The sequence below is a fragment of the Zootoca vivipara genome, chromosome 13 (assembly GCF_965207765.1).
Source record: "Zootoca vivipara chromosome 13, rZooViv2.hap1.1, whole genome shotgun sequence".
Lineage (NCBI taxonomy): Eukaryota > Metazoa > Chordata > Lepidosauria > Squamata > Lacertidae > Zootoca > Zootoca vivipara.
The window spans coordinates 44,610,315-44,837,433 of record NC_142596.1 but is presented as its reverse complement, the minus strand read 5'-3'; the positions used below and the strand labels follow the sequence as shown (position 1 = coordinate 44,837,433).

General features: G+C 47.4%; 5 protein-coding genes and 2 non-coding genes across 23 annotated transcripts; 4 read left to right on the top strand and 3 right to left on the bottom strand.

Annotated features, from left to right (window-relative positions):
* The first annotated feature begins 15,333 nt into the window (after positions 1-15,333).
* TRNAT-CGU (transfer RNA threonine (anticodon CGU)) lies at positions 15,334-15,405 on the top strand. Its single transcript has one exon. It is a non-coding gene; the product is annotated as a tRNA-Thr (tRNA).
* Positions 15,406-17,189: 1,784 nt separating this feature from the next.
* LOC118093102 (uncharacterized) lies at positions 17,190-43,759 on the top strand. 4 transcript variants are annotated; one of them, XR_015946801.1, is made up of 3 exons: positions 17,190-19,362; positions 28,646-37,970; positions 42,612-43,759. It is a non-coding gene; the product is annotated as an uncharacterized LOC118093102 (transcript). The 4 variants fall into 4 exon arrangements; XR_015946804.1 differs by having other exon boundaries at positions 17,208-19,105; positions 35,253-37,970; XR_015946803.1 differs by having other exon boundaries at positions 17,208-19,362; positions 35,253-37,970.
* A 479-nt stretch (positions 43,760-44,238) lies between these two features.
* On the bottom strand, positions 44,239-92,256 carry PARN (poly(A)-specific ribonuclease). Its single transcript, XM_035131891.3, has 24 exons — positions 92,093-92,256; positions 89,423-89,500; positions 88,318-88,397; positions 87,324-87,391; positions 87,144-87,225; positions 86,880-86,940; positions 85,579-85,744; positions 84,092-84,157; positions 83,785-83,823; positions 83,130-83,172; positions 81,669-81,749; positions 81,411-81,467; positions 79,155-79,232; positions 78,170-78,213; positions 76,402-76,444; positions 75,588-75,663; positions 74,877-74,987; positions 74,704-74,773; positions 73,533-73,588; positions 73,204-73,290; positions 70,893-70,967; positions 50,167-50,359; positions 47,727-47,911; positions 44,239-45,205 (listed from the first exon to the last, which is right to left on the bottom strand). The coding sequence occupies exons 1-24, from the start codon at positions 92,109-92,111 to the stop codon at positions 45,153-45,155; spliced, it is 1,911 nt and encodes a 636-aa protein (XP_034987782.1). The 5' UTR covers positions 92,112-92,256; the 3' UTR covers positions 44,239-45,152.
* A 1,227-nt stretch (positions 92,257-93,483) lies between these two features.
* Positions 93,484-107,600, top strand: ECI1 (enoyl-CoA delta isomerase 1). Its single transcript, XM_035131896.3, has 7 exons — positions 93,484-93,545; positions 96,685-96,801; positions 98,666-98,793; positions 99,095-99,241; positions 101,517-101,638; positions 103,636-103,814; positions 107,150-107,600. Exons 1-7 carry the CDS (start codon positions 93,494-93,496, stop codon positions 107,314-107,316), a joined length of 912 nt encoding a protein of 303 aa, XP_034987787.1. The 5' UTR covers positions 93,484-93,493; the 3' UTR covers positions 107,317-107,600.
* A 323-nt stretch (positions 107,601-107,923) lies between these two features.
* DNASE1L2 (deoxyribonuclease 1 like 2) lies at positions 107,924-121,474 on the bottom strand. 3 transcript variants are annotated; one of them, XM_088656761.1, is made up of 9 exons: positions 120,649-121,474; positions 116,840-117,328; positions 115,916-116,063; positions 114,913-115,001; positions 113,520-113,603; positions 111,807-111,907; positions 110,824-110,936; positions 110,219-110,373; positions 107,924-109,950 (listed from the first exon to the last, which is right to left on the bottom strand). In XM_088656761.1, the coding sequence occupies exons 3-9, from the start codon at positions 116,051-116,053 to the stop codon at positions 109,698-109,700; spliced, it is 933 nt and encodes a 310-aa protein (XP_088512887.1). In that variant the 5' UTR covers positions 116,054-116,063; positions 116,840-117,328; positions 120,649-121,474; the 3' UTR covers positions 107,924-109,697. The 3 variants fall into 3 exon arrangements, with proteins under 3 accessions (XP_088512887.1, XP_034987788.1, XP_088512886.1); XM_035131897.3 differs by lacking the exon at positions 116,840-117,328 and having other exon boundaries at positions 107,924-109,734; positions 109,854-109,950; positions 120,649-121,201; XM_088656760.1 differs by lacking the exon at positions 116,840-117,328 and having other exon boundaries at positions 120,649-121,468.
* Positions 121,475-130,468: 8,994 nt separating this feature from the next.
* KPNA7 (karyopherin subunit alpha 7) lies at positions 130,469-174,363 on the bottom strand. Of its 12 annotated transcripts, none has more exons than XM_088656749.1 (13): positions 174,242-174,362; positions 171,612-171,831; positions 164,031-164,196; positions 148,462-148,579; positions 147,924-148,049; positions 146,056-146,141; positions 140,608-140,876; positions 138,956-139,038; positions 137,248-137,511; positions 136,020-136,253; positions 133,498-133,680; positions 132,444-132,593; positions 130,469-130,974 (listed from the first exon to the last, which is right to left on the bottom strand). In XM_088656749.1, exons 3-13 carry the CDS (start codon positions 164,033-164,035, stop codon positions 130,858-130,860), a joined length of 1,635 nt encoding a protein of 544 aa, XP_088512875.1. In that variant the 5' UTR covers positions 164,036-164,196; positions 171,612-171,831; positions 174,242-174,362; the 3' UTR covers positions 130,469-130,857. The 12 variants fall into 12 exon arrangements, with proteins under 12 accessions (XP_088512875.1, XP_088512878.1, XP_060138795.2 ...); XM_088656752.1 differs by having other exon boundaries at positions 164,120-164,196; XM_060282812.2 differs by having other exon boundaries at positions 130,469-130,786; positions 174,242-174,360.
* MYH16 (myosin heavy chain 16) lies at positions 152,906-223,991 on the top strand. The gene is made up of 43 exons (XM_088656748.1): positions 152,906-158,606; positions 161,089-161,232; positions 162,006-162,162; positions 163,367-163,394; positions 164,174-164,270; positions 165,542-165,634; positions 166,590-166,653; positions 167,095-167,193; positions 168,027-168,130; positions 171,101-171,239; positions 172,419-172,687; positions 175,298-175,468; positions 176,692-176,871; positions 177,789-177,915; positions 178,805-178,866; positions 180,759-180,846; positions 185,513-185,630; positions 188,153-188,273; positions 188,476-188,612; positions 189,817-189,898; positions 191,300-191,473; positions 193,775-194,002; positions 194,895-194,999; positions 195,869-195,955; positions 196,792-196,937; positions 198,301-198,391; positions 198,512-198,568; positions 198,911-198,997; positions 199,093-199,338; positions 199,452-199,569; positions 201,033-201,160; positions 202,247-202,443; positions 204,258-204,390; positions 205,318-205,534; positions 206,427-206,563; positions 208,442-208,545; positions 211,193-211,385; positions 213,040-213,243; positions 214,617-214,742; positions 215,626-215,796; positions 216,997-217,197; positions 219,237-219,469; positions 223,597-223,991. Exons 1-42 carry the CDS (start codon positions 158,397-158,399, stop codon positions 219,441-219,443), a joined length of 5,847 nt encoding a protein of 1,948 aa, XP_088512874.1. The 5' UTR covers positions 152,906-158,396; the 3' UTR covers positions 219,444-219,469; positions 223,597-223,991.
* The last annotated feature ends 3,128 nt before the right edge of the window (positions 223,992-227,119 follow it).

The following is a 227,119-nucleotide window of genomic DNA, read 5'->3' as shown; positions in this document are numbered from 1 at the left end:
TTGGGTCAGCAACGCAGAGGAGGGTGACCAAGATGATAGAAGGTCGAGACCGGGCCTTATGAAGAATGGTTGAAGGAGCTGGGTCTGGAGACTGAGAGGAGATAGGCTAGCCATCTTTCAGATTATCTCAAGGGCTGTCCTGTGAAAGAGGGAACAAGCTTGTTTTCTCCTGATCTGGAGGGTAGGATTCGAACCAATGGCTTCAAGTTACAAGAAAGGAGATTCCGACTCAACATCAGGAAGAACTTTCTGACAGTAAGAGCTGTTTGACAGTGGAACGGACTCCCTAGGGAGGTGGCGGCCTCTCCTTCCTTAGAGCTTTGTAAGCAGAGGTTGGGTGGCCATCTGTCACAGATGCTTTAGCTGAGATTCCTGCATTGCAGGGGGTTGGACTAGATGACCCCTTGGGTGCCTTCCAACTCTACAATTCTATGATTCCATGTTTCTAAAGCCAAGATGACCAGGATGATAGAAGTTCTGGAAACCAATCCTTATGAGGAATGGTGGAGGGAGGTGGGGATGTTTAGCCTGGAGAGCAGGGAAGTGAGAGGAGATAGGATAGATATCATCAAATATCTCAGCAGCTCCAGAAGGTAGGACTAGGATCAACAGATTCAAATGACAATAAAGGAGATTCTGACTAAATATGAGGAAGAACTTTCTGATGGTAAGAACTATTCAATAGTGGAAAGGTCTCCCTTGGGAGGTGGTGGACTCTCCTTTGTTGAAGGTTTTTAGGCAGACGTTGGATGGCCTTTTGTCATGGCTTGTTTAGTTGTGATCACTGCATTGCAAGGGATTGGGGAAGACGACCCTTGGGGTCCCTTCTGACCCCTATGATTCTGTGGCGAAGGCCGACATAGGAGGACGGCTATATAAGAGAACTGGAAAGCAGGTGATCTGTCTTTCATTTTACTCATCTGCATCCACACAGGCGGAAACTGTTCCTGAACTAGAGAGAGAAGCGGAACTAGAAGCACCAGAAAAAAATGGTATGTTTTTGCAGCCTGACTTTCTCCCTTAACAGTGTTCGAAACTCCCATTGTTCTAGGTGCATTTTACGGTAGGGAATTTCATTAGCGCAAGCAGTTTCTGGGTGCAGTACTGCACCTAAGATTTCAGATTAAACCTGCAAAGTGGATGGGAGGGAAGGTAGGCCTAATGGTAAAGGACCCCTGACAGTTAAAACCAGTCGCAGATGACTCTGGGGTTGCAGCGCTCATCTCGCTTTACAGGCCGAGGGAGCCGGCGTTTGTCCGCAGACAGTTTTTCTGGGTCATGTGGCCAGCATGACTAAGCCGCTTCTGGCGAAACCAGAGCAGCGCACGGAAGCACTGTTGACCTTCCCGCCGGAGCGGTACCTATTTATCTACTTGCACTTTTTGGCATGCTTTCAAACTGCTAGGTTGGTAGGAGCTGGGACAGAGCAACAGGAGCTCACCCTGTTCGAACCGCCGACCTTCTGATCGGCAAGCCCAAGAGGCTCAGTGGTTTAGACCACAGCGCCACCTGCATCCCCGAGTGGAAGGAAAAGAGGACCTTTTTCTGCCTCCCCACTTCTAGTTACTCCAGAGTCCCTCTTAAGAATATTACGGGGCTGGGCGGGCGGGGAAGAACTAGACCATGTGAAAAATGAACATTATATTTTATCTGCAGTTCATTCATTTTCAGCTTTGTATTCTTGTTATAAAAAGCGTGCCTAGACATTCCGTTGCTGCACCCATAACCTAGGTTGAAGGTGCCATTTAGCTCCTTGCTTCCATATCTCAGTTTCTAACACTGCCCGTAACTTGTTCTTTTCCAAGTCCTGTAATAATTGCATTGTCTCTGCGGAGATCTATACTGCCATCGGTGTGGGACGTCTGTTCTTGGTTTGACATGGTGGTGTACACCACTTCTTGGGATGCGGGTGGCGCTGTGGTTTAAACCACAGAGCCTAGGGCTTGCCAATCAGGTCGGCGGTTCGAATACCCGCAACGGGGTGAGCTCCCGTTGTTCGGTCCCAGCTCCTGCCAACCTAGCAGTTCGAAAGCACATCTAAGTGCAAGTAGATAAATAGGCGGGAAGGTAAATGGCATTTCCATGTGCTGCTCTGGTTCGCCAGAAGCAGCTTTGTCATGCCAGCCACATGACCTGGAAGCTGTATGCCAGCTCCCTCGGCCAATAACACGAGATGAGCGCCGCAACCCCAGAGTCGGTCACGACTGGACCTAATGGTGAGGAGTCCCTTTACCTTTACCTTTTACACCACTTCTTATTACAAGCTGGCAGTTTTATAAATACCTTTATGAAGAAAGTAAAATAAAATACGTATGCTTTGTCATGGCAATGCTGGCGGGACAGTTGTTGACGTGGAAATGACAATAAAAGAAAAACCTTCCCACAGATGTCAATGGAGGAGAGGATCGTTTTTGTGGAAACTAAAGGTAAAGTTCACATGTGTTCCTCTGCCTACTTTTAATTCAGCCCCCCCCCCCTACTCCTGCCATGTGGCTCTCTGGCCAAAAAGGTTTTCTTATTCCCGAGTCGATGTCATTCATTGATTATACATTACAGAGCTATAATAAATCTTCAAAACAAATAATAATTATTTTTTTGTCACAGAATGTCTTTGCGTTTGTGGGACACCGTTAAGTTCTTATTTCGAAAGGTAGGTACGCCCTCAGTAACTCTAGAGTAAAGGGATGTTGGCTGGGCTGTGTTCTGGGGGGTGCCCAGGTGGGGAGTCTTCTGGGAGAAGACTGGTAAGGGCCCTGGGGAGTAAAAGGCAGCCCCTTACGTCCTAGCTGGCGCGAAAGCTAACAAGGGATGAGTGCAAACAAACGCTAACAAGGGAAGAGTGCAAACAAGAAACACTAACAAGGGATGAATGCTAACAAGAAACACTAACAAGGGATGAAGGCAAACCAGACAAGCTAACCAGGGATGAATGCAAACCAGACAAGCTAACAAGGGATGAATGCAAACCTGACAAGCTAACAAGGGATGAATGTGAACAAGAATCAGGCTCGTATCAGGCAGCAGCTTTCTCTTTCCAGGCTGTACTTAGAGATGCTGGGGATTGAACCTGGGACTTTTTGCATGCAAATCAGATGCGCTGTCACCTCTGTCGCTCTTTTCCCTCTGTTGTTTTCCTCCAGAGTGGACACAACGACATAGAAGTTAGACCTGCCCAGTGGGTCTACTCTGTATCTCCCTGGCATTGAATTCCATCCTTAGGTGGTTCCTAACACGTTTTGTAGGACACAACTCGGTCCCCACTCCCCTCAACACAAAAACATAGTTCTATCTTGCTTTATGCTAACTTGGTACTTCCTTTTCTGCGCTGCCTTTTCTTTTCTTGTCCTCATGTGATGGCCCAGCCCGATCTTAGAAACTGCATAGACATTTAGTTTTTAAAAATGTGAACTTTTGGAAATGGTAGGAATTTGGGTGTTGTCCAACGTTAGTCAAACTCAGAATAGCCCTCTGGGAAATTAATGGGCATGCAATACCCAGGCCCACTAATTTCAATGGATCTATTATTTTAAAGCATATATATATCCAATTGATTAAAATTCAGTTGAACATGACCCTTATTAATGCATCAAATGTATAAAACAACTCTGTTTTGTCTTATTTCTTGCAGCTGTGAGCAGCCTTGTCAAATGCACCACTGTTCTCTTGTTCCATGTGAAGATTGGGGAAATTGGCATCAAGAGGATGCCAAGAGTATATGCCCAGAATATGATGGATTTCCTCCATTGAAATATGAGGCCATTTTAAGCCATGCTTCCTGCTCCTCCTCCTCCTCTTCCTCCTCCTCCTCCTCGTTCTCCTCCTGCCTACCTCATTTAAAATGTCTGGACTTGCAGTCGAGTTCCGGAAACTTCCAGGATGCTAGAGAGACTTCCTCGGATGTGACGGAGCGCAAAAGCTCCGATTCCTGCTCCAATTCAGACGAGCCCTGCTTGATAGTGCCGAAGCGTGAACCACTGGAGGTCCCACTGCTGCCGGAAAGACGTATACCGGTAGAAGTCCTAAGAATCCCTTCCTTCCTGCCGATGGCTTCGTTGACAGAATTAAATATTCTCCAGAGCGCGACTTATAAAAAAGAAGACCAGCTCATCTTGGTGGAAAAATGTCTCGCAATTCGTATGGGCCCTGCACCATCACATAAGGCCAAACCACCCTCTCCTCTCAAACTGATGGACAAAGACAGTGTTGAAAGTTGCACAGATCAAGAGGAGAGGGAGGAGAAACCTCCAGAATTGTCCTGCTCGGACCAAGGGCCACTTTCGTGTCTAGATATGACGAGTGCACAGGAATGCACAGATATGGATATGACGTGTGCACAGGAATGCAGAGATATGGATATGACGTGTGCACAGGAATGCAGAGATATGGATTTGACGTGTGCACAGGAACATTCTAGCACCTCGGAGGAAAGCTTGCCAAAGCCGTCTTCTCCCACCGGTCAGCGGCCTGCAACAAAGGCAATCTCTGGCACCAGCTCCCCTCTGCGTGACTCTGAGCTGGCCCCTTTAGTCTTGGAAGAGATGGACAGGGAAACCAGAGGCTCCCTTGAATTTCACGTCAAAAAGAAAATGGTTCAGAGGCGATGTGGCGTCCCCACCCTCGTCTCCAAGTCTGTATCGTGGTTTCAACCCTGCGGAGACCAATTTTCCGGGGAGCTTGAAAGCAGCCCCCAGAGGCCAAAGAGAAAAACAACACCAGTGCCAATTTGTGCCCGAAGCCCCCTGCCTCTTGAGTCTCCGCACAGAAACGCCACGGTGCTCTATGCGAAACCTTTACGAGAATCTCCAGGAACCAAGAAGTATTACCTTCTCCATTTGGAGGACCAGCCAAAAGAGAGTGGGAAGCCTTGTTTCCTCACAAAGAGGCGAGGTCATAAAACTGGGACTTCCCCTGGGAAGTATATTCTCCTCTCGATGGAGCCAGAAGACGTGAAGAAGCTCACTTTCCACACAACAGTGAAGCTGTTAGAAATGCAAACGGGCGCCTTTCCAGAAATGGTGGAGGAATCCTTCCGACTCTACAAGGTCCTTTCTGCAAATCCTCTGCCCAAGCCGATCCGTTTTGGCAACAAAACCCCAAGGCCCAAACACCTCTGCCTGCCCTTCGCCGCCGGAGAGGCTCCTTGCATCATTGACCTGAACGTCGGACACAAATACTTGGCCTACAAGTCAAAACTCCCAACGCCCTATTCAAAGTCGGTGGCAGAACTGACCTATAGTTCTTCACAGCTGAGTGGACCCGAAACAAGTATCATGAAAAGGGCACCCCCTGAGCCTTGCACCCCCAGCATCATTTTGAGGAGGCATCCCAAGGAGGAAACATCTCTTGGCTTGGATCAAATAGTCCCAGAGCCCCCAAAACCACACAAAATGGGGTTGCAGGCAGAGAGAGCATCCTCCAGCAAGGTTCTCCGGTTTTCCTTGAGTACTGATGGAGCGTCAGCTGAAAGAGAAGGAGCGGAAAAGGGAGTGGAGGCTGACGGCAGACGAGGGATCAGAGGCAGAGAATTAAGGCACTTCCAGGAGGAGCTAGGGGGAAGATCATCCTGCGTGATTCTCCCGATTTTCATTGATGAGAGAGGAACAGTGGTTAGTGGAAGACCTGCAATGGCGAAATTAAGGGACCACCAAACGGAGCTGGAGGGAGGGCCAAGCCACAAGGTTCTCGCAATTGCTGTTGATGAGAAAAAGATAGAAGTCAGTGGAAGAACTGGAATGGTGGAATCGAAGGACCAACAAAAGGAAATTTTCTTTGATGAGAAAGGAACAGAGGTTGCAGGAAGAACCAGAACTGCAGAATCAAAGGATCGCCAAAAGGAGCTGGAGAGAGCGTCACATCACAAGTTTCTCTCAGTTTCCTTTGGTGAGAAAGAAACAGAGATGACTGGAAGAACTGGAATGGTGGAATCAAGGGACCACCAAAAGGAGGTAGGGAGGGGACCATGCCATGAGGTTCTCCCAATTTTCATTGCTGATAAAGGAACAGAGGTCAGAAGAAGAACCAGAAGTGCAGAAACAAAGGAATATCAACAGGAGCTGGAAGGAGGGCCAGGCCACAAGGTTCTTCCAATCTCCTTTGATGAGAAAGGAGCAGTGATCACCGGAAGAACTGTAACTATGAAATCAAATGACCAACTAAAGGAGGTAGAGGAAGGACCATGCCACAAGGTTCTTGCAATTTCCATTGATGAGAAAGTAACAGAGATTAGTGGAAGCACTGTTATGGTAGAATCAAGGGATCAACCAAAGGAGGTAGAGGGAGGACCATGTCCCAAGGTTCTTGCAATTTCCATTGATGAAAAACTAACAGAGATGAGTGGAAGCACTGTTATGGCGGAATCAAGGGACCAACCAAAGGAGGTAGAGGGAGGACCATGTCCCAAGGTTCTTGCAATTTCCATTGATGAAAAACTAACAGAGATGAGTGGAAGCACTGTTATGGTGGAATCAAGGGACCAACCAAAGGAGGTAGAGGGAGGACCATGTCCCAAGGTTCTTGCAATTTCCATTGATGAAAAACTAACAGAGATGAGTGGAAGCACTGTTATGGTAGAATCAAGGGACCAACCAAAGGAGGTAGAGGGAAGGCCAGGCCACAAGGTTCTTCCAATCTCCTTTGATGAGAAAGGACTAGGGATCACTGGAAGAATTGGAATTATGGATTTAAGGGAACACCAAAAGGAGGTGGAGGGAGAACCACACTACAAGGTTCTTCCAATTTTCCTTGATGAAAAAGGAACAGTGATCACTGGAAGACCTGGAATTGTGGAAACAAGGGACCAACCAAAGGAGGTAGAGGGAGGACCATGTCCCAAGGTTCTTCCATTCTTATTTGATGAGAAAGGAACAGAGGTCAAAGGAAGAACCAGAACTGTAGAAACAAAGGAACATCAAAAGGAGGTGGAGGGAGATCCACACTACAAGGTTCTTCCAATTTTCCTTGATGAAAAAGGAACAGTGATCACTGGAAGAACTGGAATTGTGGAAACAAGGGACCGACCAAAGGAGGTAGAGGGAGGACCAAGTCACAATGTTCTTCCATTCTTATTTGATGAGAAAGGAACAGAGGTCGAAGGAAGAACCAGAACTGTAGAAACAAAGGAACATCAAAAGGAGCTGGAAGGAGGGCCAGGCCACAAGGTTCTTCCAATCTCCTTTGATGAGAAAGGACCAGTGGTCACCGGAAGAACTGTAACTATGGAATCAAGTGACCAACTAAATGAGGTAGAGGAAGGACCATTCCACAAGGTTCTTGCAATGTCCATTGATGAAAAAGTAACAGAGATGAGTGGAAGCACTGTTATGGTGGAATCAAGGGACCAACAAAAGGAGGTGGAGAGAGGACCACACTACAAGGTTCTCTCAATTTTGCTTGATGAGAAAGAAACAGCAATCACTGGAAGAATTGGAATTGTGGAATTAAGGGAACACCAAAAGGAGGTGGAGGGAGGTCCACACTACCAGGTTCTCCCAATTTTCCTTGATGAAAAAGGAACAGTGATCACTGGAAGAACTGGAATTGTGGAAACAAGGGATCAACCAAAGGAGGTAGAGGGAGGACCATGCCACAAGGTTCTTGCAGTTTCAATTGATGAAAAAGTAACAGAGATTAGTGGAAGCACTGTTATGGTGGAATCAAGGGACCAGCCAAAGGAGGTAGAGGGAGGACCATGTCCCAAGGTTCTTGCAATTTCCATTGATGAAAAACTAACAGAGATTAGTGGAAGCACTGTTATGGTAGAATCAAGGGACCAACCAAAGGAGGTAGAGGGAGGACCATGCCACAAGGTTCTTGCAGTTTCCATTGATGAAAAAGTAACAGAGATTAGTGGAAGCACTGTTATGGTGGAATCAAGGGACCAGCCAAAGGAGGTAGAGGGAGGACAATGTCCCAAGGTTCTTGCAATTTCCATTGATGAAAAACTAACAGAGATTAGTGGAAGCACTGTTATGGTAGAATCAAGGGACCAACCAAAGGAGGTAGAGGGAGGACCATGCCACAAGGTTCTTGCAGTTTCCATTGATGAAAAAGTAACAGAGATTAGTGGAAGCACTGTTATGGTGGAATCAAGGGACCAGCCAAAGGAGGTAGAGGGAGGACAATGTCCCAAGGTTCTTGCAATTTCCATTGATGAAAAAGTAACAGAGATTAGTGAAAGGACTGTTATGGTGGAATCAAGGGACCAGCCAAAGGAGGTAGAGGGAGGACCATGTCCCAAGGTTCTTGCAATTTCCATTGATGAAAAAGTAACAGAGATTAGTGGAAGCACTGTTATGGTGGAATCAAGGGACCAACCAAAGGAGGTAGAGGGAGGACCATGTCCCAAGGTTCTTGCAATTTCCATTGATGAAAAAGTAACAGAGATTAGTGGAAGCACTGTTATGGTGGAATCAAGGGACCAACCAAAGGAGGTAGAGGGAGGACCATGTCCCAAGGTTCTTGCAGTTTCCATTGATGAGAAAGTAACAGAGATTAGTGGAAGCACTGTTGTGGTGGAATCAAGGGACCAGCCAAAGGAGGTAGAGGGAGGACCATGTCCCAAGGTTCTTGCAGTTTCCATTGATGAGAAAGTAACAGAGATTAGTGGAAAGACTGTTATGGTGGAATCAAGGGACCAGCCAAAGGAGGTAGAGGGAGGACCATGTCCCAAGGTTCTTGCAGTTTCCATTGATGAGAAAGTAACAGAGATTAGTGGAAGCACTGTTATGGTGGAATCAAGGGACCAACCAAAGGAGGTAGAGGGAGGACCATGTCCCAAGGTTCTTGCAATTTCCATTGATGAGAAAGTAACAGAGATTAGTGGAAGCACTGTTGTGGTGGAATCAAGGGACCAACCAAAGGAGGTAGAGGGAGGACCATGTCCCAAGGTTCTTGCAATTTCCATTGATGAAAAAGTAACAGAGATTAGTGGAAGCACTGTTATGGTGGAATCAAGGGACCAACCAAAGGAGGTAGAGGGAGGACCATGTCCCAAGGTTCTTGCAGTTTCCATTGGTGAGAAAGTAACAGAGATTAGTGGAAGCACTGTTGTGGTGGAATCAAGGGACCAGCCAAAGGAGGTAGAGGGAGGACCATGTCCCAAGGTTCTTGCAATTTCAATTGATGAAAAAGTAACAGAGATTAGTGGAAGCACTGTTATGGTGGAATCAAGGGACCAACCAAAGGAGGTAGAGGGAGGACCATGCCACAAGGTTCTTGCAGTTTCCATTGATGAGAAAGTAACAGAGATTAGTGGAAGCACTGTTATGGTGGAATCAAGGGACCACCAAAAAGAGCTGGAGGGAGGGCCAGGCTACAAGGTTCTTCCAATCCCCTTTGATGAGAAAGGAATAGTGATCACTGGAAGAACTGTAACTGTGGAATCAAGGGACCTCCAGAAGGAGGTGGCGGGAGGGATACACCACAATATTTCCCTTGATGTGAAAGAAAAAGATATTGGTGAAAGAACTGCAACTGCAGAATCAAAGGACAAGAAAATGCAGGTGAAAGGAAGGCCAGTCCGCAAGGTTATCTTTCTTGAGAAAGGAGCAATGGTCAGTGGAACTACTGGACCTGTGGAATCAAAGGACCAGCCAAAGGCACAGGATGGAGCTCCAGGCCAGAAGGTTCGCACGGTTACCTTTGATGAGAAAGGAACAATGGTTCGTGGAACTACTGGAACTGTGGAATCAAAGCAGGGCCGTCTCGAGCAGATCGTGCACCCTGGTGCTGAGGGGCGGAGATCGCTCCGGCGCCCACCCCGCCCTCGCAGGGCGCAATTGGTTTCCGTGCGGCTTCGCCGCGCGGCGCCCTGCTTACCAAGCCGGCGCCCTGCTTACCAGCCCCTCGTCCTGGTGCACTGCGCCACCAGGGGTCTACCTAGAGCCGGCCCTGAATCAAAGGACCAGCCAAAGGAGCAGGTGACAGGTCCAGCCCAGAAGGTTCTCCCAGCTCCTGATAAGAAAGACACAGCGGTCAGTGGAAGTCCTGGGACTGCAGAAACAAAGGACCAGCCAAAGGCACAGGAGACAGGTCCAACCCAGAAGGTTCTCCCGGTTCCCCTTGATAAGAAAGGAACAGAGGTTGGTCTAAGTCCTGGGACAGCAGAAACAAAGGAGCAGCCAAAGGCACAGGATGGAGCTCCAGGCCAGAAGGTTCGCAAGGTTACCTTTGATGAGAAAGGAACAATGGTTCGTGGAACTACTGGAACTGTGGAATCAAAGGACCAGCCAAAGGAGCAGGTGACAGGTCCAGCCCTGAAGGTTCTCCCAGTTCCCCTTGATAAGAAAGACACAGCGGTCAGTGGAAGTCCTGGGACTGCAGAAACAAAGGACCAGCCAAAGGCACAGGAGACAGGTCCAGTGCAGACATTTCTCCCCGTTTCCCTGGATAAGGAAGGGACAGAAGTTGGTGGAAGTCCTGGAACTACAAAGCAGCAGCAACAGGAATCCGAAGGGATGTGCCGCAGGGTTCTCTTGCCTTTCTTTGAAGAGAAGGCGAAAGAGGCTGGCCGAACTGAGAAAGCAAGGAGTGGGCAAAAGGAACCAGCGACTGAGTCTGGCTCACTGCTTCCTTCTCCTTCCACTGGTGGAAAGGAGGCAGAAACGGAGAAAGGGGCAGCAGTGGCTGGTGGAAGCTGGCCGGAGATGGGGAAGGCCAGGATCCGGAAAAAGGAGCCCTCCATTATCAGGGCAAGCCTCTTCCTTGAGCTGGACCTGGTGAAAGAGAAACTGAATCTGCACTTGAAGAAAAGAATGGAAGCCCAGCTGCTTCCGTCCCAGGGAGCGGAGCTGCAGGTCCATGTCGGCTTTGACAAAGAGGCGAGAGGAAGGAAAACAAAGAAACCGGCACATCCGAGCCATTCCGCTGACCCTCAGCCGAAACCGAGCCGGCCCTTCTGTTACGTCTGCATGTCCCTGGATAACAGTGGGGCGGCTGTCAAACCTGTCTGCTGGGTCCTTCCCAAGCGGATTTTGAAAATGAACGGGAACCGCGTCCCCCAGGTGGTACGATTGGAGAGCAAGTCCAAAACGGCTCCAACTAGCTCTGCTCCTTCCAGCTTGGAAAAGGAGGCAAAAAGGGTGCGGAAAAAACCTGCTGTGACATTCCAGCCATCTTAGAGAGAGAGAGAGAGAGAGAAGGGGATTTCTTCAGAAGCAGAAGGAATATTGGGGTGGGGAGGAAGAAACTATTAAAGATATTTGCCTGAAAGCAAAGCCCAGCTGCTGGCCATCTTGTGCTGTTTTTTGACAGTTTGCTCCACATCTGCATATGTCAATGTCGTGGGGAAATTCTCACCCCCTCGGGATTCAAGATAAAATAAAACAAATCCTTCCAGTAGCACCTTAGAGACTAAATAAGTTTGTCGTTGATATGAGCTTTCGTGTGCATGCACACTTCTTCAGATATTCTTTTTTAAAAAAATGTATTTTATTAAAAAATTTCCAAAACAACAAAGCATATAAAATACACACCCACACAAAAAAACAATACAAAAACAAAATACAAAAAATAGCACAATACAAAGAATACAAAAAGAAAACAAGAATTCTAACTTATAACACTTATTTCCAATCTAATGACTTCCTCATTCCCTCCCCTTCTGTGATTCTTTACATCACTTCTGTAGTAAAGTCTGAATCTTATATAAATTCTACTTGTTACTTTAATATTCCCTTATTTTTCTATCTTTTACATCTTATCCTTTTTATGTTCTATCTAAATCTTACTTCTCAATAAATTTGAAAATAAAATCCTTATTTCCAACTGTACTTATCTCTTGCCATTATATTTTCTACAACCTCTAATTTTTCTCCCTCACTTCCCTTATTCCTAATCTACTATACACTTATTCTTTAAGTAAATTTTGAATTTCTTCCAATCTTCTTCCGCTGCTTCTTCACTCCGGTCCCGGAGTCTCCCGGTCAACTCAGACAGTTCCATATATTCTATCAACTTCTTCTGCCAATCATCCATCTGAAGAAGTGTGCATGCACACAAAAGCTCATACCAATGACAAACTTAGTTGGTCTCTAAGGTACTACTGGAAGGATTTTTATTTTATTTTATCTTGTTTCGACTACGGCAGACCAACACGGCTACCTACCTGCCCCTAGGGATTGTGGAGGAAAAATTTGGTTTAGTTTGCCCACACTTTCTGAAGCACTGTGCAAACCAAAACACAGCGATAGCCTCTGAAATTTGCATTTCGGTTTAGGTAATTCTGCAGTGCAGCTCTCCTGCCAAGTAATGTGTGCGAAAAAGGATATACTGGGGCTAAAGTGTGCAAATAGATGCATGCACAAGTGAAAATAACATCTAGAGATTCATTTTATCGGGAGAAACATAAGCATTAGGGAAATGCGTTGCAAAAATGTGTATATTGGGCAAAGTTTCATACAAAAAACGTATACGGGCAATGGCCGTTTTGCATGCAAGTCCACCCTGCCCTGTTGAGCCCTCTTTCGTACAACCCCACCCCCTTTTCCGGCCCCATCTGGGTTGCGGCGATGCGTGCATGCATGGTTGCACGTTCTTTGAACACATTCAAAATGGTTGTTGCCTGCATTAGACATTTGCACTAAAATGCTGGTGGAGTTTCACGAGGACTTAAAAAAAAAAACACTGATGTGGAAATGTGTGGAGAATTTAAAGATGGGGGAAATAAGAAACTGAAATTAGCAGATATGCCCGCCCCTACTCAGCGCAACCCTGTTGGCAGATTAGCTAAACTCAGGCCCAGATTTAGGTTTGATGAGGCCTTAAGGCGCTACTGAAGGCAATGGGGCTTTTTTTGTTGTTGAATATATGCTATATGGTAATTTATATACCTAATAGGTATCTAAAGCCATTTGCACATAACAAAATATGCACAGTGGTACCTCTGGTTGCAAATGGGATCCGTTCCGGAGGCCCATTTGCAACATGAAAAGGCCGCATCCTGAAGCGACGCGTCTGCGCAGGTGCATGACGCAATACAGTGCTTCTGTGCATGTGCAAAGAGCGATTTAGCGCTTCTGTGCATGTGCACGTGCCGAACCTGGAAGTAACCCGTTCCGGGACTTCCAGGTTTGGCGCACCCGTAACCTGAAAAGACACAACCCACAGCGGACGTAACATGAGGTATGACTGTATTTTACCAGTGATATTTTAGGGAGTAGGCTAGCAGGCCGGGCCCATTACAGTGGTACCTCGGTTTATGAACACAATTGGTTCCGGAAGTCTGTTCATAAACTGAAGCGTTCATAAACTGAAGCGAACTTTCCCATTGAAAGTAATGGAAAGTGGATTAATCTGTTCCAGACGATCCGCGGAGTACTTAAACTGAAGCGTTCATAAACTGAAGCGAACTTTCCCATTGAAAGTAAAGGAAAGTGGATTAATCCGTTCCAGACGGGTCCGCGGAGTACTCAACCTGAAGCGTACTTAACCCGAAGCATGGGTGTAGTTGGTTCCAGAAGTCTGTTCATAAACTGAAGTGTTCATAAACTGAAGCGAACTTTCCCATTGAAAGTAATAGAAAGTGAATTAATCCGTTCCAGATGGGTCTGTGGCGTTTGTAAACCGAAAATTCGTAAACTGAGGTGCTCATAAACCGAGGTCCCACTGTACTTACCTCATAGGAGCCTATACAACACAAAACACTGTTGCTGTATGTAGGTTTTATTTTATTTGTTTTTTTATCTTATATTTTGGAAATGTACATCCAGTTTTTTCCTTTATTTTTTGGGGGGCCCCCAAGAGAGTGGGGGCCTAAACTATAGCTTGTTTAGCTTATACGTGAATCTGGCACCGGCTAAACTGCAGCTAAGAAGCCTGCTCAGTTTCTGCACTGGTTGTCCATTTGCTTCTGGGCCAAAGTCAAGGTGTTATTGTTGGCCAACAGAAGCACAGAAGCATAGAATTGTTGGAAGGGAACCGAGGGTCATCTAGTCCAACCCCCTGCAATGCAGGAGTATCTTTTTATTTTTAAATAATTTTTAATTGTTTTTTTCATAATTTATTCATTTTAACAAAACCATTTCAAACATTAAAGTACAAGGTTCTTTTGAACCTTCAGGCCTCCCTCCCTCCCTCCATGGGTTCCATCTTTAAGATTAGATTTGCTGCATCTTTTACCATTATCCATCTATTTTAAATAACCACAATTATCACAAGTAATTGCTACATTACAATTGTCATTACGTCCCTGCCAGATTATAACTGTTTACAGTGATCTTTTAAATAAACTACAAATTTATTCCAGGCTTTAGAAAATACTTGATCTCCCTGGTTTCGAATCTTTCTCGTCAGTTTCGCCATCTCTGCAGAGTCCATGAGTTTCATCTGCCATTTTTCTTTCGCTGGTACTCCTCCTTCCATCTCTGGGCTAGTAGCATTCCCATTGCCGTCGTTGCATACATTAAAAGTCTTTTATGCAGGAATCTCAACTCAAGCATCCATGACAGGTGGCCGTCCAACCATCCAAGGAAGGAGAGTCCACAACCTCTGGAGTCCCAAAAGAGTGTCTACTACTCCATTGCTAAATTGTTATTGTCAAAATTTTCTTCCTGATGTTTAGTCAGAACCTCCTTTCTTGTAACTTGAATGGTTTGAAGAAAATCTGGTCTATAGTTACAATCAGGGCCGGATTTAGGTTTGATGAGGCCGTAAGCTACTGAAGGTAATGGGGCCCTTTATATGTCCAGCTGTCCTTTGTCAACAAATTATCGCTGTTTTTTGTGTTGAATATATGCTATATGGTAATTTATGGACCTAATAGGTATCTAAAGCACATAACAAACTATGTATTTTATCAAAGTTATTGTTGAACTGAAATACAATTAAGAAGAAGTATATTAATAGTGGATTTTTTGGGGGGGCCCCAAGAGAGTGGGGCCTAAGCTATAGCTTGTTTAGCTTATACGTAAATCAATTATTTTCAATGACAGCCTTGTGCCACTTTCAATACTGTGTTCGTCCCTCGATCTGCTTTAGTGGATCAAAAATTGATTGAAAAGGAAAGAGCAGCTCGCAATCGAGGATTTGGGGTGGGCATGCGCCCGCCTCTCCGCAGGTGTCGTGTCTCTCTCCCCCCCCCCCCCCCGGAGCTCCTCTGCATTTGCTCGGTGCGGAGTTGCAAGAACGGGATCTGACCGTCTTCCTGCAACAGAACCAAGAGAACACGCAGGCGCAGGCGCACTGGGTGTGTGTTGCTCGTGCGCTTCCTAGGGCTGCCGCTTGGCGGCGGACAAAAGAAAAAAAGCAGGACAGCGCAGCGAGCGTCGGGGGCGCGCGCCGACGTCGCCTCGGGAGCGGCGCCAGCCTAGATGGGAGTGAGGCGAGGCTTTCAACGCAGGCGCGGTGGCCAAGTGGTAAGGCGTCGGTCTCGTAAACCGAAGATCACGGGTTCGAACCCCGTCCGTGCCTCGATAAAACTCCGCGCGGGCCGAATGCCTCTTCCCCTCGCCCCGGTGGGCGCGCCAGAGAGAATGAGAGGGAGGGGCTCATTTTTAGGGCAATTTAAGACCCCAAAGCGAAAGTTTAAAGAAAAAAAAAAAGGGAAGGGGAAAGGGGACGAGGAGCCACACCGGAGGGGAATCTAGCGATCTCAGCTCGACTCCGTTTGTTTCCCACGTTAAAGCAAACACGGGAGAGCATTCACTCACCAAGGTCCTGCACCTTAATCGTACCAGTCGCTGGAAAGGAAGCCAGGCCGGCTTTTTATTTAAGGGGTTTTTCCCCACGTTAAAAGGAGGTCGATCAGCCTTGCCTTGCACTGCTGCGGTTGCCAACTTCTTTTCCTAGCTCCTGCGCCTTTTAAGAGCAACCCACCACGCAGCAAGCTTTCCCCCCAGGAAACAAAGCTTTTAAAGTTTTAAAAAACTAACTCCTGACTTGCTCTTGGGAGTAAGTAGGAGTCAAAAATCTAACAGTGAACGTTGCTTTTATTTATTTATTCAGGCATGTTGTAATCATTGCACGCTCAACAACTCCACTTAAGTGCTTTAACTGGGCTGGGAATCGCGAAAATGCCTTGCGTTATAGAAAAATAAGGTTCTAGTCCTCATGAAAGGCGCATCACGGCGCAATTCACAACAGTGGTCCGCAGCATCCGGGGAAAAACACACACCTGGAGCCACTAGAGGGCGTTCTTGCAGCACCAGACTTAACTGTGCTTGCCGGTTGTAGGAAAGGACACCGAATTTGCAGAGCAAAAAAAAGAGTGAGACGTTGTGGGGGGGGGGGGGAAGCAGCAACTGGCAGCTGCCTTGATGACAATTACGGAACAGCAAGGCGCAAATGTAAATAAGCCAACTAGTTGCAAGTCTATGGTGCAAATATCCCCCCCTCCCCAAATTTCCTAGTGCATAAGATGCTATAATGATTTGCATTGTTCTCTGGCAGTGAAGGTTGATTCCTCTTCTTCTGGTCCACAGCAGGCAGAAGTTCAACAGGTGACTCTTCATGTCTGTCTCAAAGGCCACAATAACCACACCTGTTGAAATTCAGGCAGCACCCTCTTTTGCAACAGAACTTTTGCTTTTGCAAATCAAACCTCAAGTGTGACCATTGGAGGCGCAGCAAATCCATCCTGCTGTTTATTTCTTTATCTCATTAAATGATTCCCAGGGCGCATTCTAGGAAGGAAATTAAAAGTGAGCGGCAGCAATAATACTGAACAAAGTAATGCGAACAGCTGAAAAGTTTTTGCCTTGGTTTCGATTCCCAGGGATTGTTCGGAGTGTGACCTCGGATGATAAACAAGCAGTTATTGCTAATAAACTGGCAGAATGGTTCTTTCGAATGACCTGGATGCTGATGGGAAGGAACTGTTTTGACTCAAAAGATAACAGAGTAAGAAACTGTGTTTATGGGAAGTTCAGGGAAGTTTTGTTTTTAAATGGTGTATTTTAGCTTATCCCACTGATGAGCTGTTTAAATGTTTCTAAATGCTACTTTTTAACCTAAATGTTATTAAATGCTAGCTTTTGTAAAACATTAAAACATGCTGAGACGGTTTAAAGTTGGGAGTGCGGGGAATGATACAGGCTTTCCACGTAGCTGCTTGTTTGTACACAGTGGCTCAACACGGAAATTGGGGGATAATCAGAACAAAATTGCAATTCTTCCCCCCCCCCCGTCCCCCCAAAGTAGAAAGCATTAGTTAATATATTGTTATTTTTTTTCTATTTTCACATTCAGCCTGCCTTATTTCAGAGGAAAGATCATACTCAGTGGTCCCTCGCATCTCCACGGATTGTAGGGGGAGATGCCATCTGAAAAACTGGAGAGCTGCTGCCAGTCAGTGTGGACAGTACTGAGCTAGATGGACCAATGGTCTGAGTTGGTACAAGGCAGCGTCCTAATATTTTCCACCCACAACAGCACATATTATCTGATGTTCCTTGTCCCTTTGCACTGATGATTTTACTCCTTAGCAGTTGGAATGTTCAGGCGCATTCTATGACCATACAGATGGCCTGTATCATTGCAGAAGCCACTGTGACATCACAGAATTTCAGCCAATGGGTGTGGAGGCAGTGCCTGATTTATGCAAAAGGCTTACTGGGGCTCAGAACTAACTGGTGTTTGCGTTCTTGGGGTCAAACCACATGATGCAATATTTAAAAAGAGGAGAGCGCCTCTGGACATGTACAGTGAGCCTATTCCGCGCGATCGTACCTGGCCCTGAAATGTCTAGGATTTTATTGTGAGTCGCTGAGAAACATAGGCATATGATACATTTAATAAATCGTCATAATAATGAATGGGGGGTGGAATTTCAGCCTATGTAATTGAACTCAGGTGTGCAAGAAGATAATAGAATTGTAGAGTTGGAAGGGAGCCTGAGGGTCATCTAGTCCAACCCCCTGCAATGACAGGCAGGATTGTGTTCCTGTGCAGTGATTCTGCAGCCACACCATGCAAGTGCAGAAACTAGACGCAAAGCACAGCATCCTGGGCATGCACTTTAAAAGTTAAGATTCTAGTCCCTAAGACAGGCGCAGATATGCGTGAACGACTCCTAGTAACAGCAGCAGTCCTTCAGAAGGCCCCGTAATATGTTTTGAGATCAGGAGGTGGTGGTGGTGGAGGAGGAGAGGCAAACAGCCATTTTTGCCCCTTTCCCCAGACAGGAATAAAGTGTGGAAACATCCAAGTTGTTGTGCCTGCAGTCGCTGGTTCCTTCCAGCTGCTGTTCCTACAGAACCGTCCGCAAGGCCTTTTCCCCCCAGCTCCGGAGCCCTGTGTAGCTGCGGGTGGGCGTGGTGGCAATTTCAAAATTGCATCTGCTCGCTTGCTTCTTTCCCTGCTGCAGCTGCCTGATAACGCAAGAGAAGTCTCCCCTGCTCCCCTCATTCTTCCAGCGCCTATACTACACCCCGCTCCCCTTCCGGAGCATGTTGGACTGCAAGCAGGCTGGTCGGGGCAGGGACCTTACCTGCTTGCCTGTCGCCTCCCTGCGTTTTGCGCGCAGCAGCACCCCCCCCCCGGCCTCTACTCTTCCCCCCCCCGGCTTCTCGCAGCCTTGGCAGCTCAGTTGCAGTCGGCAACGTCTGCAAGGGGCGCCGGCTTGGCGAAGCTTGGGAGCCTGTTCCCACGCTCCGGGCGCGCGGTCGCTTGTTGGTTCTTAAAGCGGCAGGGAAATATTGCAAAGTGGAGACGGATTGTGGCGGGGGAGCTGCAGTTTCTCTTCTCCCCTCCTCGTTCTTTTTTTCTTTAATGCGTGAGCTCCAGGCCTTTGCATAGGCGAGGAAGTGCCCCCGCTGCGCGAGGTCGCGGGGTGCTCACCAACACTCCAACTGCGGAGAGAGAGGAGGGGGCACCCTGCTGGCAGCGCAGAGACACCTCTGGCCAGGTGTGGGCCGGAGCGCTTTTTTTGGGGGGGGGGCAGAGAGCCGTTTCCCCTGTTCCAAAGAGCCCCCCCCTCACAATCGGCTTTAGTTCCCTATATGCCACCACCCCACCCCACAGCCAGAGCTCTTCTCCCTGCCTCCCTCCCAGCCTCCCTTGGCTGCCGGGCCACACCCCCGTCTCCGCCGACGGGGCGGGCAGAGGAGTCGCTGCCCCGCGGGGCAAGCAGGCAGACAGCTCGGGGAGACTCCCTCTTGAGCGATCGGCCGCGGTAAGATTTTTTTGGGGGGGGCGTCCCCTGACCGGCCGAAACACCCCCTCCCCACCTCCATCCGCCTGCCGGGGAGGAGAAGAAGCAGCCAGCCAGCGAAGGAGGGAGGCAGGGGCGGCGGCCACGCCAGGAGGCACCCGGTCGCCTCTTCCCCCCTCCCCGGCCTCGGCTCCAGGCAAGCAGCCGGGAGAGTCCCCGTGGCCCCCCCGCCGCCGCTGGAGTCTCTTCTGACACCCTCGCCTGTGCAACGCCGCCGGGTGAGTCCTCTCGGGGGAGCCCCCTCTGGGGATTCCCCCAGCTTCCCTCCCCCGCTCTCCTCTGCGCGGGGATCCTCGCCTGGGCTCCGGACGCTGGCAGGTGTATTTGGGGAGGGGGGCACTCCAAGGGGGAAAGAGCGGGGGGGCGGCACCCCCTCCTTCCTTCTCTCCCTGCCTGTCTCTTGGTGTTATGCAATCAGAAGTGCGGGGGGGGAGAGACCCCCCTGGCAGCTCCCCGCCCCCTTTCCCCCTCCCAGCCCCTCCTCTCTTGGCCGGTGGGCTTTTGTCAGATGGGGGGGCAGGCGGGGGGGAGGCGGAAGCCGCCAGCCAGACGGGCGGGCAGAGCGGAGCACCGGGGCTCCCCCGGGAGCGTTCCGCAGACACTGGCGCCCGCCTGCTCGGCTGGAAAGAGAGAGAGGTGGGGGTGGGGGCGCTCCCGTCCCACCCCCTGGAGCTGGGCTCCTTGCTCTGCCCGAGATGTGGAACTCGGGAAGCAGGTGGCTTGGCGGGGTTGGGGGAAGAGAGCATTTTATTTTATTTTTAAAGGACGGGGATGCAGAAACCAAGCCCCCCACCCCAGAAAAAGACCCACGTGGAGCCCAGCCTCTGCTGGCCTGACTCCCCAACCCCCAATGGCTTGACTTGTCTCCACGTGGCTGCTTTGCTTTGCAAAATACAGCGTGTCCAGCCTCCTGGAGGACAGCTACGGAGCCAGACATAGGCTGCTATGTACGTGCTCAGACAGTTTCCTTTGGGGGGCTTCGTAAGGACATCTCGGAAGGAGACCCTGCTGGTTCGGGGGTTGCTGAAGGATCCCTAAGCCAGGGCAGCCCCTCTCGCCATGGGATACCTGAAGCTCACAGCCCTGACTACCGTACCTGGGATTCAGAGATAGATTGCACTTCGGTATGGAGGTTCCGCTTACCCAGCACAAAGAGGAGCCGTTGATGCATGAATGGGCCTCAACCCCTCCTAAAACCGTCGCACCTTGTGTCAATGAGTTTCGTGCATTGATAATGACAACTTAAAGAAGATCAATCTTAATAATATGGAACTTCCTCTTGCCTGCCCATCAGCTGGACTGGGTGATGCTGAGTTCTAGTTTTATGAGACAGGCGGAAAAAACATCTGTCTGCTTTCTCCATGTGAATGTATAATTTTAGAAGCCGGTAGAATCATAGAATTGTAGACTTGGAAGGGACCACCCAGTCCAAACCCCTGCAATGCTGGAATCTTTTGCCCAGTGTGGGACTTGAACCCATGACCCTGAGATTAAGAGTCTCATGCTCTACAAACTGAGCTATCTCAATTACCTCCCCCCCTCCCTTGCCGGCTTTGAGGTGGGTTGGTGCATCACTCAACTCTCAGGTGCAGGCATACTGCCACATCTGGAAAACAAACAGGCATGCCTGGCTTTTTATTCCAGAGAACCTTGGCTTTCGCCAAGACTCCTGCTGTCAGTTTTGACTTCTGGGGGTAATCCGTTGGTTTTTAGGGTTGTTGTTTTTTCTTAATCGCTTGCATGCTTTGTCGTTTTTTTGTAAAATGGTGCTGCCTTGCGTCCTTTGCAGGGAGAAATATATGGTTTAAATAATAATAGTATTGCGCAGAAACCGTGCAGCTGAGGTGTGAGCGGCCTGCTGCAAAGCAGTAAATTAAAAGTAATGCAAGGAACCTCCATGGATAGACACAGTATACCCCCAAAGGGAGAATTCCACTGAGCTAGATGAGTCCTTGATCTGATCCAGTGAAGCATTTCTTACAAATCTGTGTTGAAGAAAGTTGCGGGCGCAGAGCATGGGTGTGTAGCCAGGGATTTTGTTGGGGGGCAGGCCTTTTGTTAGGGGCAGCCGAACCTCAGTTTGCTTTGGATTTTTATTGATTTGGGGGGGGGGAGACAGCTGCCCCTCCCTGCCCCCCTCCCTCCCTGGGCAACACCCATGGCACAAAGCGTGTTGGGGAGGTGATGGTAACAGGAAGGAAAACAGCAGAGGTTGGGATGGGGCCTGTCGGAAAGCACAGGGCGCCCAGATTGCCTCTGGGGTAAGAAGAGGCAGGTTGTTCTGGTCCTTGAGGGATTTCAGGAGAGCCAAATTCTGAGGCGGTTCTAAGGGCTACTCTGCAGCCGCTGCTGTGAAGCTGCTTTCATGGTCTGCCACAGAGGATTGCGGTCTAGTGAATTCTGCAGAGCCTGGGGTGATCTGGATGTTCAAAGTTCCCATCAGATTGTGGCTCTTGCAGTTCACTCCTGCCAGTTTATCCCCACCCTTGATAACAAGCGTAAATCTGATCCTTCAAAGACTTTGCTATCTGGCCGTGAATGAGAGTCAGCAGACTCTGAGTAAGTAAGATCTTCGCTTGGTTGGTGGGGAGATGGGTGTGTGTGTGTGTTTCTGCACAGTGCAGGAACTTTTCCCATCTCGTCTCAGCTTGTCAGGAGGGTTGGGAAACTGTCTCTTAAGGGAGAAATCTAGGCAGGGAAAGAATCCGGGGGAGCGCTCTGTGATATAAATGTGAACTTTTGGATGCGGTGATTCCAGAGTCGGGGTTTTGGGGGCGAGATGAGCTTACGTTTTATCCAACTGGCCCACAAAGTCCCTCTTCTGGAGGTCACGTTTGTCTGCAAAGGAACCCTGTTTTGCAGTGGCTCAGAGAGCGGAGGGTTTGGATGAAGTTTCTACAAAACACAATGCCTCTTTATGAAATACCTGCATCTTAACTGGCATAGCGAATCAGTCTTGGGTCACCTCCAGACAGATAGTTTCTTGAGCTCTCCTCTTGATTGCTTTGCGCAAATTCCGCTTTGTGCATTCTGCTGTTTATTGGCTATCCACTCTCATTTATTTATGGGGAGTTTATACAATGTTGCGCCAAGCCCTTGTTACCCCACACTTTTTCAGTGCCCTGCCAATTTCCTTACTGTGAAAAATAATAATTCAGGAGTGTTTTTCTTTTGGGGGGTGGTGGTGGTCGAGTGGAAACAGTTTTGTTGTGCAAAAGCACCAAATTATCCACAAATCAAGCAACCTAAATTTCTGATGTAGATAATCACTCACCCCTCGTTCTCTTGCAGGTGTGGTTCGCCTTAGGTGCCAAAATGTTTTTGGCCAGCCCTGGTCATGTGATGTGAGAAATGTCCCTCTGTTTGTCCATGAAACACTGGGGGGGGGGAATTCCTTGAGAACTCTAGCAGTCCTCATGGACAGGAAATCAGCTGCGAGATTAACATGTGACAGGAAAAGCAGATTTAAAAAACACACACGCTTCTAGCAGGCCTTTCCCCATTAACGATACAGGAATTTAATTCATTACGGATTTTTTAAAATAGATTTATTAGTTGCTTTTCTGCAGAAAATGAACTTGGAGCGAATTATGAAAACAAAGATGCAACATACAGGTGAAACTCAGAAAATCGTCAAAAAGTGCATTTATTTCAGTAATGCAATTTAAAAGGTGAAACCAATATATGAGATGGATGCATGATATGCAAAGCAAGATATGTCAAGCCTTTATTTGTTGTAATTGTAATTATTTGTCATTAGGCAGGTCAATTATACTGTAAATGGAATGTAATTAATGAAAGAGATGTTTATTTTTGTTTATTTTTGTATTATTGTAACTATTTGTTTTATTACTGTGGAATTTCCATAAGAAAGCATTTGTAAAAATTAAAATAAAAAATAAAAAGTTGCATTACTGAAATAAATGCACTTTTCGACGATATTCTCATTTTCCGAGTTTCACCTGTAGATTCAAACGAAAAATAAAGCCAACCTAAAACAGAATAATATATTCAACCGTGCCCCACTCAGAATTGAACTCCAAAGGACTGGGTGAATCAAAATATTTTCGCCTGGCACCTAAAAACATTGTGAAGGGGCCAGGAATGTCTCATAGCTTTGTGATCACTCCCCGTCCACATGTGCCCAGCCCACCAACTAGTTTTTACCGTGGTCAGGGTCTGCTGAAGACATTTTGACACCTGAGGCAAAACCACAAAATAGCACCCCCTCCCCAGGGGTGAGTGAATATCTGCATCAGGAACATGGGTAGGTGGTTGGGAATAAAGATCTACATCAGGATCTGCTGCCCCTGTGGATCCTGCCGCCTGATGCAGTTGCCTTACCTTGTCTCACGGGTGGGCCGGCCCTGACCTTGGTGGTGTTTATTAGGCAGATCTTGCCAAAAGATCGACACATTCTCATTTGCAAAACTTTGCTGCGAGCGTTGCGTAGATGCCCCGCTTCCAGTCACTGTGTGCCTTTTTGACATTTGGAATCTTTTAAAGTTTGTCACGGTTTGTGAAGGAGCCGTGTGGTTGTGCAACGGTGGTGGCTTTGCTGAATCTGTTAGAGGCAAGCCGAGAAAGTGTCTGAAGTGTCCAAAACGTGTTGGACGAACTTTTTTTGTGGGGGTGCAGAGCTGACGGGAGGAAAAGATCGCCTCTGCTTGCAACAGAATGTAAGGCTTATGGGAGGAATTCTGGAGAATGGGCAGGCGGATCGACAGAACTCTGGAGCATCCTTTGCAGGCGTTTTTGACCCTGGAGCAGCCATTCTTTGTGTCCTCCCCTTTTGACTATCCCAAAGCTGCCCGTCAGCATCCCTTCTTAGCGGTTATTTGGCCTCAATGGCAGATGGCAGTCTCATCAGTAGGCGGAGCACATCTCCTGCGGGAGGGGCAAGGCAAACCTGCCTTCTCACCTTATCTGCTCGCGCTATCTTTTGCCAGAACCTCAGTGCTGCCTCTCTGGGTTGCCTGGGAGAAGTTGCTCGGGGGAATGGGACACGCTGGCAGCAGGGCCGGCTCGTCGTAGACCCCCGGTGGCGCAGGGCACCATGGCGCCGGCCCGCCAGGAGGGCGCTGCGAGCTGCACCCGCTGGCCGGCCGGTCCGGTCCGCTGCGCAGCTGTGCGCGGCGCCCACCTGCCCACCGCGCTGGGAAACGGGGCGGGAGGGCGCCAGAGAGATTGCGCTGTGCCTGCCTGCCCGCCTGCCGCACAGCAGCGCCGCGCCCACCTGCCCACCGCGCTGGGAAACGGGGTGGAAGGGCGCCGGAGAGATCCGGCGCACCATGGCGACAGGGGCGCTTAAGACGGCGCTGGCTGGCAGAAGAATAAGTGTCTTGACGGCCTTGGTCCTATATACCTGAAGAGGCGTCTCCACCCCCATCGTTCAGCCCGGACACTGAGATCCAGCGCCGAGGGCCTTCTGGCGGTTCCCTCACTGCAAGAAGCAAAGCTACAGGGAACCAGGCAGAGGGCCTTCTCGGTAGTGGCACCCGCCCTGTGGAACGCCCTCCCATCGGAGGTCAAAGAGATAAACAACTACCTGACATTTAGAAAACACCTAAAGGCAGCCCTGTTTAGGGAAGTTTTTAATCTGTGATATTTTAATGTATTTTAGTATTTGTTGGAAGCCGTCCAGAGTGGCGGGGGAAACCCAGCCAGATGGGCGGGGTATAAACAAATGAATGAATGAATGAATGAATAAATAAATATGTAGGCTTACTCAAAATGTCATTGCTCGTCTTCGCACATAGAAGGCAAATGTTTTCTGAGGTCCCAGGAATCTTCTGGCTCCCCTCCTTTGGCTCCGAGGACCCCCTTTTTTACCCCAGGCAGGGGCACGATGTACCCCGTGCCCCCCCATCTCCTGAGCGGTGACCACAGGACTGTTTAACGCTCTGCTGTGGGGACAGTATTATCATCTTGCTGTTGCTGCAGACAGCTGGACTGTGGTCCGTTTTGGCAAGCGAGACCTCCATTCTCTCTCCTCAGCTAAAGAGCATGGCGTAGGAGGGGGCCAAGGGTTCTGTGGTCCCCTTCCTTGGGCCTGTTCCTTTGTCTATTTATGCCTCTGTCAATGGGCAGGGTGTACCCAATTAGCTGATGTTCCTCTTGTTCAGGCATCCCCAAACTTGGCCCTCCAGATGTTTTGGAACTACAATTCCCATCATCCCTGACCACTGGTCCTGCTAGCTAGGTATGATGGGAGTTGTAGTCCCAAAACATCTGGAGGGCCGAGTTTGGGGATGCCTGCTCTTGTTCATAAAAAGGAAAATCCCATATCCGTAACGGGGGCCTTACCTTTCTTAGGCAAACCAGAATATCACAAAACAACAACAACAACAACAACAACAACAACAACAACAACAACAACAACAACAACAACACCCCACCCATCTGGCTGGGTTTCCCCAGCCAATCTTGGTGGTTTCCAACACATATAAAAACAAAATAAAGCATCAAACATTAAAAACGTCCTGATACAGAGCTGCCTTCAGATGTCTTCTAAAAGTTGTGTAGTTATTAATCTCCTTGACCTCCGATGGGAGGGCGTTCCACAGGGCGGGTGCCACTACCGAGAAGGCCCTCAGCCTGGTTCCCTACCTTCTCATTTGTAATAATAATAATAATAATAATAATAATAATAATAATAATAATTTATTTATACCCCACCCATCTGGCTGGGTTTCCCCAGCCACTCTGGGCGGCTTCCAGCAAAATATTAAAACATAATAATTCGTCAAATATTAAAAGCTTCCCTAAACAGGGCTGCCTTCAGATGTCTTCTAAAAGTCTGGTAGTTGTTTTTTTCCTTTGACATCTTGTGGGAGGGTGTTCCACAGGGTGGGCACCACCACCAAGAAAGCCCTCTGCCTAGTTCCCTGTAACATCACTTCTTGTAGCGAGGGAACCGCCAGAAGGCCCTCGGCGCTGGACCTCAGTGTCCGGGCAGAATGATGGGGGTAGAAACGCTTCTTCAGGTCTACTGGACCGAGGCCGTTTAGGGCTTTAAAGGTCAGCACCAACACTTTGAATTGTGCTCGGAAACGTACTGGGAGCCAGTGACGATCCTTTAGGATCGGTGTTATGTGGTCTCGACGGCCGCTCCCAGTCACCAGTCTAGCTGCCGCATTCTGGATTAGTTGTCGTTTCCGAGTTCCCTTCAAAAATAGCCCCCAAGGCATATGAGTTCCCCAGAATTCTTCCTTTTCTTTACCATCTAGCCTGAGGAAGTGTCCTGGGGTACTCAGAAGCTTGCATGCTGTTTTGTGACTGTGTGATTGGCCTAAGAAAAGTATAGACCCGTTACGGATTTTGGACGAGGATTTCATGTTTTGAGAGAGAGCAATAATTGTCCTGTGGGAAGGTGGGAGGCTGGACTGAGGAAACCTGACTCTGTAGGGAGCAATGGGCTTCTCCACAGATTCTGTCAGCATGTACATCTAAAAATATGGTCTGTGATGAATGTAGCAAGGAATTGTACGTACACAACCAGCAATAAGGCTCACCTATATGTGTTAAATTGCTTGTAACACATGTACAAACGTGTTTGGTCTTTGAAGTACATTACAAGTATACAGTGGTACCTCGGTTTAAGTACACAATTGGTTCCAGAAGTCCGTACTTAACCTGAAGCGTACTTAACCTGAAGCGAACTTCCCCATTGAAAGTAATGGAAAGTGGATTAATCCGTTCCAGACGGGTCCGCGGAGTACTTAAACTGAAAGTTCTCAAACCAAAGCGTACTTAAACCGGGGTATGACTGTATTGGCATATTGGATGTAGGAGAAATTAGAATCAGTTCCCATATGGAGGCAGACTCTCCTAACTGGTACTTTCTGAATCAACGTGATAACCAAAACACAGAACCATCCTTCAAAATCCACAGTTCTCTGCAATGCAGTCCTCCAGCCAAAAAAAGGGATACAGAAATGCATACACCAGGGTAAACTGTGCATAAATATGCATACGTTAGTGAAAATACCCTGCAAAAAAAATTGCATTCAATTTGGGGAAACCGCTTTGCAAAAAAATAAAGCATATTAGGCAACATGCATGCAAACGTGTCTATTAGGAGAAATTTGCACTATGATGCTGTCAAATTTTCATAAGGACTTTTAAAAAAACCACAAACCGATGTGAAAATGTGGAAAACTGAAGAATGGGAAAAACGAAAAACTGAGGGAAACCAAAACTGGCAAATTTGCCCGTCCCTCCTCTCTTAATGCTGGTTGTATACCGTATGTTAAATAGGGACCCTCAGTGTGCACAGAATTGTATCCAAATAATTCTGTGACTGTGTCATAATTCTGTCTGCCCCGAGAATCAGCATTTGCTTTGGCTCTCTGTTCAATGTCCGTTTGGTGCACAGGGTCAGGGTCATAGGTCGGCATGCTCGGGCATGTGCCGAGGCCTCGCACCCAATAGCCCCCTCCCACCCGGACAATGAACCTTTTTCACCATGGCAGCTTGCTTGTTTACCTGCCCTTCGTTCCAGCCCAGAGGGGATAATTGAGCCAATTCCAGTGGTGAGAAAGGTAGAGGAGCAGCGGCCATTGCCTGCTTACTCCTTGGTGTCGAGGCAGAGGAGCCTCAGCAGTTGGCAACGATGGAAGTAAGGGAAGCACTTACTCTCTCACCCAAGGCCGCCCAAAAACTTGGGAGCCAACATTGCCTTGGTATGCAAACCTGGGTTTATGGCTGAGCAAAATGTGAATGGACTCTTGCTCAATGCTCGCCTGTTATGTTCAAATTGTCCTGGGCTGCCTGACTTTCTGCTGTATAACGTAGGGTTGTATATCCCCACTCAGTTAGATGCAGTGTAATGAATGGACCTAAGGCTGTTTACATATCATGACCCCCCCAACCCATTTTTTGGGAACTGTAGTTTACCCCCTCACTGTGCTACAACTCCCAGCACCCTTAAACTACAGTTTTTGTGATTTTTTTAAAAATGTTTTTTTTAATGCTTGTTCATAGCTTTAGTTAGTCATGTCCATTCATTCTCTGAGTAGGGCTAACACTGGATCTCAACGCTTTATTTCTTAGGGACCTTGCCGAAAGCCCACAACCTAAGAATATATACATGGTTAGTGTGAACTGCCAAGATTCACTTTGTGGTGTAGCAGTTGGTCAGGATGTCGGACGACAGCTCGGGAGACCCAGGCTCAAACCCCCTTTCAGCCATGAAGCTCATTCATTGCGTCATTGTAGGCCCATTACTCTCTCTCTCTCTCTCTCTCTCTCTCTCTCTCTCTCTCTCTCTCTCTCTCTCTCTCTCAGCCTACCTCACAAGGTGGTTGTGCAGAGAAAAGGTGGGAGGGCAGAGAACCTCGCCTGGCACTCTGAGCTCTTTGTACGAGTGTGAAACACAAAAACTTCCTTACCCAGCACCACCGTTGCTCTTCAACGCAGGGAAAATGAGGGACTTTTGGGGGCAGCTGTGTTTCTTTTGCACCACCATAATGCCCCTAAAAATCCTTATTGCTCTTGCAGTATCCTTCCAGGCGGCCGGACTCGGGCAGCCGACTTTTCTCCAAGGTGGGGGAGCCACCGGCGGCTTGGTGTGGAGGAAAACACCTGGGGGCCCACGGAGCTGCGTTTACCTTTGCCTTATTTTTAGCGCGCCGAGGAGGAGCCTCCATGGCAAACCGTGTGACCACCTGTCGATCAACAAGTTTAGTCAGTTGTAAGTCCCCGGATGACATCTTGCTGGGGGCCTCCCGGGAGCAGCTTGGCAGGGAATGTGTGCTCCTCATTGGATGGGTCTCGGAGTGAATCCGAGGGGGCAGTCGTGCTGCCCCTACATGTCCCAATGCACCTGAGTCGCCTGCCTCATCCAGGGCTGTTTGGGTCGCCTCTCTCACACCAGAGGGCCATTCAATAGAGCCCTGCAAGCAGTGCTAGAAACTCAGTTGCCATCGAAATTGCTCCTAACTCTACAATCCTATGATTCTAGGACCGCTAGCCCATGGACCTTCCCAGTTTGACAAGGGCGTTATTCATCACAGCGGGTGGCGCTGTGGTCTAAACCACTGAGCCCTAAGGCTTGCAGATCAGAAGGTCGGCGGTTCGAATCAAATACAGGATGGGTGACACCTGGCTTGAGAGCAGTACATGTGAGAAGGATCTAGGAGTCTTGGTAGACCACAAACTTGACATGAGGCAGCAGTGTGATGCAGCAGCTAAAAAAGCCAATGCAATTCTGGGCTGCATCAATAGGAGTATAGCGTCTAGATCAAGGGAAGTAATAGTAGCACTGTATTCTGCTCTGGTCAGACCTCACCTGGAGTACTGTGTCCAGTTCTGGGCACCACAGTTCAAGAAGGATACTGATAAGCTGGAACGTGTCCAGAAGAGGGCAACCAAAATGGTCAAAGGCCTGGAAACGATGCCTTATGAGGAACGGCTTAGGGAGCTGGGTAAGTTTAGCCTGGAGAAGAGAAGGTTAAGGGGTGATATGATAGCCATGTTCAAATATATGAAAGGATGTCATATGGAGGAGGGAGAAAGATTGTTTTCTGCTGCTCCAGAGAAGCGGACATGGAGCAATGGATTCAAACTTCAAGAAAGAAGATTCCACCTAAACATCAGGAAGAACTTCCTGACAGTAAGAGCTGTTCGGCAGTGGAATTTGCTGCCAAGGAGTGTGGTGGAGTCTTCTTCTTTGGAGGTCTTTAAGCAGAGGCTTGACAGGCATATGTCAAGAATGCTTTGATGGTGTTTCCTGCTTGGCAGGGGGTTGGACTGGATGGCCCTTGTGGTCTCTTCCAACTCTATGATTCTATGATTCTATGAATCCCCGCAATGGGGTGAGCTCCTGTTGCTCGGCCCCAGCTCCTGCCAACCTAGCAGTTTGAAAGCACGTCAAAGTGCAAGTAGATAAATAGGTACTGCTCCAGCGGGAAGGTAAACAGCGTTTCCCTGCGCTGCTCTGGTTCTCCAGAAGCGGCTTTGTCATGCTGGCCACATGACCTGGAAGCTGTACGCCGGCTCCCTCGGCCAATAATGCGAGATCAGCGCCGCAACCCCAGAGTCGGTCACGACTGGACCTAATGGTCAGGGGGCCCTTTACCTTTTTTGATCCATCATATTTGTTTCTTTGGCAAAACAGCACTGTCTCTGTTACTCCAATTGTAATCTCCGGGACTTTTGCTGGGAGTTACTGGGCACTTAGTCCCATCATGATCTTAGGAAGCATTGATGCCTGCTGCTGGCAAGGTTTCCTTCCCAGAAATAAAGGTGTAATTCAAAGCAACATTGTGGGCAAGTTGCCGGGATCTGTTTCGAGGACCTCTTGCCCGTCGAGCCCAGTGCCAACACCTCGTGCTTCGACTGTAGCGAGCAGATAAATATTTTGGTGTGCTAAGTTGACAGGCGCGGCTCTGCAAGGGGAGCCTGATAACCACTCTCCATCTTGGGCTGATTGGTGACTTTGGGGGAAAAACAAAAACAGATACAGCAGGGAATTTGGACCTGGTTGTTCGGGCTGTGGGTGGCAGGATGTACACTGAGACCTGGGATTGTACACCTGAAGATACTTCTTCGTGTATCTGAAGAAGTGTGCATGCACACGAAAGCTCATACCAAAATAAAAACTTAGTTGGTCTTTAAGGTGCTACTGAAGGAATTTTTTTATTTTGCTTCGACTCAGACCAACATGGCTACCTACCTGTAACTAGAACCTGGGATTGTATCTTCCAAGGCAGGGTCCTTGCTGCCACAGGAACATCAGAAGAGGCTTGCTGGATCAGGCCAATGGCTCATCCGGAATCCTAGGGAAGTTTGCTTGACGCCTTCATTATATATCTTTAGGCGCCAGGCAAAAACGTTCCTTTTCAACCAGGCCTTTGGTTGATCCAATTTACATCCTATGCCCCTTTAAAATGTGGGGTTTTTTTGGAGGGGTGCTATTGGGTAGTTGTTTTATTTTGGTCGGCTGTTTTGTTGTTTTATGTCTTGATTTTATTCTGTGAACTGCCCTGAGACCCCAGGGTATAGGACGGTATAATAATAATAATAATAATAATAATAATAATAATAATAATAATAATAGAATGGTGGAGTTGGAAGGGACACCAGGGGTGATCTAGTCCAACCCCCTGCAATGCAAGAATTTCAACTAGATCATAGCCGACCAGATGTGTACGGGAAGCTTGCAAGCAAGACCTGAGTACAAGAACCCTCTCCCCTCCTGTGATTTCCAGTTTTCAGAAGCATAGGCAGTGCCAGATTTACGTATAAGCTAAACAAGCTATAGCTTAGGGCCCCACTCTCTTGGGGGCCCCCCAAAAAATTAAAGGAAAAAAACCGGATGTACGTTTCCAAAATATAAGATAAAAAAACAAAATAAAGCCTACATACAGCAACAGTGTTTTGTGTTGTGTAGGCTCCTATGATGTACCGTAAGTCATGGGCCCTGCCTACTAGACTGCTCCCTAAAACATCACCGGTTTGCTCATTTCAATATATAGGGTGCCTACATTCTGCATGGACTGGTTGCAGGGCAACATGTGCAAATGGCTTTAGATACCTATTAGGTCCATAAATTACCATGTAGCATATATTCAACACACACACACAAAAAAACAGCGACAATTTGTTGTTGACAAAGGACAGCTGGACATATCAAGCTGGACATTACCTTCAGTAGCTTACAGCCTCATTAAACCTAAATCCGGCCCTGAGCATAGGCACTGTGTCTAGAAGTCATTCATTCATAGCTTTTCTCCTCCAGTTCTAAAGCCATCCTAGTTGGTGCCCATCACTGCCTCCTATGGAAGTGAGTTCCGTAGTTCGATTATGTGCCATGTGAAGAAGAATGTAGTTTTGCCTTCCTTTCCTCCTCCCTCCCGACCCCACCTTTCCCCACCTTTACCCACCTTTATAGTTTAGTCCTCAGGTGTTCTTGGGCAAGGCCTTCTAAATCCAAAATCCCACTGGGAATGTGGAAGCCTTTAGGCCTGGCTCTGGTATAGCTCAGTTGGTTAGAGCGTGGTACTCATAATGCCAAGGTTGCAGGTTCGATCCTATATGGGGGCAGCTGCATAATCCTGCATTGCGGGAGTTTGGACTAGAAGATCCTCAGGGTCCCTTCTGAGATGGCCGGTGGCTCTTTCTATCCCTTCTGTGATCTGTCGGATATAGTAAGATAATAATAATAATAATAATAATAATAATAATAATAATAATAATAATAATAATGTAATTTATTATTTATACTCCACCCATCTGGCTGGGTTTCCCCAGCCACTCTCGGTGGCTCCCAACCGAATGTTAAAAAAAACAATACAGCAATAAACATTAAAAACTTCCCTAAACAGGGCTGCCTTCAGATGTCTTTTAAAAGTAAGATACATAGTTGCTTATTTCCTTGACATCTGATGGGAGGGCGTTCCACCGGGCAGGCGCCACTACCGAGAAGGCCCTTGTTGAGGATTGTGTTTCACGAGAAAGAGGGAGACCAGGATTCCAAGGTTCCTCCGTGACTCAGAATTAATCAGGAGCTCTATATATTGTGGCTGAAAACCAGCTTTTGCTCTCCTCCCCCTCCCCTCCACCCCATTTTTCTAGTCCGGGGTGTGGCTTCAAATATTTAGGGAGTTGTTGAGCCAGATGGTATTTGACTTGGCCAAAGCAAGCTGCATCCCCCCCCCAAGAAAACACACACTATTATTTTAAACTCAAGTTGTCATTTCAAGGCAATAGTACATTAATCTAGTGAAGGCTTGTTAAAATATTTGACCGTGCTATTTATGGAGCTATTTTTCAGCTGTGATGGAAGATCACTGCATGGTTATGACTCTTTTGCTAACCGCATGCTCTCTACCAGGAGGTAAGGTGAGGCAGACCCCCAAGGTGGTGGATTTGGGGCACCATTAAGGACCATTAAAGAGTTGGGGACAGATGGATCTGACCTGTAGGAGGTGTCAGTCCTGCAGGTAGAGACCTGGCTTCAAGACCTTTCTGTAGGCACCCCCCTCCCAATAGTTTGGGATGAGGAGGGGTGCATGTGGTTAGGGACCCCAGGGCTCATCTGCTCCAAACCTTGCAATGTATGAAGGACAACCCCAGAAACATTTAAAGGAGATGTGTCGATATCCTTCCCATTGGACATGAATGCTAGTTGATGGGAGAGTGCTGTTGTGCTCACAAGCCGCTTACGGGAACAGGATGTGAGGCTAGGTGGCCTTAACTTGGAGCACTCTTCATCAGGTCTTAGGCCACCTTGCCAAGAGTTTGAAAATAACCAGGCGGGTTTTGTGACAGGTGTGGGCCCAATGGCAGCCATGTGGAGTTCTCTGGGCACCAAGTTGATGACTGGGGGAAGCAAAATGTCACTTACAGAAGGGTCTGAGATTTGCTGAAAGCGTGAATTAATTTTATTTGGGATTGTTTTATTTGATGTTTTAATGTGTTGCAAACCGCTTTGAATGTTGTTCTTCATAACAACAACAACAACAACAATACTGTAATAATTTTTATTATTATTATTTTTTACCCCGTCCATCTGGCTGGGTTTCCCCAGCCACTCTGGGCAGCTCCCAACAGAATATCAAAAACACGATAAAACATCAAGCATTAAAAACGTCCCTAAACAGATGTCTTCTAAAAGTCAGGTGCCTTCTAAAAGTCAGATAGTTGTTCATTTCCTTGACATCAGAGGCGTTCCACAGGGCAGGCACCACTACTGAGAAGGCCCTCTGCCTGGTTCCTGTAACCTCACTTCTCGCAGGGAGGGAACTGCCAGAAGGCCCTTGGCGCTGAACCTCAGTGTCCGGGCAGAACGGTGGGGGTGGAGATGCTCCTTCAGGTTTACAGGGCCAAGGCCGTTTAGGGCTTTAAAGGTCAGCACCAACACTTTGAATTGTGCTTGGAAACATACTGGGAGCCAATGTAGGTCTTAATACAAAGTGGTATAGAAAAGAAATAAATGAATGAATGAAAATAATAGTAATAATAGTAATAATAATAATAATAATAATAATAATAATAATACAGTGGTGCCTCGACTTACGAATTTAATCCATTCCGAAGGCACCTTCGTAAGTCGAAAAATTTGTGAGTCGAAAAACGCCATTGGAAACGCGATTTCCCATAGGAATGCATTGTAAACGGAAAAATTCGTAAGTCGAAGCAACCCTATCTAAAAATTTGTAAGTCGAAAAATCCCTATCTAAAACCGCCACTTTTTTCCGGATTTCGAGACATTCGTAAGTGCGCAGCCATTACCCCCATTCGTAAGTCAAAAAATTCAGTTGTCGAGTCGTTCGTAAGTCGAGGTACCACTGTAAACAATGGTGCCTAGATATCTAGATATCCCATTGTGGTAACCGCAGCCTAGGTTTTAGGTACCATTTGGCGCTTAGATTATATATCTGAGTTCCTAACACCAATCTTGCCCATGTTTTCTTCGTACCAAGGAGTTTTGCAAAGCAAATTTCCCGTCCCACTGTTTTTCAAAGGATGCTCTGCATACAGCACAATCTGCCACAAGGAGCAAGAAGGGCCCTCCTCCCAGTTGCGCAAGAATTGCTGCCACCCCCACCCCCAACCCATGGGGGCCTCTGCCCACATCCAGCTGGAGGGTGATGCTGCTGAGATTTAAATATATCCATTGGAAAGCTCAGAAGGATGCTGGCAGCCTGCAGATTGCAACTGAATGGCCCTGAAGACATCTGGGGAGGTGGACGCCAGTCTTGTCTCCCTCGCTCTAGACTTGAGGACTGGGAGATGCGTCAGGCCATAATGATTAATGGCCTTCCGTGGGTTGGTTCTCTCTGGAGAGGGGAACTTATCCCAGCTGGAAGAGAACAGGAGAGTTTAATCCTCCCAGACCTTCCTCTTCCCTTTCCCCTACAAACCCGTTCCAGAGTTTCAGAGCTCCCGGTTGTTGGTTTGCTCAGCATTCCTGTCTCACATCTTTGGCACCCCATCATTGTGTGATTAATACTCTGGAAGGTGCAGCAATTTCCTGAATATCCAGTGAAGGGCTAAAAATAATCTCTTTTAAAAAAAATACAAAATGCGTTCTTTCTTTTTTTCTTTAAAAAAATCTAGATGAAAGCGCCAACGACTTGTGTTTTCATCTTCTTTCTCGCAGCTCAGTGATTCATCTCTTTGGAATAAATACCCTGAACATCGCCGGCTTACGTTAGAATCTGAGCAGGATTCTGACCGCTTGCCAGAGCAACCAGTTGCCGGTGGCTGCTTTTGCTGTGATCAGTGCTTAAATCAACCATGTGCTGTATCTGCTGGTTGCTAGGAGAACTCATAAAGGCATCAGAAGACTCCTGCTGGATCAGGCCAGGGTCCATCTAGTTCAGTTTCCTGTTCTCCCAGTGTCCAACCAGACTCTGCCTGTGAGACCTGAACACAGGAGCCATCTCCCCTCCTGCGATTTCCAGAAATTGGTATATGGGAGCAATACTGACTCCAACCATGGAGGCCGAGCCGAGCCATGGATAACTGTTATGTACTGAGCTGAATCCTAGAACCATAGGATTCAGAATCAGCAGTCTGATTGGTCTGCAGGAGCTACCCAATCCAACTCCAGGTGGAAGTGAATCCGCAACCTGAGTGGCCTGCAGGAGCAGCCAATCAGGCAGCTGGCAGAAGTGAATCTGCAACCTGATTGGCCCACAGGTGTACCCCTGAAGTAGCCAATCACGCAAGGCCCATTGTGTAAATTATGTATATAAGCAGATGGTTTTGGGAAAAGAGCCAGTATTCTCCTCTTCTCCTTGATGACTATGAGCTGAATAAAGAGCATGAAATTCACTCTCGACTCCGAGTATATTTCACTAACCCTCTCCTCTGTGAATTTGTCCAATAATTCTCTTTTAGTCCACTCTATGCTGCCTTGGTCAAACCACACCTAGAATGCTGCATCCAATTCTAGGTACCACAATTTAAGAAGGATGCTGACAAGGCCAGAGAAGCATCATATCATACGTACATCACAGATGGAGGCAGTCTACAACAGAAATCCTGTCTGCCAGGATACCTGACAATGGCCAGTGATTGCTTTACTTGGGCAGCCTGGCCATTCTTTTGTGATGGTAAAAGTAAAGGGACCCCTGACCGTTAGGTCCAGTCTTAGACGACTGGTGTTGCGACGCTCATCTCGCTTTACAGCTTCCGGGTCATGTAGCCAGCATGACTAAGCCGCTTCTGTTGAACCAGAACAGCGCACGGAAACGCTGTTTACCTTCCCACCGGAGTGGTACCTGTTTATCTACTTGCACTTTGATGTGCTTTCGAACTGCTAGGTTGGTAGGGGCAGGGACTGAGCAACGGGAGCTCAGCCCGTCACGGGGATTCGAACCGCCGACCTAATGATCGACAAGTCCTGGGCTCTGTAGTTTAGACCACAGCGCCACCCGTGTGATGTGATGGTAAATATTTTTAATTCCTGAATCCAGGTCACAGGCTCACCCTATTCATACACAAAGATGCCCTAAAGACAGGTAAGCAAAAGACAATGGGGAGGATTTCCCAATTCCTTCTTCCTTGCAGAGAAACATTTGAGGTCAATTTGGGAGAGTCAAAATCAGGCATCCCCAAACTGTGGCCCTCCATATGTTTTGGCCTACAACTCCCATGATCCCTAGCTAACAGGACCAGTGGTCGGGGATGATGGGAATTGTAGTGCAAAACATCTGGAGGGCCAAAGTTTGGGGATGCCTGATCAAAATGGTTTCAGGATTGCTCTCCTGTACTATTTCAGACATGTGGTTTATATACTTATGTATGTGTTTGCCTTGTAAATTTATGAACATTTGATTTATATATTTGGGACCCTAAATTCTAGCATACCCAAGTTGGTTGCCATCACTGCCCCTTGTGGGGGTGAGTTCCATAGTTTAACTATGCTCTGCATGAAGAAACACTTCCTTTTTATCTCTCCCCAATCTTCCAACATTCAGCATCGTCACTGGATGCGTTATGAGAGAGGGAGGTAGACGTTTGTCTTTCTGCTTTTTCTGGAACGCTGTCCTTGCTGTCCTGCACTCCTGGCCCAGTCAGGAGAAAGAGAAGCTCATCCACTTCGGAAGGGATGGGGTTTCCAGGTCATAGAGAGCAGCCTGCTTCTCTGGAGTATACTGCAAGGATGAATGAGGCCCTGAATTTCCCCACATGGTTCGGCTGTCGCCCTGAGGACTTGGCTTGCTGCGAGTGGTGGCGATTCCATCATTGTTGGTGGGATCTGGTGGGGTGAAAGGCAAGGGGGGGGGGCAAACGGGAGGTGGAGACAAAGCAGGATGCTGGACTAGATGGGCCCTTGTTCTAAGCCAGCCAGCTCTTCTGATGCTCCTAAGGTGCAGTTGTGCACCAGCACAATGGAAAAGCAATAGCATAGGAGGGAGAGCTGGCTTCACAAAAGCGGCAGCCGTGCGCACCGTTTCCCGCAGCGGCGTGTGCTATGACCCAGCCGCGAAGGAAACTGAGCATATTCTGAAATGCCAAATGCTCGGGGAGGGTCCTGTGGAATGCAGGCATTGTCTAAATGCCTGGCACATTCAACTATGCTGCCGTTTGGCGCATTCAAGAACGCCCTGCTCTGGGAGTTTCTGGGTGATGACACCCTCGGGGGGAAAGCAGCTAGATGGCGAGAAAACACTCCAAGCGCTCTTCATCTTTGAAGCCCGTTTGGAAGCAAACTCAGAACAACAGCCCAAGCCAGTCTGGGAGCCTTGCCATATCGGAGAGCTGAGTTGACTGTGGGCCAAAATACATGATGGGTTTTGCTCCGAATCTGACGGCAGCCATACCAAGCCTGGGAATAAACGCCATCGAACAAGCCGGGACTTTCTTTGTAGTAAGTACCGTATGAATGAGTTTATTATTTCGGTCACAGACCAGTTCCAGCTCACATAAAATATCAAGGATGTCATAAAACACGGTAGAGATACATTTGAATTTGCAATTAGGTATAACAGGGACAGGGACCCAGGTGGTGCGGTGGGTTAAACCACTGAGACTAGGGCTTGCTGATCAGAAGGTTGGCGGTTCGAATCCCTGTGACGGGGTGAGCTCCCGTTGCTCGGTCCCAGCTCCTGCCAACCTAGCAGTTCGAAAGCACGTCAAAATGCAAGTAGATAAATAGGAACCGCTACAGCGGGAAGGTAAACGGCATTTCCGTGTGCTGCTCTGGTTTGCCAGAAGCGGCTTTGTCATGCTGGCCACATGACCTGGAAGCTATACGCCGGCTCCCTCGGCCAATAATGCGAGATGAGCGTGCAACCCCAGAGTCGGTCACGACTGGACCTAATGGTCAGGGGTCCCTTTACCTTTACCTTTATAACAGGAACAATACAGATACAGCAAATGATCATTTAAGGCCTTGATCATTACGATAGCACAGCTTGTTCCCCAAGTTTTATGGCAGTCACACAGAATTTGGCTACCCTTAATGTGATCTCAGGATCCTTGTCCTCTACCAGGGATTTTTAGACACCGAAGTTCACATTCATTTGGATATTTTTGCATAGCAGGGGTAATTAAAACCGAACGTATATCCCCGTAGAAACAGCAGCAAGTTTCTGAATCAGGCATAGGCAAACTCAGCCCTCCAGAGGTTTTGGGACTACAGTTCCCATAATCCATGACCACTGGTCCTGTTAGCTAGGGATCATGGGAGTTGCAGTCCCAAAACATCCGGAGGGCCGAGTTTGCCTATGCCTGATCTAGGGAGTCCGGGGTCGTGTTCTTCAACCGTGGGCACCCACATCTTGGTGAACCCCAGCTCCCGCCCAGCCCAGCCCAGCGTGGCCAACAGAGAGCGTTGATGGGAGTTGGAGTCCAGTGACTTCTGGACGCTGCTTTGCTCCCATTTTAGCGGCTGCCGGTGAATACATTTTATAGTGGCTGCATTGCACAAATAACAAGGCAGACTTCAGACTTTGCTTTGGCTGGCTTTCCTGAGCCTCCCCCCCCCCCAACTCCCATTTCATTCGCTGCTAATGGCATTGTTGAAAAGGGAAATATTTTCACCCGAATCAGCAGTAAACAAGAGTGATAAGGAATTTGGGCACAGTTTGGAAGGGCCCAGCGGCTTTGCTTGTTTGCTTCTAAACTTTGTACCGCACCTCTTCCGTTCCACATTTGCATCCCTGGCGCAGCTTACAAGCATAGAGTAAAGGTAAAGGTAAAGGGACCCCTGACCCCATTAGGTCCAGTCGTGACCGACTCTGGGGTTGCGGTGCTCATTTCTCGTTATTGGCCGAGGGAGCCGGCGAACAGCTTCCGGGTCATGTGCCCAGCATGACAAAGCCACTTCTGGCGAATCAGAGCAGCACACGGAAACGCCGTTTACCTTCCCGCTTGGTACCTATTTATCTACTTGCACTTTGACGTGCTTTCGAACTGCTAGGTTGGCAGGAGCTGGGACCGAGCAACAGGAGCTCACCCCATCGCAGGGATTCGAACCACCAACCTTCTGATTGGCAAGCCCTAGACTCAGTGGTTTAACCCACAGCGCCACCTGCGTCTTCTATTAAATGATAATAGTAAAATAAAATGATAACAGTAGCAATATTAATTACATTCATATCCCAGCCTTTTTCCCAACGGAGCCCAGAGCAGTAAATGCACATGATAAAACAGGCTATCTTTCTGGATAGCTCAGTTGGTATAACATGGGTAGGCAAATTAAGGCCCGGGGGCCAGATCCGGCCCAATCGCCTTCTAATTCCGTCCTGCAGACGGTCCAGGAATCAGCGTGTTTTTACATGAGTAGAATGTGTCCTTTTATTTAAAATGCATCTCAACAACTCTGCGATTCTAATTAAAACATCTAATGACACTTGTGATGCAGAAACAGACTGGGATAGATCTCCACTTAGAGAGGCTTGTTGGAGAGGAAGGTCTTCCGTAGGTGCCATAAAGACAATGGAGGAGACAATTAACAGGGCTGTCACCTGGAAGATGGAGCAAGCTTGTTTTCTCCTGCTCTGGAGGGTAGGACTCGAACCCATGGCTTCAAGTTACAAGAAAGGAGATTTCCGACTCAACACCAGGAAGAACTTTCTGGTGGTAAGAGCTGCTCGACAGTGGAACAGGCTCCCTTGGACGGTGGTGGACTCTCCTTCCTTGGAGGGTTTTAGGTAGAGGTTGGCTGGCCACCTGTCATGGATGCTTGGGTTGAGATTCCTGTCTTGCGGGGGGGGGTTGGACTAGATGACCCTCGGGGGTCCCTTCCAACTCTACGGTTCTATTAACACTCCAGGCCTGTCCAGGCCTTGGCTCCATGAGTATTGTGTATGAAGGACTTCCTTTCTCTGCCCTGAATCTTCCAGCGGTTAAGCTACGGAAGAGGGAGTGACAGCCACCAAGTTGGACAGATTTAAAAGAGAATTAGGCCAATTCATGAGGATTAAGGCTAGTGATAGCCGTGTGCCGCCTCCACAGTCAGCTGGAGCAAGTTTCTGAATCAGGCATAGGCAAACTCAGCCCTCCTGATGTTTTGGGACTATAATTCCCATCATCCCTGACCACTGGTCCTGTTAGGTAGGGACCATGGGAGTTGTAGTCCCAAAACATCCGGAGGGCAGAGTTTGCCTATGCCTGTAATCTGAATCCACTTGGAGGACTCAGTCCCTGCTTGTCAGCTTCCCTAGGGGGCATCTTGTTGGCCACTGTTAAGAACAGGATGAGGGCCCCCTGTTTGGCCTGATCCAGCAGGCTCTTCTCACGTTCTTCCAAAAATAAAATAAAAATTGCCGTCTGCTTCAGCTTGTTCTGCATCTTGCCTGGCTTCAGCATTGCCTGATCATCTTCTAATTAACTGCCCTGCCCTGTTCTGTTTCAGCAGTCGTAATTACTAATGTAAATTAGCTCCTCCGCTCTGCGGAAAGCGGGCGGCGGTGGAGAAACGCTTCCAATTTGGGCCGCTGCTCAATAAACCGTTCTTGCCGCATGCAAAATGGTTGCCTTAAGCATGGGCTGGATCTGTGCACATACAATACCTAAAAGATAAATATTGGCAGCAGTTTGACTTTGTCGAGAGATGGATGCCAGCAGTGTCCTCAGGCTCCACCCCCAGCCTTGACTGTCTTTGCTCCACCTTCTTTATACCTCTTCTGGTTCTGGAAGACTAGCAGGGAGCGAAGCTGGTTGCCACAGAAGGGGGAGACCCATTGACCTCTTTAGCAGCCCACCTAATCTCTGCCTCTTGGCCCACCTCCTCTCCAGCCTCCGCTTCTGCCTCGGATTCTGGACTGCTCTCTGCCACAGGCTCTCCCCGCTCACTGAGCCCTGTTACCCCTTCAACTTCTGACACCTCGCTCTTCACAGGGTTCTCTCTCTTCTCCCTCTGACCACTCATTGTCACCCCAATCCCATTCCCTGGGCTAAGCCTTCTTCCGTTAGGGCAGGGGTCAGCAAACTTTTTCAGCAGGGGGCCGGTCCACTGTCCCTCATACCTTGTGGGGGGCCGGATTGTATTTTTTTTGGGGGGGGGGAAATGAACAAATTCCTATGCCCCACAAATAACCCAGAGATGCATTTTAAATAAAAGGACCAGGGGCGTAGGAAGATAGGTTCGGTGGGGGAGGTGCGCCCTGAGTGATGCGATCCCAGGGGTGCCATCGCCGCTGCCCACCCCACCCCAAAACGCGCGTCCTGCCCCGCCCCCAAAACACGCACGACACTGGGGGCAGCGCCGCTGAAAAGGACACATTCTACTCATGTAAAACCACCAGGCAGGCCCCACAAATAACCCAGAGATGCATTTTAAATAAAGAGACACATTCTACTCATGTAAAAACATGCTGATTCCCGGACCGTCCGTGGGCTGGATTATAAGGCGATTGGGCCGCATCCGGCCCCCGGGCCTCATTCCTCTGTATCCAACCAGTCTATGGCAGCCCCTGGCCTCGAAAAAGATTCCCAGCATTGCCATGATGTGCTTGATGTCTAGCTGATCAAGTGGGCTCCAAAAGCCCCCTAACTCCTTGCAGTACCTTTGGGCTGTGCACTCTTATTTTCTTTAGGGTATGGGGAATTGCGTCCCAAGTGCCTGGGCCAGCGTTGCAGCTGGAGAGCAATGCTTCTGTTTTTTTTTGGGGGGGGGTGAGGGGAACGGAACGTCACTTTGATTCTAGCCTGGAGCCGGAGCAGTCGGCCTACACAAGGACACTTCTGTCTTCGCTTAAACAAAACCGCCTTTGCAGCAAGGAGCTGCGCAGTTTGCGGTGGGATCCTCTACAGCCAAGACATCTGCTCATCTGGCAGACGTCGAGAGCTGGCCGCGGCCAAAAGCTTCGTAGAACAAATATGCAAGCAAATTCCATATTTATTCTCTAGCTGCCCAGGGGCGGGGAGAGCAGGGGAGCCGAGCAATTTGCCTTTGTTACGGCTCACGAAGAGAGTGCAGCATTTGGCGACGGTAAGCAAGGATTTCCTGAAAACCATGACAAAGGCCACAAGCAATGACCCACGGTTTGTCTTATTATTGCAGAGTTAAGTCTCTTAGTCCTTCCAGTTTGTGTCTGCATTGACAATACGCTGAGGAAAGAGATTCCGCCAAAACATTAGGAAGACCTTCGACTGATTCCGATACCTTCAACAGATAAATGGAATGGAATAAAATTTTACCCGTAAGCTACCACTGGTAACGTATGAACTGACTTCTTATAGACCCAGACTTTCTTTGGATAAGTGCAATGGTCTTTGGAATGAGTCTCCACAGACTGTATTAGGTTATTGACAATCGTGTATTAGGATAAGAATATACACATCTGTATAAATGTAGGGTAATAGATCAGTATTGTTTCTTTTTTTTGTTCATTCTCATTCACTTGCCTTATCTTTTTATAAACGCAATCCTCGTAATAAAATATTAATAATAAACAGATGACCCTTGGGGGGGAATTCCCCTTCCAACTCTACAATTCTATGACAAGTAGCAGCTGTCCAGGGGTTCAGGAAGGAGTTTCTCAATCCTACCTTGAGACAGATTGAACCTGCAACTTCTGCTGCTAAACTTCGCCCCTTTCCCGGCTTGCTGGGTACAAAAGGTTTGCAAGATGGATCTGTTCATTATATGGCAGCAAAAGGACCCCTGGACGGTTAAGTCCAGTCAAAGGCTATGGTGTTGCGGCACTCAACTCTCTTTCAGGCCGAGGGAGCCAGCACTTTCAGGCCAAGGGAGCCAGCTTTCTGGGTGATGACTAAACCACTTGTGGCGCAATGGAACACCGTGACGGAAATCAGAGCGCACAGAAACGCTGTTTAGCTTCCCGCTGCAGTGATACCTATTTATCTACTTGCACTGGCGTGCTTTCGAACTGCTAGGTTGGCAGGAGCTGGGACAGAGCAGTGGGAGCTCAACCCTTCGCGGGGGTTCGAACCAACCTTCCGATCGGCAGCCCAAGAGGCTCGATGGCAGCACATCTTGAAAGACCCGGGAGATGCCTCTCCGGATGCTGCTGCGATTCCAGCTCCCAGCAGCCCAGCCAATCACCATGGTGTCCAGTAACAATGGGTGGGCTCTATGTTGCAAAGACTGTGGAGCAGCGTAAGTTCAGGGCTGGGGAAATTTGGTTCTTCATTGGCTACAATCTCCCATCATCCCATTGGCCATGTTGGTTGGGGCTGATGGGAGTTGGGAGTCCAACAACCTCTGGAAACTCAGGGTTCCCCAGTCACTCCAGCCGGCTCAGACCCCTCCCAAGTGGCCAAAAATGGAGTGAGCCCTACCTCGCAGGGCTCTTTCTCAAACCCATGATTTGAACATGGCAAATGGGTGATAGAAAAGATTCAGCACCGTCTTCATCCGAGCAACTGGAACTTTTTAAAAAAAATCTGGCTGGGAAAACCTGTTCCCTCCTCTACAGCTTCTGCTGCAATCCTTATTAACCCTAAAATGGGGTGTGTGTTTTTTTGCAAGGTGGGGGAGCAACAACATTGTTTTTTAGTAAACCTCCAGAATGTATTTTGTACAGTTAAGGTTTTACTTCTATCTTCAGTACATTGTATTTTTTATTTTTTATTTTCTTGCTATGGCTAGTGGCTGATGCAAATAAAAGATTCTTCTGATTCTGATTCAAAATTGTTTTTAAAAAGCACACACAGAGAGACCCAAGTCCTAAGAAAAAAAAATCTTTAATTTTTACTTTATGGAAATACGTCCCCCCCAATTCTCATTTCCATGATACAAAAATGTTAAATATCAAACAAAGTTTATGAAATCTACCAAAGCAGATCTTTTGTTTTGTATTTTAAACTAAGGCTGGTTAATGTCACAGGTTTCCTTTTGTGTGTGTGTGTGCGCACACACACACACACACTCACACCAGCCCACAAAGTTAAGGGAAAGGGACCAGGAAAAGGATAACCCCCCTCCCACCTCTATATACCACTCAAGTACTTCCCGAACGAAAGGTGAGGTTGAGGAAAATCGTGCCCCCCCCCTTTTAAAAAAAGACAAGACAAAGGATGTTAATTTAAGGGGCTGGGGGAGGAAAATGGGCGGGTGGGGGTGCAGATCCTAGCAAGAGAGGAATGAAAGGGAGTTAAGTGGCTGAAAGTGTTTTGTTACTGGCCAAGTAGCAACAACAGCTGAAAATCTGGACTAAAGACAACTTGCGTATAAACTGTCTCACAGACCCCCTCCCCCTTGATGGAGCAAAGTTACAACACACACAGGTTCTTCTTTTTGCAAATTTCACAGGGTACATGCCGTTTAAAGGTGATCAATACCAAACACTCAGTCTTCTAACATTTACAACAAGCAAAAAGTAAGATTTCGGGTTAAGCAACAAAACCGACATGTTACACGCACACACGTACGGAGGTGGGGAGTGGTGGCAACGATGATTGTTCCGTTAAAAAAAATTAAACTGATTGCCGAGAGACATCCTGCTTTTTATTTGTGTATATTATATAAAGGCCCCCCCCCCGCTTCGTTTTAAAATAAAGGGCAGGCCGGCCGAGGTGCGAGGGGCCGCAGATTCGTCCGAACCAGGAGTCCGCTTCGCGCTGATGTCGTAGCCGGATGCTACCACGTGTCTGGAACGTCGAAAAGCCGGGCGGGCGGGGCCTGGAGATCTTCTGGAGGAAAACACATGACGCAGTGGTTATGGAGAGCATCCTAACAGCTGGGATAGCTCAGTTGGCAAGAGCATGAGATTCTTAATCTCATGGTTGTCAAGTTTAGAGTCCCGAGTTGTGCAAAAGATTCCTGTATTGCAGGGAGTTGGATCACATGTGCAGGGATCCTGAGTAAGGACCAAGGCAAGGGACCTCATGGAATGTCAGAAGACTCTGTCAAGCCTTCGTGTTATAAAATAATAAGTGGCACCTCGGTTTCCGAACGTAATCTGTTCCGGAAGACTGTTCAACTTCTGAAACATTTGAAAGCCAAGGTGCAAAGGGCGGTTTGCAAATTTAATTGAGAAAATGAGAAAAACTCAGTGGAAGACGTTTCAAAACAGAGGTACGGCTGTATTTGTTTTAGTGCTTACATGCAAACTGCTTTGGGAGCCTTGGCGAGCAGGTGGTATGTATTGATCCAATAAATAAATAAAGCTAAGTCTCAAACAACGTAATTTGGAAGGGTGTCAGGGCCTCATTTAGCCCAAAAGTGGCACAGAAATTTACGGACCAAGGTTGGCTTTGGCTGTCATGGCCGCTGCCCTTTGGGTGTAAAAACGCGTCTTAGAATCAAGGGCGACTTAGGGCACGCAAGGCAGCTATGCAGAGCTTCCATAACTAAAAGCAGCCTTTCCAAACCTGCCTTCCTGGTGTTTTGGGCTACAACTCCCAGCAGCTGGCTGAGTGGGACTAGTAGAGCAGAAGACAGGGAGGCCAACAGCAGGTGGTGCTAGAGCCAACAATAGGCAGAACCACCGAACCCTAGTTTTGTCTCCCATCGTCCTCCCTGCAGAGTCCTCCTACAGGAGACAACACTGAGACTAAGTAGGAGGAGGGAGCTGACAGGCAGGGCCACCCTCTGGACTGGTTGCAAGTAGTAAGAAGGCAAGCTTGGCTTTGCCAGTTTGACAGGCCTGGAGGGAAGGAAAACACACCGGTGTCGGAACTGCTTCTCAGCCTGCGACAGCATTTAAGAACTTAGTATGTGCGGATGACTGCTCAAGTAACTGAGGAGCTGTAGTTTCAAGCACTAATACAACTACTTGGTCATTACCGTTTTTAAAGCGGTGTGCATAAAAATAAACCACACGGAGAATAAAGCTATAAAAACTCATCATAAAAATGTAATCCCAAACACCATCTGGAGTAAGGAACTCATTGCCATGTGTCTGAAGCTCAGAGCCTGTCTAATCTTGGTCAGGCAAGGGTCACTATGGTGACCACATAACACCAGTCCTAAGAGACCTACATTGGCTCCCAGTACGTTTCCGAGCACAATTCAAAGTGTTGGTTCTGACCTTTAAAGCCCTAAATGGCCTCGGTCCTATATACCTGAAGGAGCGTCTCCACCCCCATTGTTCAGCCCGGACACTGAGATCCAGCGCCGAGGGCCTTCTGGCGGTTCCCTCACTGCGAGAAGCAAAGCTACAGGGAACCAGGCAGAGGGCCTTCTCGGTAGTGGCGCCTGCCCTGTGGAACGCCCTCCCATCGGAGGCCAAGGAGTTAAAAACTACCTGACATTTAGAAAACAACTAAAGGCAGCCCTGTTTAATCTGTGATATTTTAATGTATTTTGGTATTTGTTGGAAGCCGCCCAGAGTGGCGGGGGAAACACAGCCAGATGGGTGGGGTATAAATACAAGGCAAACTTTTAAGCTCCTGGGTTATGTGCTGGCAATATCCTGTCCCCATCAATAGTCTAGCTCCAGCATTTTGCACCAGCTGGAGCTTCCGGATGTGGTGCAACGGTAGCCTCACATGGAGCACAGTGCAAGCCTCAAGACGTTTACAAGCCCTTTGGGACAAAGAGGCCTGCTATTCAGTCACATGGGGAGAGGTTGAATTATCCTCCCATTTAGTTGCAGTTCGCTTGTGCATTATGAGAAGCAGCTCGGCACCAGCAGCTCTGGGCAGCGTTGAGTTCTGAGCAGAAGTGCTGGAGGGCTGACACAAGATACCGGAATCTCTGTTTTAAAAAAATCACAGAATCTGAGAGCTGGAAGGGACCGCGAGGGTCATTTAGTTCAACTCCCTGCAATGCAGGAATCTTTCGCCCAACCCGGGCCTCGAACCCACGACCCTGGTATTAAGAGTCTCGTGCTCTACTAATTGAGCTACCCAGCTGCCACAAATCGAACCCTTTCCAAATAGGATCCTGCCGTACCCTAACCCTGTTTTGTGTTAACTCAACACTGGCCTAGTCTGACATTAGAATTAAGTAACTTGGGCCTTTGCTAAAGTGAAATTACTGCTGCTGGCTTACTGTAGTGGCTGGCCACAAATGCAGAGCGGCAGACTAAGAAGCAGCTCTAGCACCAGTGTGTTTTCCTCCCCCCCCCAATCCAACCCTACCAAACCGGCAGAGCCAAGCTCACCCCACAAGCACCACCCACTAAACCTAAATCCATGCAGAGCTCAATCAAGCTCTCTGCGGCACCAGACTTGCTGATTTATCAACACACCTACGTATCCTACCTACCTGCTGGGGCATGTTCCCTTTTGGATTTCTTGAACTTCTTGGCTTTTTTCTTCCCCTCTTCCAAGGGCTCCCCAAAGGAGTCTGGGGGCTCCTCCTGCATTTCGCTCTCTTCCACATCGTCACAGCCACTCTCCTCTTGAATGGGGCTCATGCTTCTCTTCCCCACGGCGCTGGTAGCTGAAAAACTGGGGAGGGAAAGAGAGAAAAGAGGACGTTCTCAGCTTCTCATGCAGAAGTTTGCTTTTGCCGCCTCCTCCCCCAACACCCAAGTCTCTTTTCCTTCTCTCTCTCTCTCTGTGTGTGTGTGTGTAAATTTTTTATTAAATTTTCTGTTTTACAATTTAAAATACTCATTTTACATCCTTAAAATATCAACGACTTGCTTCCCTTCTTCTCCTTCCATGGTGCATTTTACCTGCATATTTTACAAAAACTTTACCAGTCAGTATTCCATTATATCCAAAGTTATTTACGCTGTTGAATTGATCTTAATGCTGCCAGCGTTTTCAGCTGCACACAATTATTTCCCATATATTCGATAGATGTTTTCCAGTCTTCTTTAAATGTATGTTTAAATCCTCCTACCAGAGGTCAAAGAGAACAACAATTACCAGGCCTTTAGAAGTTATCTCAAGGCAGCCCTGTTTAGGGAAGCTTTTAACGTCTGATGAATTTCTGTATTTTAATATTTTGTTGGAAGCCGCCCAGAGTGGCTGGGGGAACCCGGCCAGATGGGCGGGGTATAAATAATAAATTATTATTATTATTATTATTATTATTATTATTATTATTATTATTAGTGGTAGTAGTAACATGGCTCCTTATATTTTCCATTGATTTCAGTTTGCCCCCCCCCCAGTAAAGTACAGTAATTCCCTTTTAGGTGCCCACTGTCTATCCATATGAACTCTCTTAAGTGTAATAGCCTCGACAGGAGATAGCCGTAAAGGTGCTATCCTTTCCAGCAGATTTTTATATTTCTCCCTAAATCCCTTTTTCCTTACGTGTCATGTAAGGACAGTATTTGTTAACCATTCTTGGGTTAGAAGAATGGGATGAAAACGTTTAAAATAAAGTAAGTGATTATTGCATAGAATTACCAATTGAACAAGATGGGATGAATTTAATGTACTGGCTTTGAGGTTTTTTTTTCTGCCTACAGTCAAGCTTTGTGAAATAAATAAAATAGGAGAATGTTCACATGGCCCTTGTTCCAAAACCATTACGCTGGTTGCTGGTTCACTCACAGGCTTAGTTCAAGATGCTCACATTAAGTGTTTAAAGCAGGTATCCCCAAACTGCGGCCCTCCAGATGTTTTGGCCTACAACTCCCATGATCCCTAGCTAACAGGACCAGTGGCCGGGGAAGATGGGAATTGTAGTCCAAAACATCTGGAGGGCCGAAGTTTGGGGATGCCTGGTTTAAAGCCTTAAATGGCTCAGGCCTCAGTTCTCTGAAAGGTGGCATCCTTCCCTAAAGACCGTCTCAGGTATCAAGACTGGCAGAGGGGGACCTCTTGGGAGTTCTATCACCCCTGGAATTTTGGGAGGTGGCAGCTCAGGATAGCAGAAACCCCGCCCCTGCAGAGGTGTGTCGAGCCTCTTCATTGGACAGCTGCCACTGAGTGCTGAAGACACACCCTTTACCCTGTCAGTAATAATAATAATAATAATAATAATAATAATAATAATAATAATAATAATAATAATTTATTTCTACCCCACCCATCTGGCTGGGTTTCCCCAGCCACTCTGGGAGGCTTTCAACATAACATTAAAAACAGAATAAAACTTCAAACACTAAAAACTCCCCTAAACAAGGCTGCCTTCAGATGTCTTCTAAAAGTCAGTTGTTTATTTCCTTGATATCTGAAGGGAGGGCATTCCACAGGGTGGGCGCCACCACTGAGAAGGCCCTCTGCCTGGTTCCCTGTAACCTCATTTCTCGCAGTGAGGGACCTGCCAGAAGGCCCTCGGCACTGGACCTCAGCTTAGGCGTTTTGCTTCGGGGGACCCACCTCTCTTGTTCCACATGAAACTGTTTTACCTGTTTTATCACTGCAACGGCTTTATCTGTTTTCATAACATTGTTGTAATCTGCCCTGGGACCCTAACGCAGGGGATCATCTAAGTGCAACCGCAGGAGAATTTCAACTAAAGAGCCCATGACAGATGGCCGTCCAACCTCTGCTCAAAAACCTCCTAGGAAGGAGGAGAGCTCACAAACAGCTCTTACTGCCGGAAAGCTCTCCCTGCTACTTAGTCTGAATCTCCTTTCTTGTAACTTGAAAGCCATGGGTTCGAGCCCTACCCTCCGTGCCGAAGGGCGGGTGTGAAATCTTACAAATGGGAACACCTGGTTATCTTTGAAATGCATGGAAAAGTGATTCTCTCTCACCTGTCTTTTGAACGCGCAGACCGTGAAAAAAGTGCCTCTCACCTGTTTGGGTTGTAGTACCGGTTTTGAAGCACGTACGGAGTGGCCTGTGTTTTCAGCCTCTTTCCCTCCAACTCCTTCCAACCATCTTCTGTCCATTTCCTCTTGCCCTGCCTCTTCTCCTCGTGCTTCTTCTCCACGTATTCTGCATAGGTCTGGATTCTGTAGCTTTCGGCATACTTGCTGGTGTTTACGGCTGCAGGATGCAACGGGACAGCTAGTTAACACTGAAGCAAACCGGAGCCAGGAGAAATCTCTATTTGCCAGCCACATTCTACCGGTATTTACAGCCGTAACTTGGAAGTCGAGCGGAATCCGTTCTGGAAGTCCGTTCGACGTCCAAAACGTTCGAAAACCAAATTGCGGCTTCTGATTGGCTGCAGGAAGCTCCAGCTTCCTAAATCGCACTTCGCGCGTGCGCAGAAACGTTCCACGCACGTGCACAGAGCGACGCTTTATCGAGCATCCCTTTCACCGAGTGTCCAGGGCTCCGGAACGGATCCCGGACTCAAAACGAGGTACCACTGTAGTTGTGTTGTGTGAATGTTCCCCACGCTCCTCCTGGGTCTGGAAAGGGGTTGGTTAATCTCCGGTTTGCTAGTAAAACTGAATTACTGTGTCATGAAATGATGCAAAACTGAATTACTGTGTCGCGAAATGATGTGTGTCTAAAAAGTGCGTCAACAACATACAAAGTTTGGAAAGCTCTGGTTTATTCAGTTCTGCTCAGATGGAGCAACCCTTGGCCCTGTAGCCATAGACAATGAGTCTTTTTCTCAATCTGCAGGGAGCGTTTGTGAGAAACACCCTCTGAACCCACACCCTTAAAAAATATTTCTTTGTAGCCAACCTTTCCCTTGATTTTCTTCCAGGTCTTGTGCAACCCAATGTATTACCTGGAAACGGAGTTGCCCTCATCTGTTCCTGCGTTTTGAATCTTTGGCTAATGACGACACATTTTCAGTTTGCCAACAATGTTCTTGCACGCAGTTTCCCACCCCTTTCCACAATAAATCTATGATTTCTTAACAACTGTGCTAATGTCTTAAGACTTATACCACATCCACACCACATGATTAAAGCACATTTATTCCACTTTGAAGATTCATGGCCATCCATTACTATATTTATATTTATATTGTTATTTTTGTTGTTATAACACCTTTCATCTGAGGACCACAGGATGGCTTACGATTAAAAAAAAAAAAAGTAACATACTGTAGTAACAAACAAAAACAATACCCCACCCATTTAAAATCCCCATACAGTGGTACCTCTACTTACGAATTTAATGCGTTCCGAACGCACATTTGTAAGTCGAATCCCATAGGAATGCATTGGGAGAAAAAATTCGTAAGTCGAAGCAACCCTATCTAAAAATTCGTAAGTAGAAAAAATCCTATCCAAACCGCATCCAAGATGGCGGACGGAGCTCTGTTCGTAAGTAGAAACATTCATAAGCAGAGTTATTCGTAAGTAGAGGTACCACTGTAAATCTTTGGCGCGGGGGAGCTGTGACTCTTTAAAGTGGAATCTTTAGAATCTTTGAATTGTAGAGTAGGGAGGGGCCCTGGGGATCATCCAGTCCACCCCCCTGCACTGCAGGAATCTTCCGTCCAACACGGGGCTCGAACCCACGGCCCTGAGATTAAGAGTCTCATGCTCTAACCGACTGAGCTATCCCTCAGGTGTGATGTGGATGACGGGGCTGGCCCAAAACATTTCGGCACCTGAGGCGAGCCACAAAACGGCGCCCCCTAGAAGGGAAGAAGGGGGGGGAGTGAGGATAAACACAGGGAACAAGGTGGGGTGTGTGGGTTGGATCAGATCAGCCTTACCCAACGGCTGAAATGGGAATCTAAGGCCTGCTCTGAATCAAAGCCCAGGAGACCGTAGAGGGCAGCTCCCTCCATTTCCTCCCTAAGGGGGGGGGGGAAGGAGACCAACAGCACTTCCTGTTCATGAAAAGGTGGCTGTAGAAGAGGCATTGGGTGCTGCCACCGAGGAGGAGGCAGACCTAGGCTCCAAGGAGTGCGCTGCCACCACCGTGGCAGCAATAGCGGGGATGCGCTCCTTGGACTGCTGCCCCTGTGGATTCTGCCGCCTGAAGTGGTCACCTCGCCTTGCCTCATGGGTGGGCCGGCCCTGGCGGATGCCACCCTAATATTCTGAGGACTGGCCGTGCCGACTGGGGCTCCATTCCCCACTCCTGATTCGATCTGTGTGTGTGCGTCCAAATTTTTAAAATTCTAGTAACATTTTGGCTAGCAACTTCCTCCCTCCCCAGGTTAGCAGGAGGTCTGACGAAACAAGTTGGGACGCATTTTCCAAAGCTTCTGGCAAAATAAGACAGGAAAAACACAATCCATCAATGTTTTGCTTCTGTTTTGTGTGTGTGTGTGTGTTTTCCTTACAGGCTGGTGGCTCCCGAAATGTGGCGGTTCCTTCTTTTGCCTTGCTGGTTTCTCGCAACACCCCCCAAAAGAAGAAAACCTTTCCGTGTCTGTTGCCTCTCTCACGCATGCACGCATGCGCTCCCGGAGGTTTTGCCCTCACGATCCCGCAGCTTCCCTTCAAGTCCCAGCAGCTTTGCAAACCCGCTGCCTTTCATCTCCCTGCCAAGCTTGGGCGCAAAGCCAGCCACCTCTTAGGGGTGAGTCAGCAAAACCCCTCGGCTGCCAGCTGATGTCCCATGGCTGTTTCCAGTCCAACAGCTTAGAGGAAAGTGTTGCACGGCCGGCCGTCCCCCCACCAAAAAAAGTGCTGTAGGCGGATAAGTGTTGTAGGCGGATGAGCTGTTGCTGGAGAGTCACTTCCACGCGCCAAGAGGTTCAGTTCCATGCAGCCAACGCTTAAGAGCTGTAGCCAACGCTAGGCCTACTCAAGAGGAGGCCCACTGAAATGAATGGGCCTGACAGTCTTCCGATCCATAAATTTCAACCCTCAATCGTTCAAAAGGAGCAAGCACCAAACTGAATTTTAACAGGGGCAAATGTAAGGTTTTAACACTCGGGCAAGCAAAACCACCTGCACATGATCTAGGGGTCTTGGTGGACCACAAGCTTAATGTGAGACAACCATGCGAAGCAGCAAAAAAAGAAAAAAAACCGTATGCTAGTCTAGGCTGCATTGGCATAATAATAATAATAATAATAATAATAATAATAATAATAATAATAATATATTTACAGATATTAATGATGATAATAATGAAAAACTGATAAAATATTAAAACATTAAAAACTTCCCTAAACAGGGATCAGGGCTGCCTTCAGATGTCTTCTAAAAGTCAGATACTGTGGTACCTCTGGTTGCAAACTTAATTCGTTCCGGAGGTCCATTCTTAACCTGAAGCACCACTTTAGCTAATGGGGCCTCCCACTGCTGCCACGCCGTCAGCGTGCGAATTCTGTTCTCATCCTGGGGCAAAGTTCTTAACCCAAGGTACTACTTCCAGGTTAGCAGAGTCTGTAACCTGAAGTGTTTGTAACCGGAGGTTTTTGTAACCCGAGGTACCACTGTAGTGGTTTTATTTCCTTGACATCTGATGGGAGGGCGTTCCACAGGGCAGGCGCCACCACCGAGAAGGCCCTCTGCCTGGTTCCCTGTAACCTCACTTCTCGCAGGGAGGGAACCGCCAGAAGGCCCTCGGTGCTGGACCTCAGTGTCTGGGCTGAACGATGGGGGTGGAGACGCTCCTTCAGGTTTAATGGGCCAAGGCCGTTTAGGGCTTTAAAGGTCAGCACCTTTAAATTGAATTGTGGTCGGAAACGTACTGGGAGCCGATGTAGATCTTTCAGGACCTGTGTTTCAGAAGCAGAGTGTCCAAATCAAGGGAAGTCATAAAGCCGCCCTATTCTGCCTTGGGTCTGACCACACCTGGAGTACTCTGGGTGACAAAATTGTAAGAAGGATATTGATAAGCTGGAACAAGCAGGAACAGGATGACCTCAAGGCTCCTTCCCCAAGCCCAGGACCTTGTTTACCTGGCTTTTGGAAAGCAGTGCAAGGGCAGGGGGGCGGATATCAAATGTTGCCACCAAAAAGGGCCTTAGGCCATGAGTTGGACCACCCTGATCTAGGTTTTCAGACGGGGGTCTCTCCCAGCCCTGCCTGGAAGGGCTCAGGAGACCTTTTGTCTGTGAAATACATGCTCTGCTTGCTGAGCTACGCCCCTTCCGCAATACAGTGCCCACTGATCACACAAGCAGAGCTGTCAAATCCTGCTCAGGAAAGTGGCCTCTCAGTAGCCAATTTCCACAGTTTGGACCCCCTCCAGTTCAAGGCAGGCAGCAAGGAATTGCTCGGACAGCAGATAAAAGGACAAAACACAAGGACAGTGTCACAAAAGCCATTTAAAGTCCCTCCCGGCAGAGCTCTCCTAGCAAAGGATGATCAGCCAAGACCGGCTCAGGCAGAGGGATCCCGAAGGGATGCAAAAACACAAAGGTCTGTGACACCAAGAAGAACAGGAGGAGGAGGAGGAGGTATACATATAAGAAATAGTAGTAGAATAATGCTGCCTCTCCCCCTGCGGTCCTCTGGCTGAAAAGGGTGCCCTACCCCTGTTTTGAAGTGCACTTGCATGCTTTAAAGTGCGACCATTGCTTTTTAAGTTACACCTCCCCCCCTGCTCCCCAAGTGATGCTCTGGAGATGGGACGAGGCAAAAATCTAAGCCAGCTGACAAGAGGCCGACATTCACGGCTGACACTCTCAAACGGGCCTTTTACCGTCCTGTTTTTCCAGACGACGCTTTGGAGATGAGCTTTTACGATATGCTGCGCATCACTTCCAAGCTACAGCGGCGGCAGAAAATGCACCTCGTTCCCTACGGTGCCCGTGGGACTAACAAAAATAAAAAACAAAACGCTCTGAATTATTAACTGAAACGCATCAAAACCCAAGATGCAGACGGAGCACAGGAAAACACCAGATGAGCATCACTAGCGAGAGTCTCAGCGCAGGGTATTTGTGAACTACACAAGCCAAAAGGCTGTTCCCCTCCCTTCCCCAAACCACCTGAATCAATGTTTTCTCACTTTTCCCAACCTGCTCGAAGGATTTCGCTCCCACCCAAAGCTATTCCTTTTCATGCTATCTCGGCTTCGCCTTTAGACAAATGCTCTGCAGTATCCCACGGGAGACATTAAATCACTGCAGAGGGCATTCTAGAACTTCCTCAAAAGACAGCAGCTAAGCCACAGATGTCAGAATGAAAAGTTGCCATTTTCAGCCGCCCGGCAAGCTTTGCATTCCAATGTTGGGCTGGTTGGGGTGGGCAAGTCAGGTAGGCGGTTAAAACAGACTGTCCTCATCAGCTCCGATTCTACGGACAACCGTACTGCAGCTTGGAGCACAATTATTCTTGCCTAAAGTAAAGGTAAAGGGGCCCCTGACCATCAGGTCCAGCCGTGTCCGACTCTGGGGTTGGGGCGCTCATCTCGCTCTATAGGCCGAGGGAGCCGGCGTTTGTCAGCAGACAGCTTCCGGGTCATGTGGCCAGCATGACAAAGCTGCTTCTGGCGAACCAGAGCAGCACACGGAAATGCCGTTTACCTTCCCGCCGGAGCAGTCCCTATTTATCTACTTGCACTTTGATGTGCTTTCGAACTGCTAGGTGGGCAGGAGCTGGGACCGAGCAACGGGAGCTCACCCTGTTGCAGGGATTCGAACCGCCGACCTTCTGATCAGCAAGCCCTAGACTCTGTGGTTTAACCCACAGCGCCACCTGGGTCCCTTATTCTTGCCTATATCTCCTTATTTATTTATTTAGCTAGCAAAATTTATATGCCACTTAATTAAAAAAACAACAACCCCACACCTCTAAGTTTGGCTTACATGTAATGATATAAAACATTCATTAAAACTGCAATAACCGCCGACCTTAAAATCAGCAAATGAAATGATCAAAATATAGATAAAATCATAACCATATCCCGACAGCACTGTACAACTTTATGGTGTTCCCAGGTTGGACATCAAAAGACTCACAACTAAATTATGGTCTCTAGCTGAGGTTATCTTCTCCCTCAATTACCTTTTGCCACAGGTCCAAGGGGATGAGAGATCTAAGCTTTCAAAAAGCTGCTGTTCTGGTAGCTAGACCCTATTGTTTTATTACATAGTTTTGGTCGATCCTTACCATTTTAATGTTTTTGGTTTTTTTTTTAAAAAAACAACCTTCATGAGGTTTTTCACCTGAAAAGTGGTATGTCAGTATCCTGAACAAATAAACCTAACAGAATACCGCATTGGCCCGAATATAAGCCACACCTTTAAAATTCTAGGGGGAGGGGGAAGACAATACCCAAATATAAGCCGCTCCCTTAAAATTGGGTTACAGGCTGAAAATCGCTGCGGTTGGTACAATTGTAACTTCGAGCCAATTTAAGCCTTTTTTTCTTGCAAGCCTGAAAAAGTTACTGTACAATCGCTAAAATCGCAAATCACTATTCAATTGCTACAATTCCGCAGGCACTCACACCCGCAAATGGCAAATGAACAGTCTCAAGCTTGCAAATTGGCAATAAAACATTTTTTTGTTCCGTTTTACCGTATGTCTGTTTCAGCAGTGATATTGTAAAAGCCGATTTTTGGAAGGTCGCGAATTGAAGCCGCACTTTAACTTTTCATGGTCGGAAATTGGAAAAAAAAGTGTGGCTTATGTTGTTGTTGTTGTTTAGTCGTTTAGTCGTGTCCGACTCTTCGTGACCCCATGGACCATAGCACGCCAGGCACTCCTGTCTTGCACTGCCTCCCGCAGTTTGGTCAAACTCATGTTCGTAGCTTCGAGAACACTGTCCAACCATCTTGTCCTCTGTCGTCCCCTTCTCCTAGTGCCCTCAATCTTTCCCAACATCAGGGTCTTTTCCAAGGATTCTTCTCTTCTCATGAGGTGGCCAAAGTATTGGAGCCTCAGCTTCACGATCTGTCCTTCCAGGGAGCACTCAGGGCTGATTTCCTTAAGAATGGATAGGTTTGATCTTCTTGCAGTCCATGGGACTCTCAAGAGTCTCCTCCAGCACCATAATTCAAAAGCATCAATTCTTCGGCGATCAGCCTTCTTTATGGTCCAGCTCTCACTTCCATACATCACTACTGGGAAAACCATAGCTTTAACTATACGGACCTTTGTCGGCAAGGTGATGTCTCTGCTTTTTAAGATGCTGTCTAGGTTTGTCATTGCTTTTCTCCCAAGAAGCAGGCGTCTTTTAATTTCGTGACTGCTGTCACCATCTGCAGTGATCAAGGAGCCCAAGAAAGTAAAATCTCTCACTGCCTCCATTTCTTCCCCTTCTATTTGCCAGGAGGTGATGGGACCAGTGGCCATGATCTTGGTTTTTTTGATGTTGAGCTTCAGACCATATTTTGCGCTCTCCTCTTTCACCCTCATTAAAAGGTTCTTTAATTCCTCCTCGCTTTCTGCCATCAAGGTTGTGTCATCTGCATATCTGAGGTTGTTGATATTTCTTCCGGCAATCTTAATTCCGGCTTGGGATTCATCTAGTCCAGCCTTTCGCATGATGAATTCTGCATATAAGTTAAATAAGCAGGGAGACAATATACAACCTTGTCGTACTCCTTTCCCAATTTTGAACCAATCAGTTGTTCCATATCCAGTTCTAACTGTAGCTTCTTGTCCCACATAGAGATTTCTCAGGAGACAGATGAGGTGATCAGGCACTCCCATTTCTTTAAGAACTTGCCAAAGTTTGCTGTGGTCGACACAGTCAAAGGCTTTTGCATAGTCAATGAAGCAGAAGTAGACGTTTTTCTGGAACTCTCTAGCTTTCTCCATAATCCAGCGCATGTTTGCTATTTGGTCTCTGGTTCCTCTGCCCTTTCGAAATCCAGCTTGCACTTCTGGGAGTTCTCGGTCCACATACTGCCTAAGCCTGCCTTGTAGAATTTTAAGCATAACCTTGCTAGCGTGTGAAATGAGCGCAATTGTGCGGTAGTTGGAGCATTCTTTGGCACTGCCCTTCTTTGGAATTGGGATGTAGACTGATCTTCTCCAATCCTCTGGCCATTGCTGAGTTTTCCAAACTTGCTGGCATATTGGGTGTAGCACCTTAACAGCATCATCTTTTAAAATTTTAAATAGTTCAGCTGGAATATCATCACTTCCACTGGCCTTGTTATTAGCAGTGCTTTCTAAGGCCCATTTGACTTCACTCTCCAAGATGTCTGGCTCAAGGTCAGCAACCACACTATCTGGGGTGTACAAGACCTCCATATCTTTCTGGTATAATTCCTCTGTGTATTCCTGCCACCTCTTCTTGATGTCTTCTGCTTCTGTTAGGTCCTTACCACTTTTGTCCTTGATTATGGTAATCTTTGTACGAAATGTTCCTTTCATATCTCCAATTTTCTTGAACAGATCTCTGGTTTTCCCCATTCTATTGTTTTCCTCTATTTCTTTGCATTGCTCATTTAAGAAGACCCTCTTGTCTCTCCTTGCTGTTTTTTGGAAATCTGCATTCAGTTTCCTGTATCTTTCCCTATCTCCCTTGCATTTTGCTTGCCTCCTCTCCTCCGCTATTTGTAAGGCCTCGTTGGACAGCCATTTTGCTTTCTTGCATTTCCTTTTCCTTGGGATGGTTTTCGTTGCTGCCTCCTGTATAATGTTACGAGCCTCCATCCATAGTTCTTCAGGCACTCTGTCCACCAAATCTAAATCCTTAAACCTGTTCCTCACTTCCACTGTGTATTCATAAGGGATTTGATTCAGATTGTATCTTACTGGCCCAGTGGTTTTTCCTACTTTCTTCAGTTTAAGCTGGAATTTTGCTATAAGAAGCTGATGATCTGAGTTACAGTCAGCTCCAGGTCTTGTTTTTGCTGACTGTATAGAGCTTCTCCATCTTTGGCTGCAGAGAATATAATCAATCTGATTTCGATGCTGCCCATTTGGTGATATCCATGTGTAGAGTCGTCTCTTGTGTTGTTGGAAGAGAGTGTTTGTGATGACCAGCTTGTTCTCTTGACAGAACTCTATTAGCCTTTGCCCTGCTTCATTTTGAACTCCAAGGCCAAACTTGCCAGTTGTTCCTTTTATCTCTTGATTCCCTACTTTAGCATTCCAATCCCCTGTAATGAGAAGAACATCCTTCTTTGGTGTCATTTCTAGAAGGTGTTGTAGGTCTTCATAGAATTGGTCAATTTCACTTTCTTCAGCACCGGTAGTTGGTGCATAAACTTGGATTACTGTGATGTTAAAAGGTCTGCCTTGGATTCGTATCGAGATCATTCTGTCATTTTTGAGATTGCATCCCATTACAGCTTTTGCCACTCTTTTGTTGACTATGAGGGCCACTCCATTTCTGCTACAGGATTCTTGCCCACAGTAGTAGATATGATAGTCATCCGAACTGAATTCGCCCATTCCCTTCCATTTTAGTTCACTGATGCCCAGGATATCAATATTTATTCTTGTCATCTCATTTTTGACCACATCCAGCTTACCGCCATTCATGGTTCTTACATTCCAGGTTCCTATGCAATATTTTTCTTTACAGCATCGGACTTTCCTTTCGCTTCCAGGCATATCCGCAACTGAGCGTCCTTTCGGCTTTGGCCCAGCCACTTCATCAGCTCTGAATCTACTTGTACTTGTCCTCCGCTCTTCCTCAGTAGCATGTTGGACGCCTTCCGACCTGAGGGGCTCATCTTCCAGCGTCATAACTTTTATATGCCTGTTGTCTTTGTCCATGGAGTTTTCTTGGCAGGGATACTGGAGTGGCTTGCCAGTTCCTTCTCCAGGAGGATCACGTTTAGTCAAAACTCTCCACTATGACCTGTCCATCTTGGGTGGCCCTGCATGGCATAGCTCATAGCTTCTCTGAGTTATTCAAGCCCCTTCGCCACGACAAGGCATTGATCCATGAAGGGTCAATGCTTATATTCAGGCCAATACAGTATATCCCACATTACATACCAGATGTTGCTAAACTACAACTCCCATCAGCCCCACCAAGCATGCCCAAAGGCCAGGGATTATGGGAGTCATAGTTTAGCAGCACCCGAAGAGCCAAAGGTTCCCCATATCTATCAGCTTTGCATGCAGAAGGTCGCAGGTTTGATCCTCAGCATTTCAAGGCTTGGCTGGGACAGATTCCCTCTCTGAAATCCTAGAGAGTGGCTGCCAGTCAGAGTAGGCAATACTGACCTACATGGACTCGGTATAGGGCAGCGCTTTTAGCTTTTATGTTGTTCCAGCACCAGAAGGCAAGGGGGAAATGTAGACTCTGGAAAATTGAATCCCTGCATCTGAAATCTGATGGCGTCGTTGGGATGGTGCAGAAGACTAACACTCTTAAAGATTATTCAGGTGGCGTTTAACTCCATCTAACACCACTTGAGGCTGCGTATTGGAAGTGGGTGGGAGGGGGGGGGAGCACATGTCAAATAATGCGGCGCAAAGGATTCATGCGTGGCCATCTAGGCAAGAACTGGAAGGGCACCCTGCCTGCCTGGGGTTTTATATTCTTGAAGGTTTCTCCAGCCTGTTGCAAAAGAATTCAGAGCACGACCTTTGTACGCTGTTAGCGATGGAAATAGAAGCTTGGTGCGTTTTGCGGTGGGGAGGAGAGGAGGGGGGGGATGAAATCCCTGCAGTGAAACAGATAGCTTGAGCCAGCTGGACAGAGAAATCTGCTCAAGGGCTCATTTCTTTCGCAGCCGAATCCTATGAAGGTTTAACTCAGCACTCGGTAAACTGAGCTACCGCGGAAGCAGGCTTGGGATGGGAGCCCAAACGGGGACCCTGCTGTGAAATCTGACAGGCTATGCTGAAAGAACCACGTAAGGGGGTGGGAATAACACAGCTCCATTCCACATTTGCCTCTATAAGAAACTGTGCAGCGCAAAAAGGGGCAGGCTCCATAGCAGCGCGCCACCTGGACTTAACTGTCCAGGGGTCCTTTACCTTTACATGCTTAAAGCAATGTCATACCACTTCAAACCACGATGATTTCCCACCAGAGAATCCTGGGCACTGTAGTTGTAAGGTGCTAAGAGTTGTTAGGAGAGCTATGGTTCCCAGAGTTCCCTTTGAGCACCCTGCACAGACGGGGCCTGGGTCTCTCAGGCTACGAGGCCAGGATCAAGGTACTTATACAGTTGTACCTTGGTTTTCAAACAGCTTAGTTCTCAAATATTTTGGCTCCCGAATGCCACAAACCCGGAATGAGTGTTCCAGTGTGTGAACCTTTTTGGAAGCCAAATGTCCAACGGGGCTTCCAATTGGCTGCACGAGCTTCCTGCAGCCAATCAGAAGCCGCGCTTTGGCTTACGAATGTTTTGGAAGTCGAACGGACTTCCGGAATGGATTCCGTTCAACTTCCAAGGTACAACTGTATTAATTTCGTGTGGAGGAGGCACACAAAGAAGGGCCTCTGATGATGAACGTGGAGTCCGAGTTGGTTTATGTCCCGCCAGTAAGAGCATTATAGGGACCCAGGTGGCGCTGTGGTTAAACCACTGAGCCTAGGGCTTGCTGATCAGAAGGTCGGCGGTTCGAATCCCTGTGACGGGGTGAGCTCCCGTTGCTTGGTCCCAGCTCCTGCCAACCTAGCAGTTCGAAAGCACGTCAAAATGCAAGTAGATAAATAGGAACCGCTACAGCGGGAAGGTAAACGGCGTTTCCATGTGCTGCTCTGGTTTGCCAGAAGCGGCTTTGTCATGCTGGCCACATGACCTGGAAGCTATACGCCGGCTCCCTCGGCCAATAATGCGAGATGAGCGCGCAACCCCAGAGTCGGTCACAACTGGACCTAATGGTCAGGGGTCCCTTTACCTTTACCTAGTAAGAGCATTAGAATGCAGGATCAGGCCAAGGGCCCCTCTAGTCTAGCCTCCTGTTCTCACAGCGGCTGACTAGATACCTGTGGGAAGCCCAAAAGATGGACATGAGCAAACCAGCCCTCTGCTCACCCATGACTCCCAGTAACAGACACTCAGAGGCATACTGGCTGCGACCGAACCTGGCCACCGTGCGAGCAAGCCTTGCCCCTTGCCAGCTTCCGATCGTTTCAATTTGGGCCTGCGCAGGAGAACTTCCTGGAGGGCATGCCCCAGGGAGGGGGATGAAATGAATGGGGCAGCGTTCAAATGGCAGTGATCAGCACCATTCAAGCCCATTAACAAGATGATACGGCCTTAATTTGCCCAGTTAAGGCGCTCTGATCCCTTTCCCTCTCCTGCCGCTCTGCAAGCTGGCGGGAGGATTAGCAGAAGCGAGCGAGCGCTCCTTGCAAAAAATAAACCATAACTCGATACGCTGCACCTGCTCCTGCCCCTGAGGCGCTCTCTGCAAGCACGCTGGCCTTCCAGGATCTGCTTCCCTAGAGAGGAACAGGCCTGCAATGCAGCCCATTTAGCAGGGTATTGTGTGTCATGACAGTAGCGCATGGAACCACTTAAAACACACACACACACACACACACACACACACACACACACACACACACGGCTTGCCAGTAGTGCAATGTAGCGCAGATTTGGGATGGTGGCTTGTCTTGTCAAGGCAAGCCTAAAAAATTGATTCCGGGGTATTCTACGGAACAGCTTGCATTGCAATTGTTGTCCAACACGAAAGACCAGCTCTTTTCCACCCATTACACTGCAAATAACAGAAAACCAGAAACAGTTGGCCTCCCATTTGGTGTGTGTGTGTGTGTGTGTGTGTGTGTGTGTGTGTGTGTGTGAGAGAGAGAGAGAGAGAGAGAGAGAGAGAGAGAGAGAGAGAGAGAGAGAGAGAGAGAGAGAGAGAGAGAGAGAGAGAATGCATCTGTGAATGCATACTGTGTCCAGTTCTGGGCACCACAGTTCAAGAAGGATACTGACAAGCTGGAACGTGTCCAGAAGAGGGCAACCAAAATGGTCAAAGGCCTGGAAACGACGCCTTATGAGGAACGGCTTAGGGAGCTGGGTATGTTTAGCCTGGAGAAGAGAAGGTTGAGGGGTGATATGATAGCCATGTTCAAATATATGAAAGGATGTCATATGGAGGAGAGAGAAAGATTGTTTTCTGCTGCTCCAGAGAAGCGGACACGGAGCATTGGATTCAAGCTTCAAGAAAGAAGATTCCACCTAAACATTAGGAAGAACTTCCTGACAGTAAGAGCTGTTCGGCAGTGGAATTTGCTGCCAAGGAGTGTGGTGGAGTCTCCTTCTTTGGAGGTCTTTAAGCAGAGGCTTGACAGGCATATGTCAAGAATGCTTTGATGGTGTTTCCTGCTTGGCAGGGGGTTGGACTGGATGGCCCTTGTGGTCTCTTCCAACTCTATGATTCTATGATCTCTCTTGCATAGTGTTCAGCACTTTTCAAAGAACTACTCTGCCCATTGCAAAGCTCTTCTTATCGTCAAGTTTCCCGCAGCATTTTCCCAACTGACGAAAACTCCCAGGAAGCTAATGGGTGGATGAGCCCCACCTGCCCCTCACTTCCCTCTACGGCAGGCACCCCCAAACTCGGCCCTCCAGATGTTTTGGGACTACAGTTCCCATCATCCCTGACCACTGGTCCTGTTATCTAGGGATCATGGGAGTTGTAGTCCCAAAACATCTGGAGGGCCGAGTTTGGGGATGCCTGTTGTATGGCACATGCAGAAACTGCTTCCTTGACCGCTGGACCCACTATGGGTCTTGTCTGCTCAAAATCTGCTGGAGCCTGTCTTTGCTTGCAGGGGAAATCCCTAACACGCTGAGGGTTCGAGACCCATCGGCTCCCCTCACCTGGTTTAGCCAGCCAGTCGAAGCCATTTCCCTGAGTGTAGCCCACTGTCTCATGCTGACAGGTTCTCAGAGGCACAGATGAGAGCTGAAAACAGGGTGGGGGTCAAAGGTGGACAAACCACTCCAGAAGTTCAAGAAGGATACTGACAAGGTGGAACGTGCCCAGAAGAGGGCAACCAAAATGGTCAAAGGCCTGGAAACGATGCCTTATGAGGAACGGCTTAGGGAGCTGGGTATGTTTAGCCTGGAGAAGAGAAGGTTGAGGGGTGTTATGATAGCCATGTTCAAATATATGAAAGGATGTCATATGGAGGAGGGAGAAAGATTGTTTTCTGCTGCTCCAGAGAAGCGGACACAGAGCAATGGATTCAAACTTCAAGAAAGAAGATTCCACCTAAACATTAGGAAGAACTTCCTGACAGTAAGAGCTGTTCGGCAGTGGAATTTGCTGCCAAGGAGTGTGGTGGAGTCTTCTTCTTTGGAGGTCTTTAAGCAGAGGCTTGACAGGCATATGTCAAGAATGCTTTGATGGTGTTTCCTGCTTGGCAGGGGGTTGGACTGGATGGCCCTTGTGGTCTCTTCCAACTCTATGATTCTAGGAGCATGATGTGTCCCCTGCCAGAGGTACTACCCATCCCCTAACACCCCATACACCTTACATGAAAATCAGACCATTTACCCACCAAGTCAAGTATTGTTTACTGAACACTTTGCCAGAATTCCAAGCAGAGAGGAAGACCTTTCCTAACAACCTATCCTTCATTTTCTTTTTTAACTGGAAATACCGTTTGAACGGGACCTTCCAGAGGCAAAGCGCATGCCCTGTGCCTTTTTTCTCTATGCCGCCCCTTCCTTCGATTCTTGCTTCCAAGCACCGCTTCCTCCTCCTTCTGTGCCGATGGGACTTGGCGTCCAAATCACCTGGGAGGGACGCTGCCCCACGAGGAGCGAAATTTGCATCTCTCTAGGCATCTGGCTCTTCTGCACCAGCTACGGTATTTACGAAACCAGCCACCCTCAGACTTTTGGCACGGCCTCCGGGGCACAAACCACCACCACCCGCTGAAGCAAGAGACGCCGGCTTTCAAGCAAGGAAGATTTCGCTAGCCGGGATGACGGCACAGCCTCTCGTGCCCAGACACGAATTATGCAGGAGCACTTCAAAGCGGGTTCCTGCCGCTCGGAGCCTCGCCGGGAAGTGTCGATTATGGAGCTATTTATTTCACCGTGAAAGGGAGATTAAGATCAGCTGGCAACCGAGTCGCTGCAACCCTCCTCTTCATAACTCATGGGAATTACCTGGGAGAGCACTTTATCTGGTGAATAATTACCTCGATAATCATCTTTTTAACAGATCCCCCCACCCCACCCCCTTTACTGGAAGTAGACTAGAATGCACTGCTACAAAAAATGATGAATGGAATCTACCGAGAGGGGAGGGAGACTTGACTCCATTCCATGTCCATCGCTGCACTTGTCTGACTGGTCTGCGGCGATTATCTTGCAACAAGCTTCTGACTGAATGCGATAGTCTGCACTTGAGCACACGGGGTCCATGGGTGGGGTGGGGGGGTCCATCACCCAGTTGCTTCTGATGAGCTGGAACTGGGGGGAATTGGCTACACCCAGCTATCACCAGACTTCTGGTATATCGACCCATTACAGTCGTACCTCGGAAGTTGAATGGAATCCGTTCCGGAAGGTCCTGCAGCCAATCGGAAGCTGCGCGGGATGTCCAGGTTCCAAAAGGACGTTCGCAAACTGGAAGACTCACTTCCGGGTTTGCGGCGTTCGGGAGCCAAAACGTACAAGTGCCAAGGTGTTCAGCTTCCAAGGTACGACTGGTACAGTGGTACCTTGGTTCCCAAACTTAATCCGTTCCTCAAGTCTGTTCCAAAACCAAAGCGTTCTAAAACCAAGGCGTGCTTTCCCATAGCAAGTAATGCAAAATGGATTAATCCATTCCAGACTTTTAGAATTAAAAGCAACCCCTCTAACAGCAATTTAACATGAATTTTACTAACGAGACCACTGATCCATAAAATGAAAGCAATAATCAATGTACTGTACTATAAAATAGAATCATAGAATCATAGAGTTGGAAGAGACCACAAGGGCCATACAGTCCAACCCCCTGCCAAGCAGGAAACACCATCAAAGCATTCTTGACATATGGCTGTCAAGACTGCTTAAAGGCATCCAAAGAAGGAGACTCCACCACACTTCTTGGCAGCAAATTCCACTGTCGAACAGCTCTTACTGTCAGGAAGCTCTTCCTAATGTTTAGGTGGAATCTTCTTTCTTGTAGTTTGAATCCATTGCTCTGTCCGCTTCTCTGGAGCAGCAGAAAACAACCTTTCACCCTCCGCTATATGACATCCTTTTATATATTTGAACATGGCTATCATATCACCCCTTAACCTTCTCTTCTCCAGGCTAAACATACCCAGCTCCCTAAGCCGTTCCTCATAAGGCATCGTTTCCAGGCCTTTGACCATTTTGGTTGCCCTCCTCTGGCCACGTTCCAGCTTGTCAGTATCCTTCTTGAACTGTGGTGCCCAGAACTGGACACAGTACTCCAGGTGAGGTCTGACCAGAGCAGAATACAGTGGTACTATTACTTCCCTTGATCTAGATGCTATACTCCTATTGATGCAGCCCAGAATTGCATTGGCTTTTTAAGCTGCTGCATCACACTGCTGACTCATGTCAAGTTTGTGGTCTACCAAGACTCCTAGATCCTTTTCACATGTACTGCTCTCAAGCCAGGTGTCTCCCATCCTGTATTTGTGCCTTCCTTTTTTTTTGCCCAAGTGTAGTACTTTACATTTCTCCTTGTTAAAATTCATCTTGTTTGCTTTGGCCCAGTTGTCTAATCTGTTAAGGTCATCCTGAAGTGTGATTCTGTCCTCTGGGGTATTAGCCACCCCTTTAAGACAGTATTGAAGATGATAAAAATTAAAAGTATTTCTTTTTCTCACGTGCACTGATGATAGTCATTATTTGGAATCGGGGGGGGGGGGCTTTTATCCATTTCTGCAGTTACATAACCAATCAGTAGCTGAACTGGGTTCCACACAGCAAACAGTCAGAAAAGCAAGTCACAAAAATGAAGTCACAAGCCACAGTCACAAGTCAGTCCCATAAAACGAAGAACAAGTCACAGGCAAAAAAACGAAAAAGCCACAAACACAAACGCATAAAAATTAGCAAAAACAAAAGCCCCAAATATCACCTCTGTGTTGCGTGGGTGTTTGGGACTCAACAGCCGACAGACTCAACAGGAAGACTCAATTTACAAACGGAACACACTCATCAGGAAGCAGAACACATTCTGCTTCCAAGGCAAAGTTCACAAACCAAAACACCTACTTCCGGGTTTGCAGCGTTCTGTTTCCAAGTTGTTCATAAACTAAGCTGTTCTAAAACCAAGGTTCCACAGCATAGCGTTTACACCTTCAAATATTTCAGGCACCACATTTACTAGAATTCCTTCTAAATTTAGATGCTGTCAGTTCAACCACTCAGAGGTTGAAGTGTTCGTTCACGCGATCTTTCCACTGTAGTTTTCATCAGGGGGTTACGAGAATGCATACTCTAACCTTCTATGAGATCATTTCCTGGTCGATCTTCAGAGGCCCTTCTGAGTGGCCTTGCTGAGGAGACCAAATCATTTTTTTTTACTGAGCAGGTGGGGAAATACCTGAATGCTGTTGTGTCCCTGAGTCCTGCTACGATTGCTAGACCTTAGCTTGTTGTTTTTAAAGAATAATTAGCTGGTCTGGGGTTGCAATTCTGCATTTTATATTTTGTATTTCCTCTCTTCTCCACCCCCCCCGCCCCCAATCAGCCATAATACACACCTGGCTGGCTGCTTTCCAGCTAAAAAGCTCGCCCTCATCAAAACTGAAGGGGGTTAAATAGTCAATCCCAGGGAACTCTGGGAATTTGTAGCTCTGTGAGAAGAATAAGGGTCTCCTAACAACTCTCTGTGCCCTAAACCAACTACACTTCCCAGGATCCTTTGGGGGAAAGCTTTTAAAGTGGTATGATCCTGCTTTACATGTACAGTGCAGATGGGGATAGAGAACAGAACGTGGGCACCCAGAGAGGCAGCCAGCCACCCCAAAGGCAGTGGATTCTATGGGGCCACTAAGGCAGAAAGCACTGGACTGGACATTTGTGTTGTGTAGGCCGTGTGGAAATGAGCATGAACAAGGCACTCTTCGCCAGCAAAGCAGTGCCTGGCCCAACATTACCCACAAGCTATGCCCTCTGAACTGTCAAAAAGGAAATGTGGCCCCATCCAGAACAGGGAGACCTCTCGCCTTCAACGTCTCTATGTTATAAATAACCACATATGTATTTGGACAACAACAGTTAAATACGTACCCATATACTAGACCAGGCGTCCCCAAACTGCGGCCCTCCAGATGTTTTGGCCTACAACTCCCATGATCCCTAGCTAACAGGAACAGTGGTCGGGGAAGATGGGAATTGTAGTCCAAAATATCTGGAGGGCCGAAGTTTGGGGATGCCTGTACTAGACGATCATATATGAAATTGTAGTGGTTTGCGTATATTATACCTTTCTTTTCTTTTTCTTTCCATGCACTTTTTATCTTTATTTCATTTTGTTCCAACTGAAATGCTTTCAATAGTAAAAGGTAAAGGGACCCCTGACCATTAGGTCCAGTCGTGACCGACTCTGGGGTTGCGCGCTCATCTCGCATTATTGGCCAAGGGAGCCGGCGTATAGCTTCCAGGTCATGTGGCCAGCATGACAAAGCCGCTTCTGGCAAACCAGAGCAGCACATGGAAACGCCGTTTCCCTTCCCGCTGTAGTGGTTCCTATTTATCTACTTGCATTTTGACGTGCTTTCGAACTGCTAGGTTGGCAGGAGCTGGGACCAAGCAACGAGAGCTCACCCCGTCATAGGGATTCGAACCGCTGACCTTCTGATCAGCAAGCCCTAATAATAAAACTCTGCTGTGTTGTCTGGATTGAACTTCCCTTTGTCCATCTCTAACCTGTCCACCACTGCCCCCTACAGAAGAGAGCTGGGTATCAACAGCACAGAGGGAGCTGCCTTACACTGGAGCTCATCCAGCTCAAGTGAGTATTGTCGACTCCTGACTCTCAGTGGTTCTCCAGGGGTTCATGCAGGGGCTTTTCCCTGCAGGGGTTGAACCTGGCTCTTTCTGAAGCATCACTGAACTGTGGGCCTTTGCGGACAACACCTCAAGCCTCAGGTTTCCAGACGCGGTACCACGTGTGCTTGTCGATTGCATTTTTCTCCTGCCCATCCTCCAGAGGAGCTCAGGGCAGCACACAAGACTCCTCCCCTACCACTACCATGCAACGTAGCTTTATTCTCACAACAGCTGAGAGGGAAGCAGCTTCACGACTGAGCGAACCCATAAAATCATAGAATCGTAGAGGTGGAAGGGACCCCAAGGGTGATCTGGTCCAATACAGGAATCACAACTAAAGAATCTGTGGCAGATGGACATCCAACCTCTGCTTTAAAAACCTCCACCGCCTTCTGAGAGAGTCCGCTCCACTGTCAAATGGCTCTAGCTATCAGGAAGTTCTTCCCAATGTTTAGTCAGAATCTCCTTTTAATTTGGAGCAGCAGAAAACAAGATGATCAGGGACAGTAGGACCACCCAGGCAGAGAAGGGCAACCTTCTCCATCACAATTCAATTCCTTTTTCCCTTCCACTCGGCTGGTGCTTCTTCCCAAAGTCACCAGCCTCTTCTCTCTTCCTTAGCCACCATCTGGCAACTGCTGCAACATGGCACTTATAAACCTAGCAGTGACTAAGAAAATCAGACACAACTGCTTATTAAACAGAACGGTAATATTAAGCATTCACTTGCCGTCTTTAATCAGGGCTAATCACTGGCTGCTATGATGCTACCGGGCCCTGTTTTAAGGTCTTGCTATGAGCTTCGTAAAATGATGGGCAACCTGGGGCCAGGTTACCTCTGGGAATGCCTGAACTTCTATACCTCTTCCCAGTCACTTTAAACCTCAGGAGAGACAGTAGTCCAAACTCTTATGTCCACAAAAACCAGGGCCTTTAGCATGGTGGCCCCTGCCCCTTGGAATGTGCTTCCGGGCAGTATTAGAATTTATACGTCTGTTTAAACACCATCTGTTCTCTCAGATGTTACCCGATAAGCTGATCTACTGATTTGCGACGCCCTTTGCATTCGTTTTTATAAATGTTAATTTTACTGTTGGATTTTATGCTGATATTTTTCCCCGCAATAAAGGCGGTGCAGATTCCTGTCCCAACAGGCTTTTTTGGGAACGGGCTGCTTTTTAATGGGAGGGCTGGTGCTGTACTATTTTTAATGCAATTACTGGTATGGTTTTAATAGATTTTTAGATATGTATATCGTTATCGCTTTATCAATGCTTAGTTGTTGTTTTTCGCTGTTCTTATTTTTATCTGTAAGCCACCTTGAGTCCTGTCAGGGGAAAAGGCAGGGCAATAATAATAATAATAATAATAATAATAACCAATATTTTGCAAGTAAGCAAATAAATAAATATTAACAGCAAGTGAGCAGGGAGCCCTTCCTCTGGTTATGTGTCCATTTAACCATTCACAATATTTAGGCAACTATACAACAGGCATGGAGAAACTGCAGCCTTCCAGGTGTTACGACTCCAACTCATGGGGCCGCAATGGCGAAGGTTGATGTTGTCCAACCACATCTGGGGGCTCACGGTTCCCCCCTCCTCGCTATACAAGTCTCTGAGATCAATCCCTCAGAAGAACTAGCAGGAAACAGGAAAACCAACCAAGGTCACAAAGAACTCAATAGCAGGCGGCAATCGGCCAGTAAAAACTGGTCTAAAGGGGGGCTATAGATATAAGAACCCCCTCTCATGTAACCTCCTATTGTTTACGATTCTGCAGAAGTAATGGCGGCCTCAGTGTGATGGCTCGACAGAGAGGCTCCGTGTAACTTACCAATCTGTACTTGTTCGGGCTGGCTAAGCGACACAAAGGCTGACGTATCATCAATCCAGGAAACATGAATGTTGCCTGCAAAGAAAAGAAAAGTGTTTGTGAAGTGGAAGGGCACAGACCAGGTGTGACGATCACCCTAAAGTCGGGCCCGGTATAGAAGGGGTTAACAGGTAATGGCAGTTAGAACCCTAGGGGGCGGGGTTAGGAGGACTATATAAAATCACCCCTGGGAGGTAGAAGGGAGTTAAGATGAGGAGTTGAGTTGGGGGAGTTGCGTGGGAGGTGGAGGAGGTGTGGCTTAGCGACTGAGGGTGAGGCATTAGGTGGCGCTGTGGGTTAAACCACAGAGCCTAGAGCTTGCCGATCAGAAGGTCAGCGGTTCGAATCCCTGCGACGGGGTGAGCTCCTGTTGCTCGGTCCCAGCTCCTGCCAACCTAGCACTTCGAAAGCACGTCAAAGTGCAAGTAGATAAATTGGGACCGCTACAGCGGGAAGGTAAATGGCGTTTCCTTGTGCTGCTCTGGTTCGCCAGAAGCGGCTTTGTCATGCTGGCCACATGACCTGGAAGCTGTACGCTGGCTCCCTCAGCCAATAATGCGAGATGACCGTCACAACCCCAGAGTCGGTCATTACTAGACCTAATGGTCAGGGGTCCCTTTACCTTTAATCAGAAACGATAGAGTGTTTGACAGTTTAGTTATTAAAGGTTAGAGGTAATAGGCCGGTATAGGAACTGTTATATAAGAACTCAGGAACTTAACTATTGAAACCATACGGTTATGTACCATTTCTAAATAAACTTCTTTTGTTCAAACGTCATCCTTGTCTGAAGTAGTGGATAGTTACCAGACTTATTACTGGTTGGTGGCAGCGGTATAATAAAGTGGTTTGTGCAGGAATCAACGGACCGTTAAACGTCTGGGGGTCCTGTACAGGTGGAGGCAACCGCCACACCAGGGTCGCCAGCTGTTGCTGGGACTACAACTCCCATCATCCCTAGCTAACAGGGCCGGGGGTCAGGAATGATGGGAGTTGTGGTCCAACAACAGAGGGGGGATTAAAGTTTGAGAAACACTAGTATAGTCCATCTTACATTCAGCCATCATCAAGACCAGGCGTAGGCAACCTTGGCTCTCCAGATGTTTTGGAACTACAACTCCCATGATCCCTGACCACTGGCCCTGTTAGCTAAGGATCATGGGAGTTGTAAAACATCTGGAGAGCCAAGGTTGCCTATGCCTGATCAAGACTGTCAAGAGTGCTATGAAGCAGTGCACTATGGGAAAAGGCAGGCTGGGACAGGAGGGCCTGAGGTCTGATTTCTGTATTTTAATATTTTGTTGGAAGCCGCCCAGAGTGGCTGGGGGAACCCGGCCAGATGGGCGGGGTATAAATAAAAAATTATTATTATTATTATATTATGATGGTGTTGGGAGAAAGTCTTCGCTTCCGAAATCAGAGCAGGTGTGTCTTGACACCTGGCAGATGGGAGGAGCAAAAAGACGCAATGATGGGGCAAACATGGTCAAGAAAAGCTGGCTCCTTTTCCACAGAAGCAGGTGCCGTAGCCCCTTCTCTGCTGCTGGGTGTATGCAAATCCCTCCCAAAAATGTCCCATCTGTCAAGATTGTACTCCGTGTCTTTAGCCTACCCAGCACAATGGATGGACCCACCGCTGATAGCCGAGGGTATAATCTTGCCTTTATCAGGGCTGGCTAACCTATGGCCCTCCAAGGGTCTTTGGACTCTAACTCCCATCAGCCCCAGACAGCACAGCCAAAAGTCAGGGATGATGGGAGTTGGGAGTCTAGCATCATATGCAGGACCAAAGGCTAGCCTTCAGCTATATATATGCCTGTTCTTTGCCCGTTGCCCTCTCTCCCGGGTCTAGTCTGGCAGCCACCAAATCTATCACTGAATACTTGGTTCCATCAGGGCAAGTACAGAACACTGCTGCAGGGGTCTTACACCCTGTTGCACGTAGACCAGGGTTTCCCGAACTTGGTTCTCCAACTGTTTTTGGACTACAATTCCCACCATCCTGCTAGCTAGGGATGATGGGAGTTGTAATCCCAACAACAGCTGGAGACTGAAGTTTGGGAAACCCTGACGGGTTAGACCAGGCATCCCCAAACTTCGGTCCTCCAGATGTTTTGGACTACAATTCCCATCATCCCCGACCACTGGTCCTGTTAGCTAGGGATCATGGGAGTTGTAGGCCAAAACATCTGGAGGGCCGCAGTTTGGGGATGCCTGGGTTAGACCCTACCCCCAGTGGAGTCGCATCCTTACTTTTTCATTTGTTACTTACCAAAAGCACTGAAAAGCTGGTAAAGGTCGCTCGTCTTCCACTCTTTGGGAAACGTAACGTATAGAACGTGGTCACGTTTTGGCTGCACTGAAAGTAAAGGGGGGGGGGAGAAGTTTTCAGCTTGCAATTTATTCCTTTTTTTTTAATACAACCTACTGATTATCCAGCAGAAAACGGAGTTCTCAATTTTTGTCACAGGGTGACAGAAAAAGACACCAAATTCAGAAAGTGACAAATTGTGCTTGCAAAGGAAGAATTGGGAGGGGGCTTGGACTACTCTCACACTGGACATCATATACGACATCGTGAAAGGTGAAAAGAGCACTTACGGTCTGGTCCTTCTAAGTTGAGATATGGGATGTCCATCACCCGCATCAGAAACAGTCTGAAGTGAAAGAGAGAAACACACACACACACACACACACACAGAGAGAGAGAGAGAGAGAGAGAGAGAGAGAGAGAGAGAGAGAGAGAGAGAGAGTGTTACTTGCATGATCCAGTTTCCAAGCTCAATTCAAAGTCCTGGTTTTGACCGATAAAGCCATATGCTGCTCAGGACTCCAATACTTCAAGGACCGCCTCTCCCCATATGAACAGACCTGGACCCTGAGATAATCATTTGAGGCCCTTCTCTGTGTGCCTTCTCCAAGGGGCAGAACAGGGCAGACCTAAAAGGACTGCATTTGCTCCCAGCACGCTTCCAAGTGCAATTTAAAGTGTTGGTGCTGACCTTTAAAGCCCTAAACGGCCTCGGTCCAGTATACCCGAAGGAGCATCTTCCACCCCCATCGTTCTGCTCGGACACTGAGGTCCAGCTCCGAGGGCCTTCTGGTGGTTCCCTCCCTGCGAGAAGTGAGGTTACAGGGAACCAGGCAGAGGGCCTTCTCAGTAGTGGCGCCGAGAAATGCCCTGTGAAATGCCCTCCCATCAGATGTCAAGGGGATAAACAACTATCTGACTTTTAGAAGACATCTGAAGGCAGCCCTGTTTAGGGAAGTTTTTAATGTGTGGTGCTGTATTGTGCTTTTACTATTTTGGGGAAGAGCCGCTCAGAGTTGTTGGTGCAACCCATCAGATGAGTGGCATATAAATGATAAATTGTCATTGGTTTTGGTTCCCCCCCCATTATTTTTATTAAATTTTCTGTTTTACATTTTAGAATATTCATTCAAACAACCTTAAAATACCAATGACTTCCCTTCTTCTCTTTCCATGGTTCATTTTGCAAAACATAAATCCCTGCATATTTTATATAAACTGAACCATTCAGTATTCCATTATTACATCCATCAAAACTTATTTACACTGTTGAACTTATCTTAATGCTACCAACGTTTTCAAATAAACTTAATTTTCCTCCCTATATTCAATAAACATTCCCCAATCTTCTGATTGTTACTGTTTTAACCAGAGGAGCGTTAAAGAACAGGTTAAAGTTCAACTAAAAAGCTGGGGTTCTCCTCTGTGTGATTTTAAAAAAAAATAAAAGTGGTTACTCACTTGTTGAAAAAAGGTTCAATGAGCTTTGATTTGGCAGACACGTGACTTTTCGGGGGGCTGAGAAAGGAACCTAGCAAAGAGAAGATGCCCCCACCGCAGAAGGATCAGACACAGCTGGCAAAAGGCAGGGATGAACAGACTGTGCAAGATGGAGCAAATGACAAAAAAAGTACCTAGGAAATTGGCCATGGAGATGAAACACAGGCCTGTGATGTAAGCGTCATAACCTGCTTCGTGAAGCTGCTCCGAAGCTGTGTCGTAACTCGGGAATCCTTCTGCGCTTTCTGGGGAAGGAGAAATGGTTTGCTTTTACTTTCTTTAAACAATTTATGAAGGACTTCGCTACAGTCGCCTCTTAAGTGGTAGACAAGAAACGCAATACAGAAAAGGCAAGTATCGAAACGATGGAAGACCTGAGTGGTCAGGCCAGGATAGAATAGGACAGGTTAGGCGGCCCTTGAGTTATTCTGGACGCAAGTTGTTAAGGGGCTTGTAAATTAACACAAGATCCTTGAACCTAGCTCTCACTGTAGGTTATCCTAGCGGGAGGAGGGTTATTTTAGCCACACTGGGATGGGGAGCCCTGTTCGAAAGAGCAACAAGTCTCCATTCAAAAAGCCTCGTCATTTTGCTGGTTCTAGAACAACAGACGCATAAATGTAGACCCAACAGAGCTACAAAAATCATTGCACCCGGTGCAACTGGAGACAAGCTTGCAAGTGTCTTTTGCCCACAAATATTGGACCAGTAACATCTCCAGTTCTATACAGATTAAATTCCTCCGTGAGAATTTTCCAGCATAGAAGGGAATCCTTGGATTTTAATCAATCTGTTTCCACCCGTGGTCCAGAGCTGGCTGTGCAAATCGCCCTCCGTCGCCTTACCGACTTTTGGAGGGCTGAACGGAGTCTCCTTTACACGCTTCTCCAGCTCTGCAAGGGATGTGTTGTTAATGATTTCCTGAAAAGCAAAGAGAAATGTGAGCCACCGGTTGTTGATTCTCTCGGCTCACAAGGCATGGTCCAAGTGAGTTCAGAGCAAGCACTCAACATTGCGGCCTTCCCCCAACCTGCCCCCCCCCCGATGTTCCGGCGGCCATGCTGGCTGGGGCTGATGGAAGCTGTAGTCCAAAACATTCGTTCGGCTTCAAAAAATAGTTTGCAAACCGGAACACTCACTTCCGGGTTTGCGGCGTTTGGGAGCCAAAATGTTCGAGAACTAAGCTGTTTGAAAACCAAGGTACGACTGTATACCCAAAAAAATAATAATGATGCAATTAAGCAAAAAAATGCAATATATATTAGAAGATGGAAGAGTGGTTGAAATTCCATTCTAATTTATGAGTCCATTTTCAATCCCATCGACGTAATTGAGCATCCTTGGGAAGGGGGATATTGTATCCAAATCCCTCACGTGCATTACCTGCGAACAGACGCTATTTTACCTGTATAGATACATTTTTGTTGGGGATTGTTAGCTGTAAGCGCAGCCTAGCAGATACTGCCCCCTTACAAGTTGATGGGGTCCTTTTTGCTGTGCAGGAAACCGTACTGAAGAAATAAGCTTGCTATAGCTGATGCTGAGCAGGAAACACCCTAGCGGTGATTTTGCTGGAGGGAGGGAGCAGCTTGGGGGAAGGCTGAACTAAAGCTATATTTAATTTTAAAAGTGCCATTAGTTATTGCAGGTGCTAGTTACCTTGAACGGCTGAGTGCTGGCCATCAACTTAGTGTCCAGTAACCTAGAAATGAAACAGCAAGGATAAAGCTTCACCATGATTACCAACAATTTTTAAAAAAGGCAAAGGACCCCTGGATGGTTAAGTCTAGTCAAAGGCGACTATGGGGTTATGGCGCTCATCTCGCTTTCAGGCAGAGCGAGATGGCGTTTGTCCACAGATAACTTTCCGGGTCATGTGGCCAGCAGGACTAAACCGCTTCTAGCGCAACAGAACACCGCGACGGAAACCAGAGCACATGGAAACGCCATTTACCTTCCCACCACAGTGGTACCTATTTATCTACTTGAACTGGCATGCTTTCAAACTGCTAGAATGGCAGGAGCTGGGACAGAGCAGTGGGAGCTCACTTCGTCGCACAGATCTGAACTGCTGACCTTCTGATCAGCAAACCGAGGAGGCTCAGTGGTTTAGACCACAGTGCCACCTGTGTCCCTTACCAACAATTTCCAGAACTTTGGATCTGTGATTATGTCACACAGGCATTGAGTTTTTGGATCTGGGAGTCAGAACCCATAGCTTATATTTATTGTAAAGTTCCAAGTCTTCAGGGATGCAAACTGGGGCTTGGAAATCAAGGCTAACAGCTGAGAAGCCAGAGGTTGGACAAAGCAAGACTCCCACTGGCTGTGGGACTGAGCCTCCATACCCAGGAGAGCTCTTCAGTTCCCCAACCTGGCTCCCAAGCAGCAAAAGCAGAATGAGCCATGCACCATTGCGACTCAATTCCACCCCACTGTCCCCGATCACAAAATTCAGTTTATCATCATCAAACCTTTTATTGGCAGCACATACAAACATCCATAACAAATCAATACAGAATCACCACCTCCCCAGTGGCACAAAACCTTAGCCAAAAGAAAAGAGTCAAAGTAGTTGATCGTCACATCTCTAGGTCTCCAGGGAGATCAGACGTCTGCAATGTGTTTCGACGACAGAAAACCAAACAGAGATATTTAGTGACTAACTTGGTGAGCTCCTGATCATTCCCCAGTAATAGAAAATGTATGACCTCCAACTCTGGTTTCCATTTGGGGATGCAGAGTTGGTCTAGGAATTGCTGGTGGAGATCAGCATATAGTTCACATTTAAGAACCATATGTTCTTAAATGTTTCCACCAGGTGGTCTTCACATGGGCAAATTCTTTCTCCTTCCACCCTGCCCAAGAACCTTCCCCAAAGGAGGTTTGATGGATCTGAGTTGAACCTGGCCAGCAAAAATGCCCTTCTTTCTTGGGGGTTAAGCAAGAACTCAAGATAATTGTGGTTAATTTCATGTGCCCAAGAAAGTTGAAAGTGAAGCGGGGAACATGTTTTCTCTGCTGCTACTGTTAGTTCCTGGCGTTCAATATCCCACAACCTATTTTTTATTAAAGCCTTGGCAGATGGTAGGGGCATAATTCAGTTTATCTTGATGCAAGCCTGGGTGTGAATGCCCAAGGAATGTAAGCTGATCCCTCTGAAACCAGGCAGCTAGACCATAAAGCAGGCATCCCCAAACTGCGGCCCTTCAGATGTTTTGGCCTACAACTCCCATGATCCCTAGCTAACAAGACCAGTGGTCGGGGAAGATGGGAATTGTAGTCCAAAACATCTGGAGGGCCAAAGTCTGGGGATGCCTACCATAAAGCCTCATTTCGTTGGGAAGAAAATATTTCCCTGGGTCAAATTTTTGCAAAGGTTTCCCTCTAGGAATGCACTTGTTAATTCAGGGCAAAACAAGCCTACCTTGGAAAAACACATGTCGCCAGTTCTTTAAACTCATCGAGATCCTAAAATTTAAACGGAACAAGATGATCAACACACAAAGAATGAAGTGAGGGATGTACAAATGCGTCAGTGCTTAATTCATTTATGGTGAATTCCACACAAGAGGTTATCGAAAATAAACGTGCCCATATTATATAATGTCCAAGTACAAATTGTGTACGACGACACTTGGGTACAGTTCTGGTAACTGTATTTCAAAAAGAGATATAGCAGAGGTGGGGGAAAGTCAGAAAAAGACAACAAATAGGATAAGGGAGGTGGAGCAACTCACATGTGAGGAAAATTTACAAGATTTGGGGCCTTTTAGTTTTGAAGAAGGGGGAAAAGGGTGACTAATTGAGGAGGAGAGTTACAACATGGTGTGCCAAAAGTGAGGAGAGAAGTTTTTCTCCTTTCCTCGTAAAGCTAAAACTCCGATTCAAAAATAACCTTTTCATACACCATGTTGTTAACTTGTGGAACCTTCTGCCACAAGATGTAGTGATGGCTCCTAGCTCAGATGGCTTTAACAGAGCATTAAACAAGTTCCTGGGGAGGATAGCTCTATCAACGACAATTAGCTGTGATAGCAAAACGGGAAACTAAATTCAGAAGCAGTCCACTTTTGATATCAGTTAACTGGGAGCAAAAGTTAGGGAGGCTGTAGTCTTAGTTCAGCTGATGGGCTTTCTGGCTGCCCATGGTGGAAGGCAGGAGGCTAGACTGAACAGAGAAGGGAATGCCAGCGTGGTCTCCGCCAGGTGTTCTCAGACTACAACTCCCATAATCTCTGGCCATTGACCATGCATGACTAGGGCTGATGGGAGTTGTAGTGCAAGAACATCTTGAGGGGGCCACATTGGCTACTCCTGAAAGAAGACCTTTGGCCTCTCTTGCAAGGACAGCAGCTCAAGTTCAAGTGAAGAACAGCCTTTGAAATCACAACACTGCAAGGACCACTCACCTCAGGTAGCGGGCAGTAGAACTGGTGGATGGTATGCATGACGTCCAGCAACATGTTGTGCCCAACCACAAGCTTGCCCTGTGGAGAACCATTCACAAGCCCAAAGGCATGAGTTGAGGGACCACCCACATGGTCACACAGACACTCGGAGAAAGATACCACTACTGTACTACAGCAGGACTTTTAAGAAACAACAGGGGCTTTATTTTACTTGTTAAAAATGTTTCTACCCATCCCTGTTTATCAATGATTCTAAGGTGGTTTGCTAAAATAAAAACATTACATGCAAAAAAACCCAACTCATCCTGTAGATCAGCGTTTCTCAACCGCTGTTCCGCGGCACAGTACTGTGCCGCCCGACGCTGGCTGGTGTGCCGCGACGCCTGGCGGCCGCCAATCATTCACAGGCCATTCCTCCCTGCAGGGAAAGAAAACAGGAGCAGCTTACTCGCATGTAAGCGGCTGCCGCTTGCTTTCCGTGCAGGAAGAGGGGACACGTGGGGCTTTCCTCCATGCAGGGAAAGAATGCAGCAGCCGCTTACTCGCATGTAAGCAGCTACGGCTTTCTTTCAGTCCAGGGAGAGGGGATGCACGGGGCTTTTCTCCCTCACGGAGCTTTCTTCCCTTCTCCCTCCTCCCTCCTCCCTCCTCCGTGCAGGGAAATAAAGCGGCACCCGTTTACGCGCGTGTAAGCAACTGCCGCTTCATTTCCCTGCAGCTTCTTTCTTTCTCTCCCCACCCCCACTCGCCTCGGTGCCTGGAACAATAGAGTGCGAGTGGAGCCGGCTCTGGGCTGCGCTCCCTCCCCTTCTCCCTCTCTCCACCTCTCCCTCCGAATGAAATCTACCTTAGCATGCCTGCAAGTAAGTGCATTTAAACATCTGTGCATTTAAGCACTGTTGTCTCTCTTTTGGCTTCATTTACTGGTATTTAAAAAGCGGGGAGAGGAAGAGATACAGAATAAATTACAGTCACAATTATATAGCATAGCTGCCAAGTTATCCCTTTTTTACAGGGATTTTCCCTTATGCTGAATAGGCTTCCTCGCGAGAAAAGTGAAAACTTGGCAGCTATGCTATATAGTCAATATAGGGCGGCACAGAGTTAAATTTTTTAACTTTTTTAATGGTGGTGTGCCTCGTGATTTTTTTCATGGAACAAGTGTGCCGTGGCCCAAAAAAGGTTGAGAAACACTGCTGTAGATAAAACTAAAACAATCTAAAATATTTATGGGTGAATAAAATTTTTTATCTGGTGCCTAAAAGACAAAGGTAAAAAGGTAACTGTAAAGGACCCCTGGATGGTTAAGCCCAGTCAAAGGCGACTATGGGGTTGCGGCGCTCATCTCGCTTTCAGGCCAAGGAAGCCGGTGTTTGTCCACAGGCAGCTTTCCGGGTCGTGTGGCCAGCAGGACTAAACCGCAACAGAACACCGTGACAGAAACCAGAGAGCATGGAAACGCCGTTTACCTTCCTGCCACAGCGATACCTATTTATCTACTTGCACTGGCATGCTTTCGAAGTGCTAGGTTGGCAGGAGCTGGGACCGAGCAACAGGAGCTCACCCCGTCGCGGGGATTTGAACTGCCGACCTTCTGATCAGCAAGCTCTAAACCTTCTGATCGGCAAGCCCAAGAGGCTCAGTGGTTTAGACCACAGCGCCACCCGCGTCCTATGCCTAAAAGACAAAGAGAGTCTGCTAGGCATATCTTCCTGAGAAGTGTTTTCCACAGCTCAGAGGTGAGGGATCTGAGGCCCAGGGACCCCCAGGCCTCTTTGTTTGGCCCTTGCGACTCTAAATAGGCATTGCTTCATCTTCCCAGGCCACATCCTTCAGTAGCCATCCTCAAGTGATTTTTGCCTAGCTGGAAAGGGTCCTTAATCATTCATTCATCTTACGTGCTAGGGTGGGAATGAGGTGTGTGTGTATGAGTGGATGTGTAAATTTTTGTGTGGCTGGAAAGTAGCCAACAGTAAGAGTGGCATCAGTTTCTCAGCCCACTTCTGCACCTGGACCTGCCACTGGCATGTGGCTTCCAAAAGTTTGCCTGCAATGGAATGTGGCCCTTGAGGTCCCCCACCCCTTCTATAGCTACCAAAGAAACTCCTTGCCTTGTAACAAATCTCACCTCTGATGGACATGCTATCTAAAGAAGGGAAACTGATTCTCAAGTTCTCACCTGCAAGTTGAGAAATTGCACCCCCCACCATATAGGCAAAAAAAAAAAAAAAAGCAAGAGAAGGCAGCAAAACTCACAGAATTTGCAAGAGCGTGAACGACTCGGGAAAACCCCACCGCGTCTTTGAGTTCTTCCTGCAAGCAAGAAATCCCAGCGTGAGCAAAAGAGGGCTAAGGCGAGCCACAAGGCTCGTTCTAGGCACAAGGCTCGTTCTAGGCACAAGGCTAGTTCTAGGCACTCCAAGGTGTTTTGGCCTTGCGATTCTCAAACAGCAGCACCCACAACCACCCAGACCCCACCCCCTTTTGAAACGAAAAGGAGATGCAACCACAAACCTGCTCCTTCACTTGCTTCTGCCGCTCCCTCCTTTTTCGCTCCTCTTCATCCACTTTGCTAATGATAATGTATCTTTCCTTCTAGTTGGGGAAAAGCGGGCATTACTGCAGGAAGATGCAAGATGGAGCAGGAAACCTACACGGCCCTTATAGGGCTATCAGTCACCTTTGAGGCATTGGTGGGCACACGTGAGCGAGTGCCATGGCTGCCAACTTCTCTGGTCACTCTGTCCCCTGAGAATCAGTCCCCCACACATGTACACACTTTGCTCTTCCAAAGCATCTAGGTAAAACTCAGGTCCAGCGGAATTAATCTGAGCCTTGAAAAGCACATAGTGAGAGAGGAAGTGGGAAAGAACGTCACTCTTCTGACTTCCTCTTTCACCTCTATGCACATGTCAAGGTGGGGGAGGCAACTACCCTCCCCACCTCAGAACCAAGGAGGCTATGAGGGTCTGGAAACCAAGCCTGATGAGGAATGGTTGAAGGAGCTGGGTATGTTTAGCCTGGAAAAGAGGAGACTGAGAGGAGATATGACAGCCATCTTCAAATATCTAAAGGGCTGCCACATGGAAGATGGAGCAAGCTTTTTTTCTCCTGCTCTGGAGGGTAGGACTCGAACCAATGCCTTCACGTTACAAGGAAGGAGATTCCAACTCAACATCTGGAAGAACTTGTGACAGGGGAACGGTCTCCCTTGGGAGGTGGTGGATTTTCCTTCCTTGGAGGTGTTTAAGCAGAGGTTGGATGGCCATCTGTCATGGATGCTTGAGTTGAGATTCCTGCATTGCAGTGGGTTGGACTAGATGACCCTTGGGGTCCTTGCAGCACTACAATTCTATGATTCTTTGAGTTTGGGGATCAGAGGCTTTGGAGATCAGAGCACCAAGTGAAGATCTCAAAGGTGTTGTTGCTTCCCCAAGTGCCATGCTGGCCATCCCTGCTCTACCCTCACAAATTCTTGAGAAACAGCTAATATGATTTGCTTCAGCTTCAGCTCCATCTGTTGCTGGTCCATCACCCCCCCACACACACACCTGCCTTCTTACCTACAACTACTCTAGAGGTGGCTCTGTCAGTCAGTTTCCTCCTCCTCGGTGTCCATGTTACCCTTATGGAACTCAGCAGGGAAAAGGATGCTGACGGTTGGCTTGGTCCAATTATTTATTGCATCGCACCCTGCCTTTCTGCCAAGGCGGCTTACAATTTCAAAGGATGTAACATGCAATATGGTGGGCAGCAGGGGAGGGAGGGGAGAGTCCAACTGGAGCGGACCCTGAAATTGCCTGCGCCTGGCCCGCTTGCCCTCGCCTTCTTCCCCCCCGGGGCAGATGGGGTCTTATCCTGCTGTCTCTCTCTGCCTTCCGCCCTGCCAGTCTCACTGAGCACCAGACACCACTGAATCTCACCAAGTCAGAGTTTGCATTAAACAGAGAGCTTTCAAAATACGTTCCTACCCACCTTCTCCGTTTCCTGAGTTTCGACATGGATGCCTTTCGGAAACCTACCATGAAAGACAAGAGTTAACGTTTGAGTAATTTTTTTGGGGGGTGGGGGGGGTTGTCGGTTTCGCATAAGCTAATTCAGGGAATGTGCTGGATCAGGAGTCCCTGCGAAGGCAAGAGCTATATAAAGGCAGCCTGGTGGGAAAACAAAGGCCACCAGGGCTTACCATTTGAACTGCGCAGGGTGCTAGTCCTCCTGAGTTCACTGATTATCAAACTATCGAACGCAAAATGACCACTTTGTGCCACCCTTCAAAAGTGGTGGCAAATATAATGCAACCTCGGAAGCTTAACGCCTTTGAACTCAAACGTTTTGGCTCCCGAACAATCGAAACCCGGAAGTGATTGTTCCGGTTTTCAAACGATTTTCGGAAGCCGAACGTCCGGCGCGGCTTCCACAGATTCTGATCAGCTGCAGGGCGCTCCTGCAGCCAATCAGAAGCCACACCTTGGTTTCCGAACTGTTCCAGGAGTCAAACGGACTCCTTGAACGGATTAAATTTGAAAGCCAAGGTATGACTGTACAGCTTTTTATTCAATCGAGTTCCTCCCCGCTGTCCTAACCCCTTCTCTTTTCGCACCAGTTAGCAGCAACGCAACACAAAACCTACTTCCAGTTCAGCGTCTGATAAATTAGTTTCCTCTGGAATCTAGAGAGAGAAAGAGAGATAGAGATTAAGCTTTCCAGAGGAAGGATTGGCTCCCTATTTTATCTTCTCTCCACCCACCCACCCACCCTGCACCAGGGGCGGGGAACTCCAAATATTGCTGCACAACTCCTCGCATCAAACCCAGCCAAAGTGGCCAACAGCTGGGGATGCTGGGGGCTACAGCCTGGCAAAGTCTCGAGGGGAAGATGTTCCTCACCCTTGCCATAAACTCTGCCCATACCCCAACTGTGTTTTTAGAGGAACTGACCCTGTGCATGGTTCCAGCTCCAAACTTGTGCTCTCTTCCTTCTGCAGAAGGTCTTCTATCCTTTCTCTGAAAAGGGGAGAGAAATATGCAGGGTTCATTTGCATTCACCAGATGATGGTTGACTCTGGCTCCCATCATCCTCAACCAGTGGCGGAGCTTCATGCTCCAGCACCGGGGGGCGGAGAGCAGGCGGGGGCGGGGCTGGTGCGCATCCTGGGGGCAGTGCGGGTGGAGGAGCAGCTGCGATGGCACCCCACTGTCCCTGACAACTGGCCATGATGGCTGAGGCTGATGGGAGTTTTGAGTCCAGCAGGGAGAGGTACCCAGGTCCCAAGCCACCTGGTGGAAACATTACTCTTGTTTGAAAGTATTCAGTTAGCTGCTCTGACCCAAGTTTGATCAGTGCAGCTCACTAGTCAACTCTAGCAATGGCCCTCCGAGATCTCAAGTGAAGATTGTCCAATGATGCAACCCCAAACCCATTCAAGTGGAGAGACTGAGCTGGCTCCTCTCTCTGGAGCTGTGGTCCCCAGCCTTATTTTGGCCATGCCCCACCTAAGCATCTCTAAAATCCTGATGCTCCCCCCGTGACATATAATTATTTCTTCCTGTTCAAAAAGTGAACCCCTATTCCCGTGGAGAAGCTAAAAGGCCATTAAAGGTAAAGGTAAAGGTAAAGGGACCCCTGACCATTAGGTCCAGTCGTGACAGACTCTGGGGTTGCGGCACTCATCTCGCATTATTGGCCGAGGGAGCCGGCGTACAGCTTCCAGGTCATGTGGACAGCATAACAAAGCTGCTTCTGGGGAACCAGAGCAGCACACGGAAATGCCGTTTACCTTCCCGCCTTACCTATTTATCTACTTGCACTTTGACGTGCTTTCGAACTGCTAGGTTGGCAGGAGCTGGGACCGAGCAACGGGAGCTCACCCGTTGCAGGGATTCGAACCACTGACCTTCTGATCGGCAAGCTCTAGGCTCTGTGGTTTAACCCACAGCGCCACCTGCGTCCCCATTAACTTGGTCTAACTCATTCTCGAATTGCCCCCCCCCCCAAATCAAATTGCACTCCTGTGCCCCACGTTGTGAACCACAGCTCTATGTTTCAGAACATCAGAGAACTAGTCAGTAAAACTTGAAAGTGGAGAGAAAGAGAGGGAGGGAACACATGCGAAAACACGTGAAAACACACACACAACACAAACATATATATCCTGGTATAAATTAATTCAGCTCCTAGAAAGAAACACAGTTTAGTTCAGAAAATCACTGCTCTAAATCGGTTTCAAAATAGAGAAGTTACTGAGGACATCAAAACTTTTGAGCAGGCATGGGCAAACGCGGCCCTCCAGATGTTTTGGGACTACAATTCCCATCATCCTGACCACTGGTCCTGCTAGCGAGGGATCGTGGGAGTTGTAGGCCAAAAACATCTGGAGGGCCGAGCTTGCCTATGCCTGCTTTTGAGCATCGCTTTTCCCACTTACACCACTTTCTCAATGAACTTCTTCTGGTCCTCTGGAATGGTCACAGGGCACTTTGAGGCATTGGGGGACACGTACGACAAGGCCCCCACTCCATTGGCTTGGGATCGCCTTTCGTCATATTGCTCCCGCAGCTGCCTTTCCTCCTCTTGATTTAAATAAGGGATTCCTTAAAAAGAGAGAGAAATGGTGATGCTTTTTGTGGCCCAAAGTGTGCGTGAGAGAGAGAGAGAGAGAGAAAGAGAGAGAAAGAGAAAGAGGAAGAGAGAGAAATCAGGTGAAGATTGCAACTTGGGAATGTAAACCAACCTCCCCCAACCTTCCAGATTATTGTTTGATTTTATACTAATGTTATATATTTGATGTTAGCCGCTCTGAGCCCAACTTCGGGGAGGGCGGGATATAAATAAAAGTTTATTCTTCTTCTTCTTCTTATTATTATTATATTATGTAGTGGTTAGACTGTAGACCTGGGAGACCAGGGTTTAAATCCCCACCAGATGACCTTGGGCCAGCCAGTATCTCCCAACCTGGTCTACCTTACAGGGTTGTTGTCAGGATAAAATGGAGAGGAGGGGAGCCGTTAGTGCCACTTGGAGCTCTATGGAGGAAAGGTGGGAGTATATATGTAATATTAAACAAGCAAACATCTGGAGGGCATCAGCTTGGGAAAGGCAATGCTAAACCAACCATTGTTTAGTGTTACACACACAAGCAGGAAAGATCCTGAATGAAAACCTGGGCTTATACACACACTCCACTTCTTTCCACATGGTCAGAACGACTTACTTCCAGTTTCTCCTAATCCTGGTTTGTGTCATTTTATAGGAACCAGAGACTGGGTTAAAAAAAAAATTAGGTCAGTTTCTCAACAAGCCGGCTTCATGGTGAGCAATTGACCAGAGGTAGTTCTAAACCACAATGTATGATTCTAACAACAAACTCCTATTAGGGAAAATGAAGTAAACACCAGCAAAGTCTTCCTGGCCATGTGAGAGGGAGGGAGCTTTGTTCAGGATCCTTCCTATTCATGCATACAGCACTGTAAACAATGGCTTTGCATTAACACACAAGCCCAATCCTTGTTTCAGTATACGGCCATTGTTACAGATGCATAAAGAAGTCGGAAGCAGCAATTCTGCAGGTGCTTTAGAAGCAGTTCATTTGCTGGGCAAATATCCTGAAGAAACTCACAGCAATTGAGATGATGCATCAATGGGGAGATGGAAGTAGAAGTTATAGCTATGGGAACATCAGGATTATGAGAGTATACACTTCATGGCAGGTTGAAAAACGAAACTTACCATTGCGAAAAACTTTATTAAAATCAAATCCCTGGTTTGCTAAAAAGTCTATACTTGAACTCTGGAAGAGAAAACAAGAAAAAGCTTTAGCATTACTTGAATCCAGTGAAAGTTGGTTTTTCTTTCAAGTGGCGAAGAATGCAAAACATGGGCCCCCCAGAGCAAAGTTTTGCTTTGAACTGCACCCAGCCCCAGAGAGGCAGCATAAGAGCATCAGAAGGAAGGGTGAAACGGAAAAACGTATGAAGCAAGCTTCTCACTAACCTGACAGACAAACTTCACATCTGGCGACGTTCTATTGAAAGGTTTGGGGAAGATGTAGAAATTAAACGATTTTATAACGTACCTAGGAAAGGTAAAGGAGTCGGGAGGTCAGTTGACGCGGCCGTCACTATCAACATGCTAAGCTATAAAAGTACCAACAAAGTCAAGAAAGCGACGTACTTAGATTCTGTGAGATCGTATTTAAAAGTGCAAAGGCCAAACTGGAACAGCAAGAAATCCATGGAATGCTGGAGGCGACAAGACAAAAATGAGATCCAAACAGCCAGGTTATTCATTCGGAGGAGCCGCTAGAATCCCACAGCAGTGGGAGACTTAAAGGGTCACTAAACTCCATTTCCCACCAAACTCGGGCACTTTGTATATAAATGCATGAAGTAATTAAGAATCTCTCTGGAGTATTCAATGCAACACCCTCCAGATGCTGTTGGGACTTCAGCTCCCTTGAGTCTCGGCCAACAAGGCCACTGGTCAGAGATGCTGACCAACAAAACCTGGAGGACCGTATTGTGGGTCACTAGAAAAAAAACAACCCCAGGATGTTTCTAAGCAGAATATAAACAATGCACCGCAGAAATATCTCAAGCTCTTGAAAGATGTGGAGAAAGGGAAGTAGTAGTTTAGGACATTTATTTTCCAATTAAAGAAACCACGAGAGAACCTAATAAATGCACACATTAGAATGCAAGAAGGGTGTGCTGTTCTCAGTGATCAAGAAGAAGCCTGCAAGCAGGACCTGATTGCAACAGCACTATCACAGTGGCCAACTCCTAGGGGCCCAGGTTCCTTTGGGCCTCCAATAAATTATTTGAGGGGGTGGGGACCCCTCACAAGTTTGCACTTTTACTCACTTCTGTGCAAGTCCCACTGTGTTCAAGGGAGCTTACTCCCAAGTAAGTGTGCACAGGATTGTAGCAAGACCAACCCTTCTACCTGACCCAATAAAAGCTTGTGGCCCAAAGAGGATTATTATCCACAGAAGAAAGTCTTCCATTTTACGCCTGGTTTTGCAACATCAAATTTTTATTTATTGAAAATGTTTTCCCGCAGCGCTGTACTTAGCAACAGAAATCTGTCCGGCACACAGATGTCACAATCCTGTGTACAAAATATTTCATCGACGAAGCACCCTAATGGAATGATTTAAGATTTTTACCTTTTTAAGTTTTTGATACCTTTCTTCAGGTGTGTCGAAGCCATTCGTTAACGCGCTAACAGATGGTCCATCACTAATTCCTAATAAGTATAAAAAGTTGTTTGAACAAGTCTCTTAGGGATGCATTAGGGCAGCTATGGGATTACAAATTTAATCTGTAATGACTGCAGCGCACACTTAAATCACACCCTAAATTATTATTTGGGCCCCAAAGTATCTTAAGGAGCACCACATACCATATAGACCAGGCACCCCCAAACTGCGGCCCTCCAGATGTTTTGGCCTACAACTCCCATGATCTCTCACTTACACGACCAATGGTCGGGGAAGATGGGAATTGTAGTCCAAAACATCTGGAAGGCCGAAGTTTGGGGATGCCTGATATAGACCCACCCAAGTGTTGAGATTTACAGGGAAGACGCTGCTGGTAGTTCTGCTGTCCTGTGCAACTCACAGGGCAGCACTACATGACAGGACCTTTTCTGTGGTGGCCCCGGATTATAGGATGCCCACCCACAAGTACGTTTGGCCTCATCACTGTATACATTTCAACGTCAGGCCTTTCTGCAGGGGCCTTTGTGGGTTGGAAGATGTAAGAACATATGGAGCGCCTGCTGGATCAGGCCAATGGTCCAACGAGTCCAGCATCCTGTTCTCATAGTGGCCAACCAGATGCCTACAGGAAGCATGCAAGCAGTAGCTGAGCGCAACAGCACTCTCCCCTACTGTGATTTCCGGCTATTGGTATTCAGAAGCATACAGCTTCCAACAGTTGAAATATGTAACCCACTCTGGGACCACATGGTGAAGGGTGGGCTACAAATGCCTATAAATCAAGAAACACTTCTTTTTTAAAAAAAGAAATCCCCATATCCCGTGTTCCTTTCCCACCCTCTCTAAAAATGTACCACATTGTATTATTTCCCTGTTACACCCAAGAGACAGAACACAGAAAGTGTGGGAGCACCCCACGATCGGCTTTTACCAATATCCCTTCAGCCTCCCCATAATCAATAAGCAACAATGTTCCAGAACAGCGATCCGCAAGGAGCTGCAAATTCAGATCTTTACATTATAAGAGAGAATTGCATGAAATACACCGCACCTGAAAACTCTCCATCGATAGCCAAAAAGTCTGCATCTTCAATAGCTTCATAAACTTTGCTGAGGTTGTCCTTAAAATCTGTAGACCAGAGAGAGAGAGAGAGAGAAACAGACTATGTCAAGAAGCAAAAGTGGGCAAAGCACATATGGTTGCCCCTCTACCTCTGAAGAATCATCCACAGCTCTGTAATCGAAATAACACATTCACCAAGCACATTAAGGATCACCTAGGCATTTTCATGGGTTGCAGTTAATATGTATTGCCACCATTGTAACGTTATGTTCTAGCCACTTTAAATTTCAGCACCCCCATTCCAGCTAGCGTGGGACAGACAATGCAGGGACCATCTTTTCCTACACCAGATGTTCCAGGACCAGAGTCCATCGTGATATGACTGGGGACAATTTGACAGTGTGCAATGCCACACCTCCTGCACTAGCTTCTAATCAGTCCCACCATCACTTCCTCCGCACACATATTTTTAAAAAAGGACACTTCTGCTCCATAGTGAAAATGACAAAACCTTTTCCATTTCAAAAAGAAATGTATGTAGGTGATGCCAATAGGATGAAAATAAATCCTTGGCAATTCAGTGGCTACTAATCCTGATGGCTATGTTCTATCTGTACTGTCAGACGAAGCAAGGATCCTGGAGTAGATGGGCCACTTGCCTGATCCACTAGCCTTTCCTTTGTTTTTATATTCACACAGCCCAAACACTCCCTGCAGGACTCTGATGGAGCAGGTCTGGGGGTGGTAGGTAGAAACATGGTCCATTTACCAATGCCATCTCCGTTTGTTTGCTTTAATTAAGAATTACAAAGGGCACCTGTGCTCTACATCTATGCCCTTTTGAAGGGGGAGGAGGAGACGGCTGCCCTATGACCATGTAAATTTTACCAGATGCTGATGAAGTAAATGGGAATGCCACACATAACCAAGGCTTCTGTCCCTGTGTGCAATATGCTTCTATATAGGAAGGAGGATTTCTTCTTCTTTTTTTAATTAGAGGTACAGTGGTACCTCGGTTTAAGTACACAATTGGTTCTGGAAGTCTGTACTTAACCTGAAGCGTACTTAACCTGAAGCGAACTTTCCCATTGAAAGTAATGGAAAGTGGATTAATCCGTTCCAGATGGGTCCGCAGAGTACTCAACCTGAAGCGTACTTAACCCGAAATATGAGTGTAATTTGTTCTGGATCTCCATACTTAGCCTGAAGCGTACTTAACCTAAAGCAAACTTTCCCATTGAAAGTAATGGAAAGTGGATTAATCCGTTCCAGATGGGTCCACGGAGTACTTAAACTGAAAGTACTCAAACCAAAGCGTACTTAAACCAAGGTATGAATGTAAATGGGTAGAACTGTATGTCAAAAATGGCCGTTGGAAGACTAGAAATGTATCTGTTAATGAATGAATCGATTTATTTCAGCCACTGACCACAGTGTATCTGTCAATGGGTGTCATTAAAAAGCAAGGTTGCAATAAAGTTGTACAGTAAATCCAGCTTCTTGCATGACAAATACTGTAACTGATTTTAAAAACAGCACCACCAGTATTTTAAAGTGCATTTCAGTAGTTCAGTATTTTTTTCTGTCAGTGCTATGGCCTGCAACATGTGCGGCCAGAGGAGAAAGCTGCAAGCAGCACGCTCCCAAAAATGGGGTGTGGGTGTGTGTTGAGACAGCAATACATAAGAGCAGATTGTCCCCAACTGTACAACTAAGAAGAAGACCCCTCGTGGAACAGGCCAAAGGCCCATCTAGCCCAGCATCCTGTTTTCACAGTGGCCAACCCGATGCGCTGGAGAAGACTGCGAGCAGCACATCAGAGAGAAAACGAAACTGATCTTCTCCTGCTTCCATCTCCCTGTTTTCCTCTGCTTCTTATGAATCGTATCCTAGCCGGCATACTACAACGTATAACTGCAACGACAGACTGCAAGCCAGCACAGTGCACATGGACGGCCACCACGCAAAACAAGCCTGTTGGGAAACGATTGCTGCGGACTCTCTCATTCCAGCATAATCTTTTTTTTTAAGCTGATGAAAACAACAGAGGGGTCTTTCCCTCCCGTCCATGACACCGAGCAGAAGCTTTTTGCAGATACAGCGTCACAATTCTCTCCATTTCCTTTGGTATTCTAGCAGGTCGTGTTAAAAAATAAATAAATGGGGGGAGGGAGATGCTATCAATCTATAATCTATCTACCGGTATCTATCTATCTATCCAATAACCAGTAGAGAAAGAAGCAAGACCACCTAAAACACAATACATTAATTGCACTATTAAATGGGGGCATTGTGGGAGAGCAATTGGCACAGGGAGAGCCTTTGGGTATGAATGGGGGGGGGGTGTTGTGGGTTTTTTGTGGTGGAGGTGGGGACATTATAAAGGATGTGTGGGGAGGAAGGGGGGAAATATCAGCCTGGATGGATCAGGGGCAGCCTGTGCAGCAGGAGGAAGAGGTAGGATCTGGGCCTCTGCCCACCCCACATCTGTTTTCGGGGGGGGGCAGGTTTCCTACTTGGCCTCCCCCCACCCCAAAGGGAGGAGGTTCAGCCTGCCTTGAGGGGCAGCCAAGAGGAGGGGCGGGGAGGGAGGCCACTCTGCATATGCTCAGAGGCGCTCTCGTCGCTGACCCTCTCCCCGACCCCAGCCGGACTCACTGTTCCTGGTTATCTCCATCCCTGCGGCTGGCTGGCTCCGGGGTTTCAGCGACAGCAGCAGCAGCAGCGAGAGCCGCGGGCCGGGTCAGGCCTCGGCTCAGGCCCAGCAGAAACGCGGGCACTTCCGGAAACAAACCCCACTCCGGCAACCCCCCCTCCCCTCTGGCCCGAGAGCGCGACGCGGCCCACGTGACCACACACCCCCTCCCGGGGAGAAGTGGGGCGGGGCTTCCAGACCGTTCGAAGGCTGCTTCCCCAGGCGCGTGCGCAAAATCGCCTCGCGCATGCCCAGCGGAGTCCCCTGAAGCCTCTCCGCCGCCCTTCCCTTTCTGCCCTGATTTGATGGGTTGCAAGAGAATCTTGGCATCCCGAGAGAGAGATGCCGCTACAAAGGCGCCCCAGGTTTTTGTGCACCGCCTGGTCCGACAAGTGCACGGGAAAGTTAATGTACGCGCTCCGCGTGCGCACGAACAGATTCAGGGTTAAAATAAACAAATAAATAAATTCCTGGGTGCTCCAGTATTAGTGGATTAGAAGCAGGACTCGGGGGTCGAGGCGCCTTCAGTGTAAAGGAACCCCAATCCTATGGGGAGAGAACAGGCGTGGCACCGTCCTTTGCAAAGTTTCCGGCCTCGAGGTCAAAACAAGTTTTATTTCAGGAGGTCTTTGCACCACGAGTGGTCTTCTTAGATCTATATATCTGTAGACCTCCCCTTGTGTAAAATATACCAGGGCGGCGTACAGCAAAGTTTACAAGAGAGGTTTCAAAAATGTAATAAAAAACATACCACGAACGTTCTTGGTTTTCCGACGTTTTAAATTCTGTGCATTGGATGTTTTGTTTTTGTTTTTTTTTATAATTTTTGTAAGCCACCTTGAGACACAGGCGAAAAGCGGGGTATGATTTTAGGGGCGTGCTTGAAATAAATACTGAATGGTAAAATAAGTAAAATGACTAGGTCCGGGCATCCCGCGGCCAGTTCCTTCCTGGGCTGCCAAAAGCATGGAGCAAGGAAAGGCCAGGCGGATGCCATCTCCTTCCATCCCCAAAATGCACTTCTATCTACGGAACTCCCTGCTACGCGGGCGATCTTGCAGCCCGAGGACGAGCACGGCCAGGCCATGAGCCTCCCCTGCGCCACATCCTCGGGGGGCGGCTTTACTCGCGAGTAAACGCGCAACCAAGGATAGCGTCCGCGCAGAACCTGCGGGCTCCGTTTCTTGTTTTAAGCTGGTGCCCCGGGCCAGAGGCTAGTCCTCGTGGAGGGATTCTGCTCGCTCCCCCGGGTGGGCAGGCGGAGAAGCCGTCGCCGGAGGGGCGCGATCGGGGCGGATCTCGGCCTCGCCCGCCAGGGCCAACCCTGCTCCTCCTCCGCCTTTTGCTCCTGCCTCCCGTGCAACATGGCGGCTGCAGCGACGGTGTCCCGGGCTTGGCAGCTGCTCCGCTGCTCAGGTACGATCCTGCGCGCTTCGGTCCGCGCTGTCGGGGCGTTGCAAGAAGCGCTCCGCGGAATGCAAAGCGCCGGCTTTGCAGCTGCATCTTCTACATCGAGGGGCGTGAAGCGGGCGGGGGGTTCTCCCCGTTCTGCTCCCCTTCCAGCCCACCTTGGCAAGGGTGACTTTGAGACCATTGCTGGGCCTCAGGCCTGCTCGGAAGGCCAGCAGGCAGCCTCGTCTACTCGGAAGCAAGTGCCCCTTAGTTCAGCGAAACTTAGGGGAGCGTCTCTCAAAGGATTGCAACGCATTTCCCCCGTTTTCTTCCTAAAGATGGTTAACATCAAAGTCTGCTCTAAAATCAGCAGGACAACCCCATTAAAAGTTTTTTTACAAAACCCGTGCAAAGCAGCAGCCGGGAAAACAATTTAAACCAAATTTTAAGGGAAGGGGCATTTTGCATGGGGTCCCGGACATCTGATCTGAGACACAGCCCCAGGGGCGTAGCCAGGATCAAAATTTGGGGGGTAAGGGGCGGGGCCAAGGCATGGGGGAGGGGCCACAGTGGGGCAAGGAAAGCCATGGTCATTCAGGGGCGAGGGGGCGCCAGGATCAGCCTGAAATCGGGCTGCTCCGACCCCGACCCCCCCTCCGCAACCGGCAGGGGCGAGGGGGCACCAGGATTAGCCCGAAATTGGGCTGCTCCGACCCCCTCCTCCCCCTTCTTGATCGGCAGGGGCGAGGGGGCGCCAGGATCAGCCCGAAATCGGGCTGCTCCGACCCCCTCCTCCCCCTCTGTGATCGCCGGGGCGGGTGGAGGGAAAGCTGGCTTTCCCTCCACCCGCCCCACAGCCAGCAAGGGAGAAGGGAGACGTCCCTTCTAGCCGGCTGGCTGTGGGGCGGGTGGAGGGAAAGCCAGCCAAACACTTTGCACGTCTCTGGGGCTTTCCCTCCACCCGCCCCACAGCCAACCAGGGAGAAGGGAGACGGCACCGGGCAGCGGGGCAGGCTGGCCAGCGGCCCTGCTTCTAGGGGGGGCAACTGCCCCCCCTGCCTACGGCCATGCACAGCCCCCTCCCTGTGTTCTCACTTGGAAGTAAGACCCCCATCTGTACAGTGGTACCTCGGTTTAAGTACACAATTGGTTCCGGAAGTCTGTACTTAACCTGAAGCAAACTCTCCCATTGAAAGTAATGGAAGGTGGATTAATCCGTTCCAGACGGGCCCGCGGAGTACTTAAACTGAAAGTACTCAAATCGAGGCGTACTTAAACCGAGGTATGACTGTACTGTGCTTTGATTTTGGCACCTGCCTGTCTCTAGAGACAATGGAGTGTGACTGGGAGGGGGTGTGCACGCCTGGGCAGTGTGTATGGGGGTCCTGGGCTGGCCAGATGACAAGACACGCCCCCTCTCAACGTCACTGATGTGGTCCAAAGGAAAGCAGAGCAAGACATTTGGCACCAGCTTGGCTGCAGGAATTGCTGGAAGGAGGCATGCAACCATCATAGGGACTCCGTTCCAGATTTGCAGGGTTTACTCCTTCGCCTTTTCTTCCCCCCGAAGATGCCCCACAAGGCAGAGAAGGTTGGGATCAGAGTTTTCCTTCTAGAGCAGGCATCTCCAAACTTCGGCCTCCAGATGTTTTGGACTACAATTCCCATCTTCCCCGGCCACTGGTCCTGTTAGCTAGGGATCTGGAGGGCTGCAGTTTGGGGATGCCTGTTCTAGAGGTTTCCTCTTCCCAGGTGGATGAGCCCCATCTGTCCCTCACTTCCCTCTATGGCAGGCATCCCCAAACTGCGGCCCTCCAGAAGTTTTGGCCTACAACTCCCATGATCCCTGGCTAACAGGACCAGTGATCAGGGGTGATGGGAATTGTAGCCCAAAACATCTGGAGGGCCGAAGTTTGGGGATGCCTGCTCTATGGCATGTGCAGGACCAAGACCCACTCTTGGTCTTCCCAAACTGCTGGAGTTTGTCTTCACATGCAGGGTAGGTTTGAGCTCACCTCCCCTGGTTTAGCTGGAGATAAAGGAGATTTCTGGGATTGTGGCCGCTGTCCCATGCTGACAGCTTCTAGGAGCCATAGGTGAGAGCTGAGTGCAGGTTGGGGACCAAAGATGGACAAACTACCCCAGAAGGAGCATGATGTGTCCCCTACCAGAGGTAGTACCCCTCCCATGTACATATAAAGCAGTTATCCTAACACTCTGAAGAGCCACAACTTCCCTCAATGAATCCTGGGAACTGTAGTTCGTTAAAGGTGTTTAGAGTTGTTCAGAGACTTCTAATATCCAAGCAGCCAAACCTGTGTGTAGTTCTGTAACAAATAATCAGCCTTAAACAAGCCTTGCTGTTTGTGTTTTGCTGGATTGCAGCAGCCGGTTGACCAGAAACCATGGTTGGGAGAAGGAGAGATTGAATAAAGAGGAGGGCATTCCCCCCCCCCTTCCATGTTTGCATTTTTCATTGCTTCAGAGGGTTTTCCTGGTTTATTTTGCCATGTTGGGGGTCAAAATTCCATGTTCAGCAATGCATTAGAAATTTCCCTGCAGGAATCCATGGAAATTGTCAGTTCATTATGTGAACACGTGTTTAAAAAACAACTTCCTGTCAACGCATTGTTGTTGGAAATTGTGATCTGCATGTCTACAAAATACAGAACATGTCAGTAAATTCTGAATAACAAAAAATAAACATTACAGAATAAATTCAATATTACAAAAGGAAAACCCATCTAGGGGTCTTAAATACATAAATACAAAGCAAACGACCAGGTACACAATATACATTTAAAGCACATTTGAAACACATTCATCCTTTCAGAGAATTCTGGCTGCTGTAGTTTGTTAAGGGTTTCTGGGAGTTGGAACTCTGAGGAGTAAACTACAATGCCCAGAATTCTTTGAGGGAAGGAACGTTATCCGGATGTGCTTTAAAATGAAAGCGTACTGTACCTTCGTTTCTTCAGCAGCAGCCAGAACTACGTAGAAAGTTTGAAAAGCTGCTTATGAGAGGAGGAGCAACAGAAAGAATAAAAAAGGCAACGATTCCTTTCCTGAAAATGTTGATTCTTGTCACCCCGAGGCAATGGGCTCCCAGCTGCTGAGCTGCCAATCTCCTGGCAATAACAAGCTGGTAATATTTCCCTCCCAGGTTCTTTACTTCAGTTTCAACATGGCCGAGCTGCCGCCCAGAGACTCGGATGCCCTGCTGTCCAGAGGAGGTTGTTCAGCAACAACAAGATCCAGGTGGAACTGGATGAGGGAACAGGTAAACCCCCTCAGGCTTGCATTTCATAGAAATCATAGAAATGTAGCGTTGGAAGGGTCCCTGAGGATCATCTCGGTAGGGCCTTCTCGGTAGTGGCACCTGCCCTGTGGAATGCCCTCCCACCAGATGTCAAAGAGAAAAACAACTACCAGACTTTTAGAAGACATCTGAAGGCAGCCCTGTTTAGGGAAGCTTTTAATGTTTAATAGATTATTGCATTTTAATGTTCTGTTGGAAGCTGCCCAGAGTGGCTGGGGAAACTCAGCCAGATGGGCGGGGTATAAATAATATATTATTATTATTATTATTATTATTATTATTATTATTATTATTATTATTATTACAGTGGCACCTCTACTTACAAATAACTCTACTTACGAATTTTTCTACTTACAAATGGAGCTCCTGCCGCCATCTTGGATGCGGTTTAGATAGGATTTTTTCTACTTACGAATTTTTAGATAGGGTTGCTTCGATTTACGATTTTTTTTCTCCCAATGGGATTCGACTTACAATTTTTTTCGACTTACAAATGTGTGTTTGGAACGCATTAAATTCATAAGTAGAGGTACCACTGTATTATTATCTAGTCCAACCCCCTGCAAGGCAGGAATATGCAGCTGTCCCTTATGGGGTTCGAACCTGCATCTGTGGCGTTATCTGCACCACGCGCTAACCAACTGAGCTATCCACATCCTTTTGTGTGGTTCTTTGAAGCAGTGGCGGAGTACAGAGCATACATTTAAAGCACATGGCTTCCCGCGAAGAATCCTGGGAACTGCAATTTTACCCCTCATGGAGCCACAAGCCCCAGCACCCTTCGCAAACTACAGTTCCCAGGATTCTTTGGGAGAGGTCGTGTTGGCTCCCAGCACACATCATTTCATAGGTATACTGCTTCTGCACATGCAGGTTCTCCTTAGCTGTCATGGCTGGTAGGCCTTAATGGATCCATCCTTTTTGAATTGGTCCAACGTGGAATTATTATTATTATTAATAATCTATATTTATATTGCACGTCTGCTGGAAACAAAAATTGCTATCAAGTTTTACTGAGATATTCACAATACAATAAGAGAAAAGCAAACTAAGCTTCAAGAAATAATAATAATAAAAGAAAGTGAAAAGAAAGAAGAGAGAACTATATCGTCCCTTACCGCTGTATCTTAACTTTTATTCCATAAAGAGGTGGGCCCTCCTAGCTCTCACCTGGGATCCTTCCTCTCTTCTCACAGCCTAATGAAATAAAGTAAGAGAGAATAATAAAAAGGTAATAATAATAAACTGCAAAAAAACGTAGAAAAAAGGAGAATAGATAAAAGGTACCTCCAGCTACCCCTCTGTTGGTTACCTATACAATAATACTTCAGAGTACACAATGGCCAATCTGTATTATTCAGCTGTTTCTCCCTCTGCTGGTTTCTGTTTTTGTAGTCCTCAATCCAGGGCTGCTCTCCAATACATAGATGGAAATAAAAAGTGCATGATGCAAGAGCCATGCAGATGAATTATTATTATTATTATTATTATTATTATTATTATTATTATTCCCCATCCATCTGGCTGGGTTTCCCCAGCCACTCCAGCCAGCTTCCAGCACATATAAAAACATAACAAAGCATAACAATACTGGGCTGCTTTCATAGGTCTTCTCAAAGCTGTTTGCAGCATGCTCAGGTCTTGATCATTGGCAGAGCATCTGCCTCGCAGGTCAAAGCTCCCGGGTTCAGTCCCCGGGTAGGGTTGGGAGAGACCCCTGGCAGAAACCCTGGAGAGTGGCTGCCAGTCATTGTAGACAACACTGAGCTAGTTGGACTTCCTAATCTCTGGCAGCGACTCTTGTTTCCTTGTGTTTCTCGTTCAGGGGTAGCAGTGATGAAGATGAAGAGCCCACCGGTTAACAGCTTTAGCTTGGAGTTTCTGACGGAGTTTTCCATAAGCCTGGAAAAGCTGGAGAACAACAAAGCGTGCCGCGGTGTCATCCTGACCTCGGTAGGGGTGACATCTAAGAAAAACAACAACAGCCGTCCGTTTGGTTCTTGGTCCATCTTTGCTGGCTGGTGGGGGTCAAGCTATGCTGGGTGGGAGCTTCCATTGCACAGGCAGAGATGATGATGATTGGCAGAGGCCTAACCCTGCCAACCTTTAGCACCAGCCAGCCCTGGATACAAGACCTCTCCTCTTTCTGGGAGCTGGGCGAAAACGGCCCGTAGGACTTTTCGGAGTGAAGCAGCGTGGCGTGAAACAGGGAGGGGCGTTGCCAGCTATAACAGAATGTGTTTCCTTTCCCCAGGTTGTCCCCAAAATCTTCTCCGGGGGCCTGGACATCACTGAGATGTGTGGGAAGAGCGAGGAGCACTACGCCGAGTTCTGGAAAGCCGTACAAGAGATGTGGATTACTCTGTACAATTCCAGCCTGGTGACCATTGCCGCTATCAATGCAAGTTCCATTTGTTTTCTCCTTTATCGCTCCAGAAGAATCACTTTAAGCCTGTGTGGCCACTGGTGGCTGGTAGGGTGGAAGGCAGGGAGGCCAACAGTAGGTGGCGCCAGAGCCGGGCAGAGCCAGCCACCGACTGGCATTAAGGAAGGTGAGAGCAGAGTGCGGTTTGGTGGGGCAGTGCCCCATTTGCCCTAAGGGGCAAGCCGCTACTGTTTTTAGCTCTTTACTCAATGGGCTACCCCCAGCACACCTCAGTGCAGTTCAGACATGCATATATAGCTATCGTAACGCTGCAGACTTGGACCTGGGGTGGGTTTAGGAATTAGCGCAATTCAAGCAGCGGCCGTCTTGCCAAAGGCAAGGTGGTTCTTTTAAAATGAGATTCCGAAGCAATACAAAATACGCAAGTGAGTGAGAAGATTGAAAATTCTATTCTAAAACAGCAAGCAAAGCCCTTAAGAAGCGGTGAAGTGACTCCCCCAGGTAGCCTCAGTTTGCACGGCCCTGCGGCTGGTCAGTCCGTGCACGAGCGTCAAATAAACTCTGCCCAAACCGTCCGATTCTATAGATAGCCTGTGTGGCTTGCCATGTGCAGATCATCCTTTAGCCACTCCCTCCCAATGCCTCGCTTTCTCAAAACAATGTCCAACATCAAAGAAGGCACCCAGCATTGTCCTCCACAACTGATTAAGGCAGCTGGGGGCAGGGGCTTCACCTCCTCACAACGTTTTCAGGACATTAAAGACTGTTCTCACACCATCAGAAACTTAACAAGAGTGGGGAAGGAACAGGGGCAGGAAGGGTAACCATGTCTGATCACTAGCTCCTCGATACATTTCCCATACAGCGGTCAGCATAAATTCAGTTACCGCCCCACCACCGTCTAAATAATGCCCCATTTTAAATGGCAAAAATACACACTGACAACATCTGCTAAGAATGGTTATTTCACCAGGAAGAAAACAAGGAAATAGTGAGTTCAAGAAAGACCTGGTTGCTTCCCTGTTTCAACGATCTAAGTCAGGCACAGGCAAACTCCAGCCCTCCAGGTGCTTGGGACTACAATTCCCATCATCCCTAGCTAACAGGACCTGTGGTCAGGGATGATGGGAATTGTAGTCCCAAACATCTGGGAGGCCAGAGTTTGCCTATGCCTGATCTAAGTAGCCAAACAATTTAAATACCCGGCCTAGCTATTTAAAGGCACATGTGATGGTCGCAGCTCGGGATCATCATTTTAGTTTTAAAGCAGAAACTTAACAAAACTGGTATTGCTGCTCTGTGCATTTCCCCGAAACTGTGGTAGAATGTCAACGACCAAAGACATCGGATTCTTATCTCATTATGCATGATCAAGCTTTCTTTAGCGCCTCAGCCCTTGCTTCCCCACCCCCCCAGGACTAATTGCAGCCATCAGCAGCCGTTAACAGCCATCCACAGGTTTACCACTCCCATCAGCCCATCACCCATTCCCACCCACCCCCACCACCCTCTGTATATATATAAGGGTCTGACTCTTCTGTTTCAAGTGTATCTGAAGAAGTGTGCATGCACACGAAAGCTCATACCAAAATAAAAACTTATTTGGTCTTTAAGGTGCTACTGAAGGAATCTTTTTTATTTTGCAACGACCAAAGTGTAAGCACATCACAAGAGCCCTGCAGGATCAGGCCATCCAGGTTGGTCGCTGCCACCACATCTTATTCGTAAAAAAAATAAAAATGATTTGGCCCTGCATTCTTTTAACATATTGCTGGCTTGGGCACAGAGGATTCTCCTTACTGGGAATGTTTGGCTTCCCAGTTGGGGCCGTTAGACGAGGCAAACCTCTGGCAATGGCCGAGCGAGGCAACCAGCTGTAGTGGCTGCATCAAACTAACTTGGGAGGACTGATTTGCAATAAGTAGGCAAGGCAGCCGAGGGCCAAGGATGCAGAGACGGCTGGGGGCAAACCAGAGCCCGGCTGGGGAACACTTTCCACATTTCCTCCACATGCCAGCGGTGGGCGGGGCCAGAGTCAGAAAGGGGTGGAGCAATGGTTGCACATGTTACACTTATTTGTATACCCCTCTCTCATTATCCAGACAAACTATTGTTCAAGGGCACAGTCCAGCTGAGCAGAAACACTCTGGGTGTGACGCAGGGCCAGTGAGGGGTGTGACATGGGGAGAGTTCCAAGGGCCATAGAGAGAGACCCAGAGGGCCACCTTTGCTCCCAGGCCCAAGGCTCCTCACCCTTGAACTAGATTTCCTGTTCTCTGCTTTCTCCCAGGGTTCCAGTCCCGCAGGCGGCTGCCTGATGGCAATGTCTTGTGACTACAGGATCATGGCCGATAATCCCAAGTACAGCATTGGGCTGAATGAGACAAAGCTGGGAATTGTTGCCCCTTTCTGGTGAGGTGGAGGAGGAGGAGGAAGAATGGGGGGTGGGTGGGATGCAATTCGCTGCGACTTCTCTAGGGTTGGCATAGCCAACCACATGGCAGAGGGCCTTCTCAGTAGTGGCGCCTGCCCTGTGGAACGCCCTCCCATCAGATGTCAAGGAAATAAACAACTATCTGGCCACCCTGTTCAGGGAAGTTTTTGATGTCTGATGTTTTATCTTCTTCTTCTTCTTCTTCTTCTTCTTCTTCTTCTTATTATTATTATTATTATTATTATTATTATTATTTTCTGTTGGGAGCCGCCCAGAGTGGCTGGGAAAATCTGGTTAGATGGGTGGGGTATAAATAATAATAATAATAATGATGATGATGATGATGATGATGATGATGATGATGATAATAATAATAATAATAATATGGTGATGGTGACTCGGCCAGATGGGCAGGGTACAAATAATAAATTATTATTATTAGATGTTAAGCACAGCTTAAATTCCTGGCTGCGCTACCTAGCTTGTCATTCGTTCGTTCCTGCTTGAATGTCTCTCCTGTCATTTTACTGCACTTTAATAATGATTGGGGGATTATTCGCTTGTTTTTGCTCTTATTTTTATTACGCATTTTGTGTTGTTTTTTTAATATACTGTATTTTACTGTACGTTGTGGATTGCTCTGAGATCTACAGATGAAGGGCAGTATGCAAATTTAATGAATAATAATGATGATGGTGACAGGCAGGTAGAGAGGGAAAAAATGAGAGGAGGAAAAGATTGTCACAATTGCCAATAAATATGGAGGATACAGGCACTGTGAGTCAATAATAAAACCTACGGAGAAGAAAAGGGTGTGTAATCTATAATTATTGAAAGAGTCCAGTGGTCTAAATTGCCATTTTTCACCCCAGAAGAAAAAGAAGATAAAAAGTAACCTTGAAGTGTACTAAACCCAAAAACCTCACATAGACCGATTGGACCAAGGCTCCTGAGCTGTGTTTGTATATAAAATAAAATTAGAATACATGGTGAAGAAGTACTTTGGCCTTTGGACACTTTTGGTTTATGCGAGGGTTGTTTTTTCCCTCCAGGCTGGCGATTTGCCAAGTCTTGGAATACCAATAGTAGAGATTATTCAGATCAAAGGTCCTTCAAAACTTGGTGACGGTGGCCCAGGCTGCTGCCAAAGAACACGAGATGAGTTCCTTGTTATTCAGTTCTCAATCCAAATCTAAAGAATCAGGCAAAGAGAGGGGTGGCTCATTTATCCTGTTACACCTCCAGGACGGCCTCTCCCCATATGAAGCAACCCAGCCCCTGAGATCATCAAGAGAGATTAGGAGGGTGGCAACACAAGAAAGGGCCTTTTCTGTAGTGGCTCCATTTGTGGAATGCTCTTCCCAGGGAGGCTTGCCTGGCGCCTTCATTATACATTTTTACGCACCTTGCAAAAATATTCCTCTTCTCCCATGCCTCTGGTGCCTTTATTACATATCTTTAGGTGCCGTTTTAATCAGCCTTTTGCTTATTTAAAAAATCTATGGCCTTTTTAATGTGTATTTAGGCAGCAGGTTACTGTTGTTATGTGCTACGCCAGGGGTCAGCAAATGTTTTCAGCAGGGGGCCGGTCCACTGTCCCTCAGACCTTGTGGGGGGCCGGACTATATTTTGGAAAAAAAATATATGAACGAATTCCTATGCCCCACAAATAACCCACAGATGCATTTTAAATAAAAGGACACCTTTTACTCATGTAAAAACATGCTGATTCCCGAACCGTCCGCGGGCCGGATTTAGAAGGCGATTGGGCCGCATCCGGCCACCAGGCCTTAGTTCGGGGACCCCTGTGCTACGCTGTGATCAGATGAAGGGCGGTATATGAATTTTTATAAAAATAATTATCAATGAGATCTCAGAAACTACTTTTGTCCAAGAACGCTTTTGTCTTGGGGCACCTCCACCACATGTGCTGGTAGGTCTCTGTAATCTCTCTCTCTCTCTCTCTCTCTCCCAGGTTTAAAGACACAATGATCAATGCCATTGGCCACAGAGCCACGGACCGGTCCATTCAGCTGGGATTCCTGTACCCTGCCCCTGATGCCCTCAAAGTTGGCATCGTGGATGAGTTGGCGCCTGAAGAGAATATCCAGAAGGTGGCTGCAGAGGTGATGGCCCAGTGGCTGGCCGTTCCAGGTGAGGCAGCCCACACCTGCCCCCAGAATCCTGCACCACAAATACATATTCTAAGACAACGTCCTACAGTGGGGAAGGTTTCCTTGGTACCAGGCCAACCCTGCTTTAACTACTACACCACACTGCCTCATACCCTAGTGGTGAAAGAAAGGTGTGTTGGCAGAGTAATTGAGGGAATTGGCAGCAAGGTGTGTGTGTGGGGGGGTTGGCTTAAAGCAAGCTCCAGGAAAAAAGGCTTCTGGTCACATGGGTCAGGAGAAGGTCAGCAATAATTTGCAAGATACCAGTAAACTTGATTCTTTATTCAAATGAACCAAACAGCTCAGGCCTAGTGAGCACAACACCTCTTCCCAGTAGGGCTTTCCCCAAACAGGCAGTTGTGGGAACTGAAAGTCCCTGATCTCCAACTCTCCTCCTTCCCAAGCAATCTGAGGCTCAAACACCTTGTCTGTCTCTGCTCCTCTCTTTTCATACCTCTTCAGGTTCCGGGAGACCAGGGGGGGAGGGGAGCTGGTCGCAGCAGGAGGGGAAGACCCCCTGGCATCTTCAACAGCCTGCCTGATCTCTGCCTCTTGGCCTTGCTCCTCTCTGGCCTCTGCTTCCGCCTCTGCTTCTGGGCTTCTCTCTGCCGCAGCCTCTTCCTGCTCACTAAACCCTGTTACCTCTTCAGCTTCTGACACTTCCTCCTTCCAGTCTTCTCCCCCTCATTGTCGTCCCACCAGCACTGCCCAGGCTCTAAGCCTTCTTCCCTTATGGGTTCCTTTTGGGGGGTTCCCCAGCTGGTGCCTCCCACCCAGGGGGGGGGGAGTCTTTAGCATATGCACCGCCGGGGTGCAAAGATCAGCCCAGCGCCCCCAACTCTGACAAGTGCCGCCGTAGTGAATGACAAGTGCCGCCGCTGGCGCAGCACATCTTTGGTAAATGAGCGCACAAAGTCAAAAGTCCTTTAGTGAAACAGTAGGTATACATTTTGGTAATACCTATATGTATTTTGTTTTTCTAGCTTGATCAAAATTATTATTTCATAACAGGTAGATCGTTAAGAGCTTAGGTGGCTTTAGCGGCAGGTGCCTGGCGCCCCCCAGGATTCGGCGCCTGGGTGCCCCGCATCTCTTGCACCCTCGGGTAAAGACGGCCCTGATCCCGGCTTCCGGGTTCAGCGCCAGCGTCGATCGGCGGGGCTTCGTCTCGTCTCCGAGACGGCCCGTCTCTGCTAGGAGTGGGGAGGGCAGCGAGAGCGACGCTGCGCCCCTTAGAACCTCGGGAAGGGCGTCCCGAGGGCAATTTGCTCGGCACAGACCCAATCCGGACTCCCCAACTCTTCGGCTAGCTCTAATAAGAGCTCCGGAGCGAGGAGGGTAGAAGTCGCGGGGGCCATTTTGAGCGGCAACGTTATTCTAGCAGGGAGAAGCTTCAAGCCGAAGGCGGAGAGCGCTGGATTCTTCCGAAAATAAAACGATTGGAAAAGACTGTAAGTAACCTCATGATTTGGATTATTATAAAACAATTTGGATCTGGGAGAGAGGGGAGAAAAGAGGAAGCCACCCCCCCCCCACGGCAACAAAAGAGACAGTAAATAGAAACCCGAAGCCATAAACAGAAGATTTACAATTCAAAGGATCCCTCAAAGGCATCAAAGAGAATCTCCCCTTTGATGCAGGGTGAAAAGGGGAGAGAGACTGCGGTTTATGACCCCTGCAATAAGAGGTACAGCTTAAGAAAAAACCTTTCCACTCGGGAGCCGGCAGCCCAGACAACCCAGTGAGTTGTCAGGATTTATAAGTCAAATTTTACTTCACTTTGTATTTCTGGACTTTGTGGAATTTCTTTTTTGGCTTAAGTGTTTGTGAAATGTGAGTTCGAACTTTATTGTCAATAAGACTTGAAGAATGCAGCCAGCTTGTTAAAATGGAGTCGAAAAATAAACTGTGATCATATTCCACCCCACGTGACAAGTTTTGACCTTGGCAGGACTGAAATATGTCAACAAAAAAGTGTTCCCCTGAGTTCCAGCGGTCTGTTTTGACCTTAATGTGGGAAACAAGAATAGAGTTATGTCAAGAGGAGACACGACGGCAAGAGTTACAGGAAAAATTCCAGGAGGTGATGGCGGAATATGATTTTTTAGGAGATGAAGCTTTTGACACTGAAAAAGATGAATGTGAGAATGACAATGATGGGGAAGGAAAAGAAGAAGATGAGGATTGTGATGATTCAACACAAAATGAAGCACACCACGAAAAAAATGATGACTCTACTCTACAAAAAGTTGGATGGAGTGCCCTGCTTTTGAGGGGGGCACGATTGGTATCATTGGAACTCCAGAACGCCCACAGGGAAGAAGGAAAAAATATGCAGAGAAGAGAAGAAATTCAGGGGTCCTGTATGGTGGCCTGGATGACAAAAGACTGTAAACAGGGGGTGGGGTGAAGGGAAAGTGATGTTGTGATTAAGGATGGATTAACAGGTTTATAACTGGTCTGCTGATTTTGGAATTTGCTGGATTGGGGGGGGAAGCCGGCAATCGGGGATGTAAGGTTAAATTGAGAATAGTTATAGTTTTAAAAGTGAATGGATTTTGGAAAATGTGAAAATATGGAGGCTTATAGAGGGAGAAAAAACAAAAAATTAGGCACGGGAAGAGAAAATGGGAGTTTGATTTCTCAGTGATTTGAATATTAGATGAAAATGTTAACAATTGATTTATAAGTTGTATAAGATGCAAAGGTGTATTTTTATAAAGTAAGAAACTGTTGCAGATGATAAAAAAGGGATGAAAACCGGGGAAGGGGGGGGGAGGGGAAGCCCACAAAATATGGTTTTACAACTATGAATGCAAGAAAAAAATTTTTTGTTTTGTATTGTTTTTTCTTTTTTCTTTTTTCGCCCTTTCTTTTTTTTTTTTTCTCCCCTTTTTTCCTATTTCTATTTTTCTCTTTTTTTTTTTTTTTGGTATGACAATAGATGGTTGGATGGATGTCCTCCTGCGTACTGCCCTGGTTTGCTGGAGCTCCCTGGTGGCAGGGGGGGGCTTTGGGGTCAGGGGAGGGGGGGGAGGACAGAAACCCAAGCATAAAATGGACCATCTCTGACTGTTCACATACATGGGATACTTCTGTGGCAGGGGAGGACCCACGTGGGTGGGTAGGAAGGAGGTGGAAAAGGGGTTTAAATATGTACCTTTTTCTTTTGCTTTTTTGTATTTTGTAAAATTAATAAAAAGTATGTTCAAAAAAAAAAAAGACGGCCCTGATCCCACTACTCCTATGTGTCCATGACACTGAGCCGCAATTCAACATGTGCTCTCTCTTTCTCTTTCTCTTCTTGCTGCCCAGACCATGCCCGCCAACTCTCCAAATCTTTGATGCGGAAGCCTACAGTGGACCACCTCCTGGCGCACCGTGATGCCGACATCCAGAACTTCGTGCGCTTCATCTCCAGGGATTCTATCCAGAAATCCCTCCAGATGTACATGCAGATGCTGAAGCAGAGGAAAGCCTGACCTGGGAGCGGGGCAGCTATGATTCCTAGTCTGTGGCCCCATTGGTCCTGTGACCTCATCACTCTTTATCTCAAGCGCCTTTGTTTCCCAGCTGGTGCCTTTCGCACAGAGTTTTGCTCTTGAGGTTTTTTCCCCCCTTTGGACGCTGGATCTCAGGGTGTGGGCAAGTGGGGCTGAGGCCCGTTCTGCAGGGGGCACATTAGGCCACTGGCTCGCTTTTGGGGGCACTTGGGAAGAATCAGCTTTGCGCAAAATGTGAATGGTCAATAAATCACTAAAAGAGAGGCTGTGGTTGGTCTCTTGCCATAGGCTTAGGGCCAGGGCTGAGTAACCTTTGGCCCTGCGGGTGCCACTGAACTACAAATCCCATCAAACCATCCCGTTGGCTTTTCTGGATGGGGATGATGGGAGCTGTAGTCCAGAAACAGCTGGAAGGCTATTAAGTCTCCAGCCCTGGCTTGTGCAACACCTCTGGATCTCCTTGCTGCTGCATGGAATAACACACGTACCAGACCTTTGGATTTAGTAAGTAAACTATTTTAAACTTACTTAACAGGGTCTTTGGTCTGTGGTCAAAAGTGGTGATTATGCCTTAAAAACAGGAGACTGGGCATCATTTATTTTATTTCTTATTATGCATCCATGGTCAGGGCGGTTAAAAGAAAATACTTCTTCACATAGCACATAGTTAAACTATGGAACTCTCTCCTGCAGGAGGCAGTGATGGACACCAACTTGGGCGGCTTTAAAAGAGGATTGGACAAATTAATGGAGGAGGAGATGATCAGTGGCTAGTAGCCATGATGAATATTCTCTGCTTCCACAGCTGGAGGCAGCAGTACTTCTGAATACCAGTTGCTGGAAACCACAGGGGGGTATAGGGCTCTTGTGCTCGGGTCGTGCTTGTGGGCTTCCCGTTGGGGCATCTGGTTGGCCAAGGTGAGAAGATGCTGGACCAGAGGGGCCTGATCCAGCAGACTCTCCTTCTGTACTTATGGTTCCCTCCTCCCTTTTATCACAACCAGCACATGAGGTAGGTTAGTCCCAAAGTCACCCAGAGCTTAATGGCCTCGCCAATCCAGTGTGCTAAGTGGGAGTAGCCTGTGGCCTGCCAAATGTTGCTTAGCCAGTGGTCAGAGGTGATGGGGAGCTGTAGTCCAGCAAGGGACACAGACCGGTAATCTGCCTTCTACTAAGGCAGGTACCTCTCTAGGTCAGAATGGTCTGCATCAACTGGTAGGAGTTCTCTGTGATTTCAGCTAAGAAGGTCCTCCCATCCCGACCTGCAGAGGCCAGGGATCGAACCTGAGACCTTCTGTATGCAAGGCAGATGCTCTGAGACTGAGCTACAGCCCTATCCCCCTAAGCAACGTCTGGAGACCCACAGGTTTCCTCTCCCTCTCACTGCAACCTGCTGAATCTCTCGAAGGCCTTTTGGTGCCCTCCAACTCAGCTCAGGTGGAATACAACACAGGTGTATGTCAATTGGTCTGCGGAAGAACAGAAGGTTCCAGGTTCAATCCCTGGCAGCATCTCTAGCAAAAACAGGACCTGGAGGACCTGGAGATAATGTTGGACTCCAGTTATCATCCTCCTCGTCCGCTGGCTAAGAGCTGGTGGGCACTGGGAGTCCAGTAACATCACGAGAGCCACAGGTCCTCCCACCTGTGAGCCACAAAGATCTCAAGGGAAGAGGCTCTCCTTTGCCTAAGAGCTCAGGAAGCAGCTACCTATCAGGGACTGGGCAGAGGAGGAATGGTGGAGACTGCCTCATCAGCCTGACCCTTCCAGAGAAGAAGACCATTCAGAATTACAACAGGGGTTTGAGGGAGGTCACAGCTCAGAGGCAGATGAGGGGGAAAGCTGGGAAATAAGGGGAGAGGAGGAAGAGGACGAGGAACCACCAGAAGGGCAACAGCTGATGGACACAGTGTCTTGAGAAAGAACCGGCAAGCCTTGAAAGTAGGAGAGCAAAGGGCTCAGAAGCAAACGGCTCTCAGCACCACCCATAGAAGAGATGAATGAGGAAGTGGGAGAAAAAGGGCGTGGGACAATGCCACTATTTCCGAGAGGCTGCATTCCAAGCCTCTCTCTGTAAATATTGAATGAAAGCAGATGGCAAGCACTTTTCCTTGTCTGATCTGTTCCTGGCAACCTGCTGTGGGGGTTATTTCCTCTGCTGCCTGACACTACGCAACAGAAGAGACAAGAATGGTCTGGATAGACCACAGGTCCATCAAGGCAGCTTTGTACGTCTGCGAGTGAACATGTAGCTGTGGGGTGAGAAGACCCAGGGGTGGCTCCACACACCCCTTTTCCGGCATGTGGGGGTGTCAGAGCCAGGCTGTGAGGTCGCACGGAGCTTCAGCGAGATTTCAGCGTCACCTCCACCGGGAAATGGTCGCTGATGGCCAGAGCCTACATGGGAGGAGAGAACAACAGGGAAGCTCAGAGCATCTCTTGTCGCCAAAGCCAAAACACAGTGTTTTCCCACCATGCACTGCAAGCCCACAGCTTATACTGTGAATGTGATTTACCTCCTCTTGGTTCAGCTTGAAGGTGCTCTGGAAGTCAAACACTTGGGCCGACTTGGGATCGATCCACTTCCTCAGCTTTGAACCGCTCACGACAATCCTAGGAGACAAAAGGAAAGAAATGGAGTGGTCCTCTCCTGTTTTTTTTGGGGGGGGATGAGGCTGCCTAGGATCCCTTGCTCTGGGATCATCGGCCGCCTTTTGATGCTGCGTGTCCTTCCAAGAGTGGGAAAGGAGGGAGGAGGAGGAGGAGAAGCAGAAAGAGGAGAGGTGGCTTGTTGTGGCAGCTGGGAAGCCTCAGTGGGCCAGTTGTGGCTCTTGGTCAAAAGATCAATCACTACAGTACATGGCGGCTTGGCCAACCTCACCTGTCATAGGCGCAATTGGAGTTGCCCACGGTGGTGTCTACAGAGTCTGGGATGAGCCACTTGAAAACCTCACTGGTGTGCAGGCGGATGGAGGACCAGGCGTTCTTCCCCACGTAACTGCAGTCAGCGTTGAAGTCTCCCAGGAACATCATGTTCTACAAAGGGGAGAAGATTTGCTGCTGGGAATTGCAGGTGGGGAGAGAGCACGGTTGCACTCGGATCCTGACTGTAGCCTTCCCCACAAGCACCTGGTGGGCCACTGTGGGAACAGAGCTCTGGCTAGGTGGGCCATTGGCCTGATCCAGCAGGGGTCTACTTATATTCTGAAGGTGGGTCTAATGTCCTGTCTCCAACAGTGGTCAGCAAGGTGTGGAATAGGTGGAACAGAACATCCTGTTCCAGGGGCTTGGCTCAGGGGTAGAGCACCTGCTTTGCAGAGGTCCTTGATTCAATCCCTGGCATCTCCAAAACAGGGCTGGGAATGTATCCCTTCTGAAACCCCAGACCAGGGTGGTTCAACCTGTGGCCTGAGGGCCGCAGGCATCCCACACGTCCCCTTTTTTCATTCAATGAAAAGCACCTTAACTGTTAACAAAAGCACATACATCCGTCTCCCACTTGTCAATTATCTTCAAGTAGACGTCGTAGAGGGCATCGATCTCTGCCACGGCATCATTTGGAGCTGTGTGGAGGGGAATCAGGACCAGCTCGTTGTCTTCTGCAAAAGAAGCAGGGTTAGCACAGCCAGCCCTTTCATCCCCTTGCGGGACTCAGGTGCCAGGAATGTTCTCCAGAGCAGTGGCGTGTGGTCGGTGGACTAGGGGTACTAGGCTAGTCCCCTAAATCTTCCCTTGGCGCCCTCTTCCCAAAGCCCAGGAAACTTCTGTCCAGCTTAGGGAGGGAGGTGTGATGCGTGTGTGACTCGTGATGTTATGCGTGTGATGTAGGCCCCCCTCCATCGCCCTCGCACTGTTCCCCTAGACCTAAGAGAACAAATCACTGTACGCCACTGCTCCAAAGGCACACAAGACCACTGACTTCAAGGCTTTTATAGAGGGGCAGGATTTGCCAATCTGGAACCCCTTGCTATCCCATCATTTATTATTTGTATGTCGCCCATCTGACTGAGTTGCCGCAGCTGCTCTGGGCAGCTTCCAACAAAATATTTTTTTAAACAATAAAACTGCAAACCTTACAAAGCTCCTTGCACAGGGATGCCTTCAGATGTTTATTTCCTTGACATCTGATGGGAGGGTGTTCCACAGGGACGGTGCCACTTTCAAGAAGGCCCTCTGCCTGGTTCCCTGTAACCTCACAGTGAGGGAACTGCCAGAAAACCCTTGGAGCTGGACCTCAGGGTCCGGGCGGTGCGATGGGGGTGGAGATGCTACTCTTTTTTGAACTGATGAACCTCACTTTGTTTCTTTCCCATTCGGACCTCCTGTTCTCAATCCCGTTTGCCAACCTCTAGCCCCTTGAGCCCCCAAGCAACAAATGGGCAGCCTTGGCCTCACATGGAGTTTGGGCTAAGTGGCTATGAAGTAAATGGGTGAGTCTGTATGTGTGGGATCCCTTCTGTTTTACTCACTGGAGTTGAGAGGTGAGAACTTTACAATGAAAGGCGGTCTGCTGAAGGCATTGTTTTTATCTGAGTACTGGTACTTGTCCACAACAGAGACACTCTTTGTCCTGGATAGAAAGCAGAGAGACAGTCACCAAAGGAACAATGCAGGCAAACTCCAGTCAGATTACCAGGTAAGCTGGGAAAGGAACGGCATCCCATTGTTGATAAAGCCCCCTATTGAGAACCCTATCCAGCAAAATAAAAAAATTCCTTCAGTAGCACCTTAAAGACCAACTACGGTAAGTTTTTATTTTGGTATGAGCTTTCGTGTGCATGCACACTTCTTCAGATATGCATCTGTATGCCTGATGTATAGAGGAGGAGATTATCCAGGGATTGTGTTTGTAACTGCTGTTTCTTTATGCTCTGAGTGCTTAAACGGCTCAGGACCGCAATACCTCAAGGACCGCCTCTTTCCATATGGACCTACCTGGCCCTTGATATCATCTTCTGAGACCCTTCTTCATGTGCCTCCTCCTCGAGAGGTCCGGAGGGTGGCAACTAAAGAACGGGCCTTCTCTGCAGTGGCTCCCCACTTGCGTAATGCTCTCCCCTGGGAGATTTGCCTGGCGCCTTCATTATACACCTTTAGACGCCAGGCAAAAACGTTCTTTTTTAACTGGGCCTTTGGTTGATATGATTTACATCCTATGCCCTTTTAAAATGTGTTGGGGGGGGGCTATTGAGTTGTTTTAATTCTTATGTATAGTGGTACCTCGGTCTACGAATACTCCTGTTAACGGACGATTTGGGCAACGAACTCCGCAAAACCGGAAGTAAATGTTCCGGCTAGTGAACTTTGCCTCGGAAGCCGAACGGTGGAAGGGCACTCACTGGTGGGAGGCTTCAGTAGGGAAAGCCCACCTTGGTTTAAGAACGCTTTGGTTTAATAATGGACTTCCGGAACAAATTAAGTTCATAGACCGAGGTACCACTGTATTTTGTAGTTTTATATTTTGATTTTATTCTGTGAACTGGCCTGAGACCCTTGGGTATAGGGCGGCAAAGATAAAGGGACCCCTGACCATTAGGTCCAGTCATGACCGACTCTATGGTTGCGGTGCTCATCTCGCGTTATTGGCCAAGGGAGCCGGCGTACAGCTTCCAGGTCATGTGGCCAGCATGACAAAGCCGCTTCTGGTGAACCAGAGCAGCACACGGAAACACCGTTTACCCAGGCCCGGCTCTAGGTGTAGTCCCGGTGGTGCGGGGTGCCAGGGCGCCGGGCCAGCAGGGGGGGTGCTGTGCGGTGAAGCTGCGCAGAAGCCACGCTGCGAGGGCGGAGGGCGGCGGAGCGATCTCCGCGCCTCAGCGCCAGGGCGACCGACCTGCTCAAGACAGCCCTGCGTTCACCTTCCTGCGGGAGCGGTACCTATTTATCTAATTGCATTTCGTGCTTTCGAACTGCAAGGTTGGCAGGAGCTGAGACCGAGCAACCCCGTCGTGGGGTTTCGAACCGCCAACCCTCTGATCGACAAGCCCTAGGCTCAGTGGTTTAACCCACAGCGCCACCCGCGTCCCTTATACGGTAGGGCGGTATATAAATTCAATAAATGATCATGATGATTTTTTGCAGTTCTGAAGATGGGTGTACCTAGATGAGAAAATGTGAATGGGAGAGTACAATTTGGAATGTAGGAATGTACTTGTCCACAAAGCACTGATTTGATCCGGCACCTGTAGAGGAAGAGGTACATTTCCCTGTAGTTCTCCCGTCCCAGCGACTCGCTGATTTCGTAGGCGTACTTGTGCTTAGAGGCACTGCAGAACAAGAAGAGGGAGAGGGAAAATCAAGGAAAGGCAGAGGAGGACATGTGCAGAGCAGCAGTTTAAGCACTCTGAATTAGTTAAACAGAGCTGGCTTGTAAAACAAGGCAGGGACCTACCCACGCCCCACATCGCCTGCCAAACCCTTTCCCATCCAGCTGTCGCATCCTAAGCAATGGCAGCCCAGGTGGGAACACCTGTAGGCCTCTTGAAGAACAGCTGGCCTGCACACCGCATAGATCTCATAGCAAGAGCTCCTCCAGGGGCCCATCTCGTCCAACCTCCTGTTCCCGACTAAACATCGGGAAGAACGTTCTGATGGTAAGAGCTGTTTGATAGTGGAATGGATTCTCTTGGGAGGGGGTAGACTCTCCTTCCTTTTTAAGCAGAGCTTGAGTGGCCATCTGTCATGGATGGTTTAATTGAGATTCCTGCATCAAAGGGGGTTGCACTAGATGACTCTACGAATCCCACAGTGGCCAACCAAGCACCTCCAAGAAGCCCATCGGAAGGCAAGGAGGCTGCAGCGCGCTCCTGCTGTTGTTCTCCAGACACTGACTTTAGTGGCCCTCTACATCTGACGCAGGTGGCGCTGTGGGTTAAACCACAGAGCCTAGGGCTTGCTGATCAGAAGGTCGGCGGTTCGAATCCCTGCGACGGGGTGAGCTCCCGTTGCTCGGTCCCAGCTCCTGCCAACCTAGTTCAAAAGCACGTCAAAGTGCAAGTAGATAAATAGAGACCGCTACAGCAGGAAGGTAAACGGCGTTTCTGTGTGCTGCTCTGGTTCGCCAGAAGCGGCTTTGTCATGCTGGCCACATGACCTGGAAGCTATACGCCGGCTCCCTCGGCCAATAATGCGAGATGAGCGCGCAACCCCAGAGCCGGTCACAACTGGACCTAACAGTCAGGGGTCCCTTTACCTTTACCTTTTACATCTGACCCTTGAGGTTTTGTCCTCTTGCCTGCTACTTATTTTTGTCAAGTCTAATGGCACTGACATTGCACGGTTTGGCTGTTCTGCATACATTTTCTGAGAAAGGAAACTGGTCCCCAAGCTCGCTCTCCCTAATTCACTTTGTCTTCTCCTCCCATTGAGAAACAATCCATTGCCGCCTTCTCTCTCTCCCGCCCTGCCCAAAGACTTCGTGGAATCACAGAGTTGGAAGGGACCCCATGGGCCATCTAGTCCAACCCTCTGCAATGCAGGAATCTTTTGCCCAAGGTGGGACTCAAACCCACGGCCCTGAGATTAAGAGCCCCCATGCTCTGCCAACTTGCCTGCAAAGACTTAGGACGGTGTTACCTGTTGAGCCGCTCCAGCAATTCACTAACAGCGCTTAGGTCGGCATCCCGCACCTCTTGTACCAAGGCAATGTCGTACCGTGACAGGATCTGGAAGAAGCATGCATGTGTAAGAAGACCAGAAGGCCCCCATTGGATCTGATGGAAGGTCCATCTTGTCCAATGTCTGGCTTCCCACGGTGGTCAACACAACCCATCTCTTCTGCTGCTGCTCCCCACCAACTGCTGTTCAGAGGTAGACTGCCTCTAAACATGGAATCCCCACTAATGTCATGACTAATACCCAGTGACTGGCCTCTTCTCGTCTTTCTCTTCTGGGACCCTTTTAAAGCCATCTGAGACAGCAGTCATCACCACTTCTTGTGGCAGCAAGTTCCCCAGATCAGTTGTGTAAAGAAGAATTCTATTAGGAAAGTTTTGCTGGATCAGGGGAACGAGCAATAAATATGTTGTCTGGAGGAGTCCTCAGGTTGTGTTCATTGATTTCAGTGATTCTACTCTGAGTATGGCAAACATTAGAGCTGTTGGACACTGGAACGGACCCCCTAGGCATTAGAGCTGTTGGATAGTGGAACAGACTCCCTAGGGAGGTTGTGGAGGTTTTTAGGCAGAGGTAGGATGGCCATCCATCGTGGAGACTCCTGCATTGCAGGGGGTTAGACTGGATGACCCTTGGGGTCCCTTCCAATTCTATGATTCTACAATTTGATACAATCTTTTGTTTTGAGTACTAGAACTGAGCTGAGCTCATGGTCCTTCTGCAGGAAAATCCATTCCTGGTTACCCCATCCTTCCTTCATATCAGCAATCTGTTTTTGAAGGATGGTATTGCTGCTATTCTTGTACAAGTGGGAGTCAGGAATCCCTGCCAATCTACCTGCCCATCACTCAGAGCTCTACCAGAAAACCCAGATTTTCCTCCTTCCCAAACCTGTCTGCTGCAGTCGGGCTGGTGTTGGGTCTCTCATGTTGGGGATTCTGTCCTTGCAAAGCCCCGTTCTCACCTTCACAATAATTTCTGAGATCCCCTCATTAGACAGTTTGCTGTCTCCAAAGCTCTGGATGTTGAACGCACAGATCTTCAGAGGGGTGGCTGCCTGCATCAGGAAAGCCAGGGCGGAAAGGCCCACCAACAGCTTCATGGTACTTCCCCTAAATGGGAGAGATGGGAGGAGAATATTTTAGTTGTGGGCTATAAGCGTCAGCTACTGGGTCAAGAGAGGGTCCATTGGGGTGGCACCAGTTGTAGCTAACGCCCACTGAGATTGGTAGGGCAGACTGCAAGGAGCCCACCAGCAGATGGCGCTAGAGTGCATGGCAGGCAGGGCCAACCCTTTCTAGCTTTGTCTCCATCATCCTTCTCCTTCCTGCTCAGTTCTACAAGGGCAACACAAAGGACTCATCTGCACTATGTATCTAAAGCAGCCTCACACCTCTTTAAACAGCCCTGGCTTCCCACAAGGAATCCTGGGAAGTGTTATTTGTTAAGGGCACTGAAAGTTGTTGTGAGACCCCTGTTCCCTTCACGAGAGCAGCAATTCCCAAAGTTTCCTGGGAAGACAGAGTGGTTGTTAAACTACTCTGGGAACTGTAGCTCCTCGAGGGGAATAGGGGTGGCGCTGTGGTCTAAACCACAGAGCCTAGGGCTTGCTGACCAGAAGGTCAGCGGTTCGAATCCCCATGACGGGGTGAGCGCTCGTTGTTCAGTCCCTGCTCCTGCCCACCTAGCAGTTCGAAAGCACGTCTGGCGGGAAGGTAAACGGCATTTCCGTGTGCTGCTCTGGTTTCGCCAGAAGCGGCTTAGTCATGCTGGCCACATGAGCTGGAAGCTGTACGTTGTCTCCCTTGGCCAGTAAAGTGAGATGAGCGCCGCAACCTCAGAGTCGTCCGTGACTGGACCTAACGGTCAGGGGTCCCTTTACCTTTACCTTTAACATCCATCTAGTCCTGCATCCAATGGCCCATCTAGTCCTGCGTCCTGTTCTCACAGTGGCCGAACAGATGCCAGAGGGAAGGGCCCTTGCATCACCTCTTAGCCAATACGATGAGCGCAATTCGCAGGACCCGCTGACTGCTGAGAGGTGAGCGGCGTCTGTGTGTTTGAATCCGTCTTCTCTCGCCCAGGAGGAAATTCAGCGGGCCAGGAAAGTGTGCAGCTTCACACCTGAGAACACCACCCTCCTCAATGCTACCCCTTCCAGGAGGGTGGCCTGACTTGATGACCCTTTCGTGCTTCCTGTCAGCACAGCACAGCTTTCGTTCACTCCTTAGGCTTCATGAGTGATAAGGATGTCATCTAGTTGCCCTCAAGGAAGGGAGGGAAGGATGGTTCTCATTGCTTGGTGAGCGACTGAGTCTCTGTTGTCATTATGCTGTCTGTCAGTATGCTTTTTATTATTATTTTTATCATTGGTGTTCTGTAATCCCAAGGGAAGAGTAGGAATAATAATAATAATAATAATAATAATAATAATAATAATAATAATAATAATTTATTATTTATACCCCGCCCATCTGGCTGGGTTTCCCCAGCCACTCTGGGTGGCTTCCAACAGAAAAATAAAACACAGTAATCTATTAAACATTAAAAGCCTCCCTGAACAGGGCTGCCTTCAGATATCTTCTAAAAGTCTGGTAGTTGTTTTCCTCTTTGACATCTGTTGGGAGGGCGTTCCACAGGGCAGGCGCCACCACCGAGAAGGCCCTCTGCCTAGTTCCCTGCAACTTGGCTTCTCGCAATGAGGGAACCGCCAGAAGGCCCTCGGTGCTGGACCTCAGTGTCCGGGCAGAATGATGGAGGTGGAGATGCTCCTTCAGGTATACTGGACCGAGGAAGTTGGCAGGGCAGGGTAACCCCTTGACCTGGTTGCTGTGAGTAAGGAGGCAGGCAGATGTGGGGTGGGTGAAGTGGATGGGCACTGCCCCATGCGCCCTAGTGGACTAGCCAACTTTTGAATCCACCTTTTGCAGTTATGGGATGCGGGTGGTGCTGTGGTCTAAACCACTGAGCCTAGGGCTTGCCGATCAGAATTTTGGTGGTTTGAATCCCTGCGACGGGGTGAGCTCCTGTTGCTCGGTCCCAGCTCCTGTCCACCTAGCAGTTCGAAAGCATGTCAAGTGCAAGTAGATAAATAGGTACCACTCCAGTGGGAAGGATAAACAGTGTTTCTGTACGCTGCTCTGGTTCGCCAGAAGTGGCTTAGTCATGCTGGCCACATGACCTGGAAGCTGTCTGCGGACAAATGCCGGCTCCCTCAGCCTATAGAGCGAGATGAGCGCCGCAACCCCAGAGTCGTCCGTGTCTGGACCTAACGGTCAGGACCTAACCTTTACCTTTTTGCAGTTAATGGCATTCAGAGGACCACCATTCACTGGCAATTCTTCCTGGAGTGCATCCTGGAAGACATGTGTCCCAGTTCGGGGTCTGAAAAAGTTGGGTGGCTGGCCACTGAGGGGAGTGAGTGGGAGACTAGTCGAGTCCACCAGGTGGGAGGAAGAAGATGCCAAGGGGATCTCGGCAGGAGCCCAGTGGCTTGGATAAGCTCTGAGCCCAGGGCCGGCTCTAGGTAGACCCCCGGTGGCGTGGTGTGCCAGGGCGCTGGGCTGGTAGGCATGACGCCGTGCGCCATGCTGCGCTCTGCGAGGGCGGGGGCACCGGAGCGATCTTCGCCCCTCAGCGCCAGGGCATTCGACCTGCTTGAGACTGCCCTGTCTGAGCCGATGACTCGCAGCTGCGTCTTGGTCTCGGCATCCAGGCCACGGGCTACGGCAGGCGTGAAGTTGTTGCCACGTCAGCAGAGATGTTGCCTCAGCTTCTCGAGGTTGCGGGGCTTTGGAATCTCGCCCAGTCGCGGTATCTTCCCAGGCTGAGAGCTTGGCAGGAGTTTCCTTCCCCCAAGGTCTCTGGAGGGAGAAGCTTTCAGCCAGACTCCCAACGCCGACACCCAGGCCCTGGGCTGTGGTTGCTCACTTTCTCATCATCGCTCAGTGCGCTGAGATGACTGGCACCCTCCGGGAGTGGCTCGATATCTCTCGCAAGCACTGCCAAATCTTCCACCTTGCAAGGTGGAATTAGGCTTCTTCAAAGAGGGAGCGATTAGAGCTGCGCTCCCATCTCTCTCTTCCACAAACCAAGGGTTTTGTTCCTCGTCAAAAAGGGTACTCGGTTAAGAAGAGCCGCAGCTCGTGGACAGCGCATCCCTGCCTGGCAGCCTGGAGATGTGTTGCCGGTCAGTGTAGACAATACTGATCTAGATGGACCAATGCTGTTGACTCTGAATCCTGTCGCCAACTCCTGTCCTTGCTGCTCTGAAGCCTTGCAGGCTCCGTCTTGCTCTGTTCTCTGTGTCTGAGGAAGGTGGTTGCCTCTTCCCACCTGGCAGGTGCATTGCAGGCAGTGGTTCAGCAAGATCATCCTGGCATCACTCTGCTGGCAGGAGATTCCCCTGCCAAATGTTTGTTTAGTAAAAAAAAACAACCACCACCATGTGGGTGGAGATTGCAAGTTTATTTTGGTCCAGCCAGGTACTGTGGCACTTTACCCCTTCATTCCCAGAAAGGAGCATTAGAATATCAAACTTTTAAAAAACCCACTGGACGGACTACCTTGGGGATTATAAAGATCCCAAGAAGATTGCTGCTGGAGCAGACCAAAAAACCTATTTACTCCAACATCCTGCTTACTTACAGTGATCAGTGAGGTGGCTCCAGGAAGCCTGCAAGCAAGCTCTAACCCTCTCCACCTGTTTTTTTTTCTCAGCAGCTGGTATTTAGAGGTACACTGTTCCTAACCCTGGAAGTTTCATTTTATCATCTGGGCTATAACTGCGATCTTGTTTTGCTCCTGCCTTTATTCTAGGCAGGCTCTACACACAGGATGTTTCCTCCTCTGTGTTATCTCACAACTACTCTGCGAGGTAGGTAGGGGAAGAAAGAATGTGTCCATTTTGGCCTTCTCCATTTCTCGTTTTCCCAGTCTTAAAACCTCTTCAAAACCTCTTCTCCACATTTCTATAGCAATTTATGGCTATTGTTATTTTTTTTTTTAAAAAAAAAATCCTAATGAAAATTCAACAGCATTTTAGGGAGAACTTCTCCTAATAAACACATTCTTGTTTGCGGTTTTGACTAATGTACCGTACATGGTTGTTGGTTTTTTCCCAAACAAGTTCTCCAAATATAATGCATCTTGTCTTTTCGTTCCACTAATATATTCCTTTTTATACACACTTCTCCCCAATGTATGTATTTTTGTAAACATCCTTTGGTTGGGGAACTGCACTGCAAAATTTTGGGGAAGTGGGGTTTTTTAAAATTATTATTATTAAATTTGTATACCACCCCTATACTGACAGATCTCAGGGCGGTTACAAAAATCAAAATATAAAAATTCTGAGGTACGAGCTGTGTTTTGGGGTTCCTGCATTGCATTGCTTGGGAAAGAGAAAATTGGGTAGGCGCACGTTAAAATCCTAACTAAGTTGGATTTCTCCTCCATCCCTAAGCGCCACCTATCTTGCAGCAGGGAGTTCCATCAGTTTCTCATGTCCTGGGCCCAGAAGGACTTGTTCTGATCTGCCCCTGATCTGCCAGGAAATCTGTCTCACTGTGTGATCCCAAGTTCTAATATTATGACAGAGGAAGAAAAAGCCCCTCCAAAAAAGTCCAACCCCCCCAAAAAAACCCCACAATAAAGTCAAATAGTTTTTTTAAAAAAATAAAATGAACCAGCGCTTACCGTGTGTTCGACAGGCAGTGGAGAGATGGTTTGGAGGTTTTTCCAGGGCTTCTCCAGTCACTGACACACCATGCGGTCCTGATGCAAAATCTTCCACAACTTTTGGTTCCTCACCAAGTTTTATGGAAATGAAAGGCAGTCCCCACCCATCACCTTGGTGCAACATCCGGCACCTCGCTGAAGTTTCTTTACATGAAATGCAGCAAGTTCCCATCCCTGGGCGGGGCGGGGCAGAGAGACACATTAATAAGCATTTTCTGAGCCTACGTTTTATAGAAAGACAAGCCTTGCAGACTCCACCTTGGGAGAAGCGGGTGCATTGCATAATCTGGGACAGCAAAAAAACAAGCTTCCAGGGTGGCCTCCGTCCGCTCGCCAAAACCACAGAGATTGCATTTGTGATAGCCGCCTCCCCCAGCCCCTCCGTGTCCAACAACTGCACAGGAGTTAGAAATCCAACAGGCGAAGCTCTTCTGAGGACAAGACATTTAAATTTTTGTTTATACTTATCAAAATAGATGGAAAAGTTTATACCCAATACCAAATCTCTTTTTTACAATAGATAGACCAGAACAACAACAACAACAACAACAACAACAACAACAACAACAACAACTTTTATTTATCCAATTCAGCTTTGATCCAATTGGATCAAAGCTGGTGTGGGGTGAGAATATGGGTGAATGTATTAAGTGGACGGATTGAGACGGTCTGGAACTGGAAAGGTATTAATGGAACTTGTCTAGGCATCTGGAGAATTGGCAACCAGGGGAAGGAGGGATGAAAAAAGTTTTTATCTGATGTTAAAAGGGATAGTGAATGGAGTACTTGTGGGGGGAAATTATAGGCTAAAGGGATTAAAAATATGAAGTTAGTTATGAGATTAATGGTAAAAATTAGAATGTTATTAGGAATGATATTGAAATGTTCTCCTTTTTGTTTTTATTTTTATTTTCTGTTTAAGTATGAATAGCTGTATTTGTGGGATTTAAATTAGACTCGGAGAGGGAGGGTCGGGGAAGTCGAAGTTATTAATAAGTCATAAGTATAAGATTTGTTTTCTATATTTTTTTCTTCTTTTTTGCTTTTTTTTGCTTTTCTGTTTCTCTTTAAAAAATTTTTTAATTTTCTCTCATTTGTATGGTATTTTCTTGTGAATGTTAAGTGTGATCCTTATATGTATCAGAAAATCTTAATAAATATTTTTTTTAAAAAAAAAACAACAACTTTTATTTATACCCCATCCATCTATCAGGCTGGGTATCCCAGCATTTTAAAATGCTTTAAAAATCTAACCTAAAAAAAAACCAGGAGGAAAGAGAAGAGGAAAGGGATTGACACAGGGGTCAGCAACCTTTTTCAGCCATGGGTCGGTCCACTGTCCCTCAGACCATGTGGTGGGTCGGACTATTTTTTTGGGGGGGGATGATGAACAAATTCCTATGCCCCACAAATAACCCTGTTGCAGGAATTTATGTATAGGTTTTTTTTGGGGGGGGGGAGGTTGCCCCTCCAGCAGATATCCTGCACATGCACCCCACTACCAAAATCCGCACAATCACTTTTGTGACTTTTGTGATTTGTCCCCACAAAACACTTCATCACAGTTTCTTCCTATATTTTGCACAATACCAAATGTAACAATTCACTGATAGGTAAAGGTAAAGGGGCCCCTGACCATCAGGTCCAGTCGTGTCCGACTCTGGGGTTGCGGCGCTCATCTCGCTCTAAAGGCCGGGTCATGTGGCCAGCTTCCGGGTCATGTGGCCAGCATGACAAAGCTGCTTCTGGCGAACCAGAGCAGCGCATGGAAACACCGTTTACCTTCCCGCCAGAGTGCTCCCTATTTATCTACTTGCACTTTGATGTGCTTTCGAACTGCTAGGTTGGCAGGAGCTGGGACCGAGCAACGGGAGCTCACCCCGTTGCAGGGATTCGAACCGCCGACCTTCTGATCAGCAACCCCTAGGCTCTGTGGTTTAACCCACAACGCCACCTGGGTCCCTATGTCCTATCTATGTCCTGGCTCACTGGGAAAACTTCAGAAATTCATATAGACATGTAAGCTCAGCTACACAGCAGCCCCTCTGCCTGAGTGATAATCCCTGGGATCCTGATACCCGAGTGCCAGACAGGTAGCCATTCCAGAAATAACGAACCCAGATGAAGACAAAAGGGTGCGATTAACTTGGCTGGGAAACAGGGAAATGTAAATATCTCTTTTGTTACACTTGAGGGATGTTTGGTGGAGGGCAAGGGGAGGAATGGAGCAGGGTCCAGGATGCTCAGATTACTGCCACCAGACCTCCCCTTTCATGATGTAACCATGATGTATTAGTGATGTAGTTTTGAGGGGTGTAACATGGGGATTAGCAGCTAATAAAAATTTGGGTTCTCTTTTGTACGGGGCTTCCATCTTGTTTTACCTGGTGGCAGGTGGGAGTCCTGTCGCAACAGTCTTCATTAAAGACCAAGCTTTACTGGCTACTGTTTTGCTCTGGTATTCCTGGCTGGTGTCCTTGTTTTATTTTTGTCCAAGGGAGCCCTCAGATTTCTTCATTAACAACCCAGAGATGCATTTTAAATAAAAGCATTCTACTCATGTAAAAACACCAGGCAGGCCCCACAAATAACCCGGAGACGAATTTTAAATAAAAGGGCACATTCTATTCATGTAAAAGCACGCTGATTCCTGGACCGTCCACGGGCTGGATTTAGAAGGTGATTGGGCCGCATCCGGCCCCCGGGCCTTAGGTTGCCTACCCCTGTCATAACACAATGTAAATTTTAACCCTTTAGTCCACATACATTCCCACTCTTCCACCTGAAGCCTTTTCAAAGATGGATCAAGGCTGACAGCTTCACCTGTTTAATTTTTGCTTGCACAAGAGCTCAGGCTGGGGCTTTTAGCTACCTCACTAACGCCCTGGGAGCAGACATACTCCTTGACTCCAGTCTCTCTCCCACCCACAAATACATGCACCATCACATCCATATATAACCTGCACCAACCTAAGGCAGCTTTACCCAGCTTTGTGCCTTCCCAATGTTTTGGACTCCAACTCCCATCAGCCTCTGCTAGCATGGCCAATGGGCAGGGCTGATGGGAGACGGAGTCCAAAACATCCCACCAGGGATGGCTAGTCCAAGCATTGCACCAACAATATTTATGGCGTTCAGCAACCCAATTGGGAAAATTGGACCTGGCAAACTCGTGTGCAGTTCATCATGGTGACTACGTTGGCGTAAAATGCCCTCCAGGTGTTTTTTTTGGGAGGAACAAGGTGTTTAAAATATAATTAGTCAGTGAGATGACAAGAGGATGAGCAGAAGGCAGGGAGGAATCTCAGCGTAACCTGAAAAGCAGCTTTGAGGGGTGGTGGTGATGGCTCAGAGGTGGCTCCAGCTCTGTGGTGCATCATTTTGGCCAGGCATCCCCAAACTGCGGCCCTCCAGATGTTTTGGCCTACAACTCCCATGATCCCTAGCTAACAGGACCAGTGGTCAGGGATGATGGGAATTGTAGTCCAAAACATATGGAGGGCCGAAGTTTGGGGATGCCTGATTTTGGCTAAATTAGGCAGGCAGAGGATATGACCCCTCACTACCACTGTGCTTTGCAGTGCGCCCTACCTATAAACCATGGATGGGGAGCCATGAGTGGGAGAAGAGAACATACCAATCTCAGGTTCTATCGGTTTCTCATTTTCCCAATCTTAAATTTCGTTCTCCACATTTCCACATCTGTTTGCAATTTTGTTTATTTGTAAGGTCCTCATGAAAATTCACCAGTGCTTCAGTGCAAATTTCTGGTAATGGACACATCTTGGTAGGCAATGTTGCCTGATACACACATTTTTGGAAAGCGATTCCCACTAACACAACATACTTTTGTATGTTACTTTTACTCATATATGAACCTATGTCCATGCATTCCTCTAGCACAGGCACATCCAACAGGTAGATCGTGATCTACCGGTAGATCACTGGACATCTGTGGTGGATCACTGGTAGATCACTGGCTCCCCCCAAAGAAGCTCAACAACTTTGGCTCCCCTAAAGAAAAGCTCAACACTTTTGCCCTGCACCCTCCAAAATGTGGCTTTCCTCCTCCCTAAAAAGCTCAACAACTTTGACCTAAACCCAAAAAACCAGGGCTTTCCTTCCTAAAAAAAAAAGCTCAACAACCTTGACCTGAACCCCAAAAGGGGGGGGGTAGATCACTGCCAGTTTTTAACTCTGTGAGTAGATCGCAGTCTCTTGGGAGTTGGCCACCCCTGCTCTAGCACGTGCATTTCTGTACATACTTCTTGGCTGGAGAATGGCTTTGCAAAATTCAGATTAGGGTGAATTTTGAAGGCTGGCTGTGTTTCGATTTTTGCATTACAAGTGGTGCAAATTTGGTGGGTTTACCTTCAAATGCAAAGTGAATGGAATTTCTCCCCTGTCCCTACCCCACAATGACACCACACATGTGAAGCCCTCTTAAATCATTCAACAGTAAGGACTTCCTTCAAAGAATCCTGCGAATCCTAGTGTAGGGTACTGAGACCCTTTCGTAGAGCTACAATTCCCAGCACTATGAACAAGCTATGATTCCTAGGATTGAACTCTGGGGTTGCGGCGCTCATCTCGCATTATTGGCCGAAGGAGCCGGCATACAGCTTCCAGGTGATGTGGCCAGCAAGACTAAGCCGCTTCTGGCGAACCAGAACAGCACACGGAAACGCCGTTTACCTTCCCGCTGTAGCGGTACCTATTTATCTGCTTGCACTTTGACACGCTTTCGAACTGCTAGGCTGGCAGGAGCTGGGACTGAGCAACGGGAGCTCACCCCCTCGCAGGGATTCGAACCACCGACCTTCTGAATGGCAAGCCCTAGGCTCTGTTGTTTAACCCACAGCGCCATCCGCATTCACTTGGTATTAGAATGCTTTAAATGCATGATGTGGCTGCGACCCTAAAGTGGCCAGGGCCGGCTCTAAGGCAAGGCTGGGTGGCGCAATGCGCCAGGGTGCCGGGCTGCCAGGGGGGCACTGTGCTGCTGTGCCTGCGGCAGCCACGCTGCACACTGTGCCCACCAGACAGCCGCGCTGCGAAACGGGACGGGGGGCGCCAGAGGGATCGTCACACCATGGCGCCAGGGCGCCAGATACGCTTAAGACATCCATGAAAGTGGTTAAATGATTTCACGATGCAGTCTTGCAAGAGGACTAGGAGAGGAGTCTTTGCAAGCTCTTCTTTGCACAGGAGGTGAGAATTCAGGTTTCCGTGCGTCGACCACAATTGCAAGACCAGAGTTTCCTCAAACTTCCCATTTCACAAAGGAGAGGCATTACATATCATCTGGTCTGGGAAGAAGCTCGCTTGCCACACTCAGCTGGTTATCCCCACTGGCTCCCTTCCCCCTACTTGGCTATTATCCATGGGCTGGATTGCAAACCCAGGACCAGGAATATGGTCAGGATGACAAGGGATGAGTCAGCCTGCCAATCTCTGTTTCTCATTTTTCCAATTGTAAATTCAGTTCTGCAAATTTCCCTACCACTTTTTTTAAAAAAAGTGCTCTTGAACATTTGCCAGCATTTTAGAGTGGATTTATCCTAATATACACATCTTTGGTATGCAATTTTGTCTAAGAGGCATGGTTTTTTAAAGCATAACCCTAATGTAATGCAATTTTGTTTGTAACATTCACTAATATATGCATTTACATGCACATTTTCCTCTAAAGCACACATTTGGGCACACATCTTTTGGCTGGAGAATTGCATCACAATTCTTTGGGTGAGTCCAAATTTCGAAGGATAGTTGCATTTCGGTTCATATATTTTGCCACCACCAGTAGGGCACACCTTGGCGTACAACCCCTCAAGTGCTTGTGAATGGTTTTTTGAGGTGGTTGTGGGCAAAGCCCAAAGAAGCCAACAAGAATGTGAGTACTTAAGGCTCCCAACCCTTATAGTTATAATTTGCGGGTAGCCATATGATCTTATTTTGATTTCAATCCAATTTTAAGCTGTATTTCAGTCGATTGCTGGATTTTATGTCTTGGAACGATGCCTTATGAGGAATGGCTTAGGGAGCTGGGTATGTTTAGCCTGGAGAAGAGAAGCTTAAGGGGTGATATGATAGCCATGTTCAAATATATAAAAGGATGTCATACAGAGGAGGTAGAAAGGTCGTTTTCTGCTGCTCCAGAGAAGCGGACACGGAGCAATGGATTCAAACTACGAGAAAGAAGATTCCACCTAAACATTAGGAAGAACTTCCTGACAGTAAGAGCTGTTCGGCAGTGGAATTTGCTACCAAGGAGTGTGGTGGAGTCTCCTTCTTTGGAGGTCTTTAAGCAGAATGCTTTGATGGTGTTTCCTGCTTGGCAGGGGGTTGGACTGGATGGCCCTTGTGGTCTCTTCCAACTCTATGATTCTAAGGTATTATATATTTTGATGTTAGCTGCCCTGAGCCCGGTTCTGGCCAGGGAGGGTGGGATATAAATAAAATTATTATTATTACTATCTTGTTCTCAGAGACATCAGCCAGATTCCCATTATGGGAAGCCTACAAACAAGACATGATCGGAGCACTGGTCTTCCCCAGAAAACAGCCACAAATATTTCTTGCAGGCTTGGGCCAAGTCCAGTTTGCCAAAGATTTTTGACCCAGCCAGGGTGGCGAGGACATGGCTGACCACTGGCACTGGGTATGCATGGGCCGTGAGAGCCTTGTTTATGGTGCATTTGTAGTCTGCACAGATGCGGACCGAACCGTTAGGCTTGACGGGTGTGACAATTGGAGTTTCCCAGGGGGCGTTGGGCACCGGCTCCAGCACTCCTTGCTCCACGAGCCGGTCCAATTCCTCGTCTATGCGGGGTTTCAGGGCGAACGGGACCCGGCGGGCCTTGTGCCTGATGGGTCGTACAGCGGGGTCTAGCTGTAGGGCAATGGGGGGTCCTGTATATCGTCCCAATGCCCCATCGAAAACCCCTGGAAACTCTTTGCATATGGCGTCCACGTCCACTTGTACGCTAGTGCGGTTCACCCCGGTAACGGCTAGCCCCAGAGGTCCAAACCATGCCAGTCCCAGTAAGCTAACGTAGGGGCCCTTAACTACCAGCAAGTCCAATTGTTGCTTTCGCCCTCGATATTGCACCCTGAAGGTCCCCACCCCCATTGTAGGGACCTTACGTTTCTGGAAGTCCTGGAGGGTGAATGGGGCCGGCCTTAGTTTGGGACCCCCATTAGGGCACAGTTCCCTTAATGTTCGGGCCGAGATTATGGATAGAGTTGAACCCGTGTCCAGCTCCATGCGGCATGGGGCTCCCTCTATCTGTACCTCTATATAAATTTTCTCTGTGCTGGGATGGGGCAACTGGAATACCTGGTAGTCCGTGATCTCCGTCGAGTTGCCTTGGTGCATGGTGCCGTGTGACCTGGGGCTCCTGGGTCGGTCATCTGATGCTTGTCGACGGGTGAGTCGAGCCCGACACACCCGGGCGATGTGTCCCAATTTTCTGCACTGCCTGCACTCTGCGTTGCGGAAACGACAGGTCCTCCTCTCGTGGTTCTCCCCGCAGCTTGCACAGTTCCCTCCTTCTCGTCGAGGCTGCTGTGGTGTGTGTGCTGCTTGAGTGCGCCGCTGTACTCGGTGTACTTCCTCCCTGTCAGATTCGGATTCGTCGGTGAGGTCTTCGTGGTAGACCCTCGGTTGGGATGGCGGGGCCGGTCGTGCCTCTTGCGTTGACCTCTCGGCGGCTTCGGTTGCCAGGGCTTCCTCCAGAGCAATCTGGAACGTGAGGTCTTTTTTGGCGTAGAGGCGTCGTTGCAACATCTCGTCCCTCAGGCCACCGACGAGGCGGTCACGAAGCATGTTCTCCAACTCTGAGAAGTTGCATAACCGGGCGGCTTGGCGGAGGGAGGTCACAAACCCAGTTATGGTTTCCCCCGGGGCTTGCCGCTTTGCGTAGAAGGCATTTCGGCAAGCTACCACCGAGGGCTGTGGTGAAAAGTGCTCCTTCAGCCGTTCCATTATTGTTTTGTAAGAGACGGTAGCGACATCTCTAGGTGCAAGGAGAGCCCGGGCGATTTCAAACGTCTCCTCTCCACAGACGCTGAAGAATGTCGCCCTCTTCATGGCATCGTTGGTGACTTCTTTCGCTTGCAGGAGGAAGTTGAAACGGGCGGCGTACCCTTCCCAGTCTCCTGATGCTGGTTTGAATGGCAAGAAGCTGCTGTCGGTTGCCATTCTGGGTTCCTTGGGTCCTGGAGCTGAAGCCTGGATGCACGGTGCGATGCAGCGGTGCAGCAGGTGGCGGTGCTGCGGTGCAGTGCGTGGTGGCGGTCAGCTCAGCAGGATCCCATCCTCGTCGCCAGTGAAATATACTCGGAGTCGAGAGTGAATTTCATGCTCTTTATTCAGCTCATATTCATCAAGGAGAAGAAGAGAAGACGAATGGCTCTTTTCCCAAAACCATCTGCTTATATACATTATTTACACAATGGGCCTTGCGTGATTGGCTACTTCAGGGCTACACCTGTGGGCCAATTATATTGTGGATTGACTTCTGCCTGCAGCCTGATTGGCTGCTCCTACAGGCCAATCAGGTAGCAGATTCACTTCTGCCAGCCGCCTGATTGGCTGCTCCAGCAGGCCAATCAGGTTGCGGATTCACTTCCACCTGGAGTTGGATTGGGTAGCTCCCGCTGATTCTGAATCCTATTGTTCTAGGATTCAGCTCAGTACATAACACCACTGGTAAGATGGCCACAGGTAGCTTCAGTTGCATCCTGAGGCCTGGGAAACACCCTCAAAGAGCAGCCTGTCCCGTGATGTTGTAAAGCGAAACTCAGGTATTCCCCGCAGGGTCTGGTTTGTTGCTAATCATAGTAAACACCGGGGTGAGCTGGGAATCTATTTCTGCAAGCCGATGCTCCTTTGAGCTTGCCTCTTTTTAAAGCTACAAATTTCTTTCAGTGGGTCGGCTAACCGGTTCACTGAAGTTACTATTAAAATAAGGTTGCGAAATTTTGGGCATAAATTTCGCCCCCCTTTTTTTTTTTTTGTAAAATAAAGCAGCTAACAAATTATTATTGTTATTAATAGAATTCTGATATGCAAAGATTTGGCAGACAGCCCTGTTAGAAACACATTCACATAAAGGTAGCCAGAAGACAAAGCAATCATGGTAACTTTTTTTTTTGCGGGGGTGGGGTGGGCAATTTGGTATGTTCCTATTTCTTCTATGAATAAACCACAACATAATTTCTCGGTTCCCTCAGAATATCAGGTTACAATGATAATGTGATTAACTTCAGCACCTCTGTGTTGTGTTCTCATTGTCCATTGTTTTTCCTCCTTTTTCTGTATACTGAATATTGTGAAAACATATTGGGCGTGTGAAACAAACATTCGACAGAAGCCTGCTACTTCTTGTTTTGGGATTCTTACTACAGCAGTGATGAGAATTGTTGAACAAGTGACACATCTTTCACAAGTGGTTTGGCCACTTGTCCCTTGTGTAAGTCGGTGTTTTGCAGGAAACAAACAAGCTTTGAGGAAGCGGTTGAGAGATGGGATGTGGAGATCTGTTTTCTGCTTGTTGCACAGGGGCAACCTGGAGAATGTCAGTATTTTGCAGGAGACGCTCAAGTGCAGACCAGAAATTTAGTTTTGCACAATTAAAGTGAACTAGAGAGTTCTGCTGACCTGGTACAACAATTCTGGTTTTGTTTTGACATTATTATTATTATTTTTGCAATTAAGAATGTAGCAGGCAATTCTAAGACCACTCTCCCTGGAAGAGGTAGCTTGAGATGCAGATTTGTACAAATGCAGGATTTATTTTTACATTATTCATTCATTACAAAAGCAATATTTATGAATTTTTACATTATTCATTCATTACAAAAGCAATATTTATGAATTTTTACATCATTCATTCATTACAAAAGCAATATTTATAACCCCTTGCCCTGGTAGTGCTTTTAAATAGCTGAGTTAAATGTGGTGCCTTTCACCGAGTCAAGAAAGTGTGTTGTGTGCTGGGTCTCCCAGTCAGAATTTAAAGCAGTCTTGCATATCAGTCAAGAAAGGTGAAGGTGCTGTTCCTTCTCCTGTTTCTGAAACCGAGTTTTCACCCTGCTGAAGATGAAGAGATGGAGGTGGAGGAGAAAGAGAAGCGGGGACAATCATTGAACAGCATGGCCTCTTCAAACCTGCAATAGATTCTGCAACTGCCAAGCCCCCCCCCCATTCCAAGAATCCCAGTTTGTTATGTTACCCAATAACTCTCCAGCAGTCCTCACAGAAATACACTGCCCAGGAATCTGGGGGAAAGAGAGAACTATTCTGTAGTTTGCAGGAATGCTGTCTTACGCTGCCTCAGATAGTCAAAACTCTGATCCATCTACTTTAGTTCTGTCAAAACTGGCCGGCAGCATTCATCCAAGATTGCAGGCAAGGAACCTTTCCTAGTCCTACCTGGAGATGCCATTTGGGATTGAAACCGGAAAAACCTTCTGCAGGCCAAGCAGATGCTCTCCTGTTGCCCTGCACCCCCTTCCCCTGACGTCACCCAACTGTAGAAATCTTAGCCAATGAATTGTGCCGGTTGTCACTGGCTGGCTGTCTCTAGGGCACACATTTAAACAATTGTTTTGAAGCAAGAGGTGGACTTTGGTTTGCGATATCTGTATTTTGTCAGGGCAGGATGGTGAGGAGGCCAACGCCTTCTCTCGTGGGTGGGAACTATTCTTCAAACTTAGAAACGTCAGCTTCAAGGGGGCTCCTTGAAATGCTGCTGTCCTGTTAACTGGGGAACTTTTAAATAGAGCCTACGGGAAAATGTTTGCCTGTTTGCGTTTGGAACGAAAAGAAGTTCTGTGACCGAGTTCTGCTATGGAGCTGCAAGGCTGTTTCGTGCTAAGTTCTTGGTGACAGGCTCTAACAATACGGTAGGAGGGAGAGAAAATGTCACCGTTGCATTATGAAAAGCAAGGCTCACTTTTTTCTCTGCACTACCCCAGCCAAATTGGCATGTAAACTCAAGGCTTTATGGTGTTAGCCGCCCTGAGCTCAGGTCATAGCTGCCAAGTCTCTTGTTTTCCCCGGGAAACCCCCGTTTTTCCAGCTGTCCCCAGCCGAAAAAACAATTTTTTTGTTTTCCCCCGGTTTATTCTGGCGCGGCAGCCATTTTGGAACTGGGCAGAACATGCTCAGAAGCGACTTTTGATGCTGCTCTGCCCAGTTCCAAAATGGCTGCAGTGCGACTTCTGGTGCGGCAGCCATTTTGGAACTGGGCACAGCAGCATCAAAAGTCACTTCTGAGCATGCTCCGCCCAGTTCCAAAATGACCGCCGCACTACTTCCGGTATGCTACTTCTGGTCCGGTCCCTTATTTTTCAGAGAGGAACTTGGCAGGTATGGCTCAGGTCCGGCTGGGGAGGGCGGGGTACAAATAAAAATGTGTTATTAATTATTATTATCATTGCATTTTATTGGGGGAAAGCAGCATAAAAATGCCTACTGCCCAATTGTTCCTAATTCACTCTATTATGACATGCCTAGGAGGGAGGGGAGTACTGTACAATTATGGAATTCTGATATCTATAGTTTTTGGTAATTTCTCCCTTTCCTTTTGTGTAATGTTGTTTTTGGGCTTTGCTATGTTTCCATTAAGTAAATAAAATCTTTAGGGCGGAGGTAGGAATTACCCATTTGCATGCCCTTAACTCTCTCTGCTCAGATGCTGGACCTTCCAAAATGTTCAGGGAGACCAATGCTAGCAGCTACTTACATTGTCGGGAAAATATTTCTCTATAAGGCCCAGGGCAGCTTGGTAGACAAAGGTGTTCTCGTGAGTCTGGAGGGCTTCGATCTTCTCCAGGCCCCCAAGCTCTTCCACCAAAAGGCACAGCCTCTGTGTTGCACCCAGCTTCTCAGCAGCCTAATATTGGGATACAGTGCAGGGTCCATCTAGTTCAGTATTGTCTACACCGATTGGCAGCAGACCTCCTATTTTTCCAGGTGGAAAGCCCAACCAGGAGATGCGAGGGGATGAACTTGGATGCAAGGCAGATTCTCTACTACTGAGCTGCCTGCAACCCTGCCCCAAAGAGGAAAAACTGTGCTCTTCCTGCAACAGCGTCGATTCCAGGTTAGAATGCTGCTCAGTTGTCCTGGACAGGTTGGATTCGGAGGAACAGTGGGAGGAACCAACTGGTGAACCCTCAAAGGAAGAAGGCTCAGAGCCAGAGGAGGGGTGGTGTGACAATGAGGAGTGGTCAGAGGGAGAAGAGGGAGAAGCCTGGGAAGAGGAGGTGTTGGAAGCCGAAGAGGTAACAGGGCTTGGTGAGCAGGGAGAGTCTGTGGCAGGGAGCAGTCCGGAATCAGAGGCAGAAGCAGAAGAGGAGGGAGGTCGAGAGAAAGAGTTGAGTCAGGTTGGGGAAGAGTCATGGGTGACTTTCCCTCCTGCTACAACAAGCTCCCCTCCCCACCCCCCGGTCTCCTAGATCCTGAAGAGGTAGGACGACAGCTGAGCAAAGACAGGCAAGATGAAGAAGCAACAGATTGCTCGAGGGAAAACAAGAGAAGGAAATTCAGAGAGATGTGGGAACGTGGAGACCTCTGCCTCACTGGGGCAAGATTCCCTTACTGGGAAGAGTTGCTGTGCTCACTAGTTGCTATGCTCAAAACCTGAGCTGTTTTGTTTCTTTGAACAAAGAGTTAACTTCACGGACACCTGGTGAGTTATTGCTGACCTGCTCCAGATGTCCGTCGGTCTCTCTCTCCCCCCCCCCCCCAATATCAGTTTTCCCAAGAAGCCTACCAGAGAAAACATGCACACTTACCAGGAAGAAACTGGAGATGCTGTCCAAGACAACGAGGATAATTTTGGCATCTTTGAGAGCCAGCAAGTTCAGCAGAGGTTTAAGGACCCCCGCCTGGACCATTTCCTCCACCTGCTGCACCGTCCCTCCAGTGGTGAAGTTGGCAACCGCCCACACAGCCTCCCTTTGGGCCCTGATGTCTCCCTGTTGAAGGTGGGGAAGGATGGGCAGGGAAGTGAATACAAGACGGCTGCAGATCAGCCGGTTCTAGTAATTTAACAGTGAACAGCGCTCAGCATGCAACAGCTGACAGTGGGACTCTCACCTATCCCACCCCAATGAAAGCAGAAACCACTTACTATAAATAAGGCATGACTTGATTTATACGAAACTTGCATTTATTTTTTATTTAGCAAGACTTATATACTGTGTAGGGACCCAGGTGGCGCTGTGGGTTAAACCACTGAGCCTAGGGCTTGCTGATCAGAAGGTCAGCGGTTCGAATCCCTGTGACGGGGTGAGCTCCTGTTGCTCGGCCCCAGCTCCTGCCAACCTAGCAGTTCGAAAGCACCTCAAAGTGCAAGTAGATAAATAGGGACCGCTACAGCGGGAAGGTAAACGGCGTTTCCGTGTGCTGCTCTGGTTCACCAGAAGCGGCTTTGTCATGCTGACCACATGACCTGAAAGCTATACGCCGGCTCCCTCGGCCAATAATGCTAGATGAGCGCGCAACCCCAGAGTCGGTCACGACTGAACCTAATGGTCAGGGGTCCCTTTACCTTTACCTTATATACTGCCTAATCAGATTTGGAAACCTTTGGCCCTCTAGATCAGTGCTTCCCAAACTTGGGTCTCCAGCTGTTTTTTTGGACTACAATTCCCATCATCCCTGACCTGTTAATAAAATAATAATAATAATAATAATAATAATAATAATAATAATAATAATTTGTTATTTGTACCCCGCCCATCCGGCTGGGTTTCCCCAGCCAATCTGGGCGGCTTCCCTCTGCTAGCTAGGGATGATGGGAGTTGTAGTCCAAAAAAACAGTTGGGGAGACCCAAGTTTCTGAAACGGTGCTCTAGATGTTGAACTTTCTGACACCAAGAGGTGTTCGACAATGGAACTATCTCCTTCGGGAGGTTGTGGACTCTCCTTCCTTGGAGGTTTTTAAGCAGAGGTTGGATGCCCATCTGTCATGGATGCTTTTGTTGAGACTCCTGCATTGCAGGAGGTTGAAGCAGATGACCCTCGGGGTCCCTTCCAAATCTACAACTCCATGATTCTATGAACTTCTTTCCATTTGTAGTTCAGCAACACCTGGAAGGCCAAAAGTTTCCCCACATCTGCACTAAGCAATTTACATAAAATGTGTAACATTCATAAAAATTCAAATAAAGTCAACATAATTTATTACATTTGCTTGTTAAAGTATCAAAACACAAAGAGTCGACTGTTGTTGTTTTTAATATTTGTACATAATTAAACAACATGCCTGGATAGCCTTGCCTAATCAGAGAAGCTTTAAGCAGAGCAGGCAGATGTCACCTGTCTAATATTTAAAAACTTGCATGGGTTTGGCAGTCATGTCATGGGTTGGGGCTAAGAGTCGCGTAGAAGCACCCTCCAGTTCCAGAGATTTCCACACTCCCCTGCCCATCTATGACACCATAAGGACATAAGAAACATTCCTCTTTCAATTAAGGTGGAGAGGAATGCAGTTTTTCAGGAGGGGCAACCCTTTTCTGTGTGCACTTGGTGTTATGTTATGTATTCAGTGGTCCGTGTTTGCCTGAGCTTAAGTCTGGGCTCAGGATTCTGAGCTCCTGTGTTCTGATTCGATACATGCTGTCCAATCACAGAACGTTTCAGGATTTGGGCCTCTGCCATTGGTCCTTGAACGCGGAGTTGTGATTCGCAGCTTGGAAGTTTAGACAGCCAATCACGGTGGGAGTGGAAGTGGCCCAGGCTTTCAGGAATGTATACAGTGGTACCTCGGGTTACAAACTTAATCCGTTCCGGAGGTCCGTTCTTAACCCGAAACTGTTCTTAACCTGAGGCACGCTTTCGCTAATGGGGCCTCCTGCTTCCGCCATGCCACCGGCGCGCGATTTCCGTTCTCATCCTGGGGCAAAGTTCGCAACCCGAGGTACTACTTCTGGGTTAGCGGAGTTTGTAAGCTGAGGTGTTTGTAACCCGAAGCGATTGTAACCCGAGGTACCACAGTATAAGCCAGGCATCCCCAAACTTTGGCCCTCCAGATGTTTTGGACTACAATTCCCATCATCCCTGACCACTGGTCCTCTTAGCTAGGGATCATGGGAGTTGTAGGCCAAAACATCTGGAGGGCCGTAGTTTGGGGAAGCCTGGTATAAGCAGTTGTCTTGCCTGTTTCCCAGGTATGTAGCTCAATAAAGGTTCTTGCTGTTATCGCTGTGTTTTGCCTCTTGTCTTAACTACACACCCTTCCACCAACATTTAGCAATTACCAGCAGCATTCCCCAGCCTGAGCAAGGGAACCCAGGAAAATGCAAAACGTTACCTTCTCCAGCAGCTCCACCAGGGGAGGCAGGAGGCCGCAAGTGATGAGCTGCTGTATCTGGCTGCTGGGCCCTGCTGCAATGTTGCTCAAAGCCCAGGCTGCCTCCTTCTGTATGGATGGCTTAGGGTGGTGCAGGAGGTGTGGCAAGACAGACAGCGCACCGGCGTCGATGGCCATCTGCGTCTGCTCGTCTGTGCCGGTGACTATGTTGCCCAGAGTGCGGAGAGCTGGAGTCTTTAAAAAACAAAATCCAGAAAATATATAGACTAAGCAGGGGTGCTGAAGACGCCACCGGTATTCTGAGTGTAACTTGTAAATACAGGGATGGGTGGATTTGGGCATGCATGCATAGCTGCCAAGTCTCCCGTATTCCCCGGGAAACCCCCGTTTTTCCTGCTGTTCCCAGCCGAAAAAACGGATTTTTTTGTTTTCCCCTGGTTTATTCTGGCGTGGCGGCCATTTTGGAACTGGGTGGAGCATGCCCAGAAACGACTTTTGATGCTGCTTTGCCCAGTTCCAAAATGGCGGCAGCGCTACTTCCGGTCTGCTACTTCCACTCCAGTCCCTTATTTCGCAGGCCGGAACTTGGCAGCTATGCATGCATGTTCCTATCAGGCTCTCACTTTTCCAATCTTTTAAATCTGATTCTCCACACGCGTTTGTGAATTCTTTTTCAGAGATCCCTCCTTAAAAAAAATCCTCCCACATCTTAGTGCTAATTTCTCCCGATTGACATGCTTTTGCAGGCCATTTTCCCCAATTTAATACATTTTGTGTGTTACGCATACAAAACATTGCAGCGTTTCTCAAACTTGTGTCGCCAGCTGTTGTTGGACTACAACTCCCATCATCCCTGACCACTGGTCCTGCTAGCTAGGGATGATGGGAATTGTAGCCCAGCAACAGCTGGTTACCCAAGCTTGAGAAACGCTGCAATGCATTATTGTCAGAAATATTTACATCTTAATACCCCAATATTTGCATTATTGTACTCGTTATTTGGCCGGAGACCTGCATTGTAAAATTCAGAGAAGTGCAGGTTTCGAAGCAAGGCTGTGTTTCTTTTCCCGTGTTGTTGGGATGTGAACTGAACTGAATTTCTGGCCCATCCCCCCCCCCCCGGCGTGCTCTGGTCCATGGGGTCACGAAGAGTCGGACACGACTAAACGACTAAACAAACAAACCATCCAGGGGTCCTTTACCTCACCTTTTTTCCACCTTTACTTACCAGGATTGGCAGGTCTGCGTAGGCCAGGAGCTGCACCAGCCGCGGAAGCACCCCAACCTCCACCACCACATGGATGCGATCATTCGAGCCGTCTGTCAGGTAAGAGAAAGCCCAGCTGGCGTCTGCAAGGATGGCCTCGTCGTCATACTGCAGAAGGTTCATGAGCATGGGGAGCATCTGCTGCACAGCTGCCAGGGGAGGATACGGGTTTTTGCCTCTGCAGAGGTTGGACAGCGTCCAGGTGATGTTGCGCAGGAACCCAACCTGGAAAACCAGAATCATGTCCATTGGCTGAAACCAGAGTGGGGAAACAGAACTTCCAAAGACTCTAGGGCAGGGATGTCCAACAGGTCGATCGGGATCTACTGCCCCAGGAGGCTTTGGTAGATTGAGGTCAATAGCTGGGTCTCTTTCCTTAGCGTTGGTAAAATACCTTAGTGCCCCCTCGCCCCGCCCTCCAATGTTCCACGATTCGCAGGACGGAAGACGGAGTTTTGTGATCTGTTGGTGAGTGGCTGTTCCCCTTTTCCCCTTGAGCTTAAGCTTGAATTATCAAAAATCAGGGCTTTCTTCCTCCCTATAAAAGCTCAACAACCTCTAAAAAAGTGGCTTTCCTCCTCCTTAAAAAAAGCTCAAAAACTTTTGGGGGCTTCTCTTTCTAAAAAAAAAAAAGCTCAACAACTTTGACCTGAATCCACTGCCAGCTTTTAATTCTGTGAGTAGATCACAGTCTCTAGGGCAGGCATCCCCAAATTACGGCCCTCCATATGTTTTGGCCTACAACTCCCATGATCCCTAGCTAACAGGACCAGTGGTCGTGGAAGATGGGAATTGTAGCTCAAAACATCTGGAGGGCCAAAGTTTGGGGATGCCTGCTCTAGGGAGTTCGCCATCTAGGGCAATGGATAAGCTACGTTTACTGAGATCCATCTCTTCCAGAGAACAGCCAGCCCCTGAATTTTGGAGTAAGGGTGGGGAAATTATTACATTCACAGATTGCCTTCCACATGTACGTCCCAAGGCAATTTACAGACATACCGTACTTTTCCGTGTATAAGATGAGGGTTTTTTAAAATATAAAATAATTATGATAAAAATTGAGAGTCGTCTTATACACGGATAGTGCATAGTAGGGACGTGGTATTGGTTTCTACCATGAGCCGGAGATTGTCAGCAGCTATTGGGTGTGTTATTGGTGGCTGCGGCCAAGGCTGGTGTTGATTTGCTGTCACTGCGGCAATTAGGCGGGCGATTGGCATCTTCTGCTGGTGAGGGGGCAGACGATTGGTTGATTTCAATCAGGTCTCTCCCACTAATTCAAGCCCATCCTCTTCTATTCATCAGATGCATAGGTCAAAGGATTAACTAATTATATCAAGGGATTAACTCAGGGGTCAGCAAACTTTTCCAGCAGGGAGCCGGTCCACTGTCCCTCAGACCTTTTGGGGGGTCGGACTATTTTTTTCGGGGTGGTGGTGAACAAATTTCTATGCCCCACAAATAACCCAGAGATGCATTTTAAATAAAAGGGCACATTCTACTCATGCAAAAACACGCTGATTCCCAGACCATCCGCGGGCCAGATTGAGAAGGCGATTGGGCTGGATTCAGCCCCTGGGCCTTAGTTTGCCTACCCATGGATTAACCGGTCTTCTTGGCTCCAGAGAGCCATAGCTATCTATCTAACCAAGCAGAAGTAGAAACATACCGGAGTGCAAGGTGTCACCAAGGACAGGAGGGGAGGGATTGCATTGAAGTTGATCAGCACATCTCTGTACAGGGGGCCGTCACCTACATAGGATAAAGCATCGGGAATGGTAGTTACTTTCCGGGTGTGTGTGAAAATAGCGAAACACGGTCATCTCTCCCTGAACCATCCATGGCGGCTGCTTTCCATTGGCACTGATGGGGCAGAGAGGATGACCAACAGCAGGTGGCGCCAGAGTCAATGCAGCTTTTCCGTGGTGGCTTCCCGCTTGTTGAATGTTCTCCCCAGAGAGACTCGCCTGGCACCTTCACTACAAACCTTTAGGGTGAAAACGTTTCTCTATAACCAGGCCTTTGGTGGATTGACATTCTATTGCGCATATATTCGTCTCAAGGCAAATCTTTAAAAATGCTGTATAAATACTGACAACTGGGAAACACTGGCCTGCGAGCGCTCCAGTTGGAGAACAGCCTTTAACAAAGGTGTCATGGGCTTTGAAGAAACTCGATCTCAGGACGCAAGGGAGAAACGTGCTAAGAGGAAGGCACGCTTGGCAAATCCACAGCGTGATCAACTCCCGTCTGGAAACCAATGTCCCCACTGTGGAAGGAGGTGTGGATCCAGAATTGGCCTCCACAGTCACTTACGGACTCATTGTTAAAACCATGTTTATGGAAGACAATCTTACTCGGCTATGAGTGATCACCAAAGAATATATATAATTTTCTAAATGACATTTCAAAATATTCATTTATACAACTTTAAACCAGTGACTTCCCTTCTTCTCTTTAGGTGGTTCATTTTGCATACCACACACCCCTGCATGTTTTACATGAACTATACCATTCAGCAATCCATTATTACATGGGGGACGCGGGTGGCGCTGTGGTCAAAACCACTGAGCCTCCTGGGCTTGCCAATCGGAAGGTCGGCGGTTCAAATCCCCATGACGGAAACACCGGCTCCCTCAGCCTCAAAGCGAGATAAGCGCCGCAACCCCATAGTCGCCTTTGACTGAATTTAACCGTCCAGGGGTCCTTTACCTTTACCACCTCATTACATCCATCAAAACTTATTTGTACTGTTGAATTTATCATATTGCTACCAGCATTTTTAAATGAACACAATTCCCCCCCCCCCAATATGGGGCGTTCTATGGCCTTTTAAATGAGTTTGTGGAAGGGGCATTATTGGTTTGTTTTTATTGTGTTATTTATTTTGTGTTCTCATTTTGTATTTTGATGTTGTGAACCACCACCCTGCAACCTGCGGTATACAAATCGAATAAATAACAATAATCACAACCCTCCCCTAGTTCACTTCATTGTGCAACTGGGAAAGCCGCAAGGTTTTCTGCTGCCCGGGCAGGATGGACCAACAAGTCTCCATGTGAAGTTAAGTGTGGATCCTAGAATCTTCTGGGCACCCTGCGTTGTGAACCAGTTATATGAGGGTCACAAGAGAACTGGGTTCCAGCATGGGCAAACACCCCATGAACTGGGATTGCCTGCCTTTATGACTGAACTAGCCTGACATGTTGATGGTCTACCACTTGTTGGCTCCACCGAATGTAGATGGATTTGGCTCTCACTGACCAAGACCCAGCAGTTCATTGGCTGCCATCTTGGAAATCCAAAAGCACCACCACTTACCTGCTATGTTCCCCAAGGCCCACACAGCCTGCTCACAGATATGCATCTTTGGAGAAGACAAGATGACTATCAAGCCTTGCACGGCATTGGCCTCCACTACTGCTCTGGTCTGGTCAGATGTCCCAGAAGCGATGTTAGTGAGCGCCCAAGCAGCCTCTAGTTGCAAGCTTGGAGCGTCGTGATGATACAAAAAGTCCACGAGTTTAGGAATGACCCCAGCTTCAACAACTTGGTCAATGGGAGGGTTCTTATGTTGAGAGAGTAGTTTCCTGTGGACGGGGAGATGGATGAGAGCCTTAATCAACTATTGAGCACAGGTCGGCTGACTTCAGCCTTGCAGGACACACTTAAACAAACAAACTGAAGTCCCAATATCCGGCAACCAGAACCGTGAGCAAAATAATAGCTGGCTGAAGAGAGTGCCTCTGTAAGGCCAACACAAGCTCAGCCCAGTAATTTGTAATCAGCACCAAAAGGAAGTCCACCAACATGCGCCCAAGTGAGAGACTTTTGGGAAAAGATTTATGATGAACTGAAAAAGCTGTTGAAAAACACCTTTGCCAAGAAACCAGAAGCCTTCTTACTTGGGATAACGGAGGGTGAAATACCTAGGAAGGATGTTACCTTTTTTTTGTGTATGCCACAACAGTTGCAAGAATTCTACTTGCAAAGAATTAGAAGAATGAAGAAGTACCAACAGTGGATGAATGGCAGAAGAAGCTGATAGAATTTATGGAACTGTCTGAGTTGACCGGAAGACTCCGGTATCGGAGTGAAGTAGCAGTGGAAGAAGACTGGAAGAAATTTAAAATTTATTTAAAGAATAAGCGTATAATAGATTAGAACCAGTGGAAGTGAGGGAGATAAAGAAGAGGTTGTAGATAATACAATGATGTGAAATAAGTTTTGTTAGAAGTTAAGGATAATTTAATTAAGAAGTAAGATATAGATAGAGTGTAAAAGGATAAGATGTAAAAGATAGAGAAATAAGGTATTACTAAAGTAATAAGTAGAGATTATATAAGATTTAGAGTTTACTACAGATGATATGTAAAGAAGCGCAGAAGGAGGTGGAATGAGGAAGTCAATAGATGAGAAATAAGGGTTATAAGCTAGAATTTTTGTTTTTGTATTTTTGTATGCTTTTTGTATTGTGTATTTTTTATGTTTTGTATTTTCTTTTTGGGTTTTGTATTTTTGTATGTTTTGTTGTTTGAGAAAATATTTAATAAATATATTTTAAAAAACAAAAAACAAAACAAAAGGAAGTCCACCAATCCTTCCACACTAAATTCCAGTTCTGGTTTTTGCAGCAATTTAATTTGGGGAGGGGGAGACAGGAAAGCTTTTTCAGTTGTAGCTATTGGTAAACAACTCAGGGTCAGAAACCTTTGTTGTTCACCCAGAGAGCTACCAGGGAACTCCCAGTTAACTTCTACTGCTCCTGATTTTGCAATGCCGGTAGAACCACAACAGATTCAAAGGTCAGTAAATACAAAGCCTACATATACAGGATTTCAAGCTGTGGCCGCACGCTGTTGCAGAAACAATATATGTTGGCGGCTTCAAATGCAGTGAGGCAATTTCCTTTGATTCTATTGGTCCAGGCCCTACCTGCCAGAGCAGGATAAAACAAGCTTGCTCCATCTTCCATGTGACAACCCTTTAAATATAGTCTCCTCCTATCCAAGCTAAACACGCCCAACTATCTCAACTGCTCCTCCTAAGGCTTGGTTTCCAGACCCTTGATCATCTTGACCACCCTCCTCTGCAACTTGTCAACATCCTTCCCAAATTGTGGCTCCCACAACTGGACACAGGACTCCAGGTGTGGTTTGACCAAGGCAGTACTATGACTTATTTTGATCTGGATTCTATACTTCTGGTGATGCAGCCTAGAATAGTATTAACTTTTTTTTGCTGCAGCATCACACTGTTGACTCATGTTAAGCTTGTTTCATATGTACTATTGGCAAGTCAGGTCATAGCTGCCAAGTCTTCCATTTCCCCCAGGAAACCCCCGTTTTTAAAGCCATTTCCCACTGTCATCCCGAATGGTGAAATATCCCATAATTCCCCCGGATTTCTTCTGGTGCCGCTCTGCCCATGTCTGGGCACCAGAAATCAGGCAGCGCCAGCACTGGAAGTTGCTTCTACACATGTCTGGACATGAGTAGAAGCGACTTCCGGTGCCGCTCTGCCCATGTCTGGGCACCGGAAATTGGGCAGCGCCGGCACCGGAAGTTCCGGTGCTGGCGCTGCTGATCCCGTATTTTTCTAACCGGGACTTGGCAGCTATGAGTCAGGTGTCCCCCATCTTACATTTGTGCATTTGATTCTTCCTACCTAAGTGTAGAACCTGACATTTGTCTCTTTGAAAATTCATTTTGTTAGTTGGGGGCCCAGTTCTCCAATCTGCTAAAGTCGTCTCGAAGCCTTCCTTTGCAATTTCTCCTTCATTCCATTTCTCCCTTGTTACATCTCAGCTCTGCAGCCAAAGATGGAGAAGCTCTATACAGTCAGCAAAAACAAGACCTGGAGCTGACTGTAACTCAGATCATCAGCTTCTTATAGCAAAATTCCAGCTTAAACTGAAGAAAGTAGGAAAAACCACTGGGCCAGTAAGATACAATCTGAATCAAATCCCTTATGAATACACAGTGGAAGTGAGGAACAGGTTTAAGGATTTAGATTTGGTGGACAGAGTGCCTGAAGAACTATGGATGGAGGCTCGTAACATTATACAGGAGGCAGCAACGAAAACCATCCCAAGGAAAAGGAAATGCAAGAAAGCAAAATGGCTGTCCAACGAGGCCTTACAAATAGCGGAGGAGAGGAGGCAAGCAAAATGCAAGGGAGATAGGGAAAGATACAGGAAACTGAATGCAGATTTCCAAAAAACAGCAAGGAGAGACAAGAGGGTCTTCTTAAATGAGCAATGCAAAGAAATAGAGGAAAACAATAGAATGGGGAAAACCAGAGATCTGTTCAATAAAATTGGAGATATGAAAGGAACATTTCGTACAAAGATTACCATAATCAAGGACAAAAGTGGTAAGGACCTAACAGAAGCAGAAGACATCAAGAAGAGGTGGCAAGAATACACAGAGGAATTATACCAGAAAGATATGGAGGTCTCGTACACCCCAGGTAGTGTGGTTGCTGACCTTGAGCCAGACATCTTGGAGAGTGAAGTCAAATGGGCCTTAGAAAGCACTGCTAATAACAAGGCCAGTGGAAGTGATGATATTCCAGCTGAACTATTTAAAATTTTAAAAGATGATGCTGTTAAGGTGCTACACCCAATATGCCAGCAAGTTTGGAAAACTCAGCAATGGCCAGAGGATTGGAGAAGATCAGTCTACATCCCAATTCCAAAGAAGGGCAGTGCCAAAGAATGCTCCAACTACCGCACAATTGCGCTCATTTCACACGCTAACAAGGTTATGCTTAAAATTCTACAAGGCAGGCTTAGGCAGTATGTGGACCGAGAACTCCCAGAAGTGCAAGCTGGATTTCGAAAGGGCAGAGGAACCAGAGACCAAATAGCAAACATGCGCTGGATTATGGAGAAAGCTAGAGAGTTCCAGAAAAACGTCTACTTCTGCTTCATTGACTATGCAAAAGCCTTTGACTGTGTCGACCACAGCAAACTATGGCAAGTTCTTAAAGAAATGGGAGTGCCTGATCACCTCATCTGTCTCCTGAGAAATCTCTATGTGGGACAAGAAGCTACAGTTAGAACTGGATATGGAACAACGGATTGGTTCAAAATTGGGAAAGGAGTACGACAAGGTTGTATATTGTCTCCCTGCTTATTTAACTTATATGCAGAATTCATCATGCGAAAGGCTGGACTAGATGAATCCCAAGCAGGAATTAAGATTGCCGGAAGAAATATCAACAACCTCAGATATGCAGATGACACAACCTTGATGGCAGAAAGTGAGGAGGAATTAAAGAGCCTTTTAATGAGGGTGAAAGAGGAGAGCGCAAAATATGGTCTGAAGCTCAACATCAAAAAAACCAAGATCATGGCCACTGGTCCCATCACCTCCTGGCAAATAGAAGGGGAAGAAATGGAGGCAGTGAGAGATTTTACTTTCTTGGGCTCCTTGATCACTGCAGATGGTGACAGCAGTCACGAAATTAAAAGACGCCTGCTTCTTGGGAGAAAAGCAATGACAAACCTAGACAGCATCTTAAAAAGCAGAGACATCACCTTGCCGACAAAGGTCCGTATAGTTAAAGCTATGGTTTTCCCAGTAGTGATGTATGGAAGTGAGAGCTGGACCATAAAGAAGGCTGATCGCCGAAGAATTGATGCTTTTGAATTATGGTGCTGGAGGAGACTCTTGAGAGTCCCATGGACTGCTAGAAGATCAAACCTATCCATTCTTAAGGAAATCAGCCCTGAGTGCTCCCTGGAAGGACAGATCGTGAAGCTGAGGCTCCAATACTTTGGCCACCTCATGAGAAGAGAAGAATCCTTGGAAAAGACCCTGATGTTGGGAAAGATTGAGGGCACTAGGAGAAGGGGACGACAGAGGACAAGATGGTTGGACAGTGTTCTCGAAGCTACGAACATGAGTTTGACCAAACTACGGGAGGCAGTGGAAGACAGGAGTGCCTGGCGTGCTATGGTCCATGGGGTCACGAAGAGTCGGACACGACTAAACGACTAAACAACAACAACACATCTCAGCTCATCTGTAAGCTTCCTTTGGTTCTGCTGGGTAGCAGAACAGACTCCAGTACAAGAACGGGGCTCTGCAGCTGTGGCAAGGAAACCTTTGCCCTGCCTTGCCATCCAAGGTATTTCAAAAGGCTTAGCAATCCCGGCAGAGGCACTAGGGAGGAGCTTAAAACAGTGGCAGCTCACCTGTGGCCTTCCAGATGTTGATGGACCACAACTCCCATCATGCCTTGCTGGCTGGGAGGTGTAGTCCCAACAATAAAAGTGGTACCTCGGTTTATGAACACAATTGGTTCCGGAAGTCTGTTCATAAACTGAAGCGTTCATAAACTGAAGCAAACTTTCCCATTGAAAGTAATGGAAAGTGGATTAATCTGTTCCAGACGGTCCGCGGAGTACTTAAACTGAAGCGTTCATAAACGGAAGTGAACTTTCCCATTGAAAGTAATGGAAAGTGGATTAATCCGTTCCAGACGGGTCTGCGGAGTACTCAACCTGAAGCGTACTTAACCTGAAGCATGGGTGTAATTGGTTCCGGAAGTCTGTTCATAAACTGAAGCGTTCATAAACTGAAGCGAACTTTCCCATTGAAAGTAATGGAAAGTGAATTAATCCGTTCCAGATGGGTCCGCGGCGTTCATAAACCGAAAATTCATAAACCGAGGTGTTCATAAACCGAGGTTCCACTGTATTCCAAAGGGCACTGGAATGGGGAAGGCGGAACTAGAAGAATCACCTTTGCCTTCACATACCTGATGGACATGGTTGCCTTGAGATGAAGATGTTGATCGTCTGATTTCAGCGCCTCGACTATTTCCTCCAAAGGAATTTGAGCAGCCTGGGTTAGGGAAGAAGGGAATTATGAATCAGGCATGACAGAGACCACAAAATCAGCCTGCTGAATCAGGCCAATGGCCCATCCGGTCCAGCACCTTGTTCTCGCAGTGGCCAACCAGATGCGCAATGGAAACCCAGCAAGCAAGACATGGTCACTTGGGGCATAGCCATGGTAACTTGGGTTGCTTGGCATCTGTTGCAACTAGTTGTTGTGGATAATAACCTTCTCCAGGAATTTGCCCAATCCTCTTTTAAAGCCATCCAAGTGTCAAGAAGGGGGTCGCTTTCCCGAGTCCTCCCTCCACCCCCGAACTCGGCCCTCCTTTTGGGACTACAATTCCCATCATCCCTGACCACTGGTCCTGTTGGGTAGGGATGATGGGAGTTGTAGTCCCAAAACATCTGGAGGGCCGAGTTTGGGGATGCCTGCTCTATTAGCTTCTTCTCTGGCACCAGCTACAGAACAGCAAACAGCAAGTCTTAAACACGATGTGTTCTCTTGCCCGTTAACTCAGAGATTTATAGAGGCTGGGGGATGCTGGCAACCAGCCAGCCCCCTTAACATGCTTCCACTTTGGGGACTAATTGTTGCTCCCTGTCTGAGAGGCCCCAGCTAGCAATACTTGATCACAGGTCACTCCTTCACAACAGCGAGTTCCATAGTTCAGCCGTGAGCTGCATGAAGAAGTCCCATCTTTTCTCTGTTCTCAGTGTCCTCCAGCTTTTTCGGATGCTCACCAATTCTAATGTTGCGAGGGGGAGAAAAACCTCCTCCGTCAACTTTCTCCATGCCATGCATGGTTCCATAAACTTCCGTAGTGGTGCTTCCGACTTGCCTTCTAGGATCAGTCACAAATGCTACAAGCTTTTCTAGTAAGGGAACGGGCTCCACCCCCTTGATCATTTTGGTTGCTCTGGTCAGGAACAACTGGGTTGCATCCTGATCTAAAGTGGGTGGGTAAAATCAGGGTATAAATCAGGCATCCCCAAACTTCGGCCCTCCAGATGTTTTGGACTACAATTCCCATCTTCCCCGTCTACTGGTCCTGTTAGCTAGGGATCATGGGAGTTGTAGGCCAAAACATCTGGAGGGCCGCAGTTTGGGGATGCCTGGTATAAATAATAAAATTATTATTATTATTATTATTATTATTATTATTATTATTATTATTAAAGTTGGTTGCACCAGCAGCCCTATCACCATTCAAAACCAATTACCTATTTGGACCGAAGTTGGGGCCACACCTGGAAATTCTGAAGGCAGCTGCTATAGAGCAGGTAGGCTAACCAGTGGCCTTCCAGTCCAGATGTGTTGGACTACGACTCCCATCATCCTTGACCATGCTGGCTGGGGCTGATGGGTGTTTGAGTGGCAGCCCACAAGTTAGCCACTCCTCTCAGAGTATACATCTTCTCAGTTGAGAGGAGATATGATAGCCATCTTCAAATACCTCAAGGGCTGTCACATGGAAGATGGAGCAAGCTTGTTTTCTCTTGCTCTGGAGGGTAGGGCGGGAATCAATGGCTTCAAGTGACAAGAAACAAGATTCCAACTAAACATACAGAAAAACTTTCTGACAGTAAGAGCTGTTTGACAGTGGAACAGACTCCCTCGGGAGGTGGTGGGACTCTCCTTCCTTGGAGGTTTTGAAGCAGAGGTTGGATGGCCATCTGTCGTGGATGCTTTAGGTGAGATTCCTGCATTTCAGGGGGTTGGACTAGATGACCCTCGGGCTCCCTTCCAACTCTACAATTCCATGATTCTATGATTCTGTGTGCATACCTGATTCTTCTCTGATGTGAGGTCATCATCTGTGCTGACACTGATGTTCCTTCGCTTCAAGATCTGCAGGTCCTTCCTCGCCTTGCGAAGTTCAACTTCTACTTCCACTCTTTGCCTTCGCATTTCCTAGAAAGGGAGACAGTCAAGTATTACTTAAAAAACTCACAAAAATAAATGTTACAGTCTTGGGGTGGCTGTGATGACAGGGCCAAGTCTCAAGTGTAGGCATTGTATGGCCTTCATCTCAGCAGTCTATTCTAGAGAGGGGCCTCCAACTGTTTTGAGGGGGGGGGATTCAAGCCCCTGCCAGTAATTCTGGCACCAACTTGAACAACTTGAGCACTATGCTGCAACATTTTGTTGCAGTTCCTACGGTCTCAATTCTATTGAGACTCCCGGTCTGCACATTCCATGTCCAAAGCATAAGTTTGCATTTCTACTCTGTTCCCCTTACTGCACATGCCCTGCTGCTTCCTAACCCATCAGCTGGCTAGTTAGAGACTCGCTTCTCTGTCCTGGTAAGATTCCCCGTACTTACTAGAAGGCTTTTGCCTCTGTTTTTGAATTTCTCCATCCGCTTCTGTTGCTCCCTGGTGACTGGCATCTTGACAGCTGTCTTCAGGAGACACAAAATGGCCGACGGGGCTGCCTTGCACCTAAGGGACCAGAGTCAGATTTCGTTCTGGGTGCTTCCAGACCGCTGCTGGCAGAATTAAATCTGATTTTGTGCTAGCATCACACAGAAAGATGGTGGAAGTTTGGTGGAAGGCAGGGTGAGAGGCGGGGAACAAACAACCTACTGCAATGCGCTCTATGTGGGGTTACCTTTCAATGTGACCAACAAGCTACAACTTAACCAGAATGCATCAGCTAGACTGGGAGTGGCCACCAAGACCAAATAACACTGGTCTTGAAAGACCTACATTGGCTCCCAGTACATTTCCAAGCACAGTTCAAAGTGTTGGTGCTGACCTTTAAAGGAGCGTCTCCACCCCCATCGTTCAGCCTGGACACTGAGGTCCAGCGCCGAGGGCCTTCTGGCGGTTCCCTCACTGTGAAAAGTGAAGTTACAGGGACCAGGCAGAGGGCCTTCTCGGTGGTGGCACCTGCCCTTCGGAACGCCCCCCCCATCAGATGTGAAGGAAATAAATAACTATCTGACTTTTAGAAGACATCTGAAGGCAGCCCTGTTTAGGGAAGGTTTTAATGTTTGATGTTTTATTGTGTTTTTAATATTCTGTTGGGAGCTGCCCAGAGTGGCTGGAGAAACCTAGCCTGATGGGCGGAATATAAATATCATCATCACCATGATCATCATCCCAGGGGGGGTGAGAGCTGTCAGGTGAGAGCTGGAAGGGTCCACCACTTTCTGTGCATGACAAAGGAATTGTCCTTGAGAGAGGACTATTCATTTTCTTTCTTCCTTCCAGACTATTATACGTCTGGATTTTCCCAGACATCACCAGGATGTCAAAGGCGGAATTGGCGTCTGGGAAGAACTTCCAGAAGGTGGCACTTTGCCCTGGATCTTAAGCAAGTCTCCTTCTTTGGTGGTCTTTAAGCAGAGGCTTGACAGCCATCTGTCAGGAACGCTTTGATGGCGTTTCCTGCTTGGCAGGGGGTTGGACTGGATGGCCCTTGTGGTCTCTTCCCCAACTCTATGATTCTAAGTCCATCAAACAATTGCAGGTTTGGGGTTTGGTTTTGTTCTTTGCGTTTCTGTAAAAGAAAAGCTCAAGAACTTTGGGGTTTGTCTACAAAAAGCTCAACAAAACAACAACTTTCAGGGTGTCCTGGTTTTCATTTTTTGAAATATGGCAACCCTACTTTCCCTGTTTTTGCTTTTAATTTAGATTAGCTTCTTTTATCTTATTGTATTATAAAAAAAGCTTTCATAAAATCTTATGAAAAGGATTTTGTGCTATCTATTATTATTATTATTATTATTATTATCAACCATTATATTCCTTACCTGCCCTCCACGCCTTACAACAACTCAAAAATTTAATATTAGATTTCTTTGGAAAAGCTTGCCAAAAATGTCATTTGTTTCCAAACAGCCTTAGTGGCTCAACTCAGGTCCTGCAAAAGTTAGCTGGAGGACAGATCCCTCCTTCCCTGACCACTGGCCATTGCATTAGGGAGACATTGCATGCAAAAGTGTGTATACTGGGAGAAAACATCACTAAAATGGTCAGACTGGGCATAACTACAGGTGCTACATAATACCCGTTTGGCATTTGTAAGAACCTGGTCATTTAGTGTAAAGGGACCCCTGACCACTAGATCCAGTCGTGGCCGACTCGGGTTGCGGCGCTCATCTCGTGTTATTGGCCGAGGGAGCCGGCGTACAGCTTCCAGGTCATGTGGCCAGCATGACAAAGCACGGAGACGCCGTTTACCTTCCCACCGGAGCGGTACCTATTTATCTACTTGCACTTTGACATGCTTTCAAACTGCTAGGTTGGCAGGAGCTGGGACCAAACAACGGGAGCTCACCCCGTCGCGAACTCGCGGGGATTCGAACTGCCGACCTTCTGATCGGCAAGCCCTAGGCTCTGTGGTTTAACCCACAGCGCCACCCGCATCATTTAGTGTAGGAGCACCTAAACTTTGGAACTCCCTGCCTCTTGAGATCAAGAAGGTCCCTTTTTGGCACCTGCTAAAATAATTCCTGTTTAGACAAGCCTACTCAGATGCTTAGAATGTCAAGGAAATTTTATTATGTTTTAGCATTTTATCTTTCATATGTTTTAAAGAAGGATTGTAAGCTTTTCTTGAATTTACTGTTTTAGATTTTGTAAACCACTTTGAGGTTTTGTTTTTGTTTTTCCAATCAAGTGGTGAATACAATTTATGAAATAAATACCGTAATAAATAAAACGCTGATGAATTTTCAGCACCCTTTGTAAAAAATAGAATTTAAGATTGTAAAAAAGGAACCTTATAACAAAACAAAAAGCATGACCAGAAGAGAGAAGAATCCAGAAATCTAGAAAACTAAACGCCAAAAAAGAAGTCTATGCAATTCAACAGCTGAAAGAGTTAAATCTAGAAACTGGTCACCATCTACCCTGACAATGTCTCCACAACATGCAATGATCTGAATAAAAGAAAAATTCTGTTCAACATGAAAAATGTCCCTATAGTTCTTCAGTCATATGTTTGAAATGTCAGCATAAGATGTTCAAAACATTATTTGGATAGCTGAAATTCCAAATGCATTTTGGCTTAGGAGTTTTCTCCAGTGGCCTGTCTGATTATGCAACATCCTTTCTGCATGAGTTCAGCCTAAAACTACAAATAAATTTGCTTTAAAAGCGCAATAAAAAAGCCAAGTCACCCAATTTTCTCCAGTTGCATAAACTAAAAACGGTCTTCTGCCCCTCAAATCATTGCCTGTGCCAATGTCAAAAGCCTTTATCTCCACTTGGCTCAGGCTTACAAAAATTGGCTAACCTCTGTTAAAAACAATATATAACAGAAAACCATCTCTCTCTTTGTACACATACAGAAATACTTACTAATGTAAACTTCTGAGGCCTACTAGTCAGGAGTTCGTCCAATGAACTCCGGCAAAAGGACCTCCTATATATAACCAAACCTTATTCATTGCACACCTGGCGTAACCAAGTTAATCAGGTTCCTACTCCCATTTCTTAGACATTTCCATCCATTCTGTGAAGACTTACAGTGACAGCAATCACCACTCTCTCCCCCTGTATATATGAATACAGCATAATAACCACAACGGCAAGAAGGATGACACAATTCCTAGCAAGACTGCACCTTGCGCCAATTCTTACACACAGCAGACATCCGTTCTATGTTCCCATGGAGTCTGTTAGGTGCTTCTGTCTTTAATGACCCACTTGGTTTCAAATAGCCATCAGCGTTGGAGCTGAGAGGGGAGAAGGGCAGGCCAAAGTCAAGGGGGCACCGGGGAGACCACTTTGGGCCATTGCTCCATCCAGCCCAGATTTGTTCCACAATGGTTTTTAAAAAGTGTTTGAAACAGCCCTGTTTGAGAGGCCAGGTGGGGGGGAAACCCAGAGCACTGGTGGAGGAAAGGGGGGGCGGGGGAGCGGGGGAGCGCACCGCTTCCGGCACCATCAGGGAAGGGGGTACCATAGCGGCTGCCCCCACCGTGCTGGCGCCACGCTCCACAGGCGCCACACCATGCCCCTGGGACGCACGCCATGCCCCCTGCTCTCCGCTCCCAGGTGCCGGAGCATGCAGCTCGGCCACTGACCCACGTGGGGCTTTTGCCCCTTTAATAAAATTGTGCAGCAGCAGAGGGAAGGTCAGGGAAACTCGTTTGGCAAGATGTAGCATGTCTTCTGCAACTGCAGTTCGGTGGGCTGGCTAAACCAGCTGAGGTCGCCTCTTCTGCACTGCTATTAAAGGTACAGTGGCCCTGTTCTTTTTTGCTACACCTCCTGAGATCCCCATTTCAACCCAGCTATTAAAGGTGCAGGAGCCCTTTGAAGGAGCCTCTGGCAACCCTAGATTTATTAATTTTTCATGGAGTCAGGGTTGGGTCAGGAGCTGGATTTGAGAAGAAGGGGTGACTACAGGCAGTGGGGGCAAAAGGAAAGGAATTGGCAAATCAGACAATTTCAGTTTCTGAGTTTTCCAACTTTAAGTTTTGTTTTCCCAGGGCCGTCTTAAGCCCATCCAGCGCCCTGGCGCTAAGGTCCTTCCAGCGCCCCCCTATGAAAGTGCAGCACCAAAGCGATCATGCTGAGGCAGTCGCCCTTCTATGAGCTGGTGGGCTACAGGCAGCCCCCCCCCCCGCCTTGCTGGCCAAACCAGCTCCTGAGCGGCCAGACGGCTCCAGAGCCTCTCCAAGGACCCGGGAGTGCCAAGTGGACTGCAGCAGCAGCGGGAGGCCACCTCCGAGGACTCCGCGCTGCGCCTCCTTCACGTTTCCCCAGCGCTGGGTTCCGCTCAGTCAAGCTTCGCAAACAGCGCGCACACCACGGGACCAGCAAGAGCTGCTTGGGCGCTGTGCGCGCGCTGGTGGCAAAGCTCGACTGAGCAGAACCCAGCGCTGGGGAAACGAGAAGGAGGCGCAGCGCGGAGTCCTCAGAGAAGGAGAGAGACGCGGCGCAGCCTCTCAGCTCATGGAGCGCAGTCCTGGCCAGATCGCCGGAACCTTGCGCTCACTTGGCACCCTTCCAGTGCCCTTCCAGTGCCCGGTGCCGTGGTTCTCCATGCCACTAGCCTCTATGGCTAGGACGGGCCTGTGTTTTCCATATTTCCACATCAGCTTGCATTAAAAGAAAAAAAATCTTTATGAAAATTCATTCGCATTGTAGTGTGAATTTCTCTGGCTAACATACCCATTTTTGGCTTCCCATAATATAATGCGACCTTGTGCGCTATTTTCACCAATACATGTGCTTCTATGCACACTTTGCCTCAGGACATACCTTCCTGGGCACATGACAACTACGCTGGAAAATTTGGAGCAGTGTGAATTTCAAAGGACAGTTGCCTTTCAGTCCTCGAATTGGTTTGGATAGTGTGACCAAGGTGGGGTGGCCTTTAAATCTGAATGGAGCCTAATTTATCCCCCAATCCCTAACTACCAGGTATACACTCAAGCTGCAAGCATGCAGGCAGTATTTTGGATCTGCAGTGAGGGGGAAGCTTGATGACTTAGTCTTAAGACAACGGGTGGGCTTTTGAGGGGCGACTCCCAGGAAACTCTGCATCCTGTGGCACAATGGGTCGGTGTGTCTGGCTGTCAACCAGAAGGTTGGTGGTTCGAGCCCACCCAGGGACGGCTGTGGGCAGAATTTCTGCATTGCAGGGGGTTGGATGAGATGAGCCTCGGGGTCCCTTCCAACTCTACCAGCTTTCTTTGATTCTTTGAAGAGGGAGGGAGGATTGCAGGCCTTTTCCCTGATGGAGAAACCCCGGGCTGCTTCTGTAAATAGAAGCCCAAGAGAAAGTTCTGCCCTTGTTTGGGCCAATATCCAGCCTCTGCCATGGTGAGGACACCAAAGGGACTACAGTATTCCAGTTCCATGCAACAGCTGGGGATTAAGATGCCCCGCCAAAGGGGTGAGTCAGCACTTCTGCATTTTGTGTTGTGACTAATAAAATCTCGGCGTCTAAACAGGCACACCCACCCCTCTCTCTTAAAAGAACTGCACGAGACCCGCTTCCAGACTTTCCCTCCTGGTAAAGGAAGAAGCACCTTCTCCTGTTAATTTGGGCTACTAATTAGTTGCTGCCTAATTATAAAACTAATCCACCCTTCTGCTTGTCCCATCCGAAGCAGTTTTCTGTTCGCTCCATGCTTCCTAGGCATGGATCTAAGTAGTTCTGCCTTTGGCCTGAAAAAAACCCACTCTTTAGTGCTCAATCGGAACAAACGACATGGAAAACCCAATTGCCATTTGTTCTGTTTCAGCGCCGATCTTCAGCTTTTCCTGGGGGAAATAGAGTTGTAGATAAGCCCAGAAGGGAGCATTTTCCCCCTCACCTTGGACACTGTCCATTGCTTTGTGTGTGTGCAGAATTGTTCTTTTTGCTCATTTGCACATTGATGCACATGTAACCAAAACTCACACAATTGATTGAAGACGATGCTTTCAGCCTGTCGACAGCCCTAATGATTATTTATATGGCGGCAACAAGGTGCAGGGCACTTGGCAGAGTAACATCAGGGAAGCGAGGGCAAGGAGCCAGGTACAACAGCACCGTTGCAGCTCCTCGATGACCCTGCGTCTGCAGCCTAAAACAGTAGAGCGGCTGGAGGAGTAAAGGTTACCCAGTGTTTTCTAAGCGATGGATGCAAAGACAGTGGATAACTGATAAGCCCCCCCCCTCCCCAGGCCAAGGGTGGGGAACCTGTGATCCTTTAGGTGTTCTTGGACTCCAACTCTCATCAGCCCCAGTTCACTTAGCCAATGATGAGACTACTTTGGTAGTCTTTCATACTTTGGCACCTTGGGAGAGGTCAAAATTTGGTGCCCCCAAATGCATCTTCTCAATTATGGAACTGTTCGATTTTGTGGCCCCCTCAGCTTGGTGCCCTGTTCGGGGGAACTGCCTGCAGTGCCCTAAATCTGGTGTTGATGAGATGCTGGGAGTTGTAGTTCAGCAACGTCCAGAGGCCACAGGTTTTCCACCTCTCCCCTGGGCTTCAACTTTTAAATGTTTAATATTAAATGTTGTCTCAACAAAGGTCCGTATAGTTAAAGCTATGGTTTTCCCAGTAGTGATGTATGGAAGTGAGAGCTGGACCATCAAGAAGGCTGATCGCCGAAGAATTGATGCTTTTGAATTATGGTGCTGGAGGAGACTCTTGAGAGTCCCATGGACTGCAAGAAGATCAAACCTCTCCATTCTGAAGGAAATCAGCCCTGAGTGCTCACTGGAAGGACAGATCCTGAAGCTGAGGCTCCAATACTTTGGCCACCTCATGAGAAGAGAAGACGCCTTGGAAAAGACCCTGATGTTGGGAAAGATGGAGGGCACAAGGAGAAGGGGACGACAGAGGACGAGATGGTTGGATAGTGTTCTCAAAGCCACCAACATGAGTCTGACCAAACTGCGGTAGGCAGTGGAAGACAGGAGTGCCTGGCATGCTGTGGTTCATGGGGTCACGAAGAGTCCGACACGACTGAACGACTAAACAACAACAACAACAACAATTATGGAGCTGTTTGATTTTGTGGCCCCCTCAGCTTGGCACCCTGTTCTGGGGAACTACCTGCAGTGCCCTAAATCTGGTGTTGATGAGATGCTGGGAGTTGTAGTTCAGCAACGTCCAGAGGCCACAGGTTTTCCACCTCTCCCCTGGGCTTCAACTTTTAAATGTTTAATATTAAATGTTGCTGTATGAATCTTTTCATGCAAATGGAATAACTTTAAACATAGCAGGCTATATCTGAACCACTAAAATCATCCCCCTTTGGGCACCTGCTAAAATAATTCCTTCCCTGGAAAAGACCCTGATGCTGGGAAAGATTGAGGGCACAAGGAGAAGTGGACGACAGAGGACGAGATGGTTGGACAGTGTTCTCGAAGCTACCAACATGAGTTTGACCAAACTGCGGGGGGCAGTGCAAGACAGGAGTGCCTGGTGTGCTCTGGTCCATGGGGTCACGAAGAGTCGGACATGACAAAACGACTAAACCAGGGGTTCCCAACAAAATTTTCTCGAGGACCCCTCATCGAGCCGCTATTGTGACAAGGACCCCCATTAATTCCTAATCCTAAAATTAAAAAGTGAGAGCCAAATTAAGAGTATTTTTATATTTTATATTTATACGTTTTTTACAGTTACAACAGAGTACTCCATCAGTATACAGTTAGTTTTAATTTTCAGTTCTTAATGAGATGAGTTAAATCTGTCCTTTGAGTCCATTATTTCTGAAATATTAGGTTCCAAACTTGAAACTTTCACTCTGAAATCCGACCGCATGTCGAGCCGATTCCTATATTTGTTTTTCATGAAACACATGGAAGAAAATGCTTGCTCACACCGATATGTGGTTGCAAATGGAAGGATCTTTTTCATTGCCTTATCTCCAAGTTTCTTGTAGTCCTTGCGGCATACAGCAAAACTACTGCCTCTATCTAATTCTAGTTTTGTGCTAGACTCTGCTCATGCAGGAAGCGGCCAAAACAAAAAATCTGTTATCATACGAAATATATTTAATATATTTTTTATTCTAATAGGATCTTGAGGACCCCTCTGGCATAGCTCGCGGACCCCTGTTGGGAACCACTGGACTAAACAACAACAAAATCATTCCTGATTAGACGAGCCTATCCAGATGCTTAGAAAGTTGCTGTGAATCTTAATCTATCGGTATTCTAGTGTTTCAGCTTTTTGTATGTTTTAAATTAGTGTTTACATTTTTCTTGATTTTATCATTTTATCTTTTTGTAAACCGCTTTGAGGGTGTTTGGGTTTGTTTGTTTTTACAATCAAGAGCTGTAATATATTATTATCTCATCACACACACACACACACACACACACACACACACACACACACACATTTATTTAACCTACTATATTTTGTATAAATGGGTTCCAAATTTGTCTAAATAATTTGTCTAAATAATATATTTGTCTAAATAATATATTGGAATATATTAAGTTGCAAATAAATATATATGTATGTATAATTCTTATAACGATATAGTAGACCTTTCTATCTTTTTTTTACATTTTCAATTTTTTATCCTTATTCCGTGTTGTTTATTTTAACTGTTGTTTTGGAAAAAATTATAAGAAAACCAGTCAAGCGGTTTATAAATTTTAGGAAATAAAAAGATAAACCAAATGACTTCAATCCAAGCACTGGAATATATATGCATATTATGCATATTATCTCTCTTTTTGGTCTCTCCTCACTGCACTTGACATGAGCCACTCACTGTCCAAATCTGCTCTCACTCCAGCTTCCTTCTCCCCACTAGCTGACCCAAGTCTTCCCTTTCACCTGGCACAACAGAGCCTTGGCTGAAACGGTGCCTTTAAAAGAGAGAAATCTGCAAGGCAGGGCTTCTATTTTGGCCTCTCCTCCGGTCCCTCGAGCCACGAGGCTGTTTATAAGACACCCTATAAGGAAGAAGAGAAGGAAGAAGAAATCCCTAAGAAACTGAGGCATCACTTGATCTCTCCTGAGGGATCTGATCCTGGGCCAATCGGCTTCCCTTAAGCAAAGTCACCGGTGCTCATAGGGAGAAAGTGATATCTTCAAGACTCTCGCTGTTTGGGTATAAAAGAGACCAGCCAGTCTCTTGCAAACCAGGGGTGTCTCTGTGTCTTGTCTCTCTGGTAGGTACTCCCGGGCCATTCCTGGGAGGCGGCGGGAGGGAACTGTGGTACAGTCTGGATTGCGGTACAGGCAAGAAACTAAAGCATGAAGCCTTATTCTATTTCTCTCTCCATAGGGTTAACTAGTATTCTTAACACTGGTTCAACTACTAGTATTATTTACACTTATCCAGTAACGCTGGGGTAGGTGTTTGTGCTATTTTATTTTTTGGCTCTTGTTTTGATTAACCGATTGCGTTTGTTCTACTTCGACTGTCTTATTTCTTGTTTGGCAATATCCTGTTTACCGCTTCCAGGACCTTTGTGCCCCAAAGCGGTGTATAAATAAACCACACCATCACTTAAGTGTTGAGAGGCAGCGGCAGCGGCTGGTTCCCTTTGGGACTGGTAGGGTGGAAGTCAGGGAGACCAACACCAGGTGGCGCCAGAGAGAGTGAGAGGCAGAGCCAACAAATGGACCAATGGACCAGCCCTCTGCTGGTTGGAAAGAAAACATAGGCGGCTACAAGAAGAAATTGAATAGATCCCCTATTTATTTATTTTAACCTTGAGACAGTGTGCTGCTTTATATTTTTCCCCACCCAGGAGCCTACAACTCTCTTCCTAGCCTCTTCTCCTTCTTCTTCCTTCCTGCTTCTGCCTTGTGCCTAACCCCGAGCCAAGATGCCTGGCGGATACAAAGGAGAATGCGGGGATGATGTGGATCCTATGCCATTTCTGGCTCCTAGCGAGAAAGAGAGGATTGAGGCTATAAGCAAGCCGTACGATATCAAGAAGTCTGTCTGGGTCAAGGATGAAAAGGAGGGATTTGTCGCTGGAGAGATCCAATCCGAGACGGATACCCAAGTCACTGTGAAGACGGTGGCCAATCAGGTGACTTGGTGGGACGGGAGGGATGCTTTTGGGTCTTGCAAGGTCTTTGACCTGCTCTTTAGCAGAAGGAACACCTGGCAATGCTTTTGGAACTGGAGAAGGAGCATCAGCTGTGGGGAAGTGATGGGGCGGCTGGGCAGATAAGGAGATGCAACCCATTTTTGCATAAAGAAGTTGGCTATTTATGTAAAAAAGTAAACAAACCAACAACCAAGACTTTGGAATTCTGAATGCCATCCACTAAAAGCATATGGCTCACCCCAGAATCCTGGGAACTGTAGTTTGTGCAGCCCTGTTTAGGGAAGCTTTTAAGGTTTAATAGATTATTGTATTTTAATATCCTTCTGGAAGCCGCCCAGAGTGGCTGGGGAAAGACAGCCAGATGGGTGGGGTATAAATAAATTATTATTATTATTATTATTATTATTATTATTTGTGAAAGGTGCTAGGAATTGAACTCTATAAGGGACAAGCTACAGTTTCAAGGGCTAGATCTAGGCGCATCAAAGAAGCAATTCAGTTAAATGCATTGTAAATGTCACACAGGGAAATCCTGTTGGCGCAAAACGGGACTCCACAGCGCCATCTGGTGTCACAGTGTATAAAGTGCTTTATCTTTACAAATACAGTGGTGCCTCGCAAGACAAATTTAATTCGTTCTGTGAGTCAATTCGTTTTGCGAAAAATTCGTCTAGTGAATCCCATAGGAATGCATTGAATTTTTTTTTTGCCCATAGGAACGCATTAATTGAATTTCAATGCATTCCTATGGGAAACCGCGATTCGCTAGATGAATTTTTCACAAAACGAATTCGTCTTGCGAGGCAACCTCCGATCGCAAAACCCATTCGTCTAGCGAAAAATTCATCTAGCAGGGCATTCGTCTAGCGAGGCACCACTGTATATCTGAATTTCAATGCATTCCTATGGGAAACCGCGATTCGCTAGACAAATTTTTCACAAAACGAATTTGTCTTGCGAGGCAACCTCCGATCGCAAAACCCATTCGTCTAGCGAAAAATTCGTCTAGCAGGGCATTCGTCTAGCGAGGCACCACTGTATATCTGAGTCCCAGGATTCTTTGGGGAAAGCCAAGTGCTTTAAGTGTAAGGTAGCTGATCCATACTGTTGTTTAAGGTGGAATGTAAGCTTCCTGTCCCCGCACTAATTCACCTCCAAATCACTGCCTACCCTTCTCCTTCAATCCGGATTTTCTCATGCCCTCACCTTTCCGAAGTAAACGTAAAGGACCCCTGGACGTTTTGGAGTACAGTACTGTATCCCTGGAATGTGAAAATCCAGAAGGGGAAGGAGTAGGAAGGCAGTGGTTAGGAGGAGAATGTCATGTGGACAACAGAGAATGAATGGAGGAACATGAAGCTGATTGTCCACGTTAAACAACACTATAGATGAGCCTGGAATTGCAACTCAGTCAGGAGTGTTGAAAGCAGAGGATTAGATTATGAGCTCCTGATTTCTATGGGGCCAGTTTTGTTAGGATGCCTTCAAAACCAGTTTGCAATATTACTTGAGAGAGTTTTTCTAACTGATGATTGATTGATTTTATTCTCTGATGGTGGATTTTTCTGCTGCGTTCGTTCGATGGCTTAACTATCACTGTACAGTGGTACCTCTGGTTACAAACGCTTCTGGTTACGAGCGCCGCTAACCCGGAAGTAGCTGCTCCTGGTTGTGAACTTTGCCCCAGGATCTGAACGGAAATCGTGCGCCTCTGGCGCGCATGCAGCGGGAGACCCCATTACCGAAAGCGTGCCTCAGGATAAGAACAGTTTCGGAGCGGCCGCCGAGACCACATAACACCGGTCTTGAAAGATCTACATTGGCTCCCAGTACGTTTCCGAGCACAATTCAAAGTGTTGGTGCTGACCTTTAAAGCCCTAAATGGCCTTGGTCCAGTATATCTGAAGGAGCGTCTCCACCTCCATCATTCTGCCCGGACACTGAGGTCCAGCACCGAGGGCCTTCTGGCGGTTCCCTCGTTGCGAGAAGCCAAGTTGCAGGGAACTAGGCAGAGGGCCTTCTCAGTGGTGGCACCTGCCCTGTGGAACGCCCTCCCAACAGATGTCAAAAAGGAAAACAACTACCAGACTTTTAGAAGACATCTGAAGACATCAGGGAGGCTTTTAATGTTTAATAGATTATTGTGTTGTATTTTTCTGTTGGAAGCCGCCCAGAGTGGCTGGGGAGACCCGGCCAGATGGGCGGGGTATAAATATATTATTATTATTATTATTATTATTATTATTATTATTATTATTCAGCTTAAGAACGGACCTCCGGAACAAATTAGGTTCGTAACCAAGGTACCACTGTACTTTCAAATTTTCACCATTGATTTAAGCCCCTGCAGAAAGGGTGTGTAAATACCATTAAGTAAAGGAACATATACGTCACCATGTTTTGGAAATTTTGGGGGCTGTGCCTCGAGATTTTCGCTAAACTGTGACTTCTCCACCCACAGACGGTTACCGTTAAGAAGGATGATGTCCAGCAGATGAACCCACCCAAATTCTACCAGGTCAATGACATGGCCAACATGACCTTCCTAAACGAAGCCAGTGTCTTAGACAACCTGCGCCAGCGTTATGTCCTGATGAGGATCTATGTAAGTGAGAAGATGGGTGAGGGCATCTGAGACAAGCAGGCGCTGCAGAGGCAGTAGACTAGAGAGACAGGTAGCTCCTAGGGACAGACTTGGAAGTCAAGCTGCATGAGGTAGGAAGGATGTGTTGGCCCTCACCTTGGATAAAACAAATACAGTAGAAGATTGAAGACAGAGGGTGTCAACATGAGAACAGGGCCTTTTCTGCGGTGGCTCCCTGACTGTGGAATGCTCCCCCCAGAGAGGCTCACCCGGGCCCATCACTACATGGCAAAAACATTCCGGGCCTTTAGCATTACATAATCCATGACCTGTTAAATGTGTGAGGACTGTTATTATGTTTATTTTATTTTTATGCTGCGTATTATGTTTTTTATTATTATGTTCTTAATGTTGTGCACCGCCTTGAGATCTTTTGATAAAGGGCAGGATATAAATTGAAATGAATGGAATACACGCAGTCTGTAGATTTAACATGTGGAAGAAGAATGTACGTTTAAAGAAGGCTAGAAAATGTTTACTGAATACAGTATATGGGTGAAAATTGTGTTCGTTTAAAAACACTGGTAGCATTAAGATAAATCCAACAGTGTACAGTAAATAAGTTTTGGTAGATGTAACAATGGATTACTGAATGGTTTAGTTCATGTAAAATATGCAGAACCACGGAAAGAGAAGAAGAGAAGTCATTGATTTAAATTGAAACAACAACAACAACAACAACAACAACAACAACAACAACAACAACAACAATGGCTGTCTTGTGTTCTTTCCAGACCTACTCTGGCCTCTTCTGTGTCACCATCAACCCTTATAAGTGGCTGCCCATCTACGGATCCAGAGTGGCCCAGATGTATAAGGGCAGGAAGCGCACAGAGATGCCACCTCACCTCTTCTCCATCTCTGACAACGCCTACCATGACATGCTCATGGGTTAGTACAGAGAAAGACCTCCAGCCTCCCTCACAAGCTCAGAGGCAGGTCACATCCACTGCAGGCAAAATGTCCCCGGTTCCTCCTTCCGTTAGAGCTGGGAAGGACCTTTGGAGAGCTGCTGCCAGTCAGTGTAGACAACACTGAGCTAGATAGGTTGGTGGTCTCACCCAGTATAAGGCAGTTCCCTATGCCCAAGCACTGGTCCAAGACATTTTCCTAGCTGAGCTGACCAGCAGTGAAACGACCAGGGCCTCCTTGCACCCCTCCACTGGGTTAGAGAACTGTGGTCACATGACGCATCCCTGCAGAGTTGCATAGCCAGTGACCTCGAGTAGACAAAGCTCAGTGGTAGAGGATGTGTCTTGCATGCAGAAAGACCCAGGCTCAAATCCTGGCATCGCCAGGTAGGACTGGGAAAGGCTTCATGCCTGAAATATTGGAGAGCCACTGCCAAGGTGGTCATTGTAGACTAGGGTTTCCCAAACTTGGGTCTCCTGTTGTTGTTGGACTACAACTCCCATCATCCCTAGCTAGCAGGACCAATGGTCAGGGATGATGGGAACTGTAGTCCAAAAAAAACAACAACAACCCAGCTGGAGACCCAAGTTCAAGAAATCTTGACAGTGTAGACAATACTGAGCTCAGTGGACTAATGGTTTGGCTCAGTCTAGGGCAGCTTCCAGTGTTTCTGTAGACTGGGAAGACTGTAGGTCAGGTGCGCCCAAACTTTTTCCAAAGAGGGCTAGATTTGATGAGGTGAACATGCGCGAGGGCCGACCAAGGCCAACCTTCCACAACCTGGAGATGCCCAGATGCATTGAACCTCAACTCCCATCAGCCACAGTTGGCATGGCCAATGACTGGGGATGATGGGAATTGTAGTCCAGCAACATCCAGAGGGCACCAGTTTGGGGGGGGGAGTCTGCTGCAGAGGTTGACCCAAGACATTTTGCTTTCTGAGGGAAAGATGGTACTCTCCCTCATTCCATGGAACCGCCAGCTGAATCTTTGCTTCAGGATAGTGGCAAGCGGGATTGTGTCCTCCTGCCCTTCCCTGCCACCTTCTAAAAATCCAAATGTTAAAATTTGTGGGAAGAAAGGAAACAATCAAGCTGGAGTGACTGTAGAGCTGTCAATCAGCCCCATAGGAATTTTAAGAACCGTTTGGCATGATTTGTTATTGTTCTTCTTCCTCCCACAGAGCGTGAAAACCAGTCTATGCTGATCACGTAAGTGCATACATTTATTTATTTTTTATTATTGCCGCTGAAAATATTTATAAGCCACCTTGGGTTTTAAATCTGCAAGGCTGCTTACACAAGAGTACGAAAATGGAAGTGACTGGACTCAGCTAGCCTGGTAAAGAAAAAGCGATTTATACATGCTGTATATGCGATATAACATTGTGCCGCCAGAAGGTGATGTGGAGTCCCGTTTTTCTCAGCCTGTTTCCCCTGTTTTAAATTTACAGCGCTTTTAACTGAAGCGCTTCTTTGATGTGTCTTGTTCCAGCCAGAATCTTAAAATAACCCCGAATTAATAAAAAGGATGCAGCTAAAATTTCAACAAGGGGCAATTCATCTTCTTAGACGGGATGGGAGTCTTCTTTGCCTGGCTTAGGTTGGCATCTGAAAGACAGCAAGGAAGGAGCAAGGAAGACTTCCCCAGGGAGGGAGTCCTACAGCTTTGGTGCCAGCACCAAAAAGATCCTGCCCCTTTCACTATTTATCATACCTCAGACACTGGAGACACACAAAGCAGGGCTGCCAAAGAGGTTCGTAGCAATTAGTCAGAGGGCCACATTCAGAGAGATGGAATGAAAATGAAGTATCTGCCCTTCCCCCCCCCCAGGAAACCAGGTCTACCTCATGTGTGAACGACCTTCTATCGCGGGTTGGAGTTATATATATATATATATATATATATATATATATATATATATATATATGGATACTTTTCAGCTTTGTAGTCCTGATTTCTCCTCCTTTATCTCCTCTTTCACACATAGTGGAGAATCCGGAGCTGGCAAGACTGAAAATACAAAGAAAGTTATTCAGTACTTTGCCAACATCGGTGGCACTGGCAAGGCCTCTACTGATTCGAAGGTAAGAGGTTGTTTTTTTTTACTAGAATGAACTGGGGACTGTTGTCTTTTTCTCTTTCTGGAATTTTAATCTTTTTTTTTTTTAGATATTAAATCCCTCCACCCCAAAAAAGAAAACAAATCACCTCACAAAACATACATAGAAAATAAGATGCTTCCATATAATTGTGACTTCTGTCATCCCCAATATGGGTCCATCATTACCTTGTTGACTGCGTATTTGCATTTTTTAAATAAAAACTTAGCATTGATTGTCCATATTCTTGGTAGAGTTTTTCGTTGCAGAAGTTATTCAAAACATGCCAAAGATTTTATCTGAGAACAATGTTCTTTTAAATATGATTTAAATAAATCCCATTCTTTGTTAAAACTCTTGGTTTGTTTGATTTCTGATTTTCCCTGTCATCTTTGCCAATTCTACATATTCAAAAAACTTCACCTGCCATTCCAATTTAGCTGGTATTTTATCTCCCTTCCGCCATCTAGCTCAGGCTTCCTCAAACTTGGCCCTCCAGACGTTTTGGGACTACAATTCCAATCATCCCTGACCACTGGTCCTGCTAGCTAGGGATCATGGGAGTTGTAGGCCAAAAACATCTGGAAGGCCGAGTTTGAGGAAGCCTGAAGCTATTAACATTCTCGCTACAGTAGTTGCATACATAAATATCTTTCTTAATTCTTTCAGTATATCTGCAGCAATAACACCTAACAAAAAGGCTTCCAGCTTTCTGATGAAGGTTAATTTGAACATTTTTTCAAGCTCATTATAGTTTCCCCAAAGTATTTTTTTAAACTTTTTCTATTTCCACCACATGTGGTACATTGTTCCCTCTGATTCTTTACATCGCCAGCAAAAAATTGAGCTGGTTTTATACATTTTCGCCAACTTGCTTGGCATAATGTACCACCGATAGAACACCTTCATGTAGTTTTCTTTTAGCATATAGCAAGCCGTAAACTTTATGTCCTTTCTCCAAAGCTTTTCCCAAGATGCCATCTGAATATTGTAATCAAAGTCTTTAGACCATTGAATCATCACAGATTTAACCTCCTCCTCTAGCATGTCCCAATCCAGTAACAGTCTATACATTTTGGAGAGTAACGGTTGTCTTGTACCAGCTGAAATGCAGGCATTGTCTGGTATAATATATAAACGTTAGCTGTTGAGAAATCCCCCATGATAAAACTGTGTTGCAGTTGTTACTACAATTGATTCGTCCTTTTAAACCACCATCTGAAGGTGATTTACACATTTTTGTTTGTCTTGGTCAGGGGTCCCTGGAAGATCAAATCATCCAGGCTAACCCTGTACTGGAAGCCTTTGGAAATGCCAAAACAACGAGGAACAACAATTCTTCCCGCTTTGTAAGTACAAGAATCTGAAAATATTTTGAACCCTTGTCCCCTCCTTATTATGCACTGATTCAAGATCACCAGTGTCAAAGCAATGATTCTTCAACATCAACTTCGTTGGACTGGTCATGTTGTGCAGATGCCTGATGATCGTCTTCCAAAGCAACTACTCTATTCAGAACTTAAAAATGGAAAGCGTAATGCTGGTGGTCGACAAAAGAGGTTGAAAGACTGTCTCAAGGCAAATCTTTAAAAAATGTAGTATAATCACCAACAATTGGGAAGCACTTGCCTGCAAGCGCTCCAATTGGAGAACAGCCTTTACCAAAGGTGTCATGGGCTTTGAAGACGCTTGAACTCAGGACGCAAGGGAGAAACGTGCTAAGAGGAAGGCACGCTTGGCAAATCCACACCGTGATCAACTCTTACCCGGAAACCAATGTCTCCACTGTGGAAGGACGTGTGGATCCAGAACTGGCCTCCACAGTCATGTATGGACTCACGGTTAAAACCGTGTTTATGGAAGACAATCCTAATTGGCTACAAGGAATCGCAAAAGAAGAAGAAGAAGAAGAAGAAGAAGAAGAAGAAGAAGAAGAAGAAGAAGAAGAAGAAGAAGAAGAAGCACTGATTCACACATACATACACATCACTTGCTTGGTCTTCAACTAATGACCTAGCGCTTGTTGACTCTCAGTTGTCTACATTGAAGGTGCTTGTATCACTTTATGAGGTGGTAACAATTATTTCGCCCTTTGCTGACTGATGGCAGTTGCAGCCCAAAATGTCCAGAGGGCACCAGGTTTGGGAAGCTGACATAGTGTTGGGGCTTGGCAGGTCTCCACTAGAAAGCCATTCCACAAGGAGGGCACCACCACTGAAAAGACCATGCACTTGTATTGTCTAATCTTTCCTGGGTAAAGATATTGCCATCTCCATTGACTGATTCGCCTCTTGTTCTTCCCAGGGTAAATTCATCCGAATCCACTTTGGCAGCACAGGAAAACTGGCTGGAGCTGACATTGAGAGTTGTAAGTATCCAAGTTTGGCAAATCTCAACCCCGAAATCCATTTTTGGTGGAATTCAGCAGTAACCTGTTTACTCAGTGTATGTGTCTAAAATAAAAACTTGAATGGACATATGCAAATATACACAGGTTTAATCAATTGATCAACTAATGTATTACTGGAAAAATAAATTGAATAATTGACCAGATTTTTCTAATAAACTTGGTAAGGGTGCTAACAGGAAGTTACAGAATAAATGACGCAGAATTATGCAGGACTGCTCAACTCGCAGTTGCTTCATTTTCTTGGTCCAAGATTTTGATTCCCTGGTGTCAGAATTTAATGTTGCTTGTGCGTGGGATTGCAGTTCAGTTAAGTCATATCAGAGCAACAGAGTTGACTTCTGAAGTGTTTGGATGCCGTCTACAGTATCAGCTTAAGCCTGGGTATACTTTGTATTTCAGATCTCCTAGAGAAATCTCGGGTCATCTCTCAGCAACCTGCTGAAAGGGGCTATCACATCTTCTACCAGCTCCTCTCCAATAAGAAGCCGGATCTTGTTTGTATGAAACTTTCCCCTGTGTATTGGTGGGGGGCCCTGCAAGAACTGGGGCTGGGGGACAAATTCAGTTACCATTTCATGCCAAATCTAATCATGCACACATTCTAAAACAATTTGTAAACACAGCTATCCTTCAAGATTCTCCCTTTTCGGAATTTTGTAATGCAGTTACCCAACAAAACTATGTTTACAAAAATGCACTGGTTAGCAGAAAGCATACATTAAAAATCAACGTGTTAGTAAGAGAAGTCAGGATTTTTAAAGAAAATAAAATGGCATATAGGTGGAGAAATGTGGAGAACAGTATTTAAGATGGGGGGGGAATGAGAAATGGAGAGAAGCGAAATTGACAGATCCCTCCTTCCTTACCTAGGAGCAAGCCCCTTTTAAAATGGTGGGACTGGCTCCTGAGAAGGCATGGGTATGGATCACAACAGTGCTTTTTTCCTGGGGGGGGGGGACACAGGGTTATGCATACCCCTAAACATTTTGTACTTTTGTACATTTACTGTATTTATTTCCCCCGATGTGAACTATAAAATGGTGGTTTTCTTGAGTCAAAATGAGAGTACCCCTAAACATTTTTTTTTGGGGGGGAAGCACTGGATTACACCGTTAGGATGCTTTTAGACTAGATGGGCTGGATGAAATCTTCGTGGGAAGATGCTTTGTAGGAACTGGATTTTAGCAGGAAGCAAAGCACAAATTTGAGAAGGGGGAAAATGAGAAGCCCTAGCAAGAACAGAATGCTGAGCTAACTAGCGGGACTGATTCAGCAGGGTTCTTAAGAAAGGACCACAGTTTTTGAATCCTGACATTCCTTTTATGTGACAGCATCCTTGCTTTGTGTGCCGGACCCCAAGGAGTACCACTGGACAAGCCAAGGAGTCACGATTGTTGACAATATGGATGACGGAGAGGAGCTGCTTCTCACAGATGTAAGTTTGCAAAGGCAGCACCTGTTGCATTTTGTGTCCCCCCCCCTGCTTTTGAGTGCTTTATTGATTGAAAACTTTATAACAGAAGTGTACAATAGATACTATAGACAAAACGAGAAATGCAAAATAAACGGTTCTTCATTCTTTAACTAATGCATGCTTTCTACACCCGTTTGTGATTACATTTTTCAAGACCTCCGATCTTCCCCTTGCATTCCCGAATTAATTCCTTAAATATGTGCTTAAACTTTACTTTCTCCATATTATCTGACTTACTATAAATTTTATTTTATAGAATTGCCCTATTTATACACCAAAGCTCAATCAAAACCTGCCAACAAATTGATCTTTAGACAATGTTCTTTTACACAAACTCCATATACATTCCACTCTCTGGAAAAAATTGTTTTGTCTGTAACATCTCTTAGCCTTGCTGATAATCTCACCAGTTCAGCAAACTGTCTTATTTTATTTTGCCAGTCTGATTTAGATGGGGTATCCTCTCCTTTCCAACCTTTTGAAATTAGAATTCTGGCAGTGACTGTAACATACATAAGGACTCTCCTGTATTTTGGGGGGATTTCTTTTCCCATAATTCCTAGCAGGAAGGCTTCAGGTTTTTTAGGGAAGGAGCATTTGAACATTTTCTTAAGCTCGTTGTAAATCGTTTCCCAAATGAGCACCTGTTGCGTTTTGGATGTGGGAGGGAAACAGCAGCAAAAGATGGCAGCCTAGGAGCTATAAGCACAGCTCTGCAGTCTCTAGCATCGCTCAGATACATTAAGGAAATGAGAGGACAGTGGAGGGGAGTGTAACCATGTCTGCATAGGAAGCTGCCTCGTACCGAATCAGATTACTATTGCAGATGTTAATATTGTGCAGCTTGTAGCAACCGGATGGATAAAAACCGGCTCTCTTTTTTTGGAATGAAACATTTTCCAGACCCATTAGATATTATTCAAAAACTTTACTTGCAGAACTTTCTTCAAAACAGAACAAAAGCATCATTCCACATCCCACATCATTCCACAAAACATATCCCTACCTAGTCATAGGCTCAGCATCTTCTTAGGAATAAACTAACATACAGTATAATCAGAGTTGACAAACATAGCTTTCTCTCCCCCCCCCTCTCTAACACACACACACACACACACACACACACACACACACACACACACACACACACACACACACAGGCTCCCTTGGCCTACATTCCAGCCCCAAGACTATTGAGCTCCTGGAAAGGCATCTTACTCCCGCAGAGCCTGGGAACAAAAACTAAAGACAACTATCTTTCAAAGTGGATATTTGAAATTCAATACCTTAATCACCTGATCTAAGGTTAAACACTCACGTGTTAGCTAGCAGAGAACAGCAATAGTTAATTATCAAGCCATAAAGGAGCTCAGAGAGCCCTTTTTGCTGTACCTTAGCTTCAATGGAATCTTCCAGTTAAACCCTTTCAGCAATACACATAGGCATTCTCCATTTCAGGGTCAATTAAGCAATTATACTTAACAATCACTGGTCCACATACCTGAGCATTGCCTACAGCAGCAGTATCCAACCTTTTTAGACTCACAACCCACTTTTAACCCAAGCATGCACTGGGGGCCCTATTATTATTCCCCCTCCCCCTTTTGTCTCCTATTGCTGCTGCTGCAAGCCACCTTAGATCAGGATGTCACTATTTGAGGGTCTTGACTGAGCCACCAGTCAAAGACCAGTGGTCTACACTGATCCAGGTTCTCGGGCTGGAGTCTTTGTCAGGTCTTCCTGGGAGTGCCGGGGATGGAACCTGGGTTCTTTTGCATATAGAGGAGATGCTCTAGAACAGGCACCCCCAAACTGCGGCCCTCCAGATGTTTTGACCTACAACTCCCATGATCCCTAGCTAACAGGACCAGTGGTTGGGGAAGGTGGGAATTGTAGTCCAAAACATCAGGAGGGCCGAAGTTTGGGGATGCCTGCTCTAGAATGAAGCTACAGCTCTTGTGCTGTTCTCTACCTATTTATTTTTCCAGAAGCAAACGAGAATGTTTCTTTTCAACATGCCTCCGGGAGTTGAGGAGTTTTAAGCTGAATTATTCCAGTTTCAATGGTGGCGGTGACTGAACTGCTGGCTGTAATATCTAAATTGGAACGGGGGTTGTGAAATGCTTTGACACCTATTGAGAAACGGTACAACAATTTTAAAGAAAAAATATAGCCCCCAAGGGGGGGTTGTTATAATAGTTTTAAGGTCTCTCTCTCTCTCTCTCTCTCTCTCACACACACACACACACACACAGATATATAAAAGATAAATGTTCATAACTATATATATAAACCACATGTCTGTAACCCCACAGAAAAAAAGTCATGAACCAATTGACCTCAAATATTTCTCTGCAAGGTCAAAGTGGGAAACCTCCCCATTGTCTCTTTCCTCACAAATCCTGTCTTAAGGGCACATTTAAGATACGAATAGGGTGTGAGCCTGTGACCCGGCTCAGGAACTAAACATTTATAATTACAAAAAGACTGGCCAGGTTCCCCAGGTAATCCAGTCAATTAACAGGTAACCTGCCAGACAGGATAAAAACAATGCACCTTTTCTGTGATGTAGGTATGACATATTTGGGTGGTGGTCTTGGGCTACACCCCTTCTGTGATGTATCTATGATGTTTCTGGGGGCGGTCTTGGACTCCAGGGTGGGCAATTTAAAATTTGTATATAAGAGCTTGCTCACCTTTGTTCTGGGTCCCCGCCTCCTGTGTGTGTGGAGCATCCTGTCGCAACAGCTTTTAATAAAGATCAGGCTTAACTAGCCACTTTGCCTTTGACTAGAATTCTGGTCTGGTCTCTGTCATTTTACTAGCCAGTTAGGGCTTTCAATTGTGCTCTGCCGGAGGTCCAGGCTCCCTCCCGGAGAAGGACCCCTTTTAACTCGTATAACAGAAATGATAATGGTTTCTCTCTGCCAGGTGGCCTTTGACGTCCTAGGCTTCACTCAAGAAGAGAAGATAAGCGTTTACAAGCTGACGGGAGGCATAATGCACTTCGGCAACATGAAATTCAAGCAGAAGCCAAGAGAGGAGCAGGCAGAAGTTGACACCGCTGAAGGTAACAGAGTGGGGAGGAGCAGCAGGAACCAAGCGGCCATCGAAATGGGGAACTTTTGGGCCTTCTAGTTGTTGCAGGACTACAACTCCCATGGTGCCTGGGGCTGATGGGAATTTGAGTTCAACAACATCTCAAGTGCCACTGCCTCCCCAGCTCTGAACTAAATAAGGGATGCCGGTCAAATCTCAGATTCAAAGGAATTCACTGTTTTGCAACTTAAAAGTATGTAAAATAATGGACTATGCAGAATTGGCAAAGTTAGCAGCAAAATTAAGAGAATCTGATGATGAGTGTTTTGTGGAATAATGGAAGCCTTTCTTTTGGACTATTTTGGATTTGAGCTATGAGCCACATAAGTAATTACAGTGGTACCTCGGGTTTTCGAAAGTAATCCTTTCCGGGAGACCATTCGAGTTCTGAAATGTTCGAAAACCGAAAACTCAGTAGGCCTCAGGATCTTGCACTCAGCGGAAGCCGCGTGGCATGTTCGACTTCCGAGGTGTGTTCAAAAACCGAAGCATTTACTTCCGGGTTCACGGTGTTCGGAAACCGAAATGTTCATCAACGGAGATGTTCAAAAACCTAGGTACCACTGTAGATTATAGTGTTGTGGTTATGATTTAATAGACAGAAGATAGAAGCAGAAGTGGAGAAACAACAACAACAAGTGGGAAATGGGGTGGGAAGTCGATAAAATATAAGGAGGGGGGAATTGTTTGTTGGACTGTATATGTTAAAAATGTTGAAACTTAATAAAAAAATAATTTTAAAAAATGTAGTTTAAAGCCCTAATTAAACATGTGGTTGATGGCTTATTCACATTTATGTTTGCTCTGCCACTTTCCCCCAGGAAAGCCCACAGTTTAGTGCTGAATCCGAACAACTGCATTTGGGTTTTCTGTGGGTTTTTGTTGTTTGCTCCAATTTAGCACTAAAGAGTGGGTTTTCTGGGGGAAAGCAATGGGGCAAGGCCAAAACTGCTTGGACCCGTGCTATCTAGGGCATGGGGGAAGTGGAAGTATGGACAAGCCCTTAGCCCCACTGGACTTACAGGCAGGCATTGACTTTGCTTGTGTTGTCCTTTCTGCAACAGCAGCCTAGCAGGACTTGCGGAAATGGTTGTGATTTCCTTGTCTTTGCTCCCCTTCTGATTAATCTGTGCCTTTGGTCTTTTGGCAGTGGCCGACAAAGTCGCCCACCTCATGGCTCTCAACTCCGGGGAACTCCAGAAGGGCATCACCCGGCCCCGGGTGAAAGTGGGCAACGAGTTTGTGCAGAAGGGGCAGAACATGGACCAGTGCCACAACTCCGTCGGTGCCCTGGGCAAAGCCGTCTACGACAAGATGTTCAAGTGGCTAGTCATCAGGATCAACAAGACCCTGGACACCAAGATGCAAAGGCAGTTCTTTATCGGGGTGCTGGATATCGCCGGCTTTGAAATCTTTGAGGTACGGGGAAGCCAGGAACAGCTCTAGCGGGAGGTTTGCAGGTGGGGTCTGCTACAAAATGTTGCAGTTTAGATCTCTTCTATTCAGTTTTCCAGCCACCCCTACTGTCAGGATACTCCCTTCCACTGCTCTTCCCACCCTGGTCTTCCTGTTTTTCCATCCCAACCTATTAATGGCATTCCTTGCTCTTGTCCTTCAATTTTATTTTATTTTTTGGTACTTTTTCAGACCTTGGGGTTTCCCCCGCACACTGTTGAGTTTTAGGAACGCAGAAACTGCCTTTCACCAGCTCAGACTCAGGCAGATGCAGTTTGCATCTAAAGCAGGGGACCCCAAACTACGGCCCCCGGGCCGGATGCGGCCCAATCGGCCTCCCAATCCGGCCCGCGACGACCCCCGCCGCCCGCTGCTGCCGCCCGCTCTTACGGCGCGCGGCGCGGCGACGAACTGAAAAATCGGCAAAAAATCGCCGAAAATCCTTTGTGCGCATGCGTATGGGCCTCTCCCGACCCAGAAGAGGTCATTTCCGATGCACTTCCGGGTCGGGGGAGGCCCATACGCATGCGCACAAGCGATCTTCGGCGATTTTTTTCCTGCACGGGTGCGTGTGCGCATGCGCACGGGTGCGCACTCCCCCACCCTCCGGCCCGCTGCGCGCGCACTCCCCTGCCCTCCGGCCCACTGCGCGGTAAGTCTGGGGACCCCTGATCTAAAGCCAAATCTGTCACATTTGCACATTCAGAAGAGAACCGAAACATAGAGCCATCCTTCTAAATCGGCTCTTCCTTGAATTTTACAGTGTAGTCCTCTAGCCAATGTTTACAAAAATGCCCGGTTCTCCTCCCAGAGCTACAGTTCCCAGGGTTCCCATGGATTGAATGTCAAACTGCTCTGAGAACTGCAGTTTTGCGAAGAGAATAGGGGCCTCTCAGCCACTTTCAGCGCCCTCAACTACTTCCCAGGATTATTTCTGGGGACGCCACAACTGATTAAAGTGGCATGATACTGCTTTAAATGTTATAGTGCAGATGGTGCCAAAGGCTTTCCTGTTTCAGCACAGATTGTAAGATCGTTTACTGTTTCTAGGATGAATTTCCATGGTTCTTATCCTTTGAATCCTTAAAAAAGAAATTAAAAATTACATAGGGCGCTTAGAAATTCTGACTATTAAGCGCAGTATATAAATTCCAGATAGATAGATAGATAGATAGATAGATAGATAGATAGATAGATAGATAAATAGATAGATGATAGATTGATAGATAGATAGATAGATAGATAGATAGATAGATAGATAGATAGATAGATGGATGATAGATGAAAAGCCCCTTCCAGATTGTCCGTGTTTACATGGAGATGAAACCACCGTGACCCACTGTGGAGATCAGTTCTCTGCATCTCCAAGTCCTCGCAATGCCTTTTACAGCACCCAAGTAAACACAGGAGGAGGAACAGAAGAAGTTGCCTGACCGTAAGTCCGATGTCTAGCTCAGTGCTGTCAACTCTGACTGGCAGCAATGGTTCCCTAGGATTTTCAAGCACTCTGAGTCCTACCTGGAGATGCTGCCGATGGAGACTGAAGCAGGGACCTTCTGCCTGCAAAACAGATGCCCTTTGATATACCTTCCCTGACAGGCTGCCAAGGGCACTCCTTTAGCCAAAGGAATGCACACTGTTTATTGATCTTATGAGACAAAGACAAATCCTAACACAATGTCACAGAAACCTACAAACTACCCAAACTAAAATGAACTTGTAACGTCTGGTTTCACCAGGTTTTCCCAAGTCCTTAGTTCTGTTTTTTGTTTCCTTTGTATTTTTAGGTAAGAGTACTTAACTAAAAATACAAAGGAAACAAAAAAAAAACAGAATTAAGCACTTGGAAAAACGTAGTGAACCCAGACGTTACAAGTTCATTTTAGTTTGGGTAGTTCGTAGGTTTCTGTGGCATTGTGTTAGGATTTGTCTCATAAGATCGAGAAACAATGCATATCATTTTGATAATAATTGTGTGAATAATTTTCGCCAACGTGTTACATGAGTTGTACTACTACTTTTGCCAGTAGCACAGGTTGCATTTTTCTAGTAAAGGAATGCACACACCAGATAGTTAACTCTGCATCGTCAAAGGCAACAAAACCGTTTCTACAGCTCTGGATATCCCCCCCCCCAGCTTAGCAACTAGGCATCTATTCCCAGGTCTGTGCTTTATGGAGCAGTTGCAGCAACAGGAGACCACTGCCCTTTCACCAGTTTATGTACCTTCTTCCGCTGATGGGCTGTGCACACGCATCCGGAGACTGCGCCGCAGGGAAGCAGCCTCTGCTCTTCCCTCTTCAGTCCCCTCTTGGTTCTGGGAGACAGTGGTGCAGGAGAGGGTGGAGAAGCACCCCGCCCTTCACTTGTTGACCTGCCTCTCCCTCCTCTTCTTCCTACCCATCCTGTGCTCCACCCTCCAGATCTGAAGCGTCCCCTGCTATTGCCTCCTGGCTGGTGAAGTTCACTGCCCACCTCTGCTGAGTCAGACTCCGGCCCCCTTTCCCATGTCACACACTCGCCAGCATCCTGCCAGCCGCTGACACAGGCCCCCCATTTCTATTCCCTTTGCAGTTCAACAGCTTCGAGCAGCTCTGCATCAACTTCACCAACGAGAAGCTGCAGCAGTTCTTCAACCACCACATGTTTGTGCTGGAGCAGGAAGAGTACAAGCGAGAAGGGATCGACTGGGTCTTCATTGACTTTGGTCTGGATCTGCAGGCTTGCATTGAGCTCCTGGAAAAGGTGAGCCTGCAGCATGGCCGGCCTCTGGTGGCTTAGCAGAGCCGGCCCAGCTGTGAGGCAAGTGAGGCCGCTGCTTCAGGCAGCAGAACTTGCCCCTTCAGGCAACACAACCGTGGATGCCCCACCTGCCCCGCTGCCTCCACCAGCCACTGAGAAGTGCCGCCACCATCAGCACCAATTTGAGGCAAGGTGGCGGCCATTTTGGATGAGATCTCACCCCAAATTGTCACGATCTCGCCCCAAATGGGCACTGATGGCGATGCTCCTTCGCCAGCTTTGGGTGGGGCAAGGCACATGGCAGCAAGGCAAAGCAGTTATTTCTGTTTCGCCACAATCCTGCGGCTTAGCCTGCTGAGATAGCACTATCTGCACAGATTCTTAATATTCACCACTCCCTCCACATGTCCTTATTTTTTTGTGCATTCATGATGAATCCCTACTTTGCCCGGACACTGGGGTCTAGCTCCGAGGGCCTTCTGGTGGCTCCCTCCCTGTGAGAAGTGAGGTTACACGGAACCGGGCAGAGGGCCTTCTTGGTGGTGGTGCCCTGTGGAACGCCCTCCCACCAGATGTCAAGGAAATAAACAACTATCTGACTTTTAAAAGACATCTGAAGGCAGCCCTGTATTGGGAAGTTTTTAATGTTTGATGTTTTATTCTGATTTTAATCTGTTGGGAGCCACCCGGAGTGGCTAGGGAAACCCAGCTAGATTGGGGGGAGTATAAATAAATTGTTGTTGTTGTTGTTGTTTATTTTCACTGCTGACTTTGCAAGCACTTTGTAAACACCAAGGTAAAGGTAAAGGGACCCCTGACCGTTAGGTCCAGTCGCGGACAACTCTGGGGTCACGGTGCTCATCTCACTTTACTGGCCGAAGGAGCCAGCGTACAGCTTCTGGGTCATGTGGCCACATGAGTAAGCCGCTTCTGGCGAACCAGAGCAGCACATGGAAATACCGTTTACCTTCCCACCGGGGTGGTACCTATTTATCTACTTGCACTTTGATGTGCTTTCAAACTGCTAGGTGGGCAGGAGCAGGGACCGAGCAACGCGAGCTCACCCCGTCGTGGGGATTCGAACTGCCGACCTTCTGATCGGTCAACCCTAGGCTCTGTGGTTTAACCCACAGCGCCACCCACTGGAGGACCTATTGAAATCCAGGGCTTGTGTGTGTGTGTGTGTGTGTGTGTGTGTTTTCTGACTGAGTCCTCCTTCTCTCCAGCCCATGGGCATCTTCTCCATCCTTGAAGAGCAGTGTGTGTTCCCCAAGGCAACAGATGCTACCTTCAAGGCTGCTCTCTATGACAATCATCTCGGGAAGTCCCCCAACTTTCTGAAGCCCAAAGGAGGCAAAGGCAAAGGGGCTGAAGCCCACTTTGAACTGGTGCATTATGCTGGCACAGTGAGTGTTGTTATTATTATTATTATTATTATTATTATTATTATTATTATTAATTTGTATACTGTTATAATAATTCTAAGGTCTCAAATCTAGAATAATACGTTTCCAAGCACAATTCAAAGTGTTGGTGCTTACGTTTAAAGCCCTAAACGGCCTCGGTCCAGTATACCTGAAGGAGCGTCTCCACCCCCATCGTTCTGCCCGGACACTGAGGTCCAGCTCAGAGGGCCTTCTGGCGGTTCCTTCACTGCGAGAAGCCAAGTTGCAGGGAACCAGGCAGAGGGCCTTCTTGGTACAGTGGAACCTCGGTTTATGAACACCTCGGTTTATGAATTTTCGGTTTATGAACGCTGTGGACCCATCTGGAACAGATTAATTCATTTTCCATTACTTTCAATGGGAAAGTTTGCTTCAGTTTATGAACGCTTACTCCGCGGACCGTCTGGAACGGATTAATTCACTTTCCATTACTTTCAATGGGAAAGTTCGCTTCAGTTTATGAACGCTTCAGTTTATGAACAGACTTCCGGAACCAATTGTGTTCATAAACCGAGGTACCACTGTAGTGGCGCACGCCCTGTGGAACGCCCTCCCACCAGATGTCAAAGAGAACAACAACTACCAGACTTTTAGAAGACATCTGAAGGCAGCCCTGTTTAGGGAAGCTTTTATTGTATTTTAATATTCTGTTGGAAGCCGCCCAGAGTGGCTGGGGAAACCCAGCCAGATGGGCAGGGTATAAAGTACATTAAAGTACAAGGCAAACACATAAGTATATAAACCACATGTCTGAAATGAGGCTTGTATGCCAGCAACATTCTGAGGGCACCAGGTTGTGGAAGGCGGAGCTAGGTGTTGCGGTCATGTAATACCTGAGTGCCACCATTCCCACTTTTTCCTCTCCTTTCTCACTCCAGGTGGGTTACAATATCACCGGGTGGCTGGAGAAGAACAAGGACCCCCTGAATGAAACGGTGGTGGGCTTGTTCCAGAAGTCTGGGATGGCCCTGCTCTGCACTCTCTTCAAAGAAGAGGAGGCCGCAGGTGCGTGGATCTCTTGGCTTGCATTTCCTATCCCAATCCCAGTAAATAACTCTGGTTAGGTTGTCCTCACAACAACCCCACCAGGTAAGGTTAAGCTGAGAGAGCGTGACTTGCCCAAAGTCTCCCCGGTACGGTGTTCTGTCTACTATACCTGGTACTGGATTCAGACCTGAGAGAAAGGAGTTCTAGTCCCCACTCTGCCATGAAGCTTAATGCCTGACTGTCTCTAAGGCTAACCCTCCCTCACAGGGTTGTTGTGCTGCTGAGCTATGTGGCCCCTGTCCTTCCTTGGCAGACAAATAGTTCAGTCAGTAGAACATGAGACTCTTAATTTTAGGGTTGTGGGTTCAAGACCACATTGGGCAAAAGGTTCTTGCATGGCAGGGGGTTGGCCTAGATGACCCACGCGGTCCCTTCCAGCTCTACAATTCTCGGATTCTACGATTCTGTCACCTGTTTGCCTATGAATGTTGTTGTTGCAACGCCACATTACCAAAACCCCACCAGAAACATTATTTCTGCGAGTACAGTCGTACCTTGGATCCCGAACGCCCTGGAACTCGGACGTTTTGGCTCCCGAACGATCGAAACCGGGAAGTGATTGTTCCGGTTTGTGAACGTTCTCTTGGAACCCGGACGTTTGATGGGGCTTCCGCAGCTCCTGGTTGGCTGCAGGAGCTTCCTGCAGCCAATCAGAAGCTGGGATTCGGTTTTCGAACAAATCTGGAACGGATTCCATTTGACTTCCAAGGTACGACTGTACTGAAATGGTCACCTTAGTAACTCATCAGCCTCTGAGGTGAAAATAGGGAAGCATCCTAGGTTTTGTGTATCCATGAATTCATTTCCATATGCACTTGAATCATCTTCAGTTCCATCTTTTCCTCAGCTGGAACAACCAAGAAGCAGAAAAGGGGGTCCTCCTTTATGACTGTCTCCAACTTCTATAGGGTAAGTCTCACCTGGTAAGAGAACCTCCACCTCTGTCCTCGGCATCAGTGGATAGCCACAAGGCACTACTTTTGCTCCTGTGGTGTGTATGTGTGTGGAGGGTGGCAGAGGCCTGAGAACCAGCCAGAAACCCAGCAACTGGTGTGGTGACTTAGCCGTGGAGCAGGGATGTTTGGCTTTGGGGACTGCTGGCAGGAAAAACGAAGGCATCCTTACCAGGCCAAGTTCAAGGTATTGCCATTAGTGTATCAAGCCCTCTGCTGCCTTGTGAAATATATTCAGGAGAAGAAAAGGCTAAGGAATCAGCCCTACACAAATCCAGAGTGGAGACCCTAAGGTGGTTGGCTCCTTGTACGCCTCCTTCCGGCAACTCCTGCAGCCGAGCTGGTGCCAAACTTCTTGCTCTGCTTTCCTTTGGACCACATCAGCCAGGCCGAGAGGGGGGTCTTGTCATGTGGGCAGCCCAGGACCTCCATGCACACTGCCCAGGCTTGCGCCCCGGAGAGGTTACTTTGGTGCTCCTAACGCAGCAGTTCGACTTCACCCCCGGAGGCGCACTCCATTGTTGCTCGAGAAACACAGATGCCAGCAACAATCAAGCCCTTGACAACTTGGGAGCGGTTTACCTGCGAGATCACCTGGCACCATGCTCACTCGGCTGCTTCTATCTGGCACAAAGCCGGCACTGTGACAGATGTCACAGGATACCTGTTTAGCATTTGTAAGAAATTGATTGTTTTGTGTGGCATCACCCGCCCTTCAGAACTCCCTTCCTATTGATACCAGGCAGGTGCCTTTACTGTACACTTTTCTGCGCCTGCTAAACACATTTTTTCTTCGACAAGTCTGCCTGGATATGTAGAATTTATTTCCTCAGACTTTTAAAAAAGAACAAGCTGAGCGAGAGACTGTTGGTGTCCTTCTACCGAGGCTCCATAGAGAGCATTCTTACGTACTTTATCTGTGCTTGGTTTTCCAGCTGCACAGTCATGGATAGGAAAGTGCTCCAGAAGGTCATAACCACAGCCCAAAAGATTATCGGTCATCCTCTCCCATCTCAGGAAGAACTATACAGTTCCCGATGTCTTTAAAAAAGCAAATAATATTTTGTAGGATTCATCTCATCCTGGATATAGTTTGTTTAGTTTATTGTTACGGTTCTCGACCAGCATACACATATATACATAAAACAATCCAAAATACAATCTAAAATATAAGCAATAAATATAAACCATTTCAACCATTACAAAAATTATTAGATAAAAGAAGATATCACTACTTGGGAGGGTACAACAAATGGTAGCAATGGATCACCATGGAGATAGTCTTTTTGCACTGTTGCCTTCGGGCAAGAGATACAGAACAATTAAATCAAGAACAAATAGATTAAAAAAACAGTTTTTATCCAAGGGCTATAGCCATCTTAAATGCTGTAAGTAAATAATATGATCTTGGGGAGTTGTGATGTGTGTGTGTGTGGCTGTAATTGTGTTTTTTTTTTATGGGATGACATTCAATTTCGTTGTACTATGTACAATAACAATGAGGTATCTATCTATCTATCTATCTATCTATCTATCTATCTATCTATCTATCTATCTATCTATCTAGAATGCTGATGTGTGCCTTAATCTGATTTTAGTTTTTCTGAATGTTTTACATAGTTGTTTTTAACAGTTTTCAGCAATGATTTTACTTTTTTGTGTAAACTACCTTGAGGTGTCGTCTTCTTCTTCTTCTTCTTCTTCTTCTTCTTCTTCTTCTTCTTCTTCTTCTTCTTCTTCTTCTTCTTCTTTGCAATCAAGCAGTGTATAAAATTTATGAAATGAATGCAATATTCTCCCCCCCGCCTGACTACCCTCCCCTCACTCCATTTCCTCTTCCTGTTTCAGGAGCAGTTGAACAAGCTGATGACCACCTTGCACAGCACAGCCCCTCATTTCGTCCGCTGCATCGTTCCTAATGAGTTCAAGCAATCCGGTATGGGGCTTTGCTGTTCTTCTTTCCCTTTAAAAAATTGTCAATATAGTTGAGAACAGAATTTGAAAAGACAATTGATCAAGAGATGGAACGAAAATTAAAATTTTGGAAATATAAATATTTTGAGTGGGCAAATAAACCAAGTAAATTATTGATCTGGCAGATTAAAAAGAGGGAAAATGAAAAAATAATAAGTAGAATTAAATCAGGGGGAAAAAAATTTGATAAGACGGAGGAAATCAGGAAAGTATTCTATAAATTTTTTGAATCTCTATACCAAAAAGAAGAGGCAGGTAGCCAAGAGATTGAAGAATATTTTAAAAAATATCAGCTTCCAAAGATCCCATCAGAAAAAATGACATTTTAAAATAAAGAAATTACATTAATGGAAATAACAGAAGCAATAAAATCTATGAAAAATGGGAGGACTCCAGGTCCAGACGGGCTACCTGCAGAATATTATAAGGAACTCCAGGAAATAATATTAACCCCACTCAGGGATGTTATGAACAACATATTTATAAGGGGGAGGATCCCCAAATCATGGACAGAAGCACAGATCACATTAATACCTAAAACACAAACAGACACAGATTTACCATCTAATTACAGACCAATCTCTCTTCTAAATTCGGATTATAAGATATTCGCAAAATTTTTGGCAGGTAGATTAAATAAAATTCTGGAAGAATTAGTACACAAAGATCAAGCTGGATTCGTAAAGGGTAGATTTGCAAAGGACAATATTAGAAACATTGTAAATATTTTGGAATGCCTTGAAAACAGAAGAGATAAACAGGCAGCCATTCTATCAATCGATGCCGAGAAGGCTTTCGATAGAGTATCTTGGGCATTCATGATAAAAACATTAGAAAATTTAAATTTGGGAGAACGAATGGAGAAAGCAATAAAAGCAATTTATAAAACCCAAGGAGCCAAGATATTAATAAACGGAAGATCAACCAATAAAATAAATATCAAAAGAGGCACAAGGCAAGGCTGCCCCTTGTCGCCTATTCTTTTTATATTATCATTAGAGATTCTATTAAAAAATATAAGGCAAGAAGAAACTATTAAGGGCATAGTAATTGGCAATAAAAAATTTAAGGTAAAGGCTTATGCAGATGACATAATTATAACCACCGAAGATCCACTCCAAAGTATACCCTCTGCAATTAAGAAAATAAATGAATTTGGCAGATTAGCGGGATTAAAAATAAATTATGAGAAAACCAAAATGTTGGTGAAAAATTTGGAAATTAAAGAAAAACAGATACTCCAAGAAAAAACAGGCCTAAAAATTGATAAAAGATTGAAATATTTTGGCATCCAAACAACAATAAAAGGAATAGATCTTGTACAGGAAAATTATAGAGTAATGTGGAAAAAGATAAAAGCAAATATGGAAGAATGGAGAAAATTGAAATTATCGTTAATGGGTCGAATCTCTCTAATCAAAATGTGTGTTGTCTCTAAAATGAATTATTTATTTCAAAATTTACCAATTTTGGGGAAGGACAAAATCTTTGAGGAATGGAAAAAGGATATTATGAAATTTATTTGGGAAGGGAAAAGACCGAGGGTGAGATACACAATCATGATAGACCATAGAGATAGGGGAGGCTTTGGTCTCCCAGATCTTGAAATATATCACGATGCGGCTGCGATTGCATGGATTAAAGAATGGGTGGAACTCAAAAATACGGACCTTTTAGATCTGGAGGGCCAAGGGCTAGCCTTTGGCTGGCACCGTTATTTAATGAAAGATAAAATAGAAAAAAAGAACGTCTTTATGTTCAACCTAATTAGGAAATCTTTGCATCTAGTATGGCAGAAATATAAAAGGTTTTTCGAGCCAAAGACTCCATGGTGGCTTTCACCATTAGAATTAGTTGCCGTAAAAAGAACTAATATGGACAACAACTGGCCCACATATAGATTATTATTGGAAGAAAAAGAGGGAACCTTAAAACTAAAAGAATATGCAGAAATAAAACACCTACTGACCACCTGGTTACAATATTTTGAAATTAACCAAATACTACAAATTGATAAAAAATTGGGGGTTGACGGTGAAATGTCAAAATTTGAGGAAATATTATTAGTGAAAAAGACCAAATTAATAAAAAATTTATATCAGATAATCCTAAAATGGAAAACAGAGGAAGAAATGACGAAGGAATACATGATTAAGTGGGGTCAAGACCTGGGGAAAGCTATCCCAGTGCAGAAATGGGAAAACCTGTGGAAGAAAGATTCAAATTTTACACCAAATTACGACCTAAAGGAAAACATCTTAAAGATGCAGAATAGATGGTACTTGACCCCACTAAAAATGTCCAAAATGTACCCAGGGGTTAACAACCTGTGTTGGAGGTGTGGAAAGGAGGTTGGAACATTTATCCACATGTGGTGGAATTGTAGTGTAATTAAGGACTTTTGGGAAATGCTATATAAGGAATTTTAAAAAATGCTAAAATATTCCTTTAAGAAAAGTCCCGAAATGTTCCTCCTTGGAATGATGCCTGAGGACATACAAACAAATGATAGGTGTGTAATCAGCTATGCGACAGCAGCCGCCAGATTATTAGTCGCAAAAAATTGGAAAACCCCGGAAATCCCGAGCAAAGAAGATTGGCAAATAAAATTATTTAATTATTATAATTTAGCAAAACATTATGAAGAAACTAGAGGAAAGAACTCAGAAGATATAAAAAAAATTGGGTACCCTTTTTTAACTATATTAAGGAAAAACTGGAAAAACCAAATATAATCTTAGACGTCTAACAACTCTGTTATGAACAATTCACTAAAATGATATATAACTTTGTTAATACAGCATGTATATATTACTTACCTTTTTCAATTCAATGAATTTTGGTATGTTAAGACCTTATGGTACAAAAAGATAAGCTTGAAACACGGGGAGAAATATGGGGGGAGGGATAAGGGCGGGGAGGGATAAGGGTGGGGAGGGAAAAAAGGGATAAAGAAGACTCAATAACGAAATGTGATATATGTTTTTATTGATATTACTGGTTTGTATTGTTTTTCTTGACTTTTTCTTTTGACATTAATAAAGTTTTTTTAATTAAAAAAAATTGTCAATATAGAAAAAGGTGTATAAGGAGGGCTGGTTAAATAACCATTCAGCACATTGTAAATAACAAACGAAAGAGGAAGAGGGAAGTCATCGGTTCTAAGCCAGATCATTTTTTTATTCATTTTCTTGATCGTACTTCTGTACTGCTTGCATTCAAAGGAATGTCACAAAACAGTTTACAAAAGTAAAATGCATTTTAAACCAATCCCACAGTCTAACAGGGCAGAAGAAGTTCAGTCCTAATGCTCTAGGAAAGCCCAAGTGTTATGTACTAAGCTTGGATCCTAGAACAATAGGCAAGTAGGATCCTAGAATGCAACAACTGATTGGCTTGCAGGAGAAGATCAGTCAGGCTCCAGGAAGGAAGCAGAATCAGCCAATCAGACGGGACTCATTGTGTAAAGAATGTATATAAAAGCCTGAGGTTTGGGGGGGCATTTCATTCACTGTTTTACAAGCTGCAATAAAGAGCATGAAGTCACTACAGGACTCCGAGTATATTTCACTGAGAAAACAAACAAGCAGTTACTAAAATAATGAATAAGACTGTGCATCCTCTTCCATTTTTTTTTCCTTTCCAGAAAGATGCAGCAGCTATCCATTCCTCGCAAACACATGGTCCTTTCTTGCACAGATGTAATGGTTGTTTAGAATACGGGATGCTGCTTTTATGAATAAGTTAAGTTATTCATATCAGCAGCATCCCGAATTCTAAAAAAACCATTTGGGCAGAAGAGGAGACAATATTCCCCACCCCCCGTGTTGTCCCAGTTGACTTGTGAGGGGGTCAGTTGACTGCATTCAGGCTGAAACATTTTGTTCATGGAGCATAGTCCACTTGGCTTGGTGAATTGCCAGCATACTGTGGCACGGGAAGCAAAGCATCCAAAAAGACTGGCTCCCAGGAGCTCTGATTCGAGATCCCTTCCCTCCAGCACTTCACCATTTGCTTGAGTACCTCTTATTTAGCTTTTGTCAGGGGTTGTTGTGGCTACTCCTGAGTAACGACCCTCCACATCTGCTTGTCTTTAAGATGTTTTTATTTGTGCATATTATTTACAGTGCAAAGTGTCCATAAATCATGCCTGCCTCAGTCTGAGTCAGAATCTCGCAATGGCTGCTTTCTGTTTCGCGCCCAACATAACAGCCTGGGAACCCCAAAGCGCGTCCCCTTGCTCCTACGGGGAGCCGTTCGTCTCAATTCCAGCGTTGGGTGGAATGGCCTCCCTTCTGACTGTTTGCCGGTCCCTTCCTCCACCGCTCTCTCTCCCTCCCCTTGGAGCAGGGGCTCTCTGAGGCTGCCAGAGCCTTGGCTCTCCCTTTCCGTTTTTCTGGCTCTTGTAATCTGATCCTGTGCTTGACTTACTGCTCTGCGAGGAACTCGACCTGATTGGGGGGGGGGCTGTTCCCTATAAGCCTTCCCCCTTACAGCTTTCAAGGTAGCATCCTAATTCACTTGGCCCAGACTTGAGCCAGTCTCGTTCAAGCAATCAAGCAACAGCCCCACAGCAGTTTTAGCTCTTGCAGCTGTGATATGGAAACATTGTGCTCTGTCTTTTGCAGGTGTGGTGGATGCGCACCTGATTTTGCACCAACTGGCATGTAACGGCGTTTTGGAAGGTATCCGTATTTGCCGGAAAGGTTTCCCCAACAGGTTGCAGTACCCTGAGTTCAAGCAAAGGTGAATATTGTCACTGATGATATGCCATCCATTTCTAGGGTGGGGATGGAATGCCTGTCACTCTCCTGGTGTTGATGAGCTACAACCCCACCTGGCCTGGTCATTGGCCATGTTGGCTGGAGCTGCCACTTAGATGGATTGCTTATAAAACAACAATCAGACTGAACAAAATTCTCCTCCAGCCCCAGCAGAGCTATGGGTGGAGTGTTTGTTGCACCCACTTCTCAGTAGTAGCTGCTAAGGAGGTGCAGGTGTCAAGGACTGATTGGACACAGAGGAACGGTGAGAGGAAGCAGCTGGTGAACCCCCAGGGGAAAAAGGTTCAGAGCCTAGGGAGGGGTGGTGGGACGATGAGGAGTGGTCAGAGGGAGAAGAGAGAGAAGCTTGGAAGGAGGAAGTGTTGGAAGCTGAAGAGGTCACAGGGTTTGGTGAGCAGGGAGAGTCTGTGGCAGACAGCAGTCCAGAAGCAGAGTCAGAAGCAGAGGCTGAAGCAAGAGAGGAGAGAGGCCAAGTAGCAGAGATGAGACAGGCTAGTGAAGAGTCACAGGTATCTCCCCCTCCTGCTTCAACAAGCTGCCCTCCATCCTGGTCTTTTATATTTATACACCGCTCATCTGACTGGGTTGCCCCAGCCACTTATGGCGGCTTTCATAATAATAATAATAATAATAATAATAATAATAATAATAATAGAACATCAAACATTAATAGTGTTAACGGAGAAATCTGAGGGCCTCCCTTGGACAAAAAAAACTAACAAGGATACCAGCCAGGAATAACAGAGCAAAACAGCAGCCAGTGGGCTTGGTCTTTATTGAAGACTGTCGCGACAGGACTCCCACCTGCCACCAGGTGAAACAAGATGGAAGCCCCGTACAAAAGAGAACCCAAACTTTTATTAGCTGCTAATCCCCATGTTACACCCCCCAAACTACATCACTAATAAATACATCATGGTTACATCATGAAAGGGGAGGTCTGGTGGCAGTAATCTGAGCATCCTGGACCCTGCCCCATGCCTCCCCTTGCCCTCCACCAAACATCCCTCAAGTGAAACAAAATATATATTTACATTTCCCTGTTTCCCATCCAAGTTAAGCGCACCCTTTTGTCTTCATCTGGGTTTGTTATTTCTGGAATGGCTACTTGTCTGGCACTCGGGTATCAGGATCCCAGGGATTATCACTCAGGCAGAGGGGCTGCTGAGTAGCTGAGCTCACATGTCTATATGAATTTCTGAAGTTTTCCCAGTGAGCCAGGACATAGGTACATTTATCAGTGAATTGATACATTTGGTATTGTGCTGCAGAGGCCCTTTGAATAAATAGGAAGAAACTGTGATGAAGTGCTTTGTGGGGACAAATCACAAAAGTCACAAAGTGATTGTGCGGATTTTGGTAGTGGGCTTCATGTGCAGGATATCTGCTGGGGGGCAGCCCCCCCCCACCTATACATAAATTCCTGCAACAATAGTAACAATTAGATACTATGTGAAAAGTCACAGTAACTTTAAAATAAGCAGCTTATATCAAATAAAGCAAGGTATTTGACAATCCCTTAGAATCCAATAGCAAACAGTGAAATTAAGCATCAGGAAATAATAATTTATACAGTTTATACTTATCAATTACAATAAAGAGTTACAGTTTATACTTATCAATTACAATAAAGAGCTACTAATTTATAATCAATAAAATAACAGCAAATCACAACGCATAAAATACCACAAAACGACCACGCAAAAGGATCAGATTGAGAAATGAGAACACACAACCCATAAAATTATCTTTAAGAGCTATCCCTGAGCTACTCTCTTCCCAGTTGCTTCTCAAAATCATGGTCTGGGGCTGGAGGGTGGGGCAGGGCAGGTGGAAAAGCCATTGCCTGCAGAAAGTCTCTCTCCCCTCAGAAGAGGGCTGAAGAGGGCGGAGGAGAGATTGGCGATGTGCAGGCGCAGTCTCTGGCTGCTTGGGGGAAAACCCATGGAAAGATGGGGACTTAGGCATCTGTGGGGACGCAGGCAGCTTCAGTCTCTGCAGCTGCTGCATAGGAGCAAGTCTTACTGGAGATGAGCTGCTGTGCTAATTCAGTCGGACACTCCTGTGTAGATCCTGTTTTTGCTAATAAACTCCAGTTTGCTCAGTGTGATTTCCTGCTGGCTTGGTCCAGCCAGAAGATGAGGCATTGTGGCTCTTCAAGCATCCGAACCCAGCAGATCGCTGGAACTTAGCACAAAAGAGAGGAGGGGGCTGTGGGAACTCAGTGTGGTGAGATGCATGGCAGCAGAGTTCATCCCATGTCCTGCCACGATGCACTCCATGCCTTATCCCTCCTCTCTCGAGTAGCTCCCGTGATTGGCTGGGTTGAGGAGCTGGCAGACCAAGGCTGGTCCCCATCTGTGTTGCCTTACTGGCCATTACTCCCCCCCCCGTCACTTTGCTTAGCTGTTCTGTGGCTCACCAGCCACCAGATTTTGGTTCTTGAAAGCCTCTCAGTGGCCACTTGTGTCTTTCTCTTGTCAGGTACCAGGTGCTGAACCCCAACGTGATCCCTCAGGGATTCGTGGACAACAAGAAGGCCTCAGAACTTCTCCTGGGATCTCTGGACCTGGGAGAGAATGAGTACAAAATTGGGCATACAAAGGTACGGCACGGCAGGCTTCAGTCTGGCCTTACTGTTCCCTTTGAGGGGAGCTGTTTCCCCCCTGTCCACGGCTTCTTGTAGAAGAAGTGGTCTCTGTATCCTTCGAGAATCATGTGTGAAACAGAGCTTTGCAGGGTGAGCTGGCTGTGCGATCATTCTCCTGCCAGTGTCTTGATGGGCGTGCGGCTCCTTGCTTTCAAAGGTCTTCTTTCGCGCTGGAATCTTGGCCAAGTTGGAAGACATGCGAGACGACCGATTGGCAAAGATCATGACCATGCTACAGTGCAGGGGCCGGGGCTTCCTGATGAGGATTGAGTTCAAGAAGATGCTAGACAGAAGGTAGTGCTTCCCTTGCCCTCTGTATCAGCCCTTTGCTCCTGGGGAGAAACCCTTGTAGCTTGTGGTGCTGGGCCTGGCTAACACAGTTCAGGGTGGTGCCAGTGAGGGGACTCTGTGAGCCAGGAAACCCCAACCCCATTCCAGTTTAAATCAGGGGATGGGGAACCCCCAGCCTGCTGGCCTAATTGTGCTTAGCAAGGGTCCTAATTAGATCTGGAAAAGCCATTGCCCTCCAACACACCCACCCCTGTCTCTGGCTGAATGCAGAGGAATGTTGGGAGGCACCAGCCGGGGAACCCAAAAGGGAAGAAGGTTCAGATCCCAGGGGTTGATGGTGAGACATTGATGAGTGGTCAGAGGCAGAAGAGGGAGCAGGAGGTGTCGGAAGCTAAAGAGGTAACAGGGTTTAGTGAGCAGGGAGAGGCTGGGGCAGAGAGCAGTCCAGAGTCAGAAGCAGAAGCTGGCGAGGATTTGGGGGGGTGGGCAAGAGGCAGAGATGAGATGTCTGCTGAAGAAGGCAATGGGTCTCCTCCTCTTGCTGTTACAAACTGCCCTCCCGCCTGGTCTCCCAGGACCAGAAGAGGTGTGCAGAGGGCAGAGCAGAGACAGACTTTTGGCGGAGTCTCAGAATGCTTGGGAAAGAACCAGGGGAGTAGGCGTCTTAGGAAGCGGTGGGAAGGAGGGGACCGTCAGTCCTTACAATTGCCTCATTGGGGCAAGACCTACCGGGAAGAGTTGCTGTTCTCACTAAGCCTAGTCTCCTGAGCTTTGTTTCTTTGAATCAATAGTTAGCATCACTAATGCCATGTGAGTTATCACTGACCTGCAACTGGCCCCCGCTTCAGGCACTGTCCCATATGTGATGGCAGGTAAAGAAGTGGCTTAGCTCAGCATCACAAGGGAGTTCCCCACTAATGGGCTGCTCTCGGCAGCGATCAGCTGATAGGTACTGTGAGCAGCCCCTGTATAGACTGGCACCAATCAGCTGAGTGGCACTCCACTGATGGGCACTTTGAGGTCGCCTCTGCATGATGGTGTCAGGTGATAAGACAGGTGGGTGGCTCAGCCCACCTATTAATGTAGTCCCATTATAGGTGGGGTGGTAAGGGTAAGAATCTACTGGTTGGGTTAAATCAAGGGGCAGGGAACCTAGGTACCTCCAGGTGAGGACGGACTCTGCAACCCATCTTTCCTTCCATTGCAGGCTGGGCCTGATGCTTATCCAGAGGAATGTCCGCAACTTCTTGCAGATGCGGTACTGGGGCTGGTGGAAGCTCTATAACAAGGTGAGGCGAAGCAACCCAGCTCAGCATTGTGGGTCCAAGAGGGAGGAGCTGGGTTGGTGACCAGGGCAATTCTGGAAAACAAGAAAACAGGATGAGACTTTATCAGCCCCTTTGTTTGATGCTAAGGAGTCTCATTGTGAGTTTCGGTTAATTATTGACAAGGCAAAAGGGAAGGAGCCATTTCCCATCTGAAGGAACATCCTGGGGTTTTGCAGAAACAATTTGGGACCCATGTGAAGTGCAAAATGTATTTTTTTAAAAAAATTGCACTGCTTCCTGAGATTTATTTCTATTTAGCAGTTTATTAGTTTTGTTAATTAACCAAAATAAGAGGTTTCCTTTCATTTGTTTTTATATTTAAAAATGAACAGGTACGTGGTTTTTCAGCAGGGAGACCCCAAAGCAGCTCACCATAAGTAGTTAAAATCCAACCCAAACAACCCAGAATGGCTTGGATCCAGAGATCCTGTGAGCAAAACGCTGGTGGAATTGGAAGGAAGGCTATTCCCCGTCCCCTTCTTAATTCCGCCCTGCGCTGTAGTGTCATATTGAGGAAGATTATGTTATTTTGAGGAGCTTCAGGTGGTGCCCAGTGTTTGCTGCTCACATGCCCCCGTAATACTTAGAAATCCTGCGTGTTTGGGCCTTTAAGTGACTCATTCTGTTTATGCCATAACCTCGTAGTATTGAGTTGGCACTGTGTGAGGATGATAATCTTTTAAGATAAGGCTGGAATAAAGCACCTGGAATAAGGGAGGTGTTTTTTTTGTTAGCTTCCTGCCAATATTGGTTAGTTTTTCATTCTGGTGGGCAGTGGATGTGCTAGCCAAACACCAGCTATGGCTTCTGTAACAGCATCATTTACTTTGGTTGGAACTGATGTATAGAAGCCCCCGAAACACATTTGTTAGGGAGAACTGCTGCAAAAGGCTGGACCTCAGAAGTTCTGTGCACAAGTTACCCCTCCAATACCATCTTCAGGCTTCACACCTGTTGTTGACAAAGTCCCCAGAAACCAAAGACTGAATAAGAGAATAACAGTGCTTTGTAGCTTTTTGGGGGGCTATTTAATAAAACATTTAGCCTCCATCTGAGTGTTCATTGTGTTCCAAATCATTTTTAAAATTGCCTCTTTGGCAATGCCTACATCTCTCTCACATCTGTTCCAGAAGATCCTGTGGAACAAAGTAGGAGGTGATGTTGGTTAGAGGAGGAACTGGCAAAGTTCACCTCTCCCCCCCCCCCATCAGAAGTTGGACCCTCTGCTGGATAAAAGATCCTTCTGCAATGGGAAGGAACTTGACCATTTGTGGAAGAGCAAGCCTGGATCTAAGAATTTTGATTTGCTGAGTTATTATGGCAATAATGCTCACTTTGTGGCCCCGGGTCTCCTTCCCATAGGTCAAACCTCTGCTGAATGTGGCCCGGCAAGAGGAGGAAATGAAAGCAAAGGAGGAGGAACTGAGGAGCGCCATGTCAAAGACGCAGGAGCTGATGGACCGTGTCAAAGAGCTGGAAGAAAAGACAAACAGCCTCATCCAGGAGAAGAATGACTTGACTATCCAGCTGCAGGCCGTGAGTCACCAAAACACTTTCCAGGGCTGGGGTGAGAAAGCTCTGGCTTGTGGGAGGAATATGGTCCCCAGGCCTCTCTAGCTGGCCCTTGGAACTCTTCCCGGGCCATGCCCCCAATCCGTCTCGCATCACATCCTTGAACTCAAGTAATGACATCAGATTGATGCATATCGAGCGCTGCAAGATTCTAGGGGTTCCAGGCGCTTATGCAGCGTTCGTGTTTCCTTTGGAATGAGAGACAGCAGACATGGTGGTGTCTTTATATAATAATAATAATAATAATAATAATAATAATAATAATAATAATAATTTATTATTTATACCCCGCCCATCTGGCCAGGTTCCCAGCCACTCTGGGCGGCTTCCAACAAAATATTAAAATACAGAAATCCATCAACCATTAAAAGCTTCCCCAAACAGGGCTTCCTTCAGATGTCCTCTAAAAGTCTGGTGGTTGTTTTTCTTTTTGACATCTGGTGGGAGGGTGTTCCACAGGGTGGGCGCCACTACCGAGAAGGCCCTCTGCCTGGTTCCCTGTAACTTGGCTTCTCGTAGCGAGGGAACCGCCAGAATGCCCTCGGCGCTGGACCTCAGTGTCCGGGCAGAACGATGGGGGTGGAGACGCTCCTTCAGGTATAATGCATGGTTTGCCTAAACCAGGCTTCCTCAACCTCGGCCCTCCAGATGCTTTTGGCCTACAACGCCCATGATCCCTAGCTAGCAGGACCAGTGGTGAGGGATGATGGGAATTGTAGTCTCAAAACATCTGGAGGTTGAGGAAGCCTGGCTTAAACCTTGTCCACCACCCAAACACACTGGAAAGTTCTCCTGCCAAATGGCTGCTGTGGTGTCCCGTTCCCCCACCAGAACTTGTGTAAGATGTTCTATAACAAATAGTTTGAAGGAGGGGCACTGAACATCAGAAGAGCCATAGCTGCCAAGTTATCCCTTTTTTTAAGGGATTTTCCATTATGCTGAATAGGCTTCCTCGTGAAAAAAGGGAAAACTTGGCAGCTATGGAAGAGCCTGCTGGACCAGTCCAAGGCTCCATCTAGCCCAGCATCCTGTTCTCCCAGTGGTCAACCACACACACCTGTGGGAAGCCCATAAGCAGGACCTGAACGCATCAGCTGCCTCCCGTCCTGTGGCTTCCAGCAAATGGCACTGCCTCCAGCTCAGGGACATCACAAGGGGGGGTGCGCACCCCCGGCGGGTGTATTTTCACGGTTGGTGCAATTGTCGTTGTGAAAATCTGTCCGCTGACCACGCAAATATGCCCGGCGATCATCCTGGCACCCTCCGGCGGGCAGTTTTATGTGTTCGGCAGTCAGATTTCCGCGATCGGCAAGCAGCGCTGACAGCACTTGTGGGCGGTACTCGCCTCCCCTGCTGGCGGCGCTGTCACGGTTTTATTGTTCAGTTTCTGTTAATTGGTTCTCATGGGAAACTTACAGATTCTTGCTTCACACAATTAACTCAAGGCAGTGGCAATTTACTCTTGGCAGAAAGCCAAGGTCTGCCTGGCCTGGCAACAACTCTCTCATTGGTTAATGACCAGCACTGAACTCTGTTATCTAGGAATGCTAGCACAGTTGTTTCTTGTTGGGTGTTAGGAGTAGGAGTGCTGCGTGTGGTTGGAGAGAGAGAGACAGAGAGGATTTATTTTGCTTTGCTTTGTATGCAGAAACTCTGCTGGTTTTCTTTTCTTTTAATAAATCCTGTAAATAGTTATTCTGCGTCTAGCCGACTAGTCATTTCCACCTCAACTAGCTTCTGCGCTGTGCAGGAAAACTCTGCTACGTTTGGGCTAAAGCCACTAGAGCTATGCCTGACACTTCAAAATTCTAAGATTTATGTGGTCAGATATGCTGGCGTATCTGTTTCTTGACCAACCCTCCCTAAAAAAAAAGCTCAACAACTTTGGGGTACCCTCCCTAAAATAAGCTCAGCAACTCTTGGCAACGTCCCCAAGAATTGCAGTGGGGGGGTGACAAAAAATTTTTTCGCACCGGGTACCACCTTACCTTGCTACGCCTCTGCTCCAGCTGGGGTGGCGCTGCATAGCCATCATGGCTGGTAACCACTGAATGGCCCTCTCCTCCATGAATTTATCTAAATCCTCTTTTAAAGCCCCCCAAATTGATGACCGCCTCTTGTGGGAGTTTAACACTGTACCGCGGGGAGTCCTTTATTTGATCTGTCCCGAATCTTCCCACATTCAGCTTCATTGGAGGGATGTGGCGGTAGCATCCAGGAAGGACTGGCTGGTCCTTGGGTCACCGTTTGCCTCTCCCCTTTCAGGAGCAAGAGAATCTGATGGATTCTGAGGAACGCCTGACCCAAATGATGAAATCCAAGATGGACCTGGAGAGTCAGATCTCAGATATGAAAGAGCGCTTGGAGGAGGAGGAAGGCGCAGCGGCATCTCTGGGTGCCAACAAGCGCAAACTGGAGGGAGAGCTCACGGATCTCAAGAGGGACCTTGAGGGCCTAGAAACCACCCTCGCCAAGACAGAGAAGGAGAAGCAGGTAAGTCTTCCTTGAATCTGGCGCCATGCGGGAAATCTGTTTTTGACACCCTTTCTCGATGCAGACTCTTGGGTTGTGTAAGGGGACGAGAGTATAGAGTCCCTCCCCCTCTCATCAGAAGCAGCTCCTCCCCAAGCAGCAATGACAGCGAGGAAGCTGAGGAGAGCAGCCAGGAAGTGGAGAGAGAGGGCCAGGGCTCTGGCAGCACGGGAGAGCCCCTGCTACACAGGAGGGAGGAAGAGAGGGGGGGAAAGGGGGGAGAAGGAAAACATGGAGCGTAGACCCTTTCCTCCGGTTCCGGAATTACGCAGGAGAAGGAGGGGAAGGAGGTTTGCTGTCCCAAGACTCTTATGTTGGAGGAAGTCAAGGGGCGGTTCAGTGCCGGATTCTGCATCGGACCGAGCAGACATGTTGTACATACCCAGCTCACTGTAAATAGCCTGCACTAATAAAAAGCTGTTTAAAGACAAGCATGTGGAGTGTTGTTACTCTAGAGTAGTCGCAAGAACCTCTGACAGGTTGCTACTGAGATGGGGGGAACCTGTGGCTTTTCAACAGTTCATAACTTCTGCTTAAAACATAATAATAATAATAATAATAATAATAATAATAATAATAATAATAATAATAATAATTTATTATTTATACCCCGCCCATCTGGCCGGGTTCCCCCAGCCACTCTGGGCGGCTTCCAACAAAATATTAAAATACAGTAATCCAAAGAAGGAGAGTGGATAAGGTTCAGTGCCAGAGATTTGAGTTTCGATCTTGTGGGATCCTGATAAAATGGCAGGTTCCCTCTTTCGGTTGGCGGCTGGTCTTGGATTTTGCAATGGCTAAACAAACAGAGTCCTGGTTGGGCCTACATTAAGAGGTCTCCCTCCCCCCCCAGGCTTTGGACCACAGAGTCAGAACCCTGACCACGGACCTTTCGGCACGGGAAGACTCTGTCACCAAACTCCAGAAGGAGAAGCGGGCTCTGGAGGAGTTGCACCAGGTAAGAAAGCCCAGTCACAAGCTGTACCATAAAGACAAAACAAAACAAAAAAGATAAATATTTTTAGGCTGCCTTTCTGAGTAAATCTCTTTCAGAGGACCTTGTGCCACATCTGCATTATACATTTAAGGCACTGCTATACCACTTTGACAGGCATGGCTTCCTCCAAAGAATGCTGGGAAACGTAGTTTGTTGCAGGTGTTTATTAGGAACAATTCTCACCTAGCAGTTCGGAAGCACACAAAAAAGTGCAAGTAGATAAATAGATACAGCTCCGGCGGGAAGGTAAACGGCGTTTCTGTGCGCTGCTCTGGTTTCAGTGTTCCGTTGCACCAGAAGCAGCTTAGTCATGCTGGCCACATGACCTGGAAAAACTGTCTGCGGACAAACACCGGCTCCCTCGGCCTGTAAAGCGAGATGAGGGCCGCAACCCTAGTCATCTGCGACTGGACTTAACTGTCAGGGGTCCTTTACCTTTACCTTTCTCACTTAAAATGCAGCTGAATTTACCTGATTTTTTTTTATAAAAAAAAACCGAAATTGCAAATTGCTGCAGAAATGTGGGAACTGCATTCAAGATTGGAAAAGACCAATTTGCCCCATCCTACCAAGAAGGGGACAATGTGAATTCCCATCAGGGCGCTGGGCTGGGGTGAGAGATTCAAACCTCTCTGCCAACTCCTGTGCTGTGTCTATTGGTGTGTGTGTGTGTGTGTGTGTGTGTGTGTGTGTGTGTGTGTGTGTGTGTCACTTCTGCCAAAATTTCGAGAGCCAGAAAAATTTATTGGATGGCCAGATCAGGTCCCCTTGGCTTCTCTTTAGTTTCCTTTGGCCATGACAAGATACCCTTGTTCTCCGTCTCTCCTTAGAAAACGCTGGACGACCTTCAGGCTGAGGAGGACAAAGTGAATCATCTCACCAAAAACAACAGCAAACTTAGCACTCAGATACATGAGGTCAGTACCGATTGGTCGACTGGGGTGCTGTCTTGATCTGCCATTGGGCTATGGCACTTGCCATGCGAATAACGCCTCGAGATTCTACACTGTCCCACCCTATGCGCAGTGGATATGTGACTGGAAACCATGTGGCATTAGCAAAAGCGCAGGTGTGTGTGTGCGCACACACACACACACGCAGAGGGAGGGACTTGTGACCTCCAGGAGCCCCAATAACATATAGTAGATTCAGGGCAAGCAAAATAGATTGTTCCACCCTCTTCATTCCTCTTTGTGTTCTGGGAGACCGGCGAAGGCAGAGAGAGCTGGTCACAGCAGGAGGGGGAGACTCCCTACCTTCTTTAGCGACCTGGCTCATCTCTGCCTCTTGGCAACCCCCTCTTCTCCAGCCCCTGCTTCTGCCTCTGCTTCTGCTTCTGGACTGCTCTCTGCCACAGACTCTCCCTGCTCACCAAACCCTGTGACCTCTTCAGCTTCCGACACCTCCTCCTCCCAAGCTTCTCTCTCTTCTCCCTCTGACCACTCCTCGTGGTCCCACCACCAGCACTGAGCCCTTGGGTTTCCCCAGTTGGTTCCACCATTCCTCTGTATCCAGCCAGTCCGTGACACTGGCCCACACAGTCCCCCTGGGAGCTTCAGGGCTGAGCGGGGGTTTGGACCCTCATCTCCCGAGGTCCTAGTCTGGCACTCCACTACCCCACACTGCCTTCCCGTGGTGTGTCTCCTTTCTGTTGCACCAAAGGAATGTCATGTGTTCACCTCAGTGGTCCCTTCCCATCGTCCTCTTTGCTTTGCTTCCCTTTAATTCACTTTTGGGTTGATTTCTCCAACAGCTGGAGGACAACTGGGAGCAGGAGAAGAAGATTCGTGCTGAGGTGGAGAAGGCCCGCCGCAAGGCTGAGGGCGACTTAAAGATGACCATTGAGAACCTCAACGAGATGGAAAGGGCAAAGCTTGATTTGGAGGAGGTGGTCAAGAAGTGAGTGAGGGGGTGGATCAGGCATGCCACACAGCAAGGAAGGCGATTGGGAATTAAAGTAGGAGTGAACTGTGGGCTGGCCAGCAGAGAAAATAATAATAATAATAATAATAATAATAATAATAATAATAATAATAATAATAATAAACAACCCTGCCCATCTGGCTGGGTTTCCCCGGTCACTCTGCTTGCCTTCCAACAGAATATTAAAAACACGATAAAACATCAAACATTAAAAACTTCCCTAAACAGGTGGTGTCTTCTAAAAGTCAGATAGTTGTTTATTTCCTTGACATCTGATAGGAGGGCATTCCTATCTGCTAGGTTCCCTGTAACCTCACTTCTCGCAGTGAGGGAACCGCCAGAAGGCCCTCGGAGCTGGACCTCAGTGTTTGGGCCGAACGATGGGGGTGGAGACGCTCCTTCAGGTATACTGGGCCAAGGCCGTTTAGGGCTATCCATATATCTGGGGCAGCCAACAAGGTGACATCCAGGTGTTGTTGAACTCCAATTCCCATCTCCCATGACTCCCATGACTATTAGTCATGCAGGGACTGGTGGGAATGAGTCTAACAGCATCTGGAGGGAAGCCACATTCAATACGTCACCAAGATGTACTAAGAAAAAGTTGAAGACACTAAAAACTGTTGCCATACTAATTTTCCTTAGACTCCAACTCCCATAATCCCTAGGTTTGTGGCAGTTGGAGTCCAACCACACCTGGAGGGCCACAGCTTGCTAACTGCTTGTTACACAGATGTTTCCAAGTGATTTACAACATATTTGAAAACATAAGCATAAATACATTGTAATATTAATTTGAGAAACGCAAACCTGAATGCACATCAAGATGTAGAAAAGAACACCTCACTGTATTAGCGGCAGGAAGGTTTGGCAAGTACCCTAACAGTGAAAAGAGAGAGCATCATCTTAGTCCTGGAGGAATAATAGAATTGTAGAGTTGGAAGGGACCACAATGGTCATCTTGTCCAACCCCCTGCAATGCTGGGATCTTCTGTCCAACGTGGGGCTCAAACCCACAACCCTGACATTCAGAGTCTCATGCTCTATTGACTGAGCTAAGGTAGGTTTTTTCTGGCAGTGAAAATATATCCGTGAAGGTGCCAGGCGGACCTTCCTGGGGAGAGAAGGCCCTCTCCCTTGCCATGTATCTGAAATAGGGAAGTTGTTGCCTTCCAGATATTGTTACATGGATAGTGTTCAAGGCTGATGGGAGTTGGAGTCAAACAATATCTGGAGAGCCACAGGTCCCCTGTCCCAGGTATACATGGCCAAGGTGATAGGAATCCTTCTGTTGCTGCAACAGAATCTTTGGACAATGTGGCTTCATCTTCCCTTGCAGGCGAGACATGGAAATCAACTCCATCACCGGCAAAGTGGAAGATGAGCAGTCCCTGAACTCCACACTCCAGAGGAAACTGAAGGAGCATCAGGTAGAAGAGAAAGAGGCAGAGGGAGTCAGAAAAAACAGCCTTCTTTGCTAGCTTCCCCGCTTTTACTCTGTGCCTAAATACTTCTCCAAGCCTCATGATCCTCGCATGTCTTTCTCATAGGCCCGGATCGAAGAGCTGGAGGAAGAACTTGAAGCAGAACGTTCTATAAGGGCAAAGGTAACTTTTTTTAACCCCCTTTTCAACAGCCGATGACATGAATCAGTTGTGCACACTGCGCATGCATGTGGCGCCATTGAGCGCTTCTGCGCATGCACACGGGGTGAAACCCGGAAGTATACACTTCCGGGTTTGCCATGGCCATAACCCGAAGATTCCATATCCAGAGGGATACATAAGTTGAGGTACGACTGTGTTGTTGTTGTTGTTGTTGTTGTTGTTGTTGTTGTTGTTATTCCTAACTACACCGGAGCTGTCCAGGGGACATCAAGGCATGTTGGAGGTGCAAAATTAAATGAACAAACCAGTATTAAGATGTGCTCATTCCCAAACTTCCTTCAGGTTGAGAAGCAGCGCAGCGACATCTCCCGGGAACTGGAAGAGCTCAGTGACAGGCTGGAAGAGGCTGGCGGGGCGACCACCTCTCAGGTATGCATGAGCCAAGACAGCGGAGCCATTCAACCCATTACGCAGATGAAAGGTCAGGGTGGTCACCCGCTCCCTCTATGCCTTCCTGCCTCCAGATTGAGCAGAACCGCAAGCGGGAGGCCGAGCTGCTGAAGCTCCGCCGGGAACTGGAGGAGGCTGCCTTGCAGAGTGAGGCCACGGCTTCCACCCTCCGCAAGAAGCACACGGACGCCATGGCGGAGATGACTGAGCACCTTGAGAACCTGCAGAGGGTGAAGTCCAAGCTGGAGAAAGACAAGCAGGTCATGAAGGCTGAGATTGAAGACCTCAGCGCCAGCATGGAGACCATCCAGAAGTCCAAGGTAGGGTCAGTTTCTCCTGTTCGCAAAGACTTGGGTGCTCTTGAACAGGTAAGAAGGATGTGAGCACCTTTTTGCTTTACCTGTATATACTATCCACTCCACGTCTTCTGCAGATGAATGCTGATGCTCATGTCCGCAAGCTGGAAGACAACCTGTCTGAAGCCAACGCAAGGCTGGCCGAGATGGAGAAGAACCATGCGGAAGTGAATGCGATCAGGAGCAGGCTCCAAGGTCAGGATCCTTCTGGATTGATTCAGTTGCCTGCAACGTTTCGTCCAACTCATTCTTGAGCTGGATCTATACTGACTGTAAAAACACTTTTAAAATGTTATATAGCTCTCAATGCATTACATTACATTGCTCTTACAGCACCCTCTGGTGTCACATGTTTATAACACATTCATTACATTTTACCTGACTAGTTCAGGCTTCCTCAAACTCGGCCCTCCAGATGTTTTGAGACTACAATTCCCATCATCCCTGACCACTGGTCCTGCTAGCTAGGGATCATGGGAGTTGTAGGCCAAAAACATCTGGAGGGCCAAGGTTGAGGAAGCCTGGACTACTTAGTTAGTCCTTGGTTTTCATATGCTGCTTAGCACTGCAGCAGACCGTTCTCCTTTATCTCCCTTCCTTTTCCTTCATTCTCAGGCTTCTTACATGTCAGGTGTGGGGAAAGGCTGGCCCATTGGTCCGTTTTCCCCAAACCATGCCTTTCAAGTGATGCCAGGTTTTAACTCTCGCTCATCAGCTGATGAACTGGAATAAAATCATGCTCAGTTTGTCAGCATTCCATAGAAACCCTTTCCTGATTCAGATTTCATAAGTATTCATAGAATCATAGAGTTGGAAGGGACCACAAGGGTCATCTAGTCCAACCCCCTGCAATGCAGGAATCTTTTGCCCAACGTGGGGCTTGAACTCACGACACTGAGATTGAGAGTCTCATGCTCTACTGACTGAGCTGTCCCCAGGTTGCGCAGAAATCTCTGCTATAAAAGAAAGCTTTCCCCCTTTCGTTTTAACCGAGGATTCCAATGCAATTCCCTTCTTGAATCAGGAGGCATTGAAATCTTGCTAAAATTGAAAGGCTTTCAAACAAACCAGGGCTGCTTTCTGAGCCTCTGAAAACTGGAGGTTGAAACACCAGCACAAAGCTGTTTTAAAGCCCTTTGCAAAAGGGCTTTCAAGCAGCCCACAGCTGCTGTTGGAACCGCCGGAGGAGTGCAGGGCTGCTTGAAAGCTCTTTTGCTGGCTTTCATTCTTTTCTACGGGCTTTCATTGGCTGTGCATACCTGTTCCCAGAAGTGAACTGGCAGGCACAGCTGACGCAGCAGGATTTAACCCCTGCTCAACAGCCGACAAGCGAGTGTTAAGGTCTGCTGTTTTGTTGTGTACACATGTTCCCGTCTGGCACAGCCAAAGCAAGCAAGCAAAATGCTGCTTCTTCCTCCCCTCGCCAACCCTGTGATTGACATCTCTCCAAGCATGGTGTTTGGGCCCAGCAATGTGCTTAGGAACCCTGGAACAAAGGGGTTTGACAGGTGACCAGGACCACCCACCAACCAATCGTGTGACACCACACAACCATGTGACGTCAACCCACCTGTCAAATTTGGCTCGTGAGGCAGAAAGATTCCCCGCCCTTATCACAGACCCTTGAGCCTGGGCTTTCCCCCTACTCTCTGCTACAGCTGAGAACAGCGAGCTGAGTCGGGAGCACGAGGAGAGCCAGACGAGGCTGAACCAGGTTCTCCGCGTCAAGACGTCCCTCACCTCCCAGGTGGACGACTTCAAGCGGCAGCTTGACGAAGAGTCCAAGGTAAAGACGGGTGAATAATTGTATTGAAAAACATGCATGCCTCATCCCAAACTGCTGACCAGCGCCCCCTTGGGATGAGCGGTGGACGTTCAGCCGCTCAGTATAAGAACCTTCTGTCAGGAATGCTGCCCCATGTGGTAGACTCCATAACAGCAGCATGTTGGAGATTTAAACTGGTGAAGCTTCTGGACTGACTCCGCCCAGGCTGGCCATTGGCTCTTCCTGGGCAGGGCGGAGTATAAGAAGACTTCCTGCCTCAATGGCACTTTGTTTGAGCACCAATCTGAGCTGTGGCAGGCTTTGTGCTTCTGGGCTTGCTCTGTGGCCCTGATCCCTGTTTGGTTCTCCAGTTCAACCTTCTGGTTGATGTCCTAATCTTCTGAGGGAGTCTAGCAATGAATGAGAGTCCACTGCCTTCTGAGGGAGTCTAGCAATGAATGAGAGTCCACCACCTTCTGAGGGAGTCTGGGAATGAATGAGAGTCCACCACCTTCTGAGGGTGTCTAGGAATGAATGAGAGTCCACCACCTTCTGAGGGTGTCTAGCAGGACTGAGGGAGTCTAGCAATGAATGAGAGTCCACTGCCTTCTGAGGGAGTCCAGCTATGAATGAGAGTCCACCACCTTCTGAGGGAGTCTAGGAATGAATTAGAGTCCACCACCTTCTGAGGGTGTCTAGCAGGACTGAGGGAGTCTAGCAATGAATGAGAGTCCACCACCTTCTGAGGGTGTCTAGCAATGAATCAGAGTCCACTGCCTTCTGAGGGAGTCCAGCAATGAATGAGAGTCCACTGCCTTCTGAGGGAGTCTAGCAGGACCAGTGGTCAGGGATGATGGGAACTGTAGTCCCAAAACAGCTGGAGACCCAAGATTGGGAAACACTGATGTAAACTGTAGCCCAACATCTGGAGGGTCACAGTTGAGCCACTCCTGGTGTGAAGAGTGTACCTATGGACCTCTTCACGCACTGTGATCACCTGGGCTTATCAGGGTCAAGCCACGTAGGGCTGAAGGGCAGGGTAGAAATTTTAAGTAGAGGAACTAAACAGGAAACCCTGCTAAGCAGCTACGGCTTTGCTGTCTGTAGGCTCGGAGCGCCGCCGTGGTAAGTCTGGCCAACACCAAGCATGACCTGGACCTGATCAAAGAGCAGCTGGAGGAAGAGCAAGGTGGGAAATCAGAGCTGCAACGCTTGGTCTCCAAGCTCAACACCGAAGTCACCACGTGGAGGACCAAATATGAAACGGATGCCATTCAGAGGACAGAGGAGCTAGAAGAAACCAAGTGAGCATGATTTTTTGTGGGATGGGGGCTCCTGGGCAACCTTCTGAGGGTCATATGCTAGTGTTGGTCAGGGCCAGAGACAAGTGGGTGGAACAATGCATGTAGATTATACTTTGGTACAGTAGGCTCACACACACACACACACCCCTCTTTCTATCCTCTGCGCAGGCAAGAAAGGGGATTATCAACGACACTTTCCAGCCACAGGAAAACTCTCGGACAGGGTGCAAAGCAGAGCTGGCCTGGGGGTGTCCCGAGGGCCAGACAGAGAAGGAATGTAGGAACTGGGCCTTTGGTGTGGTGGCACCTTCCCTGGAATATGAGACAGATGCTGTCACTGTTGTCTTTCCATTCCTTTCCTCTTCCAACAAATCTTTTAAGCAGAGATTTACCCCAGTCTAAATCTGCATTGGAGCTATTTTTAAAACTTTTATTCATATGTGGAATTGCATTAAAATGTTGTGTGTGTGTTTTGTAAATGGAAGTGCTTTTAATTGCTCTTTGTTTTCCGGTTGTTCATAGTTTTATTTGTTCTACAACTTTGCATTCTGCTGTCGCCTGTGCTGGGACAAAGGTCAATAATAAACATGGCATCTCCCCTGCGCTATATGGTGCCCAGTATCTATCTTGGGTAATAGCCAATGTGCCGTCCACTTGTTGCTGGAACTCCAACTGCCATCGGTCCCTGCCAGCCTGGTTAGGGCTGATGGGAGTTGTAGTCCAGCAACATCCGAAGTGCCATTGGGTCTCCCATCCCCGCATGAAGGGCTTTAAGACAGGCACGTTGAATTCGGCCTGGAAATTGACTTGGAGCGAGTGCGCCCAGTGCAGTTTCGTTGCAGCCTTCTCTGCTGTGGAACGGCCTCCCCAGATTAGTTCACCTGGCGCCTTCTTTACAGTCATTTCGATGACGGGAGACGAGGAGCCACTGTAGGCAAGAGTTGAGATGGGGACACATTAGGGCAGGCATCCCCAAACTTTGGCCCTCCAGATGTTTTGGACTACAATTCCCATCTTCCCCGACCACTGGTCCTGTTAGCTAGGGGTCATGGGAGTTGTAGGCCAAAACATCTGGAGGGCCGCAGTTTGGGGATGCCTGCATTAGGGTATCTCTCCTAAATTGCGAACTGCCCCCACCAGGATGTTGGAAGCCAGCAGGAACAATCCCCCAGACATAACTCAGGAATGTTTCCAGCCTGGCTCTCCTTGACGTCTTCATGACCCGTGCCTTGGAGACACTGGGCACATATTCAGATATCTTGCAGAGTATAACACAGAAGGACTGAGGCAGAGGTGTGTGCTACAAGCTACTTTTATTACTAAGTATAAGGCAGAACAAAAGAAAGCAGGTCTCCTCTCGCTGAGAGAAGTCCGAAGAAAAAGAAGAAGAAACAAACGGAAACAGAATACAGCAAACATCTGCTCCTATGATTCCAACTATCTGTGGAATGCATAAACACAGTCTTGTGACTGCACAGTGAGAAGAATAGAAACCAGCACAGGATTCATCCATGCCCAGACATGGACCCTGAGCTGTCGTCAGATGAAGGGCAAAGAGAGCAGGACTCCCTCCAGTCGTTTGCTGCACTGCCAGTGATCCTGATAATGTATCGGATCCAGACATCTCCATCCTCATCCCCATAGAGGTGTCAGGAGAAGTGGTTCGAAGCACATCTCCAGTTATGGGCCTGTCTGAGAGCCAGGAAGGGATGCAGCAATGTTGCTCCAGAAGGATGCTGCTGCTTCCTACGGTATTGAAACTGCAACCAACGCAACACTGACTTGCATTCTTGTGTCGCGGTGTCTTCTTCCAGGAGAAAGTTGACTGCCCGGCTCCAGGAGGCAGAGGAGACGGCTGAAACGGCTCAAGCCCGGGTGGCCAGCATGGAGAAGAACAAGCAGAGGCTGCAGATGGAAGTGGAAGACCTCACTCTGGATCTCGAGAAGGTACCCAATTCTCAGTTCCCAAAACAATATGTTTAGGGAAGTTTTTAATGACTGATGTTGTAGCCTTATCAGCTACGAAGGGTCCTTTAAGTTGCGCCCAGGCAGGACAGAGACAGTCAATAATGACACCGGGGGTTGAATTCAGAGAAAGAATTTAATTTCTTATTAATAAGAGACTCTAGGTCAGGCATACCCAAACTTCATCCCTCCAGATGTTTTGGACTACAATTCCCATCTTCCCCGACCACTGGTCCTGTTAGCTAGGAATCATGGGAGTTGTAGGCCAAAACATCTGGAGGGCCGCAGTTTGGGGATGCCTGCTCTAGGTGATCAGCTCACGACAAGAGTAAAGAAACACAAATTGCAAAGCTTCTTATACACTTCTTGGGCTCCTTTCCCCCTCCTCTGTAAATGTGCGCACGCAAGGGGGTCACAAGTACATATATGGATCTTCCTGTGTCCGGTCCTGTGCATAAACACATGCTGACTCATGCTGCCCCGGTAGCATCCTTGCTCAGCCTTGAGTAAGGCTATGTGTCACGGATAGCAGCTTCCAGCGTCAAGCTGGACGTGCGTCCACTGATAAGCCTTTCTCTGTGATCCAGGCAAGGTCAGCTCTTAGCCTTGATAGCATGTCTCACTGTTACATTGCACTTTGACACACAGAGGCATAGAGGCAAAGAGGAAATCATTTTTAAGAAGCATTTTAGGAGGAATATTGGGGGGGGGGGCAATGCAAACTATAGGATCAGATCTAGCTCAATAACAGAATTGGCAAACCCCTCCCTTCAATGTTTTAATGTATTTTTAATCTTTTGTTGGAAGCCGCCCAGAGTACCTGGGGATACCCTGCCAGATTGGCGGGGTATAAATAAGTTGTTGTTGTTTGTTGTTGTTAAATTGCCCTGCTTGACTTTCTCTCCCCAGGCCAATGCAGCCTGCGCAGCCCTGGACAAGAAGCAGAGAGCCTTTGACAAGATGCTAGCGGAGTGGCACCAGAAGTGCGAGGAGCTGCAGCTGGAGGTGGACAACTCCCAGAAGGAGTGCCGCATGTACATGACAGAGAACTTCAAGCTCAAGACGGCCTACGAGGAATCCTTGGAGCACTTGGAATCTGTGAAGAAGGATAACAAGACCCTCCAGGGCAAGTGTTTCCAGGGCTGTGGATTCTCTGTGTTAGGAAAAAGGGTGGAGACAAGATTTGGTTCGGTTCCAATTGGAAGGCAAACTGATATAATTCTCGCTTTCTGAAATACAAGACACGGACAGAAACACAGCCCTCCTTCGAAATTTGCGCTTCCATGAATTTTGCCTTGCAGTTCTTAAGCCAGGCATCCCCAAACTGTGGCCCTCCAGATGTTTTGGCCTACAACTCCCATGATCCCTAGCTAACAGGACCAGTGGTCGGGGAAGATGGAAATTGTAGTCCAAAACATCTAGAGGGCCGAAGTTTGGGGGTGCCTGTCTTAAGCAAAGTAACGTCTCCAAAAATGCATATCCCAGAGCAGGGGGCGGCAAGGTTTACCTCGCTTGGGCCGGTTCACTCCTGCAGAGATTGATTTCCAGCGCCACAGAAGTGAGACTCCGCTCTGTGCTGTGCTGGTTTAGTGCAGTGCGCAGGGACTTGCGGAGCAGGCGGCTCAGTTCGGGGGCGGCATAGGGGCCATTTAAATGACCTCCGTGGGCTGCTTGTGGCCCATGAGCCGCAGGTTGCCAACACCTGTCCTAGAGTAAAGTGTGCATAGGAATGCCCATATAAGTGAAAATAAACATACAAAATGTATTTCATTGGAGGAAACCACTTACAAATGTGTGTCTGTTAGGCAAAACTACATGCAAAAATTGCTTATTAGGAGAAATTCGCACTCAAATGTCGATGAGTTTTCATGAGTTGTTTTTAAATCACAAATTGGTGTGGAAGAATGAGAAATGTGGTGGAACGGAAACGGAGAAATTTGTACATCCCTCTAGTTTGCAGGCCTGAAATGCAACGGATGCATTGAATAGATTTTTTTTGTGTGTGTGTTTTTCCTCAGAGGAGATTAAAGATCTGATCGACCAGCTGGGCGAGGGCGGAAGGAGTGTCCATGAGCTGCAGAAGATGAAGAAGAAACTGGAGCTCGAGAAGGACGAGCTGCAGGTGGCCCTGGAAGAAGCGGAATCGACCCTGGAGGTAATGATTCCTTGTTTATTTATTAAGCATTAGTAGGACTTCCCCTGCATGTGAAGACAGGCTCTGGAGTATTTAGCAGACAAGATCAATAGTGGGTCCAGTTGTCAAGAAGGCAATTTCTGCATGTGCTGTAGAGGGAAGTGAGGGGCAGATGGGGCATGTCCACCTGGGAAGCCAGCCCGTCTAGGAGAAGGAAAACTCTGATCCTAAACCTCCATGGCCTTACGGGATATCTTCAGGAGAAGAAAAGGCTAAGGAGTGAAACCTGCACAAATCCAGAGTGTAGTCCCCAAGATGGTTGGATGGCGCCTTGTGTGTCTCCTTCCAGCAACTTCTGCAGCCAAACTGGTTCCAAACACCTTGCTCTGCTTTCCTTTGGACCACAGCAGTGAGGTCAAGGGTGTGTGTGTGGCTTGTCATGTGGGCAGCCCAGGACCTCCATGCACACTGCCCAGGCTTGTGCCCCGGGGAGGTCACTTTGTGTTTTTTAAAATAATTTTTATTAGATTTTCCAATTAAACAACATCAAATCACATTGAAATTATTCCCAATGACACTTTATATTACAAATCCCAATTACACTTTATATTACAAATCCAATTAAAGGAAACATTCCAATTACGCCTAATTATACTAAATTTTTCAGACTCCCCATGCCTCAGATTCCAGAGCTTCCTACTAATCAATACTGCCATTTGCTTTTAATAATTTCTCCCTTGTTATTCAGCCTCTGATGTAAACCTTCACATATTGTCCCGAAATAATACAGTCCTTTCCTAACAGTCTTTGTTTGACATCTTTCAATCTTCTCCAAGCCTCTGAGTTGCGTTGCAAGCCGGATTTTGTCAAAATATTTTATGTTGTTGCGTTGGCTTATGTCTTTAATCTCCCTCTGTTAGCTGGTCCCCTCCAGATCCAGCACAAACACAGTCACAAATCGTGTCCAAATTCTACTCCATAGCTCCTCCGAAAACAGATTTACAGCTTTTCCAGCGAGGGGTTAGCCATGTCAAATCTTACCACTCGTCTACAAACAAGCAATGCCCCCCCTGCCTCTAGCTGCCCCGGGGAGGTCACTTTGGCGCTGCAAATGCAGCGGTTTGACTTCACCCCCAGAGGCACACTCCATTGTGTCTCGAGACAGATAAACGCCAACACAAAAAAACATTAGCAGCCTCATTTATTTAGCATTTCTGGCCCCGTAAAGGGCATCGTCATCCATATTTCATTTGCCTCCTGCTCAGAGGAAGTGGTGCTTCTGAACTCCAGTTGCAGGAAACAGCAAGAGGGAGAGTTGCTGTTGCACTCGGGTGGCCCAGCAGGTGCCTATGAGAAGCCTGAAAGCAGGATCCGAGCGCGACAATACTCTGCACACCTGCAATTCCCAGCAGCTGGTACTCAGAAACATCATTGCCTCTGACCATTGTGGCAGAGCATAGCCTTTGTGGCTAGTAGCCTTTGATTGATCCTAAGATTTGGATATGCTATGACAGGCTTCCTCAACCTTGGCCCTCCAGATGTTTTGAGACTACATTTCCCATCATCCCTGACCACCGGTCCTGCTAGCTAGGGATCATGGGAATTGTAGGCCAAAAACATCTGGAGGGCCGAGGTTAAGGAAGCCTGTGCTGTGAGGTAGAGAGAAAAGATTAATGGTGCATGAAAAAGAAAATAATAATAAGCTTGATTGGCACCTGAGCTTCTAAGGTAAGTGTCGGGAGTTATGTTCCTTGCCAAGCTTGAAGGGGGTTCCAGGTCCTTTGCCCCACATCGCTCAGACAGCCCCATAGCTGATCAGTCCCTACTAAAGTGGTCAATAGATGTTTTCACCTTTAAAGAACCTGTCATCCATGCGTCTCCTTGTGTTTCTGCCGACAGGTGGAAGAGAGCAAGCTTATCCGCATCCAACTTGAACTGGCACAAGTCAAGGCAGACATTGACAGGAGAATTCATGAGAAGGAGGAAGAGTTTGAAGCCACAAGGTATGGAGCGCAGAATGTGTGCGAGAGGCAGGAAGTGGAAGGTTAAAACTGGGCGCAACAAAAATGCGGCAAGAAGTATTTGAGAGAGATGAGGTTCTCCCCTTTTTAATCTTTGTTTTAATCCTCACAACCACCCTGCGAGATAGGTTAGGCTGAGAGACGGTGGCTAGCCCAAAGTCACCCAATGTGCTGAGTGGTGATTTGAACCCTGGTCTCTCTACCCACTGCTCCACACTGCCAGCCAGTGAGCATTACGTCTCATTTTACAGCTGTTCTGTTTGGAACACTTGTTAACTTATTTGGGATATAAGTGGTTGTGGGATTTTGAGCTTTCCTTGTTCTAGAAAAGTAGCTGATGGGGTGTGTGGTTTTCTTTCTATCAAACATTTCTGCAGCCTCCCCCGCTGCCAGCATTCCCCGATTCGAAAAAGCCCAAGTGGGGAGGTATAAGTTCACGACATCTTCCTCTGGCCTTTTATGGGAGTGCAGGCACCTGGGGAGGCTGCAGAGGGCAGAATGCTAGGCGAGGAGGTTTAAAATGAAAGGAAGGAGACTTGCAAGCACCCTTCGTGGCAAGGTAACTGCAAAAAAACCCCGCATCCTATCCATGAGATTTTCACTGACCATTTCAATCCTCTTTGATAATTTTCAGACGGCATTTCTTTACTCAGTAATGTAGAATGACGAAATGCAGGATAATTTTTTGGCACAGCACAAATGTTATCCTCATGACAATCATACCTGCCAAGCTCCGGCCTGAAAAATAAGAGATCGGACCGGAAGTAGCAGACCGGAAGTAGTGCTGCCACCATTTTGGAACTGGGCGGAACATGCTCAGAAGTGACTTTTGATGCTGCTGTGCGCAGTTCCAAAATGGCCACCGCACCAGAAGTCACGCTGCAGCCATTTTGGAACTGGGCAGAGCAGCATCAAAAGTCGCTTCTGAGCATGCTCCACCCAGTTCCAAAATGGCCGCCGCCCCAGAATAAACTGGGGAAAAACAAAAAATCAGTTTTTTCGGCTGGGAACAGCTGGAAAAACAGGGGTTTCCCGGGGAATACGGGAGACTTGGCAGCTATGATGACAATCCAGTGAGATAGGCTTAGGGCCTTAGGCAGAGAGAGGGAAGGAAGGAAGGAAGGGAGGGAGGGAGGGAGGGAGGGAGGGAGGGAGGAAAGAAAGAAAGAGACTAGTGTAAGATCCCCAAGTGAGCTTCATGACTGAGAGGGATTGAGACACTAGAAGAAGTAGTCCCAGCAAAGGAAGAATGGATACAAAAACTTATGGAATATGCAGAAATGGCAAAACTTACCAGAAGAATAATAAATCAAGATAACAAACTTTTTTTATATAAAAGAATGGAAATGGTTTATTGAATATTTACAGATAAATTGTAAACAGACAAAAACATAATCGGTAGCAGGATTATTGTAATAACCTTTTATAAAAGTATATATTTATAGTAGATAATTAAATGAGCAAGTTAAATGAATTTGGATATGCAGAAGATTAAAAAAAATAAATTTAAGGAACCACAGAAAGAGGGGGGGGGAGGAAGTCAGATTTTGAAATGTTAAATTGATTGTAAAACTAATGAAATGTATAAATTTGAAAAGTATAAATAAAACACAGAGAGAGGGGGGGGATTGAGACACTGAGACACAGGTCACTAACTCCAGCAATTAGGAACACAGGAAGTTGTCTTGCACTAAGTCAGACCATTGGCTCATTGAGCTCAGCATTGTCTGCTCTGACTGGCAGCAGCTCTCCGGGGTTTTAAGCAGATGCTCTTCCCATCCCTACCTGGTCAAGACTATTGATCTACCGTTATATAGACCAGCTGCCCAGGGTGTCCATCAGGGAGGAGTCTCTCACAGCCCTGCCTGGAGATGCCAGGGATTAAATCTGGGACTTTCTGTGTAAAAAAATCCTGGGAACTGTGGTTTCTTAAGGGTGCTGGGAATTGTAGCGCATAACTCCCAGGATTCTCTGGCGGATGTGTGCTTTAAATGTGCTTTAAGGTTTAGGAATATTATGTGTAGAGATACTGAAGGACTACAAAACTTTTTATGTATGCTGTATGTACATAGCTGCCAAGTTTTCCCTTTTCTCGCGAGGAAGCCTATTCAGCATAATGGAATTTCCCTTAAAAAAAGGGAGAACTTGGCAGCTATTTGTATGTATGGGTGCTGTTAGCCCAGAGATGGAAGGAAGATACAGTCCCAACCAAGGAAGAAGGGCAGATAAAATTAATGGACTCTGGCAAAACTGACAGGAAGAATAAGAAACCAGGAAGAATTAATTTTTAATAAAGAATGGGGAAAGTATATAATCTATTTGGAAAATTATTGTAAGCAATTAAATTCATTAGCAGGATTGATTTAAAACTTGTAGTTAAAATTTTTAACTAAGGAATAGTTACGTGTTTATTAAAAAATGGAAATTATAAAGGAGATGCAGGGGGGAAATGATAACATAAGAATCCACGAAAGGGGAGGGAAGTCAAAGGGGATATATGTATTGGGTTTTTCCCCCTTTTTATTTGATGTATGTAAAATTGAAAAATAAAATATTAAAATGAATAAATAAATGTGCTTTAAGGGCATGGTGTGGATACAGCAATGGATGCCTTTGTTTTCCTCTGCAGGAAAAACCACCAGCGGGCCATTGAGGCCCTTCAGTCCAGCCTAGAGCTGGAGGCAAAAGGCCGGGCTGAGGCGCTTCGTCTGAAAAAGAAGATGGAGACCGACCTGAACGAGATGGAGATCCAGCTGGACCATGCCAACAGGAACAACAGTGAGCTGGTCAAGACGCTGAAGAAACTCCAGCAACAGATCAAGGTGAGAACAAGATCATGAGGAAGGGAGGGAGAAGCCAGGCGGAAGAGAATCATAGAATCATAGAGTTGGAAGAGACCACAAGGGCCATCCAGTCCAACCCCCTGCCAAGTAGGAAACACCCTCAAAGCATTCTTGACATATGCCTGTCAAACCTCTGCTTAAAGACCTCCAAAGAAGGAGACTCCACCACACTCCTTGATAGCAAATTCCACTGCCAAACAGCTCTTACTGTCAGGAAGTTCTTTCTAATGTTTAGGTGGAATCTTCTTTCTTGTAGCTTGAATCCATTGCTCCGTGTCCGCTTCTCTGGAGCAGCAGAAAACAATCTTTCTCCCTCCTCCATATGACATCCTTTCATATATTTGAACATGGCTATCATACCACCCCTTAACCTTCTCTTCTCCAGGCTAAACATACCCAGCGCCTGGAGGGGATGGCCTTCCGAGTAAAAACTTTGCAGGTTAATGCAAGTTGGAGAAAGCCCCGGTTGCTTGTTCTCCTCAGACAGAGCTGGCAAGGTTGATCTCAAAACCTTCTGTGGTTTTCTTGCTTGTTCTACCGCTGAGCCCAAGGCTCTTGCCCAGTCAACATGTGAACCGAAACGCCTTTCTTTCCAACACCCTGCACTGAGCTATGGCTCTTCTCAGGGCAGGTTATGTACAGTTTGGCAGAGTTCGGACTGGAGTGTGGGTAGATTGGTCTACAACCAGTGTAGACGAGATGGAGTTTGATAGGCCAACAGCTTGACTCAGCCTAAGGCAGCTTCCTAGGTACAGGTTGTAGCTAGCCAAGTTCTCAGAGTAGACCCATTGAAATGAGTGGAACTGAGTTAGCCACACCAAACGATGGTGCTGATTTTATTATTTGTAACCCACCCACCTGCCTGAAGTGTCAGGCATAGCTCTAGTGGCTTTAGCCCAAACGTAGCAGAGTTTTCCTGCACAGCGCAGAAGCTAGTTGAGGTGGAAATGACTAGTCGGCTAGTCGCAGAATAACTATTTACAGGATTTATTAAAAGAAAATAAAACCAGCAGAGTTTCTGCATACAAAGCAAAGCAAAATAAATCCTTTCTCTCTCTCTCCAACCATATACACAGCACTCCTACTCCTAACACCTAACAAGAAACAACTGTGCTAGCATTCCTAGATAACAGAGTTCAGTGCTGGTCGTTAACCAATCAGAGAGTAGTTTCCAGGCCAGGCAGGCCATGGCTTTCTGCCAAGAGTAAATTGACACTGCCTTGAGTTAATTGTATGAAGCCAGAATCTGTAAGTTTCCCATGAGAACCAATTATCAGAAACCGAACAACTCTGGGCATAAAAACACAGTAAGACATCAGACATTAAAAACTTCCAGACACAGGGCTGCCTTCAGATGTCTTCTAAAAGGTGTAGTTATTTATCTCCTTGACATCTGATGGGAGGGCTTTCCACGGGGCTGGTGCCACCACCGAGAAGGCCCTCTGCCCGCCCTCTGCCCGGTTGCCTGTAATTTCACTTCCTGCAATGAGGGAACCACCAGAAGGCCCTCAGAGCTGGACCTCAATGAACATGACTAATATTAGGTACAGTGCTGCATGTCCCGTGTGCAACCCATCTTGTGGATCTGGGGTGGTCCCTAGCCTGACTCCACCGGCTACTTTTCCGCCTGCAGGACCTCCAGATCCAGATGGACGAGGATGCCCGCCAGCATGAAGAGCTCCGGGAACAGTACAACCTCCAGGAGCGCCGCCTCAGCCTTCTCCAAACAGAGCTGGAGGAAGTTCGCACCGGCCTGGAGGGCAGCGAACGCTCCCGCAAACTGCTCGAGCAGGAATTGGTGGAGGTCTCCGAGAGGCACAATGAACTCAGCGTCCAGGTGAGGACAGAGGATACTCACCTGTCCATCTGGGTGTGGTTGGCTGACTAGCTGGGCAGTTTGATATGCAGCATGTTGAACCCATTTGTGAAACTAAACAGAAGCATGCCCTGGTAAGACCAGCCCATGGAGAGCGATCCATTAGTGCTGCCTCACTAGTCTGATCGCCCTTAGCCAGCCCCTAGATGTCATGGGCTGGCTGGGTGCAGAGGAATGATGGGAGGAACCAGCTGGGGAACTCCGAAGGGAAGAAGGCTCAGAGCCTGGGCAGTGGTGGTGGGATGCCGCCGAGTAGTCAGAGGGAGAAGATTGGGAAGAGGAGGTGTCGGAAGCTGAAGGAGTAACAGGGCTCAGTGAGATGGGAGAGTCTGTGGCAGATAGGAGTCTAGAATCAGAGGCAGAAGCTGAAGCAGGAGAGGAGAGAGGCAAAGGGGCAGAGGTGAGCCCAGGTGGTAAAGAGTCACGGGTGCCTCCCCCTCCTGCTGTGAAAAGCTCCCCTCCTGCCTGGTCTCCCAGAACCAGCAGAAATTAGCCTCACACAGGAACAGTCTCAATTTGTTTTTTTTTGGGGGGGGGGGCTTGAGATGAGGGGACTGAGAACAGCTGTGGGGAGGTGGAGACTTTCAGTCTCGGTAACTGATTTATGTCTAAGACCTAATGGGAAGAAGAAGAGGAAGAAGACTTTGGATTTGATATCCCACATTATCACTACCCTAAGGAGTCTCAAAGTGGCTCACAATCTCCTTTCCCTTCCTCCCCCACAACAAACACTCTGTGAGGTGAGTGGGGCTGAGAGACTTCAGAGAAGTGTGACTAGCCCAAAGTCACCCAGCAGCTGCATGTGGAGGAGCGGGGAAGCGAACCCGGTTCACCAGATTATGAGTCCACTGCTCTTAACCACTACACCACACTGGCTCTGCTGCTTTGCTCGTTAGGCCGGACTCTCCGCCATGTCTGTGAAGATAATGTCTTGGCAAATAAAGAGCTAACTCCAGCCTTGAATGGTGTGATTTACTGCCAGATCACTGCCCGCCTGCCTCCTTACTTGCCGCCAGTCCAGATGGTGGCATTGCCTGTCGACTTTCTCCTCCTTAGTCGTGTTATTGTCCCAAGTTGCAGAACTCAGCAGGGAGGAAGGGACAAAACTAGACTAAGCTGGCTTTGCCTGTCACTGGTTTTGGTGCAACCTATTGTTGGTCTCCTTGCTTTCTGTCCTATCAGACCCAATGGGCACCGGCCACCATCGCAGGCAAGTGCCTCGAAGCATGCAATAAAAAAAGCAGCATTCAGGCATCAGAACAGGCAGTCTGGCTCTGCATTTCTGTGACGACTGAGGCAATTGTTTACCCCAAACTCTTCTTTTCCGTCTGCAGAACCAAAGCCTGCTGGTGATCAAGAGGAAACTGGAATCTGACCTCCAGCGCCTCACTAATGATCACGAGGAGCTCATCAGCGAGTTCCGAACGGCGGACGAGAAAGCAAAGAAGGCAGTGGCCGATGTGAGTCACATCCCTGCAGAATAAGGCTCAGAGATAATTATAGCCTATTATTTTTATGATGGCAAATACTGTACAAAGGGATTGTGAGGTTAAAGGTTGAGGAATCTCTTAACTCTTCATTCATGTTTGTTTATTTTTTAATCACACCTCCAGGCTATCAATATTTTGCAGAAGGGACTGTGCACCGAAAATTAAGGTTTGCGCAATTACAGGTGAAACTCAGACAATTAGATTATCGTTGAAAAGTGCATTTATTTCAGTAATGCAACTTATTATTTTTTCTTTTAATTTTTACAAATGTTTTCTTTTGGAAATTCCACAGTAATAAAACAAATAGTAACAATAAAGCAAAAATAAACATCGCTATTACATTTCATTAATTACATTCCATTCATAATTGACCCGCCTAACGACAAATAATTACAGTTACAACAAATAAAGGCTTGACATATCTTGCTTTGCATGTCACGCATCTATCTCATATATTGGTTTCATCTTTTAAGTATGCATTACTGAAATAAATGTACTTTTCGACGATATTCCCATTTTTTGAGTTTCACCTGTAAATTGGATTAAAGTGCTCTGGTACAACAATCTTTTTTTAAAAAAAAAAACAGGCTATTTGCAGGTAGGAAAGTGATGGGGAAAGTACACAGAGACCATCAAATAGACGGCATTGCCTCACTTTCCCACAAAGATACCAGGATGCACGCTCAATAAACAGGATGAGGCCAGCTACTTGCGTTCCACAGCCCTGAGTATCACTCAACATTCCCCTTCCTTCCGTTGGGCTGATCTGAATACATGAGACAGAGCCGAGTTCTGACGCTTGCTGCTCTTGGCAATTCTAATACTTACTTCTTACCCTCCCCACCCATTCCAGGCGACCCGCATGGCAGAGGAGCTGCGCCAGGAGCAAGATCACTCCATGCACCTGGAGAGGATTAAGAAGAACCACGAGGTCACCATAAAAGACCTGCAAGTCAAGATGGAGGAAGCTGAGCAAATGGCCCTGAAAGGAGGGAAGCGAACCATCATGAAGCTCGAGACCAAGGTAGGAGGATGCTTCCCCATTGCCTCTGACCTCGTCCCCAAAATATGCATGTTGCCAGACCAAAGATGCACAGAGACTAGCCCCAGACCTGCAGGGAGCAGAGAACCTTTTTCACTTTGAGGGCTGCAGAAAAGCCAGTTAAGAGGAGAAATCATTACTTATTTTTTAATTGGCATCCGTCTCAAGAGACAATGGAGTGTGCCTCCAGGGGTGGGGTCAAACTGCTGTTAGCAGCACCAAAGCGACCTCCCTGGGGCACAAGCCAGGGCAGCGTGTATGGAGGTCCTGGGCTTCTCACATGACACAACCTCGCTGGAGTGGTCCAAAGGAAAGCAGAGCAAGATGTTTGGAAACAGCTTGGCTGCAAGAGTTGACAGAAGGAGCCATACAATGCACCATCCAACCGTCTTAGGGACTTGAAATATACTCTGAGTCGAGAGTGAATTTCATGCTCTTTATTCAGCTTGTAGTAGCAAAAGAAGAATGGCTCTTTCCCCAAAACGTCTGCTATATATACATTATTTGCACAATGAGCCTTGCGTGGTTGGCTACTTCAGGGCTGCTCCTGTAGGCCAATCAGGTTGCGGATTCACTTCCGCCAGAAGCCTGATTGGCTGCTCCTGCAGGCCAATCAGGTTGCTGATTCACTTCCACCTGGAGCTGGATTGGGTGGCTCCTGCGGACCAATCAGACTGCTGCATTCTGGATCCTATTGTTCTAGGATTCAGCTCAGTACATAACAGGACTCCACTCTGGATTTGTGTGGGGTTACTCCTTAGCCTCTTCTCCTCCCGAATATATCCTGCAAGGCAGCAGGGGTTTAGGACCAGAGTTTTCCTTCTCCTAGATGGGCTGCCTTCCCAGGCTGACAAGTCTCATCTGCCCCTCAGGGAAATCATAGAGGTGCGTAGAATGATGTGGAAGAATTGGACAGAGAGACCTCTCTCTATCTCTCATATAACTCTTTCATATAACTCATGGTCACACAGTGAATTCAGTATAAGACATTGTCTTAGGTCCTCTGGGAAGGAAATCCTTTTTGCACGCTGGCAGTTCCAAGTTCAGCCCCTTGCCCGAACCCTGGACAGCTGCTGACATTCAGTGTAGACAGTCCCGTGTGAGAGGGACCAAGGATCTTGCTCGGTTTAAGGTAGCTTTCTACATTTCCACGGCCTCAATCTCCCCCATCCCCTTTTCCAGATCAAGGAGCTGGAAACAGAGCTGGACTCGGAGCAGAAGCGCCACGTGGAGACGATGAAAATCGTGCACAAGAACGAGCGTCGCCTGAAGGAGCTGGTCTTCCAAACGGAGGAGGACCACAAGACCAACCAGCGCTTGCAGGAGCTGGTGGAGAAGCTGCAGAACAAGATGAAGACCTACAAGAGGCAGATCGAGGAAGCTGTATGTACCAGGAGTGGCCTTTAGCATTATTTCTCTCTTCCCCTGCCTCCTCCCTTGACAGGCACATTGACCGGGGGTGGGGATCACTTATAGAACAGGGGCTTCCAAACTGTGCTCCGCAGGTGGCCCGTGACCTGTGGATTTGTGGCTGAAGGTGGGAGGTGGCACATCTTGTTGCACTGAACATTGGCACTTATTTTTAATTGCTCCTTTTGTTTCTTGTGTTCTTCCTCTATTGCACTGCAGTCCAAATTCCATGGAATTCAAATCGGGATGCGATAAAAATCAACACATAAGGAATGAAAGCAGCCCTTTTATTTCAGAGGACCATCAGGCTTGCTTAAAGGATACATGTGCAGATGTGACGTCGCTGCCACTTGCCGGCATGTGCCACCTCACTCTGCTTAACATCAGCGATCCCAGTCCACTCTAGGAACAATGCATTTCGGCTTCGGTCACATCCACAACACGCATTTTAAAGCACATTTAAAACACAAGTCTTCCCCCACAGAATCCTGCGAACTGTAGTGTGCTAAGAGTGCTGAGAGCTGCAGCTCTGTGTGGGTGTAAACTACAGTTCCCAGGATTCTGTGGGGGAAGCAACGGCTGTCAGGAGTTCCAGCTTGGCCCCACAACTTTGGGGGCCCGGGGGCTGTGGGTGCCATGCAGTGTGCATGGCCCTGAAATTTGTGGGTGCCTGGCCCCTTCATGGGGAATTTTGTGGGTGCTCGGGCACCCAGGGCCTCAGGGAGTTGGCACCTAGGATGACTGTTAAAAGTGGTGCAAACACCGGAATATTGTTACCAATGGAGAGGACCCCTGTGAAGCACTCTGGAGTCAAACCTTGTTCCATGTAAAGCTTTATTCCGGTTGCAGTCCACAGGTGAAACTCGGAAGATTAGAATATCGTCGAAAAGTGCATTTATTTCAGTAATGCAACTTATTATTTTTTTATTTTTATTTTAATTTTTACAAATGCTTTCTTTTGGAAATTCCTCAGTAATAAAACAAACAGTTACAATAATACAAAAATAAACATCGCTATTACGTTTCATTAATTACATTCCATTTATAATTGACCTGCCTAACAACAAATAAGGCAGCCCTGTTTAGGGAAGCTTTTAATGTTTGATTTCTGTATTTTAATGTTTTGTTGGAAGCCAGCCAGAGTGGCTGGGGGAACCCGGCCAGCTGGGCGGGGTATAAATAATAAATTATTATTACTATTATTATTATTATTATTATTATTATTATTATTATTATTATTATTGCAATTACAACAAATAAAGGCTTGACATATCTTGCTTTGCATGTCATGCATCTATCTCATATATTGGTTTCACCTTTTAAGTTATGTTACTGAAATAATGCACTTTTCGACGATATTCTAATTTTCCAAGTTTCACCTGTACATCATCATAAAGCAGCCTCCTTACCATAGCTGCCAAGTTTTCCCTTTTCTCGCGAGGAAGCGTATTCAGCCTAATGGAATTTCCCTTAAAAAAGGGGAGAACTTGGCAGCTATGCTCCTTACCAACATACACAGGGGAGAAGCCGGGGTGGGTGGGTTAGCATACCTTTTTATGCTAACTGACTCTAGACCAGGCTTTCCTAAACTTGGGTCTCCAGATGTTTTCACACTACAATTCCCATCATCCCTGACCACTGGTCCTGCTAGCTAGGGATGATGGGAGTTGTAGTCCCAAAACAGCTGGCGACCCAAGTTTGGGAAACACTGCTTTAAACCTATTAGCCATCTCCCCATCACTTGTGAGGCTGACTCATACCTCACACCTTGCGAGTCAGCATTTCCACTTAACGCAGAGTTGATACTCGCAACACTCCCAACAGCTATGACTGCGAAAGTGAAAGAAAGGTGCAAAAATATATGGCGCGGATGTGTTCCTGTTATGAGAGGTTTGGGGAAACAGTTAAACACAGGCATTGCATCTGCTCCCAGCACCTGGCCCGAATACTGTTCCTTAAGCTGCCCAGTACAAAACAACCAAACTCTTTCCCCCCACTTTAACTCCCTGTAGGAAGAACAGGCTAACCAGAGTCTGGCGAGGTACCGGAAGACGGTGCATGAGTTGGACGATGCTGAAGAGAGGGCTGGGATGGCTGAGTCGGCCCTGAACAAACTACGCACAAGGCACAGAGTCTCAGCAGGCAAAGCATTCACCTCCGTAGAAATAATCCAGGTTGCCAAGTCCTCCAGCTCCTCCAAGTCAACGGCTGAGGAATAGCTCCCGTCTCTTTGAACCTGCAGCTGGTAGGTGTGCTATTTCTGCCCATAGCTGTCAACTTTCGGATTTGAAAATAAGGGATCAGCATCCTCACCTTTCCCGGGGACAGTCTACGGTATATCTAACCATCCAGGATAGCAGCGGGAAACGGCGCTGGAATAAGGGAATTTCCAGCAAAAAAAAAGAAAGGGAAGGTTGACAGCTGTGGCTTGGAATAAGGGAGTTTCCCGCAATAAAAGGGAGGGTTGACAACTATGTTTCTGCCCTGGTTTTTAAGTGATCTTGGCGGGGGGGGGGGCTCCCTTTAACCTTGGACTGGGTACTTTTGGGGGGGTTGGCTCAAGGTCCCTCTTGGCTAACCCTCTGTGGAAGTGGTGGGTGTGGCAGAAATAGGTGTGACCCCCCCACACACCTTCTCTCACCCCCAGTCTTACATGGGCATGCATGCTCAGTTCAACTCCTTCTCAGATTATCCGCACTGATCAGCCGAGCAGGAAGAGCATTAGGAGCACAAGAAGAGGCTTATCTAGTCCAGGATCCTGTTCTCTCCGTGGCTAATCAGATTATTATTATTAATTATTATTATTATTAAATTTGTATCCCGCCCTATACCCACAGGTCTCAGGGCAGTTGCAACATGAAATCACAATATAAATACACAAAATACATAGTAAAAACAGAAAACAACCCAATAAACCCTCCACTCCTCAACACATTTTGAAAGGGCATTGCTCTGCATCCCCTCCAACATTTCTCCGATGAAAATAGGGACGTCCCATTCCATAATGATAATTTCACTATTTATACCCCACACATCTTATTGGGTTGCCCCAGCCACTCTGGGCAGCTTCTAACATACCGTGTTTCCCACATTTTAAGACACCGTCTTATACCGTGTTTCCCCTTTTTTAAGACGTAGTCAGAAAGTAAGCCATGGCAGCATTTTTTAGCATTAGTGAGATCTAAGACACCCCCCGAAAATAAGACATACCTCCATGCGAGACCGCCGAGTGCCCCAGCCAGCCAGAGGGGCCTGGAACCGGCTGCTGTTGCTGCAGAGAACGCATGGAGCGCCCTGCAGCGCCTGGCCTCTTCTTTTCTTTTCTTTTTTTTGGGCTGCCCGAGGCCTGCCGCCCCGCCACCGGAACCGGCGGCTGCAGAGCGGAGCGCTCCGAAGGAGCGAGCGCTCGGAGCGCCCTGCAGCGCCTGGCTTCTTTTGCGGGGGGGGGGGGAGCTGCCCGAGGCCTGCTGCCCCGCCGCCGTAACCGGCGGCTGCAGAGCGGAGCGCTCCGAAGCGCTGAGCGCTCGGAGCACCCTGCAGCGCCTGGCCTCTTCTTTTTTGGGGGGGGAGGAGCTGCCCGAGGCCTGCCGCCCCACCGCCGTAACCGGCGGCTGCAGAGCGGAGCACTCCGAAGCGCCGAGCGCTCGGAGCGTCCTGCAGCGCCTGGCCTCTTCTCTTTTTGTTTGGCTGCCCGAGGCCGGCGGCTGCAGAGCGGAGCGCTCCGAAGCGCCGAGCGCTCGGAGCGCCCTGCAGCGCCTGGCCTCTTCTTTTGGGGGGAGAGCTGCCCGAGGCCTGCCCCCCCGCCACTGGAAGCGGCGACTGCAGGGCGGAGCGCTCCGAAGCGCTGAGCGCTCGGAGCGCCCTGCAGCGCCTGGCCCATTCTTTTGGGGGGAGAGCTGCCCGAGGCCTGCCCCCCGCCGCCGGAAGCGGCGGCTGCAGAGCGGAGCGCTCCGAAGCGCCGAGCGCTCGGAGCGCCCTGCAGCGCCTGGCCTCTTCTTTTGGGGGGAGAGCTGCCCGAGGCCTGCCCCCCGCCACCGGAACCGGCGGTCTGCAGCGCCGAGCGCCCGGAGCGCCCAGCAGTGCTGGGCGGAGCGCCGAGCCAGCAGCCTGCCGCCTCAGTGCCGCGCAGAGCGCCCAGCAGCACCCCAAACCAGTGGCCTGGCCCCTCCGAGGAGGCCTTAAGGTACCGTACAAGACATCCCCTGAAAATAAGACACCGTGTTCTTTTTTGAGTAAAAAAAGTTATAAGACGGTGTCTTAAAAAAGGGGAAACACGGTATTTATTTTACCCAAGAAAATAAGCCTATGGCTTATTTTCAGGGGGTGTCTTTTTAATTTTTTTTTTACTGTAATTACGGCAGCCAGCGTTGCTGCTGCTGGGTTCCGGAGGCAGCCTGCAGGGTCGGTGCCCAGCTGCGCCGGTGCTGGACACTGGAGAGAGCAGGAGACTGAGCAGCCACTGCGGCATCGCGCTGCCAGAGACTCGCAGCCACTGAGGAGCTTGCAGCGCCGGGGCTTGCGGGCGGCTCTCGCCTTGCCGCCCTTTCTCCTGCTCCCGGGAGAGACGTGGCTTCCATCCCCCATTGCCAAGGAAACAGCCCGGGGGAGAGACGCCAGAGCTGAGGCGCCCCCCGCCCGCGAATCCCACGTGCCGCCGAAAACGGCAATGCTTAGGGCCCCCCACTCCTCGCCCGAAGTGGAGTAAGGCCCCCCGAGCGGTCCAGGGCTTACTTCCGAATGCGCAGGGACAGGGCTGCGCTGTTAAACTCTTTGCAAACTCCTTGCCCAAAAGAAAGCTGTCCTGCAGAGTGCCGGATCGAGGAGCCGGTCTGCAGAGTCAGCGCCCAGCAGCGCGGCGCTGGATTGAGGAGGCGGTGCTTCGTGCGGAGCTGCTGGGCGCCGACCCGGCAGGCCGCTTCCTCGATCCGGTGCTCCGCGCGGCGCTGCTGGGCGCCAACCCGGGAGGCCGCCGGATCGAGGAAGCGGCCTGCCGGGTCGGCGCCCAGCAGCTCCGCACGAAGCACCGCCTCCTCAATCCAGCGCCGTGCTGCTGGGCGCTGACTCTGCAGACCGGCTCCTCGATCCGGCACTCTGCAGGACAGCTTTCTTTTGGGCAAGGAGTTTGCAAAGAGTTTAACAGCGCAGCCCTGTCCCTGCGCATTCGGAAGCAAGCCCTGGACCGCTCGGGGGGCCTTACTCCACTTCGGGCGAGGAGTGGGGGGCCCTAAGCATTGCCGTTTTCGGCGGCACGTGGGATCCGCGGGCGGGGGGCGCCTCAGCTCTGGCGTCTCTCCCCCGGGCTGTTTCCTTGGCAATGGGGAATGGAAGCCACGTCTCCCCCGGGAGCAGGAGAAAGGGCGGCAAGGCGAGAGCCGCCCGCAAGCCCCGGCGCCGCAAGCTCCTCAGTGGCTGCGAGTCTCTGGCAGCGCAATGCCACAGTGGCTGCTCAGTCTCCTCTCTCCCATGCCCAGCGCTGCTGGGCGCCGACCCTGCAGGCATGGCTTATTTTCGGGGTATGTCTTATATTTTACAAAGGCTTTAAAATCCTGCCATGGCTTATATTATGACTCCGTCTTAAAAAGGGGGAAACACGGTATATAAAAACATAATAAAACATTAAATATTTTTTTAAAAAACCCAACAACTTCCATATACAGGATTGCCTTCAGATGACTCGGGAGTTGGATAACTCCATACCCGCCAACATTTCTCCAATGAAAATAGGGGCATCCACAGGTGGCGCTGTGGTTAAACCACTGAGCCTAGGACTTGCTGATCAGAAGGTCGGCGGTTCGAATCCCTGTGACGGGGTGAGCTCCCGTTGCTTGGTCCCAGCTCCTGCCAACCTAGCAGTTCGAAAGCACGTCAAAATGCAAGTAGATAAATAGGAACCGCTACAGCGGGAAGGTAAACGTCGTTTCCATGTGCTGCTCTGGTTTGCCAGAAGTGGATTTGTCATGCTGGCCACATGACCTGGAAGCTATACGCCGGCTCCCTCAGCCAATAATGCAAGATGAGCGTGCAACCCCAGAGTCGGTCACGACTGGACCTAATGGTCAGGGGTCCCTTTACCTTTAAGGAAAAGCAGGCCATTCCGGGGTCAAATCAGAAACTGGGTTGTTTCTCTAAATCAGGGACGCCCCTGGAAAATAGGGACACTTGGAGGGTCCGTGACTGTCCATGAATGAGGATCTTTTTCTGTACTCATAGATCACCAAAGAATTGTGGAGTTGGAAGGGTCCAAGGGGGTCATCTAGTCCAACCCCCTATTCCACTGGCTCTTGTTTGTTTGCCCCTTCCGTGTTTGTCCTTCTGCTCTCCCTCCGTATCCTTTAGCAACTGATGTGGTCCCAACTGTGCTTAACTTTGCAGGCGGATCGACGAAGCGTCTCCATACAGCTGCCTTTTGCAAGACGGTTTCCCTAGTGAGGACTGGAGCAGCTTAAGCCAAGGGGAAAAGACACCCGCAGAGAAAAAGACAGAGGGGAAGTTGGAAGTTGGAAGAGAATGGGGAGAAATGGGGGTTATCAAAGCATCCACCGTATACAGGAGCTTGAAATCCCATCTCTTCTCCCAGAGCATATATTTTCTTTACCAAGAAGGTTATATTGATATGTTTTCTGAGTTGGAACAAGTCTGTTCTCCATCCACCCTGCTTGCATTTTCATGTCAAGGATGGAAAATGTTACGAGGGCGAGGCCCCGGCTGTCTCCTGCAAATAGTCCTGAATGCATAGTCTTAATAAAGCTTAATCCCATAGAAAACAACCTTGGTGAACTCTTTTTCTTTCTTTCCATGACTGTGCATGGATATGTTGGTTTAGCAATGATTTTGAAGAGAGGAACTGTCTGCTTTTCTTTATTTGTATCCCGCCCTTTAAATAAACTCCCAGGGCAGCTTACGATACAAAATAAAGGATGCATCAAATACTTAAATACTTTAAAATACTACAGATAAGGGGAACCTCTGGCCCTCCAGACGCTGTGGAACTACAATTCCCATCAGCCCAGCAAGGCAGGAATGAAGGGAGTTCTAGCTCAGAAACATCTGGAGGGCCAGAGGTTCCCCATACAGTGGTACCTTGGTTTTCGAACGTAGTCTGTTCTAGAAGACTGTTCGACTTCCACAACCGAGGTGCAAAGGGTGGTCTTGCAGAAAATTGGGGGGGGGAAATAACATGTACACACAGCGGAAGCCGTTCGACTTCTGAGGTGCGTTTGAAAACGGAAGCATTTACTTCCGGGTTTTCAGCATTCGAAAACCGAGGTACCACTATAACATCTTTACATGTCTACTCAGAAAGAAGTCAATGTGAGATAAATACAGGTAGGTAGCCGTGTTGGTCTGAGTCGAAACAAAATAAAAAAAAATCCTTCAGTAAAGGATTCACTAAAGACCAACTAAGTTTTTAATTTGGTATGAGCTTTCTGTTTCAGTGTATCTGAAGAAGTGTGCATGCACATGAAAGCTCATTCCAAAATAAAAACTTAGTTGGTCTTTAAGGTGCTACTGAAGGAATTTTTTTATTGAGATAAATACAGTTATGCAGGTTTTCCGAGCATTAGAACATTGGGGGGGGGGAATGCTATCCAAATTAGGGTGATTTGCCAAGGGTAAGTTGTTTTGGGGTCCCCCCCCCTGAGGCTATATATAGCATCACAGATTCTCCCTGCCCACTAAGCCCTGTTACCTCTTCAGCTTCCTACCCCTCCTCCTCCCAGTCCTTGTCCCTCTGACCATGCATTGTCCCACCCCCATTCCCAGGATTCTGATTTTTCTTCCTCTGGGGGTTCCCCAGCTGGTTCCTTCCACCATTTCTCTGCCTCCAACCAACCCATGACACCGTTTATGTTTTCCACACTTCATTTCAGCAACCTTTCCCCTCTTCTTAGAGAAACAAAGTTAAATGTGAAAATTGAGAGATTACCATAAAATATTTCCGGCCAGCTAAGATTTACTGCATTGTATATTCCTGCTTGGGGTGGGTAGAGGGGATACAGCTCTGAAGCATTTCACTTTCCCCACCAACAAAAGACCTCTTGAAAAACAATACTGTATTCACATGGCACTGTGTTCTGTTCCTGCATTTTTTAGCTGCCCTAGTTGCAAAGCTTTTAATCTGTAAAAAAAACCTTAAAAAACAACCCTCTTGCCACAAAGTAATGCAGTCATTCATACTTATGTGCACTTGCTTTAAGAGCAGGGATGGGCACTAAAAACAAAGGTGTGTATTAAATTCAGTTGTTCTTGCACCCAATGAAATGTATGTAAGACAGCACAATTCTATATGCAGGAGTAAGCTCTGAAATTCAGTTGGGCTTGCTCCCAAGCAAGTGTGTACAAGATCTGAAAACTCTTCTTCTTTGGCAATCACTCCTAGCCGAGTAAGATTGTCTTCCATAAACGGTTTTAACAATTCTGGATCCACAAGTCCGTCCACAGTGGGGACATTGATTTCCGGGTGTGAGTTGATAACGGTGTGGATTTGCCAAGCGTGCCTTCCTCTTAGCACATTTCTCCCTTGTGTCTTGAGTTCGAGTGTCTTCAAAGCCCATGACACCTTTGGTAAAGGCTGTTCTCCAGTTGGAGTACTCGCAGGCAAGTGTTTCCCAATTGCTGGTGTTTATACTACATTTTTAAAAAATTGCCTTGTCTTTCAACCTCTTTTGTTGACCACCAGCATTACGCTTTCCATTTTTAAGTTCGGAATACAGTAGTTGCTTTGGAAGACGATAATCAGGCATCCGTACAACATGACCAGTACAATGAAGTTGATGTTGAAGAATCATTGCTTCAACACTGGTGATCGCTTCTTCCAGTACACTGGTATTAGTTCGCCTGTCTTCCCAAGTGATGTGTAAAAATCTTGGGAGACACTGTTGATGGAATCTCTTGAGGAGTTGGAGATGGCATACAGTAAGGTTGGTAGTACAATAGCTTTGTAAACAAGCATTTTGGTTTTCCTGCAAATGTCTCAAGTTCTATGAGAAACACAGCTAGAGCCAATGGATGGCAGGGAAGTAGGAGAAACCTCTGAACTGTCAAAGCGGTTCAACAGTAGAACAGTCTGCCTTGGCTCCTCCTGTGCTTAAGCAGGGGGTCAGGTGGCCATCTGGTCAAGGACACTGTTGAAATATCCTTGAACTGATCAAGAGACTGGATCGATTAACAAGTTTTCAGCCTTGCAGCACAGCCCCTTTGCAGGTTTACTCCAAAGTCCCACTGAACTGAATACAAAGCTTCATCCTATGTCCTGCCGCGTTCGATGAAGCCCCCAGAAAAGTGGGCATGAGATTGTCGTGAGCTGACCCAAGGGTCATGTAGTCCAATCTCTGCAATGCAGGAATCTGAACTAGATTGTACATGACATGTATGAGAAATGAGATGAGATACATTCCTCTCCTCCAGGCAGCCACACCACCCATTTCGCACCCAACTGGGACTGAGCCAACCAGCCCCCTTGTCAACCCCCCTCCCTTTTCTGCACATTAGCAAAAACTCTCCCCTCTGCCTTTTTCTTTTACCGTATTTCATTTTTTTCACAATTTGTTGTGGGGGGGAAACTCAGTGTTTTACAGAAAAAGAAGTATAAAATTATTACTAAAAAGTTTACAACTGTATTTCAAAACATACAAAGTGTAATTAATAATAATAATAATTCTACCCCGCTCATCTGGGTTTCCCCAGCCACTGTGGGAGGTTTACAGTAAATAAAACATAGTAAAACAATAAAACAGAGTAAAAACAAATTAAAACACCTACAAACTTTCTGAACTTCTAGATAGGCTTATCTAAACAAGAATGTTTTCAGCAGGCGCCGAAAAAATACCTGTATAGTGAAGGCGTCTGATATCAAGAGGCAGGGAGTTCCACAGTGTCGATCCTGCCACACTAG

Coding starts and splice junctions, on each gene's coding strand:
- MYH16 (XM_088656748.1), top strand. CDS start 158,397: ATGCCTGGCGGATACAAAGGAGAATGCGGGGATGATGTGGATCCTATG. Junction 168,131..171,100: donor AGGAGCTGCTTCTCACAGAT/GTAAGTTTGCAA, acceptor TCTCTCTGCCAG/GTGGCCTTTGACGTCCTAGG. Junction 217,198..219,236: donor AGAGGCAGATCGAGGAAGCT/GTATGTACCAGG, acceptor AACTCCCTGTAG/GAAGAACAGGCTAACCAGAG.
- DNASE1L2 (XM_088656761.1), bottom strand. CDS start 116,053: ATGAAGCTGTTGGTGGGCCTTTCCGCCCTGGCTTTCCTGATGCAGGCA. Junction 115,002..115,915: donor TCTCAGAAATTATTGTGAAG/GTGAGAACGGGG, acceptor TGCTTCTTCCAG/ATCCTGTCACGGTACGACAT. Junction 110,937..111,806: donor GTTCTCACCTCTCAACTCCA/GTGAGTAAAACA, acceptor CTTCTTTTGCAG/AAGACAACGAGCTGGTCCTG.
- KPNA7 (XM_088656749.1), bottom strand. Junction 148,050..148,461: donor ACAGAGGCAAAAGCCTTCTA/GTAAGTACGGGG, acceptor CTCCCTTTCTAG/GAAATGCGAAGGCAAAGAGT. Junction 140,877..146,055: donor AAGGCAACCATGTCCATCAG/GTATGTGAAGGC, acceptor CCCCGTCCACAG/GAAACTACTCTCTCAACATA.
- ECI1 (XM_035131896.3), top strand. CDS start 93,494: ATGGCGGCTGCAGCGACGGTGTCCCGGGCTTGGCAGCTGCTCCGCTGC. Junction 93,546..96,684: donor GCAGCTGCTCCGCTGCTCAG/GTACGATCCTGC, acceptor TTTCCCTCCCAG/GTTCTTTACTTCAGTTTCAA. Junction 101,639..103,635: donor GGAATTGTTGCCCCTTTCTG/GTGAGGTGGAGG, acceptor TCTCTCTCCCAG/GTTTAAAGACACAATGATCA.
- PARN (XM_035131891.3), bottom strand. Junction 87,226..87,323: donor TACGATCTCACAGAATCTAA/GTACGTCGCTTT, acceptor TACCTTTCCTAG/GTACGTTATAAAATCGTTTA. Junction 70,968..73,203: donor CCAGCTTTTCAGTGCTTTTG/GTAAGTAACAAA, acceptor TTTTCTTTGCAG/GCAACATTCATGTTTCCTGG.